Genomic DNA, 288,358 nt, shown 5'->3' on the forward strand with positions numbered 1-288,358 from the left:
GACATATAACGCATGTTAAAATCTTAAATGCATGAGCATTTTTTCGTTTTTCCCTCTGTCAGAAATACAGCCACCAAGACTAGGATCGAACCCACATCCTCATACTCAACGCCACAGCAGCCACTGAACCACCGTGCCCAACAAAGAGGGAGTTTGAGGCTTTCTGACCACCAGCCTTGTCGATGCAATAACAGGGAAATTCTGCATGGTGTACACAGTTGCCAACTGAGGCGAACATGCAGTCACGCCTCCTTAACAAACTAGACCAGACAAATTGGAGTTACTCTTCTTTCAAGAAATTAAAAAAGGCCTCTGGTGTGTTGCGGTATAAATCAGGCAACACACTCTCACCTGATTTAGCTCCTACAAACAGTATTGGAGCTGACTAAAAGGTGGGCTTTGCAACTAGCAATGCAGCATGGCAACTCTACTCTCTCAAGCAGACGTGGCGCACCATGCAAAGTACCTCCTGTTATAATGCGAACAAAGACCTCCAGCATGGTCTCTGGATGCTGCAAGAGATTTATTTGCAACGCAGACAGCTGTCCACCTCATCCCAGGTCGTGTGAACTCGGGAAGGTGAGCTACCTGGTGTGGCACACCAAAATTGAAAGGCCAGTGCCGGCATTTGTGAAAACGTGGGTAAAGCAGAAGCGGCGACTTACACTCAGCACTCGAGGCCACATGATGACATACTCCATGAAGCGAGAAACTTGAGAGCCACCAGAGAAATAAAAAGTGTTCACAGGGAGTGGTCTCGCGTGTGAAGTCAACAGGCAGAGCCAATGGTAGCCTTCCCATTCTACACAGGAAGGCATCGGTGGGCAAGAATGTGCTGAGTACTGGCGGCATCACTGGTTCAAAAAGGCCACCATTAAAAATGGTTGGTGAAATATAGTTCAAGCGCAAAACACAATAATTTTTCTCGAGCTTCCCACCCTGTGCCCTGTACTTGATCAAAAGATGGAGTGAGGAAACATTAGAGCATGGCCAAAGGGGGGCACGCACTGTAGTCTTGTACCCCCACCCCTCTGCTAATAATATATCAGTGTTCCTTTTCATTGCATGAACTGTCTGACAGACATCCCACGGTGCCTGTGATGGTCATTTTTTGAGCCGTAGTAAGCACACATCAGCTAAGGATTTTGAACAACTACAGAACACATGTTCCATCCTTCGAGGTTTGGGTACTTTTGAGCACGACAGATAGTACCAATGGCTCCCCTTAGAGTAATAAAAAGGTGATAACCCCTAGAACTTTTACGACTGTAGTGTTACTTGTTTGTGAAGAAAGTAACGTAGACGCAGACTGTACAAAAGCATAATATAAAAATGGTCAATATTTTATTTTTTAAGTTAAACAAGCACTCCTAAACAACCATTCCATGAACCCTCACGCAGTCCAACTAAGACAAAAAAAAAATTGTCGACTATCGCAAGCAGAATGGTGCTTCCTTTCAGTGGGGATAAAAAGAACCTAACAAGTGTATATACGACCATTTTTTTTTCTTTTTTTACAAAACTAGCATAATGCCTAGGCTCCCGACAGCAACTGCAAATACCAAAATACCGAACACACAGGTTATTTGCTCTTCATAAAAGAACCAAATTGCATGTTTTCGGACATTTTATAAACCATGACTGCACAGCCGTGCAATGTTGGATAACGGCACTTATTTTTTTCACACATGGGAACTCTAGGCTACTGCAGGCTTGACCATAACAATTCTTCTGATGCTCACTCTTCACCTCCCTTTCAAACTTCATACTCAAATGTTTTAGCATTCACCAATATTTATATATAATATATATATATATATGCGTGTATATATATAATATGTATAGGTGTGTATAAATCCTCTGGACAGATCATAGCGTTGCACTATACTCGAACAGAACAAAAACAGGAAATAAGAAGAAGAGGAGAAAAAAAAAAAAAAAAAAAAGGAAACACCGGCGGCTATTTACAACATCATCCCTAGAACAAAAGCTCGCAGCGACTGCTTCCAACGGCTGTCACACTCTGCTAATTTATACAAGGCCTCCCCGACAGCCCCCGGTAGAAGAGGGTGGATGCAGACCAGACACCCGCGTGGCGCTAGCTCCATGCAATTCTCTAAAACATCGTAGCAAATGTTCGCGGGCAGACCGTTTTATACATCCACAAGCACTGGTATTCTACACGCCTCAGCTTCAGAGAGGAGGAGGAGACAGCTAGAGGAGACACACTGGGGGCCTGGAGATCAGCTCGCAGAGTCATTCCTGTCCCCAGCATGTCCTGTGGATGGAATGGCTAGAGCACCCCCCCCCCCTTCCCCCGAGCACCCGGTGCTCTTCCTCTCCCCCTCGCACTGAGGGACGAGCAGCACAAGACAGACGGCAACACAAACGGGAGAAGAGTACCAAATAAAAAGAGAGACTCTCTTCCCACTTTCATGCAACATTCCTGGCGTGCCTAAATGTGTTCTCTAACAACAACAACAACAAAAAAGAGCAGGCTACTGCCCAGGCCTCACATGCGAGGTCACTGTCATACAGCACACCACAGCTTCATGGGGTCCAGTGGCGGGGTGCAGCACCTTACAGTAAGGGGGAAGGGGACAGGAGAAGGAACAAAGGCTTCAGCCAAACCTACAAAGGCTCCAAACTAATTTTGGAAAGGAAGGAGGAGTGCAGTTTGTGAAATAAGGGAATGGAGAAATGGCACTTTGCTCCTCTGTTGACTTGTCTAGCAGCTCGCTCTCGATGACTCTTCCCCCACTAGTCCTCTTTGCCAAGTCCTTCCATATGGAGATGCCCACTGTCTCCGAGGGCTGTCCGTCCCCTCGATTCCCATCTCGCTTCTTCCTCAGCGCGGTGCTCTGCCACAGGCTGCACAGCCACCTCTGACCACCATCCTTTGCCCTGAATGTTCTCGGGGGGGGGGGGAAAGAAGAGGCGGTGCAATGGAACCTGCAAAAGAAAAGGCACTACTGAGCTGAAAAGGCCCATATCACTATGTAAAGGGACAGACAGCCGATTTTTGTCGAGTATATATTCTCTATCCCTAATGAAAGAGCATCCCTTAAAACGCCTTAATGCGAAACAGTTTTGATTATAACACCCTAGAACTTTTTAAATTGAAATTTTTAGATCTACGAGCCACACGTGCCCTCCCAAAAATAATACTGGCAACCATGACATACAGTAGCACAGCAACATACCTTTGCCTGTATGCGAGATGAAAAGCGGTATTTAAAAACTTGTCCACAGTTAAAAAAATTGTGAATTGCAGGCTTGCTTATTTCTTTTTGCGTTTTTTTTACCACTAGGCCTATTATGACATATTCTATTTTGCACAAAGGCACCATCTGTTGGGATGGACGAGAGGTAGAATGCTCGCTTCACATTGTGGAAACTGGCAGTTCGATTTTCTCAGGGCACATGCCTTTTTTTTTTTGCTGCTGTTGCTGTATTTGGAAGCTGAAAATGAATATTTCGGCAGAAGAAACACCCTTGACTCAGGCAGAATCGTCAAAAAACGTACAACACAAGCAGGAAGCTCCTTCACTGGGTCTGTTTACTGAACGCTGCCGTTGATTCTGGGCATGGAGGTTCAGCCACTCCGAGAGCAACCCAGCGGCGGCAGGCGGCGTATCTTAAATTTTTTCAAAATAATGTTTAAAAATACGTATACAATTTAAACTTATACAAATAATTGTGTTAAAAGGTTTTCAAAAAGTGAATAAACGTTTCAGCAGTTTCAGTAGCTGCAAAGTTTGCAGGTCACGTGACCAGAACACGTAATGTGGTGTCACGTTTGCACACTACGAACCACCACCTTTCAGATTTCAGAAAGTTTAGTGCCAAATTAAAATTATTTCTGCCAATTTGTTTATAAATTGCTTGTGTTACCCCACTATATAAAACGCTGGCTTTTATATGAACTAGAGAACATACTCGACAAAAATCGGTCGTCTGTCCCTTTAACTCTTTCGTGATTGCGGAAAAATGGCAGATTTTGAGTGCTTCCAGAAAACATTTTTTTTTTCTCTTGAGGTACTGGACACATTTAGCGTTCCTATGCATGAAATGGTTACTTATAGATTTCTATTTCAAACACATAACAGCAGTTTTGTGAAAGGTGTAACTATTGACAGTTTATTGGCCAACGAAACGAAGCAATATGCACAAGAAAAGTATACACAAAACACAAATAGGCAATTTTACTGAGCCTAAAAATTATTTTAGGAATTCTAAGATATACAAAATGTTTCTACGTTCCTAAGCTAGGATTCAATATATACATCAACGCTGTACACCAAGTTCTGGATTTTTGCTGGCCCACCAACCTAATGGCCCTGACGGCTGTGCCACTCCGCGAAGCCACTCGAGAGTCAGTCGGTCTCTCTAAAATATGCATCCAAGCATACCTGTTTGTGTTCTGACACAAAATCATTATCACTTGAGTGGTAAAAAGCAAAAAAAAAAAAAAAAAAAGTAGCGCCCTTGAGAAGCAGTGCGCATCGCTCCGCAGTGCTAATTTTGCACGAAAGCCAGGCTATCTTGAAGGTGATAATGTGATACGGCGTGGTGCATTTGACAAACATCCCCGCTGCACGTTGCCCAGACCGTACACATGAAAGTAATGACGCAGTCGTCAGATATTAGGCACGTTTTGTTTACAAATACAGCGCGAAGTCAAAAACGAACATTCCCTGGCAGCACCTGTCGAAGTCTGAGGCTGTTGAATGGGAGTCTTCACTAAAGCTAAAATCCGAAGGGTCCACATTGTTGCTGGAGTCATCACTACTGCTGGGGTAAAAAAAAAATCAGCAGCAGCAGTAGTCGAAGTGCCTCAAACCACTGTCCGCCTTTGCACAGCGTGCAGTGAAGCAGGACACTCACTCGCGACGCTGTCTACCCATACGGCATGTAAACAAACGGCAACGAAATGAATACGCCAGATGGCATCAGTTGTCAGAATAGCGCAGTTATTAGTTTTGGCGGGGGGTTTGAAAATCATTGTTCACCCGTGACAGGGTTCGTACGGGCTTCAAAAGCAAAAATTCAAGGGTTTTCAAGGACTTTCAAGGATCAGAAAACACATTTTCAAGGCCCCCATCTAATTTTTTATCTGGAATTATTTATAACTTTTTCAACGCAATGCAAAATTTTGTTATTGCCCTATACCTAAGCACATTAGTGCACATTTAGATAGGCGCTAACGGGTTCGTGAATGCTCCCCAGCATTTTTTTTTTATTTCGCAGTTGGTATTTAGAGGTTTTTCTTTTTTCTTGGTGCTTTGCTGAGGCTGTTTGATTTCAAAACTTCATTAATGCTGCCTGTATCTCCGGCTTTGTCAGCAAGAGTATCAGCTGAAATTAAATCAGAGAGTGTTGCTGCAAGGCAGGATGAACTATGTACACGTCCACCATTTGCACATAAAAGCAAACGCAGATGGAGCATATGAAGAACAGCAACCATGCAATGAGCGGCCGTCCACAGACTAAATGGAACATGCAAGGTAGAGAAGAGAAGCTGGCTTTCACTGGATTGTATTGCGACATGGAGACTATTGAGGAGTGCTTCTCCCAATTTTACCTCGTAATAATGACAATCCACTAAACTTATAATTTCACGCAATACACTGAAACTTGATTGTTACACTGTTTCTTTACATTTTGAACACCTAAAATCCACAACAAACACTTTAAATTCTTGTGAAAAAACAGGGCCATTGGTTCTCTCAGGAAAAATCACGGGTTTTCAAGGACCCTTAAAAATTCCAGGACTTTCCAGGCCTTGAAATTGACACATCTAAATTCAAGGGTTTTCAAGGTTTTCAAGGACCTGTGCGAACCCTGCGTGAACAATGGCTTATGGCGTGGTCACGAAAGAGTTAAGCACAGCTGCAATATCAGGGGTAAGACAGCCCGAACAGATTAGGGAGCAGTTTTTGGAGCAGCAAAATGTCGATTTTAGAGCAGAATAACCTTGATTTGGAGCAGTTAACGACATTTAGTACGTTGTTTTAGGAGCCCCAAAAAGTAATTTTCAGCAATTTTGGGGTACAAGTACACTTTTTGAACAGTTTTGAATACACAGAACACTGAAACAGCCTTTTGCAAAAGTGTTTTTTAAAGGAGCACTGACACGAAAATTTTATGTTACACTTTTATTGCTTTTATCGATGCTTAACGGTCTGGCGAACCTGAAACAGCACTTCAAATACTTCAGCGCGCGATATTTAATTACGTTGAATGGCCTGAAAATCGTTTGTTTCAAACTCCCGCGCTTTCATCCCGAACGGCGCATATGACAGCCTCCCGGTTTGACCTCACCGCTTTGTGCGGACGTCACTGGCGCCCGCTTGAGAGGGTGTTGCGCCCGCTCGCCACTCGTGGGGCCGCGCGCGTGAAGTGACGTCACGAGTTTTTGACGAGCGCTGTCGCGTCACTTCTTTTTCCTCTCCTGGAGTGATGTCACGCTGATGTCCATTTGCTGAGTGCCGCTCCGCGCGCTGCTCCGTCGGCGCGATAAATGCGATCCAATTGAACTATGTTCTTCGCGTCGCAGGCCGCTCATATTTCGGCCAGGGTATTCTGTTGAGTGAAGGAAGCGAACTGTGCAATAATATTAACGCCGAAAATTGGTGTCAGTGCTCCTTTAAGAGTATCACAAAGTACTAACTGCACAGGGTTCGTACAGGCTTGAAAAGCAAAAATTCAAGGGTTTTCAAGGACTTTCAAGGACCAGAAAACACATTTTCAAGGCCCCAATATAGCGTTTTATATGGGATTTTTTATAACTTTTCCAACACTATGCAAAAGTTTTTTATTGCACAATACCTAAGCACATTAGTGCACATTTAGATAGTTGCTAACGGGTTCGTAAATGCTTCCCCAGCTTTATTTTTTATTTCATGGCTGGTATTTAGAGGTTTTTCTTTTTCCTTTGTGTTTGCTGAGGCTGTTTGATTTCAAAACGTAGTTAATGTTGCCTGGATCTCCTGCTTTGTCAGCAAGAGTATCAGCTAAAATTAAATCCGCAAGTGTTGCTGCAAGGCAGGATGAACAATGTACACGTCCACCATTTGCACGAAAAAGCAAATGCAGATGGAGCGTATGAGGCACAGGAAACATGCAAGGAGCATGCGTCCACAGACTATATGGAAGATGCAAGATAGAGAACAGAAGCTGGCTTTCATTGGATTGTATCGTGACATGGATTGGATTGACAAGTGTCTGCTCCCACCAAACTTGTAATTTCACGCAATACAGTGAAACTTGATTGTTACGATGTTTCTTTACATTTGTTAGCACCTAAAATCCACGACAAACACTTTGAATTCTTCTGAAAAGACAGGGCCATTGATTCTCTCCGGAAAAATCAAGGGTTTTCAAGGACCATTTAAAAATTCCAGGACTTTCCAGGCCTTGAAATTGACACTTCTAAATTCAAGGGTTTTCAAGGTTTTTAAGGACCTGTGCGAACCCTGCTGCACTACCTTTTTACTCACTTTTCATATTGTGCTGAGGCTGTGTGCAATAACAGCAAGATCAACTATAAAGGCTCCGCGATCGTGAGATGCCTATTTTACCATTTGAATGCTGAACTTAGCGCCCATCAAATATCCTCCACAGTGCTAAGCCTAACCATCTCTGGTGGGGCCAGCCGGCACCCCCAAGCGCTTTGAAGCTCCTGCCATAGGGTGCGTGCTTCCCCATTGGCAACAGTCGTCCGTCTCACCCCACTGCCGCGTGCGGCGCGAGTCGCTTTCTGGCCGAGGCAGAAGTTGCCGCCGGCGCACAATCGCTCACGTGGGCGTGAAAAAAACGCACTCGCAAGGCTCATAAAGACCCACAAATGCTTTGTTGTGCACTTGCTGGAACGATGGAACCCAACAAGCACGAGCAAACTCGAAGGAAGGGCAAAGCGGCAGCATGCTGTGGCGGCAGCACCACACGCAGCTTGTAGGCAAGGGGCTCCCTCACGGACTCCGAGGCTCGCTGCATCTGCGGCATTGGGCGGCCTGAGTCGCCGTTCACATGCTATCGAGACCCTGTTTCGGCGCTTTCGTCTCCCAGAATCTACTTCTACAACTAAAATTTTGAGCCTAGTTGTCCATAAAATTTCGTTGCATTGAAATTTCGGCAAACGGGACTTCATTACACAGGGGGTGAAAATACATTATATGCATACACTTGAAGTATATATATATATATAAAAAAAAAGTGGTTCATCACATCGGGGGTTTCATTACACTGAAGTTCGTTACATTGAGGTTTGACTGTATACGCATGATGGCTGATATAGTGCTAACACATGTGGACCCATAACCGAGGTCAAGCAATAAGCCAGTTTTCTATTTGTTTTCAGATCTGTGTTTCTGCTTACTCCAAAGATGAGAACATAGTTATACCAATGTGTTGGCCTGGACAGCTTTGTCTTTCAGAGACAACAGTCCAAACTAGATAATTTGGCTTATTTTTTTGTAAACTATTATAACTCATTGTAATTAACAATCAATCAATTTTACTAAGCAAAAAATTTGGAGTGTTGACAGGTATGTGTTTTGGCAAGGTTGACATATAACATTTTTTAGACTTACATTTACAGTCAAAGTTTGCATCGCCGAGGGTGATAGTGTATTCCTTTTACTTTTTTTTCTCAGCGCTAAGCATTTGACAATCACTACAACTAATTTTGCCCAAATTCGCTGCAACACCTGCACCAGCAGGCCTGACAAAGAAGAATTTTACACACTTGCCTTTTCACTGCCATACAGAGGCTGGAAAGTTGTTCACTTCAGCCTGCTCCAGGACTTGAGCACCGTTGACGCTGTAGGATATTCTAATTCGCATTCTTAATGGATTCTGAAAAGCAGAGACCAGAGCAGGAAGGACATTACCTTTGGCCTCAATCTACGGGGCAGACTGGAGCATATAACTGGGTGCTTACCAAATTCTCATTTTTCAAGTCTATCCCAGACCATTGCATTGAAAATTGCTGGACCAACTGGTAACATCAATGAGGTGACAGCTAATTGTATGCGCAACTCGCATTGCCCATACACTGTTTCTAATTTGCAGAGAAGCGAACAGCAATAATGATGATTCAACCTGCCTGTCCACGTCCAAGCATTTATGACCAACATGGACCTACCTCACAAGTTGCAAGTTTGCAAGGATGGCGCAAACCTGTGTGAGTGTCTTATACAAGGGGAGGATGAAAATGTTCTTTAATGACAGACGTGACATCGTAGCTAGGAGAGATGGCGTAAACGAATTGACACCATTAATGATATTGTGACCAAAGGTGGTGCTTGCTACAGGTGATATCGTCAGCCATAATGACAAGCAGTTTGGTGCAGCGGAGCAGCATAAGGTGCAGATCTCGTGGGTGCTGTGGTAGGATATGAAAATGAGCCAAGAAGTCTCGCAAGAGCCTGTCACCACAAAACCACACTACCAGCTTCGATGATTAACTGAATGTTATCTAATGAGAGTGTACCACAAGTTTTAATGAATTAAAGTAGGACCTTCAACCCGGAATACTTTTTAACTAGCGTCTCTAATATGGCAGTTAAACGATTTTGCAGAAATAGAAGGACTTTTTTTTAACGTTCAGTACCCAGTCTGGCATGATTCTGAGTGTGTGTCACCACAACACACCAAAATGACCGACTTGGGCATGCCAGAACATTCATCGATCACAATGCCAACCATATTCAACTTGTAAGTGACATGCACTGTGGCACTGCACTTGCAAAACATCATGTCTGCATAGCACATTGGCAAATCTGTCTGATCATTTCATAAATTTGCTTTAAAGGGACACTGAATGCAACCAAGTTGGTTTCAAATGAAAGTCTGATCTTCCTATAGCTATTTAAGCATTGATTTGGTGCCGAAAGATGTCTTAATTGTTGAGAGATCATTAATCAAATGCACCACTCTTTTGGCGCTCTTTGTCCCAGTTAGCCTTCCGCCATTAACCTCCTCCAACCATCATCATCACAATCGAATGCTCATTACATATGACACAAACAGCGACTGCAGTTGCTGTTTGCCAAACCGAGCGGTTTGGTCAGTTTGGGTCGAATTAGTCGTGCTTTCACGAACCCCACGTCTTTTGCAGCTCTAGACCACCAGGCAAAATGTTCCTTCATGGGACCCGTGATCAGTAATGACGCCCTGTTGAAGAAAAACAGTGTCCTTTTGAGGCCCCGTGAATGTTAGCGTCGAACCAACCGTTTGTGCGTAGCTCGCTTGCTCCCTCGAAAAGCGGTACCGCCGCCCAAAGTATGGACGAGCAGTGCCATCCAGCGGCAGCCAAAAAAGAAATTGCGCACGCCAGACGATTTCAGGGGAGACGCTGGTCTTAAAGTGAACTTTTTTATTAATATGTCTGTGATAACGATAATCACTGTGCATGTGTGTTTTGTCTTCCTCATTTGAAATATGTAATTAGTTTTCAAGTGGCATACGTATTTTCTGAGTTATAAAGACAATACTGGAGCCTAATTAAGTAACTTACGGGCCTTTAAGGAACTTTTTATTCAATTTTTTTTAAATAAATGGTATGAGTGTGTAGCTTAAGACCTGCCATGCATGCTGATGCTGTTTATATTCCTGTAAAGTTAGTTGATTGGATAAAATTTGTCTAATTATGTCAAGTACAGTTTTCAGAAAACTTAATGAGCTCATATTATTGCTCATAACATTTTTTTGGGCACAATGAGCCAATTATTTTATTTTTTAAAATAGCATCAGCATGCAGCTCATTTTATCCTGAATCCAACGGTATAACGTTCGTACGAATCCTTAAAAAAAAAAAAAAACTACCTGAGAACGTCTGTTAGGCTAGGCACATATGCAAAAAAAAAAAGGGAAGCGGAGAAAATCGCAGTTGAAGTTTTACTAGAAGTGACAGCTTTATCTATTAAACATGTGAAAAAAAAAGAAAGGATTTAGAATGTAGTAGCTCGCTTTTCGCTCAACACGAGCATACGAAGTTGGCTGAAATCAGTTGATGGGAAAATTATGAAATCCTCTGTCTACAGATGGCACTTGGCAGAAAAACTGAACAAAAGCAAAGCCAGAACGTTGCTTCAATTTTTATGCTGCTGACAGCGTGCCGTCACTCTTTGTCGATCAGGGCTGAGGTGCCGATCGTGCACCACAGTTGTAAATGTTTATTTTGTTATGCTACTGCTTCATTTGTTGCGATAAAATTGGCTCCAGGGCGATTTGCATCGCGCGAAATGAGTTGCAACGAAGGGGCCGGTAGCAGACTGCACTCCACTGTTCTGTGATGTGCATGCGCTTGGCTAGGTGGGATAAACACGTTTTTGATTCAGTCTACTCGTATATCACGTCACCCCTGCTCATTGTGCACAGTGCGAGCCTTTATCATTCTCAAATCACTCATCTATACGGTAACCCGCTCATCTATATGGTAACCTGGTAACCTATATGGTAATCTATATTGTAATCGCTCATCTATATGGTAACCTATATGGTAATCTACCGTATTTTCCGGTGTATAAGTCGCGGTTTTTTTCTGAAATTTTCGTTGCTGCGTCTTATCCACCGGTGCGACTTATGTATGGAATAAATCCGGTTCGCGGCGGCCACGCGTGGCCAGCGCACGTTGAGACACAGCTCTAGGGTCTAAATGAATACGAAGCCCACCGCTACGGCGTTTCTCAGAGCCCATATGTCGCTTCAGGACGTTAAACCAGAGAATTTGCAACTTTTCTAGTCAAAAACAATTATAATGGCCTGCAACAACTGCGCGTCACTTTCTGCCATGCGCAGTAACTACATTTCAGAATAAATTCAAAGTAACATCAAACTGGGTTGCAAAAACAACATGCAGCTTATAAATTATTACAAAGTTACTCTGAAGGAGGTAAACGTGCTGCTAATTTTTAAAATGACAGCTTGCTGATAAGTTTCGAATTTCGGGCCGCTTCCGTTCGCGTCACTTCCGTTCGCCATGACACCTTTATTGCGCGGATTTACGACAGCATGCAAGACACGCGCGACGTTTGGAGAGGTGGCCAAGTGGGTCTCCGACTCTTGGGACTCCATTTCTACAAAAACAGTTGTAGCCGGGTTGATAAAGGCCAGAGTAACCCGGTCCGCGAGTGGTGACGATGTTGGCGAAGAAGACATCAGTGAGTCGGAGGGTGATAGCGATACGCCGGCGGAATTCCCACTTGAAGTTGCTGAATTATTTGTTAGCGAGTCTGCAAAAGAAGGCTTCGATGGTTTTGTTTAAACACCGTCTAAGTACACGCCATCTGTGTGTATCAATAAACCATTTTTGAGAAGTTAGTTCTGGCTAGACTTTGGACGGTATATGCACGTCTAGCCCTCCTTACCGAGGGGTGCGTCCACAGGTGGCGGCTGCAGCAACCATGTACTTTCGCCGCACTTTCTAACGATCTGATTCACTATGAGTTTAGCTAATTAACAAGTGCGTCTTGTATACCGGTGCGTCTTATACACCGGTGTGACTTATATACGTTTTTTCGGAAAAACTGTCATTTTGAGGGGGGTGCGACTTATACAAAGGTGCGACTTATAGACCGGAAAATACGGTATATGGTAACCTGCATCCATATGGTAACATCTACATGGTAACCATCTATATGGTAACGCCGAGAGCGGGTCGACCCGCCGCGACATTGTTGCTAACAGAATGAGCACACTTTCCTTGCGCCGTCGGCAAGCGGCATCCTACACTTTATCATTTGTTTTCTTTCTATTTGCTGCTGATCTAAAGATAGGAGCACATTAGCGCACCCACAGGCGTAATCATAGTGGTAACGCTATCATCTCGGCAGCCCGCGGGTGCACTAAGCCTACCTCTGTCTCGGCGCCGTTAAGTTGCCACCAGACACGCAGAAAAGCGTATTCCAGGCGCTTTCTAATAGTGTTCGTTCACCCTTTCGGTTACAGATAGACATCTTTACTTCATTTTTATGCCGTGCGGGGCTTTTCACTGGTCGTCGCATAGACGAGTACATGAGCCGTTGCACTGTGATGAGTGTGCCGAGCAGACGACCCACGGTGCCCAGCCAATCAGGCTGCGCCCTGCGGTCACGTGCAGTCAGTGGCCAATTGGACGGCGCGTTCAGTCTTTTTTTCTACCCCGGTTATACTCGCAACCAATGGATGAAACGAAGCGGTTCTGGCGGGGATTTGAAAATGAAAAGATGCACTTCCGAATGAGACCAAGATGGACGCCACAGCGCATTAGAACCCGAGCGGCGAGCCGTCGAAAAAATGCTATTTTCGCATTGAATACTGGCCGATTTAGCCGTCGTCGGTGCTTTAAATTGATAGTATGGCACAAATATGTACTCCTGGGTTTGAATATTTGGCTGACAGGAAGAAAAATAGCTTTACTTTCCGAAAATGGCAGTTTTGAAAAATCGATTTTCTTGGAAAAATTTCGGGAATCCAAGACCCGCGTCTCCCCCGATTTAAGCGCTTCCAGTGCAAGTTTCGCGGTATAGCCAGTGGCGGCGACACTTGTCTTCATGTTATTGCTAATTTATACCCTATTTTCAAGAAAAGCTACGCGTAAGAGTGGTATATTCGTGTTCTTGGTGGGGTAATCATCGATCTACAGCAACTTATATTTTGACTTCAGTGTCCCTTTAATGGCTACAGGGATAGGTCACTGCCGTACAATGTGGCATGGCAGGTCCATGGCAGTGTATCAGAGTTAGCTCATGTTAAGGAAAATGGTCCAAATAAGAGAAGTCCTGTCATACGAAATTACCGTAATTACCCGATTCTACCGCGCACTTTTTTCCCGGAAAAATAGGTCGAAAAATCGCATGCGCGTTAGAATCGGATACGAAACCGAAACTGCCGAAACAATGGAAATTTCGTCCCGCCCATCACCATCGCCATCTCAAGCAGGCGCCAAAGCTTTCAGCAACGATTTTTCAGACGTAGGAAGCATACGTATAGTGCCTAGAATATTCTAGGCACTATAGCATAGGCGCCTAGGCTTTTCTATCGGCGTTCACACAAACCGTGAAATCGTTCCACTTGCGCGCTGGATAACAGCAATGGCAGCAGCAGCTCTCTCGCGTTCAAAACAAGCGGTCGGCTGACGCGTGCGCCTCTGGAGAAGTTCGCAGGATGGGCGTGCGAGGCGTGGGCCACGATCCCATCGATCATGGTTGAACGTTCGTTATGAAGTGTGGCATCGCGAACGCGCTTGACGGCATCAAGAACGAGATGTTGTGGTCAGCGGAGAGCGACGAGGAGTTTATAAGTGAGATGAGTGAGATTATTTCGAGAAATAAATGGCCCGTTTTTCTCGCATTCGTTTCTCTTGCCCACAAAGTGCCCACAAATTTTTTCGGTTTTTGTGGCAGAAAAATCGGGTGCGCTTTAGAATCGGGGGCGCGTTAGAATCGGGTAATTACGGTACTGCTCTAGAGATCATTTACACAGCTGCCCATAACCAGCATAAGCTGTGGCTTATGCTGGTAATGGGGCACAGTGCTCGCAATTGCATTGCCATCAATGTCTATTACTTCTTGACAGTGAGTGTAGTTTCCAACCTCTGATTAGAGAGAGTGTACTTCCGGTAAAGCTATGGCAGCTCCACATAAAGGCAAACACCCAGCTATACTGATTTTGAACGGAAATGTTCTGAGACACAGCAGAACTCACAATAAAATAAACTTTTTAGTTCTAATATGCATACAGGCAATTGTTGAGGCATTTTCCTGATTTTATCACTGAAAAAAAAAAAAAAAAAATCAAAGCGTGGGACACAACCTGTGAAACGCCAGGTGTAAGGTTGATACTGTGATTACTTGTATATAAGCCACAGTTTTTAGTGTGAAAGCACTGTTAGCCAAACTCAGCTGATTTTTTGGAAGTACAAAATCGTTCACACGGTGAAGCCACCCATACTTTTCGGTTTATAACACGCTTGTGCAAAGGTTGATACGCAGCAGAGGGAGAGGGCGACGCGGGAATGCGACGGCCCAACATTATATTTAACGTGACGCTTTTAAGTCTAACGTCATCAACTGGCCCTTCAAGCTCAACGAACGAGTATGACATTGCTTGGAACGTTCTAAGGCTGTTAAGCCTAGCATCACGCTTTGAGCTCTGATGCTGCCACGTGGTACCTATTGGAAAAAGTACTCATTGTACGTCAGGCTGCAGGCACCGGTTGACAGCGAGACGTTAAGACTCAGGCGCGGCCCATACCCAACAGCTCCAGTTGTTGTTCTACCACACTGGTATATACCCAAATAGTTGTATTGGACGATGCCATACAAACAAATCTACGTTGTTGCAGCCACAGGCACTGCCGTCCGTAATGCATGCTGTGGCATGCACCAAGTGATCAACAAATTAATTACTTACAGCACAAGCACTAGGAGGGTCAACCACAAAAAATCTGTGCCCATGCTCTGAATCGTGTTTTATGCTGTATTCGGGTGGTCGCTCTGATACTCCGACTCGGAGTAAGGCGATGCGCCGCTTCCCCCAATCCGAGCAAGAGTCACCGCTCCCCAACCGAACGCGTACCCGATCTTGGAGTAGCACGCGACCGTGGCGCCGCGGCGCGGCCAAAACGGCAACTGCAAACAGCCAGGCCGGCCAACTTCAGCAAATGGCGGCCTCCGTATCGGACGCGTTAGCTCCAAGCCAAAGTTCCCCGACATCAGCCGAGCGCCTGTTATTCGTAATGATTGAAGGTAAGAATAGGTGTGCACAACCTTGCGAATGTATTTCTGCACTTTGAACACTGGAAGTGGTTCGGCGAACAGTTCGGCGAACTTCGCAGCGTAAACGTGCGAGTCGTCGTTGTCTGAGCTGCTGTCCTCCTCGGCGTCGATTTCGAGCTGCAGAAGTAGCGGAGACGGCTCCCCTACACTCAACAGGCGTCTCCGTTTCGACATGATGCGGAGAATAGCACGAGAAGCGAAATCGTCGAAACACTCCCACAACTAACCGCTGTCGAGGCCTCAGCACAGAAAGGGAGGACTCAGCGAACGCCACCGACTGGGCAGGCGAGCGGGGCGAGCCAGAGGCGAGCCGCGGCGGCCGGGGTCACGTGACCCAATCGCCTCCGGATTTCGGCGGCACTCCAACTTCGGAGTCAGAGCAGTCGGAGGTGCTCGGAGTGGAGTACGACGCTCTGAGACGACCAACCGAACATACGTGGAGCGCTCGATTTCGACCACCCGAACACGGAGTCGCTTTTCGGAGTGCTCTAGAGCGCTCTAAAACGACCACTCGAATACAGCATTAGAGAAAGCCTTTCAGGTTCAGGTGATCTCAGTGCTGTTTTGCATTTGTAGACACCAGCAGTGCACACACTTTCTGTCGACGTTGCACTTGCACCCAGCCACCATATTTTACAACTGGAAATTTGAAGCACCTTTGTGCTTGCCCGCTGCTTCCATTTGTTTGCGTTTCAAAGCATGCAGCCTGCCACACAACAGACTTTGCTAACAATTGCTGTACTCCAAACCATGCACCAGATAACAAAGACCAAATGACGCTGGCAAGTCGCTGTGAAAAACACAAGACAGAAGCAGCAGAAGTGTAGTGAAATAATGATGATAATGAGCGGAGAATGGCAAAAACTAGCTGGCATCACCTTGTAGCGCTTCGCAAGATGTTAGTGCCTTTTGTATATACAGTTGAACCCCACTACAACCAACTCGACTTCAACGAAATATCTCCAATTTCCCATCAGTTAGCCGTAGAAGTCAATGCAACAAAGTCCTCACCACAACGAACCATTTGTCTGGCTTGCTTTCGTTTCAAGGAAATTTTTCACATGTCCCGCCAATTTCGTTGTAGCAGGATTCGACTGCATCTTCAAATCTTTGCACCCCAAAGAACGGGGTCTAACCATGAGGGCAGGAGTAAGAGCAGGAGTAAAAGCAGTATCGAGGTGAAAAAATTTCAAAGACCGAGATTGCGACAAAACGTTATGAAAATTCCCTCAGATTTCCCTGGTTTTCCCATCCAGAGAATTCCAGGTTTTTCCCTGTTGGTATACCTCCTGTACAATCTAGAGAATACAAACAAAGCCTCGTGAACTGTTCTCGACATGCAGTACAGCCAACGTTATGCTTGTACAAGCTGTGGATGACAGGTGACCAAAGAAGACCTGCTGACGTTCTTTCAAACAGAGCTCCAGATGAGCAAACCACCTCACTGGAGAGCACAAACTATCAAGAAAACACCAAATCTCACCTTGTAAGGACTTGTCACCTTGATAGTTTGTCTTACACAACCAGAACTGTTGGGCTGCACTATGGAGCCGTCTGGGGGCAACATTTGCAGCTGGAATGTCTGGACAAAATGAAATAACATGCTTGTCAGCCATCAAGCAAACATTAAAAGTACAGCACACGCAAATGCACTGCATGGACACTTTCTCAGTTTACCACCAATTCCACGTCCCCTGTATACGACAGAAATGCCTTGAAGAATGTTAATGTAGCCAACTTATAATAATCCTGGTAACAAATTCTGATATCGTGTTTTTCTCTTGTAGACTTGCTAGGGCAATTTGAGTGCACTTTCGATGACAAAAAGTCAGTCTGAGCTCACATAAAAAAAAAAAAAAAAAGCTTGCTAAACCATGTGAAATGCCGTTAAAACGCAGAGTTTAGACACATTAACCCACTAAGGAAACACAGCTGCGGACAGGCAACATGTGAACCATGCTTCCTGTAACCAATATGGCATTTCTTGGAGGTTCTTGGCCCGAAAGAGTGGAAAGGGGGGAGCGAACACTTCACAGGTCTCCCCACATATAACTGCCGTGGTCTACGTGCAAAGTCCCATAACGTGCAAAACCGAGGCAAATCAAGAGTTGCTGCCACCCTTGCGCTAGACAGCAACACGCTGCTAAGTGGAGCAGTTTTAAATCTAGAAACAAAGGGCCTTTTTCCCTTGGTATAGAAAGATTTGAGCCTTTTTACACCTCATGAGCGTGTGGTTGGACCAGTGTTTTGTCTGTGAAGAGCAGAATTTAAGTAGAGGCAGTGGACTAATACATTTGCACTTTTGCTGTTTTCAGGCAGAAAACTAAAGGCTTTGCAAACACGCATCTCATTTTACATAAAATTACATCAACACAAAGAAGTTAGAAACAGAAAAAAAAAAAAAGTGGATTTTTTATCTAAGCATAATCAATTCATTATAGTTATCAGAAATGAGCCTATTTTTTTCAAGCTGGAAAAGTTCAAAACTGCCTCACGCATTCTGGAACACATGAAACAAACATGACATAATTCGCATCCACCTTCATTCTGCAGGCCAAATTAAACACAGTTCACTTATTAGCAACACAGGATATAATTATCAACACAGGATTTCGAAGGGACCCCGGGTAGGGGGCTGAGGCCTTGTCAAACCGGCACCCTGCCAGATGTTTCTGTAGGTCCCCTGCATCATGTATCTTTGATGCCAAATAAGCTCATTATTATTACTACAGTCCACACTCGTTACAACGGACCCTCTTAATCCGGAAAAAAAATGTCCGCTGTAGTCGAAGTATGCAGTATCCGACCGGTGTTGGGGGGGGAAAGGAGGTATACGAGCGCAAAAGTGCGAACTTTGACCAGTACTGCACATAAATGCTACAGACACTATTCTTTCTACGCGCCTGCAGCACCTCTGCACAGCGTTCGCGTGGTGGAAAGAATCACCTAAAAACCCTGTTTCCGAAGCTTGGCACCGGCCCTTGGAAAAGGCCTAGCATATGCGGTCGAGTGCGTAAAGACGCACGCTAAGCTGAGCAAAGAAAGCAAGAATATAACAAGAAGCAATTACTAACCCGCTATAAAATCAGTCGTGGCCAGCAGAATCAGCTAGGCTCTGTTCAAACCCTTCGTGACAAAGCACCGTTCGTCAAGCAAATCGGATCGCTGCTTGACGTTCCCCCAAGGAGGAAGCTTCCACATTACTTATAATTATAGTCTGGGCATTAAAACAGCTGATACGATATAATCTTATGGACAGCTGTAAATGTCCAAAGTTCTACCAGTTGGACTGTGCACGGCCACCGGCAAATTGCACACAATGGATGGGAGCCAACCTCCTACTTTAGGTATTTCTTACTTTTTTCACCGGACGGAACGCGAACGATGCATGCGTTGGAATAATGAATGCCGAGCTTCACTGAACCTGAGTTCTTTATTACATAAAAAAAACCTGTGAAGATGGAGGGCAGACTCGACTCCGAGTGCGCTGTTGTTCAATCCCACCAGCAGCGTTTATCAGCAGCGGCCTTGTTCTTAACGGTCGAATGGACCGTCTGCTTAGATAGGCCTGTACTTTTGGCGATGTCGGCCTGTTTTTCGCCGTGTTCGACAGCGTCAATCATATTTAGTTCATCCACCAGTGAAATCAGCTAGCCTGCCGCTCATGCCGCCGGTCGCACAAAAACATGGAAATCCATGCACAAAAAAAAAAAAAGGCCAGTGGCACTGGCTTGGCTTGGCTGCGGCAACGTTGCCAGACATAAGTTTCTTTGCCAAAAAAAAAAAAAAAAAAAAAAAAAAAAGCATATCGGGTGCCGGCACCGGAAGCCCACTATAAGCATTCAGTCAAAACAATTTTCGCCTAAAATTTAGTCTGTTGTAGCCGATAGTCCGCTATAGCCGGGTCCATTATGAGCGGAGTGGACTTCACTTAAAATGCATGGGGACCAAACAAACTAACAGAAATGGTCTGTTGTAACCGAAAGTCCGTTGCTGCCGGATCCGCTGTAACGAGCGTAGACTGTATTATTAATGTACAAGGTGCCACATCACCATCACGCACACTATAAGTGTAGGTTCAAGTATTGATATCGCCTACCCTTTACAACATAACCAAGCTTCCACATTTCAAATGCAAGGTCAGGCTAGAGGAGCGAGACAAGGGGCAGGTTTTAGCAGATCCTGTCCCTCGTGCCTTCCACTCAGCTTGGTGCCGCTGCTCCACGAGCGCACACAGAAAGCTGCGCTGACTGCACCTGCTCCTCAAGCTGGCACACTTAGAGAGAGACTAAAACTGGGATAGAAAACAAACGCAAGACTAAAACGAACAAACAAACAAAATCCTTCAAACACCGGCCTTCCTACAGATGCAAACTTATGCGAACCAAAGCTGTGGGAACCTTGTGCACAGCTCCATGAGGTCACTCCCTGGGAGACCTTACCTTTGGGACAGCTGCCTGAAACAAGAAGTCAGTCATGGGGCACGAAGACAAATTCACAGCTGTCAGATGAATCACAGCTGTCTGTGGGCTGGATGGCTCCTTCTCGAAGGCAAAGTCCAACTTCAGGCCATCTTTTTCAAACACCGTCATTGGAGGAATGCCTGCAAATTGGCACAAACATCAGCTGGGTCCATGAAACGAAATTTCTTTAGCTTCTTTTCTTTAGCTTCTTTAGAAATTTCTTTTACCCTCAATTTGATGCATTCAAGCAACGTTTTATTATTTTTTTTCTGCAATGCCAAATTTCCACCACACCCAAGAAAAGTGAACACAACTACTCGGAAGTGTTTCTTACACCTTTAAGGTTTACACAAGCCACAGCTAAGATAATGCGACTCCACTACATTTTTAGTTTATTGGAATGTAAAAGACCTATATCCTGCATCATAATTATCGTCAGAAAAAAAAGTACATGTAGCAAAAGATCCAGTGCCAATATAAAACGGTCTTCAAGCAGTACTAATGCAGGCTGAAGCTAAGAACTACGTCTTTTACCCCTGTATCTGCAATGTCTTGATGTTTTTGTTTCCTTGCCTTTTCATCTGACGCCCTTTCGATGATTTCTTTCATTGTGGAGTTTAATGCACTGAAGCTACACCTGGGCTATGACGCGCGGTAGAGCGGAGGGCTCCGGATCAATTTTTTATCCCCTGGGGATCTTTTACCTGCACTTAAATCTCGACACACGGGCATTTTCACTCTTGGCTTTCACCAGAAAAGCAGCCATCCTGGCCGGGAATCGAACCCACGTCCTTGGGCTCAGCAGCATAACGCCTTAGCCACTGCGGCAGGTATCTGATGTCTTCTCTTCAGTCATGAATGAAAAAGCTAAACCTCGTTACAACAAGGATTTGGGCATAACAAAATGCACGCAATTTTACCTTGTAATAATGATGCCACAGGTTTGGATTTGCAGTTGTAATGAAGCAATGACACTAATGAAGTAATAGTGTCCCCCTTTTCAACTTTGCTATCACGAGCTTTTTTTCACAAAGTGCACATGACGCACTTGCCTGGCAGATTACATTGTGCGGTATGAACAAAGCTACGTTTACGACTCATAAATGAAAGCATAACAACGCGCCCTTCATTCAAGGGACACTGGAGGTAGTTCTGAATGGTGCCTCATTGTTTTTATGAAGGTACAGTTTAGATGACTTCGTCGCTGTCATGAGCTTTTTTTCAGCAGGTTCACATGCACCTGTCCAGCAGAAAAGTACTCTAAAAGGGTGTGTTTCCTTTGAGCCCTCTTTCTCACCAATTTGATGTTGTTGGCCGAGATGACCCACTCTAACTAACACCACAAAATCAATATTAACCATTAAGTAGATGAGAATCAAAATTTTGAAGATCGAAAGAGTACGAACAGACATTGCAAATCAGCATGATGTCATTGCGGTAGTTAACCAGGTGGCCGATAAAGACGCCCAGTGGTTTCTCTTCCTCTAAATCAAGACCTTACGACTCCCAGAAATGAGCGAGGTTTACACGAGTTGAACTACACAACCTGTTTTGTTCTGAGCCTGCCCTAATACCAAAGTGGGAGAACATAGCAGACACTTGTTTTGAACGGCAGTCTATTCTTGACTGCTAAAGAATAAGCATTTACTATTACAGGAACAAACTCAAGGCACGTATTCAGTAAACATAAGCATACCATTCGTGGTAGGCAGAACTGGTGATCTGCTGACAAGGCCATCAGGAACTGCAGGCGCTGCTAGGTTGGTCAGGGAAGAAATTAGTGTTGCTGCCGGCATTGGTTGGGCTTGGGCTGCTGGAAAAAGTAAAGAACAAACAGCCCTGCATAAATAGGCTTGTCAACATTGACATGCTAGCAGTGCATTAGCAAGAAAACACTGGCAGAGGTCATAGCGCCAACAAAGTAATCAAGTGAGACTTTCAGTGAATTTAAGGGGACATGCTGGTTGAAAAATTGTGATCTTTTTAAATACGTTAGTTGATTTTATGTTTTCACTTGCATCACCATCTTTGACTATGCTCCTTTCATGAAAAAAAAAATTAAAATAAAATACGAACGAAAACTTAGTAAAACATGTGTCTGAATGACCCGCGGTGACCGAAGAAATCGCACAATCAAGTCGAATTTTGGCCATCTTTGAGAGTTTTTGCCACATGGCAGCATGGCTGGCCACCCTTTCAACCACTTGAGAGAGGTAGACCAACCCTTCTCTCAATCGAGCCGCTCGTCAGCTTTGTATCTCCGTGTTGAAAAAAAAAAAGTGCCTTCCCGCTTGTTTTGAGAGCTCCTACTGGGTATTCAAATGATGTGGCGCAAAATTAGGACTGTCATTGGCTGCTGCTGCTTGTGAGCCGTGTACATCATTTTGTTCTCTACCTTCGCACATCGCATCAGTCTAGAGCTATCTTTTCTATTTCCTTATCGTGAGTTTTTTCTTATGAACGATGAGGAGAAGTGCGACTTTCATCGCCGCAAGTCCTGGACTTCACGCAAAATGCAAGCAGCGCAGGGTTGCGACGACCATGGCCAAAGCCGGCACAACCGGCACAGTGAGGCCTAATGGTGACGCGCTTTCAAGCGTCGCGAGCGCAGCTCAACCAGGCGGGGCTGATTTTATCAGTGACACTATCGGCTTTGTAAGGGTGTCGGAGAAGAAGCTGGCAGCCTTTCAAGAAGGCGGGGAGACGTGTGAAGTTGACGCTCCGATTGAACTTGTGAGCGGCGCCGTGTGCGCGACATGCGGGAAGTGCCAACTCGTCGCAGTTGAGGTCGCAAACAAGTGGAAGGGACTGGCATCGGTGCTGGAACTCAAGTGCACACACAGGGGGAAGGGGGGGGGAAAGAGGTTTGCCCTACAGGAGTGATTTCTAAAAAAACTAACACTCAATTTTTTCCCGTTGAAGAAAATGGATCTAAAGTTTTTTCAGGTAGATCTGTGCACTGTGTACTTCATAAGATACCACCCACTGTAAAATACCGATCAAGCACCCTTCCGAGTATTTCTAGTTTTTCCATACTACCAAACAAGCCCCCCCCCCCCCCCGCATAAAAACAGCAACTAGTACAATACTTTCACTAAGCAAGTAAAAAAAAAAGTTCAAGGGACTTTTTTTTTTTTTTTTTGACGAATTGGCATTGTTTGTAATATCCTAGTGGCATCACCAGATGGGGATGATTTGGTCACGATCACATGATTATGCACCCTTAAGGCACATTCCCACTGGCGATGCGCCTCGTCGCGCGACGAAAAGCGACGAGCCGGCCGTCGCTTTTCGGTGTTTTGCGACGGCGGAGGAGATCGCTCTCAGTCCGAATTCCCTCGTCGCGCGACGGCCTCGCAAAACCGGTAAGCCAATCATGGCCGCGGAGTAGGCTGACGTAGCCGGAAACGAAACGTTTCTTTACATCCGGTATGCAAACGCTGCGGGCGGGCGGGCGAGGACGAGCAGCCGCCGCCACCGCCGCTGGCTCGCTCGGCCAGGCGCTTGGCCCGCTATCGCTGTACCCGCCGGGTCGGGCCGGCAAGCAACTTCCCGTGTGCATCGGTTCTTTGGTCAGTGGCTTCAGCGTACGCGTGCACTAATCAACGAATAGCCTGGAACTCATCAGTGTGGAGAAGTGTGTATGGATTGTAAAAGCAAGTAATCATCGTATAGAGCTAGGTGGACAGCGAGACGGTAGGTTGACTTGCAGCCTCTTCGTTCTATCGGCGACTGGTAAACACGCGTAGAGTTCGGTGGCGTCAGAACTTTGCGCCTGTGAAAAGAAGCGACATTTGTGGCCCGTGATGCGGGTGTTGTGGCGTGAAAGCAAGCGTGTGCATTTCTTCGTGCAATAATATGTTGAAAAGAGCCTCCTTGAGTTTGTTATTTTCTGCTCCTCCCGCAACCCGCAAATGTTTTCGGCATTGCTCCAGGTTAGTAGCATGTGTTTTAGTTTGATTTCTACCTGCTTTTGTCGCGTAACATCATTTTCTTTGACTGCGAATGGTTGATGCACCAACGAGGTCGTACAAGTCGGGAAGCAGCTGCGCTGAACGCACTCGCATCATCGCTCATTGCAAGTGCGAACACCACCTCAAGGCCTCATCGCGCGACGCGCGCCGTCGCGCAACGAGACAAATCGCCAGTGGGAATGTGCCTTTATATGTTTAACAGGTTCACGCCCAACTTTGTAGTTTTTCCCCGTTTAAGAAACACTTGGACCAAGCAGTGCTCCATAGCCGAGAATTCCAGATTAATTCAGAGCAGCCCACTGGGATTATTTAAGTGCACTGAACAAGAAGAGATGAAAGGTGCCTGTGGCCATGGTCTGCACTCCGTGCCTGGTACATGAAAAGGCAGCTCAGATGAGAAGTTGCCTGTGACACATCAGGTGGCAAGTTTAGACACCGAGCCATGACAGCACCTAGAGCATCGCCCAGCTGTAGCTCACCCCCCCTGCACATGCAAGTTTCCAACATTTGTTGCCATGTCCTGCCCATTACGAGATTGGTACAGTGATATCATACGTGGGGAGGTTGGAGGAGCCGAGAGGTCCAGGCCACCCAAGAGGTCCAGCAGATCGCCGCTGCCGCCCCCACTTGTGGGAGGGCTGCTGGCTTCCAGGGGTGCGACTCCAACACTAATGCCGTTATCCTCGTTCGCAGGCGCCGCTAAGGAAGGCTGGCTGCCCGTGTCCACCGGAGAGCTCATCCCTCCCAGCAAGTCCAGCAGCGCATTCTAGGGACAGGAAGAACCAGTGTAGGTGGTACCGTGCACAGAACAGGGAATGCCTCCCCGTGGCCCAGTCCCAGGAGAAAAGAGGCAGGCCCTCACCGACTCTGCGGGAGGAGTAGCGCTGGACGAGAGGGCATGGTTCTGAGGGTCCACCAGGGCCTGGTCATCGAGTGGAATCTCGTCCTCCCGAGCTTGGCCATTGTCTAACGCCGCCGAACTGCCTAATGACCGGCTCTCCATCGGGGGCATGCGCTCCAGCAGGCTGCCCCTGCAACACGTACAGGGCCAAGCTCACACAGTGTGTGCCAGTAGCCGGGTCACAAAATTAGTCCCTGCTAATGTCTTGTTTTCGCTGCTCTGCTAAGTTTTCCTTTTCACTTTTCTTTCATCAACACAGAGCAAGCTCAGTGGCTAGGCGCTGAAGCTGTGGAAGAAACCTTACACTTCTGACATCCTGCAGGGAACACAATGAAACAGCAGAAAAACGGTAGCAGGGCCCACATGCTTTTTTTCTTTTTTATGAAGTTCGGATGCCACATTCTAGTTTCTACACACGATCAAAGTGTATGGAGCATTAAGGCTTGCATTAAATTAGAAACAATTTATTAAAAGGGTCCTGAAGCACCTTCCGTCGAAATTATGGGGCACATAGGTACTCCCGCAAAAATTTGGTAAATGCAATCAGTACTAATTGAATTTTGCCCATCAAAAGAGCACATCGCTATACCCTCCTTTCCCTAGTTGCTCGTAGCATTGTGGAAGGTAGCACCACACTGGCTCGGGACGGTGACTGACCTGATCCTGCATGTCAGTGACTGGGGTACCTCGATGCTAGACGTATGGCTGTGACATCTGTCGTATGCGCAATGAAGTCCTGCTGCTATATCTACTCCAACCCAGTCATCATCATCATCACCACCAGCCTATCTATGCCCACTGCAAGGCAAAGGCCTCTCCCATTAATCTTCAATTATCCCAGTCCTGTGCTAACTGCGACCAATTTATCCCCGCAAACTTCTTGATCTCACCCACCCATCTAACTTTCTGCTGCCCCCTGCCACGCTTGCCTTCTCTAGGGATCCACTCTGTCATCCTTAATGTTAACCCAGTGCTCGCAGCTAAAGTCCTTCCATTGGTTGCAGTGGCAACAGGCAGCCATGGTGTAGCATCAGCTTTGCATTTGGCCAAGAAAAACATTTTGCTGGCAAGTTTGACGATTGTATCACCAGCAGATTTCTTCCGTAAGCATGGGTACCAAAACAACATCCCCAAATGTGCATGCACCTTCGCTCATCCAATGCTGAGGGCCTGATGTGTTCTAGCCAGACCAGCCCACAGTAGTGTCTGGTGTTAAGTAATGGTAATATTCTTTTTGCTGACAGCCGGCGACTACACAAACATTTTTGCGCACCAATTCAAAATGACAATTGAAAGACAGTGGAAAATCTATGATCCCAAAATGCATCCATTCAGTTCAAACTGTTCGATATGGTGTTCAGACTGCCTTCTTGGCATTGACTTCTAGAAGGTCTTCCCACGATTGCACAGGGAAAACAACCCACGCACCGAAGTCTTGTAACAAAGTGTGAAAAAAAAAAAAAAAAAAAAAAAAGAGGGCCGTTTTACTAAACGTGAAAGCTGTCGAAGTGCAGAGCAGTGATTCGCCACAACGGGCTGTAGCGCTGCTATCCGCTGACTGCTACCACCACTGCGATTCAAATTTCCCACCTTCGCAGTGCTTGTGCCCCCTGCCTGAAACTGCGCCAGCGGTAGTTCTGTTCTTTTTGTGCTTGCTTTTTCCTCCTGCACGTGCCGGCGTTGTACTGCCACTTTTTTTTCACTTACTATCGTAAAAACCAGCCCAACCAGCGTTCCTAACTAAATGAACGTGGGCGCTGGTGGGTAATTACGTACATTTTGCCTCAAATGTACCTGCAGTTTTCTTTGCGCTAAACAACGGGGAAATGCATGACAAGCACCAGCGGTTCACCGAGTTTCGAACGCTTAAGACTTTTAAACCGCTTGGCTTTCGAAGCCTCAGGGTTACGCTGCGACGACAGCCGCTACGACGGAATGCCATGGGGCTCTACTTGGGTCCACAGAGTGAGCTACGACGACTAGGCGAGCCCCTAAAGTGCTCTGCACTTAAAAAAGATAAACCTGCATGCAACCCGAATTACCCAAATGCGCTGGCACTGACGGAGCCCACCAACAACAAGCAGACTGCACAAGGGCGAGGCTACCCCTCACAGGAAGCGCAAAGCTGTCGGATATCCAGGTCCAGATATCTGATATCCGATATCCAGACAGAATGATAGTGCAGATGATAGGCAAGCAAAGGAAAGGGGTTACAGACTTTGCGGTGGAACTGTGGGCTTCCCACTCCTTGGCACAGATGCTGTTGACCACTTAGACTAATGACTGCACCATTTCTTTTGCTACGTTTGATTCAGAACCCAAAGGGGCTACGAAAATCTTTGGACTCTGCATACTACAAAGGGGACTGCCAGGATTTGTTGACATGGGTCAATTCATTATTTGAATGAATGAGATTAGACATGCAGACTCGTTAGCAAGCAGAAAAACAGAGTGCGCAAACCACGGTTCAGAAAAGCTAATAATAATATTAATCACCATCATCATCATCTGCCTATCTATGCCCACTGCAGGGCAAAGGCCTCTGCCATAGATCTCCAATTGTCCCGGTCCTGTGCTAACTGCGGCCAATTTATTCCCGCAAACTCCTTCATCTTATCTGCCCATCTAACTTTCTGCTGCCCCCTGCCATGCCTGCCTTCTCTAAGGATCCACTCCGTTACCCTTACTGACCAATGGTTATCCTGCCGAAGCCTTCCAGAGGGTTAATTGGCGTATTCTTGAGAGGTTATGGTGAATACTACGCCAGGGTGGCCAATCCTGCTCTGGTGAGGGAGTGCATTACCGGCAATGGTCGCCGGGATCAAGCCGCCCCGCAGGCCTCCTTCTGCAATTCCAACAACATGCGGATTTTTTTTTTATTCCGGTGGAAATTGTGCGGCACCGGGATTTGAACTATGGTCCTTCTGCACGCGAGGCGGATGCTCTACCTCTATGCCACCGCTGCACCCGAACATCTGGGAATCCAACTTCTATCAATTCGCGGTCAAAGCAATTGGGATTCTAGAGCGAAGCTTGCTTGGTCTCACTGATGGCGACCGTCCCGTTACCAAAACTCTGAAAAGCTAATCATACGAGTACAAATATACTATTCCTTCAACGCTTTATTCAGCTCTGCCAAAAGAAATTAGTTTGCACGCACCTTAGGTGATCAAACTTGGAGAATAGTGAAGAGAACTCGATGGAGCGTTGCTGCAGCTCAACGTTCATATTACCACCAAAGGCATCCACCACTTTCTTGATTCGTCTGAACAACATGAAAAAAAAAAAAAAAAAAAAAAAAAAAAAAAAAAAAAAAAAAAAAAAGAACCAAGCTATGTCAACACACCAACACATCCACACATTCTCTACATCAAGGAGATGAAGAAATTCAGTTAGACTAACCCGCATTTTCCTTTCACACAAATGAAATACTAGTTTATATGTCATACAGACCATATAAACTGTTTTTTTTTTTGCGAAGAAAAAAACTGCCATCAAGCAGCCAATTCAGTGTTTTACACAAAAAGCAACAGCAAAACATGCTGTATATTTAGCTGCAGTTCTGTTTTTCAGTCCCTTTGCGAATGTGGTGCATTTAACAATGTCCGTGCTCCAAATCTCTTTATGATATTAACTTCAGCCTTGCTGGCCCATGGCCAACTATGACGTGCAGCTGGAGATGAAATGCCACAATCATGTTCTTTTTTCAAACAAGCTTCCTACAGCTCACCAGCACGCAAAACCTCTGCTGCTGCAGTGCAGAGAAATATGTGGCACAGAGTGGTACACTTGCATAGACATGTATATATTCTTTGAACTGCAATCTATTCCCAGCTGCCTTTAAAATTTAACCACATTGTTATGTTAATTTTTGGTGGACTTCATTTCCTTAGTTAAAGGTCAAATCTACTCTATTGCAAAAATGAAATGCAAGAATGAATATTGAAATGAGAATATAAAAATTTGAAGATTTGTGAATAATGGATTTAAAATTTAGATGAGGCACATTACAGTGGGGGGACTTCATTTCCTTAGTTAAAGGTCATATCTACTCTACTGCAAAAATGAAATGCAAGAATGAATATTGAAATGAGAATATAAAAATTTGAAGATTTGTGAATAATGGATTTAAAATTTAGATGAGGCACATTACAGTGGGGACTATAAATTAATTAAACCAGGGTTAGTTATATCATTTTGATTTGCTACAATGAGATAATGGAGGGTTTCTTAAATTGCTAAAAAACAAGCTCTCTTAGCCCTCTAATTTGTCCCTATTAAGTTCACCAATTTAATTTGATATAAAATTGATTTAAAAGAAGCTCTCAATGAAGAATAGACTCCTTTTGTTCAGCATATCATTCCATTTCAGGTCCCCTAAGTGCAATGACATGCAATCAGGCCCGGGAGAGGAGAAGGGCGGCAAACAAAGCAAGCAAATGGAGACCCAAACTTACGGTGCAGACGATGCAAAGCGAACACTTAATTTCATTAGTGATGTAACAGCGTATTCCTTTGTCACAAGCTGCACTTGATTGTTGCTCAGCATTTTCTCATAAAAGTCTACTATCTCATCCTCCGTTACCTGGAACAGAAAAGCACAGTATTGTCCCTTGTGTACCACACCCAAGGTATGAGCTACACAATCCTTATCTCAATTACATTTTTGGCCAGGCTGGATTTCAATAATATTTTAAGATTTGAAGCACCATCATAAACATTACTATGAATATGAGGAGGCACACCTTGGTGGGGGGTTATAAGTCAATTTCGATTAACCACAAGGTGCTACCATCTGTGCAGTGAAATCTCCAATTTCATGTCTGTCCTTTCTAGGCATGTGCAAAAAGTGACTTTTGCCTTTGAAGCAAACAATGCATTGCTGCAAATAATCTGTACAGAAGCAAAAAGAGTAACCAGAAGCAGCCATAAAAACTGCAATGGAAAATCAACTAGCCATTTGATTTCATCAGAACACACGCAACAGTCGCGCGTCACCAGCTAACACAAGGCCCTTCTCAAAATCAAGGTTGGGGTCTTATTGCTTTGCCAGTGATGCACCAAGCTGAAGTTTCCAGCAAGATTCTTTGGAAGCTAAATTGGGCTCCAAAGCCCGCCATCGTTTCCACCGTCATCGATAGTGCTTCTACTGATTTGCCAGCAATGAGGTGACTTAGCAAGTGCACCAAGCAGAAGAGCAGAGCACAACGTTTAGTTAAGAGTCCCTTTTAGGTTTCATTGTGCTGATCTTGATGAAATTTTTCTTTAAAGGCCAACCGCAACGAAATTTTCGACCCCTTAAATGCACTATTTTCCGGTAGTATGTATTACTTTAAAAGGGGCTACACGCAAAATTTTGGAGGCCCAAATATGCGTTGCTGCATCATGAACAAAGATAAAAAATGCTCTTTTCCAAAATGCAACTGGAAAAAAGGGGCGGCCATTACAGCCGACCGGAAGTGACGCTCCACTCAGGAATCAAGTGGGTGCAGCCGGCAGATTCTCCTACGGCTGCCTGCGTTTCTCCCACGGCTGCCTGAAGTGTTTCGGGTCGTCCACTTCTTAAAAAACCCAAAACATGTGTGAAAAGGGGTTGGGAAGCTCGTGCAACCATTATTTGACTGATTGATTGTGGGGTTTAACGTGCTGACGCTACACAGGCGATGAGGCGCGCCGTAGTGGAGGGCTCCGGATTAATTTTGACCACCTGGGGCTCTTTGATGTGCGCTGAAATCTTGTACACATGGGCATTTTCGCTTTTCGCCTTTATCAGAAAAGCGGCCGCGACGGCCGGGAATCGAACCCGCATCCTTGGGCTCAGCTGCACAACAACATAGCCACTGAGACACCATGGCAGGTCGTGCAAACATTATTGCTTTGTCTTCACTGGCGTCGTGAAACAGTGACCTAACCACAGACAATGCTGCTTACCTTGTTATTACCCATTCTGCCAGCTCTTTTTTTTTTCTAACTGGTGAGCGAAAAGTTGCCTACAGCAGCTACTTTATTTATTTTTTGGTGAAGTTGTTGGAACTTAATCAATTCCATGCAGTGCGTCGCGTGCTGTATTTGTTCATGCCCCGACCGGTCGCGACAATACAATCGAACCCTGCTACAACTAAATTTTTCCCCATAAGTTAGCCACAGAAGTCAATGCAACGAAGTTCTTGCCACAACGAACCATTTGTCTGCCTTGCTTTCGCTTCAACGAAATTGCTGCTCATTAAGGCAGGGTTTGAACATTTGTTTTACAATAAAATAAGCATAACGCCAGCTATCTAACTTTTTATAGATTCAGGACACTTAGTTTCACTGAAAATGGGTGCCATGTGCCCACACCGCCACCTAAACTCATAGGTGGACGCTATTATTTGCTGGTGATAACGATGTGGTTGGCCGTCTTTACATGAGGCGCAGGCCCAGTTTGCCAGCCAATCCGTATCCAGTTGAAATCGCATGAATGTGCTCTGCTGCTGGCGCGGCGGCGTCATGTATGCGTTGCGAGCAGTTGTCCTTGCAGTTTTCCTTCTACAATTATTTGAAGTCAAAAGCAAAAATAATGTTTTTGTGTTTAGTCTTGAACTCGCGTCATTTTATCTTAGTCGCGAGCATGCGGTCGCGTTAAATGCAAGCGCGCGCAGCTTGCCTACCAAGACCAGTTGCTGCGGTGCCCTGTCAAAGGATAAGATAGCACCACTCCTGCCACAAGTGGGAGGGGGCTTCCGACGGCCTATCAGCTATTTGCAAGTAATCAGCTCCGTGGATATGCCTTGTTGTACAGCAATACGTTTTGCGCCTGCATTTATTCACCCCCCCACCCCGCCTCCGTAACGTGCTTTTTACATTCAGGTAAAAAACAAACATTGGTATGTTTGCTATCCGAATAAACATAACGTTATTGTGCGTCACTCCTTTTCCTAAACATTGTATTATGCTGCCAATGATGTGGAAATATACAAGGCTATTTTTCTTGCCCTCCAGTGGTATGTTGGGGCAGATTTAACCTCCATGAATTTCTGCTTCAACAAAATTTTTCACACGTTCCGTCAATTTCATTTAAGCGGGATTCGACTCGTTTGCGCGCCCAACACACTGACAAGCCGCGCCAAGAGCGTATTGCCTTGCGTAGGCCGTACTTGCATCTCGCGTGCTCGTAGAGTCGACCGAGAGCCTGCTGCGGCCGTCGCAACCACGAAGTCAGCCGCTGTGCCGTACTCACTCACCGACGGCGTATCGCCTCGCACCAACCGGTGGTCGGCACCGGCACTCTTCGAGTTCGCTCTTTTTGTCTCAACAACCCAGAGCTTCTTCACCTTCTCGCGTTTCGGAAACGTGTGAAAGCAATTATTCGTGTGAGATGCTGACTCGCGTGAGGCCGCGAGCGAGGAGAAATGACGGCAGGACAGGAGTTCTGACTGGAACGTCACATCCGGAAGTTCGCCGCAGTGGCAATCAGTTGTGGCGACACTCCAATAGGTGCTGCTTTCGGCTGAAGTGGTGAGTTTTCGAACGGCTCTAATAAAAGTACTTCATGCATGTGGAGTTTAAAATTAGGTCCCAAGAGACTTCAGTGGTGTATACCGCACGTTGATAAAGAATTTGGGGCAGGTAAATTTTTGTTGCAGTTGGTCTTTATTATTAGGCTCATGTGGCTGTCACAAAAAACAGCTCCGAAATTTGCACACTGAAATCTAAACGATGATATTCACACTAAGTGCATGCAGATCTGCATGCACGTAGTGGATTACCAAGCACTGCTAAAAATACCTTCAGGGTTTACCGTAATGATATTTAGGATGCAGGTTCAGTACAAGTTGCGGCCACTGTTTTACTGCTGGAGAGGTTTTGGTGCCCGTTAAGGATTGGCAGCCGAAGAGGTGCTCACATTGACGGGGTCGGCGTCCGCTCCCTCGGCCGAGTTGAGCAGGTCGCCAAACTCGCCCAGACACCAGGAGGCCACCTGGGCCAGGGGCTGGCGTGCGCTGAAGTCCTCCTGGGAGATCTGGCGCCACAGCTGCTGCACCGTGTACGTGTGCAGGGAGCTCGTCTCCGAGATCAGCTGGATCAGGCTGCCCACCACGTCGTCGCGCACATAGTTGCCCGCCTGCACAGGCACCCTGCGGTCAGCAACTTTGCCGCCCGCCATGCCCCCCCGCCGCTGCATGCACTCACCGTTGTGAGGACTTTGATCATGGTGTCAATGTGCCACCGTTTTGTGGGTGCGTACCTGACGGAATGGGAGCAAATGAACAGAGTCACACTGGGCCCTCACGTGGACAAGGGATGCGATGCTCGGGCTGCCTTTGTGAGAACAATAGGTTTCACTCAAGCTGGTAGAAAAGCTTCATCTCATTCGGACTTGCAAAATAGACAAGCCCTTGGGTGACAAGTTCTGTGAAAACACTGATATCTTCAAATGCAGGATCGCATAAAACGTAAAACACAGAGGCTATTTGGGCGTAGCAGTAAGACCTGTATCAGTGTCTTGCTTCACCTCATTTTCTGCGCACCAACTTGTGCAACAGCCAGGTACTACAGTGAAGTCCAAGAGGTTTTAAAACAAAACAAAACAAACAAACAACAACAACAACAACAAAAAACTCTGCAAGTGCCGTAACAAATCTACAACTCCTGTTTGCTGTCAGTAGCACTAATACATTAGATCTCCCAAGTTACGCAGCCACGAATATCGCCCGGCTGCCAAAATTCCCTGTGGCAACTATGGTAGGCAGCTTCTGTAAGCACATTTCAGAATTGGTGCCAAGTGCACTTGCTAACAGTGACTGCTCGGTGGTGGGCAAGACCACATGTAAATGGCAGGTAAAACGGCCCCCACAACTGAAATTTTTTGCACCTACATTTCTGCAGCAATGAAGAGGTTGGAGGAACAAAGGGCTTTGAACTCGGGGTCAGCCTTCTCCAAAAACACCAGCAACTCTTTCGTCATGGCTCGGATGTTTTGCGTGTTGATAAGTGCGAAGCACAGCTCCAGGGCACGCCTACATGAGAAATGTAACATTTAAAAATCAGTTTTGCTCAAGCATACACCTAAAGCTTCTGGAAACCCCAGCCCACACACATACCAAGTTTCAAGCGCATCACCGTGACTAGAACCGGAATCTACTATGCTTTGCAATACAGTCAAACCCAAACACATCACATTTTAAAAGGATAAAAGTATAGATGGATATACCAGTAGCTCAAAATACAAAGATAGGCACCGAGACCTTGCGTACGGCCTTGTTTTCACCAGAAATGGCTTTACCCTGCTGTTGTGGCTATCATAGAAGTTCCCCTTGCTGGGTGCAGCTGTGAAACACTAGGCCTCTTACATTAACATCAAGCCACCCACAGGAACATCATTCCAAGAACTTTTCCAGTTTTCTCGTAGACAGGAGTGCGCGCACAATATGCTCCAGATAGGCGTTGCACAGCTTGTTTTGGCTTGGCGTAATCTTCGCTTTTCAGCAGTATTCTAAAAGTGCTCGGCCAAGGTCTGCTTCTTGCTGAACAAGCTTGGCCCGTTTCAACTATGTTGCTAAGTTCTTACTCTTTTTGACACCCACAGTGGCCGCCCGTTCAACCCAACTCACGGTCATGCACGCTTTGCAAGGCGACACCACAAAAATGGCGTTCCACCTGCCCCGCAGTTCCACGTGCTGTGCACGGTGCCACAAAAGAGTGACGAAAGAAGCGACGCTCAAACACAGCCATACAGCCCTGCCCAACTGAGGAACCCGTATCGACAAAGTATGAAAAGCATGTGCTGTCTGAAGAAGAGCAGAGGGGAAGGTCACCTCCCTTCCTCACTCTCTTGGCCCGTGGCTGAACCTTCCAGTGGTCACGCAGTGCTGCATGCCAAGTGACTCAATCCCGCAATCACGCGAGTGTTTGGGGAAAAATGCACTTTTCAGGAGCTTGATGTGACATTTGATATCTCAAACAATCAGTGCAAGCCGACGACTTTATGTTCACACAGTATTTTCAAGTGGCTAATTTGTGTGTTCAATACAGACAATTCAAGATACCTGGTTTCAATAAATCCTGGCTTGACTGCAATTCAATAAGCAACATTTCAGAAATGGACTAATGTGGAATTTTGGTGACAAGTTTCGCTCCTACATTTTTTTCGCTGAAGAACTCAAATTGCCTAGATGTGCATGTGGGCCGTCCTACATTGCTTCAACTTGACATGTTGGTGATGGAAGTTGATGCCGTTCATGATGCTGTACCTTAAAGGCCAACTGCACTCAAATTTCACCTTGGCCAAATTTACTTTGGATGTGCAGTACATACCACCCAACCAACTGGGACATGACTGGTAGCCCCGTGAAATGTGTTTTAATTAGTTAGAAACGCTTAAAATAGCTCCGTCAAAGGTGACGCTGCACCTGCCGGTGGATTGTGCAAACAGCCATGAAGCAGAAGTGACATTGTGGCCGGCACTGCGCTTTTTCCTATGGCTAGCCAGGAGAACCGGTCGAGCTCTGCTAGGCTGCTTCTCCTAGGGCTGCGGCGAGGGACAAGCATTGCGCGTAGGTTTGCTCCAGCCAGCCAGCTGCGTACGGCTGCTCGCTTGCTGGCTGGGCTGACTGGAACATCACTTCAGCTTGGCCGTAATGGCCGCACTCTTCTCAGTTTCGGTTTCAAAATCAAATTTTTTTTATAGTTGTTTGCGCCGCAGACGCGTGTATTTCAGCTGTCATATTTTGTATCTTGCAGTTTTTTTAGGCAGACTATACGGAAATATGTTTTCAAGAGGTTGAAATTTTGAGAGGTCGAACAAACATAAATTACAAAAAACTCCAGCTTGCTATCAGCAAACAAGAATTCTTAACATTAACGAGACAATACTAGGAGGGAATAACTATATAAAGCCATGCATCACACAGACCTGCGTATGGAAACATCCGGGTCCTTCAGGCAGTCTAGGATGGTATTGCGGTGCCTTTGAACTGCTGTGTAGTCGGCATGCACTGTCCGGAGCAGCGTGTTGAGAGCCACATAGCGAATGTTCTTGTCCGTGTTGAGGAGAAACCTGCCCAGAATGTTTACCCCTAGAACCTGAAACCACAACTTATCATCAAAAACTGCACCAGCACATTACTCTGACAGATTGAGTAGGAGGCCAAGTCCATACCCTGAGGCCACTCTCAGACTTGATGTCCATTATCGAGAGTACAGACTCGTACAGAATGGCATTCCCCACATTTTTGCTGGTCTCCGTGTTTGTAGCTACTTGGGCCAGAATGTCATTCATGGCTTCGCTTGCCTCAGGGTCATTGTGGCCCAGTAGTCGCAACAGTCTCAAGATCTTCACCTGCAATGCCATTGAAGGAATGCTGTTACCAATGCACTCAGCCCACTGGCAAGTGCTGACGGCAAGCTAGAGTCCGCCCCCTCCAACAAAAGCAACGGGCCCATGAGCAGAACCCAACCTGATGAGACTACTACTATGTATATTTTATTGGCGCAAGGGCGTCTGAGGTCAAAGAGCGCCAAGACAATGTTTGTTTTGTCACATTTATTGAAATGCCATGGCGATGATTGTGATGTACTTGATAAAAATAGTGTATATATGGGTGTAAAGGGCCCTTACTCTAAGAAGCGAAGATGAATAAGATGAGAGGTAACAGTGACGATGTTTATGTGTGTGCTGGGAGCGCCATAACATAGCAGGGATGGCGGTGACGTCCCTGGCACGTTATGAAAACGCTCAGAACCGCCCTCACTATTTGCATTGGGTGGCCCTGATGTCACACATGGTATGAGATGAGTGCTAAAAATCCAATGTCAGCGAGATAGGCTAAAAGGCATTCACTTCTAATCGGGAGTTGATCAGATAAAAACAAGGATGGGTGTAAGGGTATCGTGTAGGTGTATAGTTCTGGGAAGTGTCGTTTCCTTGCGTCATGGTATGCCAAGCATTCAATCAATACATGGAGGACTGTAAGTCTTCGTCCGCATTTCTCACAAGATGGTGGTGGGGTTCCGTTTAAAAGGTATGAGTGTGTAGCGTGTGTGTGACCTATTCTTAATCTGCATATTGATATTTCTGTGAACCTGTTCTGTTTCTCTGTGTTGTATTTCCCTATGTGTGGTTTTATAATGTGCAGTTTGTTTTCGATTTGTGTGTCCCACTGTACCTGCCAGCGCCTCCGAAGCATACTCCGAACTAGTGGTTTCATGTCTAGGTAGGGCACATGTGGGATATCTACAACACTGCAGAGAGCCGCCACAGCAGCATTCTGGTCAGCAATTTCATTGCCTGAAATTCCACTGTGCCCAGTCAATTTTAGAGCGTAAGCAGACATTATGGATTTGATAAGACTGTTTAAAATAATGTTTCAAAGTTGGTTTTCCTGAATGGAGAGCTAATACTACACTCAGGGAGTCTGAAAAAATAATGGAACTGTGTATTCCGGTTTCTGTAATGTGTTCCACAGTGGTTAAAATGCTGTGTGCCTCAGCTGTAAAAATACTGGTATTTTTGTTCATTGTCTTTGTGATAGCAAAGTTTGGGCCATGTGCAGCGCATGACACAGAATGGGCGGACTTGGAGGCATCTGTGTAAAACGTTGTGTAGGGGTATTTGTGTCGTAGCTGTAGGAAGTGCTGCAAGATGAGTTCTCTTGGTGCAGTTCTTCTGTTAATGGCTCTGAAAGATAAATCACAAGAAATGGAGGACATTTCCCAGGGAGCAACAAGGTCTGTGATAGAAGTTTTGTAAGTCTCGCTAAAAGAAACCCCAAGCTCTTCAGCATGCACTCTCACTCTCAACGAAAAAGGCATAGATATAGAGGGCCGACTGAGAAACGAGTGCATGGCAGAGGTGTCATTGACAATAAACGAAGAAGGGTGATTTTTTATGGATGTTGCCTTCATGGCATACAATAGATCTGTGTATAAGCGCTGGTCTTCCAGGCACCACTGGTCACATTCCACATATAGGCTTTGTGCAGGACTCGTTCGGAAGGCTCCTGACGAAAGGCGAAGCCCAAGGTGCAGAAAAGGGTCAAGCATTTTTAAAGCGGTTTTCGAAGCTGACCCGTATACTACGCTTCCATAGTCCAGCCGCGACTTCACTAAACTGTTGTAGAGACGCAGCAGGCACATCTTATCTGCGCCGTAGGAGTGGTGGGATAGGACTTTTAGGATATTCATTGCCTTAATACATTTTATTTTGAGTAGCTTTATATGTGGAATAAATGACAGCTTTTCATCTAGCACAATCCCTAAAAACTTGTGTTCCTTCTTCACAGGCACAGCCACTCCACTGAGGTGGACGGTGGGCTCAGGGTGAATACCACGCCTCTTGGAAAATAAGACATGAGCTCTTTTGAGGATTTAGCTTAAAGCCATTTTCGTCGGCCCATTTTACAAGCCTGTTTGTGGCAAGTTGTAACTGCCGTTCACAGATAGACAGGTTACAGGACCGGAAACTGATATGAACATCATCCACGTAAATGGAGTAAAAAATGGTACGGGGCAGAGCTTTTCCAAGTGTGTTCATCTTAGCTATAAAAAGTGTGCAACTAAGTACTCCACCCTGAGGAACGCCATTTTCTCGCATATACAGCGCGGATACTGCAGCCCCGACCCTCACTCTGAATGTTTGTTCAGACAAATAGCTTTCAAAGGCATTAAGCATATTCCCACAAATTCCAAAAGATTTCAGGTCTCGCAGGATGCCGTAGCGCCAGGCAGTGTCATATGCTTTTTCTAGATCAAAAAATATGGACATACAAAACTGTTTGTTAACAAAGGCATTTTTCACATAGGATTCAAAAGCGACAAGTTGGTCTATTGTTGATCTGTCCGACCGAAAACCTGCCTGGCAGCTGTCCAGAATACCATTGTATTCCAGGAAGTATAGTAACCTTCTGTTGATCATTTTTTCGAACAGCTTGCACAAGCAGCTGGTCAGGGCAATTGGACGATAACTTGAAACACAGGATGCATCCTTTCCCTCTTTCAGCAGTGGCACAACAATAGCCTGTTTCCATGCCTTAGGAAAGTGCTCAGCACGCCATATTCTGTTAAATAAAAACAGGAGAGTATTGATTGTGTCTGTATGAAGGTGTTTGATCATGCCGTACGTAATGTTATCTGCACCTGGTGCCGAAGGCTTGCAACCAGCCAACGCAGTCATGAGCTCGTGAAGGGAGAATGGAGAGTTATAGGAGTCATTTGATTGCTTGTGGTCACATATGGACTTCCGCTCAGCTGACTTTTTGTAGTGTATAAATGTGCTTGTGTAATGTGAAGAGCTTGAGACGTGTTCGAAGTGTTGTGCCAATGCGTTTGCCTGGTCCTCCAGGGTGCCACCAGTGGTGTCAACAAGGGGTAAGCCATGTGTGCTTTGTCCATTTAGTTTTCTTATCCTGTTCCAAACCTTTCTTGTATCGGTGAAAGAATTTATTGAAGTTAAGAAGGACCTCCAGGTATTGTTTTTGGCCTGACGGCGAATGCGCCTTCCCATGGCTTTGGTGCGCTTGAACGCTACAAGGTTGTCCGCAGTGGGGTACCTGCGAAGAATGCCCCACGCCTTGTTCTGTGCCTGGCGTGCTTGTCGACACTCTTCATTCCACCAGGGCCGCCTTAGGTTACTTGTGTTACCAGAAGTCTGGGGAATGAAGTTCTCTGCAGCGTCAAGGATATGTGCCGTGAGAAGGCTACAAGCTTCATCAATACCCAAGTGTTCTATGGAACTGTATGTGAGTTGAGATTTCTGCTTAAATTTCTCCCAGTCTGCAGCGGTTTCTTTAAACCTTTTAGTTGAGGTGGGAGTGTAAGGGTCTCTGTCTAGGCATCTCAGGAATACTGGGAAATGGTCACTTCCAAGCGGGTTTTTCTCCACCTGCCACTCAACGAGTGGAAAAAGAACAGCAGAACCGATTGCCAAGTCTATGTGTGAGTACGTGTTGTGTGTAATGTTATAATATGTGGGCTGTTTTTTGTTGAACAAACACGCACCAGATGATACTAGGAAATTATCAATCAAGCGGCCGCGAGCGTCAGTTCGCCCAGAACCCCAGAGTTTGTTGTGTGCATTTAGGTCTCCAACTAAGATAAATGGTTCAGGAAGCTCATTTACCAACGACTCAAATTCTGAGGTAGACAATTGATGATCCGGGGGAATGTATAAGGAACATATTGTAATCAGCCGACCAAAAATGATCACGCGGACAACAACTGCCTCAAGGCTGGTGAGTAGTCTAATGGACTGGGATGGAATGGATTTTCGCGTCACAATGGCAACCCCACCAGATGAATGAGCAAAGGCATCTCTATCTTTCCTGAAGACAGTGTATTGTTTAAGAAAGTTACTTTGCTTGGGATTCAGGTGTGTCTCTTGGAGGCAAACAATACTGGATTGATGTTTATAAAGGAGTTCATATACATCATCCAAGTTTTTTATGAGACCCCTACAGTTCCATTGAACTATGTTTTCAACAGCTATTATGGATTAAAGATAATAAAGATGTAGTTGAGAAGTTGCCTATTTTGGTTCATGTCAGTGAGTCTTGTTTAGGGCCTGTTGTACGATGAGGTGGTTTTTTTCCCACGGCCAAAAGTGCCGCGGCGCTCATTTTGCGCCTGCTGGGCAGGTTGAGATGCCGAGGTGTCCATGTCCTCGTCTGACAAATCAGGCGGCACCGACATGGTGTCTATCCGGCATCCACCTCGCGGATTGGTTCCTGAGGTGGCTGCAGGCTTCTTGGTTGGAACCTGCGGTGCGGTAAGGGAAGGAGTACGTGTGGGGCCACCTGAGTTCATGCTCTCAATACCCTCGGGTGTCGTGCGGGCCAATGGAGCTGGACTGGAAGAGGCCGGACCAGTCCCAACAGCGCCCGTCACCACATTCTCCACGGGCTCCGCAGACGTAGTGGCGGGGTGCTCGGCTGTGGACGGCAGCCCAGCAGGAGGAGGAACCACCAGGGCCTCTGCTGTAGAGGCAGGAGCTGGTGGTTGCTCGGAGGGGGTTAACGACAGCGACACATCAGCTAAGCTGCATTGTGTCGCAGTACTAACCAAACGTCGCCCCAACCCCCGGCGGGCGGCGTCTGCATAGGATGCCGCCGAAAACATCTTGTGCTTTTGGCGTGCTTCGGGGAAACTGATATTTTCGGTTACTTTGATCTGAATGATCTCTTTTTCTTTCTTGAAAGATGGGCAAGATCGTGAGTATGCAGCGTGTGAACCACTGCAGTTCGGACATTTCATGATTGTGTTTTTGCAGTCATCAGAAGAGTGATCATTCTCGCCACATTTCGCACAGGTGAGCTTGCCACGGCAAGCTAGAGTTCCATGACCGTAGTGTTGACATTTAAAGCATCGCCTCGGGTTTGGAATGTAGGCGCGTACACGACAGCTAAGGAAAGCTGCCTTCACTGTCTCTGGCAGGGTAGAGCTAGCAAATGTTAGGATGATGTGTTGGGTCTTGATCTCTGCTCCATCTCTTCTCATAATAATTCTACGGACGTCAACAACACCTTGGTCATGCAGTCCCTCAAGAAGATCATCATCTGTCTCATGGAGGAGCTCTTTGTCAGAGATAACACCTTGGACAGTGTTTAGCGTGCGGTGTGGCGTAACGGTGACGGTCAAGTTGGCAATTTTTTCATGCTTCAGGAGGTTCTCGCTTTGGTTTTTTCGCATAACTTCAACAAGGAGGTCTCCAGAGGGCATCTTTTTGGCGTTGTAGTCTTTGCCAACAATGTTTTCAATACATTTGGCAATTAAGAAGACTGACAGGTCGGTGATAGGTTTTTCATCGGTCGAGTGTACAACTAGATACTTGCTGAAAGCTGCCTGAGGTGGTTGGGAGCGGAGTACTTCGGTGCGACCCCTTTTAGTAGGTCGATCAGGGTGTTTTGCGAGAGTTGAGAATAGCCATAGAACATGGAATCAATTCGGTGGCGAGGCCAGTCGCCCACCACCGAGCCCAACAAGGGAACGTGGCTTTGAAGCACACGTTAACTGTACCTCGCCACTATAACCCTATGGTCAGAATCTAGGGTGATGTCCTCGCACAGGGTTAACCCTCGCCGCCTAGAGAAAAAACAGAAAAATGAGGAAGAGAAAAGATTTCAGGACAGCGTTAGGAAAGAACATAGGAAAGGGAAAGAATGGAGAAGAGGACAGGAAGAGGCGACTGGCTGATTCCCCCAGGTCGGGTCAGACTTGGGGCACCATCTACGGGAAGTGGGGGCCGAAGTGGTGTGTTGCCTCTGCCAGGGGGCCACGAAGGTCCAAAACAACCCTGGCTTTGGCTCAACCACCAGGATGCCCTTTTCCCCAGACACAGCAAAGCCACGCACAGCCGAGGGCGTGGGTGGGTCCAACCCACATGTGCTCGGGTCCGTGGTGTTGCAAGACACCAAGTGCCTACAGCAGTAGGCACCCCTGCAGAGCTCGGGACCGTGGTGGCGCTACTCACCAAAACACCTTGAGTACACAAGGTGCCCCCTGCGGGGAACCTGATGAGAGAAGAATCAAGTTTTAAGATCTAAACATACTTCAGTTCACAGTACGATAAAAGGAATGTCCTGCTGGCCTGTGTTTATCGCCTGCATGCTTTCAACAGCATGTCACTGTCGTAGCCATGTCTACATACTCGCAGTATCCTGCATAGCTTTCTCAGCATCGTTTTTTCACTCAATGGGCCATTTAAGGCTCTCACATTAATAGGCTATGATAAAGCCAATGTGCACTAGGAAAACTACACTCAACATAAACAATAAAGAAGGAAGCCATAAACCACGTTGTGACTGGCACGACCTCGCATGCAGCTCTTTGAGGTGCTCCTGACACCACTCCCTCCGTGGGTGCACTATTGAGGCGACCGCCACTGCAGCCACGCGCGGTTCTTAAATGGGGCTGTCCTTTAAAGCTCCAGCAAAAAGCCGCCTCACAGCAAAGAAAATAGCAATTTACAGGGCGAAAAGCATACCTGAAGAAAGGGGTCACTGACGCCACAGACGTCGTGCTCAGGAGAGTAGCCTGCCATGATGAGGTTTTTAAGAATCCGTACCAAGTTGGGGACCAACTGCAAACACAAAAAATTCACAGCAAACAAAACTTAAAGAACTCTAAACCTAATCATGTTTTTGCAGAAAGTTAGAAATAAATCGAAGAAAAAGAAAAGAAGAAGTCATTGGCATTTCACCATACAAAAGACAAAACTTCGCAACCATCATCTACCTAAATAAATGCACTATTATGCGCAAGCGTTACAGTGAAAGCTTGCATCCTCATTTCTCTCAACATACAGGCTTATTATACTAAATAAATAACCAATGAAAATGTTTTAGCTATATTCCTGTCAAGTAGTCATTAAATTTTTGTGGTGCACCAGCTATGCATGCAAGTCAAGCCTTCCAATTGTAAAGGTGCGAAAACAGGCAGGGTGGTACAGAAGCATCATGCACGGCACAAAAAACAGAGAAGCTGGTTCAAAGAGCAGGACACTTAAGAGGACACTTTAAATGCCCAGAGCTAGTTCGGGACTTCAGAGTCTGTCTCCTGTTCTGATACAAATAGCCCAGCATAAATTTACCCCAACTGACACCCCAGTAGCCGACAGAAACCTTTCTGAACCACTGCTCATTGTAATAGGTCTCTACAAAGCAAATGCAAGCATAGGCTGCTTGCCAGATGGGAGGACATGTGTATAACAAAAGGCTTCCACTTTTGCCAACAATCTTTCTTAGAAGAAAGAGAGAGGAAAAAAAAAAAAAAAAGAAACCTGGCCCTCCAGGTATCATTACTTATGGAGCGCTGAAAAAAAAAACTGTATATGTGCATTTTATTTTTCTTGTGGTTTCGAAACGGTTGGTGCCCCAGTAACCTTAGTGGCCTCCGGTGTGATGCCCCCCACATATACTTCCTCTCCCCATCACAATGCAGGTGCTCCAATCCAGCAGCTTGCCCTGTCTGCACATGAACACTGGGCCATAGGCCATATGCAGTTTATACAAGAAACCCCAAAGTGAGCACAGAGAAATTTCAGAGCCATTTTAGGCAACTCAAACGAGTGTGAACTAGTACCAAGAAGAAGAAACTGCTGAATGACCAGTGTGCCTAATCAGCTGCACTTTAAAGCCAATGTCCATCACCTGACCTCCGTGGACAAGAGCAAAAGGTGGTGTTGGTACTCCCAATTTTTTTCATGCACCTGTGCAAAGTTTGTCAACTGCTGCCCAATGTAGCCCACTTTGGTAGGCTTATAATACGCAGCACCCCACTAATGAAAGTAAATGAAGTGGACAACGAAACATGAGTCCCAAATCACTTCTTTTTTCAATCTGCATGTTCAGTTGTACTGTTTTTTTTTTTTACTGAACTGGAATAGGACAGGTGGTCAGGTCCAGCAAGTTGTACACAAGTGATCCTCGTTGTGACCAACAAAGGGCTAAAGACAGCTGTGGCTAAAAGCTGCTACTAAAAACAGAGATACTGAAAAAGGAAAAGGTTCTCGCTATAGCACACTACATATTACTGCAATGGCCCACACAAAGTTCTCTACACGATTGCTATCTTTCGGCAGCATACTTTCTAAGGTGAGTTCTGAAAAATGGAATCTCTTGTACTTTTTTTCCAACCGCAGCTTTTGTACATCAGATTATCAGAGAACTCATTGCTGTCGTCGCGTGAATCAACTTAGAAAAAACAGTTTCCACAGTACAAATTTAGAGCCAATGCAAAATAAGATGTGCCTAAAACATCCTGCACGACCTGAAATCTACACCACATGTAGGCAACCGATTTACAACCATTTAGTGGCTACAGCTGAATTACAAAATTTGTACCTTGACAATACTTGTTTCCACGAGCCTTTTGCTTATGTAGCTATACTACCTGGATTCTTTCTCATGTTTCTCAACATCCTCTAGTACGCATTTAGTGCTATCATGATTTGAAAACAAGAAATGTGACTCACAACAGCCTCACTGACTATGCCATAGGAGAGACACCTGTTTGTAACTCGTATGACAGAACTGAAGCGGCCAGTGACACAGCATGAAACAACACTTCTGGTTCTGCCCTCCATGGCAGGTGTGAGCTAAATAAGACGCTATTGTGGAAACTTTGTAAAGTCATTCGGACTACTATTTGGGATGCGGCTCTTTAAATGAACAAACAGAGCAGATTTTACTGCCATAGAAATGTAGACATGCTTCTGGGAAGCATTGCAAGGGAAACAGTGCATAAATTTCGTCACTGCTTTGCAGCAGCAAGCCAGTTTGATGCAGCTACAACAGACATATAAATGGTAAGGGCAACAAGAACCATGGGATTCAAAAATAAGAGAGCACACATGCTTGCGCATCTTGCTCAAGCTTAAAATATGGGCAAAATGTTCAACATGCAAAATTCAAATGGTCGCAAGCATACCTGCTCGTTTCCATTACAGCCAAAAATAAATATGTTTGTTTTGCAACACTTCATTGAAAGGACTTGCAAGGCCTGGTTTTGGCTAAGCAAAAATGAGATCCTTCCTTTCATTAAACACCAATAATTGCCTTTTTTTAATCGTGATGACGAATGTGTATGTGGAAAATGTCACTGTAAAGCGCTAAACTAGGAACAAGGCAAGTACTCTTGCGACCTTTGTTGTCATAGCAAGACTAGCAGAGTAACCATCACATACAGACACACTTGGCGATTGTTAATAGTATTTTTTGTACAGTGAGCAACTGAAACATAACGAAAACCCCCGGGCTTGGACAGTTCTGCACACACACAAAGCTGCCCTTTGCAATAAATACAAAACCAAACAATTGTTTACGTCACAACTCCAGCCAGCGGCTATGCCAACAGGTGAAAGAGTGGGAGGCTATGACAAGGAACACTGAGGCCAACAAAGCAGGCTGGCAAAGCAGGCCAACAAGGCAGCAGGCATAAATAGGAGTTCAGAGAGAGAGAGAGAGAGAGCCAGAAAGAGAGCCCAAAAATGAGATGGGGCAGGGGGAGGAGCATAAAAAGCGATACCTCGTTGTACTGCTCCCGTCACAACAAGAGTGGTTGGGGATGGGAATAAAAAAGGGAAGGAAGAGAAGACACCACCGTCAGCCCTTTCTGCTCACACTGTTCCTTAGACCACACTAGCCCGAGGCTTCACAAAAGAGGAAAGGCGCCGCTTGCGGTAAGTATTTCGCGCCAACCAGCAAATCTAATGCAATTCAGCCCAAACAGTGTAGCAGCGCTACAGGAAATAAAATTTGAAAATATCACTTGTGACTGATGCTAAGCGATAGCAATACGACTTTCATCTCAACGCCTTCAATGCAAATAATAACGGTGTCTAGTACACGTGCAAGCCACCACAAAGCCAGGTTGACAGCAGCAAGGTTGGGCAGAATGCAACAGTGAGCCCTTGGGTGCCCCACAGTGTTGGGCTAAAAATCTGGGCCTGGTCCTTGCGAAGAACCAATTCACTCTGGGGGATGCTGCACACGATGCCAAACAGCTTCAAAGCTGCTCAAACTGCTCCCCTTTTAAAATGTTTTTTTTTTTCAGCCCTGGTGTCGCCATTTGATGACACCACACAAAATATCCTCTGGCGCCTTCAAAACTAAACCAAAACTACTAGTTTTCAGGGCAAGAGTTCTTCAAGTATACTTCTTGTGATACACATCACTACTGTTGCATTTTCGCGAAACTGGATGATATGAAATAGAAGCTCTAGTGGACATAATAAGGTAGGATAGGGGAGCGGGTACGGAAACTGAAGGGCTTGTTTGTTTAAATGGCTGGAAATTACTGAATACTTGCATTACTAACTTTATTTCTTGTCTGTAGGCTTAGGATGTCGTACCTTTTAAGAAAACAAGAATTTTTTTTCTACTGAAAGAAAACTTTTAATTGCCTAATGACCTAATTGTCAAGCCTATAAATTAATATATACTTGCACTATCATCTCAACTTTTCGTTTCTGCACTTTTGAGGTTGAGAACTATACGCAAGCGCACAGAAAAACAATTTTTGCTTAAGTTAAAGTAAAAATTTCAGGACAGCAAGGGTTAAAGATGCACCAATTCAACAATCTGTCTTGCATTACAACCACCCGTTTCAGCCGCTCCCACAGAACTGCTTTTATCTTGATCGTCTAAAGTCAAAGAAATGATCGTAACTGCCACCATGTTTAGCATGGCTATCAAAGATTTCATGTCTTATCCATTGTCGATGCTCTCCTTTTTTGAGACATTGTAGTTCAGAAAATAGTAATGATCCGAAGTGGGCCCCCCACAGGCTTTGACTTCTCGAAATAAAAGCTGCCAGCTAAAACATGGGAGGCTATCAAGATCTAGTGGAACAAACACTCTAAATACAAAGAGCCACCTTGTAATCACAAAAAGGTAGGCAACAGTGAACAGATTTCAAATCCAACTAGGATGCACTGCTGGGTTAGTTGGTTCGGATGCATTTTGGAAGCTTCTAGAATATGAAGGGCCTGCGATACAGAGCAAGTGGCAACAAATAAACGCTTCTCATTTCATTTAAATCCGTCAAGTTAACCTTAGTGTCCCAAATGTGCAGCTGTGTACATATTCACGTTGAGCAAAGTCCTCCAGGTTCATTCAATCGAGACCTCCCAGTATGTATTGCCGTTGCACAGAACCCCACAAATTACCAAATTTGTGCTCAGCTACTTGCTCGCCATACAAGCCCCTCTATTGCTGCAAACATCGCAAGAACTAAGTTTACCGCGCAGGCGGTTTTGCTACGATACAGCGCCAGCATAACTCTTTTGCTGCCACACCAGTGCGTTTTTAAATACCGTATAAGTTTGAATATAGGTTGACCCCCTTAGCTTGCGGGCGGGCAATAGAAAAGAAAATTTATGTACTACCTATTATCGTTTTATTGTGGTTATGAGCATTTGTTTTGTCCAAAAGTTACTCAATCGGGCTGTCTTAAACCTCGTCAGACGACTCTACCTGGCCTCTGTCTGGCTGTCTCCCGCAAAGCAAGCTGTCCTCTGTGCAGTCCGGGGATAAATGCTCACCAGAACATCTTATCAGTAACCGAGCACCGTGCATGGGACACCCATGCGCAGGCGGCCAGCAGGCATCTGGGTGTTGCGGACGGCCATCTATTCGTAGGGAAGTCGCACAATGCTAGCAGACAAAATTCACCACCTTTCCTCCAGTTACGGGCTTACAGTGCGGTGCCCACGAATCGAGGTCTTCCGAGAGTTGCATAGTGAGAGCAGCCCCTCAGCCTACGCCAATAGCGTGCACCCTTTTCTGTGACACCGAACTGGCGCTAGACGGACATGTTGCTATTGGCTTGGGCATACTATATGACGCTTCTTTTAAATGCTGTTGTGAACTGGCACTAAGTGCCTTAAAACTTATCTTGAGCAAGACGAGAATAGCACCCACACGCTCGCTCATAAAGAAGCAAAAAAAAAGCCCATGCGTCTGATTGATGTCGGTGGTGACGGTGCCTTTCCGGTTTGGATCGGTTCGATGGGCTCCCTGGTTGTCAGATGACAACCATTATTATGCCAATGACCAGTATATAGGTCGAGGGATGACTTTTCAACAAACTTTTTTGTAAAAAATCTCGACCTATGTTCCGACTTATACGGTACGTAGCCCTTGTTACTACTGTTCTTGCCGCGTAAAAATGCCACACACAGCAGCGCAAGTATGTCTGAATGGCGCTCGAGTGAATAGTGGCAGCAAGGTAAATGTGGTTTGTTATTTTGCAGAGACAAAAGAGCGGCCCTCGGAAGCAGGAACTTTCAAACCATGATGAAACATTGCCTTTCGGAAATGGTGCAACCAAGTGTGTGGAGCTTGAAGTGGGGAACTTTTAATTTCAGCTTTTGCCAGGACTTCGGCTCTACACCTTCCCTGATGCCATTTTCTCAGTCCCCACATGTTTGAGTCTTGAGTAAAAAAAATATCACATAGACAAATCCTTAATCATTCAAAAGAACCAATAATCACCAATCCCTCAAAAAAAAAAAATCCAGTAGTATGAACATTTTCCTCGAGGCAACTGACGAACTTTAGTTGCCACCAGTTTAGGAAGAAAACGAGTTCACGCTTGCCACCGACTTTAACGAGCCTTCATAAGCACATGAAGTGAAGTCAGTTCCTGCAATTCATTGATAAACAAGCTCAGGACCGACATAACCGATACCTATCATAAGTGCGCTTGCACCTTGCTAGGTGGAATCGAGGGTGTGCCTAGCTTGGGTTTTACAAGCCATCCAATCCAGAAGGCTTGCTAAGTCACAGAAGAAGAATGATAACTCCAAAGTGCCTGGGACATCTTTCAATCCTTTCATTAGAAACTGTGTACAAAAACATAACATCAAACAAGTGTACTAAACCTAGGTAAAAGAAGCGAACTACTCTGACTGCTTATCTCTAGTCCGGATGTTGCCAAGCACAGTAAGAACTCAGTGAAAAAGGACCGGTGCAATTTTTGCTACATGGCCTTTATTGTTAGCATTTTTTGTTTCAATTGTGCACACTTCAACATAACTTTTTGGTACATTTTTGAGGAGAACCAAAAATAAAAACATTGACTCAAGAAAACACATTATGTTAACTTGCAAATGACTAAACATAACAGGGTTTTTTTCACGAGAGGCCTCACAATTAATCAATTAATAAACTTGCAGCGTCGGGGGAAGCATTCTGGCGGAAATAAATACCGCAGTTCCTCGATTCTAAGCACCCCTTTTTTTCCACGGTCGCGATGCCCAGTGTGCTTTAGATTAGGAAAACCTAAATACTCCCCCCTCCCCCTTCGGCCACTTTTTTTTTTGTGACCATATCAGATGGGCGCGCAAGGAATAATGTTTTATTTAACAAGCATTCTATAATAAAAAAATAGGCACAGAAAGTGAACCCACCACTTACTTCTGATATTCAGACACCCTCACTACCACTTGAGTGTTGTGCCGCTTGGGCCACCGCTCTCAGTATTTCCCAGCAGGTAGGTCGTGTTCTGTTCCGTTGAAATAATTTGTAATAGAAAACTTTATAAATTACTTGGCCACAACGTCAACGCGGGCCCACTTCCCCGCGTCTAGAATCCACCTCGTGATGGTTGGTAAGGAAAGGGGGTGCTTAGGTTCGCATGAAAACTTTTTTTCCAATTTTTCTTCTCTGAAAATATGGGAGGGTGCTTAGGATCAGTGGGTGCTTAGAATCACAAAAATACGGCAAGTACTAACGCATGGCTTCTGAACTTCCTGCCTAATTTTAGTAATATATGATCTCATGCTTCCCAGTAAAACGAAAAGTACCGAACAAAATGTATAACTATGACCTTAGCCACCATGAGCGACAACAGGAGGCCGCTTGAAAAAAACCACCCTAGCTAGGAACAGTTTCTGCGTGATCATCGCCTTCTACAATTCACGCACATCAAATTGCCCCGGAGGCTCAATAGCCCAAGACTAGTAAGGAGCGCATGCTTTCTGCTGATTATTGAAGATGGCCTAAGAAAAAAATTATCTGAAGAAGGAACTTCTGTAGTGTGGAAGATCTGGATATTGGAACAAAACATCCTGTTGAGCCGACTAACCAGCGTGTTCATCCTGCCCTGTATTTAAAGTCAGTAGAAGGAAGCCACCCTAGTACTGTTAGCATCTAAAACGCTTTAGTTGCTGCTAACCCGGGATTGGCCACTTGGATTAGCCTCACTGCCCTACTGCTTCATGCTAAAAATGACAGTGAATACGTACGGCCTCGTCAACGCTAACTGCTCTGCACTAGCATATGGTGCCACAGAGATCCTCGAAAACCAGTTCATGTCGACTCAAATTTTCACACTCAATGGCACACGGGTGCCATTCCCGAAGTTTGAAGAAAGTGCGAGTACCAGATCAGAGAACTGAAATGCACATAGTTCGAACGTAAGGACAATTTGCTGCCTTGGTTCATTGAGACATTTTTGTATCACTCCATGGCTCCGTTGTATTTCATCCAATATTGGGGCAATCATTTAAAGCCCACCAGTCCTAAAAAGGCCACGTCTCGAATTGCGCGGTACAGACGTGACCAGTTGATGACTATACAGGGTGTTATGACGATAAGTGGAACACTTTAAAAATTTTTCCTGAGCGAATCGCTGCTCGGTTCAACTTTACACAAAGGTCGCATTTTGTGGTCTATTTTGTTTGACACCGGGAACAATGACGGTACTTACCTGTTTATTCTGAAAATAAATAAAAACGATTTTCGCCTATGGGAAAATGGCGGCCGATTAGGACGTGCCAGCCAGTGCAAGCTGATCTTGAAACGACGGCGCCACCTGGGGTATGCGGAGCAAAACGGACGATGGGGATTCCCGGTAGGAAGGAGCGAAATGGTGTAGCAGACAATCAGAAAATCTTTCGTCCCTAGCTCACGATGATCACAAATAGTTGCATAACAGCTGATTCCAATCATAACAAAACATTCCCACGGTTCATCGTTGCCAATAAATGTTGTATTTGTTTCCTCACCTGCTTTCACATTTTCTGATCAACTGCTACGTCATTGGCTCCTTCCGGCCACGAAAGGAGCATGAATCCCCATCGTTCGTTTGGCTCAGCATACCCCAGGTGGCGCTGTCATTCCAAATCAGCTTTTACTGGCTCGCACGCCCTAGTTCTGCCGCCATTTTCCCACAGGCGAAAATTGTTGTTTATTTTCAGAATAAACAGGTAAGTACCGTTGTTGTTTCTGATGTCAAACAAAATAGACCACAAAAGGCCCCATTCCTGTGAAGTTTGAGTGTGAACCGAGGGGCGGTTCGCTCAGGAAAAAAAATTTAAAGGGTTCCAGTTATCGTTGTAACACCCTGTATACATGACGAAACATGGGCTCGGAAGCCGGAGCTTCAACATGAGGTTTAGGTGCAATGTACTCGATACACGTCTAATTTCAACAAAGCATGCTCACTGTAATGTTTTTAATAATTTTCTCTTTCTAACTGCTATTTCTCTTTCTACAGATTCTTACAAACCACTTGAATATGGCATTGCAATACTGCTAACAAAGCCATATTTGGCACTTTGTAGCTGCAAAACAAAAAAAGTGCATCATGTTTTTGATGTAGGTGATACAGAGCAACTTTGGCTTTGATTTGTGAAAGTTTGAAAGAAATCGAAGATGGCCTTTTTGTTTAATTGGCTTTCACAATGTACCAACTGCGTTACCTAGCTGTAAAAGAGTGTTTTCTTGAAATATAACTGTCTTGACCACATAAACTACAATTAGCACGGAGATTGAAAAAGAATAGAAGGATAGCACTCAAGAATTTCAACTACCTAGCTTGTTTAGTTGGAGAAAAATAGCCTCTTGGGTAATTTTCAAATTTTTTTTCAATTTGGGAATTTTTATTAAAAAAAAATTCGCTCTGCTCACCATACACGAATACAGTAAATCATTTGAAAGTATGCAAAGTCTTTACATAAAAATAACTAGAGCTATAGCTGCAGCAGTTTTTGTTTTACAGTGGTAGAAGTTGCAAATTCTCCGCGAGCCGCTCAACGCACAAGTGACCCGAGCAGACTTTGGAAATTTTTTTGGGTAAGGAAAAAATTTTTTCCCCGCAAAATAACTCCAGATAAGTTTTCCCCTCTGCACAAGGAGCTATATATAAAATTGCAATCAAAATCCAAGATGTCGACCGGACACGCCTGTCTGATGTCTCGTGAAAACACCCTGCAGCGGAAATGAGCTTTCACAGCATGGTAGTACTAAGAAAATACAATAACCAGGAATGTTTCAATATGGCTCTACTGTATTTGTGTCATTCCTTAATTCGACCAGAAGTGTGGGTGTGGGTGATGTTCAGAAGTGTGGGTGAAAATTTTTAAATGCTTGAATTTTTTTAATGGCACTTGAACACAACTTGTCATGTGCAATTATAGTGGACGCTGACAAGTGGTGATGCAGTATTTTTAAAGAATTCCACAATTTTCGAATTAGCTAGTGGCTTGGTCATGCTCCTAAGCAATACAATATGTTGAGAGAACAGACACTGAAACAATTTGATACATTGCATTACACCCCAAGAAATCCCCATTTCTTCACAATCAGCAGTTAGACCAGAAAAGAGTGAGAGAGGGTGCAGAGAAAAAGTTGGACACAGGGAAGCATACTCCTAATTGTGCAACACCAACTAAGTCCTCGGAAAGCCATTTTGGGAAATTTTTTCATTGCTTGTGGCATGATAGGTGGCACATTTTCCCTAGTAGGGGAGCATGCTAGCCGCTGGCAATTTAACTGGCAATCTTTCTCCAGCTTTCAGAAACAAACCTAGTGCAAACCTATAACAGGCACAGAGGACAGCACTAGAGCTTCACACAAAAGCCTGTGATACTACCCTGGCATTGTGAAAACAAATTAATAAACCACCATGTAATACAATGTAAGCAAAAGTGCCAGACAAGGCGGCCACTCATCAAATGTGCCAGTATTACCTGTGCCGGATGGCCACGTCCATGTTGCTAAAACTGATGACCATCAAAGTGAATGGTGATCAGGTACTGCCACATGGCTACTTTCAACGACAGTCGACTTTCAAAGACCTTGAACTCGACAGAGTTCTTAAAATGCCAATGATTGCTCAAGGAAGTAAAAAATCAGAAAGCTGATTTGAGACCCATAAAATTTAGACCCTTTCACCTGTGTATCCACAGCATATTGAACTGTCCAGTCACAATGCTGCCTGCAGCCAAAAGTGAAAGTGATGCACGCCAGTTAGATTTGATGCTGAAAGTTTCAATGGGCGTCGGCTTCAATGACCATGGAAGCGGCAGTCTGGGATAGGTATTGAAGAATGGAAACAGCAGCAACACGAAGCCGGAGTGTAGCAGACAACACATGTGCAAGTTCTTATGGTGATGTCCCCCGTGGGTTTTTTTTTTTTTCACAGTTCTCTCCCCCAAATGCAACGACAAAAAAGCAATGAAAAGTCGAGCTAAAGTTGTTTCATGTTTGGTCATTATTTTTTTGCACAGTTTAACCCCACTCGTCAGCTTGACTGTTTGATGCCAACGAATTTAAAGTCTGCTTGAACCGCTGGTTACCATACTTACCCGATCCAAAAGCGCACCCCCTTTCTTTATAGAGAAAAAAAAAGATAAAAGAACGTCAAAGCTAGCAGTGTGCAAGAATTGTATGCAAAAGGAAAACCAACCTAGCAATAGACTTCTCCCCCTATTGCCATAGTATGATTAGTGCTCTTAACTGTGCTACTGTTATGTTCAAGCGTTTCAACCTCACAGACCCCAGTTTTGCAGTGATTATTTGGTTTACAAATGCAAAGGCATAAGCAGAGTTGGTACATCATGAGGACTTCATGTTTTCTTTTCACATTAATCCCATCATGACAGAAAGCATGGAAAGCAATACGCTGCCATTTCATGTGAAGTGCGAGGGTGTACAATTCCAATTTAAACATTTTTATTTTTTCCATGATCACTGAAATTGGCTGTAGATAATGCAACAGAATAGAGTAAGAACAGTAATGCATGTCCCACCCACGACCGCTTTATAGATAGCGACCTGCCCGCGCGCGCTGATTCCTCGTGCCGAATTTGTCATTGCTTGTTTGGTTCTTTTTAGTTCTTTCCGGCGGCACTACACCGGCTGGTGCTGGTTTTAATCCCCACTTCTCTGTTGTATACAAAAATTTTCTCGGCCTGCCATCGTCGTTATTTAATCGTTCTCTCGGTCCGTTGTGCACCGTCTTTGCCAATTCACACAGGGGGTAGTGCACACCTTCTGCGAGATCGGCAGCATGCTGAAATAAGAGTTTTTGAACGCAAAATTGTTGCTTGGATAGGCTAGCAAAAGCATGCACCTGGCCAGCATCCACCGAACGTGCACCCACCCGGATATCGTCCCCAAAAAAGTGTCCCCAGCTGCTAACCCTTTGCTAAAGCGTTCAATGCCATTTGATAGTGCACGTACAACCGCAAAGAAGAAGAAGAAGAAGAAGAAGAAGAAGAAGAAAGAAAAAACAATACTCAGTGAGTTTAGTTCTATAGCATGGAACAGACAAAAAGGAACAGAAAGAAGCACTTTGCGTGCACTGTTTCATATAGTGCGACAAATGAAAAAGAAAGAAGAAACCGGAAGAAACACTTGGTGCGGTAAATTTTTGTTAGTTTATGACACATAAACGAATATTACAAAAAGAAAAAAATATAGCGCGTGTCGAAAATTTCCCGTTGGCTGCTAGCTTTTGAGGCAGTGTAGCAGCAGCATGCATAGTTATTGTTGAAAAAGTAGCTGCAGTGAGCCTGGTGCCAAGGTTGTAGGTTGTAGTCAACTTAGGCAGGAGGTTCGATGACAAACCTAGCCAAAAGAAACGCATTCCTGAAAGAATACACTCAAAGATCCTGCGATATTTTTGCACCGTACTTTCAGTGGATATTGTACATGATGTTACTTGTTGCGTACAGCTGACCAAGCCCGGAACGCGCACAGTAAATGCAATTTGTTTTCAACGGGTTCCAATCACTTCGGTACAGGAGCAGTCGCTTAAAAGACATCCCAAAGATAACTGGTTCTCATCGCAAGCATTGAACTCGGACAGCTGCTATACCTAACTTTGCAATTTGTTGGGTTTAATTTTAAGCCACCCTGATGAAGCTCTGTGGCGCTCCCGTATGGTGAAAACGTGGCAGCCGCTGAAGAGGTTACGGTTGATTATTGCTGCCTTCACTGGAAAAACTCTGTTTTAGCGCAAGAATGGCGGCACTTCCACGCACGGAATGGCCCTCTTGGGGTGTTAATACAAATTCGAGCTTTCCCAGCGAACTTTTGCACCTGCATAGACGAGCTTCACGTAAAAAACACTCCTCAACATAAAGCGAAAGTCGACGAAGTTTTTGCATGTTATAAAAAATGTTATTCGAGCAGGCCCATATAGTAGCACTATGGTTTACTTGTGTGCGTTGATTGACGTTTGCACAGCTAAGAGACGGTTCAAGATTTAACCGTGAATTCTAGTAGCTGGTCGCTATTGTAGGTAGTGATCGGTACAATTGGCATTCATTGGTACGACTGCTACATTTTATGTGAGCAGTCACAGGCCCCGCAGCAAGCGAAGCGAAGCTGGCGGGTTTGAGGATTAAACTTAGCCCCACCTGACGAAGCGATTCATCCCTACACGGCAATGCTTTGGCACGCTTGCTCCCACTGTCACCGCCTGTGATGGGCAGGTTGCTATCTATAAAGCCGGTCATGGTCCCACCACACACTATGACGGCCCAAGCATTCTTTGATGCGGCAGCCCGGCCAGCAGTGGGCAGCATTGCAACTATGTCCCAATCACCTCTGAGAAGCAGAATGCGGCGGCACAGGTTGCGCGAGTGACACTAACCCTGGTGTGCTCAGTCCCTCCTGCGCTCGTGCCTCCAGTGGAGGAGATCCTTGAAATCGATTTCCCCACGCATAAGCATTGCAAAATCCTCCCCTCAGCCGAGTGGAGTGGAGGAGGGACTCAGAATACGGCCTTAAGGGCTGCTGTGTGCAGATAACTTGCCAGCAGACAAACCACGATTACCAATACCCTCCCCATGGCCCCGCCAAAATTGCCACGCAGCATGGAATTTGCATTCACTGCTGCCAGGTGTCACGGGTGTACTTCAGTGCACAGTGCTCATTTTGCCTACTTTGTGCACGCAAAAACAAAACGATATGTACACAATGTCCCCTAAACTACACTCTCTGCCTCAACTGACTGCCTACTTTGCGAGGACGACACAACCATTTACATCGCCCATGATGATACCGATCAAATAACCGAGGAGCTAAATAATGGCCTCAGGAACCTTGGAATGTGGTGCTAGTTAGTAATCCCTCTGAAACACAGTTCGTGTTTAGTTCCCCCAAGCTCGGGCACAATAACCTGTCCATGATCATAACTCCCACTCTATATTCCCAACTGATCAGTGGTTGTTTCTCGGATCAGAAATAGACTGCTCCCTTAGATCAACCACCCAGATTCAGTATTTAAAAAAAGAAGATGGCCTATGATATCAGAGTTTTACTAAAAGCGCATCAATATTTCAGCTTATCAATGCTCATTTCCCTTTACTACACTTTCGTTCACACTCGCATCCACTATCGTATCATGTCTTGGAATCTTACTTATCGTACGCACCTAATTCCTCTCCAGCCCATACAATGCAAAGCAGCATTACTGATAACATGCAACCAGTACCACGAGCCCCCATTTTTTCAAGGCCTAAACCTTCTTACAGTCGACGAATTTGCACTGTATAACTTGGGAATACTTGCTTATTGTTCAGCCAGAAATCCGGAATACCTTTGTATAATCAGTAATAAGCAACCCAACAATTCAAACACCACAGGTTCTCACTTCAACACAACTAACTGCTTCTGAGGTGTGCATGAAGTGTGGAAAACAATCAGCAGAATTTGCTGCAATAAAGAATTGAAATGGTCTGCCACCTGAACTTAAAGTACCATTACCTCATTCCTTGATTAAACACTTCCTCCCGTCATTTTAATCTGGCTAATTCTTGTGAGCTATTTTTCACTGTGGTAATTTTGTGTCACACAAGCCTTGTTTACCATACTTTTTAACCTGCGACTGCATTTAGCAATTACTAACAAGAGGTCTCACTACAGTGTTTACTTTGGGACCTTTTTCTGTATATTATCACCATGTATTGTATCCACCAAAAACAAATTAAGACATTATTATTATTATTAAACAAAAGAACATTATAAAGACCATTAACCCTGCAGCCGAAAGCCAGAAAGACCGACAAAGACACCATATTTCAGTATTCGAAATACGATAGGAATGTTAGAAACAGAATGGCAGCCAACCAGAGAAGGGGCTACAAACAAGAAGCCAGTCCCGATTTAAAAATATGGGAGATTTTGCCACTCGAGTTTAGTTGTGCTTTCATGTATTTTATACTAGCTGCAGTTTCTGGTAAACTGAAGGCCCAAGTTAGCCCGAACATTTTTGTGAAATCCTGGTAAAAGGCAGTGATTTTCTACGCAGATGATACTTAGTCTTTTTATGCATTTCATTTACATGACAGCACCAGAACTTTTAAAGTGCAAGGAGTTCCTACTTGCAGGACCGAAAAATGGGTGGGGGGAGGAACAGACAAAATTAAAGAAAAGAATGTCCGCAACAACAACAAACCGTTCTCACTTTCTTGAAGTGCTGCAAGGTATCTGGACTCTTCTCGCACATTTCTGTGATGAGGATGACCCCCGTGATGAGAACACCTGCCGGAGAGAAATTCCACATGAGCACTCGTGCCAGGTGGCAGTGCCAGACCTTCTCTTTCATGTACACACACGGACTAAGTGAGCCGTATGCCCAAAATGGAAAGATAAAGTGAACCACACCAAGAGCCTTTCATGCAACAGGTTTTGCAGTTTTAAATACTACTAAGTGATGTTCTCAGATGAAAATTTACAAATGATTCGACTAAGCCCCAAGGGTAGCCTCAAACTTTAGATCATAATGCTCACTGTAAGTGCACATGCATTGTACCATGAATAGTGCCCATGCACTGCAAGTGCCCACTCTGTAAGTGCCCATGCCCATGGCTGACTAGTTGCGACGATCTTTTCGTTGCATCCAAGACAAGGTCCGAGGAGTAGCACCTGGAATTTGAGCTCGACAACACTTCACACAGCAGACTGCAGCACATTTGTGCTGTTCCCACAAAGAATGGGAGGAAGCTTCACTACCACTTTTAAGCTTCCACATATGAAGACTATTGGAAACAACAGGAACTGTTCAACGAATGCCGGCTGCTACACAGATGGCTCTGTCAATTCTAAATCTTTAAAAAGCTTCCTCTGAAAGTTACTTTTAAGTTTAAAAAATGCAACTAATATTCAAAGGAAGCATAAGAAAATAGCAATAGCAAATAAATAAATAAATAAATAAATAAATAAATAAATAAATAAATAAATAAATAAAAACACCTGCCCCGAATTATTTTCTCGACTATTCCTTTTGACACATACTGAAAAAGCCCTACAATAATCAAAAGCCTGGCGGTGACAGTGAAAAAAATTGAAGCAGCTCCAAATGACTTCTCGATGAAGATAATATTACAGTGGAATCTCGGTCATACGAATCTCAAGGGGCGGCAAAAATATTCGTATCACCCGAAAATTCATATCATCAGAAAACGAGAAAAAATGGAAATGTGCTGCGCATGCGACAGGCGGCGGCAATATGGCATCGGCTCTTGCCGCGAAGAGGTGCAGGTAGCTTCAGCAACCGCTTCTAACCTTTTGTTAAAACGGAGCTCAATGTGTAAATTAAATTGCTCATGTGGGAAAGGAGCTGACAGTATGGGAGAAGCACTATAAAATGTCATCTACGCCAAATATCCACCGCGGAGGTGGCCCAGCCAGCTGCTGCTAGCGCTCCGAAATTGCCGCAATCACATTGAGGCGCGCGTCTCCCTATTGGCGCAAGTCGTGAGGCTCCTCCCAATGCAGTTAGCGGTAACCGAGGCAGAGGCTGGCGCCTGGGTGCCGGGCTGAATCGTCAGCGCGGGCGTCAAAAGAACGCGCGCTCATCGCCGACGCGACGCGCGCACACGAACTCAAGCCTGAACCGCATGCCATCCGGGCGCGTCGGCGTTTGCGCGCGCGTTCTTTAAAATGACGCGCGACGTGCGCGGCAGTGGGAGGAGCCTGCCAACTTGCGCCAACGGGGAGGCACGCTCTTCATGGCGGCAGTTTGAAAGCGCTCCGGACAGCCCGCTGGCTCCGCCGGAGATGTTTAGGCGTACCACGGTGGCGGATATTTGATAGGCGCTTTCCCTAGCCGCGCGGACGATGCTTTACAGTGTCGTTTTCGGACTCATCAGCTCCCTTACTTCATAAGCAACTTCTTTTGTTCTTTAAAGAGCGGTCAGAGGCGGTCGGTCGAGCCACCCGCCCTACTTCGCGGCCGTTGACGCCGCCATGTTGCCGCGGCTTACCGCGCCGCGCGCCGCATGCGGGTGGTATTCGCGGTGGCGTCAGCGCGCCTGTGGCGTGCGCGGCGCGTTTTCGTGAGCAGAAAACGCTCCATGCAGTTCACGCTTAATGATTTTGTGCCTGCGTGCGACCAAGGCCACACGGCCGCACAAACACTCCCGCCTCCCGTCCACGCCGCAGTCATCTGCTCGCGTGTTCGTATCACCCGCACCGGGTGATAAATGCGAACGGATCATCCGAATTTTTTTACATTGCGTACAATGCATTTTGGCCGGGGAATTTTGAAAATTCGTATCACAACGAAATTCGTATCAACCGAATTCGTATCACCGAGATTCCACGTATAATAAATTACTCGTTATTATGACTAGTTCAGCAAATATGTAATGAAAATTAGTTTCCGTTCAGGTTCACTACGTAGTAAATTTGACAAAAGGAGATGCCCGAGTTTTTTCTCCGACCCTATATCTGGCAATATAAAAAGGGAATTGACAATAGCCCTTAGCAATTGACCTATCCCGTATAGAACCATGTTGACCCTGCTAAATGCAAATAAATTTGGTGGTTCCATCAGAGTCCATAAGTAGGAAGTGCTTAGAAGAGGGAACTCTCCATCACCTCAAGAGTGGCCAAAATGCAGTACAGTGGGGAGCAAGCAGGAGTTCCCCAGCTTTCACTCTTCACAAGGCCCTACTGGCAGCGATGCCATTTTGTCTGTGCATGCGGCATCAACGACTGGTGGGATTGGTGCGGACAACGCTGGAGTTTCCCTTCCCCCTGCTACTGCTTATGTATGGCAATCACAGTATTCCTCCCACACTGGCCCACAAGTTGACGCACAAAAATCTTCCACATAAGTAAAAAAAAAAAAAAAATCCTGGCGGGCAAGCTCATTTTACTTGTAAAATATGTCATTTTTAACCTGCATCAACTGGGCACATTTGTTTTTTTTTTTTTTTTTTGTGATGGTCAGCCATTGTGACAAGAGAACGTTTAGCGCACTTTCACCTGTCGATGTACCGAACAGCCATCAGTGCCCCATTTGCCTTTGCATACCACTGTAGGCATAAAAAATATAATGGCCCTGCCAGGTTGAGCAAGCTAAAAACTCGCGCACATTTTTGTCAGGACAGTTTATAATATTATCATCCAATTATTTCTTGCCACTGTTACATGTTCATTTGGCCAGTGCCTCCGGCACTTTTCAGTGGGATGAAGCACAGACACTTCAGCTAAGCAGCAGCAGCACTTGCAAGCTCCGACGTTCTGTTTAATATGCCGAAGCCAAAAAATCGCGTAGTCGATGGGAAGGAAAACAAGAGCGCATGCACACATTTGTTTGCCTTCACAGCTCACACGCAATGCCTAAACAGTACTGCAATGTTCATAGCCCAACAAATAGCACCTCCACTATAACTGAAAATGCATCATGCTACAACAGTAAAACATCGTTGCAAGGTCTCTTGTAAATGAAGTTGCTAACATGGTGAACATAAGACAACCAACCAAACCGTTTTCAATATATGTCTCACAACCACGTGTTGCTTGTAATGAGGTTTTACTGCAGCTTGATTAAAGAAAGAACCACTTACCATGGTTCTTTTCAGTGAGGAGTGACCGTGTTGCTGGGATGAACATTTCCATCAACTCTGGAACTTTTCTAATAATCCGGAAAGCACTCAAGGCAGCCTGCACAAAATTCACCCCGGGATGTACACATCAGTGTCCAGTGTAACGGTAATAAGCAATCCTACTCAATAAAGTTTGTTTGCAAATGACCATAGTAGTAAATCTTCAACAACAGATGGCACGAAGCTGGGCTTGTTGGTGCACCAAGAAAAATTAAGTGCCAGCTCTGCCAGGAGCAGACAAAAAAAGCAGCTGGCTCTCTACAGGATCTGGTACAAATGCAAATACCTGCACTGGACTGCTAAGAACTTTTACGGCAAACATGCAGGAAGAGAAAGAGGGGGGCTAGTGGAAAAAACAGAAACAATGGGCCCGACAGTTTCCATACGGGCACAGCCACTACACACGGTGTCACTGACAGCTCCCTTGCACAGTCACTGCCTGCACTGCATGACAACTGCCAATTTAATGGTCTCAATAACTTCCTGCCCTACATTACTGCAGTGTTTTGAAACAACAGAACCTCCTCCAGACACAGCATGTACTGACAGCCAAGCAGTAGACGAACGATTGGGAACTTTATGCCAAAGACCTCCTCAGACCTCCAAGAACTCGTGCTTAAAACCTGCAAGGGCCGCTTAGTGCGAGTGGTCAGCCTCAGCGGCCCTGCAACACTCCAGTTGGCGACTTTCTGTGATGTGGGTGTGGCTGCGTCAAGAAGCTTGAAGAGCGGGAGACCTGCCACAGTGCACCCTCCACTGTGCATAGGTTGGGTGTCAAAGGGAGCAGAGGGTACAGTGCAGAGTTACAAATATATCGGCTTAAATTTTGTTATATGGCCAGCTACTCCCCCCCCCCCCCCCCTTCGATTTCAGCGCATGTTAAAGATCCCCAGGTGGTCAAAATTAATCCGGAGCCCTCCACTACGGCGCGCCTCATCGCCTGCGTTGCATCGGCGCGTTAGACCCTCCAATCAACTATCAACTGAGTGCAGCCCCCGCCCTGCACACCCACCGTGCAAGAAAGGTCGCTCGAAAGGTGTAAACACGAATATCTGTGAGATCTGGGAGACCTTCTGCATGTGTGCATATAAAGTTTGGGAGGCTTTATAATGCATCTGGTTTCCAAGGTAGCCTTAAGGCATTGCTTTAAGTGAGCTTGCATGAATGCCTTCCGTGTCCAGAACAAAACACGTTGGAGCAGGAAATTTGTGAGGCCGCAGAAATCATATGTGCAGACAGCAACTAAATATCTGGGCAATCATTAGCACTACCAACTAACTCGGAGTAAATGGCACCCTAACGGGTAGGGGTCAAACCACCAAGGAACTATTTTCGTCGTCATCACCTGCATTTTCTTTTTTTTAGGCCTTCTTAATGCATAAAAATTCTAAATCTAATTCTCAAAAATCTTGCATCCGTCTGTCACATAACACAATGCACGCTTAGGGCTTTTACCATATTTTGATGCGACTGCTTGCACTGCACCTGAAAAAGTGTCCTAACAATTATTTGTGTGTAATAATGAAGCCCCCTCTAAATGGGGCTCAGTGCATAATCATAAAGTTGCCTTCCTCACATTACTTCTTTGGTTTGCAGTGAAGCCTACTTGTAAAGAGAGATGTTACCTGGGGTTGAAAACGGCATTGAAGAGGCATGAGTTCAAAGCAGAACAAAAATTAAAAATAAAGACTGATGTGAAGTACCAGGCCAGTAAATAAGCCATGTAAAAAAGCCCCGGAGAGCGTTGAAGGACTCTGCTTTTAAGTGCGATGAACGCTGCTGGAATGCTTATGCACTACCAGAGAATTCTTTACAGTAGTTTCCTTGAGATTTTTTTTTCTCTTCAGGGCTTACCATGAAAGTAACTGACAGTACAGTGTTGTCCCATGCTTATGGTTAAGATGGCATCTCTATAGGCTTCCATTACAGCTTGGCTGGGCATGCACTACCACATATACAATGTACAGGTACAATGCTACTTGTCTTTTGAAACATGCTAACAAAGGGCTTTCTTTGCTTGCTTTTGTTGGTGAAATGTACGCAGAAGTGGCAGAAATGAATGAGGGCCGGTCACCTTTTTGCGAATGTAGGCATTTGAGGTCTTGAGGAGGCGTTCCACCTCCCCGGCCAAGTCCCGGCTCATCTCTGGCGAGCAGATGGAGCCTAGTGCAGTGAGTGCCAGGCCCACCACAAACTGGGTCTGGCTGCCCAGGTCGTTCTTTAGGGAGTTGGTGATGAGTAGGTGCACATCTTGCCGCTCATCCAAAAGCAACATGGCACCCAAGTAGCCGATGCGCTTGTCCGTAAAGCGCGACGATGCTATCAACTTCAGACACTCCAACTGCGCACGCCAAAGAGATCACACAGTGTTGAAAATACCCACCCCCTGCTTGGCTTGCAATACGAGCACTGTTTACCCATGTGGAAGCAGTGATCAGGGCTTAGTGCTATTCAATAATTGGCCCACCACTTAAGTTCACATTGCCAATGGCCAATTAAAACTATGGTGCTGTGACAAATTCCACTCTGTCTGTCAAGAACAGAAAAGGGGCAAAATGACTGCACTAAATGAATGACTGCATTAAATATAAAAAATCTGCCAAGTGCCAACACTACACTTTTCAAATCAGTGCAGAGCATGAATACAGTGGCACAACAAAGTTACGAATACATCAATACATCAGCAGTCCTCCTTAAGACTCAGCGTTCATTCAAACTTCTCACGAAAAAGATTGCCAGGATAATAGATGCAGTGCATGCTCTACGTTAAAAAGGAGCTAAAGCAGCTGCATTGCACCTTAAATTATTGCTCAGTGGCATCAACCAAAACTTGTGACAATGTTGCAGCTTTGCTTTCCCTTTATGGCATTCATAAGCAACAAAATTTCGTAAATGAGATATGGCACACAATTGCAACATTAAAACCTTGCTGTACATTCATCCATTTCATGGTGCTACCTACATCCTTAAATCAAGATCATGTTAGGAATACCTGGCGAAGCAGCTAGGAGAGCACTGAGACATTAACCCCAACTTATGAGAAAATTCACTAGCGACTATCCTGTGCACACAGGTACTTTGCACAAGTGCTTGTACGATGACACATTGCAAAGTACTTGCTCTTTAAGTACTCATGCACTCCAGCCATAGCACACAGCATTTTGCACGAGGGTTGAACCTGACCCTGTAGAAAGCAAGCTCTTGCCCGAATGAGTTGAGATTGTGATACGGTTGAACTTACATGAGCCAACCCTACTGCATGGTCACTGCTATAGCACTGGGCAATGGACTAAGTTGCAGTTTAGCATGTAATAGCTTTTAATCTTTTATTCAGTCTTTCACCGACTAGCATCTTTGTGCGCACTGATCAACACAAACGACTTGCGCCTGCCAAAAAAAACACACAATTATCTCTGCAGCCAAAGCAACTCCATTGGAATTTGAGGCAGTGCAGGTGACGTGGCAGCAAGCTTACCTGGCCAAAGTGGGCGGGGTAACCAAGCATGTGAATGTAGAGCAGTTTCGCTACATTTCGACAGCGCCAGGTGTTGTCTTCTTCGCGGAATGTAGACCGAATATAGGCACACTCTTTCTGCACAACTGCTCGCTCATCTGCTGCAGTGCGGGCGGCCCGAATCTGGCGAATCAGGTCTCGCAGACGCATGGGCGTCGGCATCCCTGTGGTCAACCTGCATGGTCACCCAATGGCTCATTGCACTGCACAACCACCTCACCAGAGCACACGTTTTTAAGCAGATTATGGAATAGTTGTTCCCATTTAAAAATTTCCAGAATTTCCAGAATTTCCAGAAACACAAGTATACCACTACAAATTCCTTCCCAAAAAGCCCCTTCATGGTGTTTGAAGACCTGTGCGGAGTCTAAAACAAAACTTAATGCTGATCTCACAGGCAATATACACGCTGCTTGTCTTCAGATAACAGTAAAACAGCTTGTACCTTGCCAAAAGGCCTATAATGTTTTGGTTAACTTTACTGCCACCTAAAACCAACTTCATAATTTTTGTTGGCAGCTATTAAAGCTAGCGTGCAGTATGACAGCACACTTTATCAGCACTTGAGAGCAACATAAGCCTCCTTGTGGGACTTCCACGCAGTGGATTTGCTTGAAAGATTTACCCTGGTATTCCGAGTTCCTCCTCCACTCGAGCCTCCGGTCGAGGAGATCCTTAAAATCGGTTTCTCCACGCATAAGCATTGCGGAATCCACCTCTACCGAGTGGAGGAGGGACTCAGAATACGGCCCTTCAGGATCTGTGCAGATGGTGACTTGGCTGAACTGTGTGTTAAGCCACTTTCTGCAGCCACAGCTTCTGAGACAGCAGTGCACTTTCGCTCCCTCTGCTGCCTTCAGCAACACACTCGCAAACAGATTAATCAAAGTTTGTAAACAAGAGTCGACTGTTAATGTTATCACACAGCATGCAGAGGGAGTTTACTGAGCTTAACTGGGAGTTGACCCCTTCATGCTGTTAACAATACTCATTTCTCTAGTACCAAAACAAATTCCTCTGTACAACAAACTGGCTGCTATTGTTTTCAAGCAAGCTTCAGAGGGTTCAAAAATCTCTTCAAAAAGCACACATGGAAAACATTTAGCCAAAATAAATTGGTTTGACCATAGGAAGTATGTAAAAATATCACCACGACACCTTCAAGTGAAATGTTAGGTTTTTTCGTTTCATCAGCCACTACAGTCAAGAAAGCGTGCACAGAGATACTATCTCTGTAGAATGATATTGAAGGCAGTCATACGACCCTTTTCCTCATTTTAGCTTCCACCAGCCCCAAGCCACAGCGAGAGCAAGGTGCACAGCACGGAACAGACAAAGGCGAGAGAAGAAGTAACACAAGCTATCTGCAACTCTTGAGAAGAGAAGAAAAGCAACTTGGTTGGAGGTCAGAACAACCACTTTGCCATGCCATCTGGTCTTCCAAGATCAGCTTAATTCCAGGCGCCCAGCAAGACACTTGGACATTGTAGGACAACAGCACACCTAAACTTGCAGCTTATGAGGAGGATGACTGGGTTTTCCTCTCGTAAAAATGCGTAATACATAAAATATGTGTCAAGTTCTGACGCCCACAGCTTAGCGAGTGTCAAGAACAGCGCAAAATGGTGCTGACATTAAGCCCTAGGCAGTCTGGCAAGCTTGGCTCATGACGAGTTCTGTGTCCTTTTAAATTAAGTATGGAATAGCTACCCCTCATCTTGCACTGATCAGTGGCATAGGCCCACCTTATGCAAAAGCATCCCAGAACTCAATTTCTTGCTTAAACATTTGCACCTCAAAAAAATAAGGAATGATAACTGAAATTCTGTTACAATGCTTTACAAAAAGGTTCTGAATTGCTGACATGGAAGAGAAAAAAAAGATTAATAGGCTCGCATTTCTAGGTTAATTATGGGACATTTTTGCCAAATTAACTTACAATGAAGTTTTTTTAATCACTGTATGCTATAACATAGAAGTAAAATAAGACAGCTTTGCACTCCCTCCTACGTACAAGGATCAACTCAAAAGCCTGCTTGTCACAAGCCAGTTGGTCACGGGTAAACTTTCTTGGCAGGCTAACTTGTCACACCAAACCACTCAATGCAAAGAACGCCTGCTCCAAAATGTGGGTTTTGCGAGGTAAGCACACTGGAAGTGGCATGAATTTAGTGATATAACAATGTTGACATTCCAAGGCACACAGCCCTCTATGGTGGCCAAGGAGGCCAAGGCATTTTGACACAGTACACTAGGCTGTGCCCTTAACTGCTGGCCATGGCTGTTGTATTCCCAACTTATACACAGGGGAAAAAAAATTAGAGAAAGAAGTGAAGCCCCTTAAGGAACACAAATAAAGAGGAACTTGTGCTTCTAACGTACTGACTGGGCTGAATGATAAATGCTTGGCTTAAACTCGTTGATTCAACCCTGACATATGGTCATCTTTCATTTCACATTAGTCAGGCAGAAACAACCGATTTACATACACCTGCCCGTTCCTGCAATTTCATTTGCTTAACAGACAAAATAGTGACTATGTTTTTTGTTTTCTGTGTGGCCACGCCAGCTGATAGTACAGCTTGTTCATCTGCAAGTGTAGAACAAGAAATTTCAGGATGCAAGTTACGGGCATCTGTTTACTCAGATTTTGTTTATTTCAAGTATTTACCATATCACAATGTCCAGGCTGCTTGCTTTCACAACTACAATAAAAATGCCAACAGTTTCTCTTTCAAAATTTAGCCCTCCAGCACCCTACTGAGCTCCTCTGGTTACCGGCACACACGGGCTAGACGGCATGGAGTGGGCTCATAAGGCAGCACGAGCACTCATCATTCGTGCGCCTGGTGAGACCACTTCCCGTCAAGGAGGTTACTCCACCAGGGACTCCCGCACCACTGATCGGGAGGTTACGGACTACCACCACCTCTCCTGCAACACGCTACCCCCGGCTCACCATCCCTAACCCCCTCGGAGGAACGGCTGTGGCGCCTCCTCCAAACTGAACCGCTCCCCAACCGAGCCCTCCTTCACAACATTTATCCACCCGCCCACCCCTCTCCCCTCTGCCCACATTGCGGCGATAAATCCACAGTGCAGCACCACATGTGGGCCTGCCTCTCAGACCCCACCTCACTATAACCTTTCCTGACCACTGGAGACCCTGGGCTGCTCAGACGAAGACTCCCAGCGCCCATTGGCTGCCCGAGCACAAGCGGTGGCGGCGGCCCCCTGGGCCGGTAATGTGAATAAAAGTTTTATCTCTCTCTTGCAGTCTTACTTGTGGCTGCATTGTGCCGTTTAACTAATGTAATTCAATATTTGACTACTTATGCCAATGAATAAAGACTTAGTTCATCTGCAACCAGCAGTAGCGGAGAAAACACCATGTGCAGTTCACGTACTGGCTGGTTACACAGGTTTTATGCTATCTTGGCCTTCAAAATATCTTTCACCCGTTTCACACTATGGAAATAGCATTTTTGAGTACACTTTTTTGTAGCAAATTTCCCACAATCATAAAAAAAAAATCATCAAAACATGGCCCCCCATTCTAGACTTTAACAAGGTAAGGTTTGCAAGGTTTACACAATGTTTAGAATTCAGTGTCCCTGGAAATCTCCACTTGGGAAAGACGCCTGGGGCTTTCCGATGCTGAGAAGATACTAAACTAGAAAATCTACGCCTTATTTAACATAAGCAAAGAACACCAATCTGATGAAAAAATTCCATCAACTGTAGCATATACACAAAGGAATATTCTGCAGCAGCACAGACGGCCTGTTGTGTGAAGGTTGCCTTAAATGGCAAATTTTTAAAATGGTTTAAAGACAAAACATTTGTACTGCCGGGCATAAATCAGCACACCACCAAGGGAAGGCAAAGCACCAACGAAACATTACTCCAAATTTTACTTCTGAATCCTCCCCCTCCCCCCAGGCCCTGCAGAAATTATGGGGCTGGAAGCTTTTTATCCCACAGGTCACGCAGCACAGTCAATGACGCACACTGCCCCATTTAGAAAACACAACAAAACAAAAACCTAGACGCTGTCCTGCCACCTTTCATTACAGCAGCCATTGTCCCACAGGATCATAAGCCACACTTAATCCTTTTCTCATTACAACTTTTGGCTTTGTTAATGCAAGTTCACAGTGCAATGAAAATGCGAATGACAAAGGGGCACCCTTTCCAACAGATGGCCTCGAATGAAGAGGCCAGTGTGACGAGTTTTCCTATGACAAGCCTTCCAGTGACCCGTGGGATTGTTACGAGTGGGGCCTATTCCCATCAGCGCAAGCTGCAACTTCTGACAGCAACAGCTGCTGGCAAGGTTGCAGACTGCTTCAGGTGTGTCACGTGGCTATCATACTGCCTCCCCTCCAGATGGTGTTGCAGCTATCCGAGATTCCAAGGGTTGGAACATCCACTAATTAAGCCACCAGTGTTTATGAAACCAGAAAGAAACTGATGTAATGAAGTCTCTTAAAAACTACCAGACAACAACTAAGGAAAAATTTTATTCTAGTCTGGTGACAGTTCATAAAATATTTCAGAGAATACTAGCCATAAAATGAACCAGTTGCGCATAACACTGATGTGTTAGGCACATAAAAGTCGAGACCCTCACTGTAATGTTTAGCTTGAATATCTTGTCAAGCCACACTACCATTCACAATGCACCACGAATATGATCTTACATCCGACACAAAGGAACTTTAACCACACAGTAGTTTATGACCTGAAACCCCCTAAATTTGCTACATCTCAAAAGGAAACCAGAAAAATATCCCATCTAACAAACAACTAGCAGCCATTCTTTGCAACCCACAAAACAATGCTGAAGAATAGATATAACACAGTAAAAGCCAAAGACAGACAACAGACGGGAATGTTATCCCGTTCCAACTGTATAGGGAGAGAGAGACAGAGAGAGAGAGAAAACAAAAATGCGTACAACCATGTAAAAGGTTCCGTTTTAAAAGATGAGTGTTGTGGTTTGGGGCACACACCTGACAAAGCTACCTAGAAAACTACATTTGAGTGGATGAATAAAAACGGTTCATTAAAACACGTCGACTACTTTATTTTTTAAGCCACCTTCTGCAGCTTCATGTGATGAGGTTCCTTGGCTTCTATAGTATCCGTTATATTATGCTCAAAAGCCCGATTGCAAGCCTAACAATTAAGGGAAAAAAAAAAACTGAAAAGTGATCACGTACAATAGAAAAAAATCTACCCTCCAGTGCAAACAAATGTGGTTTTCTAGATGTGTGTCTACCTGACATGGGCCACAAATCCCAATGCCCACCACCTTCGATGCATGTGCCTGCAAGAGGCCGTCTGCCTTCCCTGTTCACCATCTCTGCCTATACAGGATGTAAAGAACTAGACCAGCAGCCCAGATTACCAATGTGCACCATGACACAAGCTACAGCTAGCTGAATATATATGAAGGGAGTGACAGAATGGCTTTCTCACTATGTGCACAGCTGCGAAACTGGATTTGATCATGCAGTGTAAACAGTACTTGCACACATTATTGCAGACATGCACCGGCATATTGCTGCACATGCATGTTCAGTCAAACTTTTCATGATAACTCAATGTTACCGCAACTTCCATTTGGCTCAGCTACTGTACAGATGCCACACACTTACGCTGTACTGGGCTGAAAAGCAGCTGATCAGAAATAACACGAGTGATATCCACTGTCAATTACTGCTGAGTCCATGCCAGCTGTTATGTCACATTTGTGCAGAAATTTCTAGAGGCTAGGCCCATTTCCACCAGCTGTAATATTTATTCTTATAAAAAAAGTGCATTAATTACAACTCTAAAAATGAAAAAAAAAAAAAAAAAACATGCACTTACAGAGACTGTGACTGCAAAATTAATTTGACTCAGATATAAAAAAATTACCCATGACTGGTTTCTTTTAAACGGTTGAGAAAAGATAATAAACAGCAATAAATAAATTTCAAGGAAATAATGCACCTGTCTTTTTGTGACCTGCATTTTAAGCTTGTGGTTATACAATGGTGTCGGCTGGCATGTGCAACAAATAAGTGAAATCATTGTTTCTGAGATTAACACACATGGCACAAAATTTTACGGTACAATAGTGAGCATTATTCAAGTGCAAATGTGTTAAAAAAAACTTTTGGAGCTCACAAGATAAACCCCGACACTGGGATTGAACTTAGGTCTCAAACACAGCTTGTCACTTAGGCTGATTCTTTGTGCACCTGGCCATTTGTTTAAGCTTCAAGGAGCCATGAAGGCAAAATGCAAGCTAGGAAATTGCCTCGTCAGAATAACGGTGACACCCCTTTTAACGTCAATTTCACCACAAAAGCTGCATAAGGAGGAAAACAGAGAATGGGCATGCAATAACCTAGCTACTTTTCTGCACTACAGTTATGATGTATTATATGGGCAGCTCACTGCATTTGGCTGAGGCCGACAAAATCAACGCAAATTAATCAGGGGATATAAGCTACATAGTGAACTATTTGCACTTAAAGGAGCCATGAAGAGAAAATACAACTTCGTTTAATTTGAAAGAACTAGGATTCAGTATCTCACTCAGCTCCATTACAGCCACAAAAGATTTTTTTTTAACGAAAAGAAAAAAGCAAGAAGTATTTAAAAACTTTCAAATTTTGCGCCACAGTGACGTGTTATGAGCAAGAATGATGTCCTACGGGCCAACAATAAAACATTTTCAGGGCATTAACTGCACGTTAGCATTCAAGTGGTGCGGTCAAATGGAACTAGAGGCCCCATTACAGACGTCCAGTCATGTGTCGTCGCGACAGGTCAGTTAGGCGGCCGCCAATCACACAAACAAGGTTCCGTGACGTCGTAGAAAAGTTGCGGGAAATTGGCTAGGGGGTCGCGACTGTTTCACACGTTTTCTTTAATATCTCCGTTATTTGTTCGAAGATTGTGATGATATTGGTATCATTGTTATCGGGACTAAGCAGTCATTCTAATAAACCAAACTTTTATTTTGTCTTCATGGCTCCTTTAAGAGGGGACACTGCGCTAAAAAAATCTTGAAGTAAACTCTGTGAAACTTGTCAGTCTTGCTGCTTTTTTCTACTGATTTAAAATGTGCCATTATTTTTTTAGTAAGTCAATTAGTTACTAAGATAATTAGAGATAATTAGCCATTTTTGGAGGAACAGTAGGCAAAACAGTGTCAGCCATAAAACTGTAATCTTTACATTTTCTAATGCTATGAACCCTGGTGAGTGCAATAAGAATCGTATTGATGCACCGCATGGAACTAATTTTACAGCTTATTAAACTTTGGTCGCACCAGTGGCAAGGAACCATTTTGAATGGCCATTTCAAACACAAAAGTCTAATGAGCTATAAAACTAGTTCTAAGCGGTGCACCAGAAAACCGATTCTCTTATTTCGCTCATTACAGTCTTATTTTGTGTATTGTTCCTCCAAAAATGGCTAATTATATCTAATTATCTTGGGAACTAATTGACCAACTGAAAAAATAATGCCATATTTGAAATCAGTGCGGAAAAAGCAGCAAGACAGACGAGTTTCACAAAGTTTACTTAAAAATTAAAAGAAATAGTTTTAAGAGCCATGTCATAGTTTTAAGAGCCATAGTTTTAAGAGCCATTTTACAGTAGTAAGAATGGTGGGGTAAACAATGGAAGTTACGAACACGTAAACATAGAAGCTCCAGTGCATACTGCGTGCACTATGCCGGCCATAGCTGCATTGGGCTTACACTGGCCAACTGGCATGAACGACGTCTTATGTGACCCTGTTTGTCGGGAATACCCAATGTTTCACAAAATCATTACTATCCACCACAACAAAAATAAGCCAAGCGCAAATCCAGTCAAAAACAAAGCGAGTGTGGACAGCAGCCCTGAGCGGTACCACAGCGTCACCTAACTGGACTGATGGCAAACGAGGCAATATAGTATGTTTCGCCGTTGCTCTGGATGCACCATTACTGGCATCACCAAACACACGGTTTAGCAGGAGAATAAAAATTTTGGCTCAAATTGTTTAATTTCTCAGTGACTACGGCATCGGTTGCTACCGGACAAGCAGTGGGGGAAGTATAAGACACATACTCTAGCGAATGAAACAAGCTTGTATTTTGTCTTCATGGCCCCTTTAAAAATCCCAGAGGGCAATTTGCAACTGGATTTGTTACTTGATCATGAAGAGGAAAATTCACGACTTGATCTTCCCAATAAAATGACCGACGGCAGCGTATGTGATGGCTCCATACCAAGGAAAACCAGGAGAGTTGTGGGTGCTAAATACAACATTCGCACAAACTGTGGCCCTTCCAGAGTGTTTTTTACCATCCAAGAGGGGGCAAGGCCATTCCCAGAGCACGGTGTGCAACCAGACACCTCATGGGTGGTCATTGTGAGCCCATGCTGTAGTAATCGCTGAAAGTTTGGAACACTGCCCAGTGCGACCCACCTGATGCACGAGAGGCCAGACAGCACCCTACGTCACTCTGGCGCTGTAGCCAACAGAAAATTTCATTACCTGAACTCTGAACTCATTACCTGAACTCTGAAATGACCCACAAGCTCATTTTTCACAACAGAACCTATGAGAAGCCCAGCTGTGCGATTGGCTGAGGCCGGCAAAAGAAAACGCCAATTAGGCAGGGCTTATAAGCTTGTTGAACGAGCTGTTTGCTCCAAATGCAGGGCACATTCTTTTTATAGCAGTAAGAATTGTCGAATGAACAATTAAAGTTATGAACAAACACGTAAACACCCCAAAAGTTAGTGTGGCACTTCGCCGGCTGACACCGCTAGCACAGCTGTCGGACGCGCTGGACTTGTCTGAGACAACACTGACCAATTGACACAAGCAGCACAGTCGCTTACGTGACCATGTTTGTCGAGTCATAGCTTCAGTTTTAGGAAACGATTACAGTGAACCGTAACAAAAATACTGCAGGTGTAGAAATACTGCAGGTGCTGGCGTGCCAGAGTGCCGCTGGAGAGCACTCACATGTTTATCCCTGAATTAGATTTCTTGCACATTGAAATTATTTTTTTTAGCTCAATAGCACGAGGTTCCCCACCCTGTCAATGTCACACAGCAAAAGAATGGCGTGCAAGCAAGAAAAAAAGAGCTATGCAACGCATACCGGCACTGGTGGCAGGAATGGTCCAACTGCATCATACACAACCTTCCCTTCCCTATGCCATCTACCCAGCACTGTGACTACTTTGAAACTAGAAGCAGCTGGATCAGTGATCCTGCTAGGCACTGTACGTGCCAACTGAGAGCGTGGTAGCTGCACAGGATGCACAGAGGACGACAGTACATAGCAAAGGTCAGTGCATTTATAGCTAGGTTTCAGCTTACATGGTCTATCTCCCCATGCTTGTGCAGCGTATCACCTCAATCACCTGTACGATTTTTCACTACAGTTTCTGAGTGGATGGGCCAACTACTTTGAGTGATACTGATGCTCAGTGGCACACTCGTCGAGTTCAACAACAGCGTTAGCAACGCCGAATTCAATGTGTGTCCGTTGATCCTCAAGTGATGGCTAATCAAGCAAACAAAAAGACAACCAAGAATTACCAAGTAGTGCTCCCCCCTTAAGCACTAAAATTCCCATTCACATTAGTAAAATGACTTTCAGTATTTTTTTTAGGCCAGGGACAGCCAAGTAGCCAGACGAAAGAAAGCGAATCTCAAAAGACCTTGAATGAGGGGGCCACATGACAGCGCTATAGATACAACAGCAACATACTAAACTACTTTCTAACAGGGGCTATGATATCCATCCTGGTGTAGAAAAAGGGACAGTAAAAATCAGGAAATGAACCAGTAGCAAGTATTCTGGAACTAGGGAGTCTTGTGGGTCAGGAGATCTCTGACGAGCACATAAAAATGTTACAAGACTAGATTCTCAGAAAATGCACTCTTGCTTATTATACATGCGTATTCATATGGTTCACTACACAGTGACATACACGTCTATAAATTGCTCTCACTCAGGAAACGAGAATGGAACAGATCCAAACTACAGTTTCGCAGCTTTCCTGGGGGACACATTATCTTTGATGAATACAATGATAAAATACTGTGGCATGCTATAGTTCTCTAAACATGCACTGTTATTGATTTTACAAATGCTATTGATTTTACAAATTGATTGCTGCACACCAAAATGCAGACAGTCTATCGCTTGTTCTGGTTCACGAAGCAAGATTGGAAAGAAACTAGATCCATACTACAGCTACACAACTTGCCAGTGGTCCGGCTTGGGAGAGAATTTACAAAAGGAGATCAATTCATGCCAATTGCAGCTTACATGTGCACCAAGTTACACAGAGCTGCATAGAAAGAGAACAGAAAGGGACATTTAATGTCAAGCATGGTTGCAATTCGGTCAAACTTTTGATGGTTCAAACAAGCATTCATGCAGTTTTTATTTGTCATTAGAAAGTTCAATGTTGACCAGCTCAATGGTCACTGAAACTCACAAGATTAAAATAGCTCACTCCCCAGTTTTTCTCACACTAGCTAGATGTGAACAAGAGCGTAAGGTGTGAACGCATGTGAGCATGCAGTACAACACAATCACAAATGGCAAATGTGTTTGTATTCTATAAACGTAAAAGAATGGCTCGGCTCATCTATAATAACGAAGCGTGACCATCTCACTTCGTATGTATACTTGAACCATGCCATTCTTTTAACCCTACATGACAAACTATGAGATCTGCGTAGTCAGGCACAACTATTTCTTGCTCGCATTTCAATGTATGCTCGCTGCCCTCCATGACCCCACTCTACTACAACACCAAGAGTTACATCTCTACGATTTTAAGGCTGCACTGCAGTGCCTTTTAACCTTCCCTGTGCCCAGCAACATACAAACTCACAGTGGAAACAAGAGAACATTACCACCAGATTGCCAAACTATGTAAGTTGTATAAAATCTAGAATGCGAGACCATAACGCACACGCATGTTCGCAATGAAATGGAAAAATTTTTTTGTATGTCAAAAAATATTCATGCAGAAATTTTTTTTTTCAACCAAGAACAATGGAAAATCGCCACCAACCAACTCTTGAAGGCTTCAAGCGCTCAAAATCATGACTCAATATATATTAACACTTGCATGGTTTCAAGTCCTTGCCGTGCACTTAGGTGCCTCAAGGTGCAATACTAAACGTGAAACGCATTTTCTAAAATTGAATTGCAGAAAGGTCGGAGGCACTGCAAACGCATCATGCCGCGCACTCAAAACTGATCTTTCTTCGCTGTCATTCTCCATTTGCTGACCACGCAAAATGTGCCGATAAATATTGCGGAATGGGCGTATGCGCTTAGGATGCACATCTCTCGCTTACGCGAGGCATACAAACGCTGATTCACCATCTTGTGCTGTTTCACTGGCATGACAATGGGCAAACCCATGGGCGAGCTCAGGTGCTTACTACGTCAGTCACCCGTCGGAATTCTCTACGCGACAGCGCCCACAGTATTCGCATTGCCGTATCTCCCCTTAGGCGTGCTATTAAGTCAAGCAAAACTGGTGTGAAGAAAAGGTTACGTCCTGGGGCATATATACCAGTGTGGAACGCTTTAGCCGGCACTGTAGTACAGATCGCCAATTAACACGCCCGACAGCGGAGCGGATGCGTAACCGTAAATGCACACTGCGCTGTTCTTATCGCACTGCATTGAATCATTATGCTCTCCATGGCGTGACCCTTACGACCGATAGGTCGAGATCATCTGATCGCCAAAGAAAAGTATCACGTAAAACAAATAATCGTAACAGCGAGCCAACGGTATCAACGCGATGTGTGGTAGTCATGAATACCTGCACTCCAGGAACAAAAACGCTGCCGGCCCCGGGAAAAAATGTGAAAGCTAAAGACACGTTTTTCTACTTCACATAATACTACGAGCTACCAAACTGCGGGAAGATCGGTGAAACAGTAATGCTTGCGAAATCGGAAAAAAACATCCGTTTCCGTCGTTGGTGTGCCCGCCCACGTCCAATTCAAGAGACTAGCTGCAAAACAAAAATATATAAAGCAATTCAAGAGAACCTTTAAACCTCACGGTGGTGAAGAAATTTGGGCCTGATGATGGCGATCATCCGATCGTTTTTCACGACTAAGGAGGCGTCGCCGGCACAGCAAACGCTGCGCTACGGGGGTTAGGCCTAACAGCAGTCCAGCCGAACCAGCGCAGACGAGCACAGTAGTGCCGTAGCAACATGGCGCCGGCCAATGTGCAACTGTCCGAGTGGCGATCGGCAGTTCGTTTTGTAAGGCAATTAACGTCAAGATCACGACCCAGTGTAATGAAACTCGGCTCCGCGCATGGTCAACGTTGTTAAGAGACAAAATGTATCGTATGACTCTTCAGGTAGCCGAGAAAAAGATGTTTTTAACGCTATGTATGTTACCTCGAAAAGAGAGCCGCTTGTAGATCCATCGTGCCATCTAGTGAGAAGAACCCCAAGTGTTTTAACGGGAAGAGGTCGCGTGAATTAGTTTTCGGCGCTCCCGCTTGGGCATAATCGTAAAAATTTAGTTTTTTTGCGACGAAAATGAAAAGGTAATTGAGTTCAAGGTGAAGTTTCAGGCCTCGGAAGCAGTTTTACATCGAATCTGCACAACCTCATTCGCTCATTTATAAAAACAAGCTAAATACCCGCGAAGGCAGAAAGTACAAAACAAAAACGAGCCAATACCTGTTTTCTGGTGCAACAGCGAAAAGTTTTATTTTATTCCGTCTTTGCGAGTTACTGCATACTGGGCGGTTAACTTTGCTCAGCTGTTAGTTGCGACCACATGCAAACAATCAATGTATATGTGGGTGCGCTCTTTCCTGTTGCTTTCTTTATTGAGGTTTTCCTTTAGGTTGTAGTTTCAGTCTTCCGGGCATGTGCTCGTACGCGCGAGACGTCTGTAGCAGTGCTGCAAAGATGTCAAACTATTATCACATTTCCTCCGTGCATTATGACACAACGGATGAAGGCCTGAATAATTATGTAATTAGCGTACGATGGGACTTCAAGATCTGTGAGGCACCAAAAAAAGTTCATGACAAGTTCGTGAGAGAGAGAGAGCGAAAGAGGATCGAATCTCTACCGCGAAAGTTAATTTTTAAAAATATTTCCTACTTCTTCTGAGGGAATATACATACGTGACAAGTGAATAAATTCTCTTTTCGCCATATCGCTGCCTGTAGCTATTTCCTAAGCTTATAAGCACCCGTGTTTAAAAACCTTATGTATATATGAATGCATCTTTGAAATGAAGGTATGATAAGTGCGTGTTCTTGTGCACAGAGTTTACTGAAAGTGCGGTACCTGTCGCCTCTTGCAATTTTTTTTTTTTTTTTACCGAAGCCAGAGGTGATGAAATTGCAGCGCGAGTGTGGATCAGTTTAGAGAACGTAACCCGCGCATACAAACACACCATATGTATGCACGAATTTATTTCTCTCGAGCAGTGGCTCAATCTGATGGCTTCTATTCCTTTTGCCTGGAACACGGTGCGCGGCGGAACCGGCGTTCGTTTCAGCTGAAGGCGCATCATATGATTCCTTCTCGTTGCTCTACTGGCTCTACCATGCAGCATCCGCGGATGATCAATACTGCGCATGACCGTATCCATCCAGTCGCCCTGGCCAAAATGGCGAGCGTTCGGCGTTCCCGACACCTTCTCGCCCCCGAACCTTTCTCGTTTCACTCCAATTCGCGGTCGCCTTTCGCGTTCTGTTTGTCATGCAATCGGTGATTTCGACTCTTCGCTTCATCACAGGCTCGGAGCTTCTGCGAGCAGTGGCTGCTGGAAGCATTTCAGAGGTGCCGACCAACAGCGACTTGCTTTTGCCGGGGGCCCCAGGATATGTGTGAGTGCAGGAGCCAGACCAATATTTGCTATATGGAATTGCCCTCACTTTCACTGGCGATCGGGTTTTGCAAGGCGCAACAGCGCGATGTCACGAACATCGCAGCGCTTGGTTTTGCAGCGCCCCGAGCTGTAGTGTGTGGAGTACGTGACCTCTGGAAAAGGGCCACATTAGGCGCGTATGAAATCGGATGCCTGCGGCTTCCGCCGGCGAATACGCGCGTGTGCGATGCTTGCAGCGCTTGCAGCTCGCAACCTCAGTGCAACGTCGCCTGTGGAAGCAGGAAAACGGTAGACTTTTTTGGCGTGATTCTGCGCAGCGCTAAAGAACGGACGCAGTACGTACTGACAGGGAGACCGCGGCGGGTTCGCTTTATTGACCGCATCCTGCGCGCAAACATGCAGTTGTTGCTTGTGGCGTATATCCTTCGTGCCTTGGGATCCTGCGCGCCCTTGCCTTCTCGGGGAACGAAACAGGGCCGACTCGTAATCACTCGCTGCGGGACGCTATTCGGCAACCATCCCGCAGAGGTTTTGATGTGCTCTAAAATATACTTGTGCCGGTTGCTTTTAAGTGGCTACGTCGCGGCTTCCGCATAACCACGTGATGTTTAACAACCAATCAAACAGGTGAAAAAAACAAACACGGAAATGTTTATTTCTCCCGTCGCTCCCCTGTGCTATCATCGTTACTCGGGCGTGCTTTCGGCATTACCCTTGAGCTTAATGCATCCTCGTGTTTGCCTTTCTTTTTTGCTACCTTGTCCGTGTAGCGCGAATACTGAACGACACGTTCAGGGCTTCCGCTTGCGTCGTTGCGATGGGTACTCAGCGCGTAGCGTGTTATCAACCAGCGAACATTCGCCGCACCGCATTGCTACCGAAGTCATTAGCTAAGCGCGAGCATTGAAGTGCAGTACGTGCGGCTTGTAGGAAGTTTAATTTCTCATATGCAAGCGCGAATTACGCCACCTCATTGCGGCGTAACGGCTAAAGGTTCTCGCAGCTCGTGCTTACCTGTTGTTCTGCGGAAATATTTGCCACGCTATGAAAAGCTGTTGAAATATTTTTTTGTTAATGGGGTCTACAACTTCTCGCTCTGCACCCAAGCCGTAAATCAAAAATTACTAATAGCTAATAAATCTCAGTAACCGAAATTACCATGGTACCATGAAAGCCTTAAATTTGTAAAATGTAAAATTGTTAACAGTGAAACAAAATTGACCGGGCTCGATCAAACATTTGTTAAAAGAACAGTAAGGTAGGGAAGTGTAAATGTGAAATAAATATCTGGAAACTTTTGCAAAATGTGTGGTTATTTAAAGACGGTAATATAGCTGTGAACATTACAGGTGGGGAAACGTATTTCAGTTTTGCACAAGTATGGTCAAAATATTTGTGGGCAAACACGAGGGGTATAGGGACTCTTTAAGTGCCACAACTGGCTGTTTTGTGTGTGCACATACAAAAGCCAGTGGAAAGTATCGGCGATGATAAACTTAATTGAGTATGGCTTGGTGCCCTTGGTTCCCCACCAGCTTTTTCTGTGGCCAGTTGAAGTATTTCCTAGACATTTTCTTAGGTGGTAGCACAGAACATACTCTTTGGCTCATTCGCTCAGTGCTCTCCCAGCTTTGTGGAAGAAAGATGGTGCACATTGTGGCATACTGACTTATGCAATTGAAAAAAATGGAGTGAAACGGGAGAGAAATGCCAGCTTCAGTTACTTATTTGTAAACAAACAAAGCACTGTTTGTCATACAATAAATGCTAAAAAAGCTACAAAGAAATGATCCTTCAGTTAAACCAAAAAGTTTTGCATCAATAATGTCCCATTAACAAGTACTGGTGAATTCCTCATATGCTGGTTGAAATGTACTATCAATTTTCTTCTCATAGAGCACTCCAGCTCCTTTAAAACTAGGGCAACAGAGGGCTACAGATTAATTCAGGTCCACAGACTAAATCTTTAGCCTCTGCTACAACATGTTTCAGGGCCTGAATGTAGCTTTGACACATTACAACCATAATTTAAGCTTGAGCTTGGCGTGGGTGTGTATACGTGAATGAATATATTTCAGGAAGGGGGGGAAAAATATAACCAGGGTTTCTCTCCCTTGAAATTCCGGTATTTTTCAAAACATTTCCAAAATTTAGCCCCTGTGGAAGTAATATCCCTGAGATGCACTGTACTTGTCCCACCATTTTTTACACTGTCTGACACAGTTCTGGAATAAGTGATAATGCCACTGTCGATTTTTTATTTGCCTCCTCCATAGCTAGAAAACACCTTCCTTTGAGGTCCTTAGAAATAGTTACAGTGTCGAGGGTGAGGAGATGAGGAGCTGGTGTAATCCCGTTTTCTGTGAGAAGCTACAACTCTCTTAACGCACTGCTTAGAAGCGTTAGTGGTACGCACGCTGCTCACCTTAGTTTAACAAATGAGAAACGAATTTTGCACTGACCCATTTTATGGGAAATCCTTCACTCAGTATCATTCATACGAGCTCTAGGAAACTGCTCGGCGATGATCAAACGTTATTTGTGTTGCACATTTTTTGCATGTTTTTGCCACCTGTGTATTCAAAGGGTGCTCATATCGGGGTCGGTCTTGAAACGACATGCCACCACATTTAAACCAAGAGGACTCATTGTAAAAGCTTGCCTGGCCCAAAGCTTCTGCAAAAGGCTCCTGAAGCATTATCACAGTTTCTGGCATGTGGTTTTTCACAAGATGGTACCAATCTTGGGGAGGTCGTCGATCTTTCATTTAAAACAAAGTTGACCTAGTTGGCATGTACTAACTAGTGCCAGAATGACTGGAGAGAACGTGTGCAGAATGAACACTGGACTACCACCCGTTTATTCTGTTTAGACCTCTTTCATAGTCCCATCTTTTAGCGCTAGCCAATGTTTTTTCTGTTCATGTCCACCATTGCAAAATCAACAGAACTGGGGACGCTTGATTGACCTGACCAACTTCACCCTGAAAAACGTTCCTTGTCCAACTAAGAGGGCAGCATAGTAAATGTGCTTAGCGGCAAGTATTAGTACTAACTTAGCATTTCTCATACCTGCAAAAAAAAAATTATCATTAACTTTGGGCCCCACTTGTTATTGTCGCATCTATAGTGCAGCTGCCTATTTGGCCCACACTATATACCCGCTGCAGTGGCTCAGTGGCTAAGGCGTTGCGCTGCTGAGCACGAGGTCGCGGGTTCCATTCCCGGCCGCGGCGGCCACTTTTCTGATAGAGGCGAAAAGCAAAAACGCCTGTGTGTACGAGATTTCGGTGCACGTTAAAGAACCCCAGGTGGTCAAAATTATTCCGGAGCCCTCCACTGCGGTGCGCCTCATCGCCTGCGTTGAGGCGCACCTGATCAACCAATCCCATGCTGTATCATTATGGGTAAATTATGAGTTATGAGGTCATTGTGGTTTGAAATCCTTTCCAGGCTGAGCATATTTTCTCCACTTTTCGAACATTTCTATTGTTTAATGCTTATTTCACAAACCAATTTTTAGAGTACCATCCTTGCAGGCTTGCTTGATTCTTAGCCTTACTCTGTTTCTTCAAATTATGTTGAGCTCCTGCCTCCTTATTGGTGCAGTATGTAGTCACGGACGTGCATGTAAACTTTGTTTCTGTGAGGCGCAATGATGCATGGCTGGCTTTTTTTTTTTAAATTCATATCGGCGCTAAAATCTGCAAAAAGATTTGCAAAAGAGCAAATCAGAATTTTTTTTTATAATGCATTGCTGTGGCACCTCTTGTTCACTAGGAGCAGTAGAAATGCCCGTAACCAATCAATGACTGGGAAATCAGAGAGGCTGGGGATTTACCTGGACCAGAGCAGATGACTGAGTTTCTCTTCCCCAGTGAAGTTGGTTTAGACATAGGGATCTTCCTTGAATGAAGGTATTGCATAAAATTGCAAATTGGGCATTAAAAAAAATCATTTTGCAAATCCACCAGTGCATGCGGGCACAGCATTTCTATTTCGTGAGAAAACCTTCACGGGGCCTCATTTTCATTCGAGACAGCTTTTTCTTTCTGAAGGTCTGAACGGCACCCAGCGATACCTCTTTGGGTGATTCCCTACTTCTAATTGAGAAGGTGTTAGTTGTCCCTTGTAGCCTAAACCATTTGTGCATGCCTACAAAACTGTTCGTGTAATGTTATGTTCAGTTAAATTGTTTTTAAAAATAAAAGAACACAGAAAAGGAGACCACTGTTTGGGTTGATTATTCTGCCATTTTGGGCCCTAATTAGTGGCTTCTTTGTGAAAACAGTGCCCAACTGTGTATACTAGATGCTTTAAAAATTTCATTTTAGATCTTAATTTTTTGTTTGTTCTATTTTATCTTCTCTTTTTTCTGTTCATTTTTTAAGGTCATGTAATGTTTTTTTACTCCCAAATAGAAATTATTGTCTCTTTATAGTTTGATATTGCAGAGTGTGAGTCAAGGAATACTTCCATGATGGCTCTTCCTAGTAGTGTAGCTCACAAGTTCCAACAATGACAAGAAAAACAATCAATTTTTGCTTGTCTGCTCAGAATGTGTCTCGTTTGGTTTTTATCAGTTGCACTTTAGCCTATTCTCTTTCTGAACTTTGCTGCATTTTGGTTATGTGTCATTTGTAGACGAAGCTTTGGAGTTTAAAGGTGTGTTCTACCTTTCAGGTCTCTACTTTTGCAGAACTGCATCCTTCAACTTCTGTAGGCGGTAAGGACAGAACAAGAGCTATGGGTAGCAGCTGTTCTTCAGCTCAAAAAAAGGATAAAGAACGCTCCAAGAAGAAGAAAAAGGGGTATGTACTTTCTTGGAAAGCGAGCTGACCCAGATGCCTTTGGCTCTTTCACTTGTTCCCGCCTACGGGTGAACCTCGGAACAGAACTTGTGCGATCATTGAGCTTTGCCCCACATGAGTGTTTTTGTTTTTTGAGTGCTGGAGGCATCACTGGGGTACTTGTTGGTGGCCTTGTCATGCATGTCTGAGTCCTCAGTGGGGAGCGAGATCAGGATCCTCTTCTGCATGTTAGTAAGGAGCAGAGCGAACCCCTCCCTTGCCACCGTGTGACATCTTTCCTTCCTAGCCCTTGTAGCAGTGTTTAGATAGGTGTAACTAGCAGCCCAATGAAATGACTTGCCAGTTGCTTCACTGTTTGAAATTTTACTGGGGTACTTGACACCAGCTTGCTCATGTGTGAGCATCTCCATCTTTCATGTGGAGTGGAATGGCATATTGGCGCTCCTCATCCTGCATTTCACTTTTGTGAGAGGCAGAATGAAATGTCGCTGTCTGCCACTCTAAAGGATGTCCATTATTTTTTATTTAACGTTCAGGCTATGCTTTCAGTATTGCATAGGCATACTGCTGAGGGGTATTGCATTGTCATTGCTCATTATTCATGCCATGGCTAATGCAGAGATTTTTTTGTTAAACATCTGCTTTGTACTTTGATGCAGTGTTTAGTGTGCATATTCAAAGCAAGGAATTTCAGTTATGCAGTTGGTATGAAGGAAACGATTTCACTAATAGGTACTTTAGCCTATTTCTGCCAGCCATTGTTTGGGAAGGCTGTACGTTGCTTGCCTATTCTCGCTCAGTGCTGACTGGCCCCTTTGTGTGGTCGGCACTTGCAGCAGCTGCTCTCCCGAAGGAAGGCGGCGTAGCTCAGTGCGCTCCACGGACAGCCTGCCGTATGGGAAGGAGTCCACACCGCCTCCTTCGAGGCCTGAGCCATCGGTTGCTGCCACTGCTGGGAGCACAGCGCCTCCCCTAGCTCCGGTCGACACTTCGCTGACGGAAGCCCACCAGAATAGCAGCTCTCTCCTTTCACCAGCTCCACAGGTCACTGTGAGTAGCTGCTGGGTGGTGTAGCCGCATTGATGTTCTGCTGTGCCAGCATTCAGGATACGATTCTGTTGTCTGCTATCAGTGGCTGGGCTTGGCTAGTAAGTCCTGTGGGTATTTTTGTGCATGTACTGTGAGAAAGGATTCTGTAGCAACGTCACATTTGACTTGCCAACTAACGCAGGTGTATTGATCTGTGTACGATACTTAAGAATTGTCAGCATGCAGAGGGCATCTGCCGCATTGTGGAAGGTGAATGCTTGTACAGCCTAACCCACTTATAACAATATTGAAGTGCCACAAAAAAACCATTGTTATAACCAGTAATTGTTACAACAGGGTCGGGCAGAAAAAGTTACTTTCGTAAGCATGTAGGCGTTTTCACCCATTATTTACAAAACATAAATGTAACTGTCGGGCTGATCACCCAGACTTAGTCATGCGTGTGCCAACCGACTCCACAGGGCCCCTAGGAAAGACCATTGTCTTTCACATAGGAGGAAGTCTCCGCATTATATTCTTGACTTCCTTCTTGTTTACCGATTGGCAGATTGCATGTTGCTAAAGTACGTGGCATTGTTTTCTGCCTTTTTTAACATTGGTAATCAGTTACAGTAACCTTTACCCCACTGTCGCTTTATTTTAACCTGGGCAGTGTTGAAGAGCTGCCCCCTGCTTCTCTTATTTTCTGGGCCAGTTGACAGCAGGAGATAAGAGGGGCAGTCAGGAGTTCTCTTCCTTCAGGGATAGCATGGCCACATAAAAGGCACCAACTTTTTTTTCAATGTTGGGAAGATAAAAGATGTCGCACCCTATTTCATGCTTAAAAAGTCATGCTTGGTCACACACAATGCACCCATGATCTCCCACAGATCTCCAATACTACAGTGAACTCTCGCTTGAGTGAACTTCAAGGGACCCAAGGAGATGGTGCACTTAACTGAAAGTCCACTAAACTGAATATTCACTTTAGAAAAATATGGAACAGCACTAGGGCACTCAGCAGATGTGGTGAAATGTGTGAAATGCATTTTATTTAGTACATCAATGTTGCACGAAGTGCACGACAGTTCACTGCCGCACATTTCGTTTTGAAAAAAAGAAAAGAAAGAAAAGTACCATGATTTTAAGTTGTACTAGTGCTCCTAAAGCGCTACATGTAACAGAGCTGTCCAGAGGGTGTTTTGTGTACTCCCTCTGGTCCACCAGACACCAACCAAAACGTGCGATCTGCATAGTTCCCCTGGTGTCCCGCTCCCGCGCGATAGCTGTGCCTCTGTGACGTAAGCACAAGCGGTGCTGCGCTGCCGCCGTACACCTAACCTCCGTTTCATCGGCGCTGTCAGCGCCAGCCTTATGCCAGCTATGTTGCGCCAGTAACGGTGGTTATGGGCGTCAGCTGCGCCAGCGCTGCAGAGGGCATAATTGCGTTGAATTGATTTAAAAAATGAGCCCTGATCAAGTTAGTTTAACTGAAATATTCGCCATTTTGATATTCGTTGAACTGAAAGAACTTTAGCTTCCCAATGGAACTGCCGGGGATTTTTTAAAAGTTTGCTATTCTGAAATATTTGCTAAACCGACATTCATACAAATGAGAGTTTACTGTATATTTTTTGTAGGCTCATACCATGAGGCTCAATTGTTATAACCAATAATAAGCAAAATGACCATTGTTTTAAGTGGTTTATTTTACCATACAACTATAGCAAAGTTGATGGTGCCATGACTGTTCATTGTTATATCCAATATACTGTTATAACCAGTATTGTTATAAGTGGGTTTAACTGTACATGTAGTAAAGCTCAAGTTGAACAAACTTCACTTGAACAAACAGTTCAGTCAAGCAAACTTTTCTGGAATACCCTGCCCAAAATGTTTTTGTGTGATAAAGCTTTATTGTATGTGGCATTTTTTTTATTTTGAACTAGGTAAGCATGATTTTGAAACAGTGGAGATGTGAATCTTTGGAAGCATGCTTTATTTCATTTAGACATGCTGAAAGTGAATAAGAATCATGTTAGTATCCCTGTTTTAGAAGCAACAATAGTTTGCTCACGATACTTGTTTTTCAGGAATTGTAGTTGATTTGCAAAATATACAAAAATTAAGTCAGCTCAAGAATTGATCTATATTGAATGCTATTTGGTGGTTGACACAGGAAGGGGAGTAATTCCACCACTTAACCGTTCCCTGAGAAGCCTGCCTCCCATTTCCCCCTCTCCCTAAAAAATGTTAGTCGAGTTCACCTATGAATGAATCTGATGTAATTTTGGCCCTAGGAGAGTTGGAAGTGATATAGGGGCCCCTCAACCCTATCCCACTTCTAACTTGTCTGGGCAATACCATTTGAGATCATAAGTGGAACAAAGAAAAGTAGATGAAATGAAAATATGAATGTTTAAATATTACCCTACAAAGCAAGTAGCTTAGGCTAGCTAGCCCACTTGATGTAAACCTGAACCTGTGCCTTTGCTCAGCCCGTGCACTAGGAAGTGTGCCTCAGAGTAAATCGGCATAGAGGTATCTGAATGTTCTTTGTGTCCTCCCTTTTCTAAAGACAAGACCAAACAAAAAAAGGCTTCTGCTAGGCTTCAGCCTTCACGTGCTCAAAGGCAATTGCAGGACAAAAGTTGTTAGATGTAGTGCTTGGTTCTCATACCTCCCTTTATCACTGTGTTCTGTAAATTCATGTGGGTTGTTTTCTTCTTAAAAATTCGCAGTTGGCATTTATGTGTTGAAGCAACACCTGAGCCATGAGAAGGTGTACCATAGTGTGGTAATGATGTTAAATTCTTTAAACATGCCCGTAATGCCCTTACATGTTTATTTTTTTGTTTTGTATCTAGGAAAAGCTTGATAAGCACATTGTAAATTCGATTTAGCTACTTGCGTGTGTAAACAACAGAATACTGTAGCTACAATGCCTCTGCAACAGGTGTGTGTGTCATTTTGTTCTTCTGGCAATGTAATATAAGTGAGTGTTTTCCCAAATGCAAGCATTGAAGCAACATAACTTACTTCATGATACCAATTTGTTGACCTACTCGTACAATTGGGAAAGCCAAATCTTCAGGTTGTGTTGTCATTGCAACGGAACTTGTATGAGCTGTACCTGACTTTTTCCCATGATTTGAGGTCTTTTGGTTGGTGGGCGTTACTACTCGGTGGAAGCCGGACAAGTAGTGTCGGAGGTGGAATGGACGTGCTGGTGGTGACCTTCTGTTGCGCCCGACTCGGCAGAGCCCCGTGGCCGGCAGCGAGGCGTTCTCGGATGACGGGCTGCCCAGCCTGCAGGGCTTCCCCGAGGACGTGCAGGCGCTGCTGATGGGGCGGCTGGCCGGTGTGCGGGGGGCCCCCCTGGCGGGCAGCCGGCTGATCAGCCTGTACGTGTGCTGCGGCCTGGCCGACCTGGAGGCCGAGCGGGAGCACCTGGAGCGGCACGTGTACCCGGCCGTGCGCGCCCACGCGGCCGACCGCGGCTACGACCTCAACGTGGTCGACCTCCACTGGGGCGTCCAGGTGGAAGCCCTGGACCGGGCCACCTTCGCGCACCTCTGCCTGCAGACCATCGCCCGCCTGCGCACCCAGGGACACTTCCTGGCACTGGTACGGAGTGGAGAAGCACCTTTTACCTCTAATGTGCTGCGCTGCTGGTGGGAAATTTCGCGCTGCCGAGATAGGGAAAATCTTGTGACTTCTTTATTTTGTTGTCTAGGAAGAGGCTCAATGTATGGAGTGAAGCATTTTACTCTATTTCGTACTGAAGTGGGTCAAAAACATGCATTTAGCTGCAAGCTGTAGCCTAAAATGGCCCTTTAGTGCCGCAGGAGCATTGTTGTATGCTTAGCCTTTGGTGCTACGGTCAGGCCAGTAGTAGCATACTGCTACTGCTAATGCTGCTAATACTAGTACTGCTACTATAATAGTGCTTATACTAGTGCTACTAAATTTTGCAATGTCATGCCAACAAGCCTGAATGAGCACTCTCGTTTTATAAACTTGTTTTGTGCAAGGCTTGCATGTATGAAGCTTTTGTTTTTTAATACAGTTTTGTTGTCATGCGAAAAAGCCAACCCCAGGGGCATGCCATGTGGTGAAGCTTGAAAGCTTGCATGTTGTGCGGCAGAACCAACTTTTATTTCCCTTTTTAAAAATTTTAAGCATTCAAAAACTTCGAAGTATTCAAAGTTTCAAATATTCAAAGTTTCAAATATTCAAAGTTTCAGATAGCTCTAGTGAGAGCAGTGACACTGAGTGAATTGTGACTTTTGCCTTGCAGTCAGTGTATTCTACTTGCTAAATATGCACTCTTTCTGTCTGCGTAGTATATGCAATGTGTTGCTTCAGCAGTAGCTTTGGTGCAGCCTTTGCTGTACATATCAAATGTGCGGGCAATATGCGAGGATTATTTTATTTCTTTTTCGGCGGGCTGAAAGTGGGGGTGCAGATTATATGCAGGGGCGGGTTATACGCGCGAAAATACGGTATGCAAATGCAGTAGAGAAATCATGTGTGCAAAATAATTTATTGGCTGCAATTAGAAAAGCAAAGTGTGCTCTGTACCATTCAGCTGTTGCTTTGCACCATTCCCTTTCTGGAACACTGCAGGTCCTTTTGAACGAGAAGTTGGAAAGCCAGCTACCTCATCTCTTACCTGCCACCTTGCCAAGCGATGTGCTGGCGTCCGTTGTGGATGCGGTGGAGTCGCTTGAGCAAAGGCAGCTGCTTCTGGACTGGTACGTGGAAGATGCAAACAGTGTCCCCAAGTGCTACAAACTTCGTGCCATTCGCGAGCGCATACCAGACATCTTGTCTACAAGTGCCGCAGCACAGGAGGCTGCACTTGAACTCTGGCAGAAGGAGTGTGCTCAAATGGTGGAAACGCTCAGAACTACACTGACGACAGAACAGCGGAATAAGCACCTTGTTTCAGGTAAGTTTAATTTTGTTTCGGTATAATGGTTTGTGGTATTCAAAGTTAGAAGGCCCATTGGGCAGCCGCCCTTCCCCCTTCCCTTTGCAGATTTGCTACTTGGTTTGGCTGGTCACCTGAACAGCGTCCACATCGATACATTAGCTGATGATCTTAGTGTGACATTTCTAAACTTGTAACAGCACTTCAAGCTAAGTAGAAAAACAGCTGTCGTAAAGTTGATGTTCCACTAATTCACTAATTATTAACATTGTTTGTGTTGTGCACCTTCACCTTAGGCCCCCCCCCCCCTCCCCCCCCCCCAAAAAAAAGAAAAGGCAGTCTTGTCATTGCAAAGAAAACTTCTTTAAAAGTGAAGTGTCACTGAAAAAAAATTCGGACATTGAGACACAAAGTGTGCTAATGCTTCACATGCACCAGCTAAACTGTTATGTGAGCCACTGAAAAATGCACAAGGCTATAGTAGTTAAGGGGTCCTGAAAGGCGTTTTGAGCACACTAAACGAACAAATGCAGTCGTTAGGTTGGGTGGTCAACGTCATCTGTGCTAAGTATAACTTTTGATGATTATGAGGTTTTAAAGGGACACTGAAGTGAATTTGTCAAGCTCCCGTTTTTGCTTGCACTGCGTAGACTGGCTCAAATTAGCACACTTTTCATCGTTTATCCGGTTGACAAATCGGTAATTATTTTACAAAGCGCGAAAGAAGAAAAACTACCATGCGCGGTTTGCGGCGGCCGCACCAACTAAGGCTGTGACGTTGAGAGGAGGGGCGCCGTGATTGGACGATGCCCAAGGTTAGCAATCACACAAGTTTCGGTTTCGGTTTCGGTTCTGTAAAACATAACCAATGGCTTTGTTGGATGGGCATTCTCAATATCTCAGTAATCATCGTACCGCGCTTCTGCCATGTTGTCGGCTGTAAAATGCACAAGATAAGCCTCCCAGGACGGCTTGTAGTCGTAGCATTCACTAGCCGAGACCTACGCAGTGCATGAACGCCCTCCGCGTACCCGCAGACGCCCAAATGTCATGCGCTTTTCCCCCATATTTGGAGCTTGCCTCCCTCATGCCTGTATCGTAAAAAGCGTGTTCGCACCAGGCCAAGGGTCTGTTCATTCTGGCCTGTGCCCACTGCCTGCAAGCAGTCGGTGCTTATGGCAACAGCACGCCAACGAGAACTCGCTAGCGCGCCAGTGCCAGCCTGCGCGCGTTTTGTGAACTAGTTCGTGTAGCCATGAACGTTGCGGCCCCAAAAAAAGGTGAACTCAATATAGAAAACATCAGCGGAAAACAAAAAAGTTAACTTACAAAAAAAAAAAAGCACGTACCCGCGGGGATTCGAACTCGTGACTCGCAAAACGTTTGGAACGGAGTCCTAGCGCCCCAGACTGCTAGGCCACGGAGCGGGCCGCGAATGTGTTGCTAATATATGGTATATATTGTACAACCGGTTTACACTTTTATTTAGTTTTGGCATTTCAAGCCGCTTAGGTGACTATTTGTTGTACTGCGATCGTGCAGTAAGCGTCGCCCGAGTTTCCACAGTAGCTCACGTCTAGCAATTGCATTTCGTAGACGGAAAAGCGTTCGCAGATGCGTAGTCGTGCTGCTGACCGCTGTGCTTGTTCGCCCAGCGCAAAAAAGTGCTTCCCGCGCCCTAGTTTTACGCTGTACGATAAAAATATCAGTTGATTTTATTTGATTAGTACCTATATTGACTTCGCTGACTCTTCTCCCACCTTCAAGAGGCCTTATATTTTCCTACTGGCGTACCAGTCAGCGAAGCGTCGCATGTGCAGCGCTTGTGTGAAGCGACCTTGACTTGGAGCTAGATACAGTGTACAAACAAACCAAGTAAAGAAAGGCACATTCTTCCATTCACAAACGTGTCTTGGCTTCGTTTCAACTAAGCGAACGAATTGCGACCAAGCAATTTTTTTTTAACCTCCTTGATTGCGACGACCCGCCGGCGGCCGGCGGACGAAACGCTGGGCCGACTGACTCTGTCGGCCGGGGAGCCGTGCAGTAGCGCAGCCGTGGCGCAGCCAATTGCCAGCTCATCCCCTCCTGACGTCACACGAAAACGCCACAGAAAATGGGCGAGCGTAAAGAGAGGAGGACAGCGTTTTCGAATTAGTTTTTCTACTAAATAAAATCGCGTAAACGCGCCTAGAGTGGTCGAAACATGGCCTGGGGACTCCGGACTACAATTTGCGCTAGTAATCCCGCAATGTTTACATATCACTTCAGTGTCCCTTTAACGCATCTACGCTACAAAGGTGATGAGGTGCGCCGTAGTGGAGGGCTCTGCATTAATATTGACCAGCTGGGGATCTTTAAAGGGGTCATGCAGACAAAATACAAGTTTTTAAAGCAAAGCTTTACTACTTTCGTCCAGCAATTTCGTGGAGGATGCACAAATGACCTTTTGACCGGAGATACACCCCCGGCGACACACCCCTCGAAGCGCATTGCATGATTCGCCAGGCCCGCTGTTGGTGCCTGCGGGCACCGACAGTGGTCGCCACCGCCGCTGCGGCCGAGGCAGCCAACCACCCCCGCAGCCTCCCATGCATGCGGCACTGGGTCGTTTCGGGCAACGTGACTCATCTCGCACCCGGCGAAGAGGAATGGTGCGTTCGCCATGAATGAATGCTGCGTTCGCCCGGCCTCCTTCTGTGAGCGTTGCACGGAACCGAACGGCTTTGAGACGTGGTTGGCAATACAGCTAAATCAAAGGTTAATCAAGTGAAACCAAGACTTAACCAGACTAAGCCAAGCTTTTGCTTTGTCCAACGTTAGCGGAGCTAAGCCGCAGCCATTTTTTTATTCGAAAGATTTGGTGTTTTATAGTGCCCCCGGCGTTTTTCTGGCAGCAAGTGATTCTTTATTCATTGAGAAATCAGTCGCAAGTTAAAATTTCGAGTCTCCCTCCAAATTGTGTTTTGTGATGTCTGCCATGACATCACATGTACGTGTCTTCAAGCAAACTTCTAGTGAGCTGTTCACCCTGCAGCGGGCTGCGGGGCCTTGTTTACCGTCATTCCTTCTTAATGGCACCACCATACAGCTCGGCAGCGCTGTTCGCCTTTGCTTTGTTTTTGACCATATTTGCACCTGGCTTGTTTTTGTTACGGTAGTAATCGTTTCATGAAACATGGGGTATGTTCGACAAATAGGGTCATGTAAGACAATGTCGCTCACGCCAATCGGCCAGTGTCGTCTGAGACGACCCCAAAGCGCCGCACTGCTGTGCAGCTATAACGGGCATGGTGCGTGCAGTACCAACCACAGTCCGCACTGGTACTTCTAATTTTACGTATGCTTTCGTAAATTCCATTGTTTTACCCTAACATTCTTACTGCTGTACAATGAATATGTATAAGACATAAGTGAAAATAGCTCGTTCTGCGTGCTTATAAGCTCTGCCTAACTTGCGTTGTCTTTTCCCTGCCTCAGTCAGTCATACGGCTGTGCATATGACGTTGTATGTTCTAGTGCAAGAAATGAGCTACTGAGTCGCATGGCCATTCGGACATTCCCTTTTTTCTAATTATGTAGCTCATTTAAGCAAAGTTCACGTTAAAATTGGTGTCAGTATGATTCTAACGGGGCGATTTTTCGATTGAACTAAACGTGTGTTTTGTCAGCATGGCCCCTTTAACATGAGCCGAAATCTCGAACACATGGGCGTTTTCGCTTTTTGCCTACATCGGAAAAGTGGCCACAGCGGCCGGCAAGTATAACTTTTTTATGTTGTGGGAAAGATGGGATTATGGGGGGTCACTGTGGGATACAAGGGGGTTCCACTACGCCTGCGAAAGGTCCCATCCAAAATGCCCTAGAGATGTTCGCGGCGTCTGCGGGGGACGCCACGACGGGTTCGACCTTTTGGTCCTTCATCTCCCCCTCATGAACTGCATGCGCCGCGCTTATAAGGCACGGGGGAAAGGAGGCAAACTCCTGGGAGAGGAGGAGAAACGGCGGTGGCGTGGCGGGGCAGTTCGTGCTCGCCGGCACATCGGCTCGCGAGATGATGCAGCAGCGTGACGTGTCTCGCAGCTGAATGCGTGTGCCGCGCGCGGCTGTGGGCCGCGCTCGCAGGAAGAAAAAAAGGGATACAACGGATCCCCACAACGTGCAGTGGAAAGCTCACACTTACGTTGCAAAGTTCGTCGCCCCTTTCCCGCCCTTTCCTGGGTGTTTTTGGGCACGGCCACTGAAATGTATGCGCCTCGTCAGCTCAGCTTCGGTGGGTTGCGGTGGCACTATCGTTTGCGGCGGCACTATAGACGCTATCGTGTTCATTTGTATTTAGCTTTTTTTACTCCGTTACCACACTTCTTGTTACAAGACATGGGTGCGACTTGTTAAAATACGCATGCACCCTGCTAGAGTGCGTTGCTGGTTTGCTCTGTGCCTTCCCAGGAAAGCTGTCTGTGACTGATTAAGCGGTCCGAACTTATGCATTTCGTGCATGGGTTTTCTGCTGCTTTAAAACTAAGATGTCTTTTTGACATGCCACCAACAGGAATTACTGCGACACCGCAAAACAAGGCCATGCACCGGTGGGGCGGTGTGCGAGACGGCACTTTTTGGATAAACAGTGCGCGCACTGCCTGAAAGAGAACAAGACACATATGATCCTCCCCGTGTGGCTGATACAGCATTCCTAATGGATGCATTCATGATTGAAAGTTCTCCATTGCTTTAAATTCTTTTTGACATGCTGCCAATAGGGACCGCCGAAACGTGCTGTCAGTGGTATGCTATGAGCGGAGCGCAAAACCAGAAATGGGTGATGTCATTTCTGAAGAGCGAAGCATGAGGGGGGAGGGGGTGGGGGGGAAAGCTCGTGCGCCGTCTACAGTGAGGAGAATGGTGAAAAGAGGAGCAAGCCCACTGGCAACAATGTGCAGTTTTTGATTTACAGTATCGGCTAATACTCATCGCTTAATTTTTCAAGGAGGTGATTACTAATGCATTACTTTATTTGGTTATATGTACATCATGTATCGGCAGAGGGCATTTCAGGACCGCTTTAAGGTACTGACGATTTCACATAAGTGCTCGCAAAGCATAAAGGCCAACTGCACTCAAATTTTCTATAACGTAAAAGTAATGTCATCTAATAGTAGACATAAAAAGAGAGCGAAATGCAAAATACTGTGCTTCAAACATTACTGCACGCGGTGCAAATGGCTTGTGAAGATTGGTGTTTTCGGGACCGAAACTGGAAGAAAAAGGCGGCCATTACCGGCAGCCGAACGTGACGTAGGTGATGGAACGGAAGCGGGCACACCAGTACCGGCAGCCACTCACAGCAGCCTCCAAACACGCATCATAGCGTTGCGTTTCGCATTGTGATTTCCACAAAAGAGCTTCCCCTAACGTTTGACAAGGCTAATGGAGGTAGGCGCGATTCCAACATCGTGTTGCTATCAATAGAGATGGAGTAGACCATCAGACAGTTATTTTTGCATAAGAATAACTGCCAGTGTAGCAATCGCTGGCATTGTGAGTACAAAAGCGTGTCCAGATTTACAAAGCTACTTGCTTGTGCAATATCGAAAAGCAGCTTTGGTTAGCCGCGCCTCGGCTATCATCTCACTTTTTTCTTTATCATTACGTTATTACGTAATTTATGTAAATTACGTTATTACGTAATTATTACGTTATTACGCTATTATGTAATACCATTACGTGCAAACAGCTATGTGAATATTGGCTCAGTATTTTTCACCTCACTGCACATCGAGTATCATATTGTAAAATTGGTCAATTGTATGTCAGCTTCCACAGATAGATAATGCACTAAAGCGCGAAAAAAGTAACCTATCCACCAATATTTTCTACTTTCACCAGCGACATAAGCAACTGATAACTTTTTACTTTCAAGTAAACTAAATTTAACACTCTACGAAAGTAAATACCATACTTCGGTATTGAAAAAAAAAAGTAGTTCATTGCTTAGGAGAGGGACAGTTTGTTAGCTTTCGCACTTTGCGAAGACAACGGCCGATCTTTGTGCGGATGTATATGTTACCACGAGCTAGGCAAGTTTTGTCGCACAATGTTTATACCTCTGCGAAGAACAACTCTATTTAGTTCGTCAAACTTTTGGAGGGGTCTTAGGGGTGGAGCCCAAATATGGCAAATATTGGACGCAGAAGTGTAAATGGTCAAGAATTTATAAAATATCTGTTTTTTTCTGTGATAGATGCAATAGGAATGATGAATGTACAGTCAAGTTCGCGTTTCGTGCAATGTTCTGGAGTAAAGATATTATTTTCAATTTAAAAAAAAAAAGGTTTGCTAACTGCAGAAACATCACAAGTGCATGTATAGCTTGTAGGCTTCTAATCACTAAAAAAATGGCGGATATTGCTGCCTGTGCGGTTAGTTTTAAACATGTGATGCCAACTGTGGGTGGTGTAGCATAGAAAGCTCCTGTGAATGCATCCCTGCGCCCGGCAGGGTGCCGTGCAAGTCGCTGAAGAAGCGCGAGCTCCACGTTACAGGTTCCTCTTCTCTGTCACAGGCCGCTCAGAACTCCTTTCGGCGTCTCTCAGCCAGGTGCAAGCATTGTCTGCTCGGCGCCACTTTGAACGATGGTACCTAGTGTGCTGTGTGCTTACAAAGCTTAGGATTTCGCCATGGTGATTTCAAGAGCATAGACTACTTATTTTGGTCAAATTTGGGCAAAGAAAAATTTGTGTGCAGTTGGCCTTTAAAACAAACAAAGCTATGGATATGCTGGTGTTTGTATAAACTATCTTCCAGTGTCTTGTGGCAAGAAACACTATTAGGGATGTATCGCATGGAATAAATACAGTGAAATCTCAATATAACGAACTTCAGGGAACTGCGGAAGATTTCTCGTTATTCTGAAAGGTTGTTGTAGCGGAAATCGCGAAATTTAAGACAACAAATAACATTTCAATGCCTAAAACGACCTACCTGTAGAGCTGTGCATCCTTGAAATCATTTTTCAGAAAAAATGCACAAGTGATCATGAAACATCATCATCATCATCATCACCAGCCTATCTACGCCCACTGCAGGGCAAAGGCCTCTCCCATTATTCTCCAATTACCTCGGTCCAGTGCCAACTGTGACCAATTTATCCCCGCAAACTTCTTGATCTCATCTGCCCATCTAACTTTCGGCCGCCCCCTGCAACGCTTGCCTTCTCTAGGGATCCACTCTGTTACCCTTAATGACCAACGGTTATCTTGCCTTCGCATTGCATGCCCTGCCCACGTCCATTTCTTCTTCTTAATTTCTACTAATATGTCTTTAACACCAGTTTGCTCCCTGACCCACTCCGCTCTCTTCTTGTCCCTTAATGTTACACCTATCATTTTCCACTCCATTGCCCGCTGAGTCGTTCTCAATTTAAGTTGAACCCTCTTAGTGAGCCTTTATTGTAATGCACGTTTATTCAAAGTAGTTGGCAATTTTCTTCTGGTGCGTGCGGCACAAGCATCCTAGCACGAAGTACTCCAACTCTTCCATATTCCTGTGGACTGACTCCGTGGCCGCGCGGTTTTCCCCCGAAATGGGCTGTCCAGCACATCCGCAGTCGTCACGGGCTGGTCGCAGTCTTCGAGTGCTGCCGCGGCACCCTTAGAGGCATCATCATTCATGCCGTCTTTGCTGCCTTCTTCATCCTGAACGCTCATGCTCTGAAGATTGTCTTCTGTGGTCAACTCTGCTGATATCCGTGAAGATCCAGCAAGCAACCCGAGCAGCGTCGAAACGTAGAAAAACTCGAGGTGGGGCGCGAATTCTGGACGGAGGAGGCCACCCATGCTTCGTTTTTTTCCCTTCTCCTCACCTTATTTTTTCTCTCTGTTGCATCGGCTCGCGCATTCCGCGGAGCAAGTTGCAAGACATCCTCTTCTGCGGTGCGCTTTGCCGTGTCGTCTGCTAGCATACGGCTCCGGTTGCCGCGATTGTTTAACGAAAAATCTAAGAATCTCCGGCCTTGAAAATATGAGTTCATAGTACTGAGGCGTTGTGAACATGGCACGGAACTAAATAAAGCGAGCGTTATTTTGAAAAGTTCGCTATTCTGAAGTTAGTAGTAGTGAAATAATTTTACATTAAAACTATAAGCAGTTGGCGTGGGATTTCTTAAATGCTCGTTAATCTGAAATGTTCGTTAATGTGGTGTTCGTTGTACTGAGATTTGACTGTAATAATCACTCTTTAACTTCATCCATTCTAGTTCAAGCGCAAGTATAATCAAACTAAATCAACATTTGCTGTACTTGTACTTTGCAGTCTGGATTCGTTGGTTTTAGTTTGCATCATTATTTGTTAAAGGTGTGTAAATAGTCAAAACTTCGAATACGTTGCCAATAGCGTTTCTTATGAATCCGCAGCGAATTTTTACCATATGAAGTAATCAAAGGCTCTTTATTTTGTAGAAATTGCAATGAATAAAGGACAGAAAACTAACTTTGCCGCGACACATGCATTCATTGACATTTGCTACACTACACTTGTTCTTGAGGAAGGGGGGGTGAGTCACGTGAAACAACCACTGTATGTAAAAGGCTAGCACGGAAAAACCTGGCGCAAATAAAGTTACTATCTATGGGATGCTATTTGTACGTAAAATTTACAGACAGAAAGGTTGTCTCTTGTCAGTGGTGGTACGAGTTAACAAGCTACACGGTCCTATTTTTTACTAATACTCCTAACCAGCATCTCATTTCACTGTTGCATTGATTTAAACTGGCTAAAGAGCCTCCTTGGGTTTGAAACATGCTTGGGGAGTCGTATTTCTTCACGACGTCAGCCAAGATTTTTGCTGTGCTGTGTGCTAGTTCCTTGTTACGTAAACCTTTTCCAAATGCTGCAAAGTACTGATGCTCTCTGATGCAGTGGTGGAAGAAGAACTGGATGCTGCGGTTTTGACCGAAAGTCAAAAACCTCTCTGTTGTCTTTGGATGGAGCGACGCTTCACTCACCGGGGACCCCAGCGTAGCAACAGTGTTGTGGGAACGCTGATTGAGCCAGCAGAGGGTGCCGGGACGGTAGACCTTTCCGAATCAAAGCGGTGAGTTTCCCATTTTATGGCTTGTTTCTGTGTTGGTTATGTGGTTCATTCTGTACAATTATTATTTTCTAATAGCTGACTGATGTTGGCTGTTCTTGACCCCTTGTGAACTAGAAAAAGTGCAAGTAGCCTGATGGGAGAAGGCTGGGGGTTTGAGGGGGGACGGAATTCAGGGTTTTCCTGTCCCCCTAAAAGTCACTCGCTTGAACACTTGTTTTATGCATGTCTTTTGTCCTGGCTTTTTTTTTTTTTTTTTTTTTTTACCTTAGTGCTATGTGAAAATACCAGTTTAATATCATGGGTTGTGGGCAAAAGCCAGAAGGATGTGCAGTCATGTACAATTGAAATACAACTGCGCAACGCACGGCCGAAGGTACCGGTGTCGTCACCTGGCAGCGGTCGTGGAAAAGACAGGGACATGCGCAGTTGAGGTGTTGGGAGCGAGGGTGCGTGTCCCACTGCGATATGTTGCCCCCTCCTCGCTCCCATGCTTGCCTTGTCGCCACTCTGCAGGAGCGCTGATAGCAGCTGTTAGCGATGCGGCACAAGATAACTGCGGGTGTTACGCGCTTGGTGCACCCGAGCACCCGCTCCCTGTCTGCCGGCGTCACATTGCCAACATAGCTTTGCATGTGTGGTGCAATAACTTGCGGACACCTGGGTCCCGCCCAAAATTCAGTGCTGCCCGCTCAGGTTCTACAAGCAATAAGGTGCCTGCGGGAAAAAAAAAAAAAGGCCACTAACATTGTTGCGCAAGGGCAACTGGCCTATAGAATGGTTGGAGCTGCCTAACTTCCTCATTTTTGTGAATATTACAATTCTGCCATTAATTATCCAGCCCACGCAATGCTTGCAGTTAATATATACCATTGGAGACAAATTATGGTAGTATATGCAATGCACTTCTTAAGCGACCCTGAACCTGCGTCCACCGGCGATGTCCGCGCACGTGGAGATGGGGCCTGGCCGCTGACATGGCACATACCCACGTGGGGGATTGGCCAGGAATCTCCTCGTCTTCCTTGGCAACGGGGGGAGATGGGCGCGCGCTGCCTGGCCGCTGACATGGCACATACCCACGTGGGGGATTGGCCAAGAATCGGGCGTGAGAAGGGCTAATGCACCTGGTTAAAGGAGTACTGACACGAAATTTCAAAGCTGAGAACCGCTCTAGCAATCAAGTACAACGACAACACAAATAGGTGTCTGTGAATAAGTGCATCTTTCTTTCTTTGTAGTTGTGTGTGTGTGTGTGATCTCTCTTTCGCGAACATCACCGAACCGCGCAAATTCAACTCGTGCATTCGCACTTTCACATTCTTCCCCTCGGGGAAATGCGGGGAATTTTTTACTGTTTGCTACAAGCACCGAATCCGCGAAATGACTCAGCCATGACTGCATCAAAGGCGTGTTCTTGGTGGCCAGCTCATTCTTCGAACCCCTGCACCACAGAAGTTAGGTGGCAGGCTTTTTTTTGTCTCTATTTCTGTGCACTGGCTTTCCTCAAGAAAGCATGATGAACTGTACAGTATACCTTTCGAGAGTGTGCACGCGTTTAGCAAGCACTGGTTGCTGCTTCAGGTGATTACGTGCCGCATTGCTCTCAGCACGAGTAACACCCTCAACTGCGGCGGCGGTAGTACTTGCAGTGCTTGCAGCGCTTGCAGCGCTCTTGCGGCATGGCGACAAGGCAAGCGTGGGAGCGAGGGGAGGGTAGCATATCGCAGTGGGACACGCACCCTCTCTCCCGACATCTCAACTGCGCACGTCCGTGTGTTTTCCACGGCCGCTGCTAGGTTACGGCACCGGTATCTTCGGCCGTGTGTTCCGTGGTTCGTGTTTCAATTGTGCATGACTCTACCTATGTACTTTGTAGCAAAGTTGGCTTTTCACACTGCTGTCAGCATTTGACAAAAAAGAAAAAGAAAACGTGCAAGATGCAGCATCGTACAATAAGGAATTGGCGGACCCCTCAGATGCCTTTTTTTTATTTCATTTGGCAGGCTGCACTCAATCTGTGGAATGTAGACACATGCATATAATAAATATCTCCTTACATTAGTTGCTGTGGGTTAGCAACAGGTATACTATAAGCCTAACTTAGGGCATTAGCTGCTTCCAAAAAGGGGGCAAAAAGCTTTTTCTTTGCTCAGGATGTTGGTTATGGCACGGACACTCCATCTCCCCCCTTTTGGTGTGGCCTGCTGATTCGCCTCATTAACAAAAGAACTCGCGTGAAAGGAGAAGTTGACTCACGGGCCACAGTGGAAGGGGGGGTGCTGCTTATTGATAAAGAAAGTGCTGTGCACCTACTTGCACCGCCTCGTTCAAAGGTGTATTTTTACTACCTTGTGGCACTTTTACCCTGCCATCAACTGGTCAGCCTGTAACCTCGATATTTTTTTTTTCGTGACTGCTGTTGCCAGCCTGTGGATGAATTGCACTGCACGCGATGCCTAAAAAATTGTTGCATGCCTCTTTGTAAGTCGAATGCCTCATGAATCCCGGAACTGTGCTACCATGAGCTGGCATCCAAAGAAAACCCCCAGAATGCCTGGCTGTGGAACATTTCCCGATGAGAGTGATAGGGGCAGCCAGTAGCAGCCGATCTCCAAGACCGTCGTGTCCGCTTCCCTCACCGGAGGCGATTACAATCTGGCAATGAAATGCAAGTTGCTGCTTCCAACAGCTTCGCCAACTCATTTTCCGTCCTATGGACCTCATGCACTGCAGTTTCGAGTGAACATGTGGCATCACCTGGTGGTGGCGGTGGAATTTTTTCTAAAGAACAAAATAAACACATACAGCAGTTTGCTATGGGGCTCAATTTAAACAACAACCGCTAAATTAATATACAACAATTACCACGTTTTATTACATTCACAGTTTTTATATTCATAGAAACATTCCGCTGACGAGTTGTGTGGGAATACAAGCTGAAATATTTTAGAATGTCCCCCTTCTCCAATAAAAGCAGACGACAGTACACGAATCAGCTGCCTGCGACACCGGCGTGCACAAAGCACATAGTACCCAAAAAGAAATAAAAAGAACAGATCCATAGGTGCATTTGCGTATCCGCACGCTACTTGGCATAAGACCGCTGCATAAAAATGTCGCGTATCCAACAAAACGGAACGAGTGCTTATTTTTGTAGCTCCTCAAATAGTCTTTGGTGTCAGTATAGCTGTGCATGCATCAGAAAGTAGAGGGAGCATCCCACGGGTATGCATGCTGCCATTGTACATAGTCATACCAGCAAAATATGAAGAAAGCTTTACAATAAAAACATTAGAAACGTAACTGTTTGTGCTACACAGTGACACAATAAACAGATGGACACACACCAGCCACAATTCGGAGGCTCACATCTACAGTGTTATTGAAATGACTCTCAAATATCTCAAACATATGTTCCTGTACAACTTGTAGTTACGTTTCTGCCACAGTAGGTGAAAGGAAACGAGCTCAAGTGGAGCTTGTCACGCAAAATATTTTTGCTGACAAAGCTAATATGCACGGGCACAGCTATTCAAGCTGGCATGTAGTTACACGAACATCACGTACAACTCTATCAGCTTTGAAACAATCTCCGTTGTTCCAAATGGTCTTTTTTTTATTGGCACTCCGAATACTAGAGGAACCATTTGTGCACAATTATAGCTCCTGTTGTGCGCTCTACCATATCAGTGCCTGTGTCTATGTCGAGCGATAAACAACAAGGTAAATAAATGTCTAGAGGCTTTCATGAAAGCTTCCTCCCGCTCATCTACGTCCAAAAGTATTTGCATATTAAATGCGCGTTTATAAACCCATGAAAGCACCTAAAAAATATTGCAATATTTTTCTGAGCCCATCCAACGAACTCATCGTAGTTTCAGCAGTTTGAGGTAAAGTTTAGTCGAGCAGTTGCATTTTCAAATACCTGCCTCTTCAAACCTGAGTTAGAGTGTACTAAAACTTCTAGTACACTCTACCGGAATCTTCGGGCTCTTGAAGCCGCATATCCTTGGTGTCGCAATACACACGAACCTTTCGCTGCAATTTCACACACATTGTGGGCCTCAAATCACTTCCTGACACGTACAAGGCGCAGTGGAGTTTACGCAGGAGAAATTCTCTTCTGCAAGCCCCGTGAAAGTCGCGTCGCCGGTCTTCTCTTTACTGAGCTGTCCGCCAAATGATGACAGTTATGCCAATTATGCCCTGACAAGGACCTAAAGGCTAAAGCCAAACATACCAAATCGTTGCCGGCACCGCTGGAACATCGCGCCATAATTTAATGCTTTAGTGGGGTTGAGGGGCCCCACAGAACAAGAGCACAGGAGTGTCTCCATTGGTAGAGCGATCGCGGCATCTCTCTCACACATACATTGTAGCTTCCAGGAGGTGATGCACACACACACACGCACGCTTGTGGGGACCAGGGTTCTAACGGCGGCCTAGCTCGATCCTCGAGATCCGGCCGCAAGGCTAGCTCCACTGAACACCGCCGCGGATCACCAACTTGGCGTATCGGCAGCGAACAGCAAGGAACACAGGACACAGAATTCGCCCACTCCGACGTTTATTGCAATGCAATAAAGGAGACGTCGGGCGCGTCGTTCTACACCGCCGACCACCTTAGCCGGGCGGGAGAGACAGGCGCGAGGGCGGACAAAGGAAGGCCAAAAAGGAGCGAGTCGTACTTACGGCCGCTCCCGACGATGGTTCATGTCCCAAGAGAGCCTACCTCCGTCGCTCGCCTCGGACCAGCCCGCCGGAGCTTCCGGCCAAACCTGTCACGTGAGGGGGTCGGCCGCGCCCCCTCGCTCTCACGGGTATCCTCCCGGAGGGGGAAGCGCGCGACCGCGAAGAGAGAGGTACCACCCCTCTCGCCTCCGCGGCGGGCCGAGAGGGATAGGCAAGATGGCGGAGCTCCGCAATTCCCACACGCTCCTGCACTACTCTTTCTTTTCGTAAGTGGGCTCGCCAGTTTATGCCTTTTTATTTTTATTTTTTATTTGGGCGACGTCGCTGGTTTTCAGTTGAAGCCGTTGCGAAATGGCAGCGTGTTCATACGGCGCGGAAATAGACCCACACTTGCATACCACCGATTTTGTTTTGATGAATCACTTTCCTGTTACCCTTGCGAAACCTTTTCTCTTTAATGAAGTACCGTTTGGCTGTTTGTATCGCATTGCAAAAAAATAGCGCCCATTCTTTCTTTCTTGTGCTGATATTCGTACACTGCCGAACGAGACGCTATAGGACGTTGCCTGCTTGCAGAATTCAGAAGTTATGTCTTCGTTGTCCGCAAGGGGGCGCGGAACACAGCAGATCAGTGGCTGCACCATACTAGCGCATGAGGCCCATACCAACCTACGTGTGGCCATCGCGCTCCAAGGAGCCTGTGGGCTAACGTACGGGATAGCAGAGGACCCCGGCTAGCTTTGCTAGAGAACGCTACGCGCCGTACACTAGCCCTGCGGAATCCGAAGACTCGCGCCCGGGTTCGAGTACTCACATGCGGTAGACAGGCTCCGGCAATCCAAAATGAGGCTTTATTGCCTGGCAGATACAGGGCATACACCAGACAACACGACTATCGCTCGCGGGGAGACAGTGGCTCCTGTCGCTCGCTCAAGCCGCTGGGCTCAGACCTCGATATCCGTCATCACGGCCGCGGGAGCAGGGGAGGCATCCCGAGGTGACCAATCAGGGCAGAATCTTTCGGCAGAGTCCCCGCGGAACATTCGCGCATCCCGCAGGTAGGCTCGGGGGGAGAGCAGATCTTCCCCAGGTCGGGGAGAGGGTGGCGCGAAGGAAGGTGGCAAACTGGTCCTCCTTCCCCCGCGCTCTCGCGCACACGTTTGCGGCGAGCCGGTTCGGCGCGCGCACGGGGTCACGAAGAGGTCATGACTGACGTGACGCGCGGGCTGCCCAAAATGGCGGCTCCCAGCTCGCGAAAACATGTGCAGGCGAGGCGTAGGGGAACACGGGCCCCCACAAGCCAAAACTCTGCTTTGCGCGCCATGTAACGCGTGCACGCAAGCGAGAAATTCAGGGGAATGGCAAAAAGTTTAGTTAGTGCCAGAAAAGCGAAACATCCTTGCCTAGAAAAACCCCGAGGCCGAATGCGCACACACTAGATACCAGCCGCAAGAAAACATAGCTTCGGGCGACAGGCTGATGGTGCGGAACACTTGGAAAGTGGATTAAAAACGGAAGTATGCCAGACAACATTTGACCTGGTTGGATATATTGCAAAGATGAAAAGAAACTATGAATGAAAGTTTGACATCCACCTGAATGCAGCCATACGGCTACAAAGGAAAGCTATACAGCTTTCTCAGAAACTTCGAAGTTGAAGAAAAATTCGTCCCGGTCTGGACCAGGACGAATTTTTTTTCAACTTTAATTCATAGAAACTTACTCCACCTTGGGGATTCCCCCTAAATCTGGTCGATTAACAAAAAGAAACGCACACCGCCTTCAAGTGCAAGTGCAGAGGCTAAATGAGTGCTTGCAAAAACTTCTGCAAACCTGTGATGAATTCAGAGAAAAAGTTCAGCAATATGGTGACAACTATGCTGTGCAAGCTCTAAAGGCCCTTTCGGAAGCAGCGCAAGGAGGAGATAGGAATGCCGAATTTGTCGTGAAACAAGTTATCAACTTTTATAAGGCCTGCCGAATTGGCAGGAGCCCACACTGTGGTAATGTGTGTTGTGGAAGGTGATCTTATAAAGTTTCCAATCGTGGGGGGGGGAGAAAACTGCTGAAGGTGCTGTGTCGAGGCATGCTACGAAAATTCGTCGTATCTACAGGAAAGGCTGGCGTAACCAGCCTTACAACTCCAAGTGGAGAGACAAAGCTTGCGGTCAGGAAAAGAGCCATACTGCAGCCTCATTATGGGCGAAATGTCCATACAGCAAAGAGTAATTAATGGTCGTCAAGTTGACAGAAATTTTAGGATCGTTGATACTCTCTCTGAAGCTCGAACCGGTGCGCCACTGAAATAGCCAAGAGGCTTCTTTGCTTTGTCCTGGCGGGCTTTCCGCGGCTTACGTTATCCCCGTAGGGTATTTATTACCATGAACCTGGAACATGACTGGCTGCGTAACCTGACCCTCAATGTGCTGAAAATTGTTGAAGAGGCGCGTTCTTCATTATTTGCATTGTCACAGACAACCACCAGACAAATATGGCCATGCTTGAAGTCACGTCCAATGATAACACACTACAGCATGTTGTGCCACATCCAGTACGGGAAAATGACACATTATGTATTCTTCTCATTTATCTGAACCACCTATCAAGGACCTTTCCGCTGCTTTCATTCCACTGTGGCTGCTTTCGTTTCTGAACCGCTGCCGTATCGCCGATGGTGAGCACCACAGGTGACGCAGCGGAGTGAAAGGGAAGTATCGCTCTCACAGGCGGAGAGGAGCATTCGTCAGGCCGGACCTAAAGAGGGGAGATCGAGTGGCTGTGGCTACGGGATACATGAACGATATTAGATAAAAAGAAAAAAACCAGTATGCAAGGAGATGGATATGTAAAAAAAAAAGTACTGCCAAGCTCAGCAGACAAAAAAAAGTCGCATACAACATTAAATGAAGTTACGGTGCCTAATTCTGCAAATTTTGTCAGATGATTGTGTTGAAAGATAAGCCTGTTAGAAGTGCACAATGTTCTACTTCGGTTAATTTAGTTATTATGGCTATTTGTCGTGTTTCTAAATAAGCGGTGTTTTGAAAATGAGGAGTATTTTTTCCTGGTCCCCTCAAGGGCATTGTAATGAGGCATTACTGTTTTCACCATTACCGAATGGTTTATACATCCATTCCTGCTTTTTCTTTTGTTATTTAATGAATGAAAGGAGGTGAAATTACATGATAAAAAAAACGTTTTGTGTCGCTGGTCATTTCCTAAGTCATAGTGTCATAATGACAGTTGTGCTAGGCCGTAGCTTGCATTCAACGAAATAATATTGTGATCAATTGGTCTAAAATATTATTTTATGATCCCTTGGTAGATCTTTAAGAATGCAATGCGTGAGCAACTTGTCCCTCTCCCTCGTGAACTTGACACTTGAGTCAATGCGCATGCCTTGCTCTGGCTTCAGAGGTCTGCCCTTGTTCAGAGTGCCGTGTTTAGCATCTCAGTGGTCACATTTGTTCGCTGTAATAGCGGTATTGGCTGCCCATCGCTCCTTTTGTTGCCTTCCAGCATTGGCCTTTTGCCGCCATCATTTCCATTCCTTCCCCTTTGCTGGCCATACTGGCTGCAGAATTGATTTTAAATGTGCATAAAAGGTTGCAGGAGTTGCGAGACCCATCGAGGCAGCGACAGCTGGTGCTCTGTGCTTCTACTTGTTTTCATGAAAACGTGGCCAGCGTTCCGAAAGCTCTCTGCGCAGTATCTCCACCCTGTCATTCTCTGCTCCCCTATCGCTTCCTCTGGTTTCAGAGCGACTCAAAAATAAATTGATTGCTGTGAAAATTTTGTTAACACGTCCCATCTGTTGCTCGTGCAATATAATGATCAGTTGCCAAGCCTGTTCCGTGAATTGTGGTGGTTGTCTGATGAACCCTCCCCCCCCCCCCCTTTCCTTCCCCAATGCAATTGGTGTGCCAGGTACAACCTGGTGAGGGCCCAGCTGGAAGACCGGCTTCCTGAGTCCCAGAAGTTGGTGCTGCGAGTCAAGTGGTCAAAGGAAGGACCGTGTGCTGCCGAGAATGCCGACTACTTTGAAGAGCTCAGCACGATGCTGAGCAGGGACCTGAAAGCCATGGTGGACACGGTGGCTGAAGAAGACACCACCGACGAAACGGCTCGACCGTGCCGAGGTACGGCGTGGATGTGGCTAGATCCTCATAATTCTGTCCTTGTTTGGTTACTTCTAATGCGTAGCGCACGATTTCTCACGTAACTTTTTATTGACTTCATGAATATACTTAAAAACTCTGATGGTATGATTATTACATTGGTTTGTAATCTGGATGTCTCGTGAAGGGTCTGTTCAATGCAGGCATGTTTTCTGAAATGCACTTGGTGTTTTCAGCCTTGAAATTACTGTTGTAGTCTAGGCATGAGCATGTTGTTGCAAACTTTTCACATCCTGCATTTTTCAGTAGCTGAAGGCAACTTTTGCATAGATGTACCTATCACGCAGTCACTGTATATGCGGCATTATGGCAACTGTGTGTGGCTGTTCATAATTACCAAAATTTCTGGGCGTGTGAAAGAGCTTGTGTAGTCGAAGTAATTTGGAGCCTGTAAGTAAAGCACATTTCTTAGGTCATAGCTGTTGTACAATCCCCACATTTGAGTTTGAGTTACAACTAATGTTCATGGGATTGAGCATTAGCAGCTTGCTGATATACTGCGGCATGTCTTCCAGCTACTGTTAGTGTTTTTACTTTCAGGGGTGTTCCCATGTCTTCTTTACACTTGTTTTGTTTTTGTTTGCGCTTAATATATATTTTTCAATTTTTTTACTTTTTGGCACTACAGTTGAACACGGATATATCGAACACGGATATATCGAATTATTGTCTATATCGAGCAGTGCAAGCATCCCCTTGAAAATCCCATGCAAAAGTATAGGGCTGTTGTGCGCGTGTATCGAACTCCTGATCACGGGCAAATTCGATATATCGAATTCCGCGCCGAAGGTGCCCCTGAAAGTTTGCTTCCTCTGATGGGGTGGAGTTCATGATAATGTTGACTCATCGCAAGAGCTGCCTGGCTTGGTGAGACAGAGGCGGCGTCCGCGGCATTATGTCGCTTCGATGGCCTTCAACAGCTGTTTTCACGCTAGCACGAGGGGCAGCTCCATGATAGCTAGAACGCGGATAGTGGCTGGAGCGAAAGGACATAAAGGAGCAAAAGAAATTGACCGGAGGCACTCTTTTTCTGTGATTGAGCGGTTTGGTGGCTCGTGCAGGGGGACTGATGCGGCGTTGTATGTTTGTTTTGTTCAAGGAATTCATTTCGGGGCAACGAAGGCGGGAATTCGTCGGGTGCAGGCTGCTGAAAAGATGTTGGTTGAAAAGGCGTTCGGAATTCCTCGCAGTAGTTTTGAGGGCGATGCACGCATCAACGTTGACGTAAAGGCGAATGCAACACAACCCGCCCCGGCTATTCCGCAGCGTGTCGGGTGCAAAGCGACTTCGTTGCACGCCTTTAGATGGGGGAGGTGTTCGGTTCGGATACTGAAGATAACGGCACTCAGTGCCTGACAACGTTCCCAACCGCCTACTGCAGCCGAGGTTACGTCAGCGTTATTCGCCTCTGTTGTGGCATAGTGTACAGCGTTGATTTTCTCATTTGTGCGTGTTTGTAATCTTGAAGACAATTTGGCGAACTTTACGACGCAGGAGAAAAAAACAAGCGAAGCTCAAAGACATTTCAATGATAAATAAAGTGCGGTGCTCATCACGCTGCGGTTCGGATTTTCCGTGCTTTGAAGGTCAAAACGGTAAACTACCGTTTTCCACGACTTCAGAAAACTCTCAGTGATGTGCGGAGTTGTCAGATAATCTTCAGATAGGCGTATTTTATATATCGAATTATCGATATATCGAATTCTTTCGCGATCCCCTTGGAGTTCGATATATCAGTGTTCGACTGTATTTTGTTTCGAAAAGTTCCTAAAATTGGGTTGCGTGGTCAATTGTTCTAACTGTTGGGTTTAAAAACGCACTGAACTTTCTTACTGCTAGGGAGTCAGAATTTCTGTGTAAAATTGAGTTTTTATTTTGCTGAAGCATGATTTCAGGGCACATTCTGTATGCACCATGGGAAAAACACCCTTTTTTTGTGAGTTTCAGTAAACAATATTTTTCCCAGAAATTATTCGGCTTTTCTGAAAATGTAATACAGTCGAATCCTGCTACAACAAAATTGACAGGACGCGCAAAAAATTTAGTTGAAGCGGAAATTCGTTGAGGCGAAATCTGCCCCAATACACCTCGGAAGGGAAAGAAAATAGCCCCGTATATTATCAGAATCATTGTATCCGAATCATTGACAGCATAATGCAATGTTTAGAAAAAGGATTGATGCGCAATTGTGCCGTGCTTATTTGGATAAGAAACGTACGAATGGTTATCTGTTTTTGCCTGCATGTAAAGAGCGCGTTACGGGAGGTGGGGAGTCGCTAAACATATTACTGCACAACAAGGCATATCTACCAAGCTTATTCCTAGCACTGCTCGGCCGTCGGAAGCCCCCCTCTCGCTTGTGGCAGGCAGGAGAGGTGCCGTTATCTTATCCTCTATGGAGTTATTCTCTCACTAGGCACAGCGGCAACTGACCTTGGCAGGCAAGCCCCGTGCACTTGCATTTCATCGCCAGCGCGCGCTCGTGTCTAAGATAGGCTGACGCGGGTTCAAGACTAAACATGAAAACATTATTTTTGCGTTTGACTTTAAAGAATTGTAGAAGGAAAACTGCAATGACAGCTGCTCACAACGCACACATGACGGCGCCGCGCCAGCAGCAGAACACATTCGCGCGATTTCAACTGGATACGGATTGGCTGTAGCTCCAGCTTGGCGAACCGGGCCCGCTGGGTCTGCGCCTCATGTAAAGACGGCCAGCCACATCGTTATCACCAGCGAACGATGGCGTCCACATATGAGTGTTTTTGTTTTAGGTGGTGGTGTGGGCACGCGGCGCACGTTTTCGGAGAAACTAAGCGCCTTAAATGTATAAAAAGTTGCAGATAGCTGGCGTTATGCTTATTTTGTTGTGAAAAGTGTTCGAACCCAGTCACAATGAGCGAAAATTTCGTTGAAGCGAAAGAAAGCCAAACAAATGGTTCATTGTGGCGGGGACTTCGTTGTATTGACTTCTATGGCTAGCTGACGGTGAATTGGAAATATTTCGTTGCAGCGGAAATTTTGTTGAAGCGGAATTCGTTGTAGCGGGATTAGACAGTATGATGTATCGGAATGAAGCTGCATAAATTCTTCACAAAAAGTAATGTGTTTAATACAAAATTTGTATTGCCAAATTCAAAGTGGAGTGTAGACCGCTTCTAGTACTTGTCATGGGAGCCGCAAATATTCCCGCTATAAGCTGTGTTGCACTATAATCAAAACATGCATAAACCAAGCCACATATGCAACCTGCCTTTCGACCATTCTTTATTTACCATCACTGAAATTAGCACCGCTTAAAACCTTGGGCACACTGTTCATTTCAACTTTTTCGCATCAGCTGCTTCTAGAAGGTTTTGCAAAATCTCAGTTGTGGCTTCAAATTTATTTTTTGTTGTTGCTTTGTCTTCGATGAGCGCTCTCGCAGTTTCTTGTCACTTGAGCAGTGGACGCGATGGCAAAATGCAAGCTGATGTCCGACAACTCATGGTGTGGCAGCTCGATGTCCAGATGTGCAAAAAGGAAAAGGGCGGTGGCTTAGCTGCGGAACATCCTAGTCCAGAACTCGCAATGCATTGGAGTGCAGCACTCATCAAGGCACCATCTTTCTTCACAACTATGATGGTCTCTGGTTTTCATGATTGGTTTAAAAATTGCTTCCACATGGAAGGGAAATGTATTACAGTCAAACCTTGATGTAATGAAGTCGTAAAATGCATAATTTACTTCGTTACATTTAAATTTCACTACACTGAAATTCATGGTTAAAATGAAGTGTTAATCACGTGAAGTGGTTCTTGCAAACGAAAATGTGGCGGACATACACGACTGGCGCACTGTTTCTGTTTCTGTCGCAGCTTAATCGTCTACACGGGCATCAGCGTGAACCGCATGGAGTGTTTTCTGCCCGCAAGAACATGCCTCGCAAACCACAAGTGCACTGACGCAGCCGCGTAGACAACCCTCACAATGCGGGTAGCTCCAGTGACTGCTTTTAATCGCTCGCTGAAGCACAACATAAGGGGCAAACGAAGTTGTTGGTGCGGGAAAAAAAGCTGATAATGTAAGCAAAATTTGCACTGTAAAACGTCATACGCACCACTTGGGAAAGTGCCCATCACATATCTTCCGGGGTGCTTACCCTAATTGTCTCTGGCAAGGCCAGCCGGCATCCCCGAGCGCTTTGAAGCTCCCGCCATAGGGTGCGCGCCTCTCGATTGGCGAAAGTTGTCAGGCTCCTCCCACTGCCTCACGCGGCGTGAGTTGCTTTCTGGCTGAGGCAGAAGCTGCCACTGGCGTGCAATCGCGGATGCGGGCATGAAAAAACTCGTGTGCTAGGCTCATAAAGATCCACAAAGGATTTGCCGTGCACTTGCTGGAACGATGGAACCCAACAAGCATGAGTGAACTCGAACGAAGGGCAAAGTGGAGGCATGCGGAGGGGGCGGTGGCGCCATATGCAGTTTGCAAGCGAGAAGCTTGTAGGCAAGGAGCTTGTAGGCAAGGAGCTGATAGGCAAGGAGCTGATAGGCAAGGAGCTGATAGGCAAGGAGCTGACAGACAAGGAGCGGACAGGCAAGGAGCTTGCTCACGGACTCTGTGGCTCGCTGCATCTGCGACATTGGGCGGACCGTGTCGCCGTTCGCGTTTTATCGAAGCCCAGTTTCGGCGCTTGCGTCTCCCAGAATCTACTTCTACAACTAAAATTTTGAGCCTAGTTGTCCATAAAATTTCGTTGCATTGAAATTTTGGCAAACGGGACTTCATTACACAGAGGGTGAAAATACATTATATGCATACACTTGAAGTTAAAAAAAAAAAATCCATGGTTCATTACACTGGGGGTTTCATTACAATAAGGATCATTACATCAAGGTTTGATTGTTACAAGAAAACAAAACTGCAGTTTTCAAAATACAAACCAGGTATGTTAAAAACCTGCCAGGATGCACCACGGGAGGTTTTTCAATCAGCCTTTTAATTGTCATAGCCGGTTGTCAATGGTGTAGAGGGGCTGTACTCGAAGATTTAGTGACATTATGCTATGTTAACTTTTCTTCCCTACAGTGTAGTTCTTGTTTCTGTCCAAAACTCGCTGTCCTAGCTCAACTTGCCATTTGGGTATCTTTGTCACTGCGTCTTGTAATCCTAGCTGTAGGGTAGAAAAACATTATCTGGGGCCTTAATGCCCAGTGGGCCATTTCGTGGACTGTCAGCTCCCAGCTTGCGCTTATTTTTGGGTGGGGGATGTAATGTAGCCCCTCCTCTTGGAATCTTTGCGGCGCAAGCCTGTGTCGCTGCGAGCTGGAAATGGTGTTCTCTAAGAAGCTGACTCCATCCTGCAGGGCAAAGTGGACCACCCAGTGGGGCTCGCGCACATTGGATGCGTAGCGGCAGTTGTCTCCCTGTGCAGGCATCGAGCAGCAGCTGTACGGGGAGCTGGTGCAGCAGGCCCAGACGTGCCTGTCCCTCTCTGAGGCATTCCTGGGGAAAGCCGAGGTGCTCTCGCGGCTGGAGAAGTACCTGCGGGGCACGCTGCGGCACCCGGTTGTGCTGCACGGGGCCAGGGGCAGCGGCAAGAGCAGCCTGCTCGCCAGGGTGGCCCAACTTTGCGAGGCCTGGATGCCCGACACGCCCGTCATCGCCCGCTTTTTGGGTACCTCGCCCGGCTCGGACAACCAGCAGCAGCTGCTTCGAAGCATCTGCGAGCAGTGCTGCGCGTTGTACGGAATGCACGCCATTCTGGCGTCCAAGGTAGGAACTGGTCCCTGGTTGATTCTGGGAGCAGGCACGGTGGATTTCTGCAAGTTGCCAAAACTTGTCCGTCACTTGTACTGAGTGAATACAGTTGAACCTCGTTATAAGAGCCATGAATGTAAGAGACATATGGGTATCAGAGACACTATTCACCCACATGGATAGCCACCCTATCTTTCCCATTAAATTGACCCCTCTTATAACTGACACCGGATATAGAAGATAGCTGGTTATAAAGGACAGGTTATCTTTAAATTTGGTCAGCAATCTCGCTTGTAACAGACATCTTAACTTTAGACGTGGTGCCACCAGTCGCCAACTCCAGTTGCGTCCGTTGTGAAAACAAAGGGGGACAACAGACGCCCGCAGTCGCTATTTATTATAACTTCTGCCAACACACAGTGGTTCAGTCAGCTATGAAATGATGACAAGAAGCCGTGCCAGTGGAAATGCAATGTACACAAGTGGTTGAAGCTTACCGCCATGCGTACGAGTGCGACCGCTCATGCGGGCTTCTGAGCAAGCCAAGAATACCGGGAGTGCGCAGTGGGCTTTCCCAATCGTGTAGCTCCCAATCAAGAAGCATCACAAATGTTGAGTCCTGCAAGCCTGGTGAATAGCCGGAGCACACAGCAGAAGCAGCTGTGCGCTCTGGCTACTCATCAGGCTTGTGAACTCGACATCTACGATTCATCTTCCGCAAACAGTGAAAGAAGAGAAAGCTTTTAGAAGCTGTTGTAAAAAACAGTGTGAGTACAATCGTGAAGCAAACAAAAATTCAGAACTATTTTATAAATTCTGGGGGCAAAACATAAATTAGAATACATCTTTTGCAACATGCTGTAGCATTCTTTTAAGTTTATTTTAGTCTCACGGTGCCCACATTGAACTAGGGGTTGATCAGTTGGTGAAAACATGGTTCCCTGCTTATAAGAGACCTCTCATATAACAGGCAGATACTTTTCCCCGGGACATGTCGCTTATAAAAGGGTTCAACTGTAATGATTTTTGGTTTCTATGCAAATAACGGTCTTGTTCACATGATTCACAATTTCCAATAATAAAACTGGAATTCAAAATTTTCCCAGCATGTTTCCGTCACTAGCCTGTATTCAAATAAAAGTTTAGTTGAAAGCGGTTTGCAAGATTTTCCTATGGCATACAACATACAGAAGCTTTCCTGCTGCTTTCCTGCTATCCTAGCACTAGAGGACGTGGCTTTGGAACCCCTTTAACATCCAGGTTCAAAAAGACTCCACTGTGTTTTTTAGTTGATCGGCTCCACCTTCAAGGTTACAAATTCAAGATCAATGTTGCGAAGGCCAGACTTGCATGCTCAACAAGTTTGGCACAAGATAAGTTAAGCTTTAAAACTTTGTAAGCTGCCTACTGGGTTTTTCTGCATAATTCTGCTAAGCAACAATTTATTGCTGTGATTGCCATTGATTGCCCAGATTTTTTGGCATGAGCCAAGGGGCGGCACATACCATTTTTTAACATGATTTAGCTTGATGTAAAGCAAGAGAGTTTGGTAATTTATGTTAGTGTATGAGTTTTGTCCACCAAGCAAAAGGTCAGTGAAAGTCGTCGTATGCCCATGTGTTGCAGGGCGGTTGGTTGCTGGTTAGCTTGCCCAGCAGAACTATTTGCCATACGGCATTGTGCATGAAGAAGTCTCTCATCACACGAAATGCTCAAGTCAATTTAAATAGCACTATTAGAAAATTTCTGGTAAAATTTCGAAGTATTTAGAAGTTCGAAAATGTACCCCGGTGCTTTCCACTGCTGGTAGCGGGCTTTTTTTGCGCTGCTCCGGTGAAGTGCGGCCAAACTGCAACAGGCAGTGCCTATTATCTCCGTGGCATCGGGTAACTCCAACTCCGCCTTCGCGCTTCTCTTTTCGCATCCTGGTCACGTGGTCACGCTCAAGTTCCCCCAGTCAACGCTCTCTAGATAAGAAAGCCCAGCTGCATACTGTCTTAGCCCCGAATCCCCGGTTTTCTGATCAAATGATGCACAAATTGGTCTTTTTGTAAAACTTGTGATGTTCCACTCTTTTTTTTGCTATATAAAACATAATAAAAATGATTATTTGGTCTATCTTCATGCTCTTGGACACAGAGGTCAGGCTTTCTTGATGAGCAGTTGGCACTGCAGCACTCGCAAAGCTGGTTTGCCGTGTAGTTTTGTCATCACGCTCTTAGGCTGATTTCGGTCTGACTATTTTTATGCAGTTATATTAGGCATTGTGTGCCCTTCTTGCAAACCATATACAAGATTCTTGTGAATGCGTGCTACGACATGCATGGCGCAAGTGCTTTTTAAAAGCACAATTTATGAATATTTAGTGCTGAGAGAAGGAGCTGCAACCAAGTCAAAGCGGAGATGATACCACCACGCCATGAAGGCATGCACAGCACGGTTTATGAATCAGGCTTAATTTTCATGCCTTGCGTTGCCTCAATCGCTGTTTTTTTTTTTATAGCTGACATAAATGTCCATGAAACTGCCATTTACATTCCTTGTTCATAAGGGAATTGTGGTATCATATAGCTTGTCAAAATATATAGTTCTACCCTAATTACGCTACTACAATGAAAGCACCTGTGGTTGAAGTCGCCACAAACGATTAAAGCTTCCCCCATGTTAAATATAGTATCCATGCAGCTAAGAGCAGCAGGGTGGCTTTTTGCGCTTGTTTTATGCCACATGAAATGTTTTCAAAACCTTTTACATGAGCCTTTTATTTTTCTTCAGGCTAGGTACTGAAGCAGGCTTTAGAAATTGTCAACTTCAGTTTTCTTATTGGGAATCGCTCAATATTCACTTCGATTCACAGCTATTCGAACTAAATTACTGTTTGCTTTGCATTTGCTTTGCAAGCAAAAATAACTGTTCTCACACCCCTATAAATTGCAAAATGTTCTGAGAGCTGCACATGATTTTATATACTCCAAGGCTGTTAATTCACTTTTGCCTACTTCAAATTTCTGCAATTCTTGTGAATTGAAAAAAAAACGTTCTAAGTACATGCAAAAAAGCAAACTGTGATGCTTTTTTTTAAAGGGGGGCAGAAACCACAAACTTAATTTCTTTAGTTTGGTGTGCAAGCTTCTAGCGAATTTATCAAACTAGCAAACATTAACACAGGGACAAAGCTAAAGAAGAGATAAAACACGTGCTAGAACTTCAACTCAGTTTATGCCACAAAAGCACGTAAAACGCCCATATGTACATGATACGTGGAAAGGTAATGATAAAAGACACAGTAAAAAACAAACAAAACGGTACCGCAAAACATCACACTTGCTCATCGTCACAAAAGCTCATCACAGGGCTGGCCCATATCACAGGGCATAAATTAACCCGACACATGTGTACGGCAATCACCCGTCGCCCATGCGCAACCAGCTACCCCTCTCCAAAACATTGATTTCCTTAGTGGACAGCGTCAAGGACAGTGCGCTGACACACCTTTCCCCTTCTCTGCTTATCGTGAAGGCCTCAACAATTTCTCTGTCTGTTTGTCTGCCGCAGGTGCTTCGAGTGCACTCCAAATTTCTCGTCACACGCATCTTGTACAGGTCTTCCTCACAAACAGGCAGATAAATTTCAGGGCAGAGAGATTGAAGTTATAGAACCACAGATATCCGTGGTGCTGATCTTTGCATTGTGGAAAATGAAAAAATTTTGAAAATCTCTGCAGAGTCTTCAAGCTCGGTCGCTGTTGTCCTACTGTATTCAGCCGATTCTGAGCTGCTTTTTATTCTGCTCTCTGGCCAGCGCGAATTCGCTGCGCTCTGTTGAGCAGGATCGCAATACAACCAATGTCTGAGTGGTGTAGAGGCACCCTTTCTGAGGATTTTGGGATAGCCTAAAAGAAGACCAGTGTGACGAGTTGCCCTACGACCTGGAGGGAAGGGAAGTTGGATTGTGATGAGCAGGCTTGTTCCCCATCTGCCGAGCTTGTGTTGTTGGTGCAGAGAAGCGGTGTGTACCATTTTCCTAGTTTGCATGATTTTCAAAGCTAACCTTTTGACTTCCAGAGCATTGCTGAGCAGCGAGAGGCACTGGGGATGCTCCTGGACAAGGTCTCACCCCAGAGGCCCCTCATTATCTTGCTCGATGGACTGGACCAGGTGACCAGGCACAGTGCCTACAGCTTCGACTGGCTGCCATCAGAATTGCCCCCCTGTGTCAAAGTAGTGCTTACAGTTCGCGATGGAAGCAAAGAACTCGAGGATCTCAAGGTGAGTCATCTATCGGACACGCCACTTGCACTGGCATGCACGCATGGTACACGCATGGTACATGGTACATGGTTTTCTGGTGTCATTCAATCATTCCAGTGTATTACCAATACAAGATTGCACTCTTTTTAGACCTTTCAGGTTGTGTTCCCAGTCTTCAAAAATGTGCTGCCATGTTCATGGAACTTGTGTACTGTGGGCTATACAAAAGCTATGAACCAATGATGCAACTTTTGCAAAGCATTCAAAACTCATGGTAGTTCAGCATGTGCAGTCAAACTTCGATGTAACGAAGTCGGTAAAATTTCTAATTTACTTCGTTACATTGAACTTTTGCTGCATTGAAATTCGTGGTTAAAATTAAGTGTTAACCGCGTGAAGGGGTTCTTGCAAACGAAAACGGGGCGCGCATACATGGCTGGCGTGCTGTTTCTGTTTCTGTCGGAGCCTAATTTAATTGTCTATGCGGGCATCAGCGTGAACCGCATGGGGCGTTTTCTACACGTAACTACACGCATTCTGCACGTAACAACACTAACGCAGCCGCGGAGACCACCCTCGCAATGCGGGTAGCTCCAGCAACCACTTCTAACCGCTCGCTGAAACACAACACGAGGGGCAAATGAAGTTGTTCATGCGGGAAAAAAATACTGATAAAGGGGGTGAAATTGGCTCTGTAAAACAAATTGCACGGCACTTGAAGAAGCTCCTATCAAATATCTTCCGTGGTGGTGAGCCTAATTGTCTCTGGCGGGGCCAGCCAGCATCCCCGAGCGCTTCGAAGCTCCCACCATAGGGTGCGCGCCTCCCCATTGGCGGAAGTCGTGAGGCTCCTCCCACTGCTGCGCACGGCGCTTTCTGGCCGAGGCAGAAGCCGCAGCCGGCGTGCAATTGCGGACACGGCATGAAAAAATGCGCGCACAATGCTCATAAAGATCCACAAATGATTTACCGTGCACTTGCTGGAACGATGGAACCCAACAATACGGCGGTATGCGGCAAGGGCTGCACCATACACAGCTTGTAGGCAAGGAGCTCGCTCACAAACTCGCTGCATCCACGGCATTGCGCAGCCCGAATCGCCATTCGCATTTTAATGAGACCCCGTTTCAGCGCTTGCGTCCCCCAAAATCTACTTCTTCAATAAAAATTTCGTGCCTGGTTCTTCATAGAACTCTGTTACATTGACATTTCGGCAACCAGACTTTATTACATAGAGGGTGGAAATTCATGGTGTGCATACACTCGAATTTAAAAAAAATTTGGGGTTTGTTACATTGAAGTTTGTTACATCGAGGTTTGACTGTACTAATGCACTGGAGAATCTCGTGGCTAGGCATATGGGGGATTGAAGCATTGGGAAAATTAAATGTGCCATCCTCCGCTGGAAAATGAGCCGTTTCTCTTTGTAGTTTCTCGTTGCTGCGAGGTTGTTTAGTGTGTAGTTAGTGTGACACACAGCTGACAACCTGTGCAGTTAGTGCACGCAATCAAGCTTAAAGTTTACAACTGTCAGTGCTTGGCCCAGGCAGATGTTTCTTATTGCCACAAACTGCAATTTGGTTTAAAATTGGCACCAGCGCAAGAGAGCCAGCATTTGTAAAAGAGCAGGAACCTATGCGGAATGGCATGCGGGGTTGGCACTCGAAGAAGAAAAGGAAAAAAGAAGAGTATATCGGTGGCCATGCTAATCCTTCTCAAGTTGATGTAAATAATGTATGTACAGCTTACTTTTCGTGCTCTCTGGTTGCTTTCTTTTGAAGGGAAGTTGTGCTGGGTAGGCTCACAAGGATGGAAACATATTCATGACCCCCCCCCCTCTTTTTTTTCTTCTTATTTTTGCCACATTTCAGGCCAAGCTCAAGGATCAGGAGCACTGCTTTTTAGATTTAGGGCCTTGTGGAATGGACGAATGCATGGCCATTTTTCACAAATCTCTGCAAAGACATGGCAGAACTGTAAGTGCCAAGCAGTTGGAACTTGTCAGTGCATCGCTAAAGCAGTCACCGAGCCCCCTGTTTGCTTCACTGCTCGCCGACACGGCAGCGCATTGGCGGGGGACCGACGAACCCTCCGTACCTCGCTGCGAAGGGGAAGTGGCGTCCTTCTTCCACGATGAGCTGAAAAGGCAGGTGGATCCGAAAATAACGTCTCTGGTGTTGGGACTGTTGAGTGCCTCCCGCCATGGGCTGTCCGACAGAGAAATCATCGACGTGGTCTCTGCAAGTGAATTGGTGCTCACTGACACACCGTATGTGCATCAGAAAAGGCCGCTGGCAAGATGTCCATTTGCCGTGTGGGCCCTGGTGCGTGCAGGCTTGAACAGTTTTCTAAGGGCCCGGGTCGTCGAGGGCTATGTGCTTAACACCTGGTGCGGTGACTCGTTCCGGACGTTGTGCACGGAGCATGGCCCACCTCTGGCAGCAATGCCCGCGTGCACTCTCGCGCTCTTTGACTACTTTCAGTCGCTCTCAAACAGCGATGCCTCAGCTGCAGCTTCGAGCAGCGCAGTCGAAGGGGAGAGTGCGAGCCGGTGTGCTCTCCCGCACGTCCCCAAGTGCGCCATTTTTCAGAATCGACGGAAGCAGAACGAGCTGCCTTTCTACTGCCTACACCTCAGCCGCCTGGCTCGCGAGAAGTTGGCCACTTTGGATGCGCTCCTGTCGAGGCTCCAGGTGGCCAATGGCCCTGCTGGAGGGGACAGCGGCTGTGGGGACAACAGCGGGAACAGCCACGAGGCACTCGGTCAGATTGTGAGGAACCAGTTCCTGTTCAGTCCCGAGTGGCTGCAGGTGAAGGTGTGCTGCTGCGACCCCTACTTTCTGCTTGAAGAACTCGACATGTTCCTGAGCCTGAATCCAACCGACGCGGAGTGTGCCATCCTTCGGGAATTGATTCAGTTGTCCAGCTATGCATTGCGTTACGATGGGCGGCAATTTGCGGCACAGGTGACGGCACGGCTGCGAAACGTGGTGGCCAGCGAGTCGTCCCGCCTCAAGTTGCCCCGGCTGAGAAACCTGTACGAAGTGGCGTGTCGGTCGTCCTCCTTGGTGCCGGTCAGTGACTATCTGCGTGAACCATCGAAGCAGCCATCATCGGCCGCTGTTCCTGAAGAAGACAAGGGCAAAGCTTTGGGGCAGCTGTACACCGTCAAGGGTGACGCAAGTCACATGGTATCGCTCAACCACTGTGACCTCTTTGTTTGGGATGTGTTTGGTGAAAGCATTGTGCGGCGACTTACTGGCCTGTCCGAGCCCCGGGACCTCAAGATGGTGGACCGCTTCCGTGCCTTAGTGCTCTGCAACCGAGAACTGAAGGTACGTGCCGTCGAGGGCAAAAGCACCCCCTTCCCACTTTTGCAGTTTCACACGCAGCGTGGGGTACAGGTTTCCAGAACTCTTTGGCAGTGACACCAGAATGTTCACTCTTTAACCAGCTCCACCAAAACTGTGCGAAACAGTGGCAGCAGAAAGTACCTGTTCACAAATTCAGGGCATAAAACAAATAGCTTTTAAACTGCAAAAAATAATTTGACCTTTGGGGGCAAAAATCATTTTAGGCAAAGTTGTGTACTTAAGGCTGCTGCAACATTACTTTTTTTGTGTAGCAACTATCTGACAACAGACAAAACTGCATGTACCTACAGTTGTGCTGGTCACAGTACAACTGGTAATTCGAGCTTGTTCGTACTTTTCATTCTACTAAAAAAATAGTATATGCTGTATGGCTGCACCGTGCTTCATAGCAACATAGTATAGTTGCAGAATGTTGAATTGAGGGATAAATCCAAAAAACTTGGAGCACTCATTTTGAAAGTTGTAAATCACAAATTTTGGTAGCTATCAGCAGTTTGTGTTAAATTTTATATAACAAATAATTTTAAACAGACCAAATCCATTTCCTAACTTGGAACTTGCTACTGGGCATTTCAAATTTGTGACATTAGCAAATGTGCGGCCTTATGACAAGTTTCTCCTAGAAACTTAATCCTCATCAAATTTTTAATTAACCGTCATGTCTAAGGAAACTGCAGAGCTGTTATTTTCAGCTTTATTTTCTTTTTCTTTTTTTTTACCATTTAACCTTTAAAATTTGACTAGTGCAGCAAGCCATTAGTATTTGTGCACTCCTAACACTTGTGGGGAAATTTGGAATATTTGAGAGCGTGCAAAGATTTAACAGAATGCTTAAAAAACATGCTTGAATCAATTTTAATTTGGTAGTTTGCTGTAGAGGCCATCCCATACCAAGTAGGCATTAGAGGTACCATGAAGACTAAGTACAAGTTTAGTTCATTTAAAAGGTTTCCACGGAATAAGTCATGCCAATTTTAATGTGAAATGTGAAAAGTTTAGCTGGATTCTGAAGTGAACAGGTAAAGGAGTGGCGTCTAGCCAGCAACTTTCTCAACTGCCCCCATGACATTACAGGGTAAACATTGGTCAGTGGGGTTGGTGGCACTGGCCACCACCGAAAGCTGCTAACAAAAAACATGATTGTGCACTTATAGTGGTGTCTCTGGTTCTGTTCAATCACCACTTCAATACTAGCCCAGAGCATGGCCGCACTCGACTCCCCTTCCGCACTCCCTTTACGGCCTTCGCAATACCAGCTCGGCGCATGTGATTTTTTCTGACGCATAGTTGGGGGGCTGACCGCACGAGGGCAGCACCACCTCACCGCAAGCTCTGCGTCGCCGTGCGCAGGGAAATAGCAAGCGCAGCTTGAGCATCGACAACATAACCAGTGAGCTTTCGCAGTGGCATTTCCGCATTAACAGGGCGGTTGCTTATATATGCAAGGCAGTTGTTTACCCAATAAGGTAAGAGCAAAAGTTGTTTGCGTGTGTATATTCGCTTGTAACATTCCTGACTTGAGGCACACCGTGAGGCGCATAAATTTTTATTTTATACCAAGCTTTATACACTTTCAGAAAAGTAGCATATCTCGTATCACTATACCTGAATAAAAAAAAAAAGCAACAAACCCCATAAGAACTGCCTAATGTAGACGTGTAAAATGCCAAAAATTACACCTAGGACGGAGGAGAATGAGCCGGACAAGCGCTACTTCCAACTAGCATTTATTCATAGCCCAAGGGTGCGGGTTCGATTCCTGTCCGCGGCGGCCGCTTTTCTGATGGAGGCGAAAAGAGAAAACGCCTGTGTGTTCGAGATTTTGGACGCACATTTGATACCCAGGTGGTCAAAATTATCTGGAGCCCTCCACTACGGCGCGCCTCATCGCCTGTGTAGCGTTAAACCCCATAATCAATAAATCAGCATGTGATTCGTAAAAATGCTCATAGTAATTTACACAAAAAATATTTACATCAGCAAAAAATACCATCTGTCAGGCGACCACATGACAATATTTTTTGGCACAGCTCGTGCTTTTACAGATAACACACCCGGTACCACAAAACGAAAAAAACCAAACAAAACCAACAAGGCAGAGAAAGCAGCAGGCGGTTGTTTGGAATTATTTCAGGGGAAAGATACACAATTTATTGGCCGATAAACCCAAAGTCGGCGTGCTTATGCAAGGGTGACCAAGGCGAGCCATTTAAAACGTCCCAATGGTTTCTCTTGCAAGCTGGTTTTTATGCTTTGGTATCCCTACAGTCTCGTTAAAGAGAGGCGTGCATTTGCATTGCCGGCAATGTGCACCGAGTTGCCCAGTGCGACATTACTAGATTGCCCAGTGTGCCCATTCTTCAAGTCCCGCAGATGCTCGCACGTTCAAGCATCCTGATGTCTGCCCTACGTGTTTGCGACCGCATGGTAGAGGGATTACATGCCTACAATGCAATACAAACTTTCTCAGAAGTCCGCCCTAATCTGCACAATACAGCCCACCTAAGTAAGAAACAGGCACCCTTAATCAGAGTAGATACAATACAAAGACAGACTGTTTGTCCAGTTTGCTGCAGCTATAGTATTCCAGTCTGTCGTTTACAGATTTAAAAAAATATATTCCTTGTGAGCTGTGTTCGTACCCCACTGTGCGAGTTTTTATGGTTGACTTCGCGGAACAATTGCTGAGGCCGGATTCTTATACACAGTTTGGCAATGTTCTTTGACAAATGATAAATCCGATTGTTGAGTGGATGGCTGTTCAATGATGAGGCTTCAACTGAGCAAATAATGCGAGCTTGTTCGAAGGCAACAGCTCTACCATAAGGTGCTCACTATGTGATTGTAGCGATTTTAGGGTCCTTGCATTGAACCTGTAGAACATGAAGCCATTTCTCCACAATGTGGCTGATGTTCAGGGCATATTTTCATGGCGCCACCATTAGTTTTTACAGCTATGAGTGCTGGCCAACGTTACTAGGTTAGATGCTGGCAGCTGACTGGACAGCAGTGCATGGCAGCATATTCGTCGCAGGATGTGCAACCATGCACTTTCCACGTCACGAATTGTCACACATGTGGCAATACCCAGCGCTGTGGCGCACACACTGTGCCTGTGAACACACTTAGTGGCGGCGTACCGATAGTGGCCTGGCAGCGGCACCCCGAACTTGTGGCAGCAGGCAGCAAGACCTCCCAATGTGAAGGCCGTAAAGGGAGCATGGAAAGGGAGTCGTCTCTGGCCATGCACAGAGTTAGTGCTCTGATCACTCTGTTATCTCATCAGTGATGTCACTGTTGACATTGTGTAGCAGGAAGTTTGAAACTTCATCAATGCCATGCGATACCTTTTTCTTGTGGGGAAAACAGCGTCCTTCATGGACAGATGAGAGTTGGACGAGTAATCAAATGCTGGTTCTTACAAATAAGGCTAGGATACTTGTCATCTTTGTGGTCCCCAAAGAACCTCGGGGGTGGTCTGTAGACACAGAGGAGGGTATTGAGCTGTACAATTAGGGCTTCAGGGCTCTAGAACTAATGTTAGGCTTAAGGTCGGGAACACCTGAGCAGCAGCTTGAGGTTAGCTGACAATACTGCCGTGATGAGGCTTGACAGGTTACCTGCAAAAAGGATTTATCATTTGTATAACTAGAAAATACTTATAAGTAGATAGGCGTACTAAGTATGTGTAACAGCCAAGCTATGGAACAGCCCTTTGGCATGGAACAAAATATTAGAAGTAGATGAGCACTTATTGGATGCACAAGTATACACTGGAAACTGAAACCGTAAGAAAGAGGTCGTCTGAAGAACTAACAGAGGCTAGAGCACATTTCGAGTACTCCCAAATATTTGAGTAGAATTACCTCTAAAAAAATGTACAGTCACCGCATACAGCTAGTATTTAGTCACTTATGGGGCAGAAACATGGCATCTTTAGAAGTGCCACAGCAATGAGCATGTAGATAGCATTACTTCATCTGCTATGCAAAATTTGTTTTCTTCGCAGATAACTTCAGTTGGCACCCTTGTCAACAAAACTCCTAGCATACAAAACATTCATTAGGCCGATCCTCGAAAACGGAAATACTGTGTGGTTTCCTCATACCCAGACTAACACTAAGCAAATAGAAGCCGCACAAAGGAAGGCCATATGATTCATCCATAGCAAATTTAAATGTGAAGGCTCTCTTACTAACCTTCTAGCTATTTCTCGACTTTTTACATTAAAAGCACGAGCGAAACAGACACGCTTAAAATTTCTTTATCAGCTCCTGCATAATTATTACACAGTTGATATTTCAAAGTACATTTCTTACAAACCAAGCTACCAGGCACAAACATACAAACACCTTAGTAGAGTATGAATGCAACAATATGATGCGTTTGGATGCTCTTTTTTTTTTTTTTTCTTGTTGCCATCCATGAATGGAAAATGCTAGAGCTTCTCACTGCTAATGCTAAGTCATCATCTGATTTCGAATCGAAAATTTAAAAATTCTCCTTGCATGTTTAAATTGCCAATGCCATTATTTGATCACACAAACCAACATGTACTTGCACTTTGTGTAAATATGTAGTTGTGTATGCAGTGTAGAATGTTTAAATTTTCATGTTATTTATCATGATAATTAGCATGTACAAGCACGGGTGTATACAGTTGAACACGGATATATCGAACACAGATATATCGAATTATTGTCTATATCGAACAGTGCAAACATCCCCTTGAAAATCCCATGCAAAAGTATAGGGCTGTTGTGCGCGTGTATCGAACTCCTGATCACGGGCAAATTCGATATATCAAATTCCGCGCCGAAGGTTCCCCTGAAAGTTTGCGTCCTCTGATGGGGTGGAGCTGATGATAATGTTGACTCATCGCAGGCGCTGCCTCGCTTGGTGAGACAGAGGCGGTGTGTCCGCGGCATTATGTCGCTTCGATGGCCTTCAACAACTGTTTTCACGCTAGCACGAGGGGCAGCTTCATGATAGCTAGAACGGGGATAGTGGTTGGGGCGAAAGGACATAAAGGAGCAAAAGAAATTGACCGGAGGCTCTCTTTTTCTGTGATTGAGCTGTTTGGTGGATCGTGAAGGGGGACCGATGCGGCGTTGTAGGTTTGTTTTGTACAAGGCATTCATTTCGGAGCAACGAAGGCAGGAATTCGTCGGGTGCAGGCTGCTGAAAAGATGTTAGTTGAAAAGGCGTTCGGAATTCTTCGAAGTAGTTTTGAGGGCGATGCACCCATCAACGTTGACGTAAAGGCGAATGCAGCAGAACCCGCCCCGGCTATTCCGGAGCGTGTCAGGTGCAAAGCGACTTCGTTGCACGTCTCCAGATGGGGGAGGTGTTCGGTTCGGATACTGAAGATAACGGCACTCAGTGCCTGACAACGTTCCCAACCGCCTACTGCAGCCGAGGTTACGTCTGCGTTATTCGCCTCTGTTGTGGCACAGTGTGCAGCGTTGATTTTCTCATTTGTGCGTGTTTGTAATCTTGAAGACAATTTGGCGAACTCTACGACGCAGAAGAAAAAACAAGCGAAGCTCAAAGACATTTCAGTGATAAAGAAAGTGCGGTGGTCATCATGCTGCGGTTCGAATTTTCCGTGCTTTAACGGTCAAAGCGGTAAATTACCGTTTTCCACGACTTCAGAAAACTCTCAGTGATGTGCGGAGTTGTCAGATAATCTTCAGATAGGCCTATATTATATATCGAATTATCGATATATCGAATTCTTTCACGATCCCCTTGGAGTTCGATATATCCGTGTTCGACTGTATGTTACTTAGTGCAAATTGCTTTTGTGTAAAGTGCAAAGTTGCTGTTACTCAATTTTTTTTACTTATTGCTTGATGTGCATTCTTTGTATCTGTACATTGTGTCCACCTGCTATGGTCTCAGTAGAGACTGGCAGTATTGTAAATAAACAAATAAAATAGATAAACCTTGAGAGAAAACTCAGGTTAGCCCAAATTGCCATGGATTTTAAGTGTCAGGCTCAAGGGTAGAATGTGCACACCATAGATAAAACTAAATTGGAGGACATTCTTGCTCAAACAAGTTGAGCAGCACACGTAGTGGGAAAAATAGATAACAGATTGAAGACACGAGTGACTGTGTGCCTATTGAGATATACAAGAGCCTTAGGGAGGCAGCAGAACACTTGATGGATCAATGAGATAAAGAACTCAAGGGTGTGGGGTGGGCTTACACATTCTATTGGCATGGTATAAAGGTGGGGGAATGTCGTCCCACGAGGCATTTGTTCTGCTGTGAAAATCCGACTGATGGTGATGATTATGCCAGGGGACCTGCGGACCACCATTTTGAGAATTGTCATACTGAGCTGTTGTCATCTTAAAGAGGCCATGCAAAACACAAGTTTGGTTCATTCGAAAGATTGCCTCGTTAGAATCATACTGACATCACTTTAAATTTAAACTTCACTCAAATAAGCTACATAATTAGGAAAAAAGGGAATGGCCATGTGACCCACTAGCTCATTTCCCGCAACAGAACATATGATGTCATATGTGCCAGCTCTGCGACCGGCGGAGGCCAGCAAAAGCAAACACAAATTAGGCAAGGCTTGTAAGCTTGCCGAACGAGCTATTTGCGCTTACATTTAGGGCACATTCTTTTTATAGCAGTAAGAACGGTGGGGTAAACAATGAAATTTACGAAAGTACACGTACCGATGCGTACTGCTGTTGGTACTGCGTGCACTATGCCTGTTTTAGCTGCGCAACACTGCGGTGCTTTGGGGTTGTCTCAGACGACGCTGGCCGATTGGCGCAAGCGACCATACGTGGCCATATTTGTCGAGCGAACATCATGTTTCACGAAATGATTATTTTCTACCTTGACAAAAACAAGCCAGGTACAAATATGGTCAAAAACAAAGCAATGGCAGAAAACGGCCTGGTAAACAAAGCTCTGCAGCACGCAAGGTTTAGCTTGAAGATCTGTTCTTGTGATGTCATTCCTGACGTCAAGAAAACACGATTTGGCGGGAGAGTCAAAATTTTAACTTAAATTGATTAATTTCTTAGTGAATAAAGCATCGTTTGCTTCAGGACAAATGTTGAGGGCACTACAAAGCACGAAATCTTTCGAATAAAACAAACTTGTATTTTGCCTGCATGGCCAGTGTACATGCCTAATTTGTGGCCACTTGTCCAGAGGTGTGCATATGTCTCTTCCTGTGGGTGTCACAGCTTGGAAACCCTGTGCACGCTGTCTTGCACTATTCTCCCAGGTATATTCACTGGATGAAGGGTGCCTGCTGGTGAAACTGAAAGGGGTCATGAACCAGAAGATGGCGTACTTTGGATTGCACAGCCAAGACTACGTGGTAGCACTTTCGAGGAATCGTATGTACGTGAACATGCTCAATCTCTCCAGTGGGGACCTGGAGACCACTTTCAAGGTGGGCGAGGACAGGTGAGCTGCGTACACATTTGCAGTCTCTAAACAGGGGAGTTCCGGTCTGTCTGCAGTTACTGTGCAGCGACCACTAGAAAAGTCAATAAACCGGTACTGTATGTAATCAACCTGAGAACACAGTAGGATGCAGGACAGTTGTTAGGGCAGGTTTTATTTAGTAGGTAAATGTGTTACCACCTCGTAGGTTTTTCAGTTTCAAAAAAGTCAGAGCACCATCTGGCAGCGTTTCATGTAAGACCTGTGCAGCTTTTCCTCACAAACATAGTCAGCACTGTAGGAAAACTTGTTAAATTACTTACTCTTGGTCCAAATTGGAATATTTCTGTCTGGAACATAAATACAAATAGTCTCCTCCAGCATGTCGTGCTGAGCTGCATTCAATTTATTTGAAACAATATACAAAAACAGTTAAAAGGCATTGCATGACTAAAAATGTTTTATGTATTATCGTGATACATTGAAACACGAACAACAGAGCACGTGGCTTTCAGTAGATGCCGCTATCCTGGCAATGGGCCGTGTAAGCGCAGTAGAAACAAGTTATGGAAGTTCGGGACCAACCTTAGTATGGAAAGACCATCGTCTTTCCATCATCTATTGGGTACTTGGCACGAGATAAAAAAAAAATAATAAAAAAAGCTGCGTGCACCGTTTTTACTCAATGCAGCAACAAAGCTATTAGATAATGCTCACATGAGTGGACGCCGAATGCGGCAAGAAGACAAACCAAAGTGCTCATGCGCCAAACGATAGTCTTTCCCACGGATCAAGGTATAAAGAGAAGCGCGCCGACTGTGGCCCAGAAAAAAATCTTTTGCTCGGGCCGATAATGTCCACGCGCCGCCGGCCGCCCAGCTTTCCCTTTGCTCTCTTCCTCCTTCATTTGCCCTCTCGTCGCTGTTCCTCTGTACATGGCTCTTCCCTTCTTCGCTCTCCCCAGAGGCGTCTTTCCTTTCGCAACGACGTCTGTCGTATGCCTGTCCTACTATGCAAGAGGAATGCCTGCACGCGCGGAATTTAAACACCCGTGCGCAGCCGGAATAGACGGCGCAGATAATCGCACGGCACCGCATACATGGCGATCGCTTATTCCCTATCAGGGGGCGTTTATTCTGACATTATGAAGACCCGCTAAAAATATTGTACTAACCCAGCAGATGTAAGACGCAACTGAACGACGACGACTTCAGAAGCACCATTTAAGCAAGAGTAATATGAAACGCCACAACATGCAGTCTAGCGGGATTCTGCTTACGACAAATCGATGCAGCGCAAAAATTACCCTCTGTTGTTGGCCCGCTCTCCGGCCGCCTGCTTAATTATTTATGCCACTTCTGCGCACGAACAACGTTTACAAGGGTCGCCCGGAGTCTCCATCGGCAAACGGCAATGAGACACACATTTCTGTGCCAATGAATGAATTGGACGGCTGCCCTGTTGTATTAAGTATACAAAAACACTGTCATCTTGATAAGGCACCCAAGAATATCAAACGCAACCTTCATTTTAACTCGTACCGCAACTTACCGCCCGATGTTCACTGTCACTCTACGGTCGTGTTATCTCGTCGATAACGCCGTGGACTCCAAATAAAATGCTGTGATTTGTATGGCTGCAATTTTAAGCCTACGAGGGCGTTTTTTTTTTTTTTTTTTTAAGCGGCTGACCAGCAAAACAACCGGCTCGTCAAACCTTTTCTTTTGGCGAGTCATCACCACAGAAATATAGGGTCTGGACGAATTCAAATATCGCGAAATGAAGGCTTGTGAAAAGACCGCACTGTCAGGGCCTCGATCTTGAGCAGATTGCTACGTCGCGGGCAGTCGCGGGTGATGTTATCGCGTTTCTGTTATTTTCTGATGAGCGTGTGAGTGCCGGTCCGTGTTCTAGGCACACTCTGTTTTGGGCGTAAGTTGGAGAACGGCGAGAAAGCTGAGGCAACTTTTATAATCGCTAGTTATCACAACCAGTTGCTCCTTTCGCCTTTTGTAAAACCTGTTAAAACACACCCGAATTAGTGTTCACAAATTTACAAAACGGAGTCACATTTTCGGCAAGCACTGCGCAAAGGGTAGTCTTTGTATAGCAGCCATATGTCTATATGTGCGCTGTACATTGTTTTCCCGCCATGCAAACCAATCCTTAAAGGGACAGACAACCGATTTTTGTCGAGTATATATTCTCTGATTGATTGATTGTGGGGTTTAACGCGCCGACGCAACGCAGGCGATGAGGCGCGCCGTAGTGGAGGGCTCCGGATTAATTTTGACCACCTGGGGATCTTTAACGTGCGCCGAAATCTCGTACACACGGGCGTTTTTGCTTTTCGCCTCCATCAGAAAAGCGGCCGCCGCGGCCGGGAATCGAGAGTATATATTCTCTATCCCAAATGAAAGGGCATCACTTAAAGCACCTTGACGAGAAACGGTTTTGCTGATAATGCTCTAGAACTTTTCAAATCGAATTTTTTGATCTACGAGCCGTATGTGTCCCTCCCAAAACTAATGCTGACAACCATGACATAGAGTAGCTCGGCAACATACTTTTGTCTGTATGCGAAATAAAAAACTATATCTAAAAACTTGTTTCCAGCTAAAAAACTTTGAAGCGCAGGCTTTCCTGTTCCTTTATGTGTTTTTTTAATGCAAGGGTCTATTTTGCACGAATGCGCCATCTGTTGGGATAGATGATAGGTAGAATCTGGCTTCACGTTGTGGAGGCGGGAAGTTCGATTCTCCCCGGGCGCAACGTTTTGTTTTTTTTTGTTTTTTTATGCTGCCGTTGGCGTATTTGGAGACTGAAATCAAATATTTTGGCAGAACAAACGCCCCTGACTCAGACAGAATCGTCAAAGCTCCTTCGCTGGGTCTGTTTACTGAACGTTGCCGTTGATTCTGGGCATGGTGGCTCAGTTAGCCACACTGAGACCAACCCAGCGGCGGCGGGCGGCGTGTCTTTAGAATTTTCAAAGTAATGTTTAGAAATACATATACTATTTAAGCTTGTACAAATACTTGTGTTAAAAGGTTTTTAATACGTAAATAAACGTTTCAGCAGTTACAGTAGCAGCTAGGTTTGCAGGTCACGTGACAGGGACACATATTGTAGTGCCAAGTTTCGACACTACGAACCGCCACCCTTCCGATTTCAGGAAGTTTGCTGCCAAATTAAAATTATTTCCGCCAGTTTGTTTAAAAATTGCTTGTGGTTACCGGGCTATATAAGACGCTGGCTTTCATATGAGCTAGAGAACATACACGCGACAAATATCGGTTGTCTGTCCCTTTAACGTATCTTTGCCGTGCCGTACGACCACTGAATTCCTTCGGGTTCGGGTTACCCAGAAGGTGCTGTCGAACAAGTTAATCAAGCCGTGCGAAGGAGGAGCGCAATGAACGCGAAGCGGCGCCAACACAGGCCCAAAGCACTCCGTGCCCAAAACTAATGTCGCCGAAGCAGACGGCAAAAGCCGACGGAATGCGTTCCGCCAACGCGCCCGCCGGCGCACGGGGAACGCCGGCCGCTTAGCGGGCGGACCATTCGCTGTGCCATCTACATTGTGCTCCGCGAGTGATGGACATTAAGGGCCCGCAGGAGAGAGCGAAGTCGGCGCTCCTGTTTATCTTGCTCCGTGGTCTTTCCATACCAAGGTTGGACACGAACTCGCGTAACTTGTTCGTATTAGTACACATACGCAGCTCGTCGCTAGCTTGCGCGGCATGTACTGAAAGCCACACGCGCTCCATTGTTCGTATTTCAACGTATCATGATAGTACGTGCACTTCAGTTTTATGTACGTGTACTTTTCCAAACAGCGGGGCTGCCTGTGTTGTGTAAAAGGACAACTTGCCATATTTTTGCGATTCTAAGCATCCTCCTTACTTTCGTAAAAAAATTTGGAAAAAAAAGTTAGCATGCAAATGTAAGCAACCAGTGCAAGGTGGATTTCAGACGCGTGGAAATGGGTCTAAGTGGACGTTGTGTCCAAGTCATTAATGAAGTGTTCAATTACAAACCACTTCTATCGAACACAAAACGACTTGCTGTGAAATACTGAGAGTGGTGGCTCAAGTGGGGCAACAGACTCGAGTGGTAGTGAGGGTGACTGGGTATCAGATGTAAGCACTGTCTGTAGCTATTTTTCTTGGGAATGTTTGCCAAATAAAGCATGATTCCTTGCACCGGTCTGAAAAAAAAGACACCGTCGTGAAAAAAAGTAAAATGTGTGTGCGTGTGTGGGTTGGGGGGGGAGGGGGGGTAATTTAGGTTTTTTGAATCTAAGCATCCCCCCCTTGAGTTTTGGCATCGCGATCGTGGAAAAAAAGGGGGTGCTTAGAATCGAGTTAATACGGTATATCTAAAAAATTGAAATTTTTTGTTCGTGATGCTCGAAACAGTTTTCTGTTGCACATGACAAGAGGGAAAATAATATGCTTCAAAACAGTAAGCAATTCAAAAATCTGACATCGCAGTCTGTAGTACAGTACAGACAAACGTTGCTTATTGGCTTTGTTCAACAGTCTAGGGATGCTGCATATTGGCTGTGTGCATTGTTTATGAAGCGATGCCAGAAATACCTGGTCAGATTCAGTGTATGGTACTATCTTTAAGTAACTTTAAAGGGGCACCGACACAAAAATTTAGCATCTTGTTTTTTTCGTTGCGATAAGTAGCTAGTGACCTACTTATAACCTGTAGAAACCTCATTTGCTTCAGCGTGCGACGGTTCTTTAATTAGAGGGATTTTAAATGCGGCCAGTCGCAGTTTCGGTTTCAGCGAGTGCCGCGAAACGATGGATTTTGTGGATTTTGTGTGAACAAAGCTGACCACGTGACCGTCGGAGGGATATCACAGAGCAGAGCCGCCGTAGCACTGTCGAATCCGCATCGACGGCAGTTTCTGCGAATGCCCCCACGTACTGATCTCGTGAGGCGCTTAATTAAAAAGCGACCGTCGATGTGACGCAGGCGCTGGGAGTGCAAATGCTACCGCGGCTAAAGAACGACGCGCGACGCTCGAGGCGGTGGGTGGCAAGACGCGCGCTGGGAGCAGCCGGCCGGTCTGCCTACAGGTCCGCCTACAGATGTGTTCGGCTCAGCACTGCGGCGGATATTCGAGTGCCGCTCTCGTAAGCGGTGTAGATGACAATTTTTAATGCAACCCGCCATCGCATCATTAACTCCTTTCTCATTTAAGCCACTATGGTCGGGACTTGGGGACAATTTCGTGCAGCGGTAACAAGCTATCACTCGAGCTACCTGCGCCGGCCTGGGCCACTTCGCGGCCGTGGCCGCCGCCTGCACAGCGACCGTGCGGCTAGCTCAGTGGGCTTTTCGTGCCTCCGGTGCGTTTTCGCATCCAATGGTAATAAACAGTAATAGAAACCGAGTGCCTGGAATCGCTGTAGAACTTTGGTCGCGGCCAGCTGCCCGATTAGCTGACGAAATCACGGCGCCTCCGCCGCCAACGATCGGGTCGTTCGTTCTCGAGCGCAGAAGCTCCGCCCTCCGGCCCTCCGATTGGAGCGGCGAGCCGGGCGAGCCCGCGTAAAACGCCGGTAGTGCGGAAGCGGCAAACACAAACTCGTGACGTGTTTGGATGTTGTTTATTTACAATTGCGCGTGGTCCTCTGCTGGCTGCTCGGTTGCGTTTCGCACACTTCAAAATTGATTTTAAATATGTTCTAGGCTGTATTCGCCGCTGATATTTTGCAGATGATGTATATGTGTTCCCACCAATCTATCTCCGACGTTATCTCGCCTTCAAAATTTTGTGTCAGTGCCCCTTTAAGGTCTTTTACTATCTTGAAGGTCTTAAAGGGACACTAAAGTGATTTGCAAACATTGCAGGATTACTAGCGCAAATTGTAATCCGGAGTGCATAGGTCACGTTTCGACCACTCTGAGCACGTTTACGCGAATTTATTTAGTAGAAAAATCAATTCGAAAATGCTATCCTCCTCTCTGCACCCTCGTCCATTTTCTGTGGCGTTTCGTGTGACGTCAGAAGGAGATGAGCTGGCAATTGGCTGCGCTACTGCATGGCTCACCGACATTCCGACAGAGTCAGTCGGCCCAGCGTTTAGTCCGCCGGCCGCCGACGAGTCGTCGCAATTCGCTCGCTCAATTGAAACTAAGCCACAACACGTTTGAGAATGGAAGAATGTGCCTTTCTTTACTTTGTTAGTTTGTACACTGTATCAAGCTCCAAGTCCGGGTCGCTCCACACAAGCGCTGCACAAGTGCACATGCGACGCTTCGCTGACTGGTACGGTAGTAAGAAAACCTAAGGCCACTTGAAGGTGGAAGAAGAGTCAGCGAAATCAATATAGGTACTAAGGAAATAAAATCAACTGAAACTTTTACCGTACAGCGCAAAACTAGGGAGCAGGAAGCACTTTATTGCGCTGGGTGAAAAGCACAGCGGTCAGCAGCACGACCACACATCTGCGAACGCTTTTCCGTCTAAGAAATGCAATTGCTAGGCGTGAGATATTGTGGAAGTTTGGGGGGAGGCTTACTGCACGAGCGCTATACTACAAATAGTCACCTAAGGTACTTGAAATGCTAAAACTAAATAAAATTGTAAACTGGTTGTACATTATATACCTTATATATCTAACCTCGGCAGCGCTGCCTAGGGCCAAGTGGTCTGAGGCGCAAGGATCATTGTTTTGCAAGTCGCAAGTTCGAATCCCCAAGGGTACATGCTTTTTTTTTTTTTTTTTTTTTTGCAAGTTGATTTTTTCGTTTCCAGCCGATGTTTTCTTTTCTGAGTTCACCGTTTTTGGGCCGTAACGTTTGCTGCTCCACGAGCGAGTTCGCAGAACGCGCGCAGACTGACACTGGCGCGCTAGCGAGTTCTCGTTGGCGTGCTGTTGCCACAAGCACCGACTACTTGCGGGCAGTGGGCACAGGCCAGAATCAGCAGACCCTTGGCCTGGTGCGAACACGCTTTTTACGATACAGGCATGAGTGAGGGAAGCTCCGCATATGCGGGAAAAGTGCATGGCATTTGAGCGTCTGTGGTGACGCGGAGGGCGTTCATGCACTGCGTAGGCCTCGGCTAGTGATTGCTACGATTCCAAGCCGTCCTGGGAGGCTTCTCTTAGGCATTTTACAGCCAACAACATGGAAGAAGCGTGGTACAATGATTACTGAGATATCGAGAATGCCCATCCAACCATGCCGTCAGATGTCAAGCATATGTTGTTTTACAGAGCCGAAACCGAAACTTGTTTGAATGCTAACCTTGGACATCGTCCAATCACGGTGCATCTCCTCCTGTCATCACAGCCTTTAGTTGGTGCAGCCGCCACAGACTGCGCATGGTAGTTTTTCTTCTTTCCCGCTTAATAAAATAATTACCGACTTATCAACCAGATAAACGATGAGAAGTGTGGTAATTTGAGCCAGTCTACGCAGTGCAAGCACAACCAGGAGCTTGATAAATTCACTTCGGTGTCCCTTTAAGTAACATTTTCCTTGTAACACTGAAAGCGGAGGAGGGCTGCAGTTCACTCTGGAATTACCTAGCAAAGATGAACTTCAGTTTCTTGACTTGCGGCTTCGCTTTAAGTTTGACCACATGTGTTTCCTGTATGGATGGATGGAAAGGACTTTATTGAGTAAATCCTGCAGTAGGTAAAGCCCGGTTGACGGGCCGACCTCAACGTGGCCGTGCGTTGCATCCTCTTGGGCTGCCCTACTCGACAGGGACCCCTTTGCGGAGTCCGTGCCTTTCGAGCGCCTTGAGAACCTGCTGGATGGCCCACTCTTGATCCGACTTGTTGGTTGAGGCCTGTATCAGCCAAGATAAAAAAAAAAAACACTCTTGAATTACAATTCAGGACACATTCTTGTTCTGATTCAATGTGTGAGGCTTTCTATGGTCAAGTTTCTAGGCTTAAAGCGGTGGCATTTCCTGGCAGCACACTGAGCATGACGGCAAGAAAATTGTTCAGGCTGCTAAAAAAGCAGGATGAGGTAGGATCCCCGAGGGAAAAGAGCAAAAAGTTTGCTGTGTTGCCCTACGTATACAGGACGATGCACAGGCTGAAATAGGTGGCCCACGGTTCTGTGTGGGCGTTCTGTTTTCTGCCCCTGTTAAATTAAACAGCATCTGTCTGACAGTCCAGTGACATTCAGAAGATGAATCAAGAAAAAAGAAGGGAGAGTGTAAAGTAAAACATGTATCACCCTTTGTACCGTGCTGTGTGGCTGTTGTTTATAAGATTCCTTTATCTTGCGAAAAAGTGTATGTTGGTCAGACGGGTCGCTGCGTAAACATTCGACTAATGGAGCATCGTAACATGCTTAAAAAGAGGAATACACACGTCTGGTTGAGCATTGTTGCACGTGTGAGTACAGTTGTCCGTTATTTCGCGAGACTGATATCCTGTACAGGCACAAAGACAGGCTTACTAGAGAATTGTTGGAATCGTTCTATATCAGAAAATGGGGTATTGATTGCATTAGTGAATCATCAGTTGTCTTGCATGAGAAAGAATACTTTTTTTTGGAGCGGTCGTTGCGATAAGGTGTTCCAGTGGCAAGAAGGGTGCGTTGTCAAGTGGGGAGTGTTTCGGTAGTGTTAGTATGCCATTGGCTGCTGTGGGCACATGGTGTGGTGAGGGAGATTCTGTGGATGTATATGTAGTTAAGGTGTCTTTCCATTAAAACAAGTCAGTGCTTGTCCTATTAACTTCTTTTTTTGTGTCCCCGTTATTTTGTGCTGTTCCCCCAAGATGCAAGTGCACCAACTAGCTCAACTCGCCACCTTGTGAGGTAATCTATAATCGGTGCTACAATGAAACACTTGCCACTTTTTTAAAGGTGGAACATTTCATTTTTCTACCAATACGTGCATTCCATGGCATGCAAAAGATGGCCCACATGTGGAAATTGTTCCATTCGATTTTTAAATAGCCAGGTAAATGTGGTAGCTGAGCTTTGTGGTAAACAAAATAGGCCATAAAATGGGGCCTTGGAAATATTTGAGTGCAAACGAGCAAGCTCTTTGCTCAAAGGTTTGGCTGTGTGTGCAAGCAATTGGAAACGAGAGGAAGGGGGGACATGGTGTGGGATTTGCAGCTATGAACGGACCGTATTACCCGGCTAGCAAGCCAGAACGCGAGGACCAAAGCCGCAACCCATCACGTGTGGCATCGTGGGGACGCCGCCGAGGGTTCGTTACTCATTGGGAGGTGCCAAGGATGCGCTCGGAGCCAGGCAATGTTGACAAACCAGGCTTTAGTGCTCGGTCATAATATGAAACACGCACTGGGCAGGCTGTTTCGACCTTGGGTGGGGGACGGAGTCCCCACAAGCTCGGTGAGCAGTCCGTGGGCGCCTACTTGACTCGTCCCCTGGGGGGAGACTTGCCTCGTCTCGGGGTCGAGGAACATCAGCTCCTTTGTCCGACCCGCACGGTTCCATACCTCGCAGGTGAAAGCCCTAAGCAGAGCAGTCCTGCTTCCGACGTAACCTCGGTTGGAGAGAAGGGGCTCCAGAGGGGGAGGATAGTGCCGGCGGGGAAGCCGGCCGCAAGAGGGCTGGCACTCCGTGCACCGTGATTGCTGATGGGGAAGCGTGCGCTGCGCATGCGCGAGGGCGTGCACGCTCGCGCGGCGTTCCTGTGTCAGCGGCGCCAAGCAGTTAGCCGTAATGGCGCTGTTCGGCCGATGTAGGAACCACCGCGCCGCGTGCGCTTTGTTGCCGAGGTGGCATCCCCGTGTCGGCGGCACCGGGCAGTTAGCCCCAATGGCGCTGCATAGTCCACGAGGGGACCACCCACGTGGTCCCCATAATGGCAATGCAGAATTTCACAATGGGTTATGTGTTAACTTACTGCAGCAGTGCATTTTTCATCGCTGCGTTAAACGCCAATTTAAAACGCCAGACAGTTACCGGCCTCTGTCCCCTCTTCCCCCCCCCCCAACAACCACTTCATCATCATCATCATCTCCAGTGGCTCACTTGTCTGTTGTCACTGTTACGTCACTCGTCAGTAGTGTGTTGTGTCAGATTGAAGTGTTAGTTGGGATGTTTTTTTTTATTCTGCAGATAACATAAATTACCATCTCACAATGATTTGCCTTGTATGTTGGCAGACCGCAAGAGCTTGCGGTCTGAAGTGTCCAAAAAATTGATTTTGTGCATGCATGCATGCTTTTGTACAGCATCAATAGAGTATTTTGCTTTTTATTGTACCGATGCATGCATGTGGACATCTGCAATGTGTTCCCATTTTTATTCTTCTCCAGGTTTCTCAACAGTCTCCTGGTCAGTGGCAATGGCAAGATATGTGTATGTGGGGACGAGACGCAAAAACCGTTCCCACTGCTTGTCTGGGACCTGGCCAATCGCAAGCTACTGTATGACCTGCGTATCCCCCACCACGAATTCATCACACGTTTGTCGGCTATCAGCGGTGACGGGCACTATGTTGTTTGTGTCTGCAGGGTGCGTACTCTGGCTTCTTATTTGTGGCTGATTATCTTTTAGCTGGTTTCATTAACTTTTCACGCAGCTGTTATAGCCCTCTCATGAAAGCTGCTTGCATTCCAAGTTGGTGGTTGGAATGCAATCTTTATGGTGGCTGAGCTGTTTCATCACGCCCTTGCCGTGTGCTGATTGGCTGTGACTTGGGCTGCCGGCTGCTTCAGTTCAGGTTGTCATAAAATGGCGTGCAACTGCTGGGGTCCTGAAATGCACCCCACTTGCCTTTGAGCACCCATGAAAATCAAGAATTGCATGTCTAGCGAGGCGACAAGAAACCAGTTAGTATACGGCGCATGCATTTGACCCACTGGCTGCCAAGGTTAATAGCAGAGTTATAGCTCCAAACACCAGCTGTGTTGCGTTAGCTATGAAGTGGTGCCCCAGGAAGTTGCCAGTACTACGAGTCTTATAGCACAAACAGCTTGCAAGAAGCCTCTTGGAAGTGCATCACAATACAACTTAGCTAAAATAGATTCTCTTTGTTGACACCAATTGAATAAGTGTAGTTTGGTAATGTTAGTACAACGGACTGGCAACATAGGGAAGTAGGAGAAAATTCTACAGAGAATAAAATTGCTGGCAAAAAAGTTTAATGTACCTTTGTTTGATTTTGCGAGTGCATTGAGAGGATTAAGGTGCTAATTGGAGTAAGGCTCAAAGAAGTTTTCAAGGGAAGCGCACTCGAGTGAGATATAAACAGGTTCGAAATTGGGGCCTCTGCTCCCACTTTGATAACAATGGTGGCTGCTGGCTTGTGACACAGCATGGAACATGCTGATTTCTTCAAATCTTGAATGAAAGATGTGCTCCACCAGCTGGTCATTTGCATTTGGTGTCTTCTCTAAGGCATTAAACAACCTTCTTCACTTGTGGAACTTTTATTGAAGCCGGTGTATTAGGTGGTTTTTTCTTCCCGCTTTACAACTTTATAATTCATGTTTCATAACTTTGAGATAGCATTTTACACATCTCGCGGTTAGTGAAGGGAAACTTCCACCTGAAATGCAGCCATATGGCTACATAGGAAAGCTGTCCCAGACATGGATGAATTTTTGCTACCTATTTAAATTGCAAAGTTCTGAGATAGCTGCATAGCGTTCCTTTGTAGCCATACAGCTGCATTTCAGGTGGATGCCGAAGTTTCTTTTAAGTGGACTTTCTTTAAACTGGTTGCCTAACATCTGGTGGTCAGATGCGTAAAATAAAGTGGAACACCAGTGTAGGTATATTAGGGCCATCTTTGCGGTCTCATATCTCTGGCCACAAGATCCTAGATTTTTATCAATCATCTGCCTCCAATGTCATAACATCAATATGTTTGCTAGAACCCATCATTAGAAAGATAACTAATGAATTTTGGCTTACTGCATGAGTTAAAGCAATTATTATTGTTTTCTGTTGGGTGCTTAGACACTGTAAGCTCAGACAGAAAACAGGATGGATTGAACTTTCGCCCGTTTCGTTCGAATGTATGGTGCAGTTAAAAACAAACCCCTGGGATCTTTCATATGTACTGTGTGGTTTAAGTGTGCATTCGATGTGGTATGTGCCGTAGCCATTGTCAGTAATGCTTATTGTGTACATGCTGGTGATACTGGCATTCATGCAATCTATATTTCAGGAGCTGAGCGACAGCGCGCCAAACTTTATCATTGTTTATGACCTGCAAAGTGGGACATTGTTCAAGAAGTGGAAGCCTGAGCGGAACAGCTGCAGTATTGCTATTTCCTCTCAGGGTGGCTGTGTTGTCAACGGCCTTGACAACTGCTTTGTTCTTGTGTGGGACCTTGCCACAGGAGCAAGAAGGTAACAGCCATTTACCGTTTTATGGCGGAGTACAATTATGCTGATGCAACTGATGCAGACACTTTATTTGCATACAGAAGAGCAGGAGGGGCCTTCGTGCTGTTGTGCTCAATCATTGAATGACAAATAAATATCTGCTTAAGCGAATAAATATAACCAACTTAGTTACATAAAAAAGTAATTACAGCCAAACCTCGATGGAACGAAGTTCAATGTATTGAAACCCCCGGTATAACGAACCACTTAATTTCTTTTAACTTCAAGTGTATGCACACCATGTATTTTCACCCTCTGTGTAACAAAGCCCCGTTTACTGAAGTTTTAATGTAACGAAGTTTCATGAACAACTAGACACGAAATTTTGGTTGTAGAAGTAGATTTTGGGAGATGCGAGCGCTGAAACGGGGTCTTGATACAAAACACAAACGGCGACTCGGGCCGCCTAATGATGCGAATGCAGTGAGCCACAGAGTACGTGAGCGAGCTCCTTGCCTACAAGCTTCTTGCCTACAAGCTGTGTATGGTGCCGCCGTTGTATGCTGCTGCTTTGCCTTTCGTTCGAGTTTGCTCATGCTTGTTGGGTTCCAACATTCTGGCAAGTGCTCGGCAAAGCATTTGTGGGTCTTCATGAGCCTTGCACACATGTTTTTATCATGCCCACATCGGCGATTGTGTGCCACCACCGGCTTGGCCAGAAAGCGACTCATGCCGCGCACAGAAGTGGGAGGAGCCAAAGGACTTTCGCAATGGGGAGGCGCGCACCGTATGACGGGAGTTTCAAAGCACTCAGGGATGCTGGCTGGCCCCGCGAGAGACGATTAGGCTTACCACCGCAGAGGATGTTAGGGGCAAAGCCCCTTTGCGTCTCGAGCTGTCAACGTCTCATGTTGTCGTTGTAACTGTCGTCTCATGCAGTCGCGGTACTAAAACATCGGGGCACTCGTTTACACTTTGTGCTAGAACGTAACGCATACTAAAAAAACACCGGGACACTCGTTTACGCCTCGTGCTAGAACGCTTCGTGCTTCAAAGACACCAGGCTTTTACAGCAAAACTGTATACCTCTGCCCCCCAACGGTTTCTTCTCCTTTGGGAAAAACGCCAAGGCGCCAAGAATACACCTACACACTGCATGCTTCGCCCCTCCCGAAGTTTGACATAAGTGGAGACGGCCCGGGACTTTTTAGTACGTGTTTTTGCCCATAGAGATAGAATGTTCTGGCGCGAGGCATTGTAAAATGAGTGTCCCAGTGTGCTCTTTTTGTTTCAGTCTGCCTTGCTTCTTTTGGTTACCTTGGCTTTCTTTACTGTGCTTTCCGTATTTTATCGTTAGCCTTCTAGTCTTCCTTAGCCACTGCGTGTCCACCCTTTTCATGTATATGTCCCTAAGAACTTTAGCTGTCCACCTATGTTGATCCATTGCTCTGAACCTCCCCTCAAAACATATTTTACTCTGAGCTTCTCGAACTTAAACGATGCCCCGCCCATATCTCCCTGCACTGCTTCATTAGTTGCTTAACCATGCACTCCTAAGGCCAAATGATAGTTCTCTAGTTCACATCTCTGCTTCAATGAGGTCCTGAAACGAGGATGCCACTCTGCTAATTTATTGCTCATAAAGACGTCCATCCTCTCTCTCTCTCGCTCCACTACAGAATGGGCTACTCAAGCTCTGTGGAACAAAAGTTGTTGTTCCTGTGGCCCATATCACATGAGGGATTGCCAAGGAATCGGGAGCCTCGAGGCGCTGATGCGCCCACTTCCCAAAATTCACAAAATTGTGAACTGCAAACGTAAAATTGGATACGTAAAGACGTAATTCGTGCCGTTAGGCGGAGAAACGAAAGCGAAAAAAGGGGTTTGATTGATTGATTTCGGGGTTTAAAGCGTCGAAGCTACACCTGGACTATGAGGCGCACTGTAGTGGATGGCTCCGGATTAATTTTGGCCTCCGGGGCAGCTTTGACTTGCGCTGGAATCTCGACCCACGGGCGTTTTCGTTTTTCGCCTCCATTAGAAAAGCAGCCGCCACTACCAGAATCAATCCCACGCCCTTGGGCTCAGCAGAGGGAAGAAAGAGACGCAAACACCGTGTATTAGAGAAGAAGCCAGTCAAAGTAATTCACGTCACAAGATGAAGAAACGAATGCGAAGAAAGGTACACAAATACGATGTAGCAGTAAAGGAGTTGCTAATAAGTAATGCCAGTCTTTCGCCTTCATCAAAGGGTGTAAGCAGGCTTATTAAGTGCCTCGAGGATTTTGTTTTTGTTTTTGTTTATGGTTATAGTTTCAATCATTCCTTACGAATCCGAAAGGTACCAATCGTCTCCACGGTCACACTATTAAAGCTATTAATTGGCTTAGCTTCGCCAGTTATGCATCTTTGTGCAGATAAAAGGCGGTGCGTTTTTCGGTTGTGCACTCAGAAATTTTTTTTTTTGTCTGGGAAGAGTAGAAGTGCAAACAGGGTAAGGTGATGGCTCGTACTTACCACTTACCTTGTGGAAATATATCCCAGAACATCCATGGGTAACGCAACCCCCTCCCCCCACAACCACCCTTCCAGAGCCCCTGACTAGTTGTGCTTGAGCAAAAACTACCAAGTTGTACTTGTCAAGTTGCGAAATCCAAAGACTTGCGCATTTTGCGCATAAGTTCGAGTACTCACACGTGGTAGACAGACTCCACACTTTGGCAGCAAAGATGTGGCTTTGTTGCCAAACGAATACAGGTAATGTACCAAACAACAGTACAACCGGTGCTCATGGCGGAGGCAAAGGCTCTGCTCACTTGCCAAGGTGTGGGAACTCAGACTCAGATTTTTGTCACCATGGATGTGGGGAGAAGGCACCCCCAACAGGCTGACACCGACCGAATCTCCAAGCAGAGTCCCCGCGAACACGGAGCACACATTCAAACTCAACTCGATGGAAAGAGGGGTTTCTTTGTGACAGAGGGTGCCGATGAAGAACCAGTGAGAGTATGTTTTCCGGTGTCCTCATTTGCAAGCCACGTGGGATCGCCACGCACGGCCAGTCAGAGAGCTAGCACGCACGTGATTGCGCCACTGGCCAAGATGGCCACCCCCACGACTGGGCTAGGCTCAACCATGTGTTCCAACAAGGCATGAGGGCCAAGAAGGTTTCCACAGAGTAACTGCCCACAATGCTGCAAATGAACCCCCCCCCCCCCCTCCCCTTCCCCAATAAGAAAGGGAAAAAAAAGGGCTCAAGTTTAACCCTTCTAAACCTATTTATGACGAGCGAAAGCAAAGACTATGCACACAGTGTTTTGTGCAAGCTGGCCTTTGTTTGAGATTTTGCAGCCTGCCGTTTAGCTATTCATCTTTTCCCTTGCACCGAAGTGCCTGCACAGACAGCCCAGCCAGCGTGCCGCTGATGGGGAGAGGTTCCGAGTGCTGGTGAAGCAGGCACTGAACCCTCACCTAATTACGTGGTTCACTTGCACTGAACCGCATGCTCAGACAACCCAGCCGGCACTGAGCGGTCGAAGGCAAGCAAGCTGCCATTTCACCCTCACCCAGTCATCCCAGCTGGGATGCTCTTTGCGAGCAAAGCAATCAGAACGACAGGTGCAGCTTGCCCGCCAGAGGCTGTAGGTTAATGTGGCACAATGAATCACCTTGAAAGATGTAGTGTAGTAGGAAATACATATATAAAAGGCCTAGTTTAGCATGAGCTTAATACTTTTCCTCTATTTGCCCATTGTGGCATGTGTTGTTGTTACATGAGGAAGGCATGCTTTCACCGTTTGCTTTGTTTGCTAATATGTAAATAGCCTCCTGCAAAATTGCTGTATGCAGCCATCACAATAGCAACACGAAACATGCTATTTAAACTTTCCCAACATGTTTCTATCTTGTTTCTGCCACCGTCACTTAGGTACACGTTAAAAGGTCACAATGCCCCCGTCGATCAAATTCGGCTGGATGAATCAGGCTTCAAGTCACTTACGTACAACTCTGATGGAATCGACCGGAGTGTCCGTGTCTGGGATGTCATGAAAGGTAGGTTACAGAGGCAGCAGTTTCTATTTTCTTCCCTTTGGGCATCTTTTCAAATCAAGCTTTTGTTATTCTTGATGTGTTCACATCTACTTCAGGTGTGTTCAGCACTTTGGGCCGAGTTTTCCTTTTCATGTTGTGTTATTCTTCCCTGGAGCTCTCAGGCATTACAGGCATTGCCTGTTTATACCACTTTACCACTAAGCCTACTCTTTACCACAAAGCCAGTGTGACACCATGTGCATGCTGTGCTGTGGAGTGCTGACACCACCAAGGTCAAGATGTGCACCCATGCTTCATCTTTGTTAAAGCGGGATTCACACGACGGAGAAACCCTCTCACGGAGGCGGACGGATATGTGACGTCAACAGCACGTGACCGGATTATCCGGCCTGGTTGCGCATCCACATGTGTGGAGCTACGCGGAGTGACTAGCAGACGACAACGCCGAGGAACAGGTTCCATTCCCCGCCGAGGGCTACCGCCGTCGAGCGAAAACATTCGGAGGCATTTTCTTTCGCGGAGCCACCGCGGGCTATCCCCACCGAGGGGCGGAGCCTGAAACCGGTCACGTGAGCGGGTCCCGCGGGCCAAAAAGAGAGGGTTTCTCCGTCGTGTGAATCCCGCTTAAAGGGTTTCATCTGTCGGTCGGGACAATGATTGGTGCTCTTGCATGATGGCACTCTCATTGCCAGTTTTATCAAACCCGTGTATGGGGGTGGGGGGAAGAAACGTGAAGGCAGTGTGTTGATTATTTCTTAAAAACCCTATGGCCCTGAGGGCCACCATGGGATGGGCCCGCACTGCAGTTGTTTTGGTTGCATAGGTAGGATTCCCCAATCCTACCTTGGTGTGGCGATGGCTTGTGGCCTACTACGTTTGGCCTGATTGTGCGGTATCAGGGTATTTTGAGTTCAGTCCAGTTTGGAAGCATAATTCAGCTGCCTTGGGCCATTTCTGACCTCATGCAGGATTAAATGTAAAAAAAAAAGCAGGAGGGATGGTAAAATACAAACATGAGCGTTTTTTTTTTTTTTTTTTTAATTGTACTGTTCACGTCCGGGGAATGGGGAGGAGGTCACTCGCCAGAGCTGCAGCTGGGCCATGAGGCGTGTCGTAGGGGAGGGCTATGGATTAATTTTAGCTTCCTAATGATCTCTAACTACGCTGAAATCTCCGCATACGGATGTTTGCAGATATTTCAGCAAGGAAGGGCCAAGAAGAGAGGAGGGGCTCCTTAACAGCACCTTCCTCTTACCGTTTAGCTGCACGTCATTGGTTCGTTGCAGGCAAGCCTGTCACTGTAGGCGGAGAAAGCTGGTGCCCATTTGCAGCACCCGATCATAAGCGCTCAAAGTGCGGTACATTTGGTCTCCTAACTAGTTCTAACTCGTTTCAATTAATGTTTCGCTCGTTTTGTAGCAGGGCACATTTCATTTTCAACCAGGCATAATTCCATCTATCCGAGTTTATGGAAGCAACTGTCCATTTGCATTTTCAAACTTCGAGGTACTTCAAAAATATTTAGAAATTTTGAATAAGGCTGTTCGGTTTAAAGCAGCTGATTTTGTCATGTATTCTGTTTAGCGCACTGCACATCAGCGACACAAACTGGGGTCAATAAATCCTGGAACTGAATGAGTGCTATGATCAAAGGCTGCTTTCCTGTTTTATCATTGGCAGCAGTATCTGCTTCCCAGTGCACTGTTGCTATCGTCAGGCAGTTCCCATTTCGTAAAGTTGGTAGCTGCAGCACTTGATAGCTAACCTGGATTTATTGATGGATTAAATAAACGTTCAATGAAAAAAGCCAATCGATTGACCTGGATTGACAAAAATAAAAAATCCTGCAAAGCCAGTCTAGGGACTTGTACAATCTTGAAAACGGGCAAAGTTTAAACCTACTGTCATTGTAAAAATGCATAGCTGAAAAGGTTTTTTTCTGGTTTAACATAACATCTTGCTGAGCGATAAAAAATAAAACAAGGTGCTGAACAGGTGTGGACAAAGAAGACAAGATACGACACATACAGGCACCAACTTCCAACTGTTTATTCAAAGGAAACCATGCTTATTAATGCGACTTATCAGAAAAAACAAAACCACGGTAAAATCAAAGTAACAAGTGTAACTTGGGGTGGCAATTGCTTGTATGCACAAGTACAACATTGCTGATAGCATAACGAAATATCTGCGTAGGCCAGAAGATAACAATCGTGGCAGCCCTAAGTAGCACGTGCGTATTCAAACTGAACCACAAGGAATGGAGGACAACTGCACGTGCTTAACTATACGATTACATGCTGTCTTTTATGAAGGACATTTCGTTGTCACTTAATGCTAGTGATGGCGTGCTGATGCACTTGTTGCTTGTTCTTTTTAAAAAAAAAAAACCATGTCGATTATCTCCCTTTCTGTTCTGTTTCTTGCTCTCCTTAGAAAGGTTGTCTTTTCCTGGTGTGCCTCGCATCCACAGCGCTTGCAGTGGTTTTCGGTAGCTTGTCACATGCAGAGCATAGTAGGCAGTCGGCTCTATCACCAATGGCTCGTTCCCGGTCCTGCTCACACGTGTGGATGGCCGCATCTCGGACCACTACTATAAGTTGTGTCCATCTTGAGGCGGGTTGGTAACTGAACTTTGGTTTGTTTACCAAAATCTGCTGTGCGTCACTTGAAATGTGTGCACCTTCGAGCACCTTCTGAGTAAAACACAGGAAAAAAATGAAAATGCATGTAATACCATGCATTTACAGGCTTTCGCACAGTGTCGAGAAAGTTGCAGCCGGGTGTAATGTGCATATTGTGCCTTCCGCCCCGTGTAAGCTGGCTAAGGTTTGGCCTATGATGACTAACAAGCTGCCAGAAACATGCTCAAAGAAGCATGCTACACTCTACACTGAGTGTGAGCAACGTCATTTACAGTATCCCCTTAAAGTTGCAAAATGGTGTATATTGGCTGAACTGGGCGTTGCTTCAATGAACGTGCAAGAGAGCACCGGTTGGCAGTTAGCAGCAACAAGGGCGGGCACCTAGCAGTCCATTGCAAGCGCTGTGGGTGTGAGCCACTCCTGGGAAAGATTTTTCTAAGGAGAGCAAAAAACAAAATGGAAAGAGAGATACAGTTAAACCTCGTTTTAACGAAATCGAAGGGGCGCCGCAATTTGCACGTTATAACCAATATTTCATTATCGCATGACAGTACACAACAAAGTAACTGCGTTCCGGATATAAAAAGGATTTTTCACGCACTTACTTTATTGCAGTTCAAAATGTCACACTGGCTTAGATGCAAAGAAGTTCATAATTCGACGTTGATGATGCGAACGACGGCTCACTCGGCTTCGTGCCCCATGTGATGGCTTTTATCACAGCCACCTTCACGTCTAGCACCTTTCGCTTCCCGCCCAGCGCATTCATGCTGCTCGAATAATGCATGCAGCACAATAACAGATGAAGCTCAAGCAGTAAAAAAGAAAAGAAAAAAGGAAACACGCCCACAACTTCAACAACGCAGCTCCCACGGTGCGCGTTGGCAAGTGACAACAGTTGCAGGCGAGCGCGCTGCGGCCGTGCATGCCGCGTGAATTGGCTACGTGCTGTGCGCAGCAAGAGGAAGGTGGGAATGGCTCCGCAAGTGCACCGGCATCCGGCTTTGCACGCATTGCGGGAGTGTGCACGGCAGGAGTTTCAAACTGCTGAAAATACAGTTGTCGCCTTGTGCACCGTCTCAAATATGTGTTGCACAGTGCCGTGAAATTGCCTCAAAATTTTATTTTCGAACGAAATTTGCTCGTTATATCCCGATACGGGCAAATTTTACCACGTTAAAATGGGGCTTTAAATACATTGGTTTCTATGGGCACCTGTAAGGGGGAATTACGATTAGCTCATTGTAGCCATTATTTTGTTATAGCCCATCTCATTATAATGAGGTTTAACTGTAATTGAGGCGGTTTTTATAGCAAAGCAAACGGCAAGTGCATCAGCACGCCGTCGCTAGCATTAAGTGACAAAGAAATGTCCTTCATAAAAGGCAGCGTGTAATCGTATAGTTTAACATGTGCAGTTGTCCTCTGCTCCTTGCGGTTCGGTTTGCACCTAGCGGTTAGGTTTGAATACGCACGCGCTCCTTAGGTCTGCCCTGATTGTTGTCTTCAGGCCTGTGCCGATACTGTGTTATCAGCAGTGTTTGTGGGCAAACGTACAGGATAAAGAAAACCCTGGCTAGCTTCACTAGAAAAAGTACTACCAGCCGTACGCTAGCCCCAGTGGAATCCGAAGACGCACGCACGGGTTCGGGTACTCACGCGCGGTAGACAGACTCTGGCATTCGAAGTAGGGCGTTATTACCTGGCAAATACAGGGTACATATTAGACAACATGACGCGCAGGGAGTAGTACTTCTTTCGCCTGCTCAAGCCGCAGGGACTCGGTCTCTGATATCTCTCAGCGCAGCCGTGGGAGGAGGGGCTTCCTGATGGCTGTTCAAGACAGAATCTCAGAGCAGAGTCCCCTGTGGAGCCAACTGGGTTCGCAGTCATCGGGGCTGTGAAAGTAGGCACTCCTGAACTGACCTACACCGACTGAATCGCCCAGCCAACTCCCCGTGAACCGCATCGGACGCGCCCGAACAAGGCTCAGTGGAAAGGGGTTCCTCCGGGAAAGGGGGTGCCGTTGGGAAACCGATGAGGGTCCATCCTCCGGCGTCCATGTTCGCAAGTCATGTGTATCATGGGTACGGTGTGCCACATACAGCCAGCAAGGAAGCTAGCACACACGTGACCACGCCGTGACCAATATGGCTTCTGCCATGATTGGCGAAGCCTAACCCATGTGCAAACGAGGCATGTGGGCCAAGTGGGACCCCACATGTTGTACTTGTGCATACGAATGATGGTCACCACCATTTCCACTTGTTAGTTCGATTATACCTTGGTTTCAACAGCAGAGCTGTTTAACACTTTTGTGACCGTGGAAAAATCGGTTGTTTTTGGGTAGTCCGAGAAATATTTTTTTCCTGCCACAGAAAATGACTGATGCTAAAGTGTAAGGTATGATATGATAGAGTAAAGGTAGGGCTTTCCAACAGTATTAATTCCAAACAACAGATTTATTACGAATATTATTAAAAAATTGGCAAACAAAAAAGCAAAAAAAGAAAAAAAGAAAAAACATCATTAAAGTAGCACAGGGAAAACATTAAAAAAAATTGAAATATAAATTTTGAATACAAGGCCCTTATAGAATAGTACTGTAAATACGAGCTCAGTAAGTGCAGAAGTTATTTATATGCATACAAAAATATAAGCACTGGTGCCTATCATGCCACCATGTGAAGCAGTTTTTCGACGTGGTGAAACAAAGGTTGGCCCCACTTTGTTCAGCCAGCGCCAAGTGGTCCCGCCCGAATGAAGCTGACACCCTTCAGATAAGAACGGTGACCTTTAGAACAGGCCGGATATGTTTACATCAATGCGCGGCGGCGATAGAACGACCCGAGGAGAAAGTGAAACTTGCCGGCGGATACCTGCTGACGTTTCGGGGTGGTTTGATGCACCTTCACCATCCATACTGGTCGGACAAATCGAAGTTGTCTGCCGTGTCTGTGCTGCTACCATCATCCAGATTGATCGTAGGGTTTAATGCGCCGACGCAACGCAGGCGATGAGGCGTGCCGTAGTGGAGGGCTCCGGATTAATTTTGACCACCTGGGGATCTTAGACGTGCCGAAATCTATACACGGGCGTTTTTTGCTTTTCGCCTCCATCAATAAAGCGGCTGCTGCGGCCGGGAATCGAACCCACGTCCTCAGGCTCAGCAGCACAATGCCTTAGCCTCTGAGCCACCACTTTGGGTCCCATCATCCAGAGATTACAGCTCAGATTCACCGGAATCCGTTAAAATTTGCTGTTCCCGTCAAGCATCGGCCAGCGGCATTGACGCCGCAACTGAAACCATGTGCGCCCGACTGCAAAGAACCTTTGAAAAATCCCCCCTTGATAGAGAAAAGAAACTCAAAAGCGAAACTGATGAAATACTTCGTCTTTTACCCTTTGGATGGCGTTCTCTGTTCAGAAGCGCTTGGAGAGCGCCAAAATTTGTATTTGTATTCATCGATAACATACTGTAGATGGGAATAGATGCGGTCACGAAAGTGTTAAGCTCTTGGTTGTGCCGTTTATACACAGAAAAAATACCAAGAAAATGCCGAGTGCACGTAAGCGTTTGTCTCATGAGCAGCGCCCAGAAAAAAAATACCAAGAAAATGCCAAGCACGAAATGCTACAAGAAGGAAGAAGCTGGCACTGACACACTGCACCGCGTTAACCCGACGTAGACGAAGACTGCGAACAGAATAGCGCATACCCAGAGTGCTCGTGCTAATATGGCCGCCCATTGAATCATCCCTTCATCTGCCATAGTTCGTGTCTTCCATCCTGCTGCCACGCAACTGGTTTCTCCACTACTTGGTCATGGCTCCTGGAGAAGGTAGGGCCTCAATTTCTCTGCTTTATGATAACAACAGCAAGGAGCTGTCATTTCTGCAGATATACCTGGGTCAGGTGCGTAAGATCAGGTCTCTCCACTTGACCTCGTTCACGATGGCCAGCAGTGAGATTTCAACGACGAAGAAAGAGACAAAGACGGGCACAAGTGCATTCAAAAGCTAAAGGACCTCTATGAAGAGACGCATGACTGCCTGGAACACAGGACGTTCGATGACATTGAGCAGTTCTGGCGTTGCTTTGGCGTGTGCAGTGAAGGTCACTACTTGGAGATTCTCAGAGCTGGAGTCAGTCGTCCCTGCGTCTTGTACAAGTGGCGCCCCGATCAGAAGTGGGTAAACCTATTCAACCCCTTGATTGCCTCTGTGCTCAACTCCAACATGGACATTCAGGTCATTCTCGATCATTATGCCTGTGACACGTATGTCATCGACTATGTGAACAAGTATGACCGCAAATTGTCTAACCTGCACAAGGCTGTGGCCAAGATGTTGGAGGAACACAGGGACATGGGTTACCTCGAAGTGCTCAAGGTGCTTGCTTTGAACATGCTCATGGCGGTCGAGATGTTGGCCCAGGAAGCCGCGTGGTTTCTCCTCCGCCAGGACATGTCTGAGAAGAGTTGGGAATTCATCTGTTTACATTCCCATGTGTTTCCCCAAAGAGCGAGTTCGAGTCCGCAAGGCCAACAAGAAGTTTGAAGAACTTCCTCCTAGGTAAGGCCACCAGCTCTGCTGTTTCTCCAGCCTTGCACAACTAGTGCAAGCTGTGCCTTTTCTTTTTTTTCTTTTTTTCTGGTAAGTCATGTATAAATAAGCGTGGTTCCCTTTAAATAAACAGTTAGAAGTTGGCGCCTGTACCTGTCGTATCATGTCTTCTTCGTCCACATCTGTTTAGCGCCACATTTTCTTTTTTATTCTCTTCTGCTTGGAATGGCTGAAAAATTTCCTGAACACAAGAAGAGAGCTCGCATGCAGCAGTGCGAGGTCCTTTCAGCAGTTGTCTTGTACAAGGCAGTGAGAAAGAAAATGGTTCATGCATATGACTGAGATGTGGGATTAAGTGCGTACTTCAGATTCTTGACCGCTTCATCAGCTGCCATTCAGTTCCTCTCGAGCAATTTCTTTTTAAATGTGTTAATTTGTACTTGTGCTATGCACACAGGCATGCTAGGCATGGCTGCGATGAAAGTAGTAAATGCATCCCTTGTTCACAATTATTCTTTTTATTCACCACTCACAGCGCAACAATGAGCATGCTACATCACAAAACACTGTAGCTTCACTGCCCTGGACACCTTCACAATATGCCAACCCTCCTGCAATGCATTTCCACTTGGGTCCGTAGAGCAGCAGCATTGTCTTGTCTCGTGGTCTTTATAGTGTATTCGAGACTTTTCTGGTTTTGCATCATCAGTGCACATAGGTATAGTGTTAAGGGAAGCAGTAGGAAAAGTTTTTAGACATTTTTGCAGTGAAGATGCTACATAAAATTTCCAGAATTTCGTATAAGTCTTTATCATCTGATAGAACATTTGCAAACCTTTTACAAATGCAAAGTGCAAAGCTAAGCAAAAAATTTGTTATGCGTTGCACATTAGCTGTGGTGCTTCTGCGTAGTCGAAATCTCTTGGAGTGGCCACGAGAACACAATTCAATGTGCAACCTGGGATGTGAAAGCAGCCGTGGAAATACCTTCAGAATTCTTGACTGGTGCAGTTCTGTTTCTTGTGCCTTGCATCTTACCTGCTCACTATACTGGTAACAAGTTAGAGCAAGCACTGAAAGCGCAACTACTGTGGCCTTATCTTATGCCCGCAGGGGAATGACCTCTTTGGCGCAGAGTGACTTAGTTGTTTGCCATTGTGGTCTGCAGGGGAGTGCTTGGCAGTGTTCACCCCCGACCTGGCGGTGACATGCTGCGAGCTGACCCTGGACGGAAAAGCGGTGGTGATGGGACTGGAAGGGCACGACCGTGTCTTCTGTCACTTGCTTCGTGACGACGAGGGTGACCAAGGCCCGTCGGAGCCAGCTTCTGCATCGAGTGCCTATGGCAATGTCACCAACTGTGGCAAAGTATTCGATGTCAGCCAGCAGGGCTGAACGCGTGTGATGGCATTGTGGCCTAACTTGTGCTAGCCAGGGAGGACAGCTGGATGTCTGAACGCTGCTCTCCGCCTAATGTCAGCTAGCACTATCGCCTAACACAGACCACCATCCGAGTGGCATTGCTTGTGTGTGGCACTTTTCAAAAAGGAGCAAGGCTGATGCTGTCGGACGTAATGAACAATTTCTAGCGCTACTGAACTAAAAACAAAACCTTTGCACTCTTTATGCATGAGTCACCTGTACATAAGACACCACCAATCCTGAAACAGTCTGAATGCAGCTCATTTTTGTCGAAGCCGGAACCTGGGTGAAACACAGAAACAGTCATGCCTGGTTGATGTGGATGCTTTTGTCCCGAGCGTAAACTGTCTGTTAAAAAAAGGGCCATTCAGATTATCAAGTACTTGAAGTCAAGAGTGTGACGGAAGCTCACCAGGCCGGGATGGTTGATCGTGGTAGAAAAGTCGGGATGCTAAGTTCGAAGTAAAAAATTATTTAACGCTTTGGTTCCTTCAGGGGAGCGTTGGTCACAATTAAAGTAAAGCAGGAAATGTTCTTCTTAAGTATGGCTCATTATGCTGTCCAAGCACCCCGCATAAGCTGGTGGAAGATTTCCGAAATTGTGATTTAGCGTGACGGCCATCATCTGTATGTGGAGCGGCTCCATGTAAAGGCACGAAGTGGAATTTTATCAAATAATATGCGAATAAAATAATCAAGGTGCTCCGAAAACAAAACTTGTTCGTTAACGCCAACCTATAGCAATGCTGTAACACTTAGAAAATGTCACTTCTATTACTGCTACGAGTGATCGATGTGAGGGGCTGTGCATAAAAAAACCAAAGCTAACTTAAAAGCATTTGCTGGCATGATGTCATTTATGGCAAAGATTACAATATTCAATTCATTGAACCCCTACTCTGTTAGTTTTGCTCGCTTCACACCAAGCCACTTTAAGTGCATTTGAAATAAATGGTCCAAACTGATTGGATACAGTTGCTTTTGTTTTTGAGGCACAGGAGAAAAGGAGGTGCATCAGAGTGGCTCATGCCGAGTGCGCAGTGTCTTCTTTTGCACTGGCCTCAGCATTTTGTGCTCTTGTGTGTGTGTGTGTGTTTTTTTTTTTTTTTTTTTTTTTTCTCCCTCTATACAAGCTGACTCACTCTGGTCAGGTTCAGTTGTGAGAACCCACAACATGGCGTGGCAGCATTGTAATAAGCAGTTGGTCTTGCCATACAAACAGTGCCAAGGATGTCCACTGTAATGTCTAATATATTGTTGTAACTGGTATTGTTATAAGTGGAGTTGACTGTAATCCTAAGTACGCCAGCATGCACTGCAATCCAGAAGAGCACCTGCCATTGGGGCGTAATCGCTAAGGTGTTGTTCTGCTATGCAAGAAGTTGCTGGTTTGAAACCAGGCTGTGGCATCTGTATTTGTACCAGACGTGGAAAACCAAAGCACAACGTTAGGGGGCCCGCTAGAGGACAGTAGCCATTCTGAATAATTCAGTAAAATGCTCCTGCAGCACTCTCTTGATGATGCTTCAACACATTAACCTCAAATTTAAAAAAAAAGCTTTTTTTTAATTATTATTGTTATATACATGGCGTTCTGGCAATCTTGACCTCCAACGAAGCAGTTTCTGTTTGTATGCGGTGAAAACTGCTAAAAAAAGGTCAACATTCCAAATCATATTGATTTCGTTCATTATAAGAGACCGAATGCACATGCTCCCACAAAATTTCTCACGTTTTTATAGCTGTGAGACCTAATGGTTTTGACCAATGTCTATGCAGAAATTGTTTGTAGTTTTAATACTCCACTTTAACAAGGCGTGACTATTCATATACTGTATTTATCTGCCAGTATTGGCTCGAGAGCGGTAATCAGTAACAAGTGAAGTGCAAATAAGGCAATATAAACCTGAGTGCAAAAATTTCAGTAGTTCCTTTAATGGAGCTAGAGTAATTGCATTAGTTACGTCAATTTATTTATGGAGTGTGATTATTGCATTTGATTATTGCAGCTCATCCACACAATAATTTGACGTGTACAGGTCTAAAGAGATCACAAACTGTATTTTCAGGTTAAAATTATTTTTGTGTGTTTTGTCTGTTGCTGACTTGTCATTTGTATTAAAGGGGGTACAGACATGAGGGGTAAATGTTGAAAATGTAACTTGTGTACACTTTCCAAAATCTGGATCAATAGTTTGCAGATTTCATTTGAAGACACCAGATAAGGTCACATGGATGGACGAGGACAATCATTTATGTGAACCATGACAAACTGAATGTTTTCTCTTTTTGTTGACATGAGCTATACATTATATGTAAGCATACAACTGCAACAAAAGTAAAAAAAAAAATTAGCATGGAGCAACATCATTTGGAACGCTGGCATCGCAAAGGGAGGGGTGACGTCCCCCACCACACCCTCCTCCTCCAAAATTTTCCAGTTGAGCTGGGAGGTGCTGGGTATTGTTGAGGACACTAACTCGGCCTCAGAGTTGTTCAATGTATGAAGGTGTGGAGCTCCCTATAGGTGGTGTGTATTGAAAAGGGCCCCCTAATTTCCTTCCTGCCTTCGGGTAATTTCAGGGGCAACTGGATTAGTCATGCGTTTGTCGACAAAGAGTTAAAGTATATAGTAATCTAATCAGCTGTTCGGGCTCTTTTGCAGCTACTTATGTTAGAATTGAGGAAATGCAATGAAAACACTAGGAAAAATTTCTTAATTCAATGTTTCGTTTCCTATTGTGTTATTGCTTATTGGCTAAATTGCTAAGTTGCAATAAGCTAGTGTTATTGGCTAACTTGTGTTATTTAACGTAAATGTTCACCAAAGTTCAGTTTTTGACTTCTAGATGCCGTGCCGGTATGCTTGCTCCTAATTTACTAAGAAGGGTGGGGGGTGAACATGGGGCCAGATTTTGAAGCAGAACTTGACAACTCTGAATAGGCACAATGATCAGCCATTTTGTAATAGCCCTAGGGATAAGAAATGAACAAAACAATCATAAGGTCATGGAAAGCATACCAATGGTATTGTGAAGTGTTTTATTTTTAAATCTGAATTATTTTCATAGTGTTGTTTATTGCTTTTCCCCTGCTTTCATGGTGTTCTCCATCCATCCCCCCCTCTAAAATGAAATTTTTTGTACGCCATTAATTTTGAGCGTATGGTTGCTCAGTGCTGGAAGCATTGCAAAGAATCCTGAATCTGTGTTGCCTTGTGGTTCCAAGCTTCAACTCGTGTGCTTATGTACAGGGTGTTGCAGCAATAAGTGAACGTCATCAAACAATTTTCATTTACAAACCACTGGCTTTTCTGCACTGAAATTTTGAATGACATTCGCAAAACTTGGCCCCCTTTTTTTTTTTTTTACATAACACAGGCTTCAGTACTGCCCTGATTTTTTAAGAATAGATTAAAAGCCAGTTTTTTTTTAATCTAATGGAGAAATGCTTGCTGGCTAAATTTTTTACTTTATGTAGATGCGAAAAACCCAAAAAGGCTTACTCTGCTCCCATGGACGGACACAGAGTTTTCTTGGATTTCAGGATTGCAAAAAAAAAAAAAAAAAAAACAGAGCATTGCTGTTGGCTGTAGTACTATATTGGGGGAAAAAAAAAGACCACAAATTGCGACCTTTGTGCAGATTTCAATCATTGTCAAGCGAGCCGTTGCTCCATACTACTGTTGTAAACACTCCTTTATTGTTGCAATGCCCTGTATACATGCACATATGTATTCCTCACTGCATAGATACCTCAATCGTGAACGCTTTAAGCAAGATTATCACTTTTGCTCTGTATTTTCTACAAGCATGATAGCAAGCTTCAGACCATTGGCACACCCACACAGACTAGAAATCTTCATTAAGTAGCCTAGTAATGCCTCCAGCAAATGAGTAGTGCACATGCTGCAGGTGCAAAACAAACTGATGCTTTCTTGGCATTCTTAGGTGCTTTAACACACGGCGCCAACCTACTCCTCCTGTTTTCTCAGGTATTTGTACGTTATATGAAACTTGGCTTCAAAATTTGTACTGCTTCCTGCATTAGCAGGCAGTGTGGAATGTTTCTGTTAAAATGCATTAGAATGTGTTTATGTCAAGGACTGTTTGTTGACTGACAATGATACTCTGTTTTGCTGTATACCTGCAGTGCATTAAGATGCCTGAATTGAAATTCTCAGCATTTTGTGCTTATGAGGGGCTTGGATGAAAAGAGCTGATAATTGTTGATGGAGACAGAAGTAAGGGCTACCTTTTTTGTTCGGTCCTCTTTTTATGTCGATTGCGAAAATTATGACTTGCAAAGTGTATATGTGTCAAAAGTGTCTGGTATCTACCTGTCGTGGAACAGCTGCCCACAGGGGACCCGGAGGAGCACCATTTACATGTCATGGTAGATGGAGAGATTATGCCATCAGGTTCAGTGACAAAGTGTCTGTGCTTTATTGTAACCATCACCAGGAACTATTGGATGCCCACTGAGGGACTATGGCCCCTTGTAGTGGCCTCCACTTGCTGCTGTCTTGTATCAGACGAGTCTGTTTTTGTTTCCTAGTTTTCTTACCGCATCCTACTGGTTCTCTGCATCCCTCCATTTCTCATCCCATCTCTTGGTGGCTTTGTTTGCTGATGAGCAGAGGAGCTCACTGGCTCTTAGATCATAAAGCCTCAAAAGATAGCGCCACCCTAGCAAAACCAGTGGCCAGATCTCAATCTTCAAAGTGGCGGAGATTGAGAAGTTCCACCATAAATATATCGGGTGGCCAATTTTCGGTGGGAAAAAAAGGGGGGTTGGGGTGAGACAGAAAAAGTGCCCCCTTTTCATTTCGTCCAGCCTTGGGAAATGACCTGCTCGTGCCCTGGTAGTTCACCGTGGTCGCTAGATCGTCACTGGTTGGGATGTTCAGCAGTAGAGTACGGCACTTACCGTGGCTCTTGGCAAGTGTTGGTTCTAGTGTCGTGCACCGACCATTGCCATTTTAGCTTTTCAGGTGCTGGTCAACGGCACACAAGTGTCACCTGTTGCTTGCCGCGAGAGTATAATTACATCATGTTGCAGGGTGCTTGCTCTGTCCCGTAACTTATTAAGGCAAAAGCTGCCAGGCACAAGCATTTTATTAGGCAGAGAAACTGGATTGAAGATAGGCCTAAAAAAATTTCAATGTTTCAACCAACATGTATGTACCTCTTTGAAGCTTTTTCACTGCTGGGATGACTTTTGCAGAAAAGAAATGCATTAAGAGTCACAGGTCCTCAACTAAGCATAACACCAAAGCAACTGTAAAACATTACTGAAGTTGATGCCAAGGCAAGTCAGAGATACTGGGTCATTGCTTATGAAATTTCTGTATGGTTAATGGGAGCACCACTGCAGCCAAGCCACTCAAGCCGCTGGCGGTAGAATTCTTGTTCAGCGAACAGAAAATGTAACCCATGTTTTTTGGGGGCGGAGGGGGGAGATTATAGCACAGTGGTGCGCTGTGTTGCGCAAAGTTGAAGTAATGTGAGATCTGCTGTTTAATAACGCAAAGGAGGAATGTGATAGGCTTAAGTTCTGCTGTCTTGAGAGAGCCAGTGTGTGTCATGTACAGTCAGTGAACTTTCTTTCTATGAGCAGACAAATAAGCAGGTTTGCAGCTCAGACAAATATGCATCATATAACTCATTTCAGCATTAAAGGGTCTAGAATCTCACTTGCGTTGTCTGTTTAAGACGACCGTGCTTGTGTGCTGCAGATGTTGTAACCGTATTAGCATTGCTATGTGTACTGTGCGAGTGGCTTTCGTCTTTCAAGCCGTTGCCAACCTTGTGTAATGCCAAACATGCTGCAGCCTTTTGTCATCCAAAACTGCATTTGGCGTCTACTGCACATACCACGATGCAAGCTTTCTGATGCATGGCGGAGTCTCCACCTTTCAAAAAAAGACTGCCAGTTTTGCCGCCACAAGGCTTCTTGACAGGTGCTGCTACAGTGTTGCCAGGAGTGTTGCTGTACACTTGCATGTACTGTCCTGGCGGTAGGCGCGAACGGGATTGAAACGTGTGCAGCTGGGCCACAGAGGTGTTTGTGGGAAACCAGAGTGTGTTGTTGAAGGTTTTGTAAGACTTTTCGTGAGTGCCCATTTTACCTTTGTTGCTTGCTTCTTCTGTGAGTCAGAATGTGTGAGCTTTAGACGGAGTGTAACATTTCTGTGTGTGTATTCCAGGAGCCAGAGACAAAAGCCAGCTTAACTGCGTACAAACTTTGTCGTGTGCAACATCTCAGTATACCTTTGAATGGATGGTAATCTCAGTAAATGCTGAACGCCGTCATGTTGTTTGACAAAAAAAGGGGTGGGGGAGGCAGGTGTGTGGGAGGGGAGTTATTGCAGCTAGTTCAAATAAATAAAAGAACAAAAAGATCTATCTGCAAGCTTCTGTGCACCTAAGCAACATATGGCTATGAACATGTGGTTGTGACAGGATTATATTAGTCCATGATGTATAGGTATGTTGGGACTGCAGCATTTCACAGCTATCAAAATATTGTGGCTTTGGTGAGAAATGGAACCCACAAACTACTGGTGTTCAGCAGCAGGACACTCTAGCCCTCCCGATTCTGTTTGCACACCCCTATTATGCAATGTTTAAGCCAAGGTGCAGCAACCTGAAGTAGTTTCTTGTGCAGTCCTGCAACTTCCAGATGTGGATTTCAGAAGGCAGGAAGTCATTGCAGTCTCTGCTTCCACTCCTTGGATGTCCTATTCAGCTGTTACATGCTGTGTGCATGCACACCTGATTTCTTTCCCAGGCAAGCCATACTTTCCTGAACTCTTTTTCCAATCCCATGTCATTTAAAATGAGGAGTGCCGCTCTGATTTGAGCCCTGTCCACATTGAAATGTCTTTTTTTTTTTCTTTCTTTTTGCTAAAGTGGGGCAGGGTATTTAGAATTGCGGGGTGCTTGTAATCTAGAAAACGTGGTAGTATCAGTTATGAAAACAAGCAGTAACAAGTACACTTTTCATGGGAAACTTTTATGGGCATAAGATATGAGCAAGTTCAATGAAAAAGCCTTCTAACAACTCTTTCGTGGTGGCCTTTCCTGTCCAAGTTTTGTATGCACTTTACCGATCATGAAGGTGTTAACATAAGTGAACTTTTTTGCCATCTGCTGTTGAGGATGTTTTATTCATTTGTCTCAAATATTTAGCATTGTTCGAAGTGTTTCATTTATAGGTGTTATTAACAATCATCCAAGACAAAGCATGGACCAAAACCATGCACTTCGAATGAGTACAGCAAGGTAACAGGTAATTTGGCATAAGCAGTCAGTGTCCATAGCAGTCAGTCTATGTTTGGTCAGGCCCATAACATTGTTACATATTCCAGTAAGAAAGAAGAAAGTGTTCGTGGAAGTCTAAATTTTCGAGTGGTCATGTACCTGGGGGCAATAGCTCACCCCTGCATTAGCAGGAATGCCAGGGGCAGCACTAAATCGTTGCACAACTCAACATTAGAAGTGTACCGCATAAATGTGCATTATTAGAAGTAGGTGGTGCTGCTTTGTCAAGAATAACTCGGGTGTGTGTGTGTGTGGTGACACACATGAAAATTTTTAATCTACTTGATAAGTTCTTCAGTTCTAATTTCTTTCCCATGCAAATTGCCTGTACTTCCGCATTGTAATATGTGCATATTGAAATGTAGGGGATGCAGGAGTTGCAGGGCTAAGAAATGAAATTTTGAACCGTTAGACTGATCTCGCTTAAATCAGCACAGCTGGTGTAGTCTAGGGCCAGTGCATTTCCCTCCAAAAAATCAATTTCATACTTTTACCAGGGAAAAACACTCACGGGCCATAAAACATTGATTGATTTATTGATTTATTGTAGTGTTTAACGCGCCGACGCAACGCGGGTGATGAGGCGTGGCATAGTGGAGGGCTCCGGATTAATTTTGACCACCTGGGGATCTTTAACGTGCGGCGAAATCTCGAACATACAAGCGTTTTTGCTTTTCGCCTCCATCAGAAAAAGCAACCGCCGCAGCCAAGAATTGAACCCGCGTCCTCGTGCTCAGCAGCACACCACCTTAGTCACTAAGCCACCGCGGCGGGTGGCCCTAAAAAGAGGAATGAGCATTGGTGAAACTATAATTGAAAAACTTCGGATTCTTTTTTCACTTCATGTTTAAGTAGTTGAAAATGCCTATGAATGCAACATTGAGTATTCTCATTTATGGTCTTTTTGTTGGGAAAAAGCGTTTTACCACCGTCCCCACTGCAGTGGACATTGGGGCTGGGACTTCTGGACTGGGCTAACTCGGGCTCAAACCCAAGCGTGTTACTTTTGCTATCTGATAAGCCCATGTGTTTCAAGGTGGGACCACAAACTCTTGGGCTCTAGACATGTCCTTTTGCTGTTGCTCTGAACACAACACACAGCATCTGAGGGTGTTGTTTTTTTTACAAATCACAAAACGATCACATTCGTCATGGCATCAAACACTACTTTATCTAGCCTTAACTTTTGGGGGGACAAAAAGTGCTGAATGACAGACAGTGGGACCAGATAAGTATGCAGCTGGCAAATTTTTGTGCTAGACTGATGTGGTGTGAGACATAATATTTCACGCACGCTGAGGCATCATGCTGACGCCTGACGTGCTGTTCTGAAGCATGAAACCCTTGGTTGTCCCATGGCGTGTGATGGCTTCGTGCACCTTGCCGACAAAAGTGCCGCAATGAATTTTCACTGCCTTTGAATTCTGTATGGCAGTATTTTTCGATCATATTGAGGGACCCCCTCTGAAATGGGAAAAATGGCAAGACACAAAATGGGGGATGACAACGTCGATACACAAGATATTGCCAAATCCTCCTGTGCCCAAGCATTGTTTGTGCACTTGCTTTGTGCATGTTTTATGTTGGGCTTTTTATACAGCCTTGGTGTTGTGCAGAAAAGCCAGCTCCATAGTGCGTGTCATGTAATAAGGCCCGAAAGGAGCGCGCTTCACAACAAAGACTGCATTGCCGCAGGATTTAAACAGATAAAAGCACGCAAAAAGAGGCAGTTGTCACTGCACATCAAGGACTTAGCTGTCCAATAAGGACCTCGTGGACCGTCATTTAGCATCCCCTATTCCCGTTGTCATTTTCAAATTTGTCGTGTCAAATTCTCCGTTTGCAGTGTGTGCTTGTGCTGGTGTCTATTGGCAGTGCCACTGTACAAAACACCATTGCTGGTACCTTGGTCTCTTCACCCCTTACTTTTTGCATTGCTTCATCTCTGTTTCAACTGAAGCCATCTCAGCTGTAGCCCCGAGTTTCCTCACTGCTGTTTCCACTGTGGGAGCTCACTGCACAACAGGAGCAGAGTAAATGTTGGGCATTCAAGCCTGAACTATGATAATTGTGCATTGCCAAAAGTTATAACTTTATTTTAAATGGAGTTCTTGTAAAATACTAGTGCATTTGTTTAATATGGATGGTCCCCCTAGCACCCCCTACCCAGCCCCTTCCCAATGATGTAAAATAAAAATTCATTTGCCATGGCAAGATGTTTCAGCAGTTGTCCCAACTTTTCAAAGGCCCGAGTTGTTGGGGAGAGAGAAATGTTGCCGTATGAAGAGATGCGAGAATACACCATTGTGTAAGCTATAATTTGTTAAGCGTAGGGTTTATGTGTGCAAACTTGTTGGGAGCTCGTCTTTCAATCTGTATTTGTTGACGTTTGCTTATTTTTAGAGTGGCAGCTGTCAATAGTTTATTATAAGAAATACTTTTTGTCAATATGTGTATGTCACCGTGTGGCCATTGGCCATGTGCAGAGGTGCACAGATCAGAAAAATGCAACGCTTTTGGCCATTCAAAAGACTTGAGGATCGAACTCAGGTTCCCCTGCTTCTGAAGCAGTAGTCATACCACTTGGCCATAAGTCACCACTGATAGTAAGTTGTAATTGCAGGTTTTCATGTTCACGTTTTGTGTTCCAAGACTTGGGAATCATGGCTTATATGTTTTGCCGCAATCGCAGCACCAAAAACGCATGCCATTGATGGGTGCTCCAGACCTACACACACAGGGGTTAGACTGAAAATGGCAACGCTGGTACCTTGCGATTGTATATGGAAGGTCGTCACCTTTTTCTCATTTTAATATGGCTTTAGGGTGTACCTCATGAAATATCATCCTTGGAGAATCATCAGAATCGCGTAGCCGTATATTAACAACTGGCGCTTTAGGTTGTATCACGTAGGGATGATAATCTGTGAATTTTTTTTTTTTCCCCTTTTGTTGTCCTGACTGCCTAGTGTTCACCATGGACTGTAGCGAAGGTTCAGTTCCCTGCTCCTAAAAGCTTCCTTCAATGCAAATTGATTTAGCCTATGCCTCAAGGTATATTTTTGCTGCCTGATTTCTTTCAGTGTACAGTGGCTGGGTGACTGGGACGTCCTTTAAAAAGTGTGCCATTTGTAGCAAAATGAATGAATATCATGCCAACTAGAAGCAACTGCACTGCTTGCTGGAAAAGATATTATGAAATACAAATGTTGGAATCATTTCTGTACCTTCTGGCAAGTGCTGCAATGGAGTATTTGTGTAGTCTTGTGGGATCTTTCAACCCAGCGAACTCTCCCAAGAGATGTGTTTGCTTGATACACTGCACAAGCTGGTATATTAAGGCATACTATGGCATGTGTAATGTCGCACAAACGAAAAATTTCTACAAGGGCTGTTACACTACGTGCTCCTATTAGCCATCACTCTGCGGTGGAAGCATTAACGAGTGCACACTTTGTGTGAGTAGTGGTTTATGCATATGTGTCGCAACCCTCTCTCTTTTGAGCTCTTGTTGATCCTTGAAGGACGGCTAGAGCATACCTTACTTTTGCTGCGTTCATAATACATTTCGGGATTTAACACGAACTGCTAACAGCTGAACATGGAGCAGAAGATCTTTATTTAATTTTTTGAAATTTTCATGCATAGTTCTTTATATATTTAGTACTGGGATGGGGCGGTGATGTTATAGACAAAGTTTGTACACCCTCGCCTTGCTGCTCCCCCTCCCTCCAGATCCTTAGGCTTTCCTATAGAGCTCTGGGTGCATGATGCAAATGTGATGCAAATTATTTGGGATCTTATCGTGCTTGTACCAGCTGCGTGCTATGTTGACGCTTTAGTGTGAGCAATGTCACGTGCAGTTTTCATACAAATTCGCATTACAGTACCAGCAGATGTACACTCAACTTTATTCAGGAAAAGTACTGTCTCGTGCTGAAGGACAACAAAATGTAGCTCCGTTCGCACTATTCAAGAATACAGTAGCTTATGAGCCAAGCCGATGTCGTGTGATTTTTATTCTAGTCTAGTACCAGCAGTGTTGTGACAACCGTCTAATTTTAAAGCGCCAGCAGCTGCACAGAGCTGCCCTGCCAGCTTGGACACTGGAGCAATGACACCGAGCTATTGCTATTAAAAGAGGCCAAATGTGCATTTTTTGTAGCGCGGTAGCTAGCAGCATGAACGTTCGGCTCTGATCCATAAAACTTCTGCATTCGTGCTGAAGGTGGCAAAACATCAGGCTCGTTTGCACAACTGGAAACGGCTAGAGATCTGAGCAGAATGTGGCCAAGCCGATGTCGTGTGATTTTTATTCTAGTCTAGTACCAGCAATGTTGTGACAACCGTCTAATTTTAAAGCGCCAGCAGCTGCACAGAGCTGCCCTGCCAGCTTGTGCACTTTGAGGTGCAACGACACACAGCCAGAGGTCTGCTGCTTCTCTGCAAAACTGAGAGGACAGACTGCTGTTGAGGCACAAGCTGCAGCCTTGGCGAGATTGGTCCCGACTGCCATTGGCCAGGTTATAAAAAATTGTTGTACCAAAGTAAAATGCTGTCTGTGTGTCGCATAGTTCTTTTGTGCCATTGAACTTGTACATAACAGCATGACTGATATCCATAAAAACTGTTTTGCAAGTAGCTCATGGAGGCATAGTGTTTGAGTGTTTATTGTTTTCCAGTCTTTTTTTTTTTAGCCTCCTAGCTGATGCACCTAATTTATAAAGCTTCTTTCTCCCTGAGTGTAGTGATGTATATGCATATAAAGTCTAAAAACTTGTTGCATTTGCACTTTGAGCTTTTCCGGTTGTATACCTTGTGCTAACAGGCGTGCTCCTTTCCCTCCCATCGCTGCTGCAATGTCAAAGGAAGCATACTACTATCATACTGGTCATGCCAGAGACTTAGTACCTAAGGTGTTTGTATCTAAAGGAAGCCTCTGTTTTCCTTTTAACTATGTGTGTAAAGCATTAAAGAGAAGTGTTCTTCCAGGAAGTGTGTCAGCTCCTCCTTGATGCTGCACATGCGCATCGAAATTTTGAGTGTACTACATGCGCTTGAAAACACCTTACAGTAGCAACACTCACTAGAGAACTTTACTAACGGGGAAAAGCCAGACCTGCCTATAAAGAGGTCGTCGTCGTGAAGCGGGCATCAGCAGGCCAATGATGCTGCTGATTACTATTACATATAACAGCTGTGCAGCACATAGCATGATGCATTGATAGCAGTGTCTGAAGATTCATCTATGGCTGCAAAAATACTATAAGTTCACAGAGCCATGTACTACTACTCCATCCATACCACTTGGTTGGGTGGCTACTACAAGTGATTTTTTAGTAAATAAAAAAGGGCACTTACACAGACATCAGCACAAGCCTTTTGAATATGTTTGATCAGTTACTCCTTTGTAATGCAGCATAATTTTTGGACTAGCCAACAAAGGCCCAGAGGACTAAAAGATTAGGAACATACAAACTAAAGCCTGCTGGGAAATAAACGTATCACTGTGGCTTCAAGGGACAACTTGCACTGGTGCAGAGCATGAGAGAGAGATTTGCTGCCAAGGCAGTCATTTTCTTCCAGTGTTTTCTTTCAAGATGGTCGAGGGCCTTGCAGCGGAAGTAATGGGGGCATGCCGGACTTCACCCAAATCCAACTTCTTGCATTGCTGCTGGGATCCGACACTTTTCAGCCTACCTACATCACCACAGTCTCATTTTTAGCCGGGCATAATTTATGCAGGACGAAAGCTGACTTGATGCTGTCTTGTGCATGCGTATGCAGAGGTGATTACGACATGTACACCAGCATGGAATTGCTCCGAGTAAAAAGCATTTCCACTTGCGGAAGAAGACAGCTTCAGTGAAAAACACGACGGGGTGGGCACCAGGAACAAACATCCCCTATGGACAGAAAATCTAGATTCCCGTCTGAGAACCTCATACTTGAGCTGTTAGATACAAAAATACGAAAAAGAGCTTTCAGTGCTTTGAAAAATACGAAAAAAAAGCTTTCAGTGCTTTGGTTTGTTTAACATGACCACTGAAGACAATAAACCAGTTTATTTCTGTCAACCACTTTCTTCATTTACAAGCACTAGGCAGCAAAAACCATTTCGTAGGCTAGAAATTTATGAAAAGACACCACCAAGACACATTTTTGGCAGTTTGACATTACAAATCTGTATGGGGCATCTGCGGAGCTTGTCGAGGACCTCCAAATAAAATTCACATGCAAGACTGCATCACAAATGTATGAAAAATGTATCTGGGCATCTACATTTTGGTACACTGAAATGAAAAATTCAATATTCAATTGCATGCATCAGGTTTAGTGCCCTCAGGTTTTTTTATTTTCTGAAACTTGTCACAACTTTCAAAAGCGCAGCAAGATGTCGCACACCACACATTTTGTTTTAGCCATGGTATATGAAAGTCAAATGACACCAAATTTGCAGCAGCAGCAGCAGCAAATTTACGTTGCACATGAATTGATATGTGAAAGAGCTTGTTACAGGCTTTTAAAATTTTTGAAAAATGGAGCACTTCCGTTACAAAACAACACAGTGTGAGAGCACTAGTGCAACTGCTTCATGAATTAACACTGAATTTTGCTGGTACATGAGCAAGTCAAAATTTCCTCATAGGAGTAAAATGTTGGGCTGTGATGGTTTTTTTTTGGGGGGGGGGATAGTCCCACCTAACCTAACAGATAAGTTCAATGCCCTGGTTTAATGCTGCTGTTTCCCCACTACCGAAACAGAGTTATGTGAGCTTATAAGAGAGTTAAAAGTGAAAAAGGAAACAAACATTACATTCAAATGGCTACTAACTGCAAGAATTGAATTAGTGGCAAATAAAACCAGCACAAACAATGCATGTGTGCAACAGCTATCAGTTACCTGAAGATGTAGTACAATGCAATGAGGCTGGAAAATCTTTTTAAACTTTTGTGAATTAGCCAGTTACTAGAATCTGATTGTTCACCCATAGCTGCAATAAACTTCATTTAAGTGATGGAGCTCTTTCAAAACAATATTTTCACCATCACGTGTTTAGACGGGCTCCAAAGCTAAAGCCCCACCAAAGGCACGTCGAAATGGCATGGCAAAACTATTTCACGGAAAGTTGTCCAAGTCGGCTTGCTGAAACAAACCAGATGCTTGGCTAGATCTTGTTATTGTGAAGACTACAGTCAGTTTCCATGTTATCTGTGATGCATATATTGGTTAAACCCCCTTCCCCTCTCCCCTCACTTCCTCACCAACTTTCTTGAATCCCGTTTTGTGAAACTGCTTTTAACTTGCATTCTGGTGCACGTATGTTAAAAAAAAAGTATACCACATTTTCTTCTGCAACGAGGGAGCCATAAAGTAGCCTGTTTTCATGTTTCTAAATTATAGTTCTGAGTCTGGAGAAGACTTGCTCACTCTCTATGTGCGAATGAATGGGTATCCATGGCCTTGGTTACACAGCCGCAACAGAAGCGCACCGCAGCAAGCCAGCGGAGCAACGAGATGACATGTCGGAGCCTGCTGAGACAGCAGTATCCCGTTTACATAAATCGACACAACTGAAACTGGGCTTGCCGCACTTTTGACGCAGCCATGTAAATGTGACCTATAGGGAGAGCGTGTAAACGTACCTTAATACAGCTCATACGTTTAAACAGTGATAACTTTTATTCCACCCGTTACAATTGCTTAGAACCTCTAATAAGCAGTAGAGGTTTTCTTTGAAACACTAATTACTGCCCCTTGAGCACAGCTTCACAGGGTTAAAAGAAGAAATCTAACATAAAACAAGATATAACGGCAATTTTGATTCTGAAACAAATAATACAATGCACCTCCACTAAGGTACAAGTATGACTCTACCAAGCATAGAGTCATACTTCATCATTACCTCATTTTCAGCTCTACCAAGTTGAAAATGAAGTAATGCATCCCCCAAATGTCTGGTAATTGTCTCAAATGTAATGACATATGCAATGGTTATCTTGGCTGTGGTCTGCAGTAGTACAAAGCGGTCGAATATGCTATACCCAGGTACAAGCTAAGAATGGCAACAGCTCATGTGCTGTACCGCTCTGCTGAAGCGATGGACCTGTGAGGAGATTCCGCTTAATGCTTGACATCGTTTTGCATTCAGAAGACTCTGCGCCGCGTGGAAGAACAGCGAGCTGCGGTGATGAGGCGCAAGGGCAACTTCTGTTGTTCTTCTTAGGTTGTACCCAAGTATAGCACCGGCATGTTTGATATTTGCTTCCGGTGTCTAGTGTCATCACGCTGATTATTCTGTTGCTTATTGCAGTGGATCCTTCTAAGCAATGATCAGTGTTATTAAACAACTGCCCACATCTGCCTTGCATTCATTTATTCAGCACACGTCATAGGAGTTCCTTCCTTTCCTCCCCCCGCCCCCCCTTCATGAGACAAATACAAGCTGGCCATCATATACAGCTTTGCAGCTTACTCAGTCAAGCACAGTTTAGTCATGAGCAAAGGGAGCTGAGTGTAGTCTCATTCGATCTAGCACAAGCTTGCAACTCCAGTTTGTTTAAGCAAGCTAAACAATGACTTTGGGTGGTAAGTGCAGTGCAACATGTACTAAGCCACTGGTTGTGCCGAGAAATCTAAAGGGTATGGAAGTCAAAAATTAAATTTTCAAATTCACTCAACTGAAACTTGCTTGCATTGTGCATAAAACCTGTAACCAAGTACCTCACAGACATGGATAACAACAATCAATCAAATATGCCAAGGTAATATATTCAGCGCAATTCTAGGAACTTGACAGCACATGCTGGAAAGACGAAACAACCAGCTATATGAACGAAAAATTGCTAACTAAAAATTAGTTTCATTATACATATACACCTATAGCAAAATGCCTTGCGGATAACAACAGCAATTATGTGAGCACAAGGTAATAACTAACTCAATTAAATTTGATATCACGGGAAAAAAATTATTTGCACGAAAACAAAACAAAAAAAAAAACAAGTTAGGCATTTACCACAGTGGAATTTTAAGTTTACATACATCAGCGTTGTAGACAAATGGAGGTGGGGGAGTTTAAGAACCTCTTCCAAATTAAATTGTGGCTTTACCACTTGTGAACACTAATTTATTATAGCTGCTGCATAAGTTCAGGACTCTGGCAGCTCATGATAGTGGAACATTTGGAGTTAAAACACTGCAACATACAACATAGCCACAAACATACAACATAGCCACAAACACAGTGGCTAGCCTCTTGTGTTCACCAGAAGTAATGAAATATATTTACTGTCTGATTTTGGCAACTTGCCAGCTCACGGCAGAAGAATGCTTCATTTATGGAAAGTGAAATTCAAGCCACGCAATTCAGGAATTTACCAAAGTGGTTTGCATGCCTTTCTGATTAACAGTGATTACAGCAATATTATTACATGACCATACTAAAGGCAAGAACATGGCATTTCCAACACATCTAGAATGGCAAAAACATGTAGAAAAAACAAAACAAAAAACAGCCTGCAAAAAGGCAAAATATCAAAAGTGAAACAACCACACTGCTGGTGCTATTGCAATAGAGAGAGCTTCTTACATTACTGCCTCGTCAGTAACGTTATTTCAATAACAGAAACTGCTTTACGAAAATGAAAATGCAGTAAAACCTTGTCGAGTGTACCAGTTGGGGAATGGGGGGGGGGAGGAAGGTGTGCACAATGATTGTACGGGAAAACTGACCAAAGCAGGGCTCGGGCATTAGCTTAATTAAGAGAGTTCTGCTGAAGTAAAATTATATCTCAACACTACAAGCCGGCCTAAATGGAAGTGATTCATGGTTATGATTGTGCAAAAACAAACAAGAACTAGGAAGAAAACAGAAGGACCAGCGCAAGGTGCACTCGTCCTTGTGTTTTTTTTTCTTCTTAGTCCTTGTTTGTTTTTGCGCAATCGTAACATTATAAAGGCAGGTACATTCTAACGAGGTTTTACTGTGGTTAGCTTAATTTATCCATTGCGAATTTTTATTCGTATTACTTTTTCCGTAAAAAATTTGGCCTAGTTTACGCAAGCAAACCTTCACGGGCATCTTCATCCACGTCACTGTCGTCTTTTGGGACCAACGAGTTGTAGTGCTCTCCCATTTCATACATGCACCTGTGGTAGCTGCAACAAAATCAGAGGGGCAATTTACGCACATGTGGGCAGTTGTCATGCAACACCATGTGAGCATGACATGTGAGTACAGGGGAGTGGTCTGCGGACCCTTCTGCACTATTTTATTCGGCAAAAAAGGGGGGTGTACAGACTCGCTCAATGAGGGAAAATTGTTTTAACTGACCCAGCTTTTTGTAACGGCACGGATGCAGCTACAGGTGAACCCCTTTATAAGAGACACGTATCGGGGAGCAGTTTCTGTCTCTTATATAAGATGTCTCTTATCAGCAGGGAACCATGTTTTCACTAACTGATCAATCCCTAGTTTAATGCGGGCACCGTACGACAAAAATAACTCAAAGGAAGACTACAGCATGTTGCAAAAGGTTTATTATAACTCATGTTTTGCTTCATGACTGCATTCACACTGGTTTTTACAACAGCTTCTACAAGCTTTCTCTTCTTTTACTGTTTGCGGAATATAAATTGTAGATGTTGAGTTCACAAGCCTGATGAATAGCCAGAGCGCATAGCTTCTTCCACTGTGTGCTCTGACTATTCATCAGGCTTGCAGGACTCAACATCTGCGATGCTTCTTAATTGGAGCTACACGATTGGGAGAGCCCACTGCACGCTCCAGGTATTCTTGGCTTCCGCAGAAGCCCACATGCACAGTCGCACTCGTGCGCTTGGCAGTAAGCTTTAACTACTTCTGTACATTGCATTTCCATTGGCAGGGGTTCTCGTCCTTGTTTCATAGCTGACTGAACCACTGTGTGTTTGCTGAAGTTATAATAGTGACTGTGGGCGTCTGTCATCCCCTATGATTCCACAATGGACGCAACTGCAGTTGGTGACTGGTGGCACCACATCTAAAATTAAAATGTCTCTTACAAACGAGACTGTTGACCTAAATTCAAGGATAACTTGTCCTTTATAACCAACTATCTTCTACATCTGATGTCTGTTTTATTATAAAAGAGGTCAATTTAATGGGAAAGATAGGGTGGCCATCCATGTGGGTAAATAGTGTCTCTTATACCTGACTGTCTCTTGCATCCATGCCTTTTATAATGAGGTTCAACTGTATTTCAAAAGAACAATAAAAGCAGCATGTATGTTCGCTTCCATTGTGCTGATAGTTACTGCAATACATGGGTATTCAATACCAAGAATTTCCAACTACATGATTCATTTGCACCAAGATCTCCATTTTGAGGGGTAAAAAGCCAATAGACACACCCATGCCTAAAAAAGAGCACTCCCCTTCATACCAGTTGAGCAATTACTGGTACACTAAATAGTCACTTTTGTTGATATGGGTCTCAAACAGCCCTCACTGCACAACTGCATGATTATCTATTTTTATTTTTGAGCAAATGCCAACAAAATACAGAACATTCTTAGGGAAAAAGCAACACAGCCTAGCTTTCATTTATGTTGCGTTTGTGACTAGTTCTGCAGGAGTGAATTTGGTTCCTCCTCTTCATGACATTCTGCACAAGTGAGAGGAGGAAACACGTGCACAATTCACAGGACTGCATGACAGCATGGGCTTTTATCCACTTTAGCCATAACTGTGAACCATTAATCACCAAGATCAACGGTGACAAGCAACACAACTGGTGACAGCAATGAGTGGAGCCTGTCACCCATGCAAATGGTCAATGTCAGCGTCGTCTCTTTCTGGCTGGCCACAAAATTGTATTAAGTTCCACCACTGACAGGATTTCTGTTTTGCTTGCTGCTCGGGCAATGCTTAACCCTTTTGGCACCAGGTTTTCGTTTTTATTTAGTTTTCCTCTCTGTTCAAGCATTTTTTAATGAAGAGTTGGAAATGTGCAAGGACACTGGAGACACTGAAAGCATTTCGAAGAGCTTATTACAGTACTTGCCGATGCTATCACAGCTGGCAGGTTACTCACCTTAGGAGAACAGGCTTGCAGTCATACTCCAATCCTATCTCAATGGAAGGTCCAGTTGCTTGTATGACCGTTATAGGCACCTTGCAAGCATGAGACAGTGCCTTGAGCTGTGTAGAACAAAATACCAAAGGCTATAGTACTACAAACAGAGTGCTCTGCATGGTGACTGCTGGGGCTGGCTAAAATCTTTTGTCCCATCACAGGTAATGCAGAGTGTCTAATAACGGAGTAGAGTGAAAGGGAAGGGATACGAAAGGAACAAAGGAGGGAAGTTTGGCAGCCAGGACAAGCAACACATCTGGAGGGGGAGAGAGGAACAGTCAACCGCTCAAGTTTCACGCACTGTCATGCATGCTCACAACAGTGAATGCTAGGAAGTTCTGACACATTACTACTCTGCAGACTGGTAATCCTCTAGTTCCAAAACCAATACCACCAATTCTGTCTTTCTAGGGCATTGTACAGAAGACCCACATCATTATGCCTACATGATGATGGTTGAATTTTAATGGCGCAAAGCCAACTGGGGCATAGAGTGCCAGAACAATGGTTATGTATGAGCAATGAAGGCGTAAACATTAAAACTGGTTAGTAAGAACGCAAGTAAAATCAGTCAAACACAATGAGGATGGCTGGTGTAGAAGGCCAGGTTGTGGTTATGCATGGTATAAAATTAGGTCTAAAAATTTCACTTCTGCTAAATAGTTGCAAATGCATTTGACAGAAAACATGGGATCGTCAGAAAAAACGCTGGGTGTGGTGGGATGTGTTGTCTGTAGAGTTCGGTGAAGTGTTTGTGTCGTACTGTGTGGAGTGCTTCGCATTGAAGTAGCGTATTTACTCGCGTAATGATCGCACTTTGCAAATTTAGGGGCGCGTTCATTACGCAGGGTAAATTTGTCGTGCAGCATGTTTGAGCACAAAAAACACAAGCAAGTTGTGGGTCAAAATTTTTACGATAGGTCTCATGAACATAAAAAAAAAGGTAAACAAAAACATAATAAAAACTCCACACACCGCCGCCAGTCAGTTTGCAAAGGGACGCAAAAAGCAGTGTTGTCGTCAATTACGGAACGTGCCGGAACGAGTTTGCTGCGAGGTGACAACAGTTCGACCAACAAGTGGCTGCCACTGTCACACTGAGGGACATCAAAACAGACATGGCTGCCGACGAAGCACCCTGAGCGCGTTTTTTTTTCTTTGTCTTGTGAGCACATTATGTGCATTTAGTGACAGTTTCTTCCTCATCAATATTTAACGCATGCTTGCTGATATCGCTAATATCGGCGAGACTGCCACAATAACGTAGCCATGTCCTGTTTAAAAGGGAAGGAGAGAGAGGTACGCACGACCATCATAGAGCTAGACTTGGCACAAATACGACATATTGGTGTGGCTAGTTCAGAGTGCAATCATTGCACAGGAAATAAAAAAAAATCGAACTTTGACGGAAAACTGCAGGGGTGCGATCATTACGCGAGTGCGATCATTATGCGAGTAAATACGATAGTACGTGGATCATGGTTAGGCCGTCTCCACACCTTCTACACAGATGTCTTGGAGATCCCGTGAGCAGGTGGGAGTGTGTTACATGTGCGTGGCCTATCCGTAATCTTGCCAGGGTAACTTCAGTGTGCCTGTTGTGTGTGTCATCAGTGTATGGTCTGAAGAGTGGCTTTATTACATGTAGTTTGTTGTCTGTCTGTTCATTCCAGTGTTCTTGCCATGTTGTGCGAAGGTGTTGTCTGATGTGTGACTTCATGTCGGTGTAGGGTACTCTTGTTATTTCAACTGTTGTTGTAAGTGCAGCAGCAGTGGCCATTTGATCTGCGGCCTTGTTCCCTGCAATCCCAGAGTGACCTGGCACCCAGCACATGGTCACTTTGAGGTTCAACGCACACAAAGACATAATGGTATTAATCAGAAGATTGACTACTGGTTTTTGAAGATTTTTGGGATGACAATGTCCACACAACACTTAAGGAATCAGTATAAATTATAGATTGGGGAATTCTAGTTCTAAGATTATGATTTGCAACAAGGAGTATGCCATAAGCCTCTGCCGTGAAGATACTTGTATTTCTATTCATAGTTTTACAGGCATTGAAGGGGCCACCATGCGCAGCAAAGGACACAGTGGTGGCTGTTTTAGAGGCATCAGTATAAAACTCGGCAGACACAAGAAGCGCTGCAGGATTGCCCATCTGGGTGCTCGGTTTTTCTCTGTGTAAAAGATATGTCCCATGATACAGGGCTGAGATTCCATGGTGCTATAAAATCTGTTACAAAAATTTTGATGGTATCTAAAAAGGAAACAGCGATCTCCAATGTTTCCTCTCTAACTCTGTAAGGGAAGGATGCAGAGAAGGATGGACGGTTAAGCAGGAGTTGAGAGATGGATGCATCGTAAAAAGCTGACTTAAAAGGATGGTGAGGCATCGATGAGATTTTAAAAAGATAAAGCAGGCCCACGTATGCTCACTGGTGATCTAGGGACCCTTTATTGCACTCAATGTACAGGCTTTGTACCGGGCTCGTGCGGAAAGCACCCGAAGCAAGGCGAAGTCCGAAGTGTAGCACTGGGTTGAGCATTCGCAATGCTGTTTTTGTCACCGACCCATATGCCACACTGCCATAGTCCAAACGAGAGCCAACCAAGGCAGTATGCAGGCGCAACAGGAGTTGCGCTGAAGTTCCTTGATGTGAGGAATGAATGTGAATCTGTGGTCAAACACAACGCCTAAAAATTTGTGCTCCTTGTTCACAGGAATCGACACACCATTAACCCTTTTACTGTTGAGTGTTTCTGCCCCTGACGCACCCCCAGTGTAGGCTTGGTTTCCGGAATATCAGGGAAGGAGCACAGTGATTTAGTTGACTATGATAGCATCCAGAACATAATGCGTCAAAAGGAAAGAGGGTGAGAACTGCCTTTCTTCCAGATATTTTCAGTTTGCCGTGCATGCTTTGAGGACGACGACCCCACCATTTTAACATCAAAATCTGACGCTGTGGAACTCGCGCCCCTTCTTCGAATGAGAAACTCTAAGAGTGCGAATCCGAGCTCAGCTCGTATTCAGATCGGAATCGGGAAGAACCATTACTCCTGTCCACAGCTGAAGGCCCTGCAAGAGCCATCCGAAAGTAACCGCGCACATGGAGGGAGCACTTCCAGCAGCCCGCACGACACAGAGAAATGACACGTGTCAAAATCATGATGGCGGATAGAGATAAAGAGGGGACACAACAACTTCGTTTGCTGCTGACAGCAGCAAGTGAGGGTGCGGCGAGCGAGCAAAAGCCACGATTGAGTCACGTTTTGGTCTATTGGAGAGGCAACGGTGCGCTGGGGTAACCTGGCGCGCCGTAGCAGACGTGGGAACCGAATAAAAAAAAGCCTAGAAACAGATGGCACAAAAACCCTTGCACCCATAACTGCATGCACGCTGCATGGTCATTCATCCCAACAGAGTACAGCGAGCAGAGCGACCAAGCCCCCCAGCAACGAAAGGTGGGCGCAGTTGTTCCGTACTCTTCAATATACTGTGCAGTGAGCTAGCGAGTGAAAATACGAGCTACTAGAAAGATTTGACAGATGGCGCAAACAGTCCAGGCGCGCCAGCTTTGCACTACGGCATGAATTTTTGATCGCACAATGGAGAACGTACTGGTACGTCAGTGACACTGCGGAGGGAAAATGCGAAAACATACCGCTACGTCAGTGACAGCAAAAGGGTTAAGGGTTAAAGGGTATGGGCCCGGATGGACCCCATGTTTCCTGGAGAATACAATGCAAGAGCTCTTTCCAGGATTAAGTTTAAAACCATTCTTGTCTGCCCAGCCGGCAAGTTTCTTGACGCCAAGCTGGACTTGACACTCGCAGATTGACATATTACATGATTTGAAAGATACCTTGACATCGTCTACACACATGGAATAAGAGATTGTAGGTGGCAATGCCTTTCAAAGAGAGTTCATCTTAACTATGAAGAGAGTGCAGCTCAACACTCCGCTTTGCGGCACGCCATTTTCTTGCACGTGAACCTTTGACAGTGCACAACCAACTCTTACGTAAAAGGTTCTCTCTGACAAGTAACTAGCAAGAGTGTTTAACATATTACCCGAAACACCGAATTACTTGAGGTCACTGAGGATCCCATAACGCCACACGGTGTCATAGGCCTTCTCTATTCTCTATGTCGAAACACACCGTAAGGCAAAACTGTTTATGCATGAAGGCATTTTTGATATATGATTCAAGTGCCTTGAGTTGGTAGTTCACGGAGCGCCCTGCCCTGAAGCCTGCCTGGCAGCTCTTAAGACCATTGTTCTCAAGAAAGTACATGAGCCTCCGGTTGATCATCTTCTCGAGGAGCTTGCACAGGCAGCTGGTCAGGGTAATAGGTCGATAGCTAGTGGGAGAGGAAGGGCCCTTCCCCTCTTTCAGGAAAGCTACAACTATAGCCTCCTTCCAAGACTTTGGAATGTGCCCCAAAAGCCATATCTTGTTATATAGGTAGAGAAGTGTTACAAGAGCGTCTGCGTGTAGGTGTAGTATCATTGTATATATGTAATGTTGTCTGGGCCTGGAGCCGAGGGTTTACATGTGCTTAAAGGAGCCATGAAGAGAAAATGCAAGTTGGTTTTATTCGAAAGATTTCGTGTTTTATAGTGCCCCCAGCGCTTGTCCGGATACAAACGGTGCTTTATTCACTGAGAAATTAAACAATTTAGGTTAAAATTTTGATTTTCCCGCTCAATCGTGCGTTTTCGTGGTCCCAAGTGACATCACGGGAACCGACCGCTCTGCAGCCTAGAGTACCTTCATTCACGCATCCGCCGTACAGGGTAGAGACACGTAACGCTGGCGCCGCCATGTTCGGTTGCTCGCTCGCCGCCGAAGCAAGTCATTGTGTCAAAACCGCGCTAAAATTATCGCCGCAACGCGGTTTACTGAAGAAGTTTGAATCATATTGTCTGTTTCGCGTTGCTAGGTCTCGTGGGAAACGAAAAGAATAACGCGTTGAGCCCAATGGCCCAATTGCGGCGGCACGGGACCGTTCAAAGGTTGTCTCCACCCTGTACCGGTGTTGGTTTGTTCCCGCGTTTCTTTACGTTCCGTAACCTAGATGGCGCCACCATACCGTGGCAAGCGTTTGGTTTGTTTTTGCCCGCATTTAAACCTGGCTTGTTTTTGTTCTGGGAGAAAATATTCGTTCCCTGAAACAGTGCTCGCTCGACAAATGGGGTCACGTAAGACACTGTTCCTTGCGTCAATCGGCCAGTGTCGTCTGAGACAACCCCAAGCCCCATAGTGCTGTGCAGCTAAACCAAAGCATGCTGTGCACAGTACGAACAGCAGAACGCATCAGTACTTCTATGTTTCCATGTGCTTTCGTAACTTCCACTGTTTGTCCCATCATTCCTATTGCTTTGTAAAGAATGTGCCCTAAATTTAAGCGCAAATCGCTCGTTCGTCTAGTTTGTAAGCTCTACCTAATTTGCGTCTGCTTCTGCCAGCCTTCGCCAATCGCAGAGCTTAGCCCATGTGACATCACAGGTTCTGTTGCGGGAAATGAGCTGGTGGGTCACATGACCATTGATTGATTGTAGGGTTTAACGCGCCGACGCAACGCAGGCGATGAGGCGCGCCGTAGTGGAGGGCTCCGGATTAATTTTGACCACCTGGGGATCTTTAACGTGCGCCGAAATCTCGAACACACGGGCGTTTTTGCTTTTCGCCTCCATCAGAAAAGCGGTCGCCGCGGCCGGGAATTGAACCCGCGACCTCGTGCTCAGCAGTCGCATGACCATTCCCGTTTTTCCTAATTATGTAGCTTATTTGAGCGAAGTTTACGTTAAAAGTGGTGTCAGTATGATTCTAACGAGACAATCTTTTGAATGAACCAAACTTGTGTTTTCTCTTCATGGCTCCTTTAAAGCAGCCCTCAGCTCATGCAAGCGAAAACTCGTCATAAGACTTGGTTGACTTGTCGTCATCCCGTAAAGGCTTCTTTTTGGCCGACAGCTTGTTTCATAAAGGTGTTTGTGTAGTGTGCAGAGCTGGACACGTGTTGGAAGTGTTGTGCAAGTTTGTTGGCCAAATCTTCGAGGGTGTCCCCTTCCCCTGTTGTGCTAACTAGGGGTAGGCTGTGTGTTTGTTGTCCTTTGAGTTATCGTATTCATTTCCATATTTTTCGTGTGTCATTGTAGGAGTTTATGTTATGAATGAGCATCAATTATCTCGTTTTGTCTTATGGCGCACACGTTTTCCAAATGCCTTTGCCCTTTTGAACAAAAGGATGTTATCCGAAGTAGGGTACTGATGAAGGATACCCCACGCCTTGTTCTTGCCCTCTCACGCCCATCTACAGTCCTCATTCCACTGCGGCCTCCTCTGGTTGCGCAGGGCACCAGAGCCGTGGGGAATGGACTTTTCAGCGGTGTCGAGGATGTGAGCCGTGAGGAGTTGGGTTGCCTCTTCAACATGTAGGTGTCTTATTGATGTGTAGTGTAGCTTAGATGTCTCTGTAAACGTATTCCAGTTTGCTCTTGCTTCATTGAACATCTTATGGGAAGATGGACTGCTTGGGCCTTTACCTATATATGTTAGTGAGGTGGGGAAGTGGTCACTACCTAATGAGTCTGTGCCCACGCCCACTCAAAGACATGGAAAGAGAACTGCGGAACCAATAGCCAAGTCAAGGTGTGAATAAGTGTTGTGTCCTATAACATAGTATGCAGCAGGCTGTTTTTTGTTGAAAAGGCATGCTCCCAACGATATTAAGTATTTCTCAATGAGGCAACCTTGGGCATCCGTGCGAGAAAAGCCTTAGAATGAATTATGTGCGTTGAGGTCGCCTATAAGAATGAACGGTTCTGGCAGCTGATCTACAAGGCCCTCAAAATCTAAGCTTGAGAGCTGCAAGTCAGGAGGGATGTACAGAGAGCATAGTGTTATAAGCCTATTGAAGATTATGGTTCGAATGGCAACAGCCTCAAGGATGGTCTGTAGTTGGATAGTGTGGCATGCCAAGGATTTCCGGGCAATGATGCCCACACCACCTGAGGATGTTCCACCACCATCCCTGTCCTTCCTAAATACCATGTAACTATTGAAGAAATTCGTGTTTGGAGTTCTTGAAGACACATCACACTTGGAGGATTGGAATGCAATAACTCATAGACATCATCAAGGTTTTTAAGGAAGCCTCTGCAGTTCCACTGGATATTTTCTCTTCCCATTATAGACATGTAAGAGCTACTGGTGTGTGTGTGTGTGTGTGTGCGTGCATACATGTGTTCATGTTCATGTTTTGTCTTTTGGGGCTAGTACTCTTGGAGGGGTCTTTTTGGGCATTTCATTGCCTTGAACGTCGCAGCCGGTTCCTTATGCTGCAGTGCAGGCAGGTACAGCCCGACGTCCATCTTATCGTCGGATGTCCTGGGTGTGCCCGACAAACTGGGCTCCCTGGACCTGGATGTAGCACCTTTCGGGTGCTCTTCGCTTCGTCCACCACCACCGAGGGCGTCGCAAGTGCCACGGGCAGGGAAGTTGGTGCGGCGAGGATTGGAGAGTGCGCACCTCCGTGTCCATATTCTCGAAACTCTCGGGTGTGCTCAAGGCCTGCAAGGGTGACACAGATGGAGTGACTCCGCTACCATCAGTGTGGGTGGCCACCTCAACCACTACCGGTTTGGGAAGTGGCTTGGTGATGGGTGCAGCTGCCGAAGGCAGCCTCGCGGGGGGTGAGGGCAGAAGCAAATTAGCTGGGCTGTATTTCGGCAGCGCCGAAACCAGGCGCCGCTCCGCCCCAGCGAGCAGCATCAACGTACCTTACGGAGATGAAGAGTGCATACCTCTTCCGGGCCTCCGGAAAGCTGATGTTTTCACTGACCTTCAAAGTGATTCTTTGTTTTTCTTGATTGAATGTTTCACACGATCATGAATACGCTGCGTGAGGTCCGTAGCAGTTAGGGCACGTGAAGTTGTTAGTTGTTAGCGTCACAGTTCTCTGTAAGATGGTCAGATTGAGCACACTTTGCACATTTTGGTCTACACCGGCAAGAGTTCGTACCGTGCCCATGCCGCTGGCATTTGTAGCAGCGGCGTGGGTTTGGCACGTGCAGGCGCTTGGGACCATTTGGTGGGGGGAGGGGGGGGGGGGGTCTAAAGAATACCATATGGCATGTAATAAAAGCAGCTAGGGGACGGGGGTACTTTCTTCTCGAACCTTATCCTGGTAGCTTGAGAGGACCCGCAGCTCCTTGCCTGGTAAACAGACAGGGAGCCCATTCGCCGGAGCTTGACCCTGCTCCCACGACCACCGTCTGTGGTTTCTTCCCTTCCCCTTACAACTCATTACCACGGTTGGTTACAGCGCGAGTGTGGGGGCTCGGGGTCTGCGGTGTCGCCACTCACCATCACCATGAATGCTCAAGGTGCCCCGTGCGGGGAATCATTATGCCTACACAGTTATTCCTTGCGGTAGTTGGGACAATAGAGACTATTAAACTAATTTGTGTTTTGTTCACGCTCCTAATACTCATCATCCAAACTTGTGATTTTTTTTCTCCCTCTTCACAACGATTGGATCACCTTTTTTGACCACAAAAATTCAGCTAAAATGCGTCGTTTATGGTGCGCCCCCCACATAAGTTCCCACAGGTAACTATAGAGCCGTGAAAAGTGCTTCAGCACCTGTCAGTCACCGTGCCTATTATCGCCTTCTAGGCGATTCCACTTCAACAGTGGAGCCTGACCTTCAAATGCCCACAGCCTGCTGGCCACGGAGATAAGATAGCACCATGCAGTGAGGTAGCCCAGCAGCCACTGCGATGCACTCCACAAGGAAGCTTATCCAAGCCTTCACAATAGTGGTGCCCTGTGCTGATTCAGTGGGAAATCAGCAGTACTCTTCACGGTCACTAGGCCGCCTTGACGCATCCTCTCCTGCCCTCCTCTCATGTGTTGCTACTGTCTCACTGCATATTTGCAGAGCTTTTGCTTATCACAGAGTGCACCCATGGTGACAGCATCAGAGGCTTGCTGGGGATGTGCACTGTACTCCACTTTTTTCAACTTTCAGATCAAAGGTTGCTCTTTGGGATACGCTGTTGATGAATTTTAACACGTTTTGAAATGCCGGTGATTGGGCATCTGATGACTTAATAATTTGGCAGTGCGTGGCCAGGCGTGCCCACCGCACCCGTCATCAGCGGTGACTCGAATAAGAGAGACCACCAAATGCACAGATAAAGGTCACAGAAAAGGCCCCGCAGACATAGCTCATTGCAGAAAACTGTCCAAGAACTGTGCATCCCAGAGTCCCTTGCTCCTTCCATGCTGCAATATGTGGGGACCCGTGTTTCCCTACGCCTCGCCTGCACATGTTTTGGTGAGCTGGGAGCCGCCATTTTGGGCAACCGGCACGTCACGTGAGTCGTGACTTCTTGGTGACTCCATGCGACGTGCCGAACTGGCTCGCTGTGAACATGTGCGCGAGGGAAGGAGTGCCAGCTTGTCGCCTTCCTTTGTTCCACCCTCTCCCCTACCAGAGGAAGACCTCCTCTCCCCTGGAGCCGACCCGCGGGACGCGTTAGCATTCCGCCAGGTGTCGATTGGGTGATTTGGTAGGAATCAGTTGGCTCGGTAGTGCCTACTCCAAATGCCCCAATGACAGCGAACCCAGTTGGCTCCACGGGACTCTGCTGAGAGATTCTGTCCTCACCGGTCGTAAGGGATGTATCCCCCGCTCCCGTGGCAGTGATGACGGATATCGAGGTCCGAGTCCCGTGGCTTGAGCGAGCGAACAGAGCCACTGTCTCCTTGCAAACCATAGTCGTGTTGTCTGGTATATGCCCTGTATCTGCCAGGAAATAAAGCCTCACTTTGGATTGTTGGAGTCTGTCTACCGCATAGGAGTACCTGAACCAGTACGCGAGTCTTCGGATTCCGCTGGGGCTTCATGTATGGCACGTAGCCTTTCTCTAGTGAAGCTAGCCGGGGTCCTCTGCTATCCCATACGTTAGCCCACAAATGCGACCAAGTTTACACGCCTTGCACAAAGGTGCAGTCACATCTCAATCCAGCCCCTGCTGGCGCAGTGACTTCGCTACACCTTGTAAGCCCAGTGTGTCGTTTACATGGTGCGACACAGCATAAACTGAGTTTGCTGTGTTTCTGTCGCAGCAATGTATAGGTGGCTAGTAAAAGATGAAATGGCAGTACATCGAATAACAGATTGCCATTTCTCACATGGTTGCTTAATGAAATCTTGTACGGTACTTTATAGCGCCTGGGCGGTGGTCACGATATGCACACTCGACTTTGGTTTGCGTACACTTAACAACCGGGCCTCAGCGCGGCGTGAGACATGCAAGGCCGATATCCCAAAACAATAATTGTACAGAAATCCTGAGAAATGTCAACTAATGCGTAACCATCCTTACGGTGCTTCTCCATTTCACCACCAAGTGAATTTCAGTGCTACCACGGAAATACGTATGGCAGTGACTGTGCATCAATGGCGGAGACTGTGAGAGGGCGTGTTTCACACTCAGAGAACAGCATTGTCCACTGCATTCCACGTACACTCTGAAAGTGGTTAGTTCCTGTAAATCCACCCTTTCTTACTAGAGGTGCGCAAATACCAATATCACAAGTGCAATTCAATAGAATATTTTTCTCATACTGATACCTTTGCTTTAGTACGTGCACAGCTTCTAAGACATAGCTACAAAAACAAAAGATAACTTAGGCAGTGAGGACTTGACACATCAGAATGTTCATTACTAGAGCTTAATAAGAAAATATTACAAAAAGAGAAATGGAGGATTAAGAAAGACCAAATGGCAAAGCAGCAGAACAAAAATTTGGCATTACACTGCCACGAAGAAATGCAGGGCGGATTCTTCAGCATTCTGTGAACTTAGGAAGTATATCTGACAGGTCTCTCCAGTGATCAAAAAGAGGCCAGGTATGCCAGTGCCTGGAGCAACTTCACTACAAGCCAACAAGTTTCCTCACAAGTTTCTTGTTTCCTCACTCACACCACCGCATTGACAGGAAACTTATTTCTGGCTCATAAATTTTGCGCAGGTGGCATTCCACTTCACCTTACACACACCAGGGTTAGCATGCACTTCTTTCCTGCAAGGTTCACAAGTAACATGTGCGAACCTTTCAGGATGCATTTCCTGCAAGGTTTTCGCACAGCTTTGGCGTCGTGCAAAAAAGCCAACCCAAAGGGGCGTGCCACGCAGTGAAGCTTGAAAGCGCACTGTCATGCGGCGGGGCCAACTTTTGCTGTTCTATTTGTTAATTTCAAATGTTTAAATACTTCTAGCCGCTAAACTGCGCTGCGAATTCAATCAAACAGCAAACACTATTCGCAAAGTACCTGAAGCTTCAAATATTTGCACACCTCTAATAAATGCCCACTGTGCTGCAGTTTTATCAGTTCTGTAACTGCTCTTCCCTATTATGATGCATTTGGGACTGTGGGAAGTATAAATAAAAGATTAAACACTACAATGTGAAGAACTGCAAGCCTCTCAAAGCATGCTAGTGAATGACCATGACTCAAGGCTCCCAGCCTCTTCAGGTCAAGTGCAATTCAGTTTTACGAGCTGACTTGGCCTGCACTGCTTTGTACGAAATGAACCCACCACATAAAATTGTTGCTTTTCAACACCTCCTTGTTTCAATGCACCAAAATATGTATTGATGAACATTCAAGATGCCAGACTAGACAAGCTTCCACTGCTGAGTGATTGCCCCACACAGTTGCTCTTCCTCCTCTCTCCCACCCCGATTCCTCGGAGCTTTCTTTATGCCACACACTCCATGTACAGCACAGAGAGCAGAAAGCATGCAATTTAAAGCATAAGTGAAAGCTGTCAAGCCATGCTTTGCAAACAAATAAAAGGCATGCTGAAGATTTTCTCAGAGTACCAAGTGGTCACTGATCGTTGTGTCAATTACAGCTTCAAACTGTAAAAGGAAACACACAGGCAAGCTTCAAGCAGTTTGAGATGTCCTGTTACCTTTCAAGCATATTTAACATTTTCAAAAGCAGTGCAAAAGAGAACAGTAAAAGCGCCCTCAACATTACAGCTTGCTGCACTCAAGGTCAAGGCTAAGGTCAAGTTTAGCACCAATTCTTAGAACTGCTTGTATTTTACGGGTATTTTTATTTTTACACTTTAACAATATGGAATCTTGCTATGAACTGTGGAATGCATCAACATACCAACTTATGTGCAAGGTCACCCTGAAACAGCTAAGCGCAGCAATAAAAATTCTATATAAACACCCTTGATCCATATATTACTCCCTGGTGTGGTGACTGACAGTGAGGCCTGGGACTCATCTGACATCAAGAAGACCATAGGACACCTCTTGTGCCACTGCTGATGGCTCAGTTCAGAGCGAAAAACTATTGATCATGCATTGGTTGATATCACACATAATCATCCTGGCCCTATACACCAGCCATCTTCATTAGATTTTATTTCACTTCACTTTTGTTTTTACTGACACAATTTAGTATTTACATTTACAACTGTATCATTAAATAACTTTGCCTTTGGTGCTCTTTGCTCTAGCTGGCGTTGCGCCATTGAACACAAACCACCATCATCATCAACAACTATCGATCATTCTCACCAGACTGGACAGTTCATCCATTCATGGTTTTAGGAAAGTGGTCTTGCTCATCAATCATCAAGGGAAACTAAAGCACTCATTCGTACTGGAAACTCTGTATGCTTGCAGTTAACTGAGCAAATGCCTTTACTCATTTTTTCCTCTAGCTTCCTCTTTTCAGTTTCTCACCCTTTCCTTGAATGTTTCTATTCCCCGCCTTGCTAATGCACTGTGACCAATAATGTGGTACGCATAAACGAGACCACTGTTTGGGTTAACTACCCAAATGAAAAGTTGATACTTAAAGGTTGGTAGCTGAAAGAAGAATTTTTCAGAAAAGCTTTCAGGGTTCATATGCATCTAAAAGGATACCTTAGCTCGTCGTTTGCAATGGCAAGCCTTGAACATGTACAGGGTGTGGCGACGATAATTGGAACACTTTAAAAATTTTTCCTGGGCGAACCGCCGCTCTATTCGCGTTCAAACTTGCCACGAAGGTCGCAATTTGTGGTCTATTTTGTTTGATACCGGGAGCAACGATGGTGCTTACCTGTGTATTCTGAAAATAAATAAAAACGATTTTCGCCTATGGGAAAATGGCGGCTGATTTGGACGCGCGAGCCAGCGCAAGTTGATGTTAAAACGACGGAGCCACCTGCACAGTGAAACGCACGTTTGGGATTCACGTACGGAGCCAAATGGTGCAGCAGACGATCAGAAAATGCACCTAGAAATGAGCTAACAGACGATCAGAAAACCCGGTTTTCGGGCTCGCACGTCCATATCGCCGCCATTTTCCCATAGGCGAAAATCGTTTTTATTTATTTTCAGGATAAACAGGTAAGTACTGCCGTTGTTTCCGGTGTCAAACAAAATAGACCACAAAATGCGACCTTCGTGTGAAGTTTGAGCGCGAACAGAGCGGCGGTTCGTTCAGGAAAATTTTTTAAAGTGTTCCAATTACCGTCGCAACACACTGTATAAAAGCAGAGATGAAAAAACAACTAAAAACACGAAGAAAATTGCACAGCCACTAAGCTGACTCAAAGCACATTACATTAGTTGCTTAGGCTAAAACAAAGAACTTCACATTTAGCGAACGATGGTAGTTGTTTTTTTAATTAGGCCCAAACCTTTTTTAAATAAATGCTAACTTTGAGCTTTAACTTTGTCAGTCATGCCCTTTGAACTATGGCAGTCATCAAATGGTCTTAAATTTCACCCTTAGGCATGCAAAGTAGACAAAATAAACACAGTATTTTTTCATTTGTACTGCAAGTTCACATGCTTTGCGGCAGTCTTTCAGAACGGCCACAATTAAAAACACTACTTCAACACTGTTGCAGTTCACAAGGTGAGGTGGTGAAAGTAAAAGTTCATTGTTTTTGGTGTTTTACAATTTTGAACAATTATTTTGTTTTAAGTGCCCAACTAAGAACCCTACAACCATAACCACCTTTCATTAGATTTCAGCTTTTTTTGTTTTAACCAGAACAAACTTCATTTTGATCATTGCAGTGGCTGTTAAGGTTCCTTGTTCCCACTTTTCAAGCCAGAAATTCAAATGGTCATAACTTTTGCTCCAAAACAAAATGGCAGTATAGTAGTCTTACTGCAACCCTTGACCTTGTGCACAATCAAGTGGCACCAAGTTTAGCTGCATCTGAACAGCAACTTTTTTACAGAAGCTGCCATAAAATCAAGTCTACAGATTTTAATAAATTTTATAACCTTTCTTTACACAAAAACAAAATTCATATCCACAATCAGAATGAGAAATTACCTAGTTATCTTCATAACTATAGCACTAAAGTTTTTCTATTTATAACCCTATTCCTTGAAGCCTGTCTCAAGGCCTCCAAATCAGGAGTGCCTGTGGCATTTGAAGGTGAGTGTGTGTGTGCAAGGGGGGGGGGGGGGGGGGGCATCACGCAAAATGGACATGGAGGGGGTAAGACTCTTCTATCCGTTCACTCCTTCACCAACAGCAGCATCAAAGCAATAAAAAGGTTATGCATGGACACACACAAACGATGACAGCTGGATATACATTGGAAGAAAAGGGCCATGTGTGTAGATTGATTGTAGGGTTTAACGTGCCGACGTAACGCAGGCGATGAGGCGTGCCGTAGTGGAGGGCTCCGGATTAATTTTGACCACCTGGGGATCTTAGACGTGCGCCAAAATCTCGTACAGGGAAATGTGTGCACGTATTTAAATACTTTAATGCTACGCTCCTTAATTGAACCTTGGCAAAAGTACTTTCTGTGGAAATTCTTGAAGAACATTCAACATATCTGCCGTTCATTATCTACCACCCCCCTCAAAAAATTCAGTCATGTTTCCCAATCAAAAGATAGGTAAATAGGATTATTCTATTTATCTGAAATAAGAGCATCTGGCACAAGCTATGTTACCTGAAGGATCAAATGAGTGCATGCCCACTGACATATCTCACTTTTGACATTCCACAAATGCTGACACCAAATATTAACATACAAGAGTACATCAGTACAGTATTAACTTGAGCACGCTAAAGAGTTTAAGTATGAATAACTGAAAGTAACCAAAACAGTAGGTTCTTTCAGCTGGCAAAGCAGAAAGCAATAGCAGTAAGCACAGCCAAGCAGGTACCATGCTCGATTCTCATTGCGCCAGCACAAGTTTTGAAAGCGCATGGGGTTAAAAAACCCAGAAAGCATCTTAGCAGTCCAGCCTTAATTTTCAAAATCAACCTGATCATCCAGAAAATGACTTCTCTGGTCGTTTAGCATAAAATCTTTTGATCTGAGTTCACACCTGGACCCCTGGAGAGGGAATGTGCAGGTTGCAGAAACAAGCACAGCAGCTTCAAAACCTTCAGCTAAGCATCTACCACCCTGTCAAAGAGAGTGCAAGCGAAGTTGCCCCCGAGGGGTGCTGAGTGGCAGGTGCATGCTTCCCACTGTTTCGCTGTCATGCATTAGAATAGAAGAGACACGGTGCAGGTGCAAATTGGCATCGATTTATTAGCACAAAGCCTTGCAAGCATCTAACCAAGTGCAGAAAAATTGTGAGCACAAGAGCAGCACAAGCCACGTGAACATTCCTCACTTGGTGTCAGTAGAGCAATGACAATCATGCCAAGCTGTCTCATCGCTTCCTCATTTTACTGGGTGATGCATTAACTGGCACAGACTGGGGCTGGCATATACAACCTTCAGTTTCCAAAGGCACACCCACCCAAACTACAGCTACAAAAGTATCCAGTAAGAAATGCAGGATGGGCAAGCTTTAGGGTCAAGTACCAAAATCCACAACAAGTAGCCACACTTGACACACGAGCACTATACCCATGACAACTTCCTCCGTCATAACGACAGACCGTCTTATCTGAAACATTTCCCCTTGCGCTCTTCAAATGTTACGCTTTGACTTGGCCCTTATCCTAACAATCAAACTGGAGAAGTGCCTTCTCTTTTGTCTGAAAATGGGCGTCTGTGTTCGCAGATGGATTGTGGAAGGTTTTCACAGGCATCGAAGCAGGTGCAACTTTTAGGTTGGGACTTCTATTAAAATAGATATTCATACCAAAGGAAGGTGTGGGAAATACCTACCCTTAACACCTAAACTTAACGGTAGTTCAGTTACAATGGTACATGGTAATGAAGTTTCACTCAACAGCTAAACTTCTAACATTTACCGAATGGTTGTTTCTTTTTTTCTGTGCTGCTTTCAAAAACATTGTGCTGTGACAGCATCATAAATGGGGCTCTAATACATAACCACTGAATCAGAATTGGCTCTTGCGCAAAAGAGGTAAACGCAACAGAACAATGTCACAGGCCTCCTATTGTACGTCACAGCCCTATTCCTGCCATTTACCCTACAAATGGACAAAATTGTGCAACTACTCGAACCACACCGGTGCAGCTGTGTGTGATCTGCACATGCACTGGGAGAGGCTTCTTTCCTGCAGTAGTTGGCTGATGATGATAATGATGATGATTTGTCAAGGGATGAGCTGCAAGCATGATTAGTACCTCAACTTGACCTCCCCAGGCTGTGGTGCTTGAAACCTGTGAGCAGTAATCTTCATATTCCTCTGAATGATGGGAAGAAAAAAAAAAAGTGGCTTAAGCAAGCAGTCGACATACAACAAAACACACTCCCCTCCCAAATGCTATAAAGAAAATGCTTGAAACAGTTACACTACGTACATAATGCCATCAAATAGACCAGTAACTACCATAAATAACTCTCAGTGAAAGCAACGTTTTGGATAGTACAACCCAAGCACGCACCAAATGACCTGGATTAAACCATGTTGCATTTATAAACATTAGCCCGTGTTGTGCACAAATGTGCTACTAGGTATTACCAGAAAACATAGCCACGAAAAATTGCATGTGATCTTTTGTTTTTGAAAGTCAAATCTGCAACTTGAAATTTTTCAAATGTGCTTATGTCATAATTTGTTGAATTCTCATGTGATCTATTGCATGCAGTGCAACACACCAATGACTTGACCAAGAACTTTGACACACCCTGCTTGACGAGAGGGTGTATACGTCCAGTTGGCCTCATTACCTCCTGGCAGCTACGCACTACATGCTCCCCTCTAACTTTTTGCAAGTTTTAGTGCATGTCAGTTAAACCATTACATCTACACCTCTTGGTTGCACCATTGCCACCTCCTCCTTTGCAGCACGCAAGTTTTTGAGTGCTGCAAGTTTCTGAGCAGTGTGCATGCGCGTGCAAACATTTGTGGTGCAGAAGTCCAAAGTATATTTAACTGATGTCCTGTGACAGTGTACCAAGAAGGCTGCTTATGCAAAGGCTTGCAAACGGAGAGTCATACTACCACCACGTGTGATTTCAGGCAGCATCTGCAAGGCTATAACCCTTTCAGGGTCAATGACGTACATGTACGTCCCTAGCGAACACCCTTAAAATGATCACTGACGTACATGTACGTCATCACTGGCATGTTTAAAAAGCGCGCCTTTTTTGATCATTTTTCTCGCTTGGCATGTGCTGTGCCACACCGCGGAAATTAGTGAAATTTTTTTCTTGCGCCGATGGCTCTTCTTTTCTTATGCTTTGCTACAGCTGTGTGCCCGCTATCGCTTGCGCTTCGGTTTCGTCCTCCGGGCGCTTCTTGCGTCCGCGAACCCTTAGAATTTTTCTTACGTTACTCATGAATAAACCACACGTTTGTAACAACACAAACGATTTGTTTATCACTTTATGATCACCCAAAAGAAATTACAATTTTTTTTCTCAAAATAGATTCGTCTGAATTTATATCAGCAATAAAAAAATCTATCCTCTGGGGCCACATTTGGCCAAAAAATTTGACCCTCAAAGGGTTAAAAGTTTGGCCACATTTTGCATGCCCTGCACACGTCTTGTTTACTTCCTAGAAATTACATAGAAATTCATCATACTGATACTTCTGACATTCTTTTGTTGTTTCTCAAGAGAACTGTGATCATTATAGTTCGTCAGAAAGTTATAATAGAAAATAGTGTGAAAAACAGCAATAGGATGAAATAGCAATTGTAGTACGATAGTAACACTAGCAGTGTACTTGGGCTAATACTAAATCCTTGTAGCCCAAAGATGCCTCCAAACCATCAACAAAGCTACATACTCATGTTTGTTTCTGCTTGTTTCATTCCATATAAAAGTTTTTACAATGCTTTTGGATTGGACTGATTTTTTAAAACCAAGTGAAACTTATCTGAGAAACTATAAATTGCAGTTTTCGGGTTTCCATTAGAAACATACTTGCACCAATTCTGAACTATTTCAACGAAATCATTATCCATCTCATATTCGCTCCTGGCACCTGTGGCTAGCCATCACCACTGCCAAGAAATTAGAAACGACCTTCTGGCCTTGTTCGTCATCAGTGGCTGTCCAACATTTCCAGAGTTTCTGCTACGCCGTGACAGTGCCAATGAAAGCAGATAATTCAGTGCAGCTTAAGTGCCAGAATTATGATCCTTTATGCTAAAATAAGGTACAAATACAAAAAAAATCTGAACATTCTTTTTTTAAGGTTTGGATTAAGTTTTAATTTGTGCCAAAAACAAAAAATACCTATTTGCAGTTTTAAGCTTTACTACAAGTGGCGTCCTATTTTATACCTCATGGTTAGCACAGACTTGCTTTGTGCAAGGTTTACATGTATTGGGCTTTTTTGCACCGCTGCCGTACTGTTCCGAAAAATCCCCCCACCAATGCCTCCCCGAAACATGCATCATACAGTGAAATTCGGAAAAATGTGCACAAGTTGTGGCAAAGTAAACTTCATCTATCATTTATTCTTTGCCATCTCTGCATATTTGCAAAAATGTAACAATACAAACAGCAAAGGCACACTGAGAATCAATCCAAATAGCACCACTATTCACAAAGTATTCAAATTTTTGAATATCCGCACACCTCTAGTAAAAATCAATGGCTTCATATACACAATAAATAAAAAAGATTTAGGCATTGTAGAAGTAAGATTGAATTTCATTTCCAATGTCAATGTTTTTGACTGTTTACACAAGTACAGAGAAAGATTATCGGCTACCTGCAGTCATCATATCTCCACTCTGTTTGCTTGTCAGAAAAGGAAGAAACTCTTCAGCATGGGACAGCATGTAGTCCGCAGTTTCCTGCCGAAGTTCGCTCATGGTTTTCTAGAAAACATACAAGGGTGCAGAACAAAAAAAGAATCAGAATTAAAACGATGTCTGTGCCACCTGCACAGAGTACATTTTAATACTATAATCTTTGGCCACACAAAAAAGACCTGTAATTTATATCCTGCTTGACACTTATGTTTTTTACACCATACAGAAGACCCTTGTTTGTGCATCAACACACTCAAATCAGACCCACTAATGTTTAAAACATCCAAGGTTTGCTTACATTTAATTGTTTTCACAGCTTCCATAGACTAAACAACGATGTTTTACATGTTTATAGTTTTGAAGGAAAAAAAAAAATCTCAGCAACTAAAGGGATACGGCCAACAGCAATAGCTGTTGATGCACGGCTATGCCACTATGATGATTATTGAAGGACAATATTTCATACAGTATATCAAGATTTCACACGCAGGCACACTATGTGCGCATATGTGGGTGTTGGCATTGGACAGATAACCCTCCTTGGGTATACTACAGTCAAACCCGGTTATAGCGAACTGCAATATGCGCCACGATTGGTTCAATATATCCAATAGTTCGACATAGCCGAACCCGCCTATAATGAGTTTATTGTTATGAGTTCGCAATACGCGGGAATCCCCCCCGCCACCCCCGCATGCAGAAACAAACAAAACATGTCGTTACCATGCACAAAGCAATCGGTTTATTGCAAATAATAAAGCTACTTTCCGCCTTAACTGCCTACTTCCAAAAAAAAAAAAGCGGTGATTTTTGTTTTTCCTTTCATTTTGGCAGCGTCAACTAGCACAGCATTCTTTACACGAGACATTGTTTTGAGTCCGTGTCCTTCAATATCGAAGAAATATTGGCGGATGACATCGACTACCGAAAGCACTTCATTAAGCGTCGGACGGCTTTCACTCACAACATCCTCTGCCTCCTCGGTGCTTTTCATCAGCATTACGACGGTGCTGCTGACGGTGCCCACGTCCGAGGGGCTTACAGTGACGGTAACGTCGGTGTCGACACTCAGGAAATCTTCGAAGGACACTCCTTTCGGCACAGCATCGACAAGGTTGGCAAGCTGCCGTCTTGGTCCGGACTCACTGACTGGGCGGGTTCCGTTGTGAGTTCCACGCGTCGGAAACAGTTACAGAAAGTGTCGGGCGTCATGTCGCTCCACACAAGATGCAATTCTCAGTCGCGGCCTTTGCTCAATGGTCGCGGCCAATCAACATCTCAATCGCCGCTCCGAGACCATGCATTTTGGTGGTCATTCTAGATACGCCGACTTCGATTTATCAGATGTGAACTTCGTTATAAGGAATATGTTTCGCGTGTATTTCCGTAACTGATTTATTTTTGTTCGATATATAGCATAATTCGCTCTATCTGGCTTCGTTATAGTCAGGTTTGACTGTAGTACTAATACCACTGCAGTGTTTGGTCCATCCCCCATGTTTGTATGCGTGTTCATGCATGGGCATGGTTCTGTAACAGCAGCAGCATGTACTTTTGATGCTGCTGTTTCCAGCTGCGGTGAAATCTACAAGTCATTTTGAATTTTTCTTCCGCCTTCTGGGTCATTGAACAGGTCATAAAACTTGAATACACAACTTAAAATAATAAGTTGCCAGCTTATGTTTGTTAAATAAATAGAACTAATTCGCCATAAACATGCTGCTATCCATTTATAGAAACATTGGGGCTCGTTATGAACTTGTTCCATGCCCAAGTGGCCACATTCCAAGAAGGCAAAATTACTTTGCTGCCTCAAAAGTGCTTTATTCAACCTTGTTTCCAGCTCTTAAAATGTCTCAGCATTTCGTGTGATGCCAAAAGCATCAACTATCCTGTAACTTCCGCTGTGCAGCTAGCAACAATCTAATGCAAAGTACTTGCAGCAACTCTGCAAGTTAATTTTAATCCTACGTATTGCTAATCTTAATTTCAAGGCAAGAAGGTTTTGTAAGCTCACCATCCAAATTCTTGTTAACACAAGACCTTAAACATTACAGTGGCTTCATGAAGGAATCAGAAAATGCTTAAAAAACATTCTGGAATAGTGGTTTTCACAAATCACACAACTAGGCTATTAAAAAAAGTATAGGACACTATAAATCTCTCTCCAATTCATGAAAAAACAAATTAGCTTCACCAGATCTTAATTTTTAGTGCTTAAAATTGCTCCCTTTGGGGGAAAAAAAAAAAAAAAAAAAGAGGGAGAAGCACAACTTGCACAGTGCATTCAAAGGCCTGAAGGTTATGCATGTTTGCTAATATTGTGATGGGTCTGGTGGTAATTAAAATGTTTGCAAGTAACTTAAGCTTGCAGCTCTGCTTGTAGCACCAAAAAATTGGGGCCTGTGCAAAATATCTAAGCAGATGGTAACATCAGAAACCGAAAAACAAGTGTAATGTTCCTCACTTCGATATTAAGGCACACTAAAACAAAGAGAAAGAAAGCTTCAAAAGTTAATATTGTACAAGGGTACACAGTTGTAACCGAATAAGGGGGGCATTATTCCTAGCTCTGCAGTGATAGGAAAGGCTTATAGTAATGAATTTTCCATTTTCATTCAAAAAACTCCACTTGGCTCATCACAAGTGAACCAGCACAGTATGTCTGCATTACAAGAGCTAACAAGGGAAAGGCACTTTGTGCTGCTGTCACAAAAGACTGCCTGGCGTGCCACCAATACAGCACGGTAACCAAAGAGGGCCATTATGCAAGAGCTTACCGAGACTCCAAGAAGGCCAAGCTGGTGCTCCATTGCTTTGTACATACTAAAGGACAGAACATAATATTTATTGTTAAAGGTGACATCACATAATGCTGGCACACAAAGAAAAATTTGAAAGCAACAGCAAACAGTGAGCCTGCCCACATAAATCTCACCAAATGATGTCCTTACACCACAGAAGCCCTAGTCTGGCCCCGCAAAAGCCAAAAGATTTCGCCTGCACTTTAACCACTACATAATGCCTTCGAATACCAATCTACAGGCACAAAGGCTTGGTTCTGAAACCCAGCTAGGTCAAAACAGTGAGGTGTCATTCTTGATTGTTTCATTGATGCAATAAAGCCATTATTAGTCTCTAGACACTTCCACTTGCTCGTGGCAGACCCTGTCAGCCAAACCACAAGGGAGAATCACTGGCACTGCAGAGTGTTTGTTATTCATACAATTGCTTCAGGGCAAAATACCTGAAAACCTCTGCCGTACGCAGCTCCCACAGCATACATTACGAGTTCTAAATACTGCTCTGGTAGAACCCAATAGTTCTGCTCCTTTGGGTTAAATAAGCATCACTGAGCTTATGCAAATGCTTTGCCACCAAATGCACCCTTCCCAGACGCACACCCCTCGTTGTCCTATCAATCCACATAAAGTTACCATAGATTCCTAGGCCTTTCAACCTGTTATGAATATGCCCGAGATCTAATTGTCAGTGAAAGGAGACAACGTACTGTGGGAAAAAAAAATGCATGTGTGTGCCACAAAGGACTACCACTGCAAAACCAGCCATTACAAACACAAATGTTTATACGGGCAAATGTAAGAAATTTTTGTTGACAGAAATTTTATGCCAGTTTTCATAACTTCAATGTGCTAAATAAGAAATACCTAGACTATATTTTTACATCTGCAAGAATAGCAACAGGCTTAAAACACCTGGGTCTCAAACACTGTTGAGCCACTGACTCCTATACGCCTCGAGTGCTGCCTGTAAGGGCGCCACTGAAATCCTTCTAGCGGCCCGTTTCGAAAGCAGCCACGGGACCCTCCGGCCTGCTCTCCACTGTACCCGCTACTTTTGGGGCACGCTCAAGACTGAGACTTACTGTTTGAATGCGTTCTAAATACATATTAATGTGGAGCAGTCACTCTGTTCACAAACGTGGTGCATTTACAAGAGTGTAAACATTTCTGACGCTATCTTGGTGTGGTGCATTCCACCTGTATGAGCGGGGGTGTGTGTCACAGTCCATTGTCGCAAAGCTGCTTGTGATTCCACTGCCCTGAAATTTACTAACAGTGTCTCCACAAGCAGCGTTCCCCCAGATGGTCATGCTACGGCTATACACTACGATATAAATCAGTTTTGTGCGCTTACATAATCTAGCGGAGCAATCATACCTAACAGCACGCCAGTTACACTTGCAAATATCATACCTCAGATATTGATCACTACCTGGGACGAGCATTGTGGTATAAATTTTACGAACATTCTACGAAAGAAGTATACATTCTACAAAAGAAGTATGGGGGATAATACAAAATTATACCCATGGGCCGGCACCCAACAAAGAATTTAATGCTGGGTCGTCTTGTCCTTAGTTGAGAGCTCGCAAGCATTCATCATCTGCTACATATATCCTCCGCAAGCAGCGCGGCGACGGCCTTATAGAGTAAGCCACATCCGTGACTAAACGCTTCTTTGAAAGATCACCATATGACACAGGAAGCCTGCAGAAACTAGCACCAACTAAAATCAGAGGGCCTTATTAGATACCACACTCTTTCAGTGACACCTCTTATCATTTCTGAACTGCCTACCCTGAACTTCAAAAAATGCGTCGGCCCAGTGATCAGCTGTTCGTTGAAGTCGGAAAACAAGAGGAAAGTGATTGTGTGTGTGATTACTAAAACCTCAATTTCATTCTGCATTCAGACACAAACGATAGTTAAGCATCCTCCTCCCCCTCAACACCATATCCTGTGCAATAGCAGTGTTGGGTCTGCCGACTCCTACCTGGCCGAAGTTTAGACGAGCGTCTTTAGCATTTACAAAACTGCACTGGTTTTGTTTTTTCATTCCCATACGAGCTATTCTGTTGCTTCCCGACTTGCAGACCATTCATTATTCCGTAGTTTCATTAACTTTCCTTGGTTCTCGCTATTCATCTAGGCAAACACTAATAGTATGGCAAACACTAATAGTATCTCACAGAAAGGGGAAATAAATTTTGGTACAGTGCCACAATTCATGCCACAGTAGTTAATGTCAAACACAATAAATATTTCCCTCAAACAAACCAGACTTTTTTAAGCATCAGGGAAAAGTGAGTCGAGTGATAAACTGTGGATGAAAACTACTTATAGGCCAACTGCATCCAAATTTAACTTCGGCCAAATTCACTTTGAATGTACAGTACGTACCGCCAAACCAACCGGGACATGACTGGTAGCCCCGTGAAATGCGTGGTTAATTAATCAGAAGCATTTAAAATAGCTCTGTCACAGGCGACGCTGCACCTTCCGGCAGATCGCACAAACAGCCATGAAGCGGAAGTGACAATGCGGCCGGCCCTGCGCTTTTTCCTACGGCCAGCCAGGAGAACCGGTCGAGCTCTGCTAGGCTGCTTCTCCTAGGACTGTAGCGAGAGTGAAGTGTTGTGCGCAGGTTCCCTCCAGCCAGCCGGCTGCAAGGCGTCTGCTCGCTCGCCGGCTGGGCCGGCTGGAGCGTCCCTTCAGCCTGGCCGTAATGGCCGCACTCTTCTCAGTTTCACTTTCAAAATACCAATTTTTGATGGCCGCTTGCACCGCAGATACGCGTATTTCAGCTGTCATACTTTGTATCTTGCTGTTTTTTTAGCCAGACTATACGAAAATAACGGTTACAAGAGGTTGAAATTTTGAGTGCCTTTAAGCGAAAAAAGGGTCACACATGCACTTTATTTGACGACAGTCAGGCCGAAAATTGTTTCTTTCCACATAACAACTTCCTAGAACCCTGTGGGGGCAATAAACAAAGCAGCTGCATTAAATCAATTTAAGGTGTTCTACTCCATTTTTTACCTCATAAAAGTTACCTGCAAGCTTGAAATTGGTCAAACTGCACAATTTTGGTTTACAGTGTTTACAAGCAATTCAAGTTTTAAAACACAACAAGTGGCTAAACAACGAGAACTCTATGTGGGTAGTATATATGCGCCCTTCTAAAACAGATACTGTATTTAATCGAGTGGTCACAGCTGCATGTAAAAAAAACTTGTTGACGTAAAGAGGAAAGCAGAATTCTTCACTTTTATGACATGAGATTATATATTCCACATTAGGAGAGCAAAAATGCTGTTGCTGTATTAGCTGATTTCCGACAGACATTTCTCCATAAATCCAGTGTCTGCGTTTGAAATTATCAAAAATTCTTACCAATTCCCATCTGAAGGAACCTGTAAAAAAAAAAAAATGTAAGCAAAACTAACACAATGTCCAGTGGCTACAAAAGAGGCACCATATTCAATGACAGGTAAGCAACTTTGTGCATCATGCTGACATTATTAGTAACCACACACTGCAATTACCCAAGAATTAATGCTTTGCCATTACATTACACCACACACAAGTTCCAACATTTTCTCAAGGCAAAATTTTCTATGGAGAAGTAGCATGGCTTTACAAAGAACAGTTAATGGCAATGCCCAGGAAAGGCCTCATTTAGCTTTTATGTATGTACCAGAAAACAATATAAAATCAACCTCTATGGCGGTACAATGCAAAATGACACCTTGCATTCAATGTTGCTTCCAGCCATGACAGCAAGTTTCACGAAAAGAAGTTGTCACTAGGGGAGTGCGAATACTCGAATATTCCAACACAAATCGAATAGTACCTCTGCAAATAATTCGATTTAAGAATCGAATACCCACTATTCGATTTTTCGAATGGCTGAGTGGATTTTCCGTATATGCTAACTCTGTGAAAGCGAAAGAAGTTCACGCACGCTAATGTACTGTTGCTACACTGTCTGCTCGGCAAGTTTCATCCAAAACAAGCTTTTGATGAGTATGCCTTGCAGGGGCCATAAATTTTGCCCCACACATGGAGTAATTTGTGATTGCATCGATAAATCGTTCCTCCGTGCCGTCGTCGTCGACTGTTACGGCAGCTTCCAGTAACGCAATCACTGCCGCTTTTGTTGTGTTTGTGACAGCGCCTCTGTTAAGGTAAAATCAAAAGAGGTTCTGGCCTTTTTTAATGCAGTTGGTGTATGCTTATTGCATGTTTTGTTTTTGTTTTGTTTTTTCAGGGTGTCGAACTGGAACCGAACCAAATAAAAAACCGGAACCAAACAGGTATTTTTGCCGCAACTGAACCCAAACTGTTATTTTTTGAGTCGGCTGAACCCAAACAGGAACTGAACCGAAAGAAAAGATAACGGTTTCCGGTTCATGACAAAACGGTTCGACCATCCCATTACTGATGACGGGTGGTCAGTATTATGAGCGGATTCTTTCTTTAACGCGCCATCAACTTCGCAATCTCTCGCGCGAAACGACTGCACACCACGGTGAAACGACTGCACACCAATATTGCAATTAAGGCCCCTAATTGTCATGGTATGTTGCTGAAAGTCGAGCAAGCAGGGTGCAAGGCTGGGAAGAAGAAATGTGAAATTCTTTGCAGCCTGCACAAGGTTTGAAGCACCACTTCGCCCTTCCCGCGGTTGCCGGTACGTTTGTCACCACGCCCCCTAAGGGGACTTTAAAGGCTCAATAAAACGTTTGTCGCTCTCTCTCTCTCACTGGGACAGTGCAAGTGCAATCAGTCGACGAGATTGTTGCACTGTGTACCAGCCAAAGTTCAAGCCCTACATTTTCCTGTGACTATTTGTAGCCCCTAAAGAGTGCTGAAATTTTGGCTTTTAGGTACATGCATAATTGTAAGAAATAAAACAACAGCGCCACAAATGGGGCACAGGAAGAAAGAGACGCACATATGTTTGTTTTTGGTTCGACGCATCGGCTTTATACAAGTGAGGCGGACCTCACACAACACGAAAGAGGAAAAAATAGGGCAAAGGGGCAAAGAAATAAGATTTTTAAACGTACTACAGGGGGACAAGAGAAGATTGATTGATTATGAAGTTTAACCCGCCTACGCTACGCAGCTGATGAGGCGTGCCGTAGTGGAGGGCTCCGGATTAGTTTCGACCACCTCGAGATCTTTAGCGCACGGCGAAATCTCGAACACAAGGGTGTTTTCGCTTTTCGCCTCCATCAGAAAAGCGGCCACCGCGGCCGGGAATCGCGCCCGTGTCCTTGGGCTCAGCAGCACATCTCAGCCACTGAGCCATCGCGGCGGGTGGGATAAGCGAAGAGACGAGTCAATGCGAAATTCCGAGCGTCAATTCAAAATTCTAGAGACTGTGTTTTTTCGAATTGAGAGATGTGCCCAGCGTTGGGCACTGGACGTTTGGTTTCACTGATTTCCACTAGAATCTTCGGAAGTCTCTTGTACAGGAGAAGCTGCTCTTCACAGGCGGATAAAATGCCCTGTTGTGTGTGCATGCGTGTGTGAGCGTGCTTTATGTGGAAGGTTTTTATTTGTTGATTGTTTTGTAACCGGAATGCAGGTAGCATTCGCTCTTGGCTATCGTGGTAGCAAGCCCAATAACGAAGGGGCCGCAGCCCGTGGTCGCCGGTATTTTTCTGCCGCGTCTTCTTACACGCTTGACAAGGGACCCTAAATAGGCCATAAAAACAAACCCCTACCTTGCCTTATTTGAAGGAACTGCCTTTGGTGACTCGTTAAACTCCATTATGACCTCACGGACGTTGTCTTCGTAAGAAGTGGCGAGAAACACCAAAAAGCTTTCAAATTTTCTGCTACACAGCATCAGCAGTGACATAACAAGTAATTTATGCAGAATGGGCAATGTCTTAAAAGTCATTGTTAGCATCCAAGCAGTACAATAAAATGAAGCAAGGGACACCAATAAATAACAGTCATGTCTCTTAGCAGTGGCTTTATGTAGTCTCTAGGACGACAGTAGGGGTGGTGAAAAAGAGGCTGGTACGTTTTCTGTTACATCTGGCCTAAATTTTAAAAATTGACTGTAGTATTGCACCACGCTTATTTGAAGAAAAACAAATACCAATAGTTAGAGTGAAGAAAAATATACTTGAGTTTTATGGTGAATTTAAGTTATACAAAACCGATTTTTCGCACTTCGCTAATAATTGAGCCCTGAATTGATTTGCGAACTGGTTCAAGCTTCCGAACCGGTTCAGCGCATCATTTAGTCGAACCGGAACTGAACCGGAACGAAATGAATGTTCCCGACCCTGAACCATAACCGAACCGGTATTTTTTCCAGTTCGATACACTGGTTTTTTTTTATACCACAGGGAATAGTGGAGGCTTGTGCACGGAGACTGCAGTGCAAGCTTTCCTTCCGGAACATTATCATTCATGCTTCACACTCTCCATGCGCTTCGGAAGAAGTGCCTTACTGTGCTCCGTGATTGTGGTTGCACAGTGTTTTAGTGTCACATTTGTTCATGCCTGCAAAGTGTTCGCTTCAGAGTTATGAGGTGCTGTCTAGTCATTGCCTATGATTGCAGTCAGCAACTCCAGTGCAAGTCGTTTTTCAAATGCATATCGTGTTCGCTTCAGATTCCTGAAATACTGCCTCATCGTGGCTCAGTAATCGGACTGCTGCAAATGGGAGTTGAAAAGTGCGTTCTTCAAGTTGAAAAAGAACGCCGTGACTCCCGAACATGCGAAGAAGCTTCTGTTTTCACCAAAAACTTATAAACAATTGAGGTCTGTAAAAGAAATTGATATTCGATATTCGGCTTTTTTTCCCAATTCGATTCGATATTCAATTCGAAAGTTACTATTCAGTATTTGCACACCCATAGCTGTCACGTATACACTAACCGAACTGTACAAACTGCTCACTCAGTACACGTCAAGCTATTATATGTTCTGCGATACATTACAAAGCTTAGTGTTAAAGGAGTACTGACACCAAAATTTTATGTTCCTTTTTTATTGATTTTATCAATGCTTAACAGCCTGGCGAACCCAAAACAGCACGTTAAATACTTGAGGGCACGATAATTAATTACATTTAACGGCCTGAAAATCGTCCGTTTTGGCTTCCCGCGCTTCCAGTCCGGAGGGCGCGTGTGGCAGGACCACGGAATGACCTCACCGCTTTGTGCGGACGTCAAAACACCGCAAAGGCCAGAGGAGGCGTTGTTTCAACGCCCCCCCCCCCCCCCCTCCCCCCTCCCCCCCCCCCCCCTGCGTCGGAGCTGAGCAGATGAGCTGCCTGAAGGCGTTAAGCCTAGAGTTGCGGCGGAAATTTGGTGACCATTTTCAAATAAAGACCTGATGGTGGCTTCTGTTACGATTATGGGCTTTATTATCGGCTCTTTTCCCGCGTGTGGAACTCTATTTTTGGTAAGAGTGACTTTCTGGGCAGCGGTTATGCCCTCGGTGTATCACTTCGTGAACATGCCAGCGCACAATCGCAGCTCGCCGCTGGTCGCCGGGCCGCACGCGTGAAGTGACGTCACGAGTTTCTGATGCGCATTGGAGGCAGACAGCTACATCACTTTTTTTCCCTCTCACGGAGTGATGTAACGCTGATGTCCATTTGCTGTGCACCACTCTGTGTGCTGTTTCATCGGCGCGATAAATCAGACCAAATTGAAGTATGTTCCACAGGTCGCAGGTCAATCATATTTCACCCAGGGTATTCTATTGTGTAAAGGAAGCGAACTGTGTAATAATATTAACACCAAAAATTGGGGTCAGTACTCCTTTAAGGTCAAATTGTGCTAAGTCTTGCACTTTCATCTTTAACAAATATGAACCAGAATGCTCACATTTTGTTAACATACATGTTGCGATTCACCGTGTTCTATGCTCAATTAGTTAAAGTAATAACTGTGCCTCGAAGGGAAACTTTTTTAATGCTACGTCTGCTAAATGATAAAAATACGACAAATGCACAGAATGCTTACATTTTTTTTTACAGAAGGTGAAGTTTTTTCCCCCCCTAAAATAAGCTAGAATATGCCTCCCAGGGGCTCACAATCACCAACATTGAAACCTATGCACATGCCGTGTAGCCGCACCCCTACGGCAGGCGCGTGAATGCTCCTTTAAACACTGCATGTCCTCACGTACACAAAGGCTTGTACACACCCCAAAAAGCTAAACATACCATCCACTTTTTATCTGAGGGATGCGTCAAGAAGATCCAAAAAACTTTTCGAAGCCCTCGCATGCCTGCTCCAACACTTCTAGCTATTATAAACTCTCATTAGGAGCCATCCACTGCGCTAAGCATCCGCTAACGAATGCAGAGGAGACATCGTGTCCCTGGGGTCAGACTGGACCCATATTTTAAGAGAAAGTACGCAACACATGAGGGCATAGTGGAAACACGCATGGATCTGAAACTAGGTTACTGTGTATAAGCTGTCCTTCAAGACGAGACAGACGTTTAACATTCATCACCCTGAGTTTTCTTTTTTTGCTAAGCACATAAATCAAAGCCACTAACTGGCAACTGCCTACAAAATGGTATAACTCGTCATGGCACCCTGAAGTCACTGGGACCGGGAAGGTGTCGCATTTCTGTTTTTACCCCTGCTGCTACATTTGTTCCAGCGCTACATTTGTTCCTCACAATGTCACTTGCAATGTGCCAGAGAAAAAATTACATACACTGTGGCCTGTGGTTGTATTTTCATTTATTTTTAATCTTTTTTTTATCAGGGTGCTGTGTCAAGAAAAACATTTACAAGGACAGAAGATTCGGATGAAATGCTTTTTCCAGTCCAGCATCCACTAGAAAGCTGAGAACCTTAGTAATCCCGAGTGGAAGGACCAATGGCAAAGGGAGAGTAGTATGGCTGCACACAATCAGGCCTATAGACAGCACTCGGGGTGATGTGCTTGTTTCCCCTTCAAATGCGCATCCTTTGTAAAGTGAACAAAAACTGAGTGAGAGCTATGCAAAACTCATGAGAAACATTAGCAGGTATTCCATCTGGACCCTTTGCAGGTGGATTCTTACATGAGAAAAACTTTAGGGGTCCACTTTATCACAGCAAAATAGATATTTGCAATATGTAACCGCCTGACTTCCCCCCCACCTTTTATTTAAATATTGAGACAACATCCTGCGTGATCCCTCTCAGATGAAGTTTTTGTTGCGTTACAAATTGAAAGCTGGCTAGAAATACTCTTGTGCCAAGAACACCGCCTGACTATCAAGACCCAAAAATTCTAAACATGTTCGATTATCATGTTGTTTTCAAGGAACATCGCAACAACTGTACAGAACAATTTGCACCCAAAATTTCTGCTCTTTTTATTAGGATAGAATTCAGATACTGGAATGAAGCAGGGTACCTGCATGCAAAAAATTGAGAATTTTGCACATTCGTCAAATTAATTTACAACCCATTTAATGTTAGAGACAGACAGCTGCACGAGCTTTGGTTGTGCAGACAAAGATTGGCTCTGGCAAAGCGGATGAAGCTTTTATTAAAAGCCTCCAGGTACACCTAAGCAGTTCTTGCAAGTAGTGAATGCGAAAGCATTTATGTCCCAGTGGAACACTGCAGACAGAGCTCCTTTGAGTGGGTATGTTGACATCACAGCCAATGGGAACTGGTAAATCAGCTGTCAACACCTTTGATGGCAGATGCCGTCGTCATTGGCCAATGCACCTGAGTGGGTACTATGAATATTGTTATGCCTATATGCAGCCTTAACCCATGGTTACATTAATGTTCAGCTTAGTGCTGTCAAACTCATTGTACCTCGAATGCATGCACCAGTTGTCGACATTTCTGACGTTTTAAAAATAGAAGGCCACAACGCATTCACTAGGTCCGCCTTTAGTCACCTAGTGCCATGCAGCCAAGTGGTGTCAAGGATGTACACTCAACTCAACTCGCATTCTGAACGCCCTGGGATTGATTTCCATACAGGCCCAGTTTTTATAATTTTGCTTTTCAACTATTCCCTCTGCGCCTCCTGCCATTTCAGGAGCTGTTTCGCTGCCACAGACACTGACTCTGCTCAGTCAGCCATTTAATGTTTTCACATTAAAACCTCTAATGAATGAGCAAGTGCACCTTTAAAAGCAAGTACAGAGGCTTTCTGTTCCAACAACGATGTAATATGATCATGCGCAACATTAAAAAAAGAAGGTTATACTTATCGTGCAAAGTGTTTTTTCGTATTATTCTTCGCATACAATTGAGATTGCTACCAGTCAGAAGAGAGAACAGAGAATAAACCTACACAACTTAGCACATCGGATTGAAAAAGACAAGCATCCCAAGGAACAGAGAATATCTGCAAGGCTGTGATTGTGAAGCACAAGCCTCCTGTGGGCACCTGTGGTTCGACTTAGTAGGGAAACACAAAGAACAGAGCTACTAAAACAAAATCAAGACTGACCTTTACCACCATCACAAAATTTTTTTTTCGAGAGGCCAACTAAACTGAAACAGCAGCATGCTATAACACAAGCCAGAATGTACCAAGAAGGAGGATGACAAACAACACACAATGAAGTAGAAATACGACTTTTTAGTAAAATAAAGTTAACAGTATCTGTAAATTACCTGCGCTCCCGTTCCTTTTTTTGCCTACCCACAATACACGGTAGTGAAAACCCACTACAAAGCAAATAGAAGCGGCAGCACGGCACCAGGGTTCAATGTTTGTGTCTTACCTCGTGTACAGCCAAGCCCAGCTTAGCCAGAATCGCTCGCAGTGCTTTCCCTTCGATAGCACGAGGAAGAAATGCGTTTTCCACTTCCTGCTCAGCAATTTCCTTCTCACGTTGCACTTCCTTCTGCCGTTTCTTTTCCTAACACAGCAGTCATCAATAACTATCAATCAAAGTACGTCACAAAGCTACCTATGCTCTGATTTTGTGCGTTAATCCAACAACAGCAACAATGTCAACCACAGCTAGGAACACAGTATGGAAACTGCCTGGCACAAGTCAGGCTAGGAATTCATGAAAATAAATTATGACCTTACGATATAGTTAACACCTTGTGGGCACCTTTTTATGCTAGTATTAGACTAGAATAGCTTTTGAACACGCAAACTGCTACTTGCCAGTAAAGTACGGTGCCAAGACATCTATTTTAGCTTTTCCACCCGCTTTCCTAATGCAAAAAGGTGTGAGCAGCTTTAAAATGGGCAGAATACCACTCACAGACCACTTTTAATGCTGCACTGGTAAGATTTCCATCTGCTCTCACCATTCGCGTACAGTGAAATTACCATGGCATTTACATACCTAGGCTTTGAGAAATTATGCTATGATTGTGCAACGCCCGGTTAGTCTGCGTACAGAAAATGCAGTCTAAGTCCTCCCCATTCAGTGTAAAGGCAAACATGAAAATCTCAGACAAGTAATGCTTCTAGTATTTACAGTCCTCTTGAAACACATCTGTAAAAAGCTTTCTAATTGCTCATTTACATGAATTTACTAATGCAAGCTGCTGAGGACAATTAAAAAAAAAAAAGCATCTTATAAGCTCTGTTACAGTTGCAACAAATAGACATGGCCTCATGCATGTGAACACACTGTGTGAATCCCAGCCATTGAATTGCTCCCGCTCACCGTTTGTGCTTTCCCACATAGCGCTTTTCACACTTACTTGTATTGCAGATGGGTGCCTACAAACAACTTTGCATTATCAGTAGGAGAAGTGATTGCCCAATGTGGGTGGGCCCTGCCAATTTTATGCTGTCCTATTCCACCTCACTCGAAAGTTGGAAACATCCACTTAACAAAAAAAAAAAAAAAAAGAGAAAGAACAGCACCCCAGCATTCCTCCCTACTGTAGGAAATTCATTAAGATTTCTGAAAAAAAAAATTTTAAGCTGCCAATACCAAACACGGTATCAGAAAGTGCAACATGCCATCCTATCTCTCATTAAGGCGCAGTGCAGGATGAGGAGCAAAATAAAATTACGACTCGTCTCGTCGGCAAGGACAACGCTATTTCAGCTTTCATCCGGTCCTTACTAATGTGCCAACTGGCTTAAGGGGGGCCCACCTGTTAACATTCCCCATGGGACTTACTTCATGACCCATGGGCTTAAAAACCATCTCATCTAGCACCAATACGAAAAGTTGTACAAATATATCAAAATGTTACTAACGGCCTAGTTTGCTTACTTTAGATTAGATATATGTCACTTGTGCACTAAAATAAAAAATAAAACTCTCGCGTGGTAGACCACAAGCACCATCTATTAAAAAATAGATAAACTAAAATTCATTTCTTTGTTTATTTTTTATTTCAGTAAATATGGGCTATATTTCTAACAAAAAAGCAAACTAGGCTGCTAGGAACATTTCGATGGATTTGTAAAACTTTTCGTGTTGGTGCACGATGCCTTTTAAGCCCGTGGGTCAAGAATTAGCAAGTCCCATAGGAACATGATCAGGTGAGTCCCCCCTTAAAGGAGTACTGACACGAAATAATCATGTACAGTGTCGTTTATTCGTGTCAGTTTCGGTTTTGACAGAACGAACGCCAAGCGGCCGCCATGACAGGAGGGTGGACGTGACGTCACCATTCTTGTCACACCACTGCCGGTCTGGACGGGCACGTGAGCGAGCACACGTGCTTGCCCAGACCGGCCGAGGTCGTCACCATCCCCGCGTGCCCGGGCAGCCTGACGTCAGTCCCAAAACCATGACGTGTAGACACGGCGTAGCAGCGCGCGCCAACCGCAGCCAGCGCGTCGGCTACGTCACGGGAGCCCCGACGTCGGCAGTTTGGGGCAAGGAGCAGATGATGTCATGCCGGCCCGCTCTGGGCTTTCTCGTGCGGGCAGAGATTAAAATGGATTTAAAATATGTTATACCGAACGGCTACTGTTGAAACTTGCTCGGTGATATGTTCTGATAAAAAGGAAGCATTTTACATAGTTATCTCAGCTTTGAAATTTCGTGTCACTACTCCTTTAAAGGAGCCATGAAGACAAAATACAACTTTGTTTAGTTTGAAACAACTAGGCTTCAGTACCTCATCCAGCTTTATTCCAGCTATGAAAGACACTTTTTAACCAAAAAACCGCAAGAAGTATAGAAAAACTTCCGAATTTCGCACTACAGTGACGTGTTATGGGCAGGAGTGACATCATATGGGCCAGCACTACAAACAGAATTTTCAGTGTGTTAACTGCACATTAGCATTCAAGTGATGCGATCAAACGGAGTCATGTATCCAAGCGATGGGTTATTTTGGCGGCCGTCAATCCCACAAACAAGATTTTGTGACGTCATAGAAGTAGTTCGGGAGTCACCACTGCTTCACATGTTCTTTAATATCTCCATTATTTGTTCGAAGTTTGCAATAAAATTGGTATCATTGTTTGGGGACACAGCAGTCTTTGTAATGAAGCCAACTAGTACTTTGTCTCCATGGGCCCTATGAGGAAAAAGATAATACTCCCATTCCCCAAATTATTTATCTACTGCTAGGAAAAACAAAAATGTAACCAAACATTTTCAGTTGTCACAAACCTTAATTTGTAATTTGTACATACTAGAGATGGGCAGATCTCTTAAGTAATTCAGGAATAGTGCTCGCTTTTGGTTTGCAGTGCAGTTTTACTGTTCGAAGTTTTAGAATATCTAAAATCTGTGAATAGAGGAGTTGGCTCCACTGCAGAACATGCGGTATTTTCAAGCTTGACCCTTAAGTGGGCTCTTCTGTGCACATTTCAGCTGTGCAAAAATGCCCAACATGTTTAAACCTGCATATCATGTGTGCCAACTCTGGTGCATGTGCACTAAGTGGAAGGCTAATCATATGTAAAGCACATAAACCAAAAAAGATAAGTTGTTAACAAAGTAGCATTAGTGAGGAACCAACAGCTACAGCTTACTGGCTATGCTAGCCACAAGATTGCAAAACAAAACAACAAGTTTAGAACAGCACACAAATGATGAAGCTAAATAGTTACAAACTGTCTTTTAAAAAAAAAAAGTATACTAGCATTCCTTGCGGCATTGCTGGATGGGTTTGTGTGAATGCCCATTATATTGACAAGCACTCCTCGAGGCCCAGCAGCACGCTTCCAGCATGTTAGATATGGAAGGGCCTCACTAATTTGTAAACCAAGCTATAACCAGCTGACAAGTGGCTAAACCTTGCAAGACAGAAATTAGTAAAAGACCTGAGAGTGGAGTGAACTAAAGGTGTTCCTTGTGCTTTGCTATAGGCCAATGCAATGCCCAAGAATGCTTCCTTTGTGATGTCCCATTTGTCGCCCTCTAGTCGTCTTATTGCATTTCCTGCAGAAGGCACTGCTATTACAAGCCTCCCAAGATTGACTAGATCACCTCCAGGCCATCTGGGTGCAAATCATATGTACTATTATGAGCAATATGAAAGGGAACACGGGAGCGCGTGCCAAACAGCCTCGAAACAGACTCGGAGCGATACGCGGATGGCGCTGTGAAAAACGAAGGGGGAAAGGAGGGCGCTCTTCCAGTAACTATTGGCACCCCCACCACGCTGTGATTTCTACAAAGCCGCAGCTTACGGCATTTCACCGATAATATGGTATCGTCCGACAGCCGATAAGACGCACGGCGGGAATGGGAACAGTTGTTAGAACAGCGTCCCCCTTTCCAATTTGTTTCCGACGGCGGCCGCTGCTTATCACTCGTATCTGGGTCTGAGGGTGTTTTTTACGGTTCCCTGTGTTCCCTTTCATATTGCTCATAATAGTACATGAAACGAGGAATGCCCCCAGGAAGGCCCCTTAAAATTGCTCCTGCTTTTAGGGTAACTTTCGCTTTACTAGGCTTTTACTGCATAATTCAAGCAAAAGAAAAAGATATTTACCCTGCGTTTTTCAGCTTTGCTGATCTTACTTTGCTTAACCATGTTCTCATCGCACAGGCTTGCAGCTTCGAGTTCACCAGTCACTCCGTCCACCTGAAATGATGAGCAAGTCCTTGTACTCGGTAAGCGAGTATCACCCCTATGGAACCTTGATATCTATTTCAAGACGCACATGTCGTTTGGTGAGAATTCTCTTACCTCTTGGTGACCATTGGCGACACCATTAGTGCTTTTCATCACATCCTGCAAGGCAGCCAGCTGTTTAAGGTCGTTCCTGTGTTTCTCTTCCAGCTCAGCCTCAAGTATGGCAACCTCTGCAGCAATGTCCTTCTTCCTCTTTTTGTCTCCTTTTGGTACCGAGTGCTTCAGGTTCTGTATTTTGGCTGGGACAAAATTGGAAGACAAGGTTAGGAGCCACTCTACTCTGTGAAGGTGGATGACCAGTGAAGCTTTTCAGCACACGACAAATAGGCGACAGAATTTAGGCGAAAAGTACGAGCAAATTATCTCTCTCGAGAATTGACGGCTGTCAGTCCTAGAAAGAGTTTTGCACCTCGGACATGAAACATGCATAGGACCATAGCCATAAATTTTGCTGTCGTGGAACGCGGTTAAACGAAGTTTCTTGAGCGAGAGCTCGGTTTTTACGCCAAGAGTGCACAGTGAACACACACACACAATGGCACTGCAAGACCAAGCACACACACTGCTCAGCGCAGCCACCAGTCTAGGCGTGAACATGCAGCGAATTTGGATGCAGCGAATTTGCATCATTTTCTGGTGCCACATGCCCTTACTCTTTCCACCTATTCCCCTCCCCTTGGAACAAGCAATTAGACGCTTTCACTGAGCAACCACACATGGCTCTGGCTACACCTTGGCTGAGCTTGAAGGTCAGATTGATGCTACAAGGAATAAGCTGTTTTCTGGGTTTGACCTGGAGTAATTAGCTTCCCTAAAAAGGCACATCCACCCACACCAGTTAATTGGCAAAGCCTCAAATGCTTTGTTCAATGGTTCCATATTTGTGCCTCTCAGCATGGTTCACAATGTGCACCACAGTTACATAAGCAAGTGGCAGGAAAAAACTGAATGTCTCTCAAACTGCGCATGCAGACAGAACAAGAAAAAACAATTTAAATAAATAAGTGTTTCGATGGCCACTGAGCTGACCCGTGTGTGTGCTTAGGGCACCATGCCCTAATTTTTATCGTAGCATCAGTCGGTAAATGACAGACTTCAATATTAGACGAGAACCGAAGGCAGAATAATATATCGCTTGAACTGTAGAATCCGATCTTTTGCAGCTTTTCCGGCTTTTGTTTAGAAACAGGTTTTTCTCAGTTTAAAAATAAAGCTCGCTGTGTGCTGGTGGCATCCCATACAGTAAGCAGCAAGTCCACTGAATGGTCTGATCAGAAAGTGAACTCGCATAACTCAACTGCGGTAATCTTTGTCGGCGACTGTGGCAGCATATGAGTAATAGATGACCCTGGCACTAAGAAGCGATGGCAGTTTGTGCATTGCCTCTCGTAAATCTTCTATACTACACTTGAACCCCAAAGCGAAACACGAACAAAACCGAAATTGAAACAATCATGTAGTGTTGTTTAAGTAGACGTTTGGTGACGCTTGCTACAAGGTTTGCTCTACAAAAGTTGCCAGATGCTTTTTTAGATTTGAAGGCACTTATTTAGTAGTTTTTTGTGAAATTAATGCTCAAATAATGTCGACCAATTCCCTTCTGGCTTTCACAATTTCATGGGGCGGCAAGACCATTTTCATGGTTTTAACATTTCATGCAAATAAACAGCTGCTGCTGCCACGGGTGGTTTATTTGTGTTTTCGGCACTGTATTCAGCTAATCACCTTGTAAATTCCATCTCATGTAAGTATTGTTTTTATTTTGGAAATGTTCAAACCATCCTTCCCCCACAACCTTTTCTCACAAAACTTGTAAATTAATTCTGAAAAAGGGATGGATTGCTCTTATAAATTTAGAAGTGAGGCCTTCACTTTTGTGGCTTGCAAAATGCAGCAGATGCCTTTTTCGGTGGTTTTACCTTGATGCTACATACCGTACTTGCTGGAGTACCAGTCACACCATTGTGTTGGTCACACTGCCCCATAATAGCTCCTTTCATGAAAATTTTTTGCAGCTAAGTCATACTTCCCCTAATTAAACCACTCCTTCACACCGTCACATGGTATTTTTCATATTTCACGGGTTGTCCTTATGAGCCAGAAAAAAATGAGTACACAGTAAGTCACTGAAAATACCGCAGTTAGATGTCCCTGCTGAGTACCTACAAGTGCTTCATTGGCACTTTAATAATTAGAGCAGTGCTTGTCGAGTTAGATAATTACAATTACCTAATTAAATCTTACTAATGAAAAAATACCTGCAGCTAATCCACCATACCACAAACATAATGCACTAGGTTTCCTTTCACCAATTGCTCTTTTTTAAAACCTTGATGCATGATAGTTGGGTCACCCTGTGCAAGTCTTCCCTGCACTGTAGCCTTTTAAAGGGACCCTGCAACACTCCTTGTGCAATGCAAGTAAACCAGAGTGACATTTACATTATATTGCCAGGAATACCTGAGCCAAATATTACACATGCACGTGAAGCGGTAAGCACACAAATCGTTGTGAAAGACGCGGAAAAACCAGCCGCGCTCTCTTCAATTCTCCTCATTATGTACCCATGGCATGGCCTCGACGTCATTTGGCCCATGGCTGTCCTATTGGCTGTCGCTGGTCAACTTCGCGGCTTATTTCCCGCATTTCCTGTGACGATCCGCCGTCATCAGCGCTGTGTACCAGCCACTTCTATGCCTGCACCTGTACGCACAGCTTTGGCGTTTCTTTTATGTTTTGAGTGCGTGCAGAGTTTGAGTGACGGACTCACTACTCCCCTTCCAACGAGACCACTCGACAACAAACGTTTATTGCTTCAAAAACGCCCTACCAGCCTGAGCGCGCGCTTGCGAGCAGGCACTCATGCCTGCTTTTTAGTGGCACCAGACCGGAAACAGACCCTTCCACGTTGCGGAGAAAAGGAGAAAACTCCCCGGCATGTGATATATCGAAGGCCGCCGAAAAGGACGCCGCGAGTCGCCCCCCTCTCTGGGAGAGAGCGTGCAGCTTTCACCGCGTTGACCGCCGTTGAGTTGAGAGGGTCGAGTTGAGACTACTACTATGTGCGTTTTATTGGCGCAAGGGCGTCTGAGGCCAAAGAGCGCCAAGACAATGTTTGTTCACGTTTATTGCTAAAATACCATGGCGATGATGGTGATGTACTTGATAAAAAATAGTGTATAGATGGCTGTAAAGGGCCCTTACTCTAAAAGGGGAGGATGATTAAGATGAGAGGTAACAATGATGATGTTTAAGTGTGACAGTGCTGGGGGCATCATAACATGACCCTAGCTCCAGCGATGGCAGTGACGTCCATGAAACCTGTTATGAAAACGCTCCGAACCACCCTCACTGTCATCGGGTGGCCCTGATGTCACACATGGTACGAGATGAGTGCTAAAAATCCAATGTCAGCGAGGTAGGCTAAAAGGCGTTCACTTCTGATCGGGGGTTGATCGAATAAAAACAAAGATGGGTGTAAGGGTATCGTGTAGGTGTATAGTTCGGGGAAGTGTCGTTTCCTTGCTTCATGGTATGCCAAACATTCAGTCAATACGTGGAGAACTGTAAGTCGTCGTCCGCACTTCTCACAAGCAGGTGGTGCTGTTCCGTTTAAAAGGTATGAGTGAGTAGCATGTGTGTGACCTATTCTTAATCTACATATTGATATTTCTGTGAACCTGTTCCGTTTGTCTGTGTTGTATTTCCCTATTTGTGGTTTTATAATGTGTAGTCTGTTTTCGATTTGTGTGTCCCACTGTAACTGCCAGCGCCTCCGAATCCTACTCCGAACCGATTGCTTCATGTCTAGGTAGGGAACATGTGGAATATCTACAACACTGCGGAGAGCCGCCACAGCGGCATTCTGGTCAGCAATTTCATTGCCCGAAATGCCGCTGTGCCCAGGTACCCAGCAAACTATTACAGTGAGTTTTAGAGCGTAGGCAGCCATTATGGGTCGAGTTGAGAGTTGATTTCTCATTGCGCATAGTTTCGGTGATAGTGAATGGATTTTCATAATTCTTGAGGAGGAGATTGCTGGGACAATAGACTTTACCCCAAAATACATTCCGAGCAGTACATGGTAAGTGTTGCAGTGTCCCTTTAATGCTTGGAAGCTCTCATATACGTACGGTCACAACTTCCTCTCACACCCGATTTTTTTTCCAGGTGAGCACCGCTGCGTAAACCAGTTTTTTTTTTTTTGTACCAGCACTCAATACTAATAAAGTGACACAAATTTAAGCACAAATTTCGTTTCTTTGCTAAACCTGAGGTAGGTGTTTTTGAAATATCTAAACCTACATTTGCTGCCATGATTCTATACAATATGGTGAAGCCTTCCCTCTGAACCATTGACCTCCTTCCAAAATAGCAACCTAAACAAAGTTACCTCTCAGATAACTCCTTCACAAAAGATTGCCCTCTGTTTCTGTCAGGGGTAGGCATCAGGAACATCTACTTCTGCCCTCTCGCTTGGATCAACACCATTTCATTAAATGACATTTGCAGAGTGTGAAAGGCCCACACATGCAGCTGAGCAGCACAACAACACATCTTGAATGGTAAAGCTTTGCCATGCAACTAGGGCTTTATTTTCAAGCTTATTAACAGAGTACATTTTCCCAGGCACACCTTGCTACATGCTTTGCATGGCTGTTGCAGTCACGCAAAAAAAATCAAACTGTTCCAATTTAAAGCAACAAACATGTGCACATAAAGGTCGCCGTTTTCGGGCTTTACAATTTTCTAAACTTCAGTAAAACTCAAGCATTGTTCTGAAAATTCCAGATGGAAAACCAGTGCTTTTTGCTGTTCTTCAGAAATTTAGGCTCAATATTCATCACTGTCAAAATACTAACTACTAACTGGCAGGACCATTTCTTTTTGAAACATAAAAAGGAAAATGACTACAGTTACCGCTCAAGCACGTGCCTGCAAGCACGTGCAGGCCAAATAACTGGCAAAAACAGAAAAACGACACTTCTGAACTGACTCCACAGGCATTTTAGGAAAGTCATCACCTTAGTCATGCCACTCCTGGGCACCACTTTAACTGGTGCTCAAGGATAACATCAGTGTGCACTTACGAGTTAGCCCTCAGATGTAACTGGCAAATCCCTTCAAGTGGCCAGAGGCAAAAGTCAGTTCTTTGCCAGTCTAGGTAAGGCACCCATAAAATGAAAGTACTGTTCTAATCACCAAGTGATTTTGCCTGGACAGTTTGACCCAGAGTTATCATAGCTAAAGTACCTTGGCAATCCAGCAATTGTGCAGTGACAATTTACATTTTTTCTGCATCCGACTGACTGCACTTTGTGACCACTACAATTTATGTGGATAGTGGGAATTACCATTGCCGCTGTTTTTCATTTAACAGAAAAACATTACATGGCGTGTAGTCCATGCAGTTCCATCCATTAAAAATAAAAGTATAAATTATATGGTGTTCCGGAGCTCTTCATTAAACCTAAGTGACAAAACAAAATGTTACCAACCTATGTGAAACTGTGAAGCAGTACTCGCTACACTGTCCACTACAATGACTTGCATAAAATAAAACCACTAGAGTATAACGTTGGATGCATGCAATAGTGTTAGAGGTGGGAAGGAATGGTGCTGCAGTTAAAAAGGAAATACAGGTTAATTTTGATTGCATGTGTAGACTTGAGTACAAAGACAGTTGCAGGGGGATGTTTTATTATTGTGCACTTACAACCTTTTATAAGAGATTTTTCTAGCAAAGGAACTGCACACACAGTGACCTCAGTTTCTTGCATGTCAGAGAAACTTGCCAGTTGTGCAACAAAAAGGTGAGAAGCTGTCTTTTCACTTAGCGCAATGCCGATTTCATGTCAAGCTCAGGCCACATAACATAATACCACCATAAATAGTACTATAAATGCGGTAGTTTACGGTTTTCTGCGCAGAAACAGATCACCAATACCCCATATATGCTGTGTACCCACTATGGACCACCTGCGGCTACTAGTCATCCAATTTTATGAATGACAGCACCAATAGTCTAGCAAAAAAATAATTTTTACAGACGCTCTGTTTACCTAGAGAAGCACTACTGAAAGAGGTAGGTTGAGTTGTCAACTTGTACAATTAGGCTACAGGACAGGATCAAAGCATAAATGTACACGCAGCTTTTAATTTTTGTATCTTGAAATGTTTGTCTTCAGCATTAACCTGGAGCACACTATAACTGACCATATGATCAGCTTAATTGATTGTATAAAAATGTCCAGTATTGCAGAAAAATACCGTGACAAGCAACATTACTCTTTCTACAGTGCAGTCGATGCAAAGAACTCCCTCAATTTTGCCTGTACACATTACATTAAAAATAACTTCTGCCAAATATACTTTTTTTTATACTTCAACTGACAAGCAGACTTCAGCCTGTCTTCAGCAAGCCTCATAGCAGCTACACCAAATTCATCATTACCACCTGCATGTTTCATTATGTACAGGCCTCTGCATACAGCTTTAGACACAAATATGCCCTATATCAAATACAGGAGATATGTGGCAGCAATGCATTGAAAATCTCAAGCCCTCAACCATCAACTGCCTCGCTTACCATAGAGACTTCAATAAATCAAACACTTTTAGTATACAGAGTTGCCATAAATCAAAGAGTATTGTAGGGGATTGCTTCAACGAAAATGCAACTGCAAGCAGACAAGAAAAATCGCACAGCAATCAGGCCTACTGTTGTCCTGTTGGCAAAACTTGGGAGAGGGACTCAAAGCCTGCCTGCTACTTCTTTCACCTTCAATCTGTATATTTTTTTAATGCACACGTACAAACCAAGTCTTCAGTTAAATAGAGGAAAATTGTGTCCACTTACATACAAAACAATAATGGGTCCCTGCCATGCTCCCACCCAGATATAAAGGGAGAAAAAAAGGTGCTGGTGCTTGTGAGCAGTGCAAAATACAGCCTGTAGCAATTTTGCTTACCACAGGCACATACATGCACACGATGTATTTACTCACACTCACTGCCTGTACGGCTGATAGCTGCCGACATCAACAGCACAGCAGTATAGTAGCCCCATAAATGACAATTCTACAAAATGAGAATAAATACTTCTGAAGCTTGCCAAAAGAAGTCCGAAGTCATTCTTTTTCTTTTTCTTTTGACTTTTCAAACTTTGTCACTATTTGCCTAGCAAGCCAGGCCCTTCCAAACCACATAAAACAACTCAGTTTGATAACCACATTTTTCACACATTAAACATGCCCAGTTTTTGTTCAATATATGGTCACTGTGACTGGAAAGCAAATCATGCTATTAAATTACAAGGAAAATAACACCTCAGGGAACCAGCAAACACAGACAAAGAATTTCCGAAAATGAAACTTGTAACATGCAGACCACAGATAATTTCTGGTTATAGCTGCAGCAAAACACTGTGTTCCTATTAAATAGAGGCTACAGGCTGCACTACCAAACAGTCACCGTAAGTATGAGGGCTTTCTTTATGGACTTAACCATCACGGCGATTAGACTGACTGACCAGTTAGCTAGCTTTTGGGCTTAGAAAGAAGACTGCTTATCCTCAGGTGAACATGTCATGTGGCAACAAACTTAGCTGCCTTCAAAGACAGTGAATGGCCTGAGCTCTAATTTCATTCATGCCTGCAAAACGTCAAATTAGTAATTAAAACCACAACTAAAACAATGCTGCTTCCTAAAACAAAAAGAAAACCAGATGATTGAGTGGTCTTTGTTCTAAGTGGCTCTATGCTCTCTAACCACCACTGCTGCCCAGGTTCTGACAAAGCAGAAGACAGTTGCCTAGTTTAGCCTACCAAAACCTAGCTAGCTGGAGTGATCATACAAACGCCCACTTTTATTTGATAAGGTAATTTTTTTGTTGTCCCAATCAGTTATTTAGCACAGAATTTATAAAATCTGCCTTCTGCCAGATAGTACCACAAGGGCAAACAAGCACAACATAATAACAGTCAGTACCAGTTTACCAGTTAAGAATGAGTAAACTGGCGAACTGTTTACTGTTCCTCGACATTTTAGGAGATCAACGAGCTCCAAACTCAGCTGCGTTTCTCTACCAGACCTCTTAGTGTGACCATGGAGACAAAATAGAAGTTTTGCTTATTAACTACACTGCCACACGAGAATAAGTCATACCAATTTCAACTCAAACTTCCAACCACTACGCTAGGTACGGCAAAGTGGTGACTCACCAGCCACTTGTTCGCACTGACCCTGTGAATCACGGGTACAAGTTTGCATAATTCACTGCCGTGGACAAAAGCAACCACCAATAAACATGACTGTAGAGATAGATGTCCCTGGTATTGCTTGAAGGCTAGCACAAAGTTAACACACCAATCACTCAGTTTTTGGAACGTTGTCAATGACGTCACAGCTCGCGTGTAGTGGGAAACAACTTTTTCGGCACTTACTGTCTCTTTTTTAGGCAAAAACAACACCCTTTGTGGCCAGAATCGAGTTATCAAGGGCCGATTCTTTCAAATGAAAGATTTTGATGGCCGCTTCCATATATGAAAAAAGTGCTGCATAATGTTTGAAAGTAGAACAAAAACCAACCAATGCATCAGGCTACCAAAGGATTGGTCAGGGGCACAGGGTAATGGAAGGCTGGGTTAGCAGAACAGGGTTTCACTGGCGGGCAAAGGCCTTGAATTCTTTCTGAAAGTCGTCGCCTGTTTGCACAAGAGCGTGCCACGGTCTTCCTCAGTGAAGGTCAATGACCTCCTGCTTGACGGGAAGGCTGGGTGCAGGGTCAGCCTGCGCAAGTGGCGTGTGGATGGGGACGCCCGAGCCGGCCTCCCAGTAGGGAGTCGGCCGCGGCCGCGGGCAGCCATGCGAATACTGCTCCCGGGTCACACGAAGACTCTGCAGAAGTTTCAGCTGTGCGGGGCCAAGCTGCTGGTAGTCTGTCTTGCGGAAGAGCAGCTTTTTGGAGTGGCTGTCATGCCGCGTTAGCATGGTGCCGAATCCGAGGCCAGCAACACGCTCGAGGAACAGGGACGCCACTTGCGTTGGGTAGCGGGGCTTTCCCGGGACGTTGGGATCTGTGACCGACACGTACTTCATCTGTGCCACTAATGTCGGCGTCAGCAGAGACTTCCCACTGATCAGCAGTCGTCGTATTTTGTAGTGGAACTTGTCCACAAATTCCTGGTCAGAGTCCGGGATAACGGAGCTAAGTGAGAAGTAGGACTCTTGCGGTTCGGGCAGAGGGTGAAACGCCCCACTGTGCTCATTCTCTCGCGGCGATGGCTGGACAAGAGACACGGACAGTTCGCGGGGAATGGGCACAGCCACTGGCACTTGTTCGTGGTCCCCCTGCACTTCAGGCGCCAGGCAGAATACTGATGAAACGGTGATGTTGGACACAGTTCCATTGGCGTGATGACCAAAATTATTGTTTTGCCGAGATGCTCCAGGGTTTTCAGGGCAATGGAACAAGTCATCCCGAAGTGGGCATTCAAGCAACTCTGCTTTGATTCGCAGAGAGTGCATCACAATATCGTGGGCTTCCCAAATGTACGCAGCTGGAATCTCACACTCTGTAACGTCAGCGTTAATCCCAGAGCTGAGGCAACCATCCAGAACATACAATGCAGCAGCAAGCCGAAAGATTTGGCTAGTGGCCGTCTTGAACAGTGCCAGTTTACAATTCCAGCTTAGTGACAGCTGTTTGAACTTTGAAATCAACTGAGGAAGAACAGACCTTGCCTCTTGTGATAACTTATACTGGATAGGCAAGCAGTGTGCTTCTGCAATGGAGAGCAGAAGAGATTTCAATCTGTCCAATTCTACATCTTCCACCTCTTCGTGTGTAGTAGCCAGGTCAGGTGATTTTTCATGAGCACAGACAAGGAGAACGTTGGGCCACATGCACTCCTGAAATTCAGCGCTGTCATACTCCTTCGCAGCTACAAAACTATGAAAAGCATTCGGGTCTGTGACACAGCAAAGGTTAAAACGCACCTCACTCAATACAGGGGCACCTGAAATATGCGAACACCACAACACAGGAACGCCCAAGGCAAGTTTTTCAAACTTGCTCCTTCCAACTGCCGAGAAGACAGTCTTTACATGCTCAAAAGATGAGTGCGCAGCTATAACGGAGCCACCCTTGGGCGTCTCCAGCAGCTTTGTCAGGCTGACCCGCGATGCTTCATCTACAACTACAGGACGTGCGCCAGTGTTCTTCGCGGTCAGCTCAGAGTGCAAGTCAAACAGAAGCTTCTGCAGAGTCCAGACAAAGTTGTGGCAGCTGTACATCTGTGGAACCAGGACAGCAGACCACAGCACAGGATTCTCTTGCCATACAGGGGTGAGGTGAATTTTTGTTGATGACAGGCCCATCAGGTGGGAAGTGCTTGTAACAAGACAGAGAAGCAGAGTATCCTCTGCTATGCCGAGCTTGAGGGCACAGCTGGAGAGAAACTCGTGAAGGTGAAGCGATACTATGTTGTTGGCAGGGAACGGAATTGACTGAAGTCTCCTGAAGCAAACCTCGAACTGCTGGGTGCTCAGTTGATACTGCCGCCATTTGACCACGCCTAATGGGAAAAGGAGAAATTGAAAAGAGAGAGAGAGACAGGTAAGGATTGGGGGAGAGTTGCAGGAGCCCCTCCTGAATAAAAACATCAAAATTTAACTCAAATCTATAAAGGAAAAATGCGCATGAATTAAGAAAATCGCATATGTTGCATACAACGAACATACTTGCACAAAAATGCACAAGCTGTTATTCTCTGCCTGCTTGCCAGTCTCTCTCTCTCTCTCTCAAGCTCTCCCTCGAATGACGTCACTCCCTCTCAGCCTCTCAATCAAATGACGGCACCGTGGCTAGTTTTGCAAGAGAGCTCATCACTGCGTTGCGGCGACCAGTTTACAAGCAGCTTTGTTTGAGATGGAACGGTTAAGCAAGTTCAAGGTGTTAACGGTGGCAATAAACTTTGTTACTTGGGGAGAGCAGGCAAATGAGTTACAGCACACGCGCCATCATTTAAGAGAAATCCAGAGAGTTAGGGCCCGGCAGCCAATGATACAGATGCGTTCAAGACCCGCAGTAGCTGTCTGTAACATTTAAGCATTACCGCATACGTGAACTTACCTTGTAACTCTTTTCTCTCCTTCTTGTGCGCTTGCAGAAGCTCATCGTGGGAAAGCCTCATTTGACTGCTGTCAGCCATCGTCCCGTCGTCTCAGTGCAGGAACTCGAAGAGACTCAAGCAAGCCAGGCGGGCTACTCGCCCCAGGCGCAGCGCTTTGTGCCGGAAGATTTGTCTTCAGACAGCCTGCTGCACCCGCAACCGCTCTTGCCGCGCAACTTTCCTTTCGGGGGCTCCTAGAGCGCTATACATTTGGTCTGACGGCAACTCTGCTGACCGCTACTAGTAGCATATCCCGCAGCATTGGCCTGCAGGCGTTAAAATGGGTGTATACGCGGCCCCTCGGCCTCTACGGCCCCTCCGGCCCTTTGGCTGCCTTGCCACAGACTGCGCGACTAGCGCGACCGACTGCGCTGACTGCGCCTGATGGCTTGGCGCTTGGCTGGCTTAGCCGCTTGGCGCCGTTCGCGCTCGGCTACGCTCGGCCGCCCGGCCGTTTTAAAGCCATAGCCATTACGAGCCATGACGCGCCACGTAGCGTCACTAAATTTAGTGACGCTAATAGTCAGTATACTGTAAGAAACTCTATGGTCTAATATTCTAGGCACTATACGACTACTTTCTTTCCTTTCCTCCATGACTTTCGGCGTTTCCACGCGCCGACGTCGTCCCGCGTCGACGCGCGTCGAGCTGACACCCGAGCGACGCCGATGTCAACGCTCGCGACAGCGTCCGTCTTCGCGTGGTTTGGGGTCATTCCTTTCAGCAGAAAACAATCAATTTCTTTTTAACTTTTGAGACAAATTGCAAGCTATTTCTGTTCGCAAGCGCTCACCCATTTGTGGCTTGTCTGGCTTTCATCGGGGAGATCGGGGATCTGCGATAGCTTTGTGTGAGTTAAATAAGGGAGCTCTGGCCTCTGGCTACATCGCTTCCAGTATTGGCATAATGAGGCTTGTCTGCAAGATCGGTGTGTGACGAGCAAGCGTTATCAACGCCAGAATTCTAGCGGCGCATTCCATTCCATTCGTAGCTACCGTGGCTTGCGCAGGGGAGACTGGGGATGTGCGATAGCTTTGCTTGACTCAAATAAGGTAGCTGTGGTTACATCGCTTGTAGCACCAAGGCATCCTGGACTGAGGACGCCTCTCACCGGGCGGGCGCCCTAACATCGCGCTTGCTGTCTTGAATAAAGTTTATTCAATCAATCAATCAATCAACTAGCATTATTGTCCTCGGCTCCAAGATCGGTTCGCAAGAAACGCGTTACCACAGCTCCAATTTCTGAAATATGACTAAAACAACGCACACCCGACATGATTCGTGGGCAGCCTCGGTTAGTATACCGAATTCTTCGAGGCTGCTCCGTCTGGTTTTTGTATCGTCGATGTCCTGGTGGGAGGGGAGCTTACACACTTTATGTGCGTTTATGCGCCGAATGACCGGGCGGCGCGCGCCGATCTTCTTTTCTTCCATTCGGGACGTTCTCGTGGTTCCGGGTCATGTCGTCCTAGCAGGCGATTTCAACTGTGTTGTCAATGCCAGCGACAGAGTGGGTGCTCGGGGTGTAGTGGACGCGTCGGCTCGTATTTTGAAAGCTATCCTTCGCGGAGGTGACCTGATTGATGTGGCGCTGCATCGCGGGTGGTCGACCACTCGCTTTACCAGGTGGCGTGGCACGTCACAAGCTCGTTTAGATCGGGTCTACTTGACGAATGACGCGCTATCACTGGTGACCGCGATTACACCGTCACCCCTGTCGCTTTCTCGGACCATGGCCTCGTAGCATGCTCCCTCAAAATCAAGCCTGAAATCAAAAGAAAGGTCGGCAGTCGTTGGCTGATGAACGCTATGGACCTTGACAACGCTGCCTTCGTCGAAGTCAGTACAGCCAGCCGTCACCTGAACTTGCTTATGGGAGTTATATCACAGCATAAAGGTATCTAAAGCTTACAAAACCACCCAAACTGAAATAAATAACGGCCAAAACGGACCTGCAATGGTTGAAAACCACGGTGTAGAAAAATATTCAACAGAAATAGCCGAAACTGACCTAAAAGGGGAAAACCAGCAAAAGCGTACAAGAAGCAGTAGCTGAAACTGACCAAATGGCAACGAAAATACTCGAAATCTTAGTTATAATGCATAAAAAAGAAGTCATAAATAGATTATATGCGTGTAACAAATGTTAATATTCAAATATGACAAACCGTTGAAAATGGAAAAAAAAAGCGGTAACGGGATTTGAACCCGGGTTAGGATGTTCGCTTCGCAGGAGCGGAACTACTACCTTACGAGACTTTTTTTTTTTTTTTGATTGCCTGCTTGGCGACAACACAACACGCACTGCTCAGTACACAAATTAGTAGCTCCAGCCACCAATCGGCTGAAGGGAGTGGCTTAAAGGCCCGTTCACACTAGCGATGAAAGCGAGCGAAAGCAACGGGAATTCCGTCGCTCTGTCGCGCGACGACCGTTTTTGGCGAATGGTCGGGACCAATTCTTGTCGTCGCGCGACAAAGCGACAGAATTCACGTCGCTTTCGTCGCAGTGTGAACGGGCCTTAAAACATCTTAAATTGCTCTAGAACATCCGGAATGAGTAACCACTCAGGTTCTTCCGGCATGACTCGAAAAACTTCTCTCACATAAGCAACGCTTTCAATGAAGTACTCGCGCGCTGTGCGAGCATCCTCTTCGGCATTTTGAACCGCCATGCGAGTTTTCCACATAGAATGCAGACTAAGTGCCATGAACATATCATAGGGCACGCCTCCATCATTGTTTACGGGCAAAAAGCGAATGCCATAAGGCATTAATGGTAAGTCTTTTTTCAGGGTTCGTTGGAGGATGTCCCAGTGAAACACCGCATCCCAACAGTCCAGAAAGATGTGCTCAATTGTTTCCAGCTTTTGGCATAATCTACAGTTAAGTGTCCATGGGTGTACATATAGTCCTTTTTCCTGCAGCCAGGGTTTTACCGGTAGCGTGCCGCTATGAAGTTTTAAGAAGAAAGATTTAACAGATGAACGTACTGGCGTTCGTTTCACTCTTTTTAGAACATCTTTTCCTGAACCCATTGCATATAACTGACGATAAACCGGAACAGGCAGACACACATCAATCATATCTTTGTACAAACGTTTCCGCGGTACACTACTCAATTATTCCGAGGAAAATCTAACCCTTAAAATCCTAAAAGCATCCACCACTTCGCCCAAGAACCCACGCACACGTACACATGGCATTTCAGAAGTTGATAGTCTGGAATAACATCACGTAGTCGGACTTGTACCACAGTATGTAGAAAGCAATATCTCTGATCTCTAAGAAACATAAACCTAGAAACTATTTGTCGGATAAACAAATCTGCCAGTCCCAATCCACCACTTTTCTCCGAGCGAAACAAATTAGTTCGACTCATGCGCTCCCAACTTGAGCCCCACAAAAACCCCGCAAACATTCTGTGCAGCTTTTGTATGTTCCTTCTTGACATACAAATCGCCTGTAGGACGTACCATACCTTGGCAACAGCAAACACATTACATACTGATGCACGGGCAAACATTGACAGATCCCTTCCCCCCCATTGTGTTAATTTCTCTCTAACTCAATCAGTTTCTCCGTCCCAGTACTCTCTAGCGTCCTGGTAGTTTTCCAGTGGGATGCCCAGATACCTGGCCGGAGTTGTCGTCCAAGGCATGTTCTCGAAAAACACTGGCCTACTTTGCCAGTCATCATGCCAAAATCCTATGCACTTGTTCTAGTTAACTGCACTGGCAGACAACTCGCAAAATTGCTTTAGATCGTTCACCACCTCACTCACACTTTTCCTATTACTACAACAAACAGCGATGTCATCGATTATGACAAAACTTTAACTTCACTGCAGTGCAAACGGAATCCGTGTATATTTCCATTTTGAAGAATCTTTAAATAAAAGGGTTCAAGATCAATCGCAAACAACATGGGACTTAAGGTATATACTGTCGGCCTCACCGTCGACAGTATATCAAAACTTCGTCTCACTTTTTTGTTTACAATAACACTAGCTGAGCACTGAGCGTACGACATCTTTACACCTTCGAGGATGACGGATCTTACGTTAACGTGTTCTAACACTGAGAAAAGAATGTTATGCGCAACAAGGTCAAAGGCCTTCTGCAAATCAATTTGGATCATCGCCACGTGGCCTCGCAACACTCTAATACACTTCTTGCGACATGAATATTGGTAAAAATAGATCGTCCCTGAATTCCACATGTTTGATGGGTTCCAACAATTGTTTTTATTACTCCTTGCAATCTTCTAGCCAAAACCTTCATGAAAACTTTGTAATCAACATTCGTTAAGCTGATTGGCCGATACGACTCTACCGCCAACAGCTTTTCAGGATCATCAGTTTTTGAAATTAACACAATATGGCTATTCCGGTACGAAGGCGGTGTTCTCTTGAATTCATATGCTTCCGTTATGGCCCTGTACAAAATTACTGCTATAGCTTCTTTGAAGAACTTGTAAAACTCGGTTCCCAATCCATCTGGCCCCGGTGACTTCCCTATGGATAATTCGTCGATGGCTTTATTTATCTCCTGCAAACTGATCGGCGCCTCCATGCTCGCTCTGTCATCATCACTTAACTTTGGCATTGACGGTAAAAAAAAGTTAGCTCGTAATCTTTACTGCCTTGCTTTTCAGTTCCCCGCAGTTCCTTATAATGTTCAAAAAACACGCGCTCCACGACTTTAGAGTCCCTAGAAACCACATTATTGTATCGAATAGCTTTAATCTCATTCTTTTGCGCATAACCCTTTTCGTCACCCAGGGAACGCTTGGTTGGCGTTTCGCCCAACCAGAGTTGCTCTACACGCGCGCACTATGGCCTGTACGAGACCAAGCGGTTCTGAGCGATTAAATTGAGGGCCACATGCAAGTGGACATAGCTTGAAACATTCCCCTAGATGGCGCCATGCGTCGCTTGGCTGTGCTGACTAGGAATCGTCGACCACATAAGAGGGGAGATCGAAGCGCTTAACGCTTCAACGACGCAGTTACGTGGGAATGTTTTAAAAAGCGCGTCAAAGGAGCAGCTATTGCAGTCGGGCAACAGGAGGCGCGAGACAAAAAGGCGAAATTAAGTCGACTAGTAGAATGTCTGCGCTCTCTTGTAGAAGCGGATGAGGAGAGACCGGGAGAGTTCGCTGAGGATATTCGCAGCGTCAAGGAAGAAATCCGCTCTGAGCTCGAAAAACGATATTGGGGGAGGGGGGGGGGGGGTCTTCTGCGGAGCAGGGAGCAACGAGTAGTGTCCGAGGCACAGCCATCGAAGCTTTTCGGTGCTTTCGAGAGAGCAAGGACCGCCTTAAAACAATTTCCGAGGTGAACCGCTCTGGTAGCATAGCTAATGGGAGCAGGGAGGTGGCGATTGCCTTCTGTGAGTACTACGGTAAGCTGTTTTCCTTGCGCTCGAAGTTTGAAGATCCTCCATCGGATGTCCTTGGTGAGCTGCCCACGGTGCCAGAGGACGTTAGAGTCATAATAAACAGCCCGATAACGGTCGAAGAGGTAAAACACGCGATAAAAAAACTGTCAAAAAATAAGTCACCGGGGCCTGACGGGATTGTTTCTGAATTCTACCAGGTATTCCGTGAAGAAATCAGCTCTGTTCTGGTATCTGTCTTCGATAATATCCAAAACACGAAAGTGCTGCCACCTTCAATGCGCAACAGTAATTTGGTCCTCATACCCAAAAAATCCGTCCAAGATATGGTACCGAATGTGGAAGATTTCAGGCCCATCAGTTTGCCGTCGGGAGATTATAAAATCTTAGCACGGATCCTGGCCCGACGACTCGAGATGGCCCTCAGTAGTGTGGTGGGCCCACATCAGACATGCGGATTTAGGGGCCGCTCCATTAACACCAATTTGCATCGCATGCGGACGGTCTGTGAGGTGGCAGAGTCAGGCACTTACCCCTTCTGTCTTACAACTCGACCTTAAAAAGGCGTCCGACCAGGTAGACCACACCTTTCTGTTCATGCTCCTTAGTCAATGTGGGATAGGAGATGCAATGGTAGATTGGCTAAAGATCTGCTACACAGAAAGAACTACCAGCATCATCATTAATGGGGAAGTGGGGCCGCCAATCAACGTCGGCAGGTCGGTCAGGCAGGGCTGCCCCATGTCCCATATTCTACTCGCACTGTATATAGAACGTCTCTGCAGGATGGCAATAGCGTCCATGTCGATCCGAGGCTTGGTTCTCGGAGACGAAGAACCAAAGGTCCTGGCCTATGCGGACGATGTCGCCTTTGTGTGCTCATCGAGAGAGCAGGCGGGGGAGGTTGTTGCATTGGCCGAAGCATTTTGTCTATTCTCAGGGGCTCAGCTCAACCTTTTGAAGTCAGAGGGAGCATGGCTAGGCGAATGGCTCACCAAACCACAACAACTGTACGGAGTTCGATGGAGGGGGGCCATCACCCGCTACCTTGGGGTAAACCTAGAAACCGGCACAGCCATCGCCCCCCGGTGGCAGACGAAACTGGCAGCTGCTGGAATGAACTTGGAGTCCTGGAGAGCGCGACATATCGCCCTCTTTTTATAGGGCACACGTTTGCAACGCCGTGGCATTTCCGGCCATCTTGTACGCGGCCCGTGTCTCCACTATTGATGCAGGCTCAGTGTCCAAGCTACACCGGTTGTTTGCGGTTTTCGTCTGGAGATCCACGTATGAGCCCATGCGCCGCACTAACATTTTCTAGAGTGCCGAAGCCGGGGGTCTTGGGCTCATTAACATGGAACTTAAACTGACTGTACAGAGATTTATGTACTTCCGAGATCGCAGTGATGGTTTCCTTCAGGCGGTTCTCCAAAGTGTAGGCGCCCTACACCTGGCCCCTTGGCTCGTAACGACAGCAGAGCTTGCACATGGCTTTCGTGCAACAGGCTTTTACAGGGAAGTGGCGGGGGCGCTGGCCTTCTTGCAGGAACTCGTCTCCTGGGAGTATTTGTGCGCAGTGAAGCCGAGGAAACTGTACTGGGATTTGGTGGAACAGACCCTCCCACCCCCCTTGTACCGCTCCCCACCTTTAGGCCGCCTAAAAAGTGACGTACTACGGCGTGTGCGGAAGCTCCCCGTCCCAACAAGTTCGAAAGATTTCTTCTTCCGTCTGCACACAAGGATACTACTCCCAACTAAGGCAAGGCAGGAAGAGCGGGGCTTCTTCCTCCCTGGACGGGCCAACTATCCTCTGTGCGGTAGGCGGGACACGGGCGAGCATGTATTTTTATACCCCAATACGGCATCGCATTTCTGGGACGAGCTGCAATGCTCCTTTGGCACACAATGGCAGCTCACCTGGGCCAACTTAAGGTTCTTGGATGCAGACACGGAATTCCAGCACCCCTGAGACTTTATCCACGTCATGGGACTCTTTGGAGGGCAAGGGTGGATGCTGTTGAATGCACTGAACACCCTTTTTGTTCAGAAGGCGCAGTGGGCAGTGGCCGCCCTTGACGGGCCTGACTCAGACTCCGAACTGCGTGATGCACTGGCGCAAGGTTCGCGTGTCCTTTCAGAATTTAAGGTAAAGGATCAGAGGATATGGGACTCAATTTGATGGCTAGAACCGAGAAACACTCCTGCTCACCTCTGCCCACTAACGATTGTTGCCCAGAACCCCCTTCCCATCCTTCTGCTCCCAGCCCATTCCCTTCAAGCGGTGCACTAAAGGCACCGTCATCCATTCGACAACGTTCGTGCTGGCGTAATTACCGCCCGAACTCTGCGGCTGTACTAGCATTACGATGCCACTAGCTTACACTGGCCGGCAGAACATGCTGACGATGCATGCCAACGTAAAGGCCGTAAGCGCGTATTTTTCTGCATGCGTAAATTTAAGCTGCTGTTTTGTACGATGAATACCCTGCAATCATCTGATGGGATCCTGTATATATCTCTGTAAATTAAGTTTTTGTTGTTCAAAAAAAATCCTGGCGTGGTAGAGCGGTTGCGTGCCGTACTTTTGTTTTGAAAGTCCGTGGCTCGAAACCTAGCTGGCAAAGTCTCGGTGTTTTTTTTTTTTTTGCTGTGAGGGTTTGATCAGGTTTTTTTTTTTTTACGGGGTGCAAACTGGGTGCCAGAGTACCTTGCCTTTAGACCTACAAATGACGTTCGACGGTAACCTCAGTATCAAGGCAGCGCTGAAAATTGTTTTGCTTACACTTTGAATCCATGAACCTCGTACTCAGCGGTCGCAGCGCGCGCACCGCCTTTCCCCCTCTCTGGAGTGCGCGCCGATCACGGCGTGCCTGGCGCGGCCGCTCCTTTGCCTTGACTGCGCTTTGTAGGTATCGCGCGGGCGGGTTCGCCACTAATTTGCGCATTTTTTAAATTAAATGTTGCTAATAAGTGAGCCAGACTGGCAGCTTGTGAGTTGCGCACTTTAAAGCGCACAAGATTATGTACACCGACTGGAAAATTGGGCAGAACGTAATGGTCTCTGTGCCTGGGACAGCAGATTTCTTTGCCACAGGTTGATGTCACAATGAGGCAGGGAGGAGGGGAGAAGTAAACTCTTTCAAGGAAAGCCGTGCGTGCTGATGCCTGGGCACCCGCATGTTGGGGGGTCCCAATACCGAGACTTCGATCCCGAGTCCTGTTTCGCGGTAGCGGACGCAATTTCCGCAATCATGCTTCACTCTAGCTTGAGTTCTCTCCGTTTGAATGCCTCTTAGGCCTAAATGAATAAGCGGCGCTAAAAAAGCTAGACATGTCCAATATCTCTTCAGATAAGAGCCACCACTTAATTAGTGGCTGTGCTCGAAAGCTTGTAGCGGTTGGCACCTAATCGCACGTTAATAGAAAATAACAGTGGTTTATCGTACCTTCTTCTGAAATTTGTCACTGAAACTTGCCTGTGCCGCAGGTGGTATTAATTAGTTCCATTTTCACCGCTGCAGCGGTCACATTGCGGCATACCCAGCTCCAAGTATTACGTGGGCTGGCCTTGGCGATTGTGTTGATGTATCGATAAGATTTAATACAAACTATATAATATGCCAAATAATTACTTAGTTCACACAAAACTACCTGTATTACCCTACAGGGATATGAAGCCAGAAGTCTGTTACAATGACACGCACTTCTGCTTGTTACCAATGGGCTCCGAGCGTATAGCGGTTAGATCGCTTTAACAAACATCACTTTTTGCAGTAAAGCGATCAAAGTAGCCGCTATACGCCATCCCAGGTACTTACACAAACTAAAAAAACTTGTGACGAAGTATTGCAAACTTATGTTCGACATGACATCGTTTACCCACCGTGGACCACCCTACCTCGAGGCGAATTTCAGCTCCACCGAGGCCCAAAAAGTCGCCAATTTAATCCAGATCGTTTAAACTGATCCTTTGCAACAACTTTCCCATTTAGAGTATATTACGGAAAAAAGCGTACAAGGCGCTACAACGAAAAATTCGCCGAGACACCGTTGGCGCGCCTACGCCGCGGATCAAACGCCCAAGCCAGCAAATAGGCCAGCTACCAGACGGCGCTCCGTACGCAAGATGGCGTGGACACGCGGTGGCATGGAGGAAAGAAAAGGCGCGGTTACAGTGGCAGCGCGGTGGAGACGGAGGACCAGACAGCTGACCAAGCGGTACGGAAAGTCGGTAGGGGAAAGCGGGGTTTACACAACAGTTAAAAAGTAGGTAAAGGCAGCAGAAACGACGAAGTGGCCACAGAGAATAGAAGCGGAAAAAACCCTGGAGACTTATAGGGCAGAGAAACGGGAAATTAAGAAGGAGGGATTCTATGGCAATACGAGAGGCAGTGCGTTGCTCTTCGAGGAACGGGCAGGGTGCCTGAGAACCCGGGCATACACGGGTAGCTACATGCAGCAAGATGAAACGTGTGCATGCTGCGGCAGTGATCGGGAAACTATAGACCATATTGTCAGGAGCTGCACAGAGATACGGCCACCGCGGGGTGAGGGGGAAACGACGCTGGCGGAGGCTTTGGGATTTGGGGCGAGGGGGAACCTCAACTTCAAGGCCATAGAGGTGACGAAGAGGCGACTGGAGTGTTGGTGGAGGAAAAGTAGGGAAGGGATGGGTACGCAGGCGTAGTAATCATACGGATGAGAATTTAGAACAGCGAGGGGAGAAAAAGGGGGGTGGGGGCGATGAGTTTACAACAGAAAAGAGGGAGAGATGGGAGGGAGGAAGCAAATCTATAGGTTAGCTGGGAGTAGGGCAAGTAAGCGTAATAAAACAGGCAAGTATAGGTTGCTGACAACCGACGCCCCGATTCAAAGGGAAAGCCACTAATTATCATCATCATCATCATCGGCGGCGCCCTCGTTGCAACAGTCTAGAGCCACTAGATTTAGTGGCTCTAGAAGGGTCTATACCCCTGTCACACGGCAAATCTAATGTCTTCGGCTCGGCCGTGCTGGTCTACACGGCGGAACAAATGTCATTTGATTGTGATAGCGGTGACGATTAGTGAGCTTGCAAAACCGCAAAATTACATTTCAAGCGCATCTAGAATGTTTTCACACGTAATATTTAAAAAAAAACGTAACAACGAAATATTTTTTAAAATAAAAACAAGAAAACCACCGATTTAGGTGACATCAGTAGACATCACAAGCTGAGACAAGTCTGCAAAAAATCCGGATTAGGGCAGCGCGCGCACTGGGGACGAGATTTTCTTTTTTGTTAGTACTTGTTTGTCTTTATTTGAACAACAATAGAAAGAAGATAATATAAGTTTACTGGCAGATTTTAGAAACAGTGTTCTTTGGTTTGTTACTGAATTTTGTCTAGGGACGCGCTACTGCTGTCGAGGCTACACATTTGGCCACAGTTAGCGGCTAAATGTCATTCGCCTCAAATGTCATTCGGTATTCTCGTGCAGCGCCGAACTAATGACATTTAGAGCGAATGACATTTGCTGGAAATGTCATTAGATCTGCCGTGTGACAGGAGCACCCTAGTAAACGTTGACCCTAGCATAGGCTAGAGCCACTATATCAGGTAGCTTATTCAGTGGCTCTACTTACATCGTCGGCAGGTTTATGGCTATGCGTCATGGGCACGTCATGGGTTCCCATATTGCGTTACTTTCCTCAATGAGAAACTATATGCGGCTGCCCAATGTATTTTAGGCGGCAAGTGCCTACTCGGAGTAGCCACATTACTTGATGGGAGTCAGCTTGCACTTAAACGAACGCCAGAAAGACAGGAAATACACGACACACCGCTGTCGTGTATTTTCTGTCTTTGGCTACTCAGAGTGGCTACTCAGAGTAGCCACCTTACTTGATGAGAATTAGCTTGCACTCAAATACTCTCTAACTTACGGCAGCTCAAGCGTGTAATTTGTGCTGGTGGAGGGCTTGAGTTGCTTGAGTTTTCCAAGGACTGTTTCGCCCCCACGCCTCCACACAATGAAACATGTAGTTGTAATAGGAAATTTGATTTTAAAATTTTCTATCTATCGGTAGATTGCCATTCTTCTACCGGTAGATTGCCTGAATGCCGATTAATGCATAAAAAGAAAAAAAACTGGTATCAGAAGCAGAATGTTTTACCTTTTAGACCAGGGTCATTCAGTGCTTTAATAAAAGCATCGATTGGCTCTGCTAAAAGCATTGAAAGACTCTGGAGATTGGTTTCGGTTTCGATTTCTGATGCAAGTGAAGTAGACAGAGAGAAAAAAACTTTATTTCTGGTCAGATTAAGACCTATTCGCGTGCTCTAACGCAAGAAGAACCATGGCCAGCTGGTCAACGAGGGCCGCCGACGCCAACCACATTCGCCAGTTTGGAGGAGGAGGGTTAGGGTAATGAGGTGACTGTTGGGCAGCGGGGCAGGAGAAAAGGATGTGCTGAAAATTTGCGTACGTAGAGGGCAGTTGGGACAGGATGGGTCGGAGCGATAACCATAGTGGTAAAGACGTGCCGGAGTGGTAAGCGTATTTAGCTGGATTGCTGCGCACTTGTGCAATAGACAGGGAGGTGTGGGGTGGCGGAAGGGTCTGTGGCGAGTACCGGAGGTGTTGATAGTGCTATTTGAGGGTCCCCTTGTGGAAAAATGCCTCGTCCACCGTTGGCCAAGGACCACCGGCGCCCGGCTAGTAATTTCGCGAGCCAGCTGGTGAGCCAGCTGGGTGCGCCAATAATCCCTGAGTGGCCCGGCACCCACACCACAGCGACCGAGGCAGGGGAGAGGAGCGAGAGAGTTTCGGGCAGTCGGTTGTCTGGAAGAGCTCGAATCGCCGCCATGGAGTCGGATCATATGCGATAGCGGGGAAAGGGGGTAGAAAAGTTAGTGCTCTAAATGCGTGAACGATCGCCGCGAGCTCAAGAGCTAAGGGAGAAGTAGGATGGGAGTAAGGACCTGCTATGGAGGTTATTGTGGTGTCAGTGGGGCGGGACATAATGACGCAAGCAGTGGAGCCACAAGCAGGGTAATACGCCGAGTCAACATTGCATGTGACAGTGTCCGGAGGGAAAAGGTCGTGGTATAGTACACGCGACCTTGCCATCTGCCCTCGTGAAGGGGGGGGGGGGGGGGGGGGTCATATTGGAGGGAATGGGGGCACAGCAGAGGTTACTGGGAAGCAGGCGCGTAGCCAGGATTTTTGTTCGGGGGGGGGCTAAGGTTGTTCTCGCCCCCCCCCCCCCTTCCCCCCCCCACCGAAAGAAAAAAAAAACGCGGCAGTTTGCAAGCGCAAAATACATGTTTGGTTCATTAAAAAGACTGTCGTTCATTAAAAAGACTGTCTTGTCCCAATAACAACGATACCAGTTCTATCTCAAACTAATCAAAGGAATAATGGACATAATAAACTAAACATTGGGCGCTCTGCTGCTGAGACGCAGGTTCGATTCCCGGCCGCGGCGGCCGCTTTTCTGATGGAGGCGAAAAGCAAAAACGCCCGTATGCATAAGATTTCGGCGCACGTTAAAGATCCCCAGGTGGTCAAAATTAATCCGGAGCCCCTCCACTACGGCGCGTTAAATCCTACAATCCATCAATCAGTCAATTAAACATTTGAAGAAGTGGCGAATCCCCGCCCACTTCCCGGCGGCGATTTCACTATGCCATCACAGGATTTTGTATGTACGATTGGCCCAACGACCTAAGTCACCGCCAAGGAACATGATTGCGCGATTGTAGAGGGGCCTCCATTGATCTTATCATTTGCATTCTAACGTGCAGTTAACATACTCATAACTACGTTGTAGTGCTGGCCTATGTACTTCACTCCTGCCCATATTACTTCACTGCAGCGCACAATTTGAAAATTTATGACATTTGTTGCATTGCTTCGGTTGAAAAAACGTCTGTGATTGGAATGGAGCTGTACGAGTTACCAAAGACAAGTGCTATTAAATTGATCTAGGTTGTATTTTGTTTTTAAATAGGCCCTTTAAGGTTCTACATTGATATTGGTGTTTATTGTGATTGTATTTGTGGCAGGTGAAGTTGTAAACTGGGCGAAAATCCGCAGACCCCGTGGTGCAAATCTGCGCCCGTGATACGGGACGTACATTGCACGCACGGGCACATTGTGCAGGCATTGCACTAACTGGTGACAGTTTCACGTGATTACTTGCTTTATTTCAAGATGTGCAGTATGGTGTCTGTGACATCCGCAATAAAATTACGTAGGCCGTAAAAATGATATCTTTTTATTTAGTTGATGTTTAAATGTCGAAATTGTTTTGCTTATAGGCCTTCTGCGCCCGTACAGAATCTTCCAGTGTAAGGCCAATGAAGCAAAGTTTGTGCAGAATACATCGGGTCTATGCACTTACGTTATACGTAGCGCAGGTTTTATCTTAAGAAAAAAACGACAGGCTATGAATTATGCATACAAGAAGCGTTAGACATCACGCGCGAGAACTGCGCTGTTAATACGAACATGGTAGGATTAGCCCTCACGAAAAGCGGAATAATTCAGCCATCGGTACTGTCAAGCTATGTCAGTTGAAATTTCGGCTTCTGTTCTGATTGTGTGACGCAGTCCACCTCATAGCTTCTAAGGACGCCAGGCAGATATGAGAAGCTGGTGCTTTGTAACATCGCCAACGGTACGCCCAAATGTCGACTCTGCTTTAAAAAGCTCGGCCTTCGTGTTCTGAAATAATTGCCTTATTCTATGTCAAGTTTTCAATGCTTCGTGTGTAAATGCCCTAAAGTCTGCCTGAAGTAGTGTACTATTGAGTAACTTTTGTGGGGCGGCAATCCCCTTTAGGTGTAAGTACCACTCCTGGATGAGGTAGAGCAAATCACTGCAAAGTTCACTATTCAATGAAATAACGAACTTTAAATTTATCAAGAACAAATAATAACGCAAAGACGGCGTTGTTTGACCATACTCTTGCGGTTAGGCATGCAAGTTGAGCAAAACCATGCTGCATTTGGAATTTTGTCGTGAGATCTCAGGAAAGAATTATGATGAGGTCCTACCATTCTGGTTACAAACATTAACGAAAGGACATACTGTTTAGTGGACGCGTGCGCTGCCATTATTGAGCCGAGCACACTGGCGGTTTTAAAGGTAAACGATAAAACAGCATTGGAGGACGCACAGGAATTTTGCGGTTTTCGTTAGCGACTCGGGAAATGGAAATATATTATTATGTTGGGACGCTCCTTGGTCCACCAGGAAACAGGGTGCAGTGGGAAGCTGCACATGGCCTGGGTCGATGCTCGAAATGAGTCAGCATTTTGTTGCCCGCAGCACCAAGAAAACATGCGTAATGGCATGGCCCCGCGTTCATAAATGCCACAGACTACCGTATTTCAGCATGAAACGGACAGTAATGGTACAGTTAAGGTGGTACAGCGACCGTGATGTTCAAATCGAAGCATGGTTTCAGGCTACGACATAATACATTGGCAAAAAATTGCAAAGTTGTTTACAGTGATAATTCCTCGGTCATTTCGGTTACTTAAGTAATGCTCGAAATTTACTTCATGCGATATTTTAGGACGTATAACAGTAGTGGATCCAGGCAAAATCACTTCAGCGCGCACCCGCACGTGGGGCGGGGGGCGGAGGTGTGCTGGTGCTCTTGAGAGGGCCTGTGGTCTGTAGCCTGTTTTTTTTTTTTTAATTACGACATTCGTTCATCATACCAAATCGATTGAGCATTGAAAGAACGATACTCTTGAGCCCACAAAACTTCAAAAAAAAAAAAAAAGGCCAGAAAGAGCTGAAGGAAAATTCTACTAGAAAGGCACGTTGGTTTTTTCGCCAGCACGAAGGCCCTTCACTTGCGCACACTGCTATGATGATTTTAAAATGGGGTGTAGCAGTGAATGCGCGCGTCGGTATGAAACGCGGCAACAAAAGTTCCGATAACGGGCACACCATGCGACAGCGGCTACCTCACATTGCGTTGTGTGAATGTAGATGAAGCAAACTACTAAAGCTCCAGCGAACACAAATATATTTTTAACTCTTCATGTACTTCATGGACAGCGGTAACTCTTAATGAACGCAACGCTGTCCGGATACGCTCTGAGTAACCCTCGTCAACTTTGTGCATCATAGGATAGTTGAGCATTTATATGAGTAGAATTTACGTTTTCCCTCTTTCAAAGGTACCTACCTGGTTCATAGCTGGCGCACCTTTCAACAACCAATTCAAACGCAAAAATTGCATTAGAAATAAAAGGAGATATAATTTTTTTGGCTCGCAGACATAAAGGTACTGTGACGTCGTGTAAATATTAGGAAGCAATTATTTAAATATTAAAAGGTACAGTGATCACGCAAGGATAAATCAGGGGTCAAGGGAAGAAAATGACTTACAATTGCGGCCTCTTTTGTGTGTTGCATGGCACTTCGAGTGTGAGCTTCCCAAAGCCAGGGCGCTTCTGCCCTTGCACCGTTCTCTCATGTCGGCGTTGTTGTGACTCAGGCCCCTGAATATACACAGCTCTGGGCAGCCGCCGCCCAGGCAAAAAGCGGCCGTGGACGCAATGGAGGGGCTTTAGTTGTGACCAGGTCAAAGATGGCCATCGGTTATTAGTTACTGTCGCGACCGCCGTCTGCCCGTGGTAGGGCTGGTGACTGTCGCGCCTTCGCGCTTACAATAAAGCCGCGCCGGATTTGCCAAACCAATGCGATACGCTGCTGCCGCATTCATGAAAACCCGCTTTGGGGGCAGCGCGCCCTTTTTGTCAAGTGGGTGTTCCCCAGTTTCCTAGGTTAGCGAAAAATACCGCCGAACGAATCTGTCTAATCGCGGAGGAGAAAATGTCTGTCTGGAACACTGCTTTCAGGAGAGAACATGCAGTGCGCGCAAGCTGAGACCATACAATTATCCCACGCCAACACCCTCCCGGGCTCCACAGAAACGTGAAAAAGAATGAAGGGGTGACGTGCAGAAGAGGGGCATACTTTGCTGTACGCCTCACCCACAAAGGCCCTCTGCCCCCCCCCCCCCCCCCCCCCCACGACAGTCATCCAGCTAAAGCAGGCGTTTCGCCCAATAAGCAGAACCATCGTTTTCTTCAGAACCACCGCCGCTTACACGTGGTTTTGCTTACGCATACAAAGATCGTCTTTTCCCTTTCGGGCCTTCATCGTGCCAGTCTTCACCCATCAATGTCCGGCGGTCCCTCTTTTTTTGCACACTCCATGCTTCCCCGGCCATACCGCGACGAGTCAATCTACTCTGCTGAGAATGACTCAGCCGGGCAATTATTCTCTGTGTGGCGACATGCCACACACAAAGGGACACAACGCACACCTTTGGCGTCCTGTGGGCTGAGCTTACCCGAAGGCGCCATCGCTTTTGGAGCTGCACCCCTCCGCAATTATCCTGACCTGGGCGCTTCGTTTTGTGTAAGCAACAATGCGCCAGGACAGGCATTCAGACGTGAATGTTTTTAATAGTAGCACGTCAGAAGGTTATGCCCCTTTGTTCACAGGCGACGTACCAGGCATAACAGGCAGCACGGCGCTGGCCGGAAAAATTTCGGGGGGGGGGGCTTGAGCCCGGTTAGCCCCCCCCTGGCTACGCCACTGCTGGGAAGGGGCCGTTGGGGGATGTGCAGGGGAGAGTCAATGGGCCGGATGCCCGCCCGCTGAAACAGCCAATGGCCCTGCGCAGAGCCAGACAGACGGCCCAGCTGTAGATCCCTGTGAAGGCGCAAAAGATCAGGAAGAAGAAGGAAGAGGCCTGTGGCGTATAATTTATCTGTGGATGCGTGTCTTAAGAGATGCAGGGCAGCTTTGTAAAGTGTGTTAAGGGCAGATTGAACACTTCGCATGTGTGACTGTGTTAATGTACAGTATGGGAGACAGTACGAGATTTTGTTCAGGTAGAAGACTGTTACCAGCTGACTGGCTCTGCGTTTAATGCAGTGATCGCGGACTTTATGACATGGGAGAAGGAGTGGTCTTGGAGGGGAAAGCCCTGAACCCGGCAGGATGAAGCTCGGGGGACGGGAGTACCATCAGGGTAAGAAACAAGAGTTTGTTGACAGATCGTTGATATTTATTTAGTGATGGAAAGTAAAAGCAGCTCTGATTTCTCTGGAGCTGCTTGCAGGCCTGAGTAGGCAAATAAATGAGAAGTAAGGTCAAGGCCAGATTGTAAAGTTAGTTCCACCTCCCCCGGAGACCCATGGGTGCACCAGAGGGTGATGTCATCGGCGTATATAGAAGCGACTGAAGTTTGGGGATCTCGGTCAAGGCTCTGGCAAGGGGGCCAAGCGGAGGTTTAAGAGGGTAGGTGATAGTACGTCACCTTGAGGGGTACCGCGGGTAAGGGTGATAGGTAGGGACAGAGTGGTCCCAAGTGTCGGAATCGAGCCTGTCGAGAGCGGAGGAACGAACGAACATAACAGTAGAGACAGGAGCCGCAATGAGTGTCTTGGAGAGAGGAAAGAATAGCGTCGAGAAGGAGGATATCAAAGGCCTTGCGTACGTCCACCGTCACGAGAGCATGAACTTGATGCCCTGAGGGCTGAAAAAAAGTTTGCTGAGAGAAGGAGAAAGAGGTCTTGGGTAGACATATGGGCGCGGAAACCCATCTGATTGTGGGGTAGGAAGTTGGTACTGTCGAGAAGTGCTGTGAGACGCGCGAGAACCATACGTTTCATCGTGTTCCCGACACAAGAGGTGAGAGAAATAGGGTGAAGGTTTGGGAGGGTGGCGGGTTTACCAGGTATGGGGATGAGGGAGATGGTGGAAGAAATCTATTCCTCAGGCAGCGTGCCTGTGCTCAAGTATTCATTGATTTGGGAGAGGAGTAATTCTTTGTCTGAGTAGGGAGGTTTTTAAGGATGGAATAGGAGATCTGGTCCGCGCCCGGAGTGGTACCAGCTTTGTTTTGGGCCAGAGCACGTTCCAGTTCGGGTAATGTGAAGGGCCGATCTAGATCAGTACTGTTGGGAGGCCCTGTGTACTCAGGGTAGAGAGAAGGGAGTGGGGGCGGAATGTATAAATAGGTCGCCTCTCGGATAAGAGAGTCCGCATCGTGTAGCGAAAGGTGCTTTTGGAGGGTGGGAAGGGGAGCCGTGGGGACCAAGAAGGGAGCGGAGAAGAAACCAAGGGGAGCGAACAGTTGATGGAAACGCATATGCGATTCCAGTTTGCTGAGTCAAGGTGTTCAGGTGAGTTTGCTGAGCATGTTGGTGTTCAGGGTGTCTAGGCTATGCCTCAGTTGGGAGTTGTGGGGTTCGTTACGTATAACACTAAGAAGGCATTGGCGGCGTCTCCAGATACGCATAACGTGAGGATCGGGGTTGTCCGACGGCGGGTCGGCCACGGTGGTGGTGGTGGTTTCAGACTATCCACAGGCCATAGTTATTTCCACAGACTATCCACAGGCCATTCAGACTCATCTATCCACAGGCCATAGTTATTTGTTGGTTCTTGGGCTCGCATGCGGCGAAAGTGGTCACAGTTAGTATGGGTTTCTTAGGTTTCTTAGGTTTGTGTGTGAGCATGAGTGTAATTTCAATGATGTGGTGGTCGGAGAGAAGGGTATCCGGAAAGACTTGCTATAGGTTGTCGGTGGATTCGGTTCATTGTGAAAGGTAAGGTCATGTATTGGTGGGCGTTGTGTCGTGTATCCGTCTCGTGTGAGTGTGTCTGGAGTATTAAGGAGTGTATATGAGCCCTGCATGGTGTGTGCGTGGCGAAGACAGCCCAAACGAACGGTGTTCGAGTATCCCCAGATGGTGTTTGGGGCTTTAAAGTCTCCACCAAGGATGATGTCACGCCGTTTGGGAAAGGATTGGAGAAAAAGATAGAGAGGAAAGAGCAGGACTGTGGAATTGGGGAGATTGTAGACATTCACAAGAGTAAGAGGTGGCTGTGGGGGCTCTGGGTAATAGGAGAGGGCCGTAACGTATGGAAGTAATGTGGAGGGGACGTCTCCCTGTTCCTATGCGATATCCCTACGAATGACGACAGCGGCGTAATAGGGTCGGGGTGCCAGGTATGACTTTTGCATGCCTTGTCTCTTGTAAAAGAAGAAAGGGAGGCAGTGGGGCTAGTGTAAGGACCCATTCATGCAGAGGCGTGCGATTCGTAGAAAGGCTACGGCAGTTCCACTGTGCCAGTTTTAGCGCCACAGCGGAGCTTATTATTCGGAATGGTTGGGTGGGACGAGAAGGGTGGCGAACCTAATTTTGGCGGAGAACCCAACTGACGAAGCGGAAACCGGGTGGGTGCGTTTAATTGATTGGCTTGTGTCTTCCATGGGTGTTGGGGAGTCATCAAATGTTTTGCTTATGGTGTCAAGCGACTCTGTGAGCGCTTTAATGAGCGCCTCAAGGCTACAGGTGCGTTGGTCTTGCGCCTCTAGAGAGAGAGAGAGAGAGAGAGAGAACAAAACTTTATTTAGAAAACAGGGTTAGCGATGCGGGGTGGCGGAGGACCAGAGGTCCCCCGCGACCGCCAGAGCTCGGGAGGTGACCAGCACTTGGCTGGATTCCTCGGAGCTGCCCTGGGCCTACTCCCAGAGGGATGAGGAGGGGATTGGGGAGTATGGGTCAGCAGGACATTCGCAAAGAGAGTGATGTTGTAAGCTATGACTAAGGCAGACTTAGCAGCCGTATGTGGACATTCTCGTCAGTGGCTATGCGCCAGATGCTATGTGCCAGATGCTATGTGCCACCAGCCTCGCTCGCCGCGCACATCATCGTCCACGCTATCATCATCGGGATGTTCTGGAGTCTCTGCGCTCGACCTGAGCTCGCTAGCCTGTCGCTCTCTGCGGGATTAGTTTAATAAACCGGTGCCCGACGACTCCTGGCCTGTGCCTCACATGTGGTGGAGATAAAGCGGTCTGATCCTTCATACCTCGACCCCCCGACTTACCCCTGGAGCTCCGTTCAGGTCGTCGCCTACCACAAGAGGCCATGCCGATGACAGCTGAACCAGCCAGCGCGGCGGGTTCTGCCGTTCCACCGTGCTTCGTAACCAGCCGCGAGCGGGACCCTCCCTTCTTCACTGGGCTTCCCGGCGATGACGTCGAGGATTGGCTGGATGAATACAACCGAATCAGCTCCTTCAATCGGTGGGACGATGCCTTCAAGCTCCGTAACGTCTCCCTTTCCCTCAGAAAAGTAGCGAGGACGTGGTTCTACAACCACGAGCGCGACTTCACTGACTGGCAGCGATTTACTTCCGAGCTGCGCCTATTCTTCGGCACGTCGTCTACGCGTACGGAAGCCGCCAAAAAGAAATTGGACGAGCGCATACAAAGACCTGGTGAGTCGTACACATCCTACATTGAGGACGCTCTCACATTATGCCACCGTGCCAACAAAGACATGACGGAGGACAGCCGAGTGCGCCATGTCCTGAAAGGAATTTCTCCTTTCGCATTTAACGCGCTGGTCGCACAGAACCCCATTAGCGTTAACCAGGTAGTAACGATGTGTCAGCGCCTCGACGACCTGCAGTCCCTCCGTGTGCAGCCAACACAGTGGGACTTCCGCGCTTCCATGGACGAAGCGGACTTGTGCTCCATGATAAGATCAATTATCCGCGAGGAACTGACACCGCTCGGCTTTTCAGAATCACGACGCGAGACACCTCCTCCGGATCTGCGCGAGATGATCAAACAAGAGCTGGCCTACCTTATGCCGGCCTCCCCATCAGCAACAGATATTCATCCCGGCTCAACTGAAGCCGCATTGGCTTCGCTGCCTTATGCTTCCAATGCCCCGATTTCGACACCTCTCTCCGACTCGGTATGCTCGCCTTTGGCACCTGTGTCTACCCCTGTCCCTCGACCGCCCATGCTCACCCGGTCTGACCATGTGCATCCTCACCCAGTGCCACCTGCTGGTCCCGTTCAGTTTCTGCCAGGTCCTCCTCAGTTCGCGTATGGCTACCCTGCTTGGCGTCCGTCCCGCCAAACCTGTTTCTATTGTGGCATCCGGGGACATATCTCTCGTTTCTGTCGAAGACGCCAACAAGATGAAAGGCTCGCGTACTCCCCCGTTCCACAAAGCAGGAGTCAACCGTCTTACGACTACTATTCGCAAAGGTTCCCGTACGCACAACATTCGCCGTCACCCGCAGACTACCAGGACCAGCACCGCAGCTCCCGCCCGCCAAGACGATCTTCCCCAACGCCCTTCCGCCGCCGCTCTACCTCGCCGCTTCGTCCTGCCTCCCAGAACACGGAAAACTAAAGGCGGCAGTTTCTGGGGGCGAAACAGCGTCACTTCGGAATTTTGGAAGTCCTCCTCATCGACCGTCGAACACGTTATCAGTTTTAGTTGAAGGAATTAGTGTTGAAGCTCTTGTGGACACTGGTGCGAGCATTTCGATAATTCACGAAAGTTTATGTTCTCGACTGCGAAAAGTAAAAACTCCATATTCTGGCCCGCCTCTACGAGGTGCGAACTCCGCTACTATTCAACCATCTGGACTGTGTACAGCTCGTGTTTTTATCGACGGCATTCGACACCACATTCAGTTCGCAGTACTGGCATCGTGCGTTCACCAAATGATATTAGGCTGGGATTTTCTTAAATCGGCGTCTGCTGTGATTTCTTGTGGTGAACCGATGATTCATATGAATGATACAGACTTGGCCAGTGTTTCTTATACTGCAGACTTGCGATTGGTGGCGTCCTGCGACTTAACTCTTCCCCCTGCTCAAGAAACTATACTCTCGGTTAATTCGGACAAAATTCTCGACGGTGATGTACTCATTGCTCCGACAGGAAAACTCCCCCTTCATGGCGTAGTCATATCACCCTGCCTCGTCCGTTTTTCTGCGGGTACTGCTCTTCTGGCCGCAGCGAATACTACAGCCGAAGCGGTTTTCTTGCCCCGAGGGACCACCGTTGCTTGTGCTCCGCGCGACGATGCAGTGAATGTTGTCTCATTGGGATCTGTTACGTCAGACGATCATTCGGTGAGCACTAAGCCTTCATCCTTTCCCATTAGTGCAACAATCAGTTCGGATCTCGACCCAGAGCAACAGGAAATGCTATTGGCTCTTCTGGGGAAACACGAAATTTTATTTGATTCTTCTTCTACCATCTTACGGCAGACCTCCGCAGCCACCCACCGAATCGACACAGATGGCTCGTGTATCATTCGACGTCGCCCGTATCGCGTCTCACTGAAGGAGCGTCAAATCATTCAGGAACATGTCGACGACACGCTGAAGAAAAACATAGTTCGCCATTCAGCCAGCTCCTGGTCATCGCCCGTTGTTCTAGTCCAGAAGAAGGACGGATCTGTACGATTTTGTGTGGATTACCGGGCGCTTAACAACATAACTCGGAAAGATGTATATCCGATGCCTAGAATTGATGATGCTTTGGACACCTTGCAAGGAGCCGAATACTTCTCCAGTCTGGATTTGAGATCGGGATACTGGCAAATTCCCATGCACGAGCAGGATAAAGAAAAAAAGAAAAAACAGCTTTCAGCACGCCTGACGGTCTTTACGAATTTAACGTAATGCCGTTCGGGTTGTGTAACGCTCTGGCCACATTTGAACGCATGATCGATACGGTTTTACGCGGCTTAAAGTGGAAGACGTGCCTATGTTACCTTGACGACATAGTCGTATTTTCTTCTACTTTTCCCGAACATCTCCGTCGGCTTAACGAAGTGTTAACTTGCGTTTCAAACGCCGGCCTGACCCTTAACACAAAGAAATGCCACTTTGCAAACAAGTCAATCAAGGTATGAGGTCACCTAGTGAGCAAAGAAGGAATCCGGCCCGACCCTGACAAAATCAATGCCGTACAAAATTTTTCTTGCCCAAACCGTCAAAAAGAACTTCGCAGCTTCTTAGGATTGGCCTCCTACTTCCGCCGCTTCATTCGAAACTTCGCTTCAATTGCTTCCCCTCTACATAAACTGCTGTCTTCTGCCCCACCATTTCTATGGTCCGACGACTGCGAAGCTGCCTTTCAGAAACTGAAGTGTGCCCTAACCTCTGATCCCGTACTCGGCCATTTTGATGAAACAGCGCCCACTATACTACACACCGACGCCAGCGGACACGGCATTGGGGCTGTTCTGTTACAGCGCAGGACATCTTCTGTTGAGCAGGTAATTGCCTACGCCAGCCGGACATTGACACCTGCCGAGAAAAATTACACAATAACAGAGCAGGAGTGCCTCGCTGTAGTTTGGGCAGTTCAAAAGTTTCGTCCATATCTGTACGGGCGTCACTTCACTGTGGTCACGGACCATCACGCCCTTTGTTGGATATCTTCCCCAAAGAACTTGACCGGGCGGCTAGGCCGTTGGGTACTCCGTTTACAAGAGTACAGCTTCACCGTCGACGCTCTTTCACGCTGCCCGTTATCCCCCGCTCAAGATGACATTCAAGCGCTTTCTGAATCAACGACAGCCTTACGGATTGCCGCTGTGGACACTTGCACGGAACCACTTCCTGAATTGGCCTCTCAGCAAAGGTCCGACACTTACTGCCGCAACCTCATTGACCTGTTAGACGGTTCCGCTCAACCACGCAATAGTCGTTCACGCCGCCAGCTCCGCCAATTTCGACTCAGTAATGGAACCCTTTACCGGTACAACTACCACCCAACAGGCGACAGATGGGTGCCCGTCATTCCCTGTGCCCTCCAACGCAAAATTTTAGAGACATTTCACGACGACGCTACCGCGGGCCACCTTGCCTTCCACAAAACGTATGACCGTATCAAGAGCCGCTTCTTCTGGCCCGGCCTATCCACCTCTGTTGCCAAACACGTTGCATCGTGCGTATTGTGTCAGCGCCGCAAACGTCCAACTTCGGGACCTGCAGGCACACTGCAACCACTGCCGTGCCCCTCCTCTCCTTTCGAAGTCGTTGGCATCGATCTCTACGGTCCTCTTCCCGTCACTTCGGCTGGACATCGGTGGATCATTACCGCAGTGGACCACTTGACACGATACGCGGAAACAGCTGCTATTCGCACGGGCTGCGCTTTAGGGGTGGCTGAATTCTTTTTGAAGACAATATTTCTGCGACATGGACCGCCCAAAGTGCTTCTTAGTGACCGAGGCCGGGTATTTCTTTCGGCCGTGCTTGCAGAAGTTCTTCGCGCCACTTAAACTGTACATAGAACCACGTCCAGCTACCACCCTCAAACTAATGGTTTGACCGAACGTTTTCATCGCACGCTCTCGGATATGATTTCCTGTTACATTCAGCCCGACCATAAAAACTGGGACGTCATTCTCCCCTTCGTCACCTACGCCTATAATACAGCGGTTCAACGAACCACGGGATTTTCGCCATTTTTCCTTGTCCATGGGCGCCCAGCTTCAACTGTTCTCGATAATTCTTTCTTGACTGCGCCTGTGGCCTCTGCATCCAACAGTATTAATGACTTTATTTCTCGCCTGTCTTACAGCCGCCATCTCGCTCGTCTCAGGATGACAGCCTCACAGGAAGACCGCAAGTCAAACTACGACGCTTCGCACCGCGTTGTCTCGTTTCGAGCCGGCGAACAGGTCTTACTTTCCACTCCGCTCCGGACCCCAGGACTGTGCGAGAAGTTCCTTCCCCGCTTCGTAGGCCCTTACACTATCCAGGAACAGACTTCACCGGTAAATTACCGCGTTACGCCCACCTCTACTGTCACCGACCGCCGTTGTCGCGGCACTGAAGTTGTACACGTTTCCCGGCTGAAGCCTTTCAACTCCCGGAATCCGCCTTAAGCGCCCCAGTCGGCCGCTTCAGCCCCGAGGGAAACGTTGTAAGCTATGACTAAGGCAGACATTAGCAGCCGTATGTGGACATTCTCCTCAGTGGCTATGCGCCAGATGCTATGTGCCACCAGCCTCGCTCGCCGCGCACATCGTCGTCCACGCTATCATCATCGGGATGTTCTGGAGTCTCTGCGCTCGACCTGAGCTCGCTAGCCTGTCGCTCTCTGTGGGATTAGTTTAATAAACCGGTGCCCGACGACTCCTGGCCTGTGCCTCACAATATAGAGTATCCAGCTGACCGCACTTGGGGCAGTGGGGTGTGTGAAATTGATGTGGATTCGTATGAATTAGTTGAGTACGATGAGGAAACGCTTGTAGTATCCGCCACATGTGGGCAGCTTCGGGGGATAGGTGTAGGTATGGTGGTGGGAGAATACGGCGGAGGATGCGGTAATGAAGGGTAATTTCCCTTAAACTGAGGAGTGGATCGGAGGTTTCTTCCTCGGGAGGCCCGCGTATAGGTGTACGAGAAACAGCGGCCCGGGAAGTAAGACCTCGAGCGTGCGCATTCGCTGCCTCGTTAGCACCTATGCCGGTGTGGACCGGGGTCCACGCCAGCTGCACGGGGTTGGTCGGGGGGCTTTGGAGAATTTTGAGGAATACGGGTGATATAAAACTTTTGGTGAAGTGTCGCATGGTCTGCTGCGAGTCTGTTTTATAGGACGGTGATTGGGGTGGGACTCTGGGAGAGCGCAAGGGCAATGGCCGCTTCATCCGCCGTAGTTGCACATGAGGTAGAGATGGTGGCAGTGGGACGTTGATGTCAGGTCCGGTAACCGCGAGGGCATAGGCCAGTTTGTGTGGGTATTTGGCTGCATCTACGTACATGGTGTGTTCGTCAGGGGGGTGGAGTTTTGCATGATGACTTGCACGAGCTGATCGCAGCTTGGCATGGACTATAGGGTGCATGTGAGGGGGAAGCGGTTTGATGTGGATGAGAGCTCGGATGTTGCGTGGAATAGGTTGGGGGGTAGCGAGACGCGTTTGTTGGTTCTCGACTAGCGATGTAAGGGCAACTACGTTTGAGGTAAGCGCGGAAAGCCGCTGCTCGAGCTGTTCTGCACGACAAGGAGTGGAGGAACTGTGGGAGGCGAGTGCGGGCGTGATCGGTGGCCCTACCTGCAGTGCGACAGGGGGTGGCGTGGGCAGGTCTTGATTGACTGGCGCAGACTTCGGTTGTGCAGTCATTGCGGGTTGAGGTGCAGAGGCTGATGATGCGGGGGGTAGATTTGAACACTGACTTCCCCAGGTGGCAGGCAGAGGCAGTGGCACGGACGAAGTGCGCGGCTTTGATGATGCAGGGGGTGGTGGCTTTGTTGGTAGCGACGAGCTTTGAAGGCTTTTTTTCGTGCTGTCTATGCCGTAGGAGCTGCTTCTGGGCCGCGTTGGTGCACTGCATGCCTCATCCCGGGTCTTGCGGATGGTGCAGACTTCAGCAAAGGGGGCGTGATAGCCTTTACAATGAAGACACCAAGGTGTGAAGGAATGTGGCTCTTCGGGATGGGTGGTGATGGCGCATGAAGCAAATGGGGCACCACTGCTGATTGCCGGTACATGCCAGTGTGCGGTGTCCGTATTGCAGGCAGATTGTGCAGTGGTGAGCACGACGCTTGTGGGGACGGCACCGATATTCGATGCGTTGGTAGTAGACGAAAAACGGGACGTGCGTGCCAGAGAATGTAAGAATGACAGCGCTCGTGTTACCCATGCGGCGGGCAGACAGGATGTCGTATTGGTAGCATTCCAATTCACCATAAGGTCGTCAGGCGTGGCATCGGGGGCGATTCCGTGGATTACTCCGGGGTACGAGTTGGTGGGGGCCATGAAGTAAGGAGCTACTAGATAGGTGCGTCCGGCCAGGGTGATGCATTGTACTCGGAGGAGGCGGTTCACTACCTTGATTTGCTGTGTTTTGAAAACGGCGAGGCGGCCGCGATGGCGTAAGTGGAGTGAAATATCGGCGCATGAATGCGCCGATAGCTTCCTCGCTCGGATGGTGGCGGGGAGAACTCCGAGCCGCTCCGCGGGCGCGTCGGATTGCATGGCTGGTAGGTGACATCCGACCGAATGTAGGTCGAAGCTTGCAGGGCGGGCGGCGAGTTTCGGCTTGCGGGCTTTTCCGGAGGTTATCCACTCCCCATCTTGGTCATCCAGCTCGATAGTGGAATCCTGTTGACAGGTAGAGGTGATAAGAGGACCCAGTGCGCAGAGTTGAAGTGGGTGTTGTAGGGAAGGCATCATGGTACTGCCGGACGAGATCATCTGCGGTGCCGGCGGCGCAGACGCTTCCGAGAGATGTTCGCCGCTGCCGGGGTTAAAGCTGATCCCTCCGAAACGGAGGATCGCGTAAAAAGCACGCCCGCTAAGCTCCGAGGCGACGACCGAACTCCAAGTTAACTACCTTGAAAAGAGAACAGGCCACCCCCTATGTAATACCCCCTCACGGGGGCCTTTAGGGGTATTGTGAATAAATAAATAAATAAATAAATGAACCTGATGGTGCCAGATGGGGCCACCTGGCAACAGCTTCACATTTTCCACTGGGGCTTTTTGATGTCCGTGGTTATTTATATACGACAACCGGTGACAAAACTCCAAGATTGCTGGCCCAATCGGATAATTGTATCCAGCCGTCAGCAATCCGTCTACGCAGGGCACCCGGGCCGGAAGCCTGCTTGGCATTCCCACTGCCCCTGAAACCAGAGGCAAATGACAAGCAGAAGAAGACTTGCATGTCAAGAGCTCTAGAAAAATGGCCATGGTGTTTGCCTCCAGTGGCTCCCCTTTTTCGAAGGTGGGCTGGGAAACGAAGCCGCTTATAAGTTTTCCCGATAAGGCGAGTGCCGAAGATTTCAGGTCCATTCGGAACCCACGGTACCAACTTTGTGTTACTGAAGGAATGAAAAGAACACAGGCGTCGTCCTTGTTCCGCAAACGGACAAATTCAGCCGAACACAGGCTTCGCTTTATAAACTGAAGGTCCGTTCAGTTCGCCTGCACCACGTGAACAAGTTCAGGTGGGGCAGCACTTGGCCTTTCGTTTCAGTGTTGCAACTCGCGGCAACTGAACTGCGCCGCTTGATTCACCGGTGGTGCAGTCGGGTGCAGGACGAATTCATGGCTTTGCTTGCACTCCCTGCCGATGAGGTGCTGACGCAGGCGAAAAAAGTGCAGGTCTGGTACCGCCGATCATGCAGGGTAGCGGAACCGGCTTTGTACTGTTGTAAACTGGTCCAAGGTGCAGGGTGAATCGAACGGACCCTATATCTGACTTCATCACCCCTATGCCCAACGTGTGGTGGGCTTGGCGACGTCAGACATTTTTCATGGATTGCCCCGTGCATGCGATGGAGCGCTAAGCTTTATTCAATGAACTTCGAAGAGCCGCCCCGCATTCCTCTTTCGACAACATACTATTCCCAAAAGGACACAAACCTCTGTGGCTTTTGGTGATTGGCTGCGAATAGTTCGACAACATATTATTATTCCCAAACACAAACCTCTGTGACGTTTGGTGATTGGCTGCGAATAGTTTTACAAGGTGCCTCTCGATCAGAGCCATTGCCGCACTTATCGCAAGGCTAGGTCCACCCGTTTGCTACATCACTCACTCACTCACTCACTCACTCACTCACTCACTCACTCACTCACTCACTCACTCACTCACTCACTCACTCACTCACTCACTCACTCACTCACTCACTCACTCACTCACTCACTCACTCACTCACTCACTCACTCACAGAAGACTGCGGAGGTGACCTGGGCACAATGCGAATTCCCGCAATTTCCCAGCGACCAGAGCCCAGGAGCCAGCAGCCCGCCGTAAAACCCTCACCTTAAACTCAGCCTTTTGGAGGCATTCAGGCGACCGGGTACACGGCCAGGCGCTAAGAACTTTGTTGGGCTTCTTGGCAATTCATGACAAATATTAACCGGCAGTTGCTGTCAGGCGGCATGCCAGGTAGCAGCACAAGAGTCACTGGCAAAGCTCCTGTCCGTGCTTTGATGGTAGAAGGCACTCCACCCGGGCCTGACGCGGCCCCCCAACGTCTGCGCCCAGTCCACTCAGTGGCCATATATAGGGACAGGTTGAAAAAGAGGTGACTGAAGTCCTTGCAGAGATGTTTGTGCCATTTGTCCAGAGCTGCTCCCGCCACCACCTCCAGCTTCTCCTTCGGGTTGGCGCACGTCACTGCACGCGGCCTTGTGCACTACAGGTCCCCATCTCCCAGCAGCCGTGAAGACCAGCTCGTGTGGATGCCACCTGCAAAACTGGCTGAGGTGCAGTCGGTTCTTCTCCGAAGAGCAGCCCTTAAAGCAAAGATAGCTTCACATAATACATGCTGTGGTACTGCGGTACCTTGATGCCTGTCAGCCGCTGTGCCTCCTGGGCGTCTAGGGGCAGGCCTGGAGGACTAGACTGCACACATCGTGCCATCGTGCTGAAAGGAGCACTGACATGAAATTTTCTTGTTACGTTTTTTCTCGCTGTTATATGGTGCCTACCAGACCAGTAATCATAGAATGGCGCATTAGATGGTCGACCGCAAAGTAAATAATTATTTGCAGCCACGTTTATTATTCTTAGTTCCGGTTCCAACTGAACGAACACTGAGGTGACCTGCTGTCGCACCACGACCACCACAGCCGGTCTGCGGGCGCGTCCAGACCGTCAGTGGTCGCACGGGCCTGGGCAGCATGACGTCAGTCCCTAAACTGTGACTTGATGCACAAGGGGGATAAGCGCGCGCCAACAGCAGCCAGCGCCTGTGCTACGTCACAGGAGCCCAGCGGTTTCGGGCGAGGCGCATGGCTAGGCACTCAACGCGTCATGCTGATGCCGATGTCGAAAAGATATCCGTTCTAAGCTTTCTCGTGCGTGCAAACAATAAAATTGATTTAGAATACGGATTACTGAACGGTTGCTTTTGAAATTCCCTGCGAAATATTTCCATATGAAGCTTTTTCATAGTTATCTCAGCTGTCAAATTTCGTGTCAGTACTCCTTGCCTCGCAACGTTTCACCTCCCTGACATCGGCAGCAGGAAAACTCAAGGAGTCGGTGATCCTGGGCCAAGTGGAATAGCCGGAAAATTTACGAGATGGCCTCCACGAAAGGCAGAGTGGCTTCCGGATGTCCCGCTGCACTGAAGTCGCCCTAGAAGGTGGGGTGCCCTTCCAAAAAAATGGCGGTACCTACCTCCAGCTCCTGGACGTCATGTCGGCATTTGACGGGATGCTGCACCCAAGCATCCACGAAAGCAGTGGGGAGACTCAGCGCGTACGTCAGCGGCTTCATCGGGACCTTATGATACTAGTGCGAGTCGGTAGGGCCGTGAGCGAGCCTCGTAGAGTAGCAACTAGTGTTTCACAGGGGAGCGTTCTGAAACCCCTACTCCAGCCTGGCCGAGGCGGACCTCCCCAGCTATGTCCCAGGTGCCGGGGGGTACCCAGTACAGATGGCTATCTACGCCGACAACGTAGCAGTCTAGACCCGTGATCGGACCACTACCAGCAAGCGGGTTCGCGCCTCTCCAGAAGCGGCCCTTATAGGACGCAGCAGTGAACCCCCTAGCCACCTTGGTCCTCTCAGAGGATTACCCGAGTTAATGGCGGTCTACCCGTGCACCATTAAAGTTTGAGGCACCGCACCTTTCCGGCTGCGCAGCAGACACTTTCCCTGTTGGGCAAAGTCGTCCTGGGCTTGACCATTGGTGAAAAGACGTGGAAGGCTGCCGACGCTGAACAACTGGCCAAGATGACCCGCATTGTGAGGGAACTAACAAGCGCCTAGCTGGAAGAGCGGCGGAGGTGCTGTCACCAGCGGGAAGTCCGCATCTACACGTCCTGTGCTGTCTCTGGCGAACTGCGTCGGCCTCCCGAGGGACTGTGGCGAGCATCCTCGCAGAAACGGCCAACTGGCCCGTCCAGCTGCTGGCTACGCAGCACGGGAGGGCCATCACCAAAGTGACCAAACATCTGCAATTATCCCCCACCTGGCCAGGCGGCGCTCCAAAGCCCACTCTGCATGGGCAGCATGGTGGCTGTCTTTGCGGAGTACGTCGAGCTTCCCCAGAGGGTATGCGTCCAGCTCCGCCACCACGCACTGCTGCCCCCATGGAGGTTACTGTCACGCTTCCTTGAATACCGGAGGGGCCTGGCTGAGATTGGGCTTTTCCAAGAAGCTGCAGGCCTCTTAGACCTCGAGCCGATTCTTCACATTGACTTGTGTGCTGATGCCCCTATATCGAACTCGGTGAGTGGGTACTTAATGGTACCCCCGCAGAACTTCGATGACGTGCTTTGAGACCTGAACGTACAGTCGTGATCTATTTGAAGGTGATCGCTCGAGCGGCGACCGAGACAAGCAGCAACGCCAGGTTACTTCATTACTTTTGCGCACGTTAAAGATCCCCAGGTGGTCAAAATTAATCCGGAGCCCTCCACTACGGCGCGCCTCATCGCCTGCGTTGCGTCGGCGCGTTAAACCCTAAAATCAATCAATCAATTACTTCATTACTTTCCGAGGCGAGGAATACATCAGAGTAGCTTCACTTTCTTTTTTCGCTACCGGTTATACTTAGGTGGTACCGGTATGCAGCTATACCTTTTTCTCATTGTTACTTGAGCAGCTGTCACTCCCTTCTAGGCTCTGTTAATTCTGGAACGTTCGCCGGAAGCTGGGCAGCAAATGCTTCTCGGTAATGTTTTTTTTTTGCGTGTTTCATAGAATCACAAGTCTGGTGCTTGTGGGCTGCAGAAGATGGTGATAGTGCTATCAAAACCCATGAAGGAAGAAAAATACGGCCCGGTTATACCAGTAACAATGAAAAATTAAACCCAGTTTCACCCTGTGTAAAACCTACTGAAACAGCGGAGCTGTGCTTCTCTTGTGTCGGCTCGAACGCCAACGCGCGCTCGCCCGAGAACGGCAGCGCCGTCGCCACACAAATTCTACGGTTCGAACAAAGGAACCTGCAGCTAAACGTCAGAGGCTGGAAGCTCCCTTCCCTCTCCCTCCCCTAGTCGTACAGAGAGGAACCTGCCCTGCGATACCACTGCGCCCTCTATCGATGGGTCCGGGAACCACCGGAGGCGGTTCTCAGACACACCGGCAGAGGCCGCCGGCGGATCTGGGATCCTGCTCCTACCCCTGCGCACGCATGACCTACATCATACTGGCGAAAAGGCTCGACCTACAACAGCTCCGCTAGTAAAAGTTCAGCTTTTGCACAGCGACGCCATTGCTAGCCAAGATGTGAGGCAACTATCCGCAAACATAATTTCCATACAAGGGAAAAAGACACAGAAAAAAGTGGCCAGTTATTCGGGGTGGTAATGGTGGTTGAAGTCCGGCAAAACACATGAGGGGAAGAAGGCAGCGCATCATTTATTTCGAAGCTCCGAAATTGGCCGCTACGCACCTTAAAAGGCCATTCTATCTATGGTCCCCCGATCACTTTCAAATTGATAGTGACTGTACAAGAGCTGCACCTCGCAGCACACTTTGTATGTGAACAGGTGCGCACGAAGCACAAGTAGGAATTCTGCTACATCCCGCTCGAGGAAGCGCTTGTGTTTGTCTCGTCTCGTTCATAGCGCTGCCATCTACTCTAAAATTTACCCTGTCCTAAAAGCAACGTGGAATAGCAGTAAATACTGCTACACCTGAACAAACGAAAGAAACTATGAGGAACGAGGCCTGTGGTAGACCTCGGGCTTGCTCATCCAAAGGAAAACGCTCAGATTTCGACCAAATCATGCTTGACGGCCTTATATATGAGATGTCTCTTATGTCGTCCGGTTCGGTTCTGAAACAGCGCGACATCCAGCTTCATCCACTCGGCGACGTAGTCAGCAAGCAGCTTGCGTGGTTGAGGGCCGGGCATCCAGCCGAACATGGAGGTGTACATTACGCCGTTGTTTGGATAGGTCATGCACAAAGGAAATTAATAGTAAGCCGCCCGGTTTTCTCGAATATGGTCTGCAGTGAACACTCTTTAAAAAAAGGTCGTGGCACTTACTAACGGAACGCTAACCAGTTACTTATCACAGTATGTACTAGGTACTGTTGGGCACAAAATAAATCGGGCCGAGGGAGCGGTGCGCTTTAACTATATCGGCGCGACGTATTCCGGCCGAGCGCCTGCTGTCGAGATAGCTGAGGGCGCATGCGCGTTGTAGTCTCGTCAATACCTGTCAGTTTTCTAGATTTCGGCCGCAGTGCTTCGTTACTCTCGAATGTGACACCCGGTGGCGCCTTGCGTGGTGCTCCGAGCGAGCGGCATAATTTGTGGCAGTGGCCGAAGAGCGTGGCATGTGCTTATTAACGCAGGGGCCGGACACTTCGGCTAGTTTCGGTATCGGAAAATTAAGTGCCGCCATGACGCTGGTAGCCAAGCGAAAATTCGGCAACTTTTGCATATATGGCTTTATCTTTTCAACGTACGCAGCAATAAAGTAAAGTGATTCCATTATGTGTAGAAATAAAATGTGTTCTTGGCTGTTTCCTTATTGGCACCCGATATATTTATTTAGTCGCTTCATTCGTTGCGCCGATGGGCAGCGCTTTCGCTCTTATCTCTTCTGCTGCCATCCTGCACCATGCCGCTTTCAGTGTGTGCACGTGTAGAAATTTTGTAGTATGCCTTCAAGGTGAAAATGTTGGTGTCTGCGAGTGCGAACGAGCTCAAAATGTCAGAGAAACTGTGAAAAGGACCCAACGCGTGCTTCGATGCTGTGTGGTGCGACAACTCGGGAAGGAATAGCATAGCGAAATTTTTCCGCTTCCCAGCGGACGGGAGGTCAGCACAGCTTTATTCAGTCAAAGTTATTAAGAAGCAATAGGGAGTTTTAGTATAGCGTTTTAGCTGTAGCGTTAACGTTTTGCGGGCCGCAATCGCGAACGGATAGCGCCTCGTTATGCTACGGTTAGCGTGCCCGCTAACGCTATGGGCGCGCTAAAGTGGTGCTTTCCGCTATACTAAAACTCTCTAATAACCGCTATCCTTATCAAGAAAGCTGCGGGGAGAACCGAAAAATCGTCTGCCGTTGTGTTACAGTGAATTTCTGTTTGTTCGGTACAACGCTTTCGTCAGTAATGTTGTAAGCCTGTGAAGCTACTTGTCGACAGTTTCTCATGAGCCGATTGATGCCAGCGGACACGCAGACGGAAATTTCGCTTCGGTATCGGTTTGATGAGCGGTTTCTCTTCATTTTCTTTCCACCAGAGAAAAGCTTGGAAATTATGTTCGCCTAATGTGCTTAAATGCTTCATCGACGAATTGGTTTGGCTTTAGAGCGTTCCGACGATCAGTTTCTTATAGTGACATTAGCACCTTTGAATGCTTATTAACACGAAGTCGCGGGTTCGATTCCCGGCCGCTGTGGCCGCTTTTCTGATGGAGGCGAAAAGCAAAAACGCCCGTTTGTACGAGATCCCCAGGTGGTCGAAATTAACCCGGAGGCCTCCACTACGGCGCGCCTCATCGCCTGCGTTGCGTCGGCGCGGTAAACCCAACAATCAATCAATGCTTATTAACACGATAAACACCCCCAAAATTATTTACGTGGCAGACGGCCGCTTGCATTCTGTGTTACGAGAAGTTCGAGTTACCTGCGCGATGGCCGAGCTGCGCTTCGCTTTTCAACCTGTGCTAGAACACATGTTTTGTGCCTGTTTGCATTCTCAATATTTGTTTCGCTTTTACGTGCTGTTTATTGATATCCATGGTGGTATTTCTTCCATTTACTGGGTTGCGACGTATGACGAAATTACGCCGAAAATTTGCCAGCTATAAAAGATTTTTTGGGCTAGCAAATTTACCAGAATAAAAATATGGAGCGGTTGTTAGTGGTGGCGAAATGAGCTGGTCATCTCAACTCATAATCATTTTATTATTCACAAACGCGTGTTTTTATGAAACATCGTTTCTCTAGAATTCCATAGTGTACAGCAAATGAACGCGGTGACCTCTGCAGCAATTTTCTGTATACGATGAATTGTGCGGAGACGTCTCTTGTGTTTGTGTAACCGACACAGTATGCGGACATTTGTACTTACTATTCGAAATACACAGCTCTGTGCTATTGTGGCATGTATTGAACTTCGCTTGTGATACGTTGCTAATAAAATCAGTGAATACACCACATTTCCCGCCTGCTACTTTTTCTGCCCCAAACAAAATTGTCCCGCTTCGGGGCGTGCTGGCCCGCGCATATGGAACTAAGAAAGTTTTCCAAACAAATGTTTTGTGCACGTGCAAATTAGCCCAAGAGAGTCCAAGGAAATTAGCTACTGAAAGCTGTCGAAAGCAAGATGTGCAGCAGCAGCTCAATCTGAAAAGCAAAATGCAAGCGGTGTTTTTTCACGCTTGTCGCACGCAAAGACAGTCGCGCTCGTTCAGATAAGCGGCACGGCGTTTCTTCCTCGCGCATCAATGAAACCGTTGCCATAGCAGCATCAGCGATTTTTTTTGTTGTTTTTTGGTTTGACAGTTTGGCCTACCAAGCACCAGGGGACAAATTGGTGTTAGTGGCGCAATTATCGGTTATCTGGGGGGAATACGAGCTGAGCCGTGATTAACGCGCGCAACGGTTCCGCTCATGCATCTTTACGATATGTTGCCCGGCGCTCCATTTATTGTCATCTTAAGGACTGTAACGAAAACTGGCGTGCAAGCAAGTCTGCAATAAAGGTTCACACACGACTGAGCCAGTGCTGGTTATGTGACGAGCGTGCCGTTGATATCAAGCACTCAAAACAACCGCAGCGGTTATTTCGCTCGGGAAATACAAACAAAATACGCAGTTATGCTGAAAATAAGTGAAGTGCTATTGAAAAGCCATGAGGTGTTTCAGTCCTTTCAAGCCCTGTCTGCACAGCACAAGCAGTGGGAGCTCTCCTGGAGGACCACGCGGTACGTCAGCTGCGGTGGCCTCCGTGTGGGGCAGACCTGAACCCCATAGATGATGCCTGGGGAATAATGAAAATGTACCTCGCCAAAAGAAATGACTGTGGCCGCATGGCTGGCGAGTTGTGGAGTGCAGTCAGAGAGGAATGGGAACGCCTTCGCTCCCGTCCAGGAATCGTAAAGTCTCTTTACCAGTCGCGGTAACATTTCGGCTGGCGTACCCGCAAATTAAATGCAGAGCATTTCAGTAACCACGATGTCACCCGCGTTGACGTCCGTAGTCTGCACCGCACCCCTCCCTACTATATATAAAAAAAAATACTATCCAGCGCCCGGTTTCGATCCCTCGACCCTGCGGGCGGAACGCAATGTACATGGTGCTCTACCCACTGCGCCACAAAGCCGACACCGAATGGGACGCTACGAACGCGCCTTATATCGTTGACACATTCAAATAACTGCTGACGAGCGCTCTCTCGTCAGCAGTTGCCACAAGTGCAACGACATTAACGTAACGCAAACTACTTAACGTCGTGCGCCCCCGGAAATGCTCTGCATTTGATCGTGCCCCTCGCGAGGGGGATGTTTCACTGCGTCTTCTCTTGGTCGCAGGACCCGTGGCGCCATCTGGCGGAGGCGCGGCACAACTCGTAGCACTTTCTTTGAAAAAGCGCCTCGAAAGCGCGGCAAATATGAAATAGGGATGACGCGCTTTCGAGGCAATCCGCCGACGCGGCTGCTTTGTGTACAGACTCGGCGGCGAGCGTCCCGGGATTCTGGTGCCGACCGAACTTTTTTTCCCGCCATTTTTTCGCGGGGCTACCATGGTTGCCAGACCAGGACTGCCCTCTATTGATTAGCTCGCATCATCCGTAAAGGCCGCGGATCTGTCAGCCCGCTCTGGGTATACAAACCCCTGCGCGCTCGCGCCGCGGGCTCGGGCTCGAGCCCGGGTTTTTTTCCCTCTTCGTCCCCACGGGAGGTACTACAAACTATGGGGCCCGTAAAGGCCGCGGATCTGTCAGCCCGCTCTGGTTACAAACCCCTGCTCGCTCGCGCCGTGGGCTCGGGCTCGAGCCTGGTTTTTTTTTTTTTCACTTCGTCCCCACTGGAGGTACTACAAACGTATGGGGCCCGTAAAGGGAGGCCGTAAAGGGTAGGGCAGTCCTGGTCTGGCAACCATAAGGACGAAGCAAAAAAAAAAAAAAAAAAAAAAACAGGGCTCGCGCCCGAGCCCGCGGCGAGAGCGCGCTGGGGTTTGTATACCCAGAGCGGGCTGATAGATCCGCGGCCTTTACGGATGATGCGAGCTAATCAACAGAGGGCAGTCCTGGTCTGGCAACCATGGTAGCCCCGCGAAAAAACGGCGGGAAAATTTGCGGGTACGCCAGCCGAAATGCTACTCTAGTCGCTTCATCGACACATTAGTGGGGGAATCGAAAGTGACGGCAACTTTGCATACACCCAATCGGCTTGTAGTAAATCATTTGCTGTATCGCCTATATTCTTTTAAGAGGCGAATAAACCACCGCGGTTGTTTTCAGTGCTTGATATCAACTGCACGTTCGTCACATACAGGGTTTCCAAGCTATCATGTACCAAGATTTAAAAAAAGAGTAATGGCGTAACTCGAAGAAAACCTAGTGCACAATGTTTTCAGTACTGTGGAGAAGCGGACAGAATTTTTTTCGTTAATGAGACTTAACTAATTAACTGTAATTAATTACCTAACCCGTTAATTACTGTCCTAATCACTGAAGTGTCAATTATGCACTTGTAGGTACCCACGAGGGGCATCTAACTGCGGTATTTTCAGCGACGAACTAATTGCCCACTCATTTATTCTTACTGATAAAGAAAACCCGCGAAATATGAAAAATACCACGTGACGGCGCTTCCCGCGAGGAAGGCACAATTGAGTTTTACCTCTTCGCGGGACGCACTCAAGTGCGTCCCGCGAAGAGGTAAAACTCAATTGTGCCTTAATTGGGGCCGGGAAAATTTTACCCAGCCCTCTTCCTAGCGCGAAAAATGCAGCACGCGCGCAGCGAAAAAAGCACGTGCCAAAGCGGCGGCAGCCCCCGCGTACTCCCGCGGAGGGGAGAGTGCAGCGCTGCCCTCGCCGGGCAAACATTAGCTTCGCCTCCGAAGGCGAACATTAGCCTTCGAAGGCGAGCAGGCTAATGTTCGCCTTCGGAGGCGAGCAGGCCTGCTCGCCTTCGAGACAATACTGGCGGAGATACAAGGCCGGGAACAGGAAATTCTCTAAATATTGCTGCCGCCATTTTCTCAAGGATAACTGAAAAAGAACAGTTCTCACGTTCTCTATGAAGGGAGCCCGCAAGAATCTCAACCTGATGGTTGTGTGGTAAACCTTCAAGTGACAGATGCACCGGAGTTGTTTTCGACGAGGATAAATGGGTTTAAACCGTAGTTATTTTGTGGTAGTTTTATTTATTATTACTTTCGCGCAGATACAAAAACGCAGAAGAAAAAAATAAAACTCGACTAAATTCACAATTCTGCTGCCGTTGAAGGGGGAGTACCGCCATGCCTGAAACTTGCCGGGGCGTTACAGAGGACTCCTGCTGTCTCTAAAAGGGAAAAATACGCCCATAATACTTTTTAGCCGACAGTCCCACGTGTTCCATTGAGCGCGTTAAAAAGTATATATCAGGAGGTAAAATTTTTACAGCTTGTTTCATATCACTCATAATCACAACTTGGCCCAATATGCAACGGCCTTCACCGTGTTGAAATTCATTTCACTTTTATTCTGACTGGCCGATTTTAGTATTAACCGTTACACCACTGTTATTTCTTTTGGGCTCTTTTTGCCCTCAGTTGGCCTTGCGGTATTAAAATAAATTACCATCATCACCATGGTATTCAAGTGGAAACGTACTGCCCCAGTCACGTAAAGCCTCATTCTCTCTCCGTACCCAACTGTCACACTCTTGCCCTTCCCTCTCCGTGCCATTCACCTCCCTTACTCCCTCACCACCACCCCCTCGGGGCTATTGTTTTACGGCGCTCCCCTCTTCTCGTCCCCTCCGATCGTCCCTTTCCTTCTTTTCCGCTTTCTCCTCGCATATCCATCCTTTTTTCTATCCCATTCCACATCACTCCTTTCGCCCTCCCCGATCTCCCCATCCCTTCCGGTCTTTCTCCTTTTTCTTTTTAACCTCCAATTTCCAACCTCTCTGTTCTTTTCTCTTCCCATATATCTTTTTTTCCTTTATATCTTCTCCCTTACCCTCTCCACTGTCCATTCTCCTTCCTCTCCTCCTCCCCCTACCCCCCCCCCCCCCCTTCCTGTCCTCTTATTTCCCATTTGCCTCACATTTCTCTGCCGCAACCGTGAGTGTCGACATATGGCATCCAAGTCACAGCAGAGGACGGGCAGAAATTCTTACTGAGCCTCCTCGATCGCGACCCAAATCGCCCCCATTAAGAGAGTCTTCTTCTGGTGGCTCACTCAAATCATAGGACACACGCCTCCGCCGCTCGCAACGCAATGTTTCCTCGCACGCCTCCTAACGTGAGCGTTGGATACCGATCGACCACGCATTGCTGCAACTGGAACTAGAAGTAAACCAGGCACAGTGTGAATGCGCATACACGTTCGGCTCTCGATAATTCAGTCGCTTAATTGGAATTTTCGTTTATTTGGAAGGGATGCACTGGTCCCGGCAATTTTACATATGCAATCCAGTGGAAGAAACTGCTCGATAACTCGAAGCTCAAACAAATAATATCGGTTATTTGGAAGTTATTTTGAGTCGAAAGCATCGAGGCGACTGCCATTCCTCGATAAAATTCAAAATTTTCGAGAGCAAAAACAGCGCCGTGTTCTGCTCTGACGTCGGCGCTGTCGCACCTGAGGCAGCGCACAGTTGATAAAGCGAGAGGCCAGTTGAGAGTCGCACCAGCGTATGCGCACCTCTCTCTTTTGAGGTCCTCAACGTTACTTGCTGCGCACAGCGCCGCAAGATCAGTGTGTGCGGTGGACGTTTCGGGCTTCGATTCAAGCAATGTCTCAACGATCATGGCAACCTGTGTCCTACGTATACATACAGTCGACTCCCGTGAACTTCGCATTAACGGGAGGGGACTGTATGTACGCACTATACATTTGCAAGGCGGAATGGAAATGTGGCGAAGATCCCTCCTTCTCCTCCGACTCTCCTTCTCAATGAATTCATCCACACTCCTCACTGTTATGATGATGATGGGGAAGACGATCGCGCTGCCGTGACGTAGAAACGCATGTAGGACTATGTTTGATCGGGTTCAGGCAGCCAGGATAAAAGTGGAAGTGATAGACGCCTGTGAGGAAGGCTCAAGGATGCGAGGCAGATTTGGGAATTGGTTTTTAACTGAGCACATGAGGTGAGTTTACTGATTTAAAAGTTGGATGACAAATATTCGGCCAGATATAGCGAAAAGTCAACGCAGCTGCACGATCATGCGGTGACACTTCGACGACATAGGCACCGCACGGTACGTTATAAGGGGGGCGTCCACGCAAATGTCCTGCGTGGTTCAACGCTAGCTTCTCCCTATTCTGAAGATATTTGATGATTGCACCATAGCCTCTTCATTTGTTTTTTTGTTTGTCGTTAATTTTGTTTAGTAGCTTTGACCGCGGAAGAGACGGGGCCTGCCGCCTCCTTCTTAGCCCCGGCCACTCACTCTTGCGGCACGTAGCATCATCATCACCGTCAAGCACGTGCGCACCTCGCGTTACTCTTCCAATAGTCGAACGCCAGCGTGTCCTGCCGCCTTGCCAGTGAACGAAGCAGCGGCTTGCCTAGCTCCGTATTGCACGTCCGCAAAAGGCCCCCTTCCAGTTCGCTTCACAACGAGCGCGCCGCCGCGGTGTACCATCATGCTTTCTAACGTCGCGAGTGCAGTTCCAGAAATGGCCCAGGCTGACAACATCCTCCTGCTACTGCTATGGCTCCTTTTCACCCTTGCACTTCAGTGGGCCGACCCTGTGGCCGAGACCAGCGTGGTAGAGCAACTCAAGCGCAAGATAAACAGACTGAAGAATGAGAAGCGCAAACTGAAGCGGCAGTTAGCTGACTGCAGGGCCCGGACAAGCAGCAGCGAGGCCAGGACTGACATGGCGCTCCAAGACATTTTGGAAATGCAGGTGAGATGCGAAATATAGTTCGGAAGTGCAACGGCGCAATGCTCGGTAGTAACAAGCCGCCGCAGGTGCGCACGAGACATGAAGACGACGAAGAGCTTGTTCTTTTTTGTTTTCGACGGGGGGGCTGGGCTCGCGCTGCGTCGTTTCGAGTCAACCATTTTTCGCCAGCAACGGCAAGACACGAAAGTAGAGAGAGAGAGAGAGAGAGAGAGAGAGAGAGAGAGAGAGAGAGAGAGAGAGAGAGAGAGAGAGAGAGAGAGAGAGAGAGAGAGAGAGAGTTTATTGAAATAATAGGGAAGTGGCCATCCTATTCAGGTAGGCCGCGTGCCGCGGCTGCCATCCTCGCCCGAGAGAGCAGGGCCTCCTGGTCCTCGAGCTGACGCCTCTGCAACGCGCACACCTATTGCTCAAGGGTAGCTTAGCTTGTTGGTGGTGGGCTTGTGGGGCCCGCCCAGATGTGACGGGGTAGTGTTAGGCGTATCTCAGTGGGGCCAGTTGGGTGGGTTGGTGACAGGCGATATGCGGTGGAGATGGAGGTGAATGTAATGCGTGTTGTTTTGAAGTCACCGCCCAATGCGGGCGTTTGCGGCAGCAAGATTAGGGTGGGGAAGGGGATAGGTACATCGGGCTGCTCTGTAGTGGTGGGGAATGTCAGTGTAAATTTGGGATATTGGAGTTCAGAGTTCGCAAAAGTTGTGCTGTTGGTCTCTTAGAATTCCCGGTGAAGGATAGCACGGGCGGTGGCGTGTGCCACCTCGTTCCCAGGGAGGGAAGTGGGGCTGGGTGTCCCCACGATGCGGTTATGAGGGAGGGTGGGGACACCCAGCCCCACTTCCCTCCACGATGCGGGTATAAGGGAGGGTGATAGAGGATGACCATGGTGAGAGCCAAGACTCGCCCGAGTGCAAAACAACGGCATGTGTCACAGACCGGATTGTTATGCTGGGACTTGTGGCTTGGGTCATAGCGAGGACAGTGGCTGCTTCTTCGGCCGTGGTAGTAGAGGTTGTGCAGACAGTTGCCGAGGTGAGGAAGGCATTGTCGAAGCGGGCAACAGCAGCGACTTGAGCGGGTCGTTGAGGGTAAGGAGGGGCGTCCGTATGCAGGGTACGTGGTCAAATCGGTGCCATGTTTTCTGATGAGGAAGTGTGTACGATACTGACGACGGTCGGCGTTCTATGTAGGGTGCACATGTATATGACGCGGAATAGAGAGGACGTGGATGTTGAGTCGCATTGATGGAGGTATACGTTGTGGCGAGTCCGGAGTTTGTACCACCTTCCGGCCTAGCGTTTTGAGCAGATGACGACAGGCGGGGGCGAGTCGTAGGCGTAGTAGTTGGTTTTGGAGGTGGGCTTCAATAATCTCCGAGGGAGTGTTGTGTAGACCCAGTTTCAGTAAGTGGTTGGTACAAGTGAAGGTGGGAAGGCCGAGGTCTGCCTTGTAAGGTTTGCGTATTAGGGCATCGATCTTGGCACGTTCTTGTGGTTTTAAAGGAGTACTGACACGAAATTTTCGTGTTACGTTTTTTTCGCTATTAGCCCTATAATCACAGAATGGCACATCAGACGGTCGACTGCAGCGTAAACAATAATTTACGGCGTCGTTTATTCGTGTAAGCTTCGGTTTCGACAGAACGAACGCCGAGCGGCCTCCATGACAGGAGGGTGCACGTGACGTCACCATTCTTCTCGCACCGCTGCCGGTCTGGAAGCGCGCGCGAGCGACCGGCCGAGGTCTTCACTGATCTTCACCATCCCCGCGCGCCTGGGAAGCATGACGTCAGTCCCAAAACCATGACGTGTACACACGGTGTAGCAGCGCGCGCCAACCGCAGCCAGCGCGTCGGCTACGTCACGCGAGCCCCGACGTCGGCAGTTCGGCGCAAGTAGCAGATGGTCATGCTGGCCCGCTCCGGGCTTTCTCGTTCGGGCAGAGATTAAATAGATTTAAAATATGTTATACTGAACGGCTGCTATTGAAACTTGCTGGGGGATATCTCCTGATAAAAAGGAAGGATTTTACATAGTTATCTCAGCTTTGAAATTTCGTGTCACTACTTTAAGGTAAGATAGGGTGCCCCGTAAATGATGCAGCTGACCCGCATTGCTTGTAGGATGCGGCAGTTATCTGTTTCCCGGAGTTCGTGTCGGCGACAGCATTTTCGTTGAATTAGGTGTTTAAGTTGGGAGACTTTCTGTTGAAGTTCGGAGAGGTACGTGGCCCTGGAGCCATCGTGGTTGTACTGGACTCCCAGGATGCGGAGGGTTTTGACGGTGAGGATTGCTTGCCTGTTGAGAGTGAGTTTAGGGGTCGGGGGTAGGGTTTTGTGGGTGGCCCCGGGTTCGGGCTCGGAGGTCGAGTGAGGGGGATTTTGATGGGGCGCAGCAGAGACCGTAGGTTTGGAAATATTGGAGTGTAGTGTCGGCTGCCTGTTGAAGACTATCTTGCTGTTGTCCGGGAGAGCCGGTGTTGGACCATATGGTGAGGTCGTCTGCGCATAATGCGTGTTAAGCATGGGGGATTTGTTCAAGTAGTGTCGGGAAGCCCGTGAGTGGTATACTGAAAAGCAGGGGTAATGCAACCGAGCTGTGGGAAGTGCTGGTTGCCGGGGTGTGAAAGGTCTCTGCCTGGGCGAGGGGGGAGGGGGGGGAGCAAGGCTCTCGCATAGTTGTGTGGCAGATCCGCACCCCGTGGTTTGAAGTTGGCGGTGGCGGAGAATGGCAGTACGAGTTACGGACCGCCTCAGCAAAATATACCCCAGCTCTGTCCTTGCTCTCCATACACAAGGCGGCGAGAGTCTTTCTTGGGTAACTTAAACCGCGAAATATCTGCAGTCTGTATGCATGTCTGTCCGCCTGTCTGTCTGACCCTCCGTTCAGCCTTCCGGACAAAAGTTAAAAGAATGCTGGAAGGAGAGGTATATAAAGGCAACCCTTTTTCAATCCACTAAATCTGGAAACAGGCTTCACATTTATCAACACTGTTGAGCAAAAAGAAAACGTAGGCATATTTCAGGCCAAACATCAATGCACAAATGACACTCACCGCGTTCTTTTATATCAAAATAAATGTGTGCTTGATATTTGTGGTGTAAACAATGCACGTTTAAAACAATATTTGGCCCCCAAATGCAAAAAGAGCTCGCGCGATCCTGCACCTCGTAGCAGTGTTCCAAGTTCAACAGTAAAACAAGGTTCCAGTGGTAACGTTGAATTGACTCTAAAAAACCTCCCCCGTGTTTATCGTGGGGGAAGAGCATGAGGGATGGGCAGGAAGAGAAGAGAGGCATTTACGTAGCCGCGGCGGCAGAAGACTGTCGTCTTTCGACGACATTTTGCATCCAGTTGAGCAGATATGCGGCCATTTTTTTTTTCGGAAGGAACCTAATGCAGAATCGGTGGGAAGAGCTCATGTAAACGGGTGAGAACCAACGCTCTCTCGAACCCAAGTGCTCTGTTACAATTATTCCTACTATGTAAGCAGGGACCTCATTCAAAAAGGAACAACTGCTTGGAGTGAGAGAAACAGAGAGAGATAACGAATGTTTAATGAAGTAAATGGTGGTGGTTGATCTGGTCAATAGGCTCTCCCACCGCTAGGGAGTTGTTTTTCAAATACGTTAGTATTAGTAAAAATACTTCAATTAATCATATTCTTGACATCAACGAAAATATTTAATTCAATAAATATGGGAATAGGTTAAATTGTAATTTTTTACTTACACTACGTGTTTGCAGCTGTATTTCAGCTAGTTATTTCTTGATTGTTCAGAACATTATTCATTAATAAGTCAGTTACAAAAATAACGCGAATGAGTAATAGTCCGTAAATAAATGAATAGTTATTAGAGCGAACCCTCTACTATGCTACATCTTTCAAGGTCATTCATCGGGTCGCAAGTGACCTGTAGGCGCCTCCCCGCAAGCTGAGCCTTTCTTATCGCTTCGCTCGATCGGAGTCCAGACGCTGCGTACGTACCACGGGACAAGGCAGGGGTGAAACGCCTGTTTCGGTTGCGCTTGATTGCTCAGCGCTGGCTGGGCCGTCTGTGCGTGCGCTTCAGCGGAAGCGAACCACGTGACTAGGCGAACCACGTGACTAGGCTGCGCCGGCGCTTGGTCCCTCAGACTCACCATAGATGGAGCGCCGGCTGGGGTGTTTTTACGTGCCTTTAGGCGCAAGCGAATGGGTGAATCCAATCATGTAGCAGATAAAGCTAAACAGCAGGCTGCGAAATTTCCAGCACAGGCAAACTTTCACGAAACACCGTGTGCATAGTCTTTGCTTTCGCTTGTGATACTTAGGTTTAGAAGTGTTAAACCTAAGCCATTTTTATTTACCTTCAAATATTTGCCAATAAAGCGCGACGAATTCAAAACCAATGTCGTTTATCCAGCAGGACACGGCTTTCTTGACCGTCTGTTTTGGTTATGAGAGTGTCTAGTAACTTACTTTTAAAGGAGCCATGAAGACAAAATACAAGTTGGGTTTATTAGAAAGACTGCTTAGTCCCGATAACAATGACACCAATATCATCGCAATCTTCGAACAAATAACGGAGATATTAAAGAAAACGTGTGAAGCAGTCGCGACACCCTAGCCAATTTCCCGCAACTTTTCTATGACGTCACGGAACCTTGTTTGTGCGATTGGCGGCCGCCTAACTGATCTGTCGCGACGACACATGACTGGACGTCTGTAATGGGGCCTCTAGTTCCATTTGATCGCATCACTTGAATGCTAACGTGCAGTTAACGCACTGAAAATTATGTTTAATTGTTGGCCCGTATGACGTCATTTTTGCTCATAACACGTCACTGTGGCGCAAAATTTGAAAGTTTTTAAATACTTCTTGCTTTTTTTTTTCGTTAAAACATCTTGTGTGGCTGTAATGGAGCTGAGTGAGATACTGAATGCTAGTTCTTTCAAATTAAACGAAGTTGTATTTTCTCTTCATGGCTCCTTTAGTGTTAAGCCGTCGTACTACATTTAGAGTTGCACCGCCGCCATTCGGATGTGCTTCGAGAGTGGTTTGAAGCTACTCAATTGCGCCATATGAAATTTGAAGTTGGTCAAATGACTATCAGCACCGTTTCGACCGGAATTATTACAAACAACTGATTGATAGATATTAACATGCGCTACGAATGCTGTGTGTACCAGCCCTTAAGAGCAAGATTAAGAAAACAATAAACAACGTTCTGCAATAAACAATATCAATAGAGAAAAATTGCATTTCAGCATAAGGACACTATTTTTGTTAATAATTTGTGTAGTTTTATAGGTCAAACCACCCTAACTATTCTGGACAAAATCCACTCACAAATTGCACCCTTGTACTAGTTGTTCATTCATATGCTGTCAGCGCCATGAAATTGCAGTGGCTAAATACTGCACGTCTGTGTAATCGCCAAATATCCGCAGATGAGTGCCAGTTTTTATACTATTTCTCTTAAATGAACCACCCTGCGAGTCAAGTCCAGCTGCACGTCGTTGGTGTATTACCTTATTGAAGCTTTTCCACAAAGCTAGTCAACTTCATTCACACGCGAGACGAATATATACGCAAGTTTTGGTGAACTGGTTGTACAGATTCAAAAAGCGTCATTGTCATAACAACTAGGCCTGAACAATGCGTCAAAGTCGTCCGGACAGCTTCTTCCCCAAGTGTGACAGCGCTGATTCCTGAGTAGACAAAATAGAGAGACAACAGGTGGGCATTTTTTATTCACCTAGAACGTAACCGCATGAACCACATTGTTGTACAACTCGCCCTGCGGTAATGTCTGAAGAAATCCGGAAGTTATTACGCTAGGCAATGCAGTACATTACAGCAGCTGGACGGGGATGAAGCAGTGTCAGAGATATAAACGTGTGCAATTCACAGTTGGCAGATAGAGTGAAGCGGAATTGGGTGAGTCGGTATTCATATTACAGCGCTATCTTTACACTGATACCTTTAAGGGGGACTCACCTGTTAACATTCCTATGAGACTTACTACTTCATGACCCACCGACTTGAAAACCATCGTGAACCAATCAGAAGGGTTTGACGAATAGATATCAACGTTCACAACGTCCTAGTTGTGACTCCTGTAGTGAAATGGAAAAATAAAACTATCGCTCGCTAAAAGCTAGCGCCATCTAGTGAAAACTGGATAAACCAAAATGCGTTTCTTGTTTATTTTTTATTTCAATAAAGAAGTGGCATATTTTTAAAAGCAACAAACTAGGCCATTGGGAACCTTTCTATGAATTTGTAAAACTTTCCGTATCGGCACAGGATACTTTTTAAGCCCGTGGGTCGTGAATTCGTAAGTACCATAGGAATGTGATCAGGTGAGTCCCCTTTAATCGAATCTCTAAGCGTTACTCCTATCCTCTAAGCCTTGCCCCGACCAATACATAGCTAGGGAAATCCACCTGACCGCTGGGACAAGACAAAACCTCAGAGTTTCACCATTGCCTAGGAACATGGACACTCAAAGAGTTGATGAGAGGAGTGGGCAAAGACCAATCTTCCATAGGAAGTTGTGTGAACGAGCGGAGCTTTAGACAGGCAATATATTGTGTGAGCGTAAGCGACAACAGGCAGTGCACCGTCGCAGTGCGGATAGGAGTCTCCATTCAGCAGTTCCAGCCACCCTTAATATGGACAGTTGGCAGATCGAGTGAAGCGAAATTTGGTGAGCCGGTATTCATGTTACAGCGCTGTCTTTAACACTGATACATGTGATCGGATAGGGAGCTCCAAATAGGGACATGGAGGCTCAGGCCATAGCCGCGGCCACCAGGTACCACAACGAAAAATCTTCACAAAGTTCAAGCGCACAGGCTGTGGCAGCTATCGAAACTCTATCAAGACAGCTAGCTATCAGGACTGGATGTGAAAGCCCAACGCTCTAAAACTAAAACAAAAGTCATTAGAGACTGTAAGCATGCAAATTTCGAAGCTTTAAATGCCGAATTATGTTTATTTCTTTACGGTTTCCTTGGTGAGATTGATATCCGCTCTGTTCAGGAAAACTGGGATATGTATGTTAACATAGCTCGAAAGTTGACCGAACAGTACATATCATTACGACGTGTTCTCTTTTTTTTTTTCAAACCCCAGTTCTCCATGGTACAGTCGGAGCATCCGCAGGTTATCAAACAAAAAGGGAAGACTTTACCGCGCTGCCAAAGCTTCCCCTTCCGAACAACGTTGGCAGGCTTATCGAACTGAGGCTGATGCTTACACTAATGCTGTCAGCGCAACTAAAAATTTTTTTCAGATAAATGCGCTACCCTCTATGCTTTTAGATGGCCCAAAAGATTGTGGAACTGTATAAACCCGAGTGCAACACGCCTGATTTCTCTTGCCGACGCCAATGGTGAAGCAATTGTGTTAAAGGTGAAGCGCCAATGGTGAAGCAATTGTGGTGTCCCATTGTGTTAAACACCTCGTTCGCATTGAATTTTTTCTGTTCCGATTCTTCCGATATTCCAGTGTTTAATGCTTATGAATACCCAGACATGCTTCCAATAACAGTTGATTCATTTGGCGTTGAGAAAATTGTAGGCTTTTTAAAGACGTATTCTGCTGCTCGTGTCGATGGAATTAACGTGAAATTTCTGAAATGTACTTGCACCTACTCATCAATAATACTTTCAAATTTTTTTCAACAATATTTGCAGTCAGGAATTCTTCCCAACGATTGGATAATTGGTAAGGTCGTTCCAGTATTTGAATCTGGCAACAAACAGTCTCCTCTTAATTACCGACCTATCTCCCTCACAAGCACCCCTTTTAAAATTTTTGAACATCTCATATTCTCTAACATCGCCAATTTAAAAAAAAATCAAACTCGTTTTTTACTGAGGCACCACACGGCGTTTTTTACTGAGGCACAACACGGCTTTCGTAAGCACTACTCCTGTGAAACACAGCTTGTATCTTTTACACACAAAATACACGCCATTCTCGATAACCATTCCACTGCAGATTGCATATTTTTGGACTTTTCAAAGGCGTTCGACAAAGTATGTCATAAATTACTACTCCATAAACTCAGTTGCCCTAATATAAATCATCACCTTCTTAAATGCATTGAATGTTTTTTACTTAATCGAAAGCAGTTTGTTACCGTTAGCAACTATGAATCACCCTCAATTACTGTCACTTCTGGAGTTCCGCAAGGCTCCGTGCTTGGCCCATTATTATTCCTTATATATGTGCTCGATCTACCCAACTGCGTTAAATCTATCATCCACTTGTACGCTGATGACTGCGTTCTTTTTCGAGAAAGTACAAATAACAATGACATGCATGCACTACAATCTGACATAGATAACATTTCCACTTGGTGCGAAAATTGGCTTATGAATTTAAATATCGCGAAATGTAAGGCAATGAGGATACCACGTATATATCGAGCACCATACCTTCTTACTTCATAAAAGGCCTACAATTGGGAGTAGTAAACAATTTTAGATATCTTGGGGTCCACATATCCGACAATTTAACCTGAAATGTCCACGTTGATCACATTATTAATAACGCTAACCGTACCTTAGTATACATTAGGCGAAACTTTGATCTGGCCCCCTCCTCCCTGAAGTTACTTCTTTATAAAACACGAGTTAGAACCAAACTTGAATACGGAGCCGCGATATGGGACCCAGACCAAGCATGCTTAATCAATAGACTTGAAATGGTTCAGAATAACTCTGCTCGTTTTATTCTCTCCAACTTTCATCGCACCGCCAGTATATCATCTCTGAAAGCTAGCCTCAATCTACCTGACTTAGTTACCCATCGCAAAATAAAACGACTTTGCTTATTGCACAAAATATTTTATAATTCCACATTAAGCAACAACCTAATTTCTCCCCCAAACTACGTATCATCACGTTGTGATCATGTTCATAAAGTTGCCATCCCTATGAGTCACACGCGTTCGTACGCATGTTCATTCATTCAACGAACATCACATGACTGGAACGGTCTTCAGGCAGCAACTGCGACTATCGTAAACAATGATGCTTTCCCATCAGTTATTAGTAATCAAAACCACTCCAATAACCATGAATGAATACTAATTTCCTCTTGTGTTTGCTTGATCTTTTGCGTAAAAGCAATGTTGGCTTCTCCTTGTAGTTATTGACCCTTCGCGCACAGAATTCGTGGACTTTTTTATGGTGTATTCTCTCGCAATTCCTCCTTTTTGTATGGTTGCTTGATATGCACTGTAAGCTGTACTTGTTCACGAATCTTAAAATCCACTCCCCTCTATAATGCTTCGGCTTTGAGGGTACCTGTAAATAAATAAATAAATAAATAAATAAATAAATAAATAAATAAATAAATAAATAAATAAACATTGTGGCCTGCCGGAGGCTTGTTCCTCCGGCCAGCCAGAAGTCCGGTCGACCTCCGCTGGGCGCGCGTCTCCTAGGGCAGCTGCGAGGGCGAAGTGTTGCGCGCAGGTTTGCTTGCTTCGGCCGGCCAGCCGCTTGCGGCCGTTCGCTCGCACCGTCACTTCAGCCTGGCCGTAATGGCCGTGCTCTTCTCAATTTCGGTTTCAAAATCGCCGATTTTTGTTTGCGCCGTGGACGCGCGTACTGTCCTATTTTGTATCTTGCAGTATCTTTAAAGCGAAAGCTTTCTTAGTGGGGCCGATGGCGTCCTGTCAAAAGACTAATGCTTTCCCCCACAGATAGAAGAGCTCTGATCCCTGGACACACGGCGCGTGCGTGAAACCGGGCTTCCGTTGTGTCAAAACGGTTACTTGAAAAATCGCGAAAAAGGAATGGTTCTAGACTACGCATGGGTCATGAATGAGTGCAATAGTATACCTTGATCTCATAACCCATGTACCGATATACATTTAGATCGGTTGTAGATGCGTTTACTTAGTGCGAGGAAAATCGTCGCATGGGTTCGTTCTCCGTTTGCGATTTGGGTCTTTGAAGGTTTGACGATCGAATGGGAGAACTTTCAGAGAAGGTTTTAGCGCACTTTTAGCGAAGTTTTTGACGCGCTTTTGACGCAGTTCCGATGTTAGAAAGCTTTCGCACTTCTCTAAGTTTTCTTTAGGAAGGGATGGTAGATCTTACGCGGAGTATACGGAAATAATGTTTTCAAGACGTCAAAATTTTGAGGGCAGTTGGCCTTTAAGTTACGTAGATCAGCGGTTATTGCGTCGTCACCTGCGGCTTTGCCTCTTTTCCGCTTCGTCTTTCGTCGCTACTGGAACCTCGCGAGCCAAGCTACCCTCCTCACTTCTGTTTCCTCGTCGAACGTAGAGTATTAATCGGCATAGAGCCTTCCTGCTACTTTCATTATCTCCCCCAAGTTGTGAGTTACATTACCAGTTTCGTCTCACAGTGCACACGTTCTATTTGTGCCAATAATCAGCTTCTTTGTTTTCCTTAATCTTACGTACTTTAGTTACTGTTTCTTCGATCCTTGCTATGCATGTTGTAGGCAGAAAGTCCCTTAATTGCTCTTGCTTCCGTTAATCAATTTCGGCAACTCCGCCAATTAGATTTGCTCTCTCGTTCCTCACACTTCCAATTTCCTTCGTTGTCAATAAGCTTCTTCATTTTCTGAGATAGTTTTCCAGTTTTTTGTTCAGGTTCTAACCTTCTTACGACTAGCCGAATCTGTGATCCTCTTATGTTGCCATTCAGTATGCCTACGCTCCTTCCTGAAGGCCATTAATTTGTTCTTAGGCGTTAATAGATACTCCGGTGCTCTGTCTTTTAGTGACTTCAGGGTTGGTTTCCCTATTTTTGCAAGTTTCGTTTTTTCCCTTCTCAGATCTAGCCTAAACCGACATCTCACCAGCCAGCGATATACTGCTCTTAAAGGTCCTTACAGCACCCAGCACCGACTATTCGGAAGGCATTTTGGGGTAAAGTCTATTGTCCCAGCAAACTCCTCCCGTAAGAATTATAAAGATCCGCCCAGTATCACCATAGCTACGCTAGATAAAAGATGGCGCATAATCGTTCCCTCTCAACTCGAGCTTGGACTACGCGACGAAGGCTGCGCGCGCTCTTCCGGAGAAGGGGGTGGCTCGGGACGTTATTTTTGGCGGCCTTCGATACATCACAGGCGGGGGAGCTATCTTTTTCTCGGCAACTTGTAATAGTCTATTTCTGGTGGGGATCGAAACAAAGCAGGCATTGCTCGCAAGAGTGGGCTCAGGCTACAGTAGGAAGTTTTTGAAGCAATAAACACTTGTTCTCAAGTGGTCTGATTTAAAGTGAAGTATTGAAACAGAATTGAAAGTTGGGTGAGTTGGTGCGTATGCATTTTGAAGTGTAACAGCGCAAAAATGAAAAAAAAAAAAACGACGAGGGACGCAGAAGAAATTCACAAGACGGGCACTGACTCGCAACTAGTATTTTATCGGAAAGAAGCACAAATATACAGGGTGTCCCAGCTATCATGCACCAAGATTTAAAAAAAAAGAGCATTGGAGTTACTCGATGAAAACCTGGTACATAATGTTTCCAGTACAGTGGACTAGCGGTCAGTGATTTTTTCGTTACTGAGATTTAACTAATTAATGGCACTTAATTATCTGTCTCGAGAACCACTGTCAAATCTTTAAAGTGTCAATGAGGCACTTGTAGGCACCCACGAGAGGAATCTAACCGAGGTATTTTCAGCGACTAACTAATTGTGTACTCATTTATTTGGACTGATAAAGAAACGCCGCGAAATATGAACAATACCACGTGACAGCACTCCCGCCCGCATCGTAAAGCAGTTTCCTCGAACAGGCTGCCTCTGAGTTAGCCAGAATGAAATAAAGTAAAGTAAAGAAAGAAAGAAAGAAAGAAAGTGTGAGGACGTTGGGGTTAAGCAGACGGGTGTGTGACTCGCGGAGGAAGATCACAAGGAAATTGACGCCATGGACTTGAACAGATAATTCAACACTGAATATATTGGGGACGGAACGCGCGCACAAGCGAAATAAAAAAATATAAACAGGTCCGACCCACTAGAGTTCGGGAGAGAAGCGGGAAAAAAAAATACACAACGTCACGCTCGCGGCTCTGTCCCACAGTGATGGCGCCCAGTCGCCACGGCATCGACGTCCCCGCCGCAGGGTTTTGGAAGACGGCGGACCGGTCGCGGTTCCGCTGAGTCACGCACCGCTGGCTCCGCTCGCTAGGCCTTGATTCAGAACTGCGGCTCCCAGGGACGTCGCGGCGATCCAACAGCTTCCCGAACTGCGACGTCGGTCTTCCGTGTCACAGGCCCGTGGACATCACCCCGCTGGAGCGACCACGAACCAACCTCGAAAGCCACGAAAGCCTCGAACCGCCTGCCCGTCGTCTTTGTCCAGCTGCCCTGCGGAAACTCCGCCGCTCGCTCCGCTTCCCTGGCCAGCCCTCCATGATGATGATCCTCCCCTCGCTGGCACACACCCTCTAAGGGAAATTGGCCCGGTCTCCATCTTCTTCTTCCTCTCGAGGCATCTGCTCTGCGCCGTCGTCCGGGTTTTTCCCCACTCGTGGGACGCCAGTCACCACAGAAAGAAAGAAAGAAAGAAAGAAAGAAAGAAAGAAAGAAAGAAAGAAAGAAAGAAAGAAAGAAAGGAAGAAAGAAAGAAAGAAAGAAAGAAACCGCTACCGAGTTTGTGCCTTATCTGCCACACGCTCCCCCCGAAACTTGCTGTGGCCATAGATGATGATGATAAATTCTTTTATTAGGAAGGGGAGGACCGAAGGTCGCTGGAGGGGGACGAGGGGGAGTAGGGAGGAAGGTAGACGCCCACTAAATCACGCTCGCCAGGCCACTGGCAACGCCAAACTCGGCTAAGGTCACCAGGTGTTGAGGATGTTCAAGGATGTCCCTATGTAATGCTTCTATATCTGAATTTTGAAAAACACCATGGTTTTGTCTATGAAGATCAAAAGCGGAGCAGTGCAGAACAAGATGGTCCATGTTTGCTTCACACACAGTGTGACAGAAGGTACATGTGCAGGGGGCAGCGGTGCCAATGCCCTTCTTCCGGTCAGCAAGTGTCTGCCATTTATGGATGATATGAGGTGTAGTGGCCGTGTTGGCCAGTACTTTGTTAATAAATATTTCTTGCGATCGGCTGAGGGGTAAATTCTCAAAGATTTGTGGAGGGGTAATGCTTTTTAATCTCTCGCGTTTCATACTAATATACCCTAGAGGGGACACTGGCGCTAGTGTCTATGCGAGCCGCCGAATGGCGGCTTCAACCCCCCCCCCCTCCCCCCCCTTCAGGAGGCATAGAGTTTCTTAATAAGTATACTAGAGAGGAAACTGCGCCTGGTTAGCCATACCGTCGTGGGGGTTTATGGGAAGACCCCCGCTTTTGGCTTGGGCTTGGCATTACAATTGAATTCTTAAGCGGTTTTGGGGATTTGTTTTCTTCACTATGCATTAACATGTCTACGAGCTACGAGGCAACTGAAATCCTTCGTGTTCTGTGGTAGCCGTGTTCGGTGAAATAGCCGGCAGTGCGTGATCGCACCTGACATTGGTCATGCCGCAGTCGAAAGACGTATGACCGAGCGGGTAATATGCCGCTGCGAAATTTGTAGCTGACGAAAAAAAGAAACAAAACATACTTCGACGAAGACAAGATACGACAGATACGGACGCCTGTATCCGTCCTATCTTGTCGTCGTTCACGACTGTTTAACGCCCCGTTTTATTTTATCTTCAAGTATAAACCAACTCGCTCAACAGCAAGTTTTGTTAAACTGTAGCTGATGGTCGGTGCACCGGTTCACCACGAAGGAAACGTTTTCATAGGCACGCTCAAAAAAATTTTCCAAACTCTTCAAACAACTTATTATCTGAAATAATAGTAAAATTAACAAAATAAGAGTCTCTAATGAGTCCCCCCCAAATATTAACATTGCTCGTAACTACAGTTGAACCCCGCTGATACGTCCCCCGGATTTACGACGACCCGCTTCTTGCGACGGATCACCGCGGTGCTGGCAAACTCCCCATAGAAACAATGCATTCAAAGCCCCGATGATATGAAGCTCGGATGCACGCGGTCCGCTTCATACGATGAAGCCTCACGCGGATAAACCCGGGCTTTTCCCGCATTTTACAGCGCTTCGCCGCCTCGTCCTGACCTTCTTTATTCTTAACCCCCGTTTGACGCTGCTTGATGTGCAAAGGTCCGCAGGCAGGCCAGATCATGCTGCAGCGTGTGACGAGGAGCCAACTTACGGCCAGTCTGCCTCATTTAATTGCTTAAATCCGGTTCAACGAAAGAGAGGCTGCCACCGCCTCAGCGAGCGCGCAATTGCTCCTCCCACCGGCGTTCCTACGGAACCCAATCAGCGCGTGCCATGTGGCAAGAGAGAGACTTACAATCTTTGCATGCATGCAAAGATTTGCAAAGTGCTTGCAAAGAAACCTGTGGAGGGGTGATCACCCCTCCACAGGTTTCACGTTCGTGAAGATCGCCAGTGATTTTCATATTTTAAGGAGGCAACAGAGAAAAGTAGTTCATGTCCTTTTTTCGCATAGCCATTTCAATGCACAGCTGCACGTCGGCAGCAGCCATTGTTTGACTTACCACGTTGTGGTGGTACTTTGCGGTTTGCGTATATTGGATCTATTCATGTTGCAATCTTATTTAAAGGCTCATGCAGGGGTGGTAAAATGCAATTTTCAAGATTGTCACATTTTCAAATCGCAGCTTATGTTCACTGGCATGGCTATATTTCAACTAACACCACCTGCATGCAACAAATTAAGAGCACAGAAAGCACTCTTTAGGTCATCATGAACAACTCCATCTGGACTGCGCAATCAGTCTGCGCAAAATATTAACTCCTTTACAAAAATTGATAATGCCACGCTGTTTTTGGAACCTTACAGTCTTATGATATCCCATTTAACGCCTTGGAGCCCCTGTAGTACCTCAGCTAAGCTGCTCTTGCTCAACAGAATACCAGGAGGGAGCGTTGCCAGGTTTAAGTTCTAGTGGTGACCGGTCCTGACCCAGAGATTCTTGGCACATTCTTTGGTATGGCTCACCTGACATCCCTTTTGGAGAAGTGCTGTGGACCTGGTGAGGACTGAGGTCCTCTAGTTTACTTTTCGGTTCATGGGAGACTGCGGCCGGATACTGAGGTGACCAGGGGCGGTATTCTCGTAACTGTCCCTTTTGAAAACGTCCCTTTTGAGTCCCTTTCATCGTGACGTACTTCCGGTTAAGCAGTGGGCGTTGGTAGTAGGTTTGTTGCGCTTGCGTTACGTCACTTCCGGTTGTTTGTTTTTAGCCAATTAGGGCTCGCCAAAAGGGACACTTTTGAAAGGGGCGCAAAAGGGACAAAACTCGGGAATACCGCCCCAGATCTTTTCTTGTGAGGCAGTGCCGTTTGCGTCCCAAGGAGCCTTCGTAGCATGGCGTGCTGCCCCTATTCAGGGGCCGGGAATCACTGGCCGGGAGTCATACTCCGGCCGTCCTGCGTGAAGGCCGGGGATTCTAACCGTTCATTTACATGACAAGATGAGATACAAACCTAAATGATTGATCGGGCTTCTTATACCTCTCCAGTTCCCCTGGTGTTTTCCCAGAAATGCCCTTCCCAGAAATGCCCTTCTCGGAAATGCCCGTCCAAGGTTGTCACGCCCTTCCTGGTGTCACGTTTCGTCAGTCGCTCTCCGTGTAATGTCACGGCTGCGCAGAGAACTCTAAGCAACGCTCCCTCGTCAGAGAGGGACGAAAGAACAAAGGGAGCAGCTCAGTCACTCAGAAGGAGCACCCTACAAGGCTCATCCCGGAATGGGTTCACCGTAATCATTTCCGCACCTGGCAATCCGTAGCGTCGTCTCCAAAGGTTAGGCAGGGGAAGGTGGACTGGAAGCTCGTCGTCGATCAGCAACAAAAGGGAACGAGGGATTCGTAGTATGCCTCGTGCGGCCAGCCCAGGTATGATTTCCTCGTAGCAGTTCCGGTCTTAACAGAACATATTCCGAGGATCTAGGATGGTCGCTGCACGCACAGAACCTTGTTCAGGGGCGCACTTCGCTTACCGACAAAATTAGAATACCTGGCTCAGGGAGAATAAAATACTCATACTTATTCTGCGCTATTATAACAGCAGATTACACATCGACCACCGCGCATGTCCTATTGGTTGCCGCCACTGCGGTTTGCCGACAGCAGTAAATTGGCGTCAACCCTTTGTATTTTCCAGAACTGTGATGCAGTATAGTGAAGCATGTGTGGTGATTAATTCACTTACTGATTGTGTTTTTGCTTTTTTACAAAAACAACACTACAGCGTTATGTTTTTTTTTACAGGTGCCTGTAGACACTGACCGAGAACAGTGTAGCGACTCGGAAGACTCATCCAGTGAGCTAGAGGTATGCAACAGCAGTGAAAAAGTGCAGCTGCTCAAGCTTTGCCACTCCATGGCGCTCGAATGTCTCACCGGAGCCATCGGGGTTGCTGAACGGCGCAATTCAGCAGTTTCGAGGTTCTACTTTGAGCTTTTCGGCGAGACCAATGGCAACGTCCAGCTGCTCAGCAGTCTCACTGACCCCTGGAGGCGATGGGCAGAGAAGCTGGCCACGGAGCGGAACACCGCGCACCAAGTCTTCACGCAGTACCTTGAGAGGGGCAGCCGCAGCGGAGGAGACCGTAAAGAACTGGCACTTCCTACGGATAACGAATATCCTCCGTTGGTATGTCTTGATTTTATTCCGCGGAGGCGGGGGAGCTGTTAGTGTAAATATCCTAGAGTTACTGTATAAGCTTTCCCGGAGTTGCGCGTCTGGTTTCCGTGATCCGCCGCGCCGAAGGTTCCAACTTTACAGGAAAGCCCGCTTTCATTGTTGCGCACCGTTCCCGTTGAGCAGTTAGGGTACATTCGTAGACTTTGTCCCGCCACTGCAACCGGCGAGGCGACGGCTGTAGCCCAACGCCTGCCAGCCAGCCTTACGCCTGTGTTGTACCATTGGACCCCTTCTCTCTTTCTCTCTCTCTCTCTCCCTCCTTCTCTGTCCCCATTTGTTCTCACCTATACCCTTCATTCCTCCTCTCCCCTACCCCTTGACTGGGTTGTATGCTGGTGAATCCATAATGAGTTCAAAATATCCCCAGTCCACTTCTTTTGCACTTTCTATTTCAATAATTCACACAACTCACTCACTCAAACGGCGTGGTGGCCCCGACATGCGTGATGGGCGGCTTTGCCGCACGACTTTGCAACTCCAGATGGAGGATGGGCGCGCAACTCTGCTTCCCTAGGGGAGCTATATACAGGTGGCAAAATGGGCGCGTTGGATAGCATTCATGGTGGTCAGCGCGAACGGAAACAACACACGAAGAAGAGAAGAGAGACACAGCGCCTGTGTCGTCTATTCTCTTCGTCGTGTGTTGTTTCCGTTCGCGCTGACCACCACGAGAGCTATATACAGGAACTCTAAGTGGCCCACACTAGTAGCCCACACAATGTACGCCAATTTGGAGAGGCGTGTTCAGCTTGCGCCTGAAATGTTTTAAAGACGATAGCCTTTCTTGGTCTACTTATGCTCGTGCTAACAGCAACTTTCAATTGACAATTGAACGCTGTCCGAAAAGTGCGCCTTATGTAATTACAATGGGATACTCAAGACAATTGGTTCAACGGCCTTCGGATGGCCTTTGAAACGGTGTAGCACAGGTATTAAACGTGAAAATGTCTGTCTGTCTGTCTGTCTGTTTGTCAAATCAGCCGCCCGACCTCAAGTTACAAGAATTCTTGAACGAGACGTTTAAATAGGCAAACCATTTCCAAACTACTAAATCTGGTGGCAGTGTTGATACTTGTCAACATTGTGGATCAAGAAGAAAACATAAGGCATGTTTGAGGAAGAATATAAATGCATAAGTCATATTTGCAGTGTTATTTTAATGACAAATACATGGCCGGTTGATTTCTGAGATAGCAAATAAAAAAAAACGCCTTGACACAAATGTTTTGACCCGAAAATACAAAAAACACTAGCGCGCGGCACTAGCCGTCCTTGTAGATGGCACGAGCAGTGAACGCGAAAAAATTGAATTGACTTCAGCATATTTTCTATGTGTTTATCGTGGGAGGAGCGGTACAGAAGCAGAAGAGCTTGATAGGTAGGTGGGCGGGGGAAGAAGAGAGGCATTGACGTTTCAGAGGCGGCAGGAGACTACCGTTATCGACGGCATTTCCAGCGAAGCGAGCAGGTGCGCGGCCATTTTTTTATTGCAATTGTATATTCTGTACTCTTGGATTCTTTCCGCAGTAGGCTTTTAAAAGCAGCTATCCGTTCAGAACTGCTTCAAAAATCTGCACCATAAAGAGAAGGCCCCTTTCTTACGTCCTCAGCGGGAAGAACGTCTGTAGGAACGAATAAGGAAAGCTGCATGCGAACCCTTCATTTGTTGTAACGCAGTGTCTAGAGTGCCGTCCGACGACATTCGAATTTTCAAGACTAGGCTGGCACAGGGCATAGCGACTGCCGTTTGGGTGTAGAAGTTCTGTCCTGTCTATACCCAGGGCGGTAGTTCGATTTATGCTGTTGCCTGCTTTATTTTTTTACATCTTAAGTTTCGATTACACTTGTCATAACGTAAGTTGGTTTACGGTGTTTATATAATTACTTTCTGTTCGCTAAGTTATGCTCGGTTAGGTTACATTACGTTACGCAAGAGAGAACGAAGCAGTACCATGCGCGGCACTTGTCTATGCGAAATTCCGGTGGACGTCGCTTGAGTGGAGTGCTAATGGTACCATCGGACGGGACTGTAGACACAGCCTTGTTGAAAAGCGGGCCAAGGGCGATCTCTTAGACGAAAAGGGTCGTTTCATATTTTGGCACTTGCAGTGCTTTGATTTTCAATGGTCGGTTGTCGTATTGACTATACAATGTGACACCCACGGTATGTTTTTCGCGGCAGATCAATTCAGTTCGTAGTCTGTTTGACAGATCTTGTATGATAAAACTATTATGGCTGCCTCCATCAAAGAGGATCCCCTAAAAATATTTAGTGTCTGCGCCCTTGGCCCAAGCAAGTGCTCTCTGCAGGACATCTGTGCGTTCTGTTTAGTCAGTCGTCGAGCTGGAAATGGTGGTGAATTTTCTTTGGTATCTCACATTTCCATTTGGGGTCACACATCAATGAAATATAGAGCTCATTGCAGTTGTAGCAACGTAATCTTGGCGCATTCCTGCAGTCTCTGGCGCGGTGAAACGGTTTCGCACAGCGGAAGCAGCATCCAGGCTTTTGGAGCCTTGTCGTTTCTCCTAGGTTATGATACGAACCGTGCAGGCATGTGTCATATGATCCTTCCCTTCGCAAGGGCGGCAGGTGCTATAATTCGGACGTGCAATCCATATATACGCCGAAAATTTAACGTCGTCTTCCTCTCTACTGGGTTAAACGGAAGGCGCTTGTCGCGTGAGGTCATCATTCATGCAGATGCACGACCCCGTACTTCCGTATTTAAAGGTCTGTAGAAGAGAAGACAAATTGTCTCGTTGCTCCCCTTGCCCTCGCGTTGATTCTTTCAGCAGCAGATGTTGGTTGTACTTCAGTACAAGCTCATTTGGAAAGGCACGGAGCAGTCTTCAACAGAACACCGTGGGTCTCAGTGTCGACTCCGAGACTTTTTAAAGATCACAGATGAGCTTGTACTTCTTCACGCATCCTCTGCAGTCTTTTAGAACCGTCACAGAACTGTACTTTTGAAGACTGAATATCTTGCTTACATGCCGTTGGTAATCAGTGCTGTCTGGCCGAACCTTTGCTTGAGGAGGAGGATGATGATGATGTTTGCTATTGGTTTCCCCTTTGAAGCGGGGTGATGACATGTCGGGGTGATGACAGGTCGATCGCAGTACCGTAGATTTCGCTCATTGCTTGAAGTCCACTGATGACGTTTTCAGATTTTCCTTTAGGGTAACTGCGTAGGTGCTTCATCTTATCTACGTCTGCGAGTGAGTCGTGGTCCCAAAAAGCGGGCAGCTTTGTAATTTCTCCTTTCAATTTGGTCAGTTCTAGTTTCTCCGCCTGACTTGAACTCATCCGTGAGACAGCGCACCTATAGCCGCTTGCAGAGCGCCCGACTTCTGCGGGGGGAGGGGTCATTCGATAGATGGCCTTCAGCACGAAACTTAGCCAGAGCAACGGACTCCTGATATCGACTTACTGTTGTCCTTTCATTGCATCAACGTCCTGTTCGATATCGTTGTCTGAAGTGACGCTTTTTGAAACTTCAAAAGGCCAAGTTTATCGTTGGGCTCACCGGTGGGAATAGGTGGAGTGTCCATCCCCGCTTTCAGGTCGTTGACGACTCTCGTCGCTGCTCAAAAACGTGCGCTTCTGTTTTAGCCCCACGATGAGGATTGCGCCCTGCGCCCCACATCGAACGGATTCTCTGGCCTTGATCCACTGGTCTTTTCTGGCCCTGGTTCACTGAAGAGGCTGGCTGATCAGCAGGGTCTTATATGGTAGAACTGCACATCCTGGTCCCGGCACCAAAATTAAGGAGACAGAGCTAGAAGCGGCCGGGGTAGAGAGAGGTCCACGTTATTGCGCCCGCAGCGGCAGGAATGTCTAGGAGCGAATAAGGATGATAGCACTTACCCCCGGTCCCATGCTAGCTTCATCGTCATCCTGTTTTCTCAGTGGTTCTTAATCTGTAACAGCCGCTATTCTACACGCAATGACAGAACTTGGCCCAAGTCCAGATGCACTTGGGGATGCCCAATATTTGTAACATTTAGGTAAAAATTTAGTAAAAGAAAGCCCAGGTCGGCTCAAAGGGCCGTGAAACGTACGATTATAGGGGTAACGCTAAGAAACAGGAAATGAGCGTTCTGAATCACAGAATAAATTCGGGTTTAGACATAGTCGTAATAAGGAAAAATAAATGGTCTCCGGCTGTTTATGTAAATGAGAGGAAGTGTCAACTGTTGGACCTTCAGGGTAACGGAGCGGCTACCGAGAAACCGAACTATATATAAGTAGAGGAAGACAGTTTACTCTATGAAGGGACGAATTAAGATAATTTGAGGCAAAGAATGTAATCGGGCGGTATAGTAAAGGAACGGTTGACAGTAAATGGGAGAGGCTTTCGTCCTGCAGCAGACTTAAATGGGCTGCTGTTGCTGATGATGGTAAATATTTTCTACCTTCTCACAAATATGCTGACAACAATTATGTTTGCAATAGAAAGCTTCTCAACAAGACATTTGGAAGATTAAAAAACAGACGTACCTGAAATGGAACCCCCCCCCCCTTTCCCCTTACAAAGTGTGCCTGCCACAGAGAACATAATCTTGAACGAGTCCGGAGCGTTTGCCAGTATTCCTGCCTTATGTGCCTCTTCCTACGCGCAGCCGGAGCAGGACTGGGGCTTTGGCCGAGTCCTTGACTTGGTGCGACTGAGGCTGTCATTGCCTCTGTCGCAGCCTGAGACCGCCGCCGATCACGAGTTCCAGCACTGCGCCAGAAGAATGTTTCGTGCCAGCAGTGTTCGTGGGAGTTCCGCAAATGACGCAACAGCCGCTGGGGAAAGCAACAGCCGCTTCAACACTCTGCACAAGCCTGGTTGCCCATATCGGGCACGTGCTCTGGCGAAGCGCTCACCCAGCGGGCCGGAAAAGCGGATGCTGTCTTATCATGACGGCACCCTCGGGTAGTTCCGCATCGGTGAGATCACTTTTAGTGTGTGCTCTAATTAAAACAAGACTTTGCAGTAAAAGGTCTAGATTGTGGCCCCACCAAGACGGCTTGAAGAAGTTGTGGGTAAATTAGTGGCTGTTTGGCTTCTGTGTTGACTTCCGTATACCTATCATTAGCTAAAATGCTAACCTACAACCAACATTACTTGGTGTTCAGTCGCTGAACTCAGGGACAGAAGTTGAGCGAATTAAAAAGTTTGGAGGTCCCTACTTCACCGTACCTAATCAGGCTTTTTCAATACAGAAGTTAATCGCTCTAGCCCTTTGGTGTATGATAACCGTTTCTCTTTGATTTTCTTGCGCTATGACTTCGGCATTAACAGTTTTTACTGGAAGTTTATATACTGCATACTGACACTTTTTTTAGTTATGCACCGGGCGATGGACTGACTCGACTAACGGGCTAAATTTTTTCCTGGCTGGTGTGCCCAGTTTCGGTTCCAGCCGTGGGTGCACGCGCATACGCTGTTTGTGATATCAAACAGCATGTGGTGACTCCATGCTTTGCCCCGGCCAATGGCTCGACCTGCGACCGCTTAGCAAGAAACAAGTTCATGAATGGACACTGGTGATGAGGATGACCAATTTTAAGAAATGATTCATCAAACTGCAGTGATGTGGCGACGCACGGTTTCATCGAGGAGCTTTCGAGCTGGGGTTGTGCTTTACTGCTGGAGTGGCTAGGCTTCTATTTCAAAGCCAACGCGCTTGGGAGGACATTGAGAAGCGGGCCGTTTTGTTACGTTTTGTGTACCGGCTACTTACGGAAAAGTTATAGCGCGACATCCAAGATACCGAACGTAATTCCTTTTGAGAAGGTCGTCCTTCTTCTGCGTGACCACTTCGACCTCAGGCCTTCTGAAGTCCACAGCCGGTGTCGTTTCCAACATCACAACCAACTATCGGGCGAGTTGATTGCGGCTTTTTCCAATTAATATGTTACAAATCCTATACAATTTTGGAACAGTGGCATGTGGACGAGTCGCAAGGAGACGCATCGTGCTAGCACGGGAAGAAGGCGCACATTCGGCGTCGTGTTATATGTAATGACACAGGTTGGTTTGTGGTTTACAAGATGCCTATCTGCAACATCATTTGGCCTAAAAAGATCTGCTCTTCCAAAAGGCGCTGAACCCAGCTCTACACTATATGAGCCAAGATGAAAAAAAAAAAAAGCATCAAAGGCAACGTCTCGCCAGAGGAAAAGGCCATCGGTAAGCCGTCTGGGAAGAAACCAGAGTACCCGACTTCAGAATAGGTGTGCTACCGCTCTGAGAAGCAGCACAGCCCAGATTCTTGCCTACATCGACCTCTTGTTGCCATTTTTGAATGAAGGGTGGACCTATTGAGAACGCGTGTGTAAAAAAGAGGCCGAAAGCCGGTCCTCAATGTGGCCACCTACACGCTGTTGTTTCATTCATCACTCGTACTGCCGAGCCATGTCACCAAGCTCAGTTTTTCCTCAACCGCGTCCTGGCTGCACCTTCGGTTCAAACGCACGGGGAAGCATGCCATCAGGGAAGACGCATCCCGCCGTGCTTGGCCAAGGAATCCACCCGCTCTTCAGGACATGCCAGTAGCTCTGTGCGCATGCTCGGAGGAAGCCCTCAAAGCACTGGGGACAACCACTGTCTAGGTTTGGTGCAAGGATACAACACAGAGCTTTCCATAGCTGGATATGAAGATGCCTGAATGTATCCTTATGGGTCACAACTTAATTGAACCACTAGAAATAAGTATCAATGGCATTAGCTCGGTAGGCCTTGATATATCAGCGTCAAGGCTATCTAGGATTGTGGTTTTGCCTGACAACTTAAACAACTTAAAGAAATATAAAAGACCATTGGTTAAATTGTAACTTAATGACTCAACACCGGCTAAGTTCCCCCTGGCTCGTCTACAAGACTTAGTTAGCTCTTATGGAGCGTTAGGAGGAAGAAATAGGCCGGCTAACCAACCAAGGCAGGATTGGACCAATCCAACATTCAGGATATTGGGACACTCCTGTTTTCATTATCCAGGCGGAGGACGGGCGCATTCGTATTTACGGTAACTACAGCAGTCCAATGGAAGGGGCGTCGAAAAAAGTGTCGTATCCACCATCCACTAGAGCTGGGGTTGTCGCGAAGCATGAACGCGGATATATTATCTCGACGCTAGACGTAACCAAGCCTATGAGCAAGTCGAGGTTCACGGATGAAGCCGCCATCATTGTTGAGATCACTGCTTCCAGTGATCAACGCCTCGCCAGCTCCATAAATTATCAAGCGATGTATAGAGACGACGCTGGCTGGAATTTGCGCGTACCTTGACAAAATAATAGCCTCAGAGTGGACGCAAGGGGAGCATAATGATAGCATTTGTTTATTAGTCCTTGTTAGACTGCAGGCTTGGGTATTTCGAGCCAAAATGTTGCAGTGTCCTTTCAGGCTGCTGGGAGTGTTTACCTCGGACAGAAGATTGACTTCAAGGGAATGGCAATGACTAACGAGAAGCTTATAAGGTGGTTAAGTAGGTGCCGGAACCTACGTCAAAGGCGACACTGTAGTGTTTTTTTGGAATGATTTCGTTTTTATAACCGGTTCCTTTAGCGTCGTGATACTGTTACCAACACGCTCCACGAGTTACCCGCTACTAGTGTGTTGTATAAATATGAAGCACACCATGTCACAACTTTAAAGAGGCTCAATGAGCTTGCGCTTCCGAAAGCTGTGGTGGCACGTTGTGACCCCTCCAAGCTTCTCATTCTCTCCTGCGATGTCTCAGCGTACGGCATTGTCGCGGTCCTCACCTGAAAGACAATGAAGGCCGGGACGCTCTCGTCGCCTTTACATCTCCAACTTTTCGCCCAGCTGAAACAAATTACCCGCAACTCTGGGAGGCCTTGGAGTTGTTTTCGAGGCTGTTGAAGTTTAGCAGTGTCTGGCAAGCCGGAACCTTATCAATTACACTGTCCATCAGCCCCTACTTAGGCCCCTAAGCCTGGGGTTTGCAGTTTCAGCTGTTGCGTCTAGGCCCATGAAGTTCCGGCGTATCAAGCTAGCTGCGGACGACTATGAGCTGGCACACTGGTCAGGGGAGGCACATCAAAATGCTAATGCTGTAAATCGGCTTCCCTCACCTTCATTTCAATGTGGACTTTGATTTCCCTTTTACCTGCTCATTAAAAAAAAACTTCCGAATCCTCCACCATCTGCCGACAAGATAGTTTCTTTAAGGCAAGTTCCGACACTTCATATATAAACCGCGAAATCGAGTAAACTGAAGCTGAATGCATTCAGTGCCCAGAATCGCGGAGAGATGAAGCAAGAGTTCCTATGCCTACGTGGGAAAACCGATCGCACTCTTGTAGACGCTACATTTGCAGTTCGCTGGGCTGCTCAAAGGCTGAATGTTCTTGGTTGTTGTGGACGCTTACACCAAATTGCTAGAAGACCGGTGCGTGGAAGCTCTACTGCGCCAACTGTAACTTTGGAGCTTCGCCGACTTTTTGCTACATTTGCAATTCCTGAGGAGTTGTTGACCGACATTGGTACTACGATCGTTTCAGCTAAAATGAGCACCTTCTTTCAGAGAAACGCGATTCAGAAAGTAACCGGCGCCAGATATCTTCCTGCAACTAACGGAAAAGCGAAACGCATGGTTTATGAAACAAAATTTTCGCTGGCACACTAACGGTGCCCTCACTTAAGCGTCGCTTTACCAGGTTAGAAATGTTGGAACAAAAGCTCCAGACCAGCTGTCATTTGTCTCTAAAGATAGGATAAACCTACAGTTGCCTGCGCCAACTAGGGTCAGCCATGTGCACCCCTAACATATACCCCAACATTTTCAGTAAGGATTGGCAACTCACGCCAAGTTCTCGCGCGAAAGAAATTCGGAAGGGGCCCTGGACGAATTCCTGGTAGGCCCATCAAGAAGAACCTTCGTATTATGGATCGTGTACTACTTGAAAGGTTAGGATGCACTTGAACCCCTCACACTGAAGGCAGACTACGTACCCGGATACAACCTAGAACAGAACAAGGGCAGAGTTAT

At 46.1% G+C, this 288,358-nt stretch overlaps 3 protein-coding genes across 11 annotated transcripts; 1 reads left to right on the forward strand and 2 right to left on the reverse strand.

The window, feature by feature from the left end:
- Nucleotides 1-1,322: 1,322 nt before the first annotated feature.
- Nucleotides 1,323-77,814, reverse strand: Ap-1gamma (adaptor protein complex 1, gamma subunit). 5 transcript variants are annotated; one of them, XM_077686385.1, is made up of 20 exons: nt 77,682-77,814; nt 65,182-65,395; nt 63,781-64,047; nt 61,668-61,764; nt 58,277-58,353; nt 43,059-43,154; nt 36,243-36,422; nt 35,997-36,166; nt 33,961-34,101; nt 33,275-33,329; nt 32,988-33,206; nt 29,560-29,687; nt 28,263-28,367; nt 25,064-25,232; nt 24,757-24,967; nt 21,924-22,037; nt 20,207-20,367; nt 17,248-17,346; nt 8,754-8,859; nt 1,323-2,952 (listed from the first exon to the last, which is right to left on the reverse strand). In XM_077686385.1, exons 1-19 carry the CDS (start codon nt 77,708-77,710, stop codon nt 8,758-8,760), a joined length of 2,634 nt encoding a protein of 877 aa, XP_077542511.1. In that variant the 5' UTR covers nt 77,711-77,814; the 3' UTR covers nt 1,323-2,952; nt 8,754-8,757. The 5 variants fall into 5 exon arrangements, with proteins under 5 accessions (XP_077542511.1, XP_077542510.1, XP_077542514.1 ...); XM_077686384.1 differs by having other exon boundaries at nt 21,924-22,040; XM_077686388.1 differs by lacking the exon at nt 77,682-77,814 and adding an exon at nt 77,333-77,579 and having other exon boundaries at nt 21,924-22,040.
- A 914-nt stretch (nt 77,815-78,728) lies between these two features.
- On the forward strand, nt 78,729-165,971 carry LOC144155130 (uncharacterized). 2 transcript variants are annotated; one of them, XM_077686389.1, is made up of 15 exons: nt 78,729-79,135; nt 83,820-83,947; nt 84,784-84,997; nt 88,238-88,603; nt 89,606-89,930; nt 98,829-99,003; nt 107,623-107,834; nt 113,287-113,627; nt 117,677-117,880; nt 119,734-121,197; nt 128,498-128,682; nt 138,951-139,149; nt 140,810-140,994; nt 144,899-145,023; nt 153,402-165,971. In XM_077686389.1, exons 1-15 carry the CDS (start codon nt 78,884-78,886, stop codon nt 153,626-153,628), a joined length of 4,602 nt encoding a protein of 1,533 aa, XP_077542515.1. In that variant the 5' UTR covers nt 78,729-78,883; the 3' UTR covers nt 153,629-165,971. The 2 variants fall into 2 exon arrangements, with proteins under 2 accessions (XP_077542515.1, XP_077542516.1); XM_077686390.1 differs by lacking the exon at nt 78,729-79,135 and adding an exon at nt 79,217-79,472.
- Nucleotides 165,972-167,026: 1,055 nt separating this feature from the next.
- LOC144155131 (deubiquitinase OTUD6B-like) lies at nt 167,027-221,724 on the reverse strand. Of its 4 annotated transcripts, XM_077686392.1 has the most exons (10): nt 221,289-221,713; nt 210,209-210,393; nt 210,011-210,103; nt 205,858-205,995; nt 198,516-198,535; nt 195,099-195,144; nt 192,276-192,384; nt 189,730-189,791; nt 173,059-173,165; nt 167,027-171,142 (listed from the first exon to the last, which is right to left on the reverse strand). In XM_077686392.1, exons 1-10 carry the CDS (start codon nt 221,365-221,367, stop codon nt 171,040-171,042), a joined length of 942 nt encoding a protein of 313 aa, XP_077542518.1. In that variant the 5' UTR covers nt 221,368-221,713; the 3' UTR covers nt 167,027-171,039. The 4 variants fall into 4 exon arrangements, with proteins under 4 accessions (XP_077542518.1, XP_077542520.1, XP_077542519.1 ...); XM_077686394.1 differs by lacking the exon at nt 205,858-205,995 and having other exon boundaries at nt 221,289-221,715; XM_077686393.1 differs by lacking the exons at nt 167,027-171,142; nt 173,059-173,165 and adding an exon at nt 177,218-177,328 and having other exon boundaries at nt 221,289-221,715.
- Between the last annotated feature and the right edge of the window lie 66,634 nt (nt 221,725-288,358).

Source organism: Haemaphysalis longicornis, unplaced genomic scaffold (assembly GCF_048455015.1).
Source record: "Haemaphysalis longicornis isolate Haplotype H1 unplaced genomic scaffold, Haemaphysalis longicornis Haplotype H1 scaffold_1, whole genome shotgun sequence".
NCBI lineage: Eukaryota > Metazoa > Arthropoda > Arachnida > Ixodida > Ixodidae > Haemaphysalis > Haemaphysalis longicornis.

Coding starts and splice junctions, on each gene's coding strand:
- LOC144155130 (XM_077686389.1), top strand. CDS start 78,884: ATGACCGTATCCATCCAGTCGCCCTGGCCAAAATGGCGAGCGTTCGGC. Junction 117,881..119,733: donor AAGAACTCGAGGATCTCAAG/GTGAGTCATCTA, acceptor GCCACATTTCAG/GCCAAGCTCAAGGATCAGGA. Junction 139,150..140,809: donor ATGTTGTTTGTGTCTGCAGG/GTGCGTACTCTG, acceptor TCTATATTTCAG/GAGCTGAGCGACAGCGCGCC.
- LOC144155131 (XM_077686391.1), bottom strand. CDS start 221,367: ATGGCTGACAGCAGTCAAATGAGGCTTTCCCACGATGAGCTTCTGCAA. Junction 220,732..221,288: donor GGAGAGAAAAGAGTTACAAG/GTAAGTTCACGT, acceptor TTTTCCCATTAG/GCGTGGTCAAATGGCGGCAG.
- Ap-1gamma (XM_077686384.1), bottom strand. CDS start 77,710: ATGGATCTACAAGCGGCTCTCTTTTCGAG. Junction 25,233..28,262: donor TCCAAGTTTGATCACCTAAG/GTGCGTGCAAAC, acceptor TACGTGTTGCAG/GGGCAGCCTGCTGGAGCGCA. Junction 8,860..17,247: donor AGGTGACAAGTCCTTACAAG/GTGAGATTTGGT, acceptor TCTGCTTTTCAG/AATCCATTAAGAATGCGAAT.